General features: G+C 38.0%; 2 protein-coding genes and 1 long non-coding RNA gene across 8 annotated transcripts; 2 read left to right on the top strand and 1 right to left on the bottom strand.

Annotated features, from left to right (window-relative positions):
- The first annotated feature begins 135,926 nt into the window (after nt 1-135,926).
- phf14 (PHD finger protein 14) lies at nt 135,927-221,694 on the top strand. 5 transcript variants are annotated; one of them, XM_082187053.1, is made up of 18 exons: nt 135,927-136,042; nt 137,551-137,661; nt 138,852-139,495; nt 140,911-141,052; nt 156,643-156,802; nt 157,560-157,671; nt 160,416-160,553; nt 165,082-165,228; nt 165,347-165,617; nt 166,532-166,638; nt 169,622-169,717; nt 179,242-179,348; nt 179,565-179,696; nt 180,830-180,980; nt 188,512-188,568; nt 188,753-188,874; nt 205,520-205,637; nt 220,654-221,694. In XM_082187053.1, coding segments are annotated over exons 1-18 (2,688 nt in total). In that variant the 5' UTR covers nt 135,927-136,041; the 3' UTR covers nt 220,726-221,694. The 5 variants fall into 5 exon arrangements, with proteins under 5 accessions (XP_082043179.1, XP_082043178.1, XP_082043177.1 ...); XM_082187052.1 differs by having other exon boundaries at nt 180,830-180,992; XM_082187051.1 differs by having other exon boundaries at nt 165,082-165,246.
- A 6,349-nt stretch (nt 221,695-228,043) lies between these two features.
- LOC309510385 lies at nt 228,044-236,890 on the top strand. The gene is made up of 2 exons (XR_014210341.1): nt 228,044-228,198; nt 236,400-236,890. It is a non-coding gene; the product is annotated as an uncharacterized lncRNA (long non-coding RNA).
- A 2,908-nt stretch (nt 236,891-239,798) lies between these two features.
- Nucleotides 239,799-267,802, bottom strand: smap2 (small ArfGAP2). Of its 2 annotated transcripts, XR_014210758.1 has the most exons (11): nt 267,143-267,802; nt 249,847-249,980; nt 249,668-249,753; nt 249,489-249,567; nt 249,327-249,386; nt 248,010-248,085; nt 247,810-247,931; nt 247,528-247,699; nt 247,131-247,420; nt 241,246-245,013; nt 239,799-241,028 (listed from the first exon to the last, which is right to left on the bottom strand). XR_014210758.1 is itself a non-coding variant. In XM_082187103.1 (10 exons), the coding sequence occupies exons 1-10, from the start codon at nt 267,243-267,245 to the stop codon at nt 244,888-244,890; spliced, it is 1,248 nt and encodes a 415-aa protein (XP_082043229.1). In that variant the 5' UTR covers nt 267,246-267,802; the 3' UTR covers nt 239,799-244,887. The 2 variants fall into 2 exon arrangements, 1 of the variants encoding a protein (XP_082043229.1); XM_082187103.1 differs by having other exon boundaries at nt 239,799-245,013.
- Between the last annotated feature and the right edge of the window lie 1,869 nt (nt 267,803-269,671).

The following is a 269,671-nucleotide window of genomic DNA, read 5'->3' as shown; positions in this document are numbered from 1 at the left end:
TAATATAATTTAAAATATCATGTACAGTAAATTACCTTTATTTATACTGGTAGACTGATAATGCTACATTAATTGAGGTCCACACAATAGAATCATACAATAATACATTTCATGTGTGAAATGCATGTAAGGGCACACATTGTTTGCTATATTAAATGTCAACTTGAGCATGATATAGTAGCAGAGCAGTGAGAGTAGCTATCTATTAAAAAAAGAAAAGAAAAGTTATAGTTTTTCCAGTAACAAGCCATTTTTTCCTACAAGTTTTTGACACTGATTTGGACATTCAGCTTTACTTTTTATACTTCTATTTAATTAAATGCTGCTATTTGTCAAAATGTCAAAATCTCATAGTTTGGAAAGCTACAGTTTCAAAGCAGCTTCAACGTTCTGCAAAAATCTCTACATTCTCAAATAAACACCTTTACAACCAAGAATACACCTTAATAATATAACCTAAAATGTTACTTGACCTCTATGTCCATCTTAGAAAGTAGGCTATAGCGCAACATTACAGTTAAGTGAGCAGGGCCGTCTGAATTATTTAGAAAGAATATGATGATGTATTACTGTGTGTGTGTGTGTGTGTGTGTGTGTGTGTGTGATAGAGAGAGAGAAATATACCGGCTAGTTATCATCATTCACCCTCACCGTAAGTAAACATAAATATTAATGAAAAAACATCACTCAACAAAGCCCTTTTGTACCTGGGCTTGTCAAGTTTGTCACTGATAATCAAAGCAAGGTGAGTCTGGCATTGAGATGTATCGAGGAGAGGTAAAGAAAGAAAGAGTGAGAGGGGCGTGCAGTATAGTGTGGGTAAAAGCACTGTTTGGATTTGCAGCACCATCCTAAACCCACCCTTAATAAGATTAATGTAGCCCCCAGCCATGCTGTTCCGCCTGGCAGAGGATCAATCGAAAAAAGGCAAGAGCATATTAAAAGGATTATAGATTAGCAATTAGATGTCTTTTGACTGGGGGAAAAAGATACTCAATGAGGTGAAATATGGCTCTATATTTTTCACCTTAGTCTAAGTCAGCATTTCAGAGGTAAAGGAGGCATTACTGAGAGAGTAACAGTAAAAGAGAGTGAGACTGGCTGGGGAAGATGCTGAAAAGAGGAAATGACAGGACAGCTTTTTTCTGGTGATCTGATTGTCATAGGTGATCTCTCCCGGGAAGACTTTCCAATCATTAGCAGCTAAGTCAGACCGAATCAATGCAGGGCTGACCTACTACATATTAGTAACCTCTCAATCACATTAATTAACTATCTACAGTATATTTGTTTCCATTTTAAATCTGATCCAGGCCCTGTCAATCATTTCAGTGTAATCACACATGATGGACCTTCTCATGCTGAAACACATCCAGCAACTCATTTGGGGTTGTTGTGCCTTTTTTCCCCATCGGTTGATTTCACAAAATACAGCTCTAGTCAACTCCTGAGGTGGGAAGTGGACTGTGTCCAATGTATATTGATTTATGGCCCACCTCACCCCCTCCTGTTTTACTAGTGCTGTAGAATGCAGTGTGCAAGTATGTCCACTAACAAATGGACTACTTCATTGGTTGTGACAGCTCCATTGGGTTTGATGGACAGGAACTAATTTCTCCATCATACGCAAATAAAAACAAAAAGAATGGAACTGCATAAGTTGCTTATTAGAGCCAGGTGTTGAGCAAACCCTATAAATGCTAATACTCCCTTGTGTTCCCGGCTGCTGCTTTCGACTCTTTTGGTGACAGAACCGAAATTTCGCAAATTTCTTGTGCCGTTTCTAGTGGGGCAAGAGGCGAAAGAACCAGTGCACTTAAGATTCAATTAAAGATAAATGGATTTGTTGGCTGTCTAATTTTAATTATAGTGCTACAAAGAGTGCCATTTCTGCATTATCTCTGCCTGAGTTAAATTAAGCTAGATTATGTGTTATGTTTGGTATAAACATTGATAACATAATGAGATACAATCTAATTAATGTTCCCCTTTAAAGGCCTCTTTTTTTAACTTTCATGTGCATAAAACAACTAAATAATGCTGTATCAAAGCAATATAGTTCACACACATGGGCTAAGCTACAATATAAAACAAAAAGCAACATGCCACAAACCAACATAAGGCAACACGCAGGTCTACATGCTGTAGCTGTACTTTATCAGCCTTTTCATTCACCGCTGCTCCAGTTACCAGGGAGAAAAACTTGGGTGCATAACCCACATCTGACATCAGATGACCAATGGAGGTTTAGAAGTAGTTCAGACAAGTATGTCTGGTCATTTGTACTGAAAACGTAGAGGAAAAAAACATTTGATGGGTTGCTCTCAGGACAGGAGGTGCAATATCAGAATTTTAATTTACAAGTGCACTTTTATTTAGGGAAGGTTTTACTCCTGCTCAGAGTATGTTCTTTCGTATGTTGCAAATAGAGACTTTATGGAGATATTTGCTGAGCATTAACTTTGTCTCAGATGTCTTAAAATTATTTAGGATATATGAAAATACGCATTTTTGACATACAGCAAGAGTAATCACTTTATGTTTCAACGTGGAAGTAAGCTATTTTCTGTGAATGTGTGGAGACTTCTGATTCATTTGCTGCTATATAGGGAAACAACAGGAAGAATAAAAAAAAAATTCAAATAATTTGCTCTACAAACCAGTGTTTATGATTACAATAATAAATTGAAAGAATATGATGTGTAAAAGTTTGCAATATCAAGCAACGTAACGGACAGTTTTTGTACAACTAAAATAAATGAAAGCGGACAAGACGGGAAGCCTCGACACAATCAAGTTACAGTGGCAGAATCGGAATCCGCTCTTACATTAAGAACACAAAAAAATTACATGATCAATAAGTCATGACAACAAATGTATGATAACATGCATTACTTCAATGACATTTTAAACTTTATTTTTTAAGTTGTATGAGATTCAACTCATTTTTTAAAGTCAGTTAAAGTAATTTAAGTTGAAATGACAAACATCAAAGTTGATTTGTGCTTAACAATTTAAGGCAGTAAATTTTTACAGTGAATAGAGGTGATTAAAAGTAATCTGAACAGCATATGTTTGAGCTCAGACTGAATTTTGAGTGGACTTTTGAGCGCAGACGCATCTGAGAACCAGGACAGTAAAGTAAAAGTCTCTTTTTTTCTGTCTATTTAATCTTATTGCAAGAAACAGTTGAGATATTAAAGGGTTAGTTCACCCAAAAATTACTCGCCCTCATGTCGTTCCAAACCCGTAAGACTTTCATTCATCTTTGGAACACAAATGAAGATCTATTTAATGAAATCTGAGAGTTTTCTGTCCCTTAATTGAAAGCTTACGCAACTACCACTTTCAAGCCCCAGAAAGATAGTAAAGACATCATAAAAGAAATCCATGTGACTCAAGTGGTTTAACCTCAATTGTATGAAGCTACGCAAGTGCTTTGTGCAAAAAAACACAATTTACAATTTTATTTACAAAATATTAATCTCCACCACTATGCATGTGTGTTGTGTTGACGCAAGAGCAGTCGTTGTTGCGTGTACGCAAGTCGGAAAGTAATATTTCGTAAATAAAATGGTAAATTATGCAAACAAAGCACTTGCGTCATTTCATTATTTTATTTTTCCATGGATGCCCATTTCAAAATTAGTGGTGTATTTTGATAAAATATGCAAGCAAATATTGCTGCAAGCAATATATAAATCTAATCCATTTGATCATATTATAGTAGATGTTGTTAGTTAATTGAATCACAGTTTTGGAAGACACAAATTATATATCAAAGAGATCGCTAATCTGATTTTTACTTGATGGATAGTGATATTTAAATCCAGGTGGCAATGATACATTATTTTGTCGCAAGTGTTCAATTCTCAGTGATGAAGAAATACATGTTTTAATCTAATTTGCACATCAATCTAAATGATAATATTAACATCGTGATATTAAATGAAGCTTTCTTTTTCAGTACCCTGAAGAGCTGACAGGCTCTATACAGTGCCTGCGCAGCTCAGGCGATACTGTAAGTATGTCCTTTTCTCCTCTCTTTCATCGAGTGGCCAGCTTCATCAGTGAATCCCGACAAAATCCAGGCATGCATAATGGCGGCTGTCAGCTTGGCTGTAAAGGAGACCATGAAGAACTTCCTCTAGAGTCATCGTTATCATGTGTAAACCCTTGTACTTAGCCCTGTCACCTGTAATTAGCATCAGTGGAGAGCAGCCGTGGAGTTGACACATTGTTCTATGACAACCCATCAAAGCGTCTCTCTCTCTGTGCCTCCCTCTGTCGTTCGATGAGGGGACCGTTAACTCTGAGAGGAGATGTTTGGTAACTGATACTTCTGAGGCCCCAAAATGGATATTTTTCATGTTACATCATGCACACCTCTCACTTGGCATTTTATTAACAATGTGTTTGATGGAAATGACCTGTCAGCTGTGTCAGTTAGTTACGCAAAGATTGATTTCCTCTATCTAGAAACATTTTCTATTGGATTTTGACACTTAATTGTGTCAAAGATTGATCTGCTGTAATTACTGAATCAGAGGTTATGACTAGAGCAGAAGATTTCCCCAATGCGTTCAGTGGATTCAACTTCTATGGCCTCTTTATTTTCTAATTTAGTGATAATTTGGTTATCCATAGCAATGTATAGCTCACCTCTTTTAGCAACAAAGAAGTTAAGTCCAATTTTTTTAAAGTTAACTCTTTCCCCCGCCAGCGTGTTTTAAAAAAGTTGCCAGCCACCGCCAGCATTTTTGATTATTTTGTTTCATTAAAAAAAAAGCAACATTTTGAGCAAAAAGATGAGAAAAATGCGGTTTTGTAGATCGACTCCATCAACACTCCCAAAGCTCAAACAGTCCTATACCTCGTCCTGGGTCGACATTTCATTCGGTAACATTAAGCAGTTTTGATTTATATGCGGTTTTATTTTACATATGCATCTGCTTACATATGCTATAGCTTGTTTCTGCTTCTTTTTCGCTTGTGTTTTGATCCGGAGATGCTGACCTCTTTCAGAGTCATAGCGCCCCTATCCGTATAACAGTAAAAACATGGAAAGTCAGAAATTTCTCTCAATGGCAGGGAGAGAGTTCAAATGTTAATAGAAAATTCTCAAAACATACAAATAATTTGACTGTTCTTTCCAAAATCATTTTCTTACAGTTTTTTTTTTTCATGGCTAAAAAAATTTTTGGGGGGAAATTCTCCTTGCCACAAAAAAAGTGCTAAACACACTGCCAGGTTGTAATGTGACCAAAAGAAAGCTATTTATTCAAAGTCATCCCTTCATTATGAACCATTTAATTTTTATCTTGTATAAATTGTGATGGAAAGTGAAGAAAATTGTTTTTTTGCCCTGAGGCAACATCATACCATTGAAGGTTAAGACATTTAAGAAGAGTACACAACATTTTAACAGCTGATATTTAATGAATTTCCATTGTCTGGTTATTATATTGCAGCATTGCAGTGTTTACACCTGTTAAATATTAACTGGCATTAACTTCTTTCCAAAAATGGATTCGAATGCAGACCCTGTAATGCCATTTTTTTCTTGTTTTGTTATTTGGGGCAGCATTTGTGTTACTTCAGGGGTAGATTTCATTATTGTAGTGACTTGTGGACATTAAAATCCAATGAAAAGCAGAAGGGAGAACATTAGTTTATTAAAATGTTGCTCCACTGGCGGCACCGTAATGGCTTCACTGCTTCATTTTTTTAGCAGATAACGATATAATGCCTTCTACCTATTTATGCCTCAAGGAGACGTTTTTGCATAATGAAAACATTTCATCTGCTTTGCTTTTCCTTGAGCTGTCTCACAGGGGACAGAAGCCTGTGTGTAATATCAGTATGGCCAAGGAACTCTATGGCCATAGCAGTTGTAATTCCAAAGGTTCATTAAGCTTCCACAGTCTCTGTGGTTATGGGATGTTTCACATTAAGGAAATTTATACTTTCTGGAAATTAATACAATTGGCTGGAGAGCAGTGTAATTAAAGTGAGAGGACCACTGGCAGATGGGTTTAAGCCTATCTTAGTGTCTTATACTGTATGTCTTCCTTAGGGCTGGAAGAAACCATATGAAAGGTCATATAGGGGGGAAAAAACCCAGAAAGCTTGTGTATTTGCTGTGTAAAAACCACCCAGGGTGTTTAGCTCCGTCTACCTGCAGTACATCAGTTGTCAGCGAGGTCTTAATCAGCAGTCTGAGGTTATGAGCACTGGAATGGCAGTTCTGCATTCACTCTCATTTATGACTAATAATGAAAACTGACTTCGAGTGTGATAGAAGTTGAGCCTCATTTCTCCAATTAAGGACAGTCTGAAGCAATGGTACAATAATTAACTTATATTTGTGCTGGATTTATAACTCAGCTCCCCTGTAAATGTAATCTAATTGCATGTCTGAAACTATAACCCATCTATGGCAGAAAAATAAATTTTCTTTAATTGGAATTTGGATACTGGAAACAATATACACTACAATTTAAACGTTTGGGATTGGTTGGATTTTTGTATTGTTTCCGAAAGAGGTCTCTTATGCTCACCAAGGCAGAAATTATTTGATCAAAAATAGTTATTTTTTGAAATATTATTACATTTTCAAATAACTTTGTTTTGTTTTAATATATTTTAAAATGTAATATATTCCTATGATAGTAAAGCTGAATTTTCAGCATCATTACTCCAGTCTTCAGTCACATGATCCCTCAGAAATAAATATAATATGCTGATTTGCTGCTCAAGAAATCTTTCTTATTATTATCAATGTTGAAAACATTTGTGCTGCCTAATAATTTAGTGGAAACCTAAATGATTATTTTTTTTTTTTTAGTTCTTTATGGAAAGTAAAAAAATAAATAATAATAATTCATGAGAATTGTTTTGTAACAGTGTAAATCTTTGCTAAATAAAAAAATTAATTTCTTTAAAAATAGATAAATAACTGACCTCAAACTTTTGAAGGGTTGTATATAAATTTAAAAATAATTAAATAAAATGTAAATAAATATAATTTATATAAAATGTAAATAACAATGGGTTATGGGGTTGGACAATGCAATGAAAACACATAGTTTTAGACCACAATAATTTGTTAGTATGGTGTAGGATCTCATTTTGTGGCCAATACAGCATCAGTTAGTCTTGGGAATGACAGTCCTTCACAGTGGCCAGAGGGATTCTGAGCCATTCCTCTTCCTGAACAGTGGCCAGGTCACTTTGTGTTGATGGTGGAGGAAAACGTTTCCTGACTTACTCCTCCAAAATATTCCAAAGTGGCTCAAAAACATTTAAATCGTACTTAACTTCATTTGCATGCTCATCAAACCATTCAGTCTAAAGTCTTGCTGTTTGCATTGGAGCATTATCATGCTGATACACGGCACCCCCTTCAGGGTAAAATGTTTGAACCATTAGGTGCACATAGTCCTCCAAAATTGGTTGGTAGTCCTGTGCCCTTCAAGCACAGTAGGGAATGCCATGATATTGCAGCTCAAACCATCACTGATCCACCGACATGCTTCACTCTGGACAGCAACTGTCCGGGTGTTAAGCCTCTTTGGGGCTTCTCCATACCATAACTCCCACAGATGAAACACAGTGAAGGTGGACTCATCAGAGAACAATGCGTTTCACACTGTCCACAGCCCAAGATTTGCACTGCTGGCACCATTGAAACCGATGTTTGGCACTGGCACAAGGCAAAGGTTTAGCTATAGCAGCCCGACCCCCATGGAGCTCCAGATGAACAGTTTTGATGGAAACAGGAGAGGATTTTAGTTTAGCAGCAATTTAGTTGGGCAGCTGATTTTGTTTTTTGGATTCAATCCGAGTTAGTACCTGGACATCCCTTTCAGACAGCTTCCTCTTGCGTCAGCAGTTACTCCTGTTGGATGTGGTTCTTCCTAAATGGTAGTATGCCAACATTACCCTGTATACCATTCTGCCCTACAAAGGCAAAAGACCTTAACTCGCTAGAGTGTGGAACTGAGAAAAATGACTTTAAAGATTTTTAGTTGTCCCGCCAAATTAATTAGGTAGGACACTGGAAATCTGGCAAATAAATGTTTTAGTAATGGAAATTATATACATAAAAAAATCTTGAGCTCAAACTTGACTTTTGACCACTATTTTAAAGTTACTGTACTCTGCCTTTGTATTGTCAGCAAAAAGTGAGAAGTCATGCCAAAAGGCAGTAACTTCCACATGATCAATATTTGGTTGCTGATCACCATTAACAAAATCATTATAGTAACACCTGTATACAATCTAGTGATCATGGCATTTATTTTGTATGATTTAAAATTATTTATAGCCATTTACTTATTGCTATCCTGTGCTTTGGTTGCATTCTGATGACATTATTAATACATTTGACATGACAAAATACCTCGATAGATATATTAGTCCAGCGTTGGCTCGACCGTGTTTAGGGCGCCGGCGAAGTTTTGGCACTCTGCCAGCTAGATGCATGAGTGTTTCAACCAGGTCCGGTACCCGAACTGAGTGAGGCAGGGCTTTAGTTCTTTGTTGTATTCATCTGCTACGGCATGTGTAACATTTTTCTGTCAACTCTGCATGATCCTTCGCGATCGATATCTCACGTTTGTCGATGAAGACCATAGGCCTACTAAATGTTCTGACCGCATTTGTGCAGGACATCAGAAGTTAGAGGGACTGATGGCAGCTGTACAAAGTACACAGGCTACACCGTAATTAAAATTTTAATGGACAGTAAAACAAAGGCAAATAACCGTACAATCTGGTAGGTAGCATTATTTGATAGAACACCGGCACAGTCACTTCATATTGACGCACGGCTAAACAAAGGAAGAGTACCGTAACTCAATTTGAGCGATACAAAACAAAGCCAAACAGCGGTAACTGGTGTTACGGTGTTCTGCCTTGGTTTCTAATGGGCTTTTGGAAGTTACTGTTAAGACAACTCATTATTTTCTTGAAAAAAACAACGGAAGTGATTCAAGATACTCATCCACATGATAAAGGAGGTCTTGAATGTGCCAAAAATATAAATAACTCATTTTCGACCAAAAACGAAGTCACGGTCTTTTGCCTTTGCACGGCAGCATAGCTCTCGATACACCACAAAGACTTGCTGTCCTGGGGCCGGTTGCATAAACCTTGCATAAAAAAAAGTTAGACATCAATTTATTTTCTTTAAGACGGTTCATAGCTTTTTTAAATCAGTTACATAAAATCGTAGATAAGCCTACTTTGATACTGAAAACTAAGACTGACTGCCTCTGACTAACTGCTAGTAGGTCATACTAGAACTTAAGACACTGTCTTAACATTATGGCTATGTTTATGCAACCGGCCGCTGGTCACAGATGAGCCAGAGAGACGTGCACCAACAGTTTGCCCTCTTTTGAACTCTGACAATGTCTTTATCTTCATGAATCAAGTAATGCTAGTAGAGGAGCGAATTATCAATATAAACCTATTGTGTTTAGCTATTGCTCTGTCAATTCAACCTTCACACTCTGCTCTTAACTGTTGGAATGTAAAATCAGTGAAAATTGGCCACCAGGCCACACATATACTGTAGATGTGTAACCTCCAACACTATTGGCCAGTGTTTCAGTTTCATTGTCCAACCACTGAATTGTGTGTGTGTGTGTGTGTGTGTCTACTGTATATGACATTAAGAATATTGTATATTTTTGGACTTAACACAAAAAAAAACAAAAAAAAAACATTTTATAATAGACACGTCATTATTATCTATAGTTTCCGTATAGAGGAACTGCAAGATTAAGATTAAAAATTAATTTACAGATTTTTGTTCCAGTATGAGCGAATCTTTAAAACACATCTGGCTTATCTCCTTAAGCGATGTATGAGTATGCGTGAGTATTATAAATTTGCATAGATTGATAACTGTGCCTTTAAAGTGTGTCTTGAAAGTTATTAACTGATATTACTGCTGTTGATTCTATATGATCCAGCATATTCACATCAAAAAGCAGTACCATGTTCTGAAGTGCCACAGAGTAGTCACAGGGTGTTGTGCATATAAAGCCGCATGTGGTCCACACACACATCTGCCTTGTTCGCAAATGTGAACACTGTAGGCTTTTTTCCTCCTAAGCTTGATGTGGTTAATTGGATATTATGAAGGCAAAGTGATTGTGGCAGAGCGGTTTAGTGCATGGTGGCAGTGTGCTGTGCTGCAGATGGGGGGACTGAAGACGAGCGCTGGTCTAAAGCAGGCTTTGGATCCATCTCTGCAGGTTACAGGATGAAGGAGTGGTGATTAGAGAGAGTGACAGGAACAAAGGAAAACAAGCAGAGACTAGGCACAGCAAGTAAATCTTTTTTTTATTCACAGCATATTGTACATTATGTGCATAATACGAATATTGCATATTCTGGACATCTCACATATTGTGTTATACTCTCACTACATATAGTTTGTTCTATAATTGTGCGTTTCAGCTCATATCCATTGCTTGTACAACAAGGTTAAACTAGATCAACTGTTATAATACAGAATGTATGTTGTTATTCTTGTGCACAGATTCTGTCTAATGCTTGTCTATTGATGTCATGATTTTCATAAAAAATAATGTAACAGTGCAAAAAAGAAGTCCTATAATTGGCTCCAAAATATTTTCTTTTTCTGTTGGGATTTTGAGGTGAATTATCTGGATATGTTCTTTCTGAGATGTATATGCGTTACATTTATATGCACATAATTGGAAGATACTGGCAGGCCCAACTCTCTATTGCAATTATAAATAAATAAATAAATACAAAAAGGCAAAGAGTTTCATGCACTAATGCAAACTCCAGGGAAAAAAGACAGAAGTTCTGCATTGTAATCAGGAAGCTATTTATCCTTGTTTAACCAACAATGGCCATTGGTGCTTAGTGTCATGAATGCTCAGAGACAAGAGGATCGATCCAAATGCAGCTTTATTAAATAAGGGTAATCCAAATTCGTAAACCAGTAAACAGGCAGTGGTCAAGGCAGGCGGCAATAAACAGAGTCCAATAAACAGTCCAGGGTCAAAACAGAAAACAAACACAGAATAAACGCTCGGAAATGCAGACTGACAGTACAACAAGACTTCGCAGTGAGTGAATGAATGAACATGGTATAAATAGACAGACTAACAGGATGAGACAGGTGAATACAATCAGTGAATGAGGTACAGGTGAATGTGATCAGTGATAAGTGATGATGAGTCCAGGCAGTGAGTTATGGGAATTGTAGTTTGTGAGTGAATAGGAGAGTCTTATGTGGAGTGCCCTCTGGTGGCTCTCAAGGGCACTCCAGCTGGTGATCGTTACATAGCCCCCCCTTTAAGGAGCGGATTCCAGACGCTCCTAAACTGTCCAGGAGGGAGGTGGAGCGGAGGCGGACCCGGGGGCGGGATGGAGGGCCAGGCCCGTGGAGCGGCAGAGGACCTGGATACTGCAGCAGGATGGGAGGCCAGGGCGGATCAGGCTGTGCAGGTGACCAGGGTGGAGCAGGGTGTGCAGGCGACCAGGGTGGAGCAGGGTGGGCAGGCGACCAGGGCGGCGCAGGCTGGGCAGGCGACCAGGGCGGCGCAGGCTGGGCAGGCGACCAGGGCGGCGCAGGCTGGGCAGGCGAGCAGGCTGGGCAGGCGACCAGGGGGGAGACAACCCTTCGGGCGGCCAGGGAGGAGACGAACCTTCGGGCGGCCAGGGAGGAGACGAACCTTCGGGCGGCCTGGGCGGAGACTTCCCCTCGGGCGGCCTGGGCGGAGACTTCCCCTCGGGCGGCCACGGCGGTGAAGACCCCTCGGGCGGCCACGGCGGTGAAGACCCCTCGGGCGGCCACGGCGGTGAAGACCCCTCGGGCGGCCACGGCGGTGAAGACCCCTCGGGCGGCCACGGCGGTGAAGACCCCTCGGGCGGCCACGGCGGTGAAGACCCCTCGGGCGGCCACGGCGGTGAAGACCCCTCGGGCGGCCACGGCGGAGGAACTGGAACAGACACCAACGGCTCGGGAACTGGAACTGGCACCACCGGAACTGGCACTGGAACTGGTACCACCGGAACTGGCACCAACGGCTCAGGAACTGGCACCACCGGAACTGGCACTGGAACTGGCACCACTGGCTCAGGAACAGGAACAGACACAGACACTGGCTCCGGCTCAGGAACTGGAACAGACACAGACACAGGCTCCGGCTCTGGATCTGGAACAGACACCGGCTCAGGGAAAGGCATGTCGGCAGCCATCTCTGCTGAGGGTAACTCTGCTGAGGACACTGGCTCGGCGGAGACCATCTTGTCCCGAGACACTGGTTCGGCGGAGACCATCTTGTCCTGAGACACAGGCGTGGAGTCGGCCATCTTGTCCGGAGACACAGGCGTGGAGTCGGCCATCTTGTCCGAAGACACAGGCGTGGAGTCGGCCATCTTGTCCGAAGACACAGGCGTGGAGTCGGCCATCTTGTCCGAAGACACAGGCGTGGAGTCGGCCATCTTGTCCGAAGACACAGGCGTGGAGTCGGCCATCTTGTCCGAAGACACAGGCGTGGAGTCGGCCATCTTGTCCGAAGACACAGGCGTGGAGTCGGCCATCTTGTCCGAAGACACAGGCGTGGAGTCGGCCATCTTGTCCGAAGACACAGGCGTGGAGTCGGCCATCTTGTCCGAAGACACAGGCGTGGAGTCGGCCATCTTGTCCGAAGACACAGGCGTGGAGTCGGCCATCTTGTCCGAAGACACAGGCGTGGAGTCGGCCATCTTGTCCGAAGACACAGGCGTGGAGTCGGCCATCTTGTCCGAAGACACAGGCGTGGAGTCGGCCATCTTGTCCGAAGACACAGGCGTGGAGTCGGCCATCTTGTCCGAAGACACAGGCGTGGAGTCGGCCATCTTGTCCGAAGACACAGGCGTGGAGTCGGCCATCTTGTCCGAAGACACAGGCGTGGAGTCGGCCATCTTGTCCGAAGACACAGGCGTGGAGTCGGCCATCTTGTCCGAAGACACAGGTGTAGAAAAAGGAACAGATTCAGTCTCGGCGGGACGAGACTCTGGACGGGCGGACGTGACGTGAAGCTCTGGCTCGGCAGGACTGACGTGAAGCTCTGGCTCTGGCTCGGCAGGACTGACGTGAAGCTCTGGCTCTGGCTCGGCAGGACTGACGTGAAGCTCTGGCTCTGGCTCGGCAGGACTGACGTGAAGCTCTGGCTCTGGATCAGGATCAGTGCGCTCTGAGCTTGACGGGACCAGCGGCAGCGAGGGCTTTGAACTGGGTAGGACCAGCGGCGAAGAGGACTTTGAACTGGGCAGGACCAGCGGCGAAGAGGGCTCTGAGCTGGGCAGGACCAGCGGCGAAGAGGGCTCTGAGCTGGGCAGGACCAGCGGCGAAGAGGGCTCTGAGCTGGGCAGGACCAGCGGCGAAGAGGGCTCTGAGCTGGGCAGGACCAGCGGCGAAGAGGGCTCTGAGCTGGGCAGGACCAGCGGCGAAGAGGGCTCTGAGCTGGGCAGGACCAGCGGCGAAGAGGGCTCTGAGCTGGGCAGGACCAGCGGCGAAGAGGGCTCTGAGCTGGGCAGGACCAGCGGCGAAGAGGGCTCTGGACTGGCGTGAAGTGCAGGCTCGACTGGACTGGCGTGAAGTGCAGGCTCGACTGGACTGGCGTGAAGTGCAGGCTCGGCAGGAAGATGCTCAGGCAGGAAGGTCTCGGTGAAACATGATTTATGCAGGATAGTCTCAGCGGGACGAGACTCCTGCACGATGGCCCTTATGGCAACACGTACTGACCTCAGCGGGGTATCGGCCACACTGGATACCAGTCCTGGACGATAATAGACCGATCCGGTGACTAGCTTGATGGCTGGCGTGACGGGAACAGTCTCTGGAAACGCCCCCTCAACAGTAGAGGGCTCGGGGAATTCTGCTAAGACGTAACGAGGCTCTGGGCGGTCTGCTGAGACGTGACGGGGCTCTGGACGATCTGCTGAGACGTAACGGGGCTCTGGAAAATCTGCTGAGAAGTGACGGGGCTCTGGAAGATCTGCTGAGAAGTGACGGGGCTCTGGAAGATCTGCTGAGAAGTGACGGGGCTCTGGAAGATCTGCTGAGAAGTGACGGGGCTCTGGAAGATCTGCTGAGAAGTGACGGGGCTCTGGAAGATCTGCTGAGGAGTGACAGGGCTCTGGAAGATCTGCTGAGGAGCGACAGGGCTCTGGAAATTCTGCTAAGACATAACGAGAGTACGGGGAGGTATAGCAGAATTCTGGTTCAACGGGTGTGGTAAGTTCATGGGAACCCTCATCCACAGGGCCCACAGAAGAGGATGAGCCGCTTATCCTCAGGGCGAATTCAATATATTGACCTAAAGTCCATTGAGGGGTGTTGTCAGGCATGAGATAATTTAACATGTCCTCAAGCCCATATCGGAAACTATCCTTTAAGACTGCATCGTCCAAGTCTACCCCATGGCAGAGCTCACAAAATTCGTCAACATATTCCTCAATGGATCGGTTACCTTGGCTGAGGCGGAAGAGACTGATTAGTGGGTCCATGGTGGGTCTCGGTTCTTTCTCGGCTGCTGGATCTGAAGCGGCGAAGTCTTCTGTCATGAATGCTCAGAGACAAGAGGATCGATCCAAATGCAGCTTTATTAAATAAGGGTAATCCAAATTCGTAAACCAGTAAACAGGCAGTGGTCAAGGCAGGCGGCAATAAACAGAGTCCAATAAACAGTCCAGGGTCAAAACAGAAAACAAACACAGAATAAACGCTCAGAAATGCAGACTGACAGTACAACAAGACTTCGCAGTGAGTGAATGAATGAACATGGTATAAATAGACAGACTAACAGGATGAGACAGGTGAATACAATCAGTGAATGAGGTACAGGTGAATGTGATCAGTGATAAGTGATGATGAGTCCAGGCAGTGAGTTATGGGAATTGTAGTTTGTGAGTGAATAGGAGAGTCTTATGTGGAGTGCCCTCTGGTGGCTCTCAAGGGCACTCCAGCTGGTGATCGTTACACTTAGTGTTTCATGTCTTTTAGTTTAGGCCAGTGTTTTGTTTTGAAATTTGTCGTGTCTTGCATTTTGAAAGTATTTTTGAGTCACTGTAAATGCTGGTTGTTTCCATGTTAATTGTGCATACCGGGGTCAATCTGTTTTATTTTATTTTCAATGTTTTTTTCTGAAGAAAGAAAAACATATATGGTAATGAAAGCCAACATATTAAATGCCATGGATGAATATTTCCTGAGTAATATACTGTTTTGTAGAGAGTGGTCAACAAGCCAAATTACAGGTGGGTGATGGCAGCATTGTTATTTTATGTTTGCAGATAAGCAGATCTATTAGTAAATTATATTGTCTTTAGTATCCCTGTTGCATTATATACCATATACCTGTCTTATATACCAGACAGTTCAAAAATGGAGAGATGCACTTTTCATGTTTTTTCCCCCCAAAGTTGGCATGCCTGTAACTCAAGAAGTATTTTAAGGCCCTAGAGATATTGAGATCTCAAAAATTGTTCAACTTTACCCATTTTGTATTGGAAGAGGAATGTCTAAAGAGCAAATAATGTTAAAAGTGAAAATGTGCCTATAGTTACTCACTACAAACTTAAAATTGTGTGAGTTCATAAAATACTGTTTATAGTTATATACTTATTATATAATATACTGAAGAATGAGGGAAAACATGGCTATTTAGCTGGTGCAGGTCTTTTTTCACTTTTGTATTTCAGAAATGTACTTCTACAAATCTCTGGAAGGAAGCTAATGTGCCTCAACTTGGCAATTTCAGTGCATTGAAAGAAAAAAGTATCAGCTTGCATGTAAACTTGCATTTGGGTTATTTTTTTTTTTTTCACTGAAAATGTGTAACAATTTACTCGTGGAGCCACATTGAGATTCCCATATCTCTCGGAATGAACCCTATAGGGCCTTTATAATGAAGAGACCAAAATAAAGGTTTGTTGAGAACCAAAACAGAAAAGGATGTTAAGATCTCTATAATACGTCTTAAGTTACAGTCATGCAAACTTTGGGTGAAAAAACATGAAAAGTGCTGTTTTTGAACTGTCACTGTTGGCATGTTATGCAACAAGCATTGCTTAAATAAACAGATTTGAATGATAGGCCTACCTATCTATGTATAAAAAAATAATAATGATGTTGCCATCTTTTTAAAGCCATTTTCGCCCACCTGTAATTTGGCTCCAAATCTTAGGTGAAACTTGTCACTCACAATTTTAAATATTCATCCATGGAATTTAATATTTTGGCTTGCATCTCTATTAATGTTTGTCTTTCTTCAGAAAAAATAAAATACAAATATGAACAAAATCCAAAATTTGAGCTGGGGAACTTTCCGAAATTTGGTTGATTTGACACGTGTCCACCTGTATTCTTTGGTGTTTATTTCATCATGTTTGCTTATGCTGTTGTGTTCCTCATTTGAGGTGCTTTGGACAAATTTAATGTAGATGTAATGTAAAATGTTTGTCACTCTCCTTCAACTGGACAGGGCTGAGAATGTAGCATAAGAAATAGGAAAGTATTTGAAATGTCAAAGCAGCAGTAATTTCTGAAGTGGGTCTGTCTGCATTTATTTACTTTTCTACAAAGTTTAGATTAAAATCTCAAATATTGTTACCAGACTCACACAAGCAACATAAAGCAAACATAATTATTGTGTTACAAAGCAGAATATAAAAGCCATCACTTAGCGCTCCATTGTGTAGGTTTCACATAATGGTATAAAAGGTGATTTTAAACATGGTTCAGGTGCTTGGTGCTAATCTAAATATAAATTTTAAATGAAATTCTCTTATTGCTGCAAAGTGAAATATAATGGCACTGATTCCTCAAAGCAGTGCAATATTCACCCAAACATTATTCTGTTGCATATTGTTTTGTTTAAAGGGGTGGTTGATTATGATTTCACTTTGTAATGGTGCTGTTTGAGTATAAACATCTGCAAATTTACAATGCTCAAAGTAAGAAAAGAGATTTATTTTCTTTAAATAGAAATTGCTTTTTAAGGACCACAACAAATGGCTGGTAGGGACTAAATGACATTCCTCCTGGGTTAGTGACATCACCGACCCTAAAATGTACATAAACCCCGCCCCCTGAACACGATTTATAGATTATCGAGACAGGATATGCTAATCAATGACTAGAAGATAACTACACATAAGCTACATAAATTAATCAACTAACCATTCAGAAATGTTGTCTACATTGTCACTTCTTCTTGAGTCTCTCCATGTTTGTATGACTTTCAAAGTTTTTAACATTTTCAGTGCATGTCTGTGTGAGGTAAAATGACACAAGCTGTTGAAGCTCCGCCCTCTGTGCCGGGAGCAGCAGCTCATTTGCTTTTAAAGGGACATACACAAAAACGGTGTGTTTTTGCTCACCCTCAAAAAGTGACAATTTTAACAAGCTATATTGAGCTAAAATTTCACATACACACTCTGGGGACATCAAATACTTATTTTACATCTTGTGAAAAGGGCATTATATCACCCAGCATAAAAATGTCACATGTTACTGCTGATGATGCTCCGATGTGAAAGTCCTGTGAAAAACCCATTTAGCAGTGGACAGTGATACTAATAATTTCAGCCATTTATATCCAGAAAACAGACGGCTGGATGCTGCCAGATCCTGCTGAGAACACTGTGTTTTCCTTGCATCTGTTGTTTCCCTCTCTTCACTGTGAGTTAATTGCATGTTTTCCCCTCCTGTCTCTGATTTAGAGACAGGAACTGCTTATTTGTTCACCTGCTTCTTTCTGCAAGTAGTTGCTGTAAAATAAAGTACTATCCAACATTACATGTATTATCTTCATCTCTGCCACTACTTATAAATCATATGTACATATATATATGACATCTTCCCCTTTATTCAAATATTATTTGAATAAAATGATTAAAATATGGTAAAAATTGTGTAAGCATATTGCGTAGCTGTGCTTTGAGTCAATTGTTTTATTTGTGATAATGCAATAAAACATGCCAAATTGTGCCGACATAATTTTTGGCCAGGCTTTATTTAAAGAAAATATGAACACACACACATGGGTGTGTTATGGGTACCAAAAATGTCCCGACAAGGATTTCCGATATTGACATCTTTGTGAGGACATTTTGTCCCCATGATGTAGGGTTTACCTGAACACACACACACACACACACACACACACACACACACACACACACACACACACACACACACACACACACACACACACACATATGTATGTGTGTGTGTGTGCACTATGAATCTAGCATAAGAGCTGGTAGAGACTACATCCATAGAATAGAATAATATATTTCTGTGATAATTAATAATTAGTCATTTTTAAGTAAGTTTTATCTGTGAAGAAAAATTACTGTTTGAAACCAGGTCACACTTTATTGAAGCCGTTATATTCTACATGCTTTTGCCTCGTGAACACGGCTGAAACATTGTTTTATGTTATTTTAGGTCAAAATTAATAGTACCGGTTAAACCATAGTCCTTTTAAAATACTCTGAAACGTGAGCTAGAACCAGCAGATAACAGACGCATCGTCTAAGATGCTGGACAGAGATGTGAGGACTTTCTCACTTTATTACTAAGGAATTAAGATATTGAATCATCACTTCGAGCCTATTAATATGGAGGCATGTACTGCGGCCAGACTGGCATGACAGGAAATGAAAAATCCTCATCATCTGATTAATTGTATTTGCGTTTGCCAAAGCCACTCTCGCTTCAGGAGGAAATGAGACACAGGAAGTCACTTAGAGGGAACAGGGCCCAAAGCCTGCAAGGATCTCAGAGACTGCAGGCAAACCAAGGCTGAGGAGGATCAGCCCGCCATTCAAGACGTGCCACAGATTAAAATGCGTTCGGCTTTAAGTAGTCGTTGATTTCTGGCTGCAGGCGGCTCTTAGTCTGTTTCTTTGCATAATTAACACATATTGGAAAAATCCATGCTGTAATGTGATGCCCAGAAACAAAGCAAATAAAGCTCTCATTGTATGAATAGATTATAATTACATTCTGTTGCTAAATGATTATCAAAGGCAGGCTGACATTGGTTCCTCTGCAAGTGCTGAAATATTTCAGGCTCTTCATTATAATTCGTTGATGGTGAATGAGCAACATTTGGATTTTCACCAGTGTTTCAGTTGTTTGAAGCAATTAATTATGAGATCATTTTTGTGTGGCTATATTATCGTTTTTTTTTTTTTTTTTGCATGTAATACAGACATGGCTAAATACTTGGCAGTTACATTGCAGTAAAATTACAAATGATTATTCATGCATGGCTCTCTAGAAATGCTTGTTTCTGATTGGTCAATCACATTTTTTGTATAATGACTCAAACTTTACAGTACCGTATATCTGACCATTGTCCATGTCAGAATACCAGCTACCATCTGTAGACTTTAAATATTATATATATATATATATATATATATATATATATATATATATATATATATATATATATATAATTATGTAGCTAAAAGTAATGTATAAAAATAGATGTCTTCACCAGTTATTAAAATAGATTTGTTAAAGATATTGTGTAGCTGTGCTTGGAGTCAATAGTTTTATTTGTGATTATGCAATGTAAAATACACAGAAATTATGAACACATGCAAAAACAAGAGAGATCCAATAAAATAATAATAACTTATTATGCTCTAGTCAATGTATGATTTTTCATGTGAGCATTTTGTTTTATGTGCAAGAATTTGCCAAATAATTTTGTCAGATGAATAACTCAACCAAGTTTAGTGTTTTGATCTTCCCTCATATTTTAAATATTTAAAAAAATCTAAAACATTTTCCCTTATATTTTTGATCAAAGTTTGATCAAACTTGTAGTGTCATAAAAAAAAAAAAGTTGTATATATTGGGGTTTATTTTGCGATATAGCGACTGGCTTATATGTACTGTATTTCTTGCATATTATTACATATTTTTCCTAAACAGGCAAAAGAGTTGAATCATTCAGTCCAATTAAAATGTGACTTCACCATTAATACATTACCTGAGTTGGAGAATATTAGCTTTGGGGAATCATTCTGATTAATCTTTTTCGACTCGACTCATCAGTGGATCAATCTGTCTGGTAATGAAAGAGCACATAGGGATTCGCTCACCTCTCTCATCTCTTTGCCAAACAGAGAATAAAGTTTAACCTTTATGAGATTGAGATTTCATTTTCTTGATCCCTCTCTCTAATTAGAAAAAGGTGTGCTTCAAACCTCAGTTTGGAGGAATGTAATGCTGATGTTTATTTTTTATCCCTCTCTATCTTTCTCTGATTGCAAATAGCTAGACCTCTCAACTTAATTAAATGTTCAAATGAACTTCTAGGAAAATAAAAAGCTTTTTTATTTCCAGTATATTCCTGGTGAGGCGTACATGGTTATTTAAGAATCTCAGCCTCATTTTTAGCTCACATTTCAGAAAGACAACTATAAATGCAAACACTGAAAAATATGATGAATTCCATCAGGGATCTAAATGATAGAACTACATAACAGACTTTACTTGGCCATTTGTACTACACCAGCTTATTGACCCCTTCTGTTACACCATGTTCCTTCATACTCTCTACATCACCATTCAAACACCTAATTAATCACCACGGTAACTATGCCTTTGGTCTGCAACCTGCCTGTGCGAGTCTGAAACTGTACATCATTCGAGGTGTGTGAGGCATGGAAGACCCTCTGAGAAAACAACCCACTGTGTGGAATGGATCGATAAGTATGTTGACCTGCCCTCTCAAAGACCTGTGCCTGAAAGGAACATCATTCCTCTTGTGGACCGTACATTCACACGGCACTGTATAGTTAAACACAGTCTGTTTGTGCAGCTTGGTTGTTTATACCATTGAGGACCAGATTTGTTATTTATTCAGGGTTTCAACTCTGTTGGTTTCACTTTTTTTTAAAGGTATGCTATAATGTTTATTTTGTTCAAAATCAGAAATTGCCAGAAATTGCGTATATACGTCACCCGTGCGTGTAGTCATATCCATAAACAGAGAAAAGTTGCTCCGGCTACTTTGACGCTTGTTTGGTGTGGGAGTAGCATAGGTTAGTTGTTACACAAAATAGTGAGAAAAGTTTTGATAGTTTTCAAACCTACGGGGAACCAATCGTTTTAAACAAGAAAGAGAGAGTCTGCTGGCAAAACAAGAGAATCTGCTGGCAAAAAGAGAACGTGACAGAGCTCGTATAATAAAATGAGAATCAACATTGGCTCGGCTTTTCGGAGATGGCGACAACTGATGGATTTGAAATGTTTATAAAGCGACGCAGAGATGGTGTTATTATTACTCAACAGGTGAGTAAGGTATTTTATTTAACAGATGAATTGCTATATGTAGCTCTCTAACAGTGTTAATTGTAAAGCATTATCTATTGTGAAGGGCCATTTCATTATGATTGTTGTCGTGCTGTGTGTGCTTGAATTTATTTTCATGGAAGGACCATCAGTAAAGCTACAGTAACATCTTCAGCTGTAGTCAGCTTGAGATCCTTTCCATCTAAAATGGTTATATATCTTAAGCCAAGTCGTGAATGTTTATGAGCAGTAGGGTAATTTTTCTCTCTTTTTTTAGTCACGAGAAAGAAAAAAAAAAGAAGAAAAAAAAACACATTCATCCACAGTCACGCAGAGCCGAAGCACAACTAAAACAGTGTTCTTCCGCAAAATGCATGCAGTTTTGTTTTTTAACCGCTAGAGGGCCAAAAAGTTAGTGTACATTTAAAACATTATACTTAAAAAGACTGATTTCTGTAACCCATTAAAGGAACCATATGTAAGAAATGTATTTCAATTAATCATAAAATGGCCCTGATATGTCACTAGACATTAAGAAATCATGTTCATTTCAAATACTTATATCACTGACAACAGTAGTCCGGCCAGGATATTGTCATTTAAAAGTGAAGTTGCAGCCCTCAACTGATGTTGATGTTGTCATGTTGTGTTTTGGCCTGATGCTCCACCCTCCACCTATCTACTAATCACGAAGTCAGTAGTGTTTCGGCATCCGGGTTGCCAGCTCTGCTCTAGTTACCACAGCTACAATCGTGTCGGATAAAAAAGGTCTAACGTTACTTACGAAACCTAAAAGACCTCGTTATGAATCCGAAATACATCGTGACAAAGTCCCCCAAAAAACTTACTGTGTAGGACTCGTCACTTGCCATTGGAAGCTCCTTGTAGCAGCCTACGTTCCTGCTGGATCCTGCAGCCTATCTGGCAACCTCGAGTCGGGGGGGGGGGGGGGGGGGAGGTGATACACCGCTCTACAGTAATTTGAAAGTGATTGCAGTACCAGTTTTGGCTACAATCTTACATACGGTTCCTTTAAATATGTTAGAGCTGTCAATAACTATACAAACATCTATATAGAAATGTTGGTAACACTTCACAAAAAGCTCTGATTAGTTAACATAACTTGAGTCATTAACTAACAATAAGCAATATATTTGTTGATGCATTTATCAACATTGTCAACATTATTTAATAAAAATACAATTGTTCATTGTTAATGTCCATTAAATAATATTAACAGATCCAACTTTTGATTTGAATAATGTATTAGTCAATTAAAATTAACTAAGATTAATTATTGTTGTAGAAGTATTTTTCATTATTAGTTTGTGTTAAGTAATGAAGTTAACAAATTAAACCTTATTGTAAAGTGTTACTGACATTTCCAAGGTTTTAAAATAATCGTATCAATTTCAGTGATTTTTCTAGACCTGAAAACCACCACCTTAAAATTTCCAGATAATCAGTTTTCCATGACATTGGAAACCATATTTATTTATGCACTTCCTATGGATTCATTGACTGACCTTTTCTGCAGATCGCATCATTTGGCCAGTGGGAGGCGATAAGCGACTTATGCTGTTATTTTGTGCCACAATTTTAGGTAAGTGAGTCTTTGATTCATTCACTCAACTGATTTGTAACACACACTGAGTTATTCTGCGACCAAGGCAAGCTATTATCCTTTAATTGAAATATCTGCATTTGTTCAAATCTACTGTACTAGTAAACTCAAGAAAGAGCGTTTAAACATTCTGCAAATGACAACAAGCAGATCTAAAAAAAATCTTCTTTTTTTTTCTTCTTTTTTCTCCCTCATTCTTAAACTTAAAAGATTTCTAAAACACCAAGATGCTCTCTAAAAGCTGAATATTGCTTTATACCTGTGTTTGTTGAATAATCAGTCTAACAAATATTTGTTCTATCATGCGGTAGAATTTTGTATTCGTTCTGAAGACATTATTTGTGTCTGAATAGGATATTCAGCTTCGGGCACGTCCCTGCTATCCACAACTGAGTTTGCCTGACATTCACTAAAGAAGATGACATCTAATTTAGATAACAGTTCACGCTTTTCTCTCTCCTTGTTAGCTATTCATATAGACCTTAGTCAGGGTTGTGGCATATTTAATTTGACAGAAATGAAAACGATGCAGTGAGAGATAGAAATGCAGTGTGATCAACAGATTGTACTGCTGTTCAATGACGTCTTTCCAAAAAACTTAAAGTAAACTAACTAGGAACTTTATACAGCGCATGCCATTGTAAAGACTGAAACATCCTCATTTGTAATGCCGTCTAATCAGGCTAAGGTCTATTGAACACACATTAACAAGAGCAATAGAAACTATAAACCACCATTTAATCCTGGTGTTTTCCCAGCTTACTAGGGAGCGTTCACAGAAATTTGGCTAACACACTGGCATTCGCTCACTGTTAATTAAACACTTGTTTAACAATCTTTTCAAAACTTTAGCAAAAACAAAACAGTATTTATACATCGCTCATAGAGAACTTTTTTGGTTTCACTTTATTTTAACGGTCCCTTTAACACGTTCTGTTGTCTATAAGTAACATTTAAAACATTTTAAAAAGTTTTGAACACTCAGAGAATTGTCATTCACTATTCCCTACATTCCTCCACTGATATAGTCCACTGGAAGTAGTGAATGAAAATGAGTGAGTGATTTCGGACACTGAGTGCGCCAGAAGGGCTGCTGCTTTTGCATAGTTTGTGCTTGCTGTTTAATAATCATTTGAAACTTAGCAAAAAACTGGCAGCTCCAGTAGTAATGAAACGATTTATTTTGAACTCTGTCATGTCATGGAAGCTAGCATGTATAAACCTTAATTAAACAATTTAATAATCAATTAAAAATGAATGTAAACCTGTATTTTGAGCACTTCTTGCGTTGTTTTTGCCTCTTCACGATGACTCGCTTAATTTAGTCCTAATTTGTAAGTCGCTTTGGACAAAAGCGTCTGCTAAATGACTAAATGTAAATGTAAATGTATGTAAATGTATGATATTACGCTGTACCCACAATGGACCAGCGGTTTGGAAAATGGATGGATGGATGATTCAGCTGCAGGCGCCATCTTCTGGCGAGACACGGAATTAATTTGGTGTGACCGTCACAGTGCATTATGGGTATTCTAGCTGTTGAGTGTACATTGGTTCATTATTGCGGTGCATTGTGGGATTGAATGAGTGCACTGGATAACATCCACTATGGTTTCGGACACCACTACAAATGGCTGTCCCTTCAAAAAGTGCCCTATTTACAGGTATAGGGGCGATTTCGGACACAGCCTAGGTCAACATATGACAGGGAACCAAACCAGAACAAAACATAATCCTGACAAGAATATTCTTTTTATAGCCAGTATATTATATATACTTTTTTGGGGGGGTTGAGGGTTTAATAATTCAGACAACCTAGTGTTTTATTGCTAAGTTATCTTTAAGGCCCAGACGAAGTCTATGCACTTTCTTTGGCTTTTCAATGCTTATTTTGGGAGATTTATTTCAGTTTAATTTGAAAATCTCTATCATTTAGCTAAACATATTTCAAAACCAAACAAGAGTATTTAAAAGCTCTTTGTGGAGTTCTGCGCCCACAAAGTCCATTAAGGCCTGGCTACGAAGAGTCAGAAGATTCTAGAAAGGGAGAGAAAGAATGAGGATGTTCAGATTGACATTTGTGAGTCAGCCCAGCTGCGAGGCAGCACTAATCAGACCCAGGGTGCAATCAGGAGAGATGCTGTTCCAATCATTAAGAGGAGGTGAGAGAAGAGGAGCAGTGCTGGCACCGTAAGAGGCTTCAGCGTTCCGCCAGAACCACTGTGCACATAAAGGAGTGTCCGACTTGTCTAGTAATCAGGCCAGAGAAACGATGGATAGAGTGAACGAGAGAGAAAGAAAGGGAGCGAACACATTCCCTGAAGACTGTCAAGTGGCGCCAATCTAATAATCAGTTTGTTCTTGGCTGATTAGGAGCTAATCATGGCCCAAACAGAGCACAGGGCCCACAGTTAGCAACACTGATCCTACATCCCTGTCTTCACTTAACACGTGACGGTCTGCCTAGACAGATGGAGGGAGAGGGAGAGAAATCAACAGCTATTGGGTATTAAGGAGCTTCCCTGGCGTTCAAAGAGCGACAATATTTACTCTCTGATGAGTTCTGATTTGCATCCGAATGCAAGCACAGGAAGTCAAGGATAAACAGTTGAACACAAGGTAAAACATAAAGAACGTCATACCATTTTAGTTCTTCAAGGGTTGTTTCTTCTGTTTTTCATTGATTTGTTTATCCTTTATGATGAAGAGGTTTTATTTATTTATAATATGTTATACAGCAATGCACGCTGTAATTATTCTTTCAAAAATGTGCTCTTTTGGATTGATTTTTAAGAAATCAGCCTCATCAGACAAACAGTTAGTACTGCCAGTCATATTTGGCAGAAAAATAAATCCCTTCGTTCACAGCCAGAAGCGTTGCCCATTCAAATAGAGTGTGAACATAAGGGACACATGTCCCCTCAAAGTAAAAAATAAAAAGCAATATATTATTATAATTATATTAATAATACTTTGCAATAAGGTTCCATTTGTTAGCTTTAGTTAGTTAACATGAACTAATGAAAAATAGTTAATATAATATAGCTAAAGTATTTCTAAAGTATTTATTTATCTTAGTTAATGTTAGTTTCTTTCTACATTTTTAAAATCAAAATTGTATCTGTTAAAGAGGACCTAATATGCCCTTTGTTGTTGGGGTCTACTAGAACAGGATTTCATGCTTGAATGTTCATTAAAAAAAAACCCATTATTTTTCACATTTGCAGCACCTCTCTTCCCAGTCTTCCAGTAACGCTCTGTTTAGTTCCTGTCTCTATGAAGCCCCTCCTTCTGAAAAGCACAATTTGCTCTGATTGGTTGGCTGGACCAGTGTGTTGTGATTGGTCTAGCGTGTTTCAGAAATGTCACACCCCTTACCAACCGTGAGTTTCAACCTTAGACCTTATAAAACATTGGACGTAGTGTCCGTGACGTCACCCGTAGGTTTCTGAAGAGCATTTTTGAAACCCAAACTGGGCGGAGATGGCTATCTTGGCAGCGCTTCACTGCGCGTCAATCCCGGATAACCGAAAACGGGAAAAGAGGCGGGATTAGCTGTGGCAACGTGACGGCTAACAGACAGCAGACAAACGGCTAGTAGTGACAGCAGCGGCAATCCACCTGTCACTCAAGTGGTCATGCCCATAACTTTGCTGAACTTTAAAGCTTAATATAATTTACACGGATGAGTTATCAAAAAATCAAGATTAGCTATATAGATCAAAACCCCCTTTAGTACCAGGCTGTAAACATATTTTTTTTCTGCTGTGAAGTTGGGAATTTTAACATGGGGGTCTATGGGATTGACTCTCTTTTGGAGTTTAAGTCACTTTCGTGTTGTATTCAAGAGAGAGACCGGAAGGTTGCCGCTTGGTTTTAACACTCTACTAATGCAACTCATTCCTTGGGCGGGAATTATTTAAAAGGAATATTGTTTATAAACAGTGCTTACTGATATAGATAATAACTCCATTTGGAGTGACTTCGTGCTTTATAACTTTGCAGACCTTTTTCATACTCATACTACACAGCAACATTAACAACAACAACATTAACATTAGTTAATGCACTGTGAACTAACACGAACAAACAATAAACAATTGCATGTTTATTAACTAACATCAACAAAGGTTAATAAGTTGAAAAATATATTTCTCACTGTTCATGCAGTTTTCACTTGACATTTAGTAGAACTTATAAATTAAAATAATATTTAATGTTAGTCTTTTTTTGGGTCACATTGAGGGTAAAAAAAAACAAAAAAACAAAAAAAACATCAGTATTGATGCATGATGCCCCTTTTCACAGCTGATTTTGTCCTGATTCATTTCAAACAGCATGAATGGTCCATCACTTAACTTGCACAAAGTTTCCTGGATCTCCGACTCAAACATGCATCTTTCCAACACTAGCGCTGCAAACCGCACCCTCCCCTCCCCCGCTCTGGAGCCTGTGAAATTGGGCCGAACTAATTAGAATTTAAATGAAACCATAATTGGACATTTTGTGCTTGTCAAGCGATGAGAGACAGATGGGCTTGTAATTACATTACAAGTCTGACATCATGGCGGTGTGTACGTGAGGTGTTAAGTGTGCCCTTCATGGCGAGCAAGCTGGTAACAGCACAAGTTCAAAGGCAATTTAGGCCTCGTCTCTTTAATCACGCGCTGACAGCGTCGAAACACTGCCTCTAATTCTCACTCTCGACAGTCGCATCCAACCACAACAGGTATCTTAGTGAAAACAAAAACCTCGCAGATTTTATTTTTAAGTTAGGCCTTCGAGAAGCCTCAAACATTTTGAATTAATTGGTTTATATTGATGTAAACATTCCTGAAGGAATGAATCAATTCGATTCTCTTGTGATTCATTATTCTTGTCTTGTATTTTAATTAATTTGAAATAGCTAGGTGAAATGTTAGTTATATTTTCAATTATTAAACCAATATATTTTACCAAAGGGAGGCAAAATTAATTAATCGCAGATTTACTTTTGACGTTTATTTAATAACTGTGCATTTTTGATGTGTTGAATACATTTATCTCACTTCACAAAAATAAACTGTGAGAATGTCAATTTGTAGAACATGATGCAATAATAATAATGATTATTATTATAATTATAGTTGCAATCGAAATTATTCAACCCACATTGCAAATCAGGTTTATTGGCAAAATTTACAGACTTTCAGCTGTTTGCAATGAACAAATCAAACAAAATTAATAAAACAGCTCAAAGCAACAAATGTTTCAAGTGGTTTCCCCAAATTCAACTGAAAATGCAACTTTTAATGACTTCTGCGGTCTCAAAATTACTCAACCCCTTGATGGCAAGCATCTTTAGTACTTAGTAGAATACCCTTTTGCTGTAATGACCTCCTGCAAAGGCCTGCATTTGACGTATGCTTGGGATCATTGTCCTGTTGGAAGGTCCAATGCTGCCCAAGCTTCAGCTTCCTCACTGATGGCATGACGTTTTCTCCTAGGATTTCCTGATACTTCAATAAATCCATCTGGCCTTCCACACGTGCCAGAGGATGTAAAGCAGCCGAAGAGCATCACCGAGCCCCAACATGCTTAACTGTTGGCAGAGTGTTCTTTTCAGCATCATTTCAGCTTCATTCTTCTTCCTCCAGACATATCGCTTATCTAGAGGTCCGAAAAGTTCCAGTTTTGTTTCATCTCTCCACAGAACAGAATCCCAAAACTTCTGTGGCTTATTTATATGATTTATGAGCAAATTTGTGCCGACTTTTCTTGTGCTTTTGGGTCAGAAGTGGTGTACGTCTTGGAGTTCTGGCATGCATTTAGTAAGCACCGTATTGTGCAAGCTGAAACCTCAGTGCCCGTGGCCACCAAGTCTTGCTGCAGGTCTTTTGCAGTCACTCAAGGGTTTTTCTAAACCTGCTTTCTCAGAAATCTTAGTTGCAGCCGTTGATAGCTGCCTTTTTCTGTCCCGTTCAGGTAGTGTAACCACTGTTCCTTTAACTTTGAACATGCAAACTATGCTTCCAACGGTGTATCTTGGAACATTTACTGTCTTCGCTATCTTTTTGTATCCTGTTCCTTGTTTGTGAAGGGCGATGATACCTTCTCTTAACTTTTTGGACCATTCTTTTGACTTGTCCGATTTTATCATCATTGCATTGGTTACCTATAAAGTTCCGTATTAATTACAAGGTATTGCTACTGACTTATAAAGCCCTAAACGGCTTAGCTCCAGTCTATTTAACGGATCTTCTATCGCCCTATAATCCATCGCGCTCTTTAAGATCACTAAATTCAAGGCTTTTGGTCATACCTAGGATATCCAGAACCACTAAAGGAGGAAGAGCATTTTCACATTTGGCTCCAAAACTCTGGAATAGTCTTCCTGATACTGTTCGTTGCTCAGACTCGCTCTCCCAGTTTAAAACTAGATTAAAGTCGCATCTCTTCAGCCAGGCATTCATATAATATTTTTAATCTTACAGTTCAAAATACAATCCGGTCTTTAGCTCATAAATGCCAGAGGAGAACTGGCCCCCGACTGAGCCTGGGTTCTCCCAAGGTTTTTTTTCTCCATTAGGTCACCTGATGGAGTTTTAGGACACCATTAGGTCACTTGATGGAGTTTTTCGGTTCCTTGCCACTGTTGCCTTTGGCTTGCTCAGTTGGGGATATTTTGGGGATATTTAATTTAATTTTATCAATCAATAAATTCTACTTGAAACAAACCTTGTTGTATTATTTTAATTTAATACTGTGAAGCTGCTTTGATACAATCTGTATTGTGAAAAGCGCTATTCAAATATACTTGACTTGACTTGACTTGACTTGTCCATATTTCTGACTTGCAGTCAAACGTGACACTCAACAAACCTAGCCAGTTCAGATATTTCGTGTGTTCAAGCTCAAGCACAGCTGGTGCAACTAATGAAGCCCTTGATTAGTTGCATCAGGTGTGCTTGAGACAACACCTTTGTTGCAGATTTGTGCTGTTGTGAGGGATTCTATTCAGGGGGTTGAATAATTTTGAAACTGCAGAAGTCATTAAAAGTTGCATTTTCAATTAAATTTGGGGAAACCACTTGAAACATTTGTTGTGTTGAGCTATTTCAATGACTTTTGTTTGATTTGTTCAGTGCAAACAGCTGAAAGTCTGTAAATTTTGCCAGTAAACCTGATTTGCAATGGATGTTGAATAATTTCGATTGCAACTGTGCAACTGACATCCTCATGAGAACCAGGGATTTGTTTTAGGTCATTACATTGTTTGGAGCATAAGAATCAAATTAACATTTAAATATTTAAAATATATATATTTTATTTTTATATTTATTTTTACATTTTATTTTATTTATGTAGTGCTATGACCCATTTATTAAGAAAATGAAAAGACATGAATTGGCAAAAAACAAAACAATTTTTTAAAATAATTTTTTATGACTATTTTCCAATCAGTTAAGCTTTTTTTTTTAAATCCAAACCATGTATAAAGATGATTCTCAACTATTTTACAAAATACATAACATAATTATTTGATATACCATTTTACTTTATGCAATGTGTTTAAAAATGGCCATAAATGCCATTCCCTTTCTGCAATGCATCTATACACTGTTTCTAATTTGCATATTAATTTGTTCTTGGGGCAACATATAATTAACAAAGACGTGTAATAATGGGAGTAATAATTGGGAATATTTCATAAGAATATTGATTTATATACATTCAATGGACTGTGGATAAATGCATCTGCCAAATGGATAGTAACTTATTATTATCATTAATAATGATATAATAATAATAACAATACAGAGATTATATAGATGGTTTGTGGTTCATGATTAATTTACAATAGTACTGCACACTGATATGGCTAAGATAAATCTTCGGCACACAAAAGAAACTGTCCCCATGGTTATTGCTGCTATGGCAACAAAATTCATATCTGCAATTTGGCCTTTGTATTGAAATTATAGGGTGACTAAATTATAATGTCACGTAATTTCATACAAAGACTTAATAAGTACTAGCTTACAAGCAAACTGCATTTATTTTGTTGTTTGTAGACTTGAGCAGGCACTGGTTCAGTACATAATATAAACATTTAGCATAGTGTTAATTATACCTTTTAAAAGAGTTGTGATTAGTAATAATTCACTTGCTGATGTGTAGGGCTGTAACATTTTTGACATTCGTCATGGTCCTCTATTTTAGAAAAGAAAATATGCAAGAGAGAGAGATAAGTCATTTTTAAAGGATGTTTTTGAGTTCTGCAATAATACAACTTGGCGGTGAAGGTGAAAAGGTCCTATAAATCAGAAGGCAATGTTTTCTGTAGGCAATTATTATTCCCCAACCTGTTTCAAACATGTCATGCCATTGCATAATTGCTATTCTCAAACCATGTGCTTATACTCAATTATTTTGTTTTTGTTACTGCCATCAAGAAAGATTCTTTTAGATATGGCAGTCGGTGGGTTATTCCTGATCGTAAAGCTATGACCTTTACACTGTTTCCACACTAATCCCTGACCTTTATCTTTCATTTTCTGTGTAAAGATGGTTAAGATTGACTTATTAAAATCCTACTGAAATAGACTCATATTAATCTTATCTCATCCGAGGCAGGTGAGAGGCTCTTGTCAAACTCCACGTAAAGGATCTGAAATCCCATTGAGAGCAGGATGATGATAGAAAGCATCAAACTTTGATTGAAGTTTGAGATCATCCTCAAGCATATATGAATGGATTTGATTTAAATAGCCATGTTTAATCTCCTTGATGAGATTAGATTTTAGGCGGCCCTGACCGGTGATGAAAACCGACCCGATTAAACATCTGAGCTATTGGAATCCTCAACAATTACCTGTGGTGACTATTGGTGGACCAACCCCCCCCCCCCCCCCCAAAAAAAAACCGCCGTCACCGTCTGGAATAGTGATTCATAGTGTTAAAAGGGTTTATCCGTTGTTTGGACAGATTGGAGAACAGTGCTGTGAAACTGCACATGCTTTGGTGGCAATGCCAGAACGGTGCTTTGTAAATGACTAAAGGAACAAAATATGCCCAGAATTGTCTAGAGTGGAGCCAAACAAAGATTTCAGTGTCTTAATGACAAATAAATCAAGACATCTGGGTAGACAAAGGAGAAAGAATCAGTCAAAAACAAGCGTACATCCCATTGTACAATTCTGCAAGGACTATGGCTATATAAGATATGATTTCTACTTTTGCAGTTAAATTATTTGATACACATCATAAGGCCAAGAACTAAATCAGTGGATTTGAGCTATCATTCGTGTCCAGCCTCTCGGCTTTGATCATATCTTGTTAGCGTGTAAGTTCCTGCCCCAATCCTAGTGCTGTCCCAAATGATGTACGGTTAATTGTACACTGATCAATTTATCACCTCGCGATTAATGTGCAATTTCCATTCTCACAGTCAAATTACTTGAGTAATTATGATGTCTTTAGGCCACGACCTGCTTGTATGCATGCGTTTCTAGTGATGTAGAAACCAGGAGCCGCATGCTTGTGTTCTAGGTTCTTTGATCATGTCTTGTTAGTCTTTGAGTTACCATCCCTTCAAAAGTCTGTCCTAAATTACATTCAAAAAAAAATTTGCCCTAGGTCAATTTGGTGGGGAATAAAATGTACCAGCAGACTGTTCTGAATGAGAGAAGAGAGGGAGAGAGAGAGAGAGCGAAGTCAGAGTTAATGAAGCAAAAAAAGATGAACTGATGCAGTTGTGTAAACATCATACCACAAACTTCGGCCATGTGAATTTGTAATGAGATTAGTCTTTTCACATTTAATCCAAATTGCGCATAATGTTTCAAAGGTTGCAGAATTAAAGACATTGAATCAAGAATACTCAATAACAGTTTGCTGGGTTTTATTGGGACATTCCATGGATATTATGGTTTTATACTGTACAAACTGTATATTCTATCCCATACCCCCAAATCTACCCATCACAGAAAAATTTCTTCATTTTTACATTTTCAAAAAACATCACTTAGTATGATTTATAGGTTTGAAATGATTTATAGCTGTTTTCCTTATGGGTACCAAAAATGTCCCGACAAGAATTTCCGATATTGACATCTTTGTGAGGACATTTTGTCCCCATGATGTAGGGTTTACCTGAACACACACACACACACACACACACACACACACACACACACACACACACACACACACACACACACACACACACACACACACACACACACACACACACACACACACACACACACACACACACACACACACACACAGGTTAATGTATATTGTGTATGAATCACACATACATGCACATACAATGTTATTATATCAAGCTAAAAATAGAAATATGAACTGAATGGTAATGACGGGTTCGGATGGGATGTTTGCATCTTGGAAAAAAGTCACGGTTGGTCAAAGTTTCTGTTTGTCTGGTTTGGGAACTCATTCCCATGATGCTCTTGTTTGCTCTTTGGCTATTCAGTCAACACAAAACCCCTGAACACTAGAATGCATGAATAAGCTCAATTCTTTTATTTTATCGTCTCACTTTGAAACATTTAAACAAATCTTCCAATTGTCCAACATATTTAACAGCTGCATGATCGAAATATGAGTTTTGTAATCCATGTCTGTCAGCTGTAGGCCATTTTTATGCTAGTCTAGTTTACAGCTAAAATTTGATCAACTTTAAGCAGATATAGGCTATGATTTTAAAATGGAAAATAGAACAAAAAATATACTCATAAGTGTATCCAAAATGTAGCATTATAAAGTAACAGATATAACAAAACAATGACAAAAGCTAAAACTTACTGGCTATTTAAGAAAGAAAGAAAGAAAGAAAGAAAGAAAGAAAGAAAGAAAGAAAGAAAGAAAGAAAGAAAGAAAGAAAGAAAGAAAGAAAGAAAGAAAGAAAGAAAGAAAGAAAATGTGCTTTTTAATATGTTCTGTTTCAACTGGAAATACGTCAACACTGGAACAAGTGAGCTCATCAAGTCATTTCATGGGGTCTTTATATTTCTGAAACTCAACTTTCAGGTGTTAGACTGTGAGCAGGGTCGAGTTTAACCGTATCTGCATGTCATCGTCATTTTAATGATCACCTGTCTGCATGTCTACTCTCAAAACAATGCAGCATTACTCATATACCAAATGTAAAAGTACAAATTCAGAGTTGATTTATAAATAGCTAGACATCTTCCATTATGTCACAGTCCGATCTTGCCTCTGAAGTACAGCCAGAGTAATGGAAAAAGGGAGGAAAAACAGCAATTATCAATCAAATACCATGCAACAGATTGGAGTGTTTAAAAAGACTCATTCCATACAAAGATCTGTGGCAGCATTTCAGTGCCTCTGATTAGAATCCGGGAATTGTAAATTGTGGCTAATTAGGCTGTCATGGGTTCATTAAGGGCTTCAGTGCCTCCCCTTTTCCTCACCTGCATGTATATTAAAACTCATTAGCCTCCTTGTCTGAGACTCCACTTGCATTAATTGCTACCGATGCCCCAGCTCTCACATCCCATGATTCTCTTCTCTGCAGAGTTAGAAAAACACAACTTCTTCCTGTTATATTCTGTTTAGAGTTTGGCTGGTTTGCCCCTGCTGGTGGATGTCGTAACTACAACATCTGTCTGCAAAAAAAAAAAAAAGAAAAAAAAAAAAAGAAGCATTTCTCATTTATTCAAAATTGGCTCTATATTCTTACAGACTCATTCTTTGCAGACCTAAATTATAAAAAAAATTAAAAATGTTTTAGAATATATTTTACATTTTTTATTTTATGGTATTTTATAATATTTTAAATGATCTTTTATTTTATATTGTTTTGTTTTCATTTTAACTTTAGTTTGTTTTAGTGTTTTTTTGTTGTTGTTGTTGTTGTTGTTGTAATATTTCAATTTAACTTTATTTTAGTTTTAGTAATTTTAAAAAATTATTTTTTATTTTTTAAATTATTGCCAATGCAATTTTTCTAGGTTTCCTTTACATTTTGAAGTTTTATCATCTAATATTTATTTTATTTCAGTTGTATTTCCATTAATGAAAATGATTTATAATAGTGTTAGTTAACAATAAAAAAACTGATTTGCACACATGGATATTTATTTAATTATTTATTTCGCACCCTTAAATCGACTTTTTTTTGTTTTGTTTTTTTTGTTTGTTTTTAGTGTCTAGTGAAGGGTTAGGGACTGTATTACTGTCAATCAGTATTTTCATGGTGTTATTTTTCTTCCGCTCCAGAGAAATTAGTCACATGGCATTCACGGCGTTGGTGATTGTCTCAAAACAACCTTGCATTAGAACTGAATGCCCATGAGCAAAGATGGCAGGTTTTGAATCACATACTTCTAGGTGGCCAAGCCAAGCAAATGGCCAAGATGAAATGTGAATGCTAATTGATAGCTTTCATCAGGTATTGTAGACCTTATTGGTCTCTTCCAGCCCTCTCTCTGTCTTTCCCTGCCTCTCCTCCTGAATCCCCCCCCCACCCTTACTCCCCCTCTACAGCATCAGTGTGGTTTGACAAGGATGAAACGCTTGTCTGTCCTGTCAGGATTTGAGCTAAACTTAATGATCCAAGGCGAACATCTAATCCACTGTGCTGCGGAGTGGTACATGTGACAAATGCACCCGGTGGAGAAGACGAGCAGTGCCACAACTCATGCCACGCGTCTGATCCCTGCCCATGTCTCTCCAACGCTAATGGCATTACACTGCCTGCTCCTTTAGCAGCGTTCATCCTTTGCCATTTATCTTTGTGTGATGCACGATGTAGTTAGTTAGTTTGCCTATTAATACTAAATGCCAGCTTGTCACGCGCTTCAGGGAGAAGAGTTGACTTCCGAACTTTAAATAAAAAGTATTTTTCTTCTTTTTTTTTAATCTTGAGCAAGACATTTTGTGGGTGTGTTTTTTATGGGAATCGTATTTCTTTGACAGGAAAAACAAAAATTACTCAGAGCACCCATAACGATATCAAATTTCAAAGAGGTTGGTGCATATAGCTTCCCCGAAATTATGCAGGTTGTGGGGCTGCAAAATGATTAAAGGTGCACTATCTAATATTGACAAATAGCGTTTGAACTGGGTACTGCAGTCCAAATGCAAAATATTGGAGAGAGTTTTCCCCTGCTCCCTCCTCCTCAGACTCGACTCTCACGCAGGTTGCCAGATTGAGGACACTAGGGGTTAAACGGATCATAGTTGATCCGTGATCCGTACGGACCAGGCCCCACGGTTCGGTACGCATGTGATTCAAGGATTAATTCACACATTCAATATATTTTAAACCATTCCTGCGCTAGAAGAGGCAAAAGAGAATTTAAAGGCAGGGTGGGTGATTTGTTCCAGAAAATGTTTTTTTGTTATGCTGGATGAAAGTCTCTTCATATCTTCATAGCAATCACTAAGTTAAGTGGTCTAAATGTATTTATATGTAGGCCTATAGTTTGAGGAAGGTGTAGGACCTCTCTCGTGACTCTTTTGTTCGCGTTCATGTGTTTTGGGGGAGGCATGGCTTTGGAGATGCTCTGAAGTGAGGGTTCAATCTTATGCTTTCAAAACTAGCTTGTTATTGCTAGCTTCTCCGAAAATCGCCTAACCTACCTTTAATTCGCGCACAGCCGCACACACAGAGAGAGTGTTTTTAAGAACTTTTTTTAAAGACCTCCAAAAAACGATCACCTGCAAAATATCTACTTCAATATTATAAAATATACACTCACAGGCCACTTTAGGGACCACCTTTTCAACTGCGTGTTAATATCTAATCCACCAATCACATGGCAGCAACTCAGTGCATTTAGGCATGTAGACATGGTCTAGAGGATTTCCTGAAGTTCAAAATGAGTAGTGTTATTTATGTGACTTTGAATGTAGAATTGTTGTATGTGGAATGGAGACGGGATGGTCTGAGTATTTCAGAAATTGCTGATCTACTGGAATTTTCACATGCAATCATCTCTAGGGTTTTCTGTGGTGTAAATGCATTGTTGATGCCAGAGGTCAATGCTTCCAGCACCTAGTTGAATCTATGCCATGAAGAATTAAGGCAGTTCTGAAAGCAAAAGGGGGTCCAACCCAGTTTCGATTCATTTTTGTGATGCGCTCCACAAGCTTCACGGAAAGGAAACTGGCTACAGCGAGTAGCGGAGATTGCTTGGGTGCGGCCGCCCCAGGGCCCCGTGCCAATTAGGGGCCCCGCAAACGCCGCCGATCTTGCGTCACTGGACAGGAACGGGGCCCTCACCAGGTGACACATTGCACGGGGCCCTGGCAAAGTAACATATTGCAGATTATTAGCTGAAAAAAGCTAATTACTGCATTAGCTAACGTTGAGATAGCTCACCTTGCTGTGTGTGGAGCGGGACATACATATTGACAAGGACAAAGTGGTTGGCAGATTTGCCACCATGAAGGAGAGGAGGATGAAGATTTAATAAGGGACCATGATTTGTATATAGTTTTTTTAGATTTATTTGTTCTGGAGGATCGTTAAGCAGACAACAAAATGGTAAGAAAAAAATCGTTTTATTTTAGTTATGAATAAGTCACTCAGAATGTTATAAATCAGTTGTTTTTCTCAAAGTTTTCATCCCAGTTAAGTTTTCGTGTAGCACCTGTAGCCTACCTATGGAGTTGTAAACAAACTTTGTTTTCAATATATATAATAGTGCCATGTCAGTTCTATAATGTTGAACTGATTGAGCGCACTTGGCCTGTTCAGCACCATCGCTGTCAATCAGATGTCGCTGTCCGTGGTGCTGAAACACTTTTACTTGACTGGCAAACTGTTTGTTCGTGAATACAAACTTGTCAAAAAATGTGGCTTTTCTTTGTGTTTTATTTAACATATAAGCTTACTTGGTTCAACAAGTGAAACATTATTACATATGCATTCATTAGATATTTTCCGTTGTTTTTTTATTTTTTTTATTTTAATTTAAAAATGACTTGGTAGCAGAGGGCCCCATGATGAAGCTCCGCCCCCACTGTACTGAGAGTCTAGCTCCGCCCCTGGCTACAGCAGATCGTGGCATCCTGTTTGTTTTCTTTATTTTACAAAAGCACAATGATGTGTTTTTATTGTGAGTGTACACAAATAAAAACAAACCCTTTACAGTTTGTAATGAACTCTAATGGTGTATTTTAAGTTGTTTCTGCTGTTATAATGAGAAAAAATCATTCGGCTTTGTCCCGATTTGTGTCGTGACTCGTGGAAGTCTCATTCGTGGAAGTCTCACTATACTAGAGTCCACTGATGAAATATGCGTGTCTTGGAAATGGGAAGCCATTGTAACATGTAGCTTCGAAACATGTAAATGTATCGAACCGTGACCCCAAAACTGAGGTACGTACAGAACCGTGACTTCTGTGTACCGTTACACCCCTAATAGTGGAGCGGCTAAGTGCTTATGTTTGGCAGAATCGTTCAGTTTATGATACAAGCGTGAAAATTGGCATGATCAGTCTCCATGGGTCACTTGACAAGAAAATTGTCCGAGCCACTTGAAATTTCAAGATGGCGGCCATTTTTCAAGATGGCCGACACCTTAGTGGAGCAGTTAAGTGATATAGTGGTTTATTTGGTGATACAAGCATGAAAATTGGCATGAGCAGTCTCTGTGGGTCACTTGACAATAAGCCACCTACAGCTACTTGAAATTTCAAGATGGCGGCCATTTTTCAAGACGGCCAACACTTTAGTGGAGCAATTAGGCTTAAGAAATTATTTAGTTGGTGATACAAGCATGAAAATTGCCATGAGCCTAATTGCTCCACTAAGGTGGTGGCCATCTTGAAATTTCAAGTAGCTGTGGGTGGCTTATTGTCTAGTGACCATCAGAGACTGCTCATGCCAATTTGCATGCTTGTATCACCAAATAAACCACTATATCACTTAACTGCTCCACTAAGGTGTCGGCCATCTTGAAAAATGGCTGCCATCTTGAAATTTCAAGTAGCTGTGGGTGGCTTATTGTCTAGTGACCATCAGAGACTGCTCATGCCAATTTTCATGCTTGTATCACTAAATAAACCACTATATCACTTGACTGCTCCACTAAGGTGTTGGTCATCTTGAAAAAAGAAAAATCTTGAAATTTTCTTGTCAAGTGACCCATGGAGACTGCTCATGCCAATTTTCACGCTTGTATCATAAACTGAACGATTATATCACTTAGCCGCTCCACTATATTATATATATATATATATATATATAATATAATTTGCATTTTATATGAAAAATCTCAACAACAAAAATAGTCTTGTATTGCTTTTGACAAAAATAGAGCTGATGTTGCACTTATAGTAAAAAGTGTTTCATTCTTTCTCTTTCTCCCTTTCACTTTATGTCTGCTTAACCCTACAATATGTGTTCAGATGTGATTTAATAAGTGAAGAGATCCCACGGGAGGCCTCGCATGGGGTTTTCCTGTGGGTCTTTTCTGTGTGTATGACTCTGCAGTGGCAGGGGTGCTTCCCTGGCCCAGATTAATTACCCCCCTCTAATTGGTTTAGTGTCTCACAGCTGGGCCATGCAGGCTGCACGCTGATACATCCAGTTAAATGACGCCCATCCGTCATCGCTGGCTATTAGAGCTGGGAACTGGGACCCAAGTGGTCCGCTTTCCTCCTGGAGTGAGTTTGTTTGTGTGCGTTTAAGACGGAGAGAGAGAAAGAGATAAGTCATATCACCTGTACGTTTGTCTTTACCACACACCAGATAATTTGATATCTTGATGTGCTGTCTGTAAGAGCAGTATGATTTATGTATGGATTGATGTTTGGATGCGTGTGTATAGATTGAGGGAGTTGATCAGAGAGCAATAAAGATCTAGATGTAGTATTTGATTACAGTCTTCTTCATAGGCTACACCAGTTTATTTATACCTGGATCAGTGACAAATACAACTTTTTTATATGGTTTTGAAAAATGTGTTTACCGTTTTCAAGAAATGCTAGAATTAATGACTCTAAAAATGTTATGGCGTGACCATCAAGGTAAAAAAAACAACAACATATTTTTCTTACACCTTGAATATATGCTAGTGTACTCATCTTGATCATTATTTTCCCAAAAACTTTTAAAATCCCCCTGTGGTGAATATCAAGATTTTAATGTTTTTTATATGTTTTTATGTTTTAAAAAAAAAAAAACAAGTCTCGAAAACGCTGTTTAAAATCGCTGTTGTGTCTGACGTCACAAACTACCTTGTAACCAATCACGTTAACGAGTGATCATCAACGAGTGAATCTCTGAGCTGGTGTGGGTGAGTGGAGGCGGGGATAATTTGCATATTCATAGAACCGCGTATGCTAAATGAGGCAAGGGTGTTGTAACAGAGTCACCAGATCAGCACGCTCCGCACACTCGTTCACCAGAGTTCTGATTCCCTGCATCTGCACATCATCAGCGAACCTCCTCTCCATGTTGGGTGGACCAAATGATTTTGATTTAAAAAAATAAAAATAAATCATCTAAAGTTGTCTTTTAAAGATTTTCAGTATCACCTTGAGATTTTTTTAGTTTATGACCCAAAATATTAATTCAGAAATTAAAAACATGTTTTTGCATCATCACAAAAAAAGAAATGCATACAGGTTTGGAATCACATGATGATGAGTAAATGATGACAAACTTTTCATTTTTGACTTAATTATACCTTTAAGAAAGGCGCAAGATTATAATTTACAAACTTCACCCACAGCCATAACAGAAATGAATCAGGTGAGTGGGAAAAACTGCCTGGCAGATGATGTAATGAAGCTGAAATATTGATTAAGCGCACAGATATTGTGCCGTTGTGAAGTTACGGAGCCAAATGCATAAATATAAGTGGAAGTGAATTGTGACAGACTTGATTCAAACGGATGTCATGTCAAATAAAACAAGTGAAGCGCATTATGAGGTGAGGAAATCTCCCTGTATCCCCCTGTTCTTGAGTCTGGAATAAAGGCTAAAGAGATTGGACTGTGAAAAGACTGTAGAACCACTTATTAACTTGCAAACGCTCTATATAGTCCCATAGTGTACCAAAGTGCAAATATATGACACGCCCTCATAGACTCATTTCCAGAGTGCGACGGAGTATTATAGAGCTCTCTGTGTCTCTTTCTTCTCTCCTTTCCTCATTATTTATCTCTTTGTCTTTCATTCCCTATATCTACCCCCTTCCCTCTACCTAATCAATCTCGTTAAACACACATTGTGTTATGCTGGTTTCTAAATGACAGAATGAAGATTTTCATGCTTAAAACATCAATTTTTCAATGTCACTGACATCATGCATATTTATTCTAAGTGCATGTTTCCATGCCAGTGTTCAGAAGATACTTCTGTAAGAATATGAATCATAAAAATGCAAATAAAAGGTTTCTGTTGCTATCATTATCACTTCGGCGACCCTCTGGTGGTCTAATCAATTATGCAGACAGAATGTAACCCCCGGGCATAGACCCCGACACCAGCAACACAAACTTTCAAGTCACCAGGCGCTTTGTCTAATGACAGAAATTTCACAACATGAAGACGAGGCCCATCAGCATCTCAACAACATTGTGGTTCCACATCATTAATTTCCAGGGTCCTCTGTAGTGGGAGAAAACAAAATCAAATTAATTAGGATGCTGAAAACGAACATGAGAAATTAATAATATAAAATAAAATGAAATAAAGGAGAGAGGGAAAAAAGTGCATTTGTGCTAATGGACGTGAAACAAACGATGCCATCATTTTTAAAGGGGAAGAAAGCCTAACTGTGTTGTTGGCAATTTCAGAGTCAATTATAATGCAGGGACCTGCAGTTCTACCATTCAAATGAGGTTTAGATGAAGAAAAAAAAAATTAATTAGAAATTATAACCCTTGAGGAACTTGCAGACTGCAAAAATTGTCCCAGCTTTCCTTAGGTAGACACAGCGTGAGTTGTATGTTTGTGTAAGCGATGCTCATGTTCACGTTATTGTTGCCTTTAGGTGCACCTGGTGAACTCCTACTTCCGATTTGGGTAGTCGATTCTAATTCTTGCTTCCGTCTGAAATTGTATTTTTCAGAACACAAAGCAACTTGGTCTTCAATGAAGAAGGATGCTTTTTGTTCTTAGACGGTGCAGTTCCAGTATCTGCCTGTAGGGGTGAACTGAACCCCATGTCGTCTGTAATACCTGTGCTGCATCCTAATACGCCTACTTATAATATGCCCTATAGGGGGGTGAAGAAATCAACGCAGGCTCATTGGATAAACATTCCTTTGGCAACATTTTTGCAAAACGCAAAATACGTACCAATACGTACATATCACTGTAGTTTCTAAAAGAAATTAACACTAGAGGCATTAAAACAGCAAACGCTTTTAATCATTTTCACACACAATTATGATTACAGGGGCAGATTATGGATTAATAAAGACTTATTTTCACGAGACTCCTTGCACAATTATGGTATGACCTCAAAACACTTTTTACCATAGAATAGAATTGTACTTGTGATGCGGCGAGCACGGGTACGAACCCTGTGAAAGACGCGTCACGATATATCGCATTTGCTTTTGTTAACACTATCGGGTAGGTTTAGGGTATAGTGTAGGTGTGCGTTATTTTAAAACGTGATGGAGCATTAATCTTTTAGCGCCACTCAATATTGTATAGCGCCAACGTAATAAAACGTTGCCATATTCACGTTCATCTGTTCCGTAAAAAAACTAAACACGCTTTTAGCGCCACTCACTGGACATTTCACTTTGAAACTGTAGCGAAACGTACACAACACAGCATCTTTGCGTTTTGCCAAAATGTTGCCACAGGTACGTTTTTTGAATCTGGGCTGGAAGAAATTGTACATACTATATCAGAAGAGTAGGCAAGTTTCTGGACATACTACCACGTCATAATTGTCTTTAATGGACTGCTCGGTCTCATATTTCATGCATCCTGTCATCTTGTCACATTTCAGTTAAAGGTGCAGTTAGCGATTTCTGAGAAACGCTGCTGAAAGTGGATTGGACCGAGTACCAAAACATACTGGTCAACAGCAGTAGGGGGCATGACCAGGTGCGTGTGCTGCATAGTGTGTTGGAGAATTTTGAGTCTTCCTACCTTATTTGAGAACTAAGAGGTAGCATGTACAGGAGAAGAAATTTCAACACTCTTATTTCAGCAAGAACAACAACAAAAATTAAGCACAAATGTAATGTTTATTGGTGTGTGATTGAATTGTATAATCTAATGTCAGCAGCAAAGTTAATAAAGTGAGAATAAAATACATATATTTAATATTTGTGTTATTTAACATTTAATTATTGCAGTTTGCATAATATTCTGAGTTTGCGTTTGACTGTTATCTTATTAATTTTGAGGAATGCTGATTCTGTTTTTGTGCAAGTGAGATGAGTAAAGGCATCCACAAATTTAGTCTAGATTACTTCAATAACCATCATGTTTACACAGCTCACACAACGCCTTACTCCCAATTTCTCTCAACATGGGGACGGGACAGCTGTCAATAAATAAATGGGAAAACTAAGGGCCAGATTTACTAACAGCTTGCGCCAGCGCAAACCCTCTTTTGGCATAAAAAAAAAAACAAAAAAACTACTGTCAGGATTTACTAAAGACATGCAGTGAAAGATCAGCGTTGAAAAGGCGTGGACAGGGTTATTTTTGCGGCTGACCTTATTGCATATGCATTTGTAGGAGTTTCCCTTTCAGTGGAAAAAATGTATGGGAAGAGAGTATTTAAATGAATCACGCAAGGTGATTTACTAAGGTTTGCACTTGCATTTGTGCCATTATTTACATCCCCCAAAAAATCATGTCTTAAACCAGATGCTAATTTGCGCTGCTCTTGGTAGATTGCGTAGGTCATTATGGAAAGGATCTTTAATTTGAGCTTTGTTAGTAGATCACACGCAGAACTTTCCACTCACATCTGTGCTTTTTTTTTTTTGGAATAGCGCTCTTACGCTAATTTGCCCTGTTTAGTAAATCAGGCCCAAAGTAACTTGTGTTACTTATTTGAAAAAGTAACTCTAGTTAAAAAAGTAATCAGATTACGTAACTCGCATTACTTGTAGTGTTACCCCCAACACTGCTTGGGACCTTTACATTCCTTACTGATTTTATCCTGACTGTTTCTTTTTTCTTTTTCTTTTTACAGATCTCATCTCAGAGATTTATTTTGTGGATCTGAGAAGCCCAGCTTGTCAAAACTGGTGCCTGGCCCGTGGGGAAACGGATGGCTCATCTCCAGTATGTGCTCCCAGCTGAAAGCAGTCAACAAGCTCTGCTGTAGCTGAGCCAATTTTTCAAAGCGTTCCGCTGATGTGATTGGTATCGTCCTCGGGCTGGATGGGTCCACTCTCAGCGACGGGGGAGGGGAAGGTTAGTCTGTCTTACCTGAGGATAGTGAGACCTTTCTGTAATCTACTCAGGGAGAAAATTATGGAGCCCAATTTAAGACTTACTCCATGAAATTAACACCCCCAGCTCTCTTTTTTGCTTCGAATAGTGAATCTTTTGGTAGAATAGCTTGCCTCTTTGAAACTTCCAGAGTGAAAGCGGTTTTCAGTTTATTTCGGCTTTACCTTAAAAGTCCATTTAGATGTCATTCATATTTTTGCTGATGAGATGATCGGGTTCTATAAACTCTTTTGAGTTATGAACTACAATAACATAAAGCTTATTTATTAAAGCCATGAAATCATACCATAATCTCTTTCTTATGTACACTGAAGCAAGCTAAGGGTTTATTGTACAAGATAATACTAACAGTTTAAGTCTAATTCACTAACCCATCTTGGGTTAGATGGTATCATGGCCATGGACAAGATTTGCTGTTTCAGGTTTTGCTCTTCAAAACTGGCTTCTCAAATAATTTCTACACTGAAATCTATATTGCATTCTGCAGCAGCTCAAACTAGATGTGAATTTGGCTGCTCTGTTGTGGTGCCACCATATTGTAGTATGGCTTTTTTGTGGCATTAGGTCCTTTAGTAATATTTTATTTGATAAAATGCGTACTGACTGGGACTTGGACCCACCCAGTTGTGTACCTGGTTGTCACACTGATTTCTATGGAGCATCAGAAAAATATTTAATTGATATTTACTGAGCTAAATTATTCTCAGTAAAAACATATACTCCACCCATGAATCATTTAATGATGCATCTGCATAACATTTAGTTTTAGGCATACCTAATGCATTTGCAGTTTTTGTTGGTGTAATATGTTGCTGTGATGTTTCATTCTGTCCACAAATTTATATGAATATCTGGCATGCAAGATTTCTGTTTTACTGATTGTAGTTCTGTCATGTCCACAGGTTTGGTTTGAGTGCAATTTACTCACAAGTGATTTGAAGTGATATTAGATTTTAAGTAAGTTTAATTAAAATTAATTTACATTTGACTCATTTTGATAGTTGGCTTGATGGTCTTGTTTGAAGTGGTTTAAAAAGTCTTGAAGTTTGAAGGTTTCAAAGGCCTTATTGACAGATATATTTATGGATCAGGTTGTAAGAACATGTCATTTCACTAGTATACAGTATATGTGTGTGTATATATCATTTCCTAAAATATTTATATGGAGTAACAAGTCTTTTTTGTTCAGATCTCAAAAGAAGCTCTCTGAGTCAAAGTTCCAGGTCTCAGAAGAATTAACTTTATTGACAAGCAACAAAGTGAGATGCAGTTGTTCATCTGACTTGCAATAGTCGAGCTTCAGGTCTTATACCTTTTCTTATCACTAGGTAGTCAATCAGCTATCTTTTTATTTTTTGCTCCACCTCGAGATCTCGTTACCCCGGATTTCCACCAACTGCGGAACGGCTGCGGATCCGCTCCGCTGCGTGTCGGCTCCGTGCTCCGCCGTCCTTCAATACCCACCTGGTCCGGATTTGTTGCGGAACGGCTGCGGCCATGACTGACAGCTGAAGTCACGAGGACCCACGAGATCTCGCGAATTCACGTATGATCGCGCGATATAAGTGCTGAATTGCTGCGGAGCTCTCCGGCATCCGGCAAAAATAGAAGCTCTGCATATCTGCTCCGGAGGGCTGCGGATCGCCGGAGTCGGAACGCAGCCGTTCCGCAGTCAGTGAAAATACACACATTGACTTTAATGGAAACCTATTGACTCAGCCGCCGTTCCGGAGCGGATCCGCAGCCGTTCCACAGTTGGTGGAAATGAGGGTTTACCGTTAGAATCATCTTTCCCAGAGACATCTTTTTATTGGTGGAAAAATCTTTTGCCACACCCATTTTTATATCTCATGTAACATGATTCTCTGCACCTGCAGTGTCCGGTGCCATCCGTCATCTTAATTAACATGTTTTTAGTACCATCTTGTATCAACCACCTATACACATCTTCTCTTTGGGCTTGTTAGGTACTTTTCCATCCTTAAACAGACCCTTTGACCTGGTTTAACCTGGTTTCTGTCTGATACACAGCAATGCAGACTTTTACATGAAGCAAAGGAAAATCTTCAACACATGGAACGCCCAATTAGCATGACAATGACATCATTAAGAAGCACTCAGTCCGTCTGATTATTTAATTAGGGCCAGAGGAAATGAGGATGGGAGTTAAATAAAGAAACCTGTTAGTCTCTCCCTCGTGACTGTTTTGTCAAAATAGTGCGCTTTGTCCTGTACCAATCAAGGGTTCATCACATTGTGGGTTAAGACGGTGGCACGTGTACCCCCATCATAGGCCAGATGACTGCTCATTATCCACACAGCTGTAAATTACGACCATTCTGGACAGAATATCAATTATGCATTTCTTAAAACAGTCACTGGATTAAAGACTTCACAAAAGGGCACTCACAGCAATCAGGCCAGCTGATTAGGTTTTCATATCGTGGATGAAAGACTCACTGCCAAAAAGGGCTGATCATTCAGTCATTCAGAGATGAGGCTCTTTGTCAGTTTGGCACGGCCAAGTTTTACTGCCAAGTTTGTCCTCATTTGTCTTCCTGCTTTAAAGCAAAGCACCACTTTTTTGTAGGTCTAAAAATAACTGGAGGCTCTGTTTGGCATCTCATGGGTACATTTGTATGCTGATCCACTTGGTGATGGCTTGTTTAAAATTGATATGCATGGCAGATCTTATGAGCGGACCCCTCAAAGATGATGGCAAGTCGTAAAACGTAATGTTCGGTTTACGACATGGCTAATTAAAAAATAAAAGTGATCTTGGATTAACATGCCCATCTGAGGATCACCTTGTTTTGCATAATGTAAGAAAGGAATTGTATTTATATCTGCAGTAGAGGCTGGGTCACTTGTAGATTCAGACTTGTTCAGAAAGCACAGTGAACACTACTATTCTTATGCTCACTAAGGCTGGATTTATTTGATTAAAAACACAGTATAAACGGTACTATTGTTAAATGTTTCTACAATTTAAAATGACTTAAAATGAATATACGTATATATATATATATATATATTGAAATGTCATCTTACTCCTGTGATGGAAAGCTGAATTTTCAGCAGCCATTAATCTAGTCTTTAATGTCGCATGATCCTTCAGAAATCATTCTGATATTCTAATCTGGTGCTCAAAAAGCACTTCTTATTATTCATACTTTCACTGTGAGACCATTTTTGATACCATTTAATATCTTACTCGTACTCGTAGTGCATAAAAAATGTATTCAAATCATAAATTTGTATCAAAGACCGATGCATTTTTGATGCCATATTTGATGATAAATGTTATTTTTTTGTTTTCTTATTAGCATGCACATACAATATAGTATTATGTACAGTTGGGTTTGACTGCCTTATGTCTGTGGTTATGACCTCAAAGTGCAAGGTGTTATTTCAGTCAGGTTGTAGAGGAATGCTGGCAGATGCCTTTTGTCTTGCAGGCAGCCCATGCAGAGCAGCAAATAAGCTCGCTGGCATGATACAGGGTGACATGAAATGGTTCCAGCCATCAAAGTCTGTCCATTCTGTTAGTATCTTGCTCCAGCTCCTATTTCCACCTGTATGCTAAAGGTCAGGTGGAGTTTAAGAGCACTCTGTGACCCCTTCTTGACTACACACAGATTATTTCCAAATATACAGTCAGTAACATATCAGAGACAAGCCTCAGACTGGCTCGATTGCATGCATTAGGGTGAACAGTTTTCACCCTCCTAACTTGTATGACTGAGATATATTGAAGAATGTTGGTAACCAAAGAGTTTCGGTGACCATTGACTTCCATTGAATAAAAAAAAAAAAACACAGACATGTTTCAAAAATCTCTGTTTGGAATGACATGAAACTAAATAATTACAGAATTTTCATTTGTGGGTCAACCATCCATTTAAAGCAGGGCTATGCAGTTTCGGGAATTTCTTCGCTGTAGTCTCGCTTTTTGCTCGCAGGTTTCTCTATAGAGCTCCCCCTACAGCTTCGGAATAGATATTTGACAACACTGTCGAAAAACTCGTTGGCGACTCTCAGATACCAGAGGCTAGTAGATCAACGACATCAAAGCAGATGGGACATTCTTTAAAACGTCTTCTTCATTCGGGTTCGATCAGCGTGAGGGAGCGCAATAATGACAGAATTTTAGCAGATTTTTTTTGCCGTAAAGCAATTCGTTACATCGCGAGACCTGATATCACGCGATACTTCCTGACGCTGAGCCCAAAGTTGCAAGGGTGGTTTCTCGGCTCACAGGCGCTTGGGGGGTGCGAGACGACCACCATTCAACCCGAAAAAAGTCATATAACTATTCCAATGACTCCGAAGCTGTTCGGTTAAAGGGATAGTTCACTTTGAAATAAAATTTTGGTATGTTTTAGCTTACCTCAAGGGCATCCAAGATGTAGGTGTCTTTTTTTCCGCAGTAGTTTCAATTTTGATATTTTTAGGTCAAACCGTTCTTGTCTGTCAGTCAAATAATGCAGGTCTATGGTCACCACCTCAAAGAGCAAGCACAGAGTCCAAATTAAAACAATTCCACATCGTCCAAATTAAACAATTCCCCATCGTAAGTACACATTGATGGCCTAAGACACGAAACGAGCGGTTTGTGTGAGAAAACGAACAGTATTTATATCGTTGTTATCTCTTGAACACAGCCGCGTCCAAATGATCTGAGGGCACGGGCGGGTATAGATATATACACTAGATGTCGCCTTGGCTACGGTTTCGTTCCAATGAACTGCAGTAGCCAAGGCGACATCTAGTGTATATATCTATACGACCGCGCCCTCAGATCATTTGGACACTGCTGTGTTCAAGAGATAACAACGATATAAATACTGTTCGTTTTCTCACACAAACCGCTCGTTTCGTGTCTTAGGCCATCAATGTGTACTTACGATGGGGAATTGTTTAATTTGGACGATGTGGAATTGTTTTAATTTGGACTCTGTGCTTGCTCTTTGAGGTGGTGACCATAGACCTGCATTATTTGACTGACAGACAAGAACGGTTTGACCTAAAAATATCAAAATTGAAACTACTGCGGAAAAAAAGACACCTACATCTTGGATGCCCTTGAGGTAAGCTAAAACATACCAAAATTTTATTTCAAAGTGAACTATCCCTTTAAGGTAAAAAAGTAACTTAGTTCACCTTTAAAGGTAATTTTTGGCTGATTTTAATGGTTTGTCATTAATTTTGTTTTTGTTATTTTCATCTCATTTTAGTGAATCATTTCAATCATTTTAGCTTAGTAATATTAATTTTATCTGTGAAAGTGGCCCTTTAAAATGGTTTATAAATCTTGGAATGTTCAGTTTTGCATTTGACCCTCAGAAATGGAGATTCTCAGTGGGAATAGCAGACTAATGTGTTGATTTCACACAGGTCATAATGTTACATGTTTAGTGCAGTGTCTGACCTGTGGTTTCAAAGAGCAATCGCTCAGCACTGATCCCCTCGCATATATCCCCACATTTTCATCCCATTGTTAGCAGGTGGGTTGGACCTGATAACAGAAGGTCTTTACCTGTCTTACAGCTCAGGAGAGATAGAATAATACATCAAAACTCTCCCTTTCTGTCTGAGTCTCTCCACTCTCTCTCTCTCTCTCTCTCAATGCCTTTTCATTTAAGATGGCGGATACTTGTAATATCCTTGTTGATGTTATCAGAAGGTCTCTCAGGGAACATTTCCACCGCTGGATAAAAACGTCAAAAAACAATGTTTTATTCACAAGGACTCCAGTTGTGTTTTACAGTGTGACCATGTGCTTCATTTTATGACAGAAAACATAACCGTGAAAGGGTGATATTGCTAAGACTTTTTTCATTCTTCATTTAGCAGTAACAAACATTATTAATTACCTTAAACACAATATATACTACACAATATATATTATATAATCATATTTGTAAGGACCTTCATGTACTTCTGGTTTAATAGCCAGACAGTATGGTGAATAAAACTCTCTTTCTTTCTCTTACTCTCCTTCTTTTTCTTTGATTCACTGTTCCTTTCTCTTTTTCATCTACTGTATATGTCACCTTGTTTTCTCTCTCTCTCTCTCTCTCTCCAGTTTTCCCCACTGATGAATATGTGGCACTTCTCTGTGATGGGCCAAAATCTCAGCTGAGAGCATTATAATAGGGCTTTCCCTCCTTATTAATAAAAGGATGGCCTTTTCAGGCCTGCTCATCTTGAAGAGGGCGTTCAAATAGCGTTTGGCAGTGGCCTGGTGTTTGTTCTCCTCTAGCGTCTGCCTCTTCCAGGACATCCAGAGAGATTTACTCCGGCTTATCTCCAAAGGACCAGGATGTGCCTCCACGGCTGAGCGAAACAATTACTCACAGTGGCTTTCTATTTGTCCTACAGTGAGCATTTCCATTTTACACACACACATACACACTGAGGCACACTTGCGTGGCTCAAACACACTTTGACTCACACAGAGAAAAACAACTCAAGTTATTTAATTTGAAAATTTCTTTGTCATGTCAGAACATCAGGAAAAAGCTATTTGTCACTTTGTGTTCAAAAAAAGCATGCTATGAAGCAGCGGTAAAGAGCGACGGAGGGCAGAGACACCCGCTATGTCTTTTTATGTTCAGTTACATGCTCTAATATCCTGCTCCATAGTTAGAAACAACCTACCTTGTGTTTCATTGTTTAGTGGTAACCACTGAAGATTTCCAATTTACTGATGCAAATTTGTGGCTAGCAATAATATGTAGATCATTTGTCATTTAAAGGAATTGTTCACCTAAAATTTATAATTCTGTGATTATTTATTCAACTTTGTCATTCCAAACCTGTATCACTTTCATTTGTGGAACACAAAAAGAGAAATGTTGACAAATATGCTGGCAGCTCTTTTCCATTTAATGAAAGTGAAAAAATGCATTTATAATGTTTCAGGTATTACATGTTGGCCTATTGGTGCCATAAGCGATGTAAAAGGACTGCAAAGTTATTGTCTCCCAAAAGAAAGAACCATCATCAATCGCATCTTGACCAATTTGTCATTGACAATTGCATGTGGCAATCAGTCAGGATGCAGCAAGTTTGAATATTGTGGAAATATGAATTATGAGAGCTGACAGACAGGAAGATTACAACTGAATAATAACATAAATGACTTTAATTCTGTTTCTTACACAAATCTATTATTAGATATAGTGCACAAATCATATCACTATGACTATTGTCCTTTTGCTGCTCAACAAACGAGACCCACATTCACTTTCATGAAAGCTGTCCTTAACTTTAGTTTCCATCTTTTAGTGCATTTAGGTTCCCATTGAGGGCTGAGAGTTTCATGGCAAAAGATTTTTTGCAGACCTTGACTTCTCGGAATAAGAGAGTCTATTCTTTCTCTGTCTAATTCTCTAAGAGTATGATCTGATTTGGTAGAAGTCCCCTGGGCTCATGAGAAACTGTGCTGAGTCACACAATGCCCTCTTCAGACAGGACATTGTCTTTCTCCAAACACACTAACCTTTCTGTTCGTTTGGGATTTTTGCTTTTTTGCTTTTTTTGCTTTAGATTTTTCCCCTTAAAAAAACTAATTTGATTGGCTGAGTGGTGTTTTAGCAGGTCTGATATTGATTATATATTTTGCACCATAACATGTGCGTATGTATTCATGCATTTATACAGTACTGTGCAAAAGTCTTAGGCATGTTAATATCTCCTCCTAAACAACTAAATCCAGAAGAACTGCGGGAACGTCTCCAAGATGCTTGAAGAAACCTTCCTGCAAAGCTAGAGTACTGTGAAAAGTACTGGCACTTGTGTTAAAATGTTGTAAAGTGAGAATGCTTTAAAAAATGTAATCATAAATTGAATTTATTTATGATTTAACTACTATTAACTAATTCAAATCAATATATGGTGTAACGACCCTTTGCGTTTAAAACGGCTTTTGTCCAGGTACACTTGCGCATAGTTTTTCAGGGAGCTTTGCAGGAAGGTTGGAAATTAACATGCCTAAGACTTTTGCACAGTACTGTACATCTTATCAAATCCCAGAAACATATAAAATATTATGAAATATGATTTTATTCATAAAATCAACTGCTGATGACATCACTATGATGCTTTAAAAAGAACACATGCACATGACTTGAGTATATTTCATCATATTTGACATGTTTCCGACTCACAAGCGATGATTCCATGGAGTGTGGAAAACGCTGGAAATCGATAAGCACAGTTAATGCAATTATAATCTGTTAAATCTCTCTTATAATTGAACAGATGGAGGGAGGTGTTTACTGTCCTGCCCCAATGAGATGCGAACAATCCTCAATGGCACAACAGAGAGATATTTTTAAAACTGGAACACAGTGGAGATGACTTCACAGGCACTAGACTTTCAAATCTCATTTTTGGATTTACTTATGAATTTCTTAAGTTATCTTACATCTAAATTGCTGCTGTACTTCACTATTCAGCAGCACAATATGAACAAGAAGTAGATTTTCATTTCCCAAGAGCAAGACCAATCACAATTAATTATGCAAATACATGCAAGAAAGAAAACCAATCGTAATTCATATGCAAATATTAGAAAGGCATCATTGCTTATATATACACACACAACCGTTCAAAAGTTCAGTATAGGGTCAGTATAGGAAACAGTAATATTGTGAAATAATATTACAATTTAAAATGCTCAAGAGATATTAGTCTTATTAGTGTCAATGTTGAAAACGGGTACAAATGTTGTGGAAACTGATTTTTTAATGAATAGAAATTTCAAAAGAACAGCATTTATTTTGAAATAGAAATATTTAATAACAATAAACAATATAAATGCCTTTGTTGTCGCTTTTGTACAATTCAATGTGTTCAAAGAGTATTAATTTCCACAAAGGAGTAAATTATATTTAAATGACATTCTAATCAAATTGAAAACATATATGTTATATTGTAATAATAATATTTCATATTAATGTTTTTTTTTCTTTTGATCAAATAAATGCTGCCAAAAACATTAGGACATCTTAATGATTCCAAACTTTTGACAATGAGTGTGTATTGGAGTTAAAGTGCTGAAAATTTTAACTAATTGTTTAATACTTGGGGTTGTTTTGTTTCTGTTTGTTTTTTTCTTCTAAATATTGTAATAGGGTTTTACATTAGTAATACAATTTGTGCTTTTAAAATAATTTTTAGGCATCAAATTTACAGGCTTTGGCATTGTAAATTCATTCACACTGGTTTTACGACAGAATTTCGTAAATCTGATGCTGAAGCCCTGAAAGACAGGAATCGAGTTGTGTCTGAAAACACGTTTTGATGAGCGCTCAAAGCACTGGCACGTAAATGAAGCCTTTGAACCTCTCCAGAGAAAGCCGGCTGAATGCCTAATCAACGGCGGGCCTCTAAAACACGCAACAGGCCCGGGATTAGAGATAAACACTTGCGAGCCCGTGGCCATCGTCAACACCAGCTTTCACACGAAGACAATGGCCCTCTGATCAGAACAATGATTGCGCCTGCCCGGTTCTATCTCTCCACTGGCAGCTGAAGCTTCCCACTCCTATCATTTTAATTAATCCAGTAATATTTCCAAAGCTTGCACTGTATAGGCCTCTAATGAAAAATCTCATCAGAAGTCGGCAGAAGCAAGCAATTTGAGCTGGAACCGCTGTGATGTTCTACCTTTCTCCGCCTCTTTTCACCAGGCATCCTTTCAGAATGTTTCTTCATTTCCATCAAAACGTGGTTCTGGCTCTCCAATAGCGTACGGGCCGCTGCCCTGGTGCTCATTTAAGCACCGGGAATGTTTTTTTGGTGCGCATCTGTATGTTTTCAAGCGCCTCTTTTGACTTGTTGGCCGTTGTGTACTGATAGCTATCTGATTGACTTTAATCAGCCATCCGTCAATGTGACAGTGCTGTAAGAATAAAGGTTTTGAGGCGCAAGTTAATTAATCTGCCTGCTCCTGTCGGCTGGCACTGCTCGTTCATGGAGCAAATAAAGGCAGTCATGAATGTAATTGTTTGTTTTCTGTGCAGTTTGGGGAAAATACGAGTCATTTTTGTGGATCTGATATCTGCAAAGGTTGCCCTTTGCTTGCACTCACCCTGTGTGCTATTTTTTGCATTAAATGATGCATGTTCCTACAAATTATTTTTTAATCATAATTTTTCCTAAGCTCATCTGATGCATAAATTATGGCACACTGATTTGGTGGGATTTATATAACCGTACACAGAAATAGTATCATTATGTGTTGATGTAAACAAGTTTTGTGAACAAAATTTTTTTAACAGTGTCTTGCCAAATTGTGCTTTGTTTCATTTTTAAAACATTTTATGTAACATTTATTTAATAGTAATAACAATAACAACAGCTATTATTATTAATACTTTGGTTATCAAAATTTTTGGTCACACTTTAGATTAAGGTCCAATTCTCACTGTTAAAGGTATAGTGGAGGATTTTCTTTTTCCGGGTGGATCATCAAGACTATTGGTCCTCCTAATTGTCCATCATTCTGGTGATATGTTTACGTAAGGCCGTCGTACGTGTTCGTCCTTTCTGCGCATGCGCACTTTCAGGTGTATATGTGTGGTGAGCTATGGTTTCAGCCATTCATTGAAGCTCGCCGTTCTCACCGGGTTTTTTCAAAATGTCTGAGGGTCGCAAGAGAAAAAGTGTCTACGAATTGTATGACAAGAAGAGAAAGGCCTCTGAAGAAAGAAACAAGACCAGAGTGTTTTTGGGAGAATATTTCACAGACTGGCGTGCGCTAAAAGCACAGGTTGGGCTTCCCACTGATGCCTCAGTCGCAAAGTTTCTACTCGACAGGTAAAGTTTGACATGCTATTTGGAGAAATCCATTTAAAATCACTGCTAGTAAAAGTTAATGTAAGCTATGATTAGCGATGCTAACGTTTAATAGGTGTTCCCTCTCGGGAGCAGGTAGAGTGTTGCGCATGTGCATTTTTTCAAAAAGTGGAGAGCGCGGTTCTTTTCTAAAATTCAGGGAAATCCTCCGCTATACCTTTAACTAACTATTAAAGGAACACCAAATAACTTTTCCTCTTTGGTCCCTCTACAGGTTGGAAGCGGAATTGTCCATTACCGCTGTCGTAAATAATTTAGCCTACCGTCGCACGCACGCTCGCTGTTTATCCAGCACCGGCTTTGGAATGAACGATGTCCACAGACAAGGTAGAATGATGTATTGCAACATCAGAAACGAAGAAAAACGAAATAATGACTATTGTAATACTTGCCGTAAAGCAAGTCAAATTTGTAGTTTCTTATGTCTCATTCAAACTACAGAAACGCTACCCAGTCTGGCAAACTTGCATAGTGTGGTTATAGTATATATATAAATATTTCACCGTTACGACTTGATGAACCACTGAAACGATTTTGATAACATTATTTTAAGGTAAAAAAATTATCTTTAGTATTGCTTTAACTACAACTTTTTTCTCAATAAACTCCTAATTACTGCTTATTAATAGTAAGATAATAGTTAGTAAGATAGTTGTTAAGGTTAGGTATTGGGTAGGATTAAGGGGAGAATATGGTATTTGTCACGATCCCTGTGTCTTGTGTTTTGTGAATTCTTAGTTCCCCATTGTTTCTGTGTTCACTCCCTGTGTTTGGTTCCTGTTTTGCCTTGTACCTTGTTTGTCACCATATTAGTTCCCATGACATCAGTCACCAACACCTGTCCCTCATTAGTCCCCTGTTAGCCTGCCTATTTAAACCTCTGTGCTTCAGTTGTTGTTTGTCGGTCGTTACTGCTGTTTGTGTATTCCTGGCGTTGTTCTCCTGCCTTCTCTTTGTTCCTGGGTTATTTTGCGTTTATGTTTGCCTATTAAAACTTGTGCTTGCATCTGGATTCCCTTTCTGCCTCATCTCTGCTTGTACGTTACAGAAGTGCAGTGAGACACATACAAGACTTCACAGAGACTAACAGAATAAACCAGGCTTTTATAGTGTGAGCTTAACAGGATAATGAGACACAGGTGAATGTGATAATGGATGATGGTCTGGGCTAAGGATTATGCGGAATGGAGTCTGTGGATGTCTGGTGATTGTCCGGGTTGGAGTGTCCTCTGATGGTAATCCCGGGCACTCTCACTGGTGATCGTTACAGTATTGCAGAGTAAGGCATTAATATGTGCTTTATGAGTACTAATAAACAACCAATATCCTAGTAATATGCATGCTTTTAAGCAACTAGTTAATAGTGAAAATGGGACCCTAAACTAAAGTGTTACCGAAAAATAATATCACCATGTACATTTATGGATTTTATTCCATTTTTAAAATAGTCTTATTATGATTCAGGCAGGGCATTGTGACAAAAAAAAGCCCATATCTTCTAATATGTAACAAATAACTTGCGGTTATGTGGAGCTATATCTTCATATTTGTCAGATCACCGAATCTCTTTTTTGTCCATTTTCCATAGACGTTATTATCTGATTTTATGTTATGATGTTTCTGGATGCCATCTTGGCGCTCAGAAACTAGTTCCATATGGATGCTTTATCAATAAACTTAGTACCTGACTTTCTGTCGGTTGTAGGTTGGACACTAATTTATTTTGCAGTCAGGGTAATGTAATGGTTGGCATAGTAATCTTGTTCTTGGCGGCTGAGGACAGCGCTTCGGGGCATTGTCTGCACACTGAGGCACATGGCAGCTCTGGCTTTAAGGTGATAAGGGGCTGACTCAAGCCAAGTTCAAAGCTCAACATAACTGGAAAAGAGGAAAGTCATTTCAGGCAATCAAACAAAATTCAACATACTGGACCCCCGCACAAATGTTTTATATTGAAATTTGGAAGTACATCCAACAAAAACACTGTGAAAGGAAGCTGATTTCCTGACTTTTATTTTGGCGTGACTAAAATACATATAGCCTCATGGCTCGTTCAAGTCAAGAAGTTTTGTTGGAATAATTGTAATTATGAGTTGCTGCTTGTTACTTTCTTTTAGCCCTCCATTCCAAGTTGGAGGATTGTCAGTCAAAGAATTATGGAGGAAGCAATAAAGCTTGCCAGAAACACTACAAATTTACAAAGCACATGCAATTTTGTTCTATTTTGACAAATCACCTGCACTCACATTATGTCATAATTACTAATTTACCAATTAGTAATAGAAACCTCCCAGTAGGACTTTATGCATACCAAAGCTGGATTTATTTGATAAAAAATGCAGTAAAAACAGTAATTGTCAGGATTGTATTCTGTTTTATAGACTCTTTTTCCCATTGTTTTCCTGTTTCAGTTTCTGTGTTTCGACTCTGTTTAGTTTCCTTGGTTGCTAATTTCTCCATAGTTTGTTTTTATGGTCACTAATTGAGTGTTACATCTGTGTCTTGTTCAGTTAATCAATGTACATACAGTATGTCCTCCTCTCTTTTTGCCCTGTGTTTGGAATTGTCTTTGTGTTTAATGCAAAAGCTGTTATGGTCTTTCTCCATATTGCAAGAAGATCCAACTCCCCTCGTCTTTTTCTGCCTGCTATACGTGACATTATTGTCGTGTAATATTATTACAGTTTAAAATAACTGTTTTCTGTTTTAATCTGTTTTAAAATGTAATTTATTCCTGTGATGCAAAGCTGAATTTTCAGCATCATTACTCCAGTCTTTAGTGTCACATGATCCTTCAGAAATCATTATAATATGCTAATTTGATGCTCAAGAAACATTTCTTATTATCAATGTTGAAAACAGTTGTGCTTGTTAAAATTGTGGATAGCTTGACACTTTTTTCAGGATTCTTTGTTAAATATGGTTCAAAATAACAGCATTTATTTGAAAAAGCAATAGTCTGTAACATTATGAATGTTTTTTATTGTCACTTTCAACCAATTTAATGCATCCTTGCTGAATAAAAGTATTATTAAAAAAAAATTTAATCTTACTGACCCCAAACTTTTGAACCATAATGTAATTTGCATGGAAACATTCAACCATGTCATTTAAATACTGTAATTAAGCAGAGGCGCAAATACGGGGTATGCAGAATGTGCCAAAAAGTGTACAAAACAAAGGATAAATATACAATTCAAAACAATAAAAAAATTTAACTATAATAAATAATATTTCTCGACATGCTTTTCCTTCTAGCAGCTGACAACCTTTGAATATAACATGCGGATAGGCATAATAGTTTTGATTACAGCACTGAAATATCCTCAGTTAAACTATTTGTATATTTAGCCTCACATTATGAGACTTGCACTGTCACACAGACAAGAAGAGCTTATTGCATATGCTCACAAGTTCTCATTGTTGCTTACACATTCAGTACTGATCGGATGATCTTTGCTGTGTAATTTGATTTAAGATACTGTATTTGATTTATGCTCTGCACAAACACTAATGTGAAGTAATCGTGTGCTATGTGTGGGTGCAAAGTGCCATGGCAAAAGAATTGCCTCTGTGGATTTATGAACATGTAATCATGACTTTTCATCATAATTAGTTCCTATTTCCATGGCATGGGTATTACTCAGATCCATTTATGTCTCCTTCAATACATTTTATGGAACAACATGTGTTTCCTGAAGACAAATGTGCTATTTACGCGCTGAATTAAATGTGTCATGGATTACTCTGAATTGAAATCGTGTAAACAAATAGGACGTTTCTCATCGCCCATGGTACAAGGAAGTGTTCATTTCGCAAGTCAAGTACAACACAATGAATCAGAAATATTGAACATATTTTAAATTGTGCTTATTTCAGCACGTTGAAATGTAGGCATTGTGCCATACACTCAATTACAACAGATTAAATGATTATGTTTTGTAGATTTGGGGTACATTTGTGAATCCAGGGGTAAAAAAAAGAACGGATCCCTTTTTGCCATCCATTTTGCAGTAACCATGTCCTGTGGTCCTTCATCATCCTCTGCAAATTTGGCTCTGTCTCTCTGTTGAATAATTTAGTGAACGGCTGAATTGTGTAATATTCAATTAATTATTAATCAGTAAATTCAGTAATTTAAACAGATTAACCAATTTGCCTATTTGCTTTTCTTTAAGCTGTGGACCATTACTGCTTTAATTAAAGTTCATTCAGAGATTACCGCTTTTAATATGCACGCTCACCAGCACATCACTTCACATTTTATGGAGTTCAAAATGAACTTCACTGAATCATTATATTCCGAATATTTCCTAAACCCCTTCTTTCATTCGTAATGGAGTTTCTGCTACCACTCACATTTCCTCTTCAGACGTCATCACCAGTGACTGACAAAGAAATAGCAAAAGGACGCTGGTTTGTCCCTGTAATCATTTAACCGCGTAATTACAGTCTATTTCACAGCTTGAAAATACTCGTAAGATGTTACCACCCAACATTAAACATTTGTGTGATTCTTACCTTAATGCTACAGAATGATTAAAAAAATAATAATAATCCATAAAGAAACTGATAAATATAATAAAATCAATGCAAAGGCCACTAAAGGGGTACTTCACTGCTGGCAAAATGGGCTTTCAGGAAAACTTGGCCGCCTGTGCAGTAGAAAAGCGAAAGAAAAACATTTTGAAATCAGTGCTACAGAAAACCAATAAAAGGGCTGTTGTCTTCCCTTTTCCCAAACAGGTCGGAACACCACAACACTTCAACACTTAATGCACTGGCATGTTGCCATCCAAAGCCATTCCCACCAGAGTCAAAAAAACGCCTGGCTTTAGTAGGAAACACATCTTAACAAACTTTCAGTAATAATGGTGTCGACTTGTATTGTTCCTGGGTGCAAGAATTCAAAGAGTGAATGTTCAGCGGGAGTGAGTTTCAGTTTCCAATGAAGGATTTCACTGTTGTAGGCAGTGGCTAAAGGCTGCAAAGAATTGGAGAATACGGAGAGAATGCTACGACGAAAAATCTGAAAAACAGATTAGAAACAGATTTTTTAGAAGCCAAACGAATTTCATTTTAATTTAATACATTTTATTAAATGAAAAATTGTGTTTATTAATTAATTTAATAAATACATATTTTATTTGTTTGTCATTTTACTTTATTCATTTTGGCTCTTCATATGTAGATTTTATCGGTTGTATTTCTAATACCATTATAAACATATAGTGCTGGTCAGAATTATTTGCCCCCTTGGTAAATCTGCATTGTTAATCCTTTTGATATTTTATTAAAAAAATTAGCAAAAATCGAACCTTTCATTGAAGTAAAATAATTGAAAGTGCGGGGAAAATCACATTATGAAATAAATGTTTTTCTCCAAAACACGTTGGGAACAATTATTTGCCCCCTTTTATTAAATACTTTTTGCAATCTCCTTTTTCCAAGATAACAGCTCTGAGTCTTCTCCTATAATGCCTGATGAGTTTGGAGAACACCTGACAGGAGATCAGAGACCATTCCTCCATACAGAATCTCTCTGTGTTGAGAGTTGATGTTTGTTTTTGGATCACTGTCCTGTTGGAAGATCCAAACATGGCCCGTTATAAGATTTCTAGCAGAGTTTAGATTTTTTATCTGTTGGTATTTGATCGAATCCATGATGCCATGTATCTGAACAAGATGTCCAGGACCTCTGGCAGAAAATTAGGCCCACATCATTAAAGATACAGCAGAGTATTTCATTTTACACATGGGGTACTTTTTGTCGCCTTGATGTCGCCTTGGCTACAGTTTCGTTCCGATGAACTGCAGTAGCCAAGGCGACTTCTATTGTATATATCTATACGCGCCCACGCTCTCAGATCACTTGGACATGGCTGTGTACAAGAGGTAAAAACTATATAAATACTGTTCGTTTTCTCACACAAACCGCTCGTTTCGTGTCTTAGGCCATCAATGTGTACTTACGATGGGGAATTGTTTAATTTGGACGACGGGGAATTGTTTTAATTTGGACTCTGTGCATGCTCTTTGAGACAGTGACCATAGACCTGCATTATATGACTGACAGACAAGAACGGTTTGACCTAAAAATATCAAAATTGAAACTACTGCGGAAAAAAAGACACCTACATCTTGGATGCCCTTGAGGTAAGCTAAAACATACCAAAATTTAATTTCAAAGTGAACTATCCCTTTAACATGGCCATCCCAGTCCCTGACCTGAACCCTATAGAAAATGAGTGGGCTGAACTGAAGAGAAGAAGCGCCAACACGGATCAGGGAATCTGAAGGATCTGGAGAGATTCTGTATGGAGGAATGGTCTCTGATCTCCTGTCAGGTGTTCTCCAAATTATAATCAGGCATTATAGGAGAAGACTCAGAGCTGTTATCTTGGAAAAAGGAGGTTGCAAAAAGTATTTAATAAAAGGGGGCAAAAAATTGTTCCCAACGTGTTTTGGAGAAAAACATTTATTTTATGATGTGATTTTTTCCCCACACTTTCAATTATTTTACTTCAATGAAAGGTTAGATTTTTGCTAATTTTTAAAATAAAATATCAAAAGGATTAACAATGCAGATTAATTTTTTACAGCCATCTTTGATCATATTTACCAAGGGGGCAAATAATTCTGACCAGCACTGTACCAGGGTATCAGTGAGGTTTTGCACATATCTGATATAAAGATACATTGTACATTATAATCACTGCAGTATTATAGACCTTGTGTAGCCCCGCCCCTTTTCAGTGCTTGTGTTCTGTATTCCGGTTTCTATTGTATTGTATTGCATGCCCTTTCGGATTTATGAATGAACCACTCGTTTTAAAATCTTCCCGGTCTACTGACATTTATCATGACATCCGCTTCAAACATTACTATGCTTATGATAACCTTCGTTAACTCTACAATACTTCAGCATCTAATTACTCTTCGACAGAGATGCCATAGAAATATAGAAGTTCAAGTTCAAACACAAACTTCTAAAGAACTACTTGTTTCTCTAGCACATAAGGTCTATAGTTTATAGGTTCAAGTATAATGGCGCATTCTATCTAGAGAGCATCAGATTCTGTTTTATTAAGCCCTGCAGTACAAGCCATTAGAAATGATCAGCATAATCACTGGGCTACCAGCATAAAATGTTTATTGCTACTAAAAATGTTATTATATACTAAAAATGCACTTTTATATGAAGACCTGTATACGCGGAAAGAAAAAAATACATAATTCATTGTCTTTTTAAAAAACAAAATGGCTTTTGTTTTTGTATGCGTATTGATTTTATGCAAAGAACTTCTTGACCCTTGATTCCTGAGTCACCTCCATGCATCCCACCGCTTCTGCTACATACGTAATATAGCCTAGAAAGTGAGCTAATGTGATGATTTTTGATTATGAAGCGGTATTGTCCAGCTATCTCTCGCAGCATCTGCAGCCAGGCAGGAAATTGAAGCTAGGGAAGAGGTAAAGGCCAACACAACGCCAGTGGATGAGCTGCCTGCAGTAATTATTTGAAGTGCTGTTCAAATAGAAGCACACAGGATTATAGACACTTAAGAATACTCACGCTCTCTGATTCACTTTAATGTCCATCAGAATTGTTCCTTACCGATAGCTGATGTCTGATCTTTTCAGATATGCAGCATGGGGTACTTCACGGTGCTTGCATTTCCAACGAGAGCTTGCTGCCCACGCTTGCTCTTTAAGGTTATAAGGGCTGTCTGGAGGATTTTTTATTTTTTTTTCTTGTTCTGAAAGTGCTTTTACATGGGTCACTTTTTTGGTTTGTGTTGCTGGGTAACATTTCACATTAGGGGGAGATGTGGAAAAATGTTTTCAGTGTAGATAATATACCCATAGTTTTGCCAATGTAAAGTATAAATTGAAATGAATCAACTGTATGATATAACAATAGTTTTAAATGTGAAAACTTGCCCTGACCTGATATTTATGAAAGAATACACTTCACGTTTCGATACACAGACGAGGTTAGCTTTTTTATTCATCCAAGAATCCTGAAATAAAAAGTATCCTGATTTTCACAAAATTTTAATCAACATAGCTGTTTTCAACATTGATAATAATTAGACATGTTTCTTGAGCAGCAAATCATCATATTAGAATGATTTCTGAAGGATCATGTGACACTGGAGTAATGATGCTGGAAACTCACCTTTGCATCACATCAGAAAAAAATACATTTTATAATATAATATTATTGTTTATACTGTATTTTGATCAAATATATGCAGGCATGGGTGAGCATAAGAAACAAAATTGCACCGACCACAACTTTTTGAATGGTTGTATAGTTATGATAGCAAATATATATATGCTTAAAACTCAAACCAAACAAAATGATCAAACCAGTTTTTGTGCAATGAAAAATGTATCCAATAAATAAAAAATAAAAATAAATACCTATTTATTTTAAACTTCATTCATTCATTCACTCACTCACTCACTCACTCACTCACTGCAATAGGTGAAGTTTAGTTACTTTGAAGTTACTAGATAATAAATTAGATTGAAATTTTGTTTGTTTTTTTATTCCAAAAGTCCATTTTTATTTATTTCTTATTTAAATTATACTATTTTGGGCTATAGGCTGCTGTTATTCATTTCTGTTTGTGTGTAATGTCTGCTCAATTAGTGTTATCAAACAGAATTGCTCAAATTTTAAATGGGCTTCGGAAGAACATTACAAGTAGATAAACCATAAACCCCGGCCAAACACTCCCGACTGGTTGATCTTGATTTAAAGTTGCCTCTGTATTAAACTGAGAAAGAGTTATTTTATTGTAACATAACATTTAAAGTAACATCACCTTTAAATGACCAAATAAGTATGAAACACATAAGCTCCTTATGTGTGTTGTTTTTTTTCTGTCTGCTTGTTTTCTGCAGGATGTAAAAATGAGAGATACCTGTGACATCCCCTGTCACTCCAGGGGAAGATGTATCTGCAAAGTGTTCCTCAAGGTCAGTGTAGCCACTCAAAAAAGCCACATAGATCTCTAGCACAGTGTGATAAATCGCACCTCCACGATCCGAGTCTACGTATATTTCAGATGTTTTCCGACGATAAACGCAGTCACCTAGCCGGAGCTGCGGTGGGTGATTAAAGCACTTTGTCTTGAGTCATATCCTGCTCTCCTGATTCCCTCTGCTGATTTCTACCTCTCCTCATATCACACCTTCTTCCTACTCGTTCGCAAACAAAAAAAGGGAATCCAGTTCGGACTGCTTTGTCAAAGCAATGCGCCCAACAAATATGAGTCGATAAACCGTCAGTCTGTATTTTTTTATCTGTCTTTCTATTGATTGTGACTGGGGAACCGGTGTGGAGTCTGGAATCTAACGCCATCTCAAATTTTGGTTGTGAATTTGCTGAGAAGCAGACCTGAAGTCTGTGATGACATTTCCATTTATTTACCGATGCATCCACTTGGGCTGAATACCAACATGTCCTGTGTGAAGCAAAGTTGTAAACAATTGAATGAAATCAATTCTATTTTGAGTACATAAGAGTGTTTACTTTTTGGTAAGTCAATATAGAAAGCTCTTGTCGGTTTGAAATCCTTGGTGTAAATTTAAAGAGCCCATATCCTGCCCTTTAACAAAGTCTTGATTTTGTTTTGGGGTCTACTAGAATAGGTTTTCATGCTTGAATGTTCAAAAAGCACATTATGTTTAAAAAATGTTACTTGTTGCAGTATTTTACCTCTCTTCCCAGTCTGTCAGTAACGCTCTGGGGTGCGTTTCCCATAAAACGACGTAACTCACTGCTTAACTCCCAGAGTACGATGCATTGTTGAAGAAACCAGCTACCTAGTCACGACTGTTTCCCGAAACCGTACTGTGGCAAATTGGTAGTTCAACCACGTCGGTCAATGATGTCATGCAGGTGGTGGAGTAATAACGTCTTTTAATGAATCTGTTTGAGATCCAATTAACGCTAGATGCTTTGCTATAAATAGGACATGGCATCTGAGGACTATCTTTTATTTTTCTCAGTTGTTTTGCTTTATTTCCAGATTCAATCATATGCTCGTTCTTATGTACTAGCGCACGTTCGCACATGTGCACCCTTCAAAAACGGTGCTTTAAATCTCTTGACAAACTAAAAGACGTAAATTACATTTGTATGTTTTCTAAATAAAATATATAGATTGAACTGAATGTCAGCTTGCTTATTTGGCTCAAAATTTATTGAGTCCACATGTCATGCAAATTAGAAACTATGCTTCTAACCACAGCTCGAGAGCTGTCGTTCCAACTACACAACTTTGCGATGCTGTTTGCGAATGTTCGTTGGAACTATAGTTTCGGGAAACACTGACTTGTTGAATGCTGATAACGACAGGCTTGTGACCATATTGGCTAACGATGCTTTTGGGAAACACACTCCTGTTTAGTTCCTGTCTTTATGAAGCCCCTCCTTCTGAAAAGCACAATATGCTCTGATTGGTCAACTGGACATGTTGTCAACAGATTGGTCAACTGTTGTGATTGGTCAACCAAGCATGTTTGGGAAATGTCCCGCCCCTTACTATAACACGAGTTTCAACACACTACTAAGTAACTCAACCAGGCCTCGCCCCTTTTTTTGCATATGCATTGGGAGGGAATTATTAAAATTAGGAATATTATGACGTGTATGTTCCCAGAAGAAAACTCAAGACTACAATGGAGGTGTTTCAGGGAGTTCAGAAACCGAGACACTGATACAGAGAATAACTGCCTTTGGAGTGACTTAGTGCTTTGTAACTTTGCAGACCTTTTTCATGCTCCACCAGCAACATTACACACTAAAGAAAGATGAATATGTAAAAAAGCATACGTCCTCTTTAAAGGACTAGTCTGAAAATTAGTATTCTGTCATTATTTACTCACCCTCATGTTGTTTCCAAACTGACTTACTGACTTTCTTCCATCAAACACAAAAGGAAGAATTTCAAAAAATTCCTTGATCGCTCTTTTTTCATGCAATTACAATGAAAGGATACTGAAACTTTTAAGCTTCAAAGACGACGCAAAAGCACCATAAATGAATCATGTGGACCATAAACTATATTTCAGGATATCTCAAGTCTCAAGTAAATAATGGGACCATCAGTGTTTCCGTTGCTAATTTTTGTTCTCATAACCATGTTCGAATTTTGCCTCTGAAAGGAAAATCATAATCTAACTTCACATTTGAAAAAAAAAAAAAAAAGGATCTCCAGGTACCTTTCAGAAAGCATAGAACATCAAATACCTCAAAGAGAGGCACAACACATTGTAGGATTTTGATCTGGCCCAAGGAGAGTATAGCTCCTTCTCAGAGTTCAAAGTTTCTTGTACTTGTAGCAGAGTTTTAGGTGTGAGCATCACAGCAGCCCCCCAGAGCCTAGACTGTGCAAGCCCTCAAAGCCCAGAGACAAGAAGAACATGATCTCACATCACTACAACTCTGCTTCAAAAAGACACCCATTCATAAAAAAATATCATACATGGAAAGAAGGATCAAGAATATCTTCCCCTAACATGTTCTCTTTGATCGGTGGAAAACAAAATAAACAAAAAAATGATAATGTGTACATCAAGACCACAAACATTTAGAATTTCGTAGGCCACCCTCTGGTAGTGTTACTTATGCGCTGGTTTAATGTAATAATGTAAATAACATAACTGTGCAAACGTGCCCAGCAAGTTTGAAATGCCACCTAGAAATTAATCATTTGTTTACATAATGCTTTGTTGTACTTGTCTTGTCAATTCCACTTCCTGTTCCAAGTTTTTCTAATTCCATTTACGACATGTTTCCCATGTTTTGTGAATAAGGCTCAATATATAATAATTTTCCAATAAAGGTTTGGGGTCAGCAGCTTTATTAATACTTCTATTCCATTAGGATGTATTCAATTATTCAAAAGTGACAGTAAAGACATTTAGAATGTTCAATAAAAATATGTGCTGTTCTTTTAATAAAAAAAAATAAAAAAATCACAGTTTACATTTCAAAACATTTTAAGCAGCACAACCATTTTCAACATTGATAATAATAAGAAATGTTTCTTAAGCAGTAAATCAGCATATTAGAATGATTTCTGATGGATCATGTGACACTTAAGACTGGAGCAATGCTGCTAAAAATTCAGTTTTACCATCACGGACTAAATTAATTTATTTTGAATTTTTTATTGTAATAATATTTTGCAATGTTACGTTTTTTTTACTGTATTTTGGATCAAATAAATGCAACATTGAGTATATATATCACAAAACAAATTGTTTAAGAATTGGAGTTTACAATAGGAGGAACGGAACAACATGAGGGTGTGTACATGATGACAGACCTTTTTTTTATTTATTTTTTATTGTTTATACAGTATTAACATTAAAAACTCTTAGTGAATAAGATGCAGGTTTTAGTGTTGAAATACTGTTTAGTGAATTCATTGTATAAGCTCACTTTTAAATGACAATGTCATGTCACTGAAAATCCTTTGCTACAATTGCTATCATTTAGTTTTTGAGTTCCTCATTACGAGAAATTCAATGGCGCTAAATTGCCAGAACATGCATTCAAAGTGTGTCTCTCAATATGCCCAGCTGTCTCTGTTATTATGGCGAACACCGACACGAGCAATAAAGTGCTTCGCCTGAAGGCAAAGTAGCCAGGTTTGGGCTGGGCGGCACTCCAACTGGACTGTGTTTGTAAATGCAGGTCTTTTTTGTCTCAGCGTGTTGTAGCTCAGTGAAAGTTCACGTGGGGATCACTTCATTGAGGAGCAGTGTGAAGTCCTCACTCCCGTGTGTATTTCAGCAGTGGGGTGTGCAGCAGTGTCTGATCTGGCACTCTCACACACCATCTGGACATGGTATAATGTTCAAACACGCTCAAGCTCATGCCTGCCTCTAAACACTCGAATACCTACTTTGGAGGACAGGTACACCTGTGCAGGGTTGCTCTTGTGGATTGGCAATCATCCTGACCATCAGGTCAAAAGAGTATATAATGAACTACAGACAACTGAAACATTGTGTATATAGACCACAAATGGGCCTTAATTAAGTTAACCTCAATAAATATGTCTGATTCATGAAAGATGACTGGCTGATTTTATCCAGAAATGCCAGACTTTTGATTGTATCGGCATAATGTCTGGATGATCCATGTACCTTATTGTGGTCAAGAATTATACACTTAGACAAGAGGGTGCCGAGTGACTGGCCAACCACAGGTATGATCAGACTATAGTGGCCTCGCTGTATATTTATGATTCACTAAATAGTACCAGATCATAAGAATACTTTATTTGATAATTGGCGGTCATGTTGTATGTCTTTGATTCACTAAAAGCAATATGTCCATTAGATTAATTCAACGCTATCTCACGACCAATTCGTACGAATTCGTACGAGTGATTAAAAGGTGGCTGATTCGTACGAATTCATACGACCTCACTCGTACGAATTTGTACGATTTGTCTAAACCCACGTGATGGGTAGGTTTAGGGGCGGGGTCAGGGGTAGATCATTGGGCAATTCGTAAAATATGTACGACTTAGCAAAAATCGTACTAATTCGTACGAGTGAGGTCGTATGAATTCGTACGAATTAGCCACCTCGTAGAATTCGTACGAATTGCCGTGAGATCAGGCTGAATAATTTATCCACGATTCACACTATAGTGGTCATGCTGTACTATATGCGTTTGATTCACTAAATAGAACTAGTTCAATTGAGTTATTTATTTGCAAGTCATTAAATTGTGAAACAAACTAAACTTGTCACTCAGTTTGACAGTCCATGAATAATTCCAGGCATGGGCTACTACTGTTTGTCTCGTGTGTTTTTGAGAGTATGCATTTTAACTGGCATTGGTATTTTAGACCAGCATTTGTTGTTTGTATTGAAGTTAGACTAAACGAAATTGCCTGAGTCAGTAAAGCAAATACAAGCTAGATCAACCAATATGAGGTTTAACCCAGCGTGTCGTTTCGGGTCCATTTCAGTCATATCCACAATAGGCTGCAGTGTCTTTCCCAGTCTCAGTTGTCTTGTCTTAGGTGCCTTTGGAGTTGAATTAAACGGCACAGGTAAAGTGAGCTCTGTTTGCCGGATGAGACAGACTGTCTCCTTGAATCTTCTGCACCTGGTCTCCCTCTGTCCTCACTGAAGGGCTATGGCCCCGCTGCAATGAGCCTTAATCTGGGAGATCACTCTTTATCCCGCAGGTTCCAGGGGCAATGTGGAGGAACATATCAAGTCATCTCTATGGATTAGGCTGTGTGCTCTCTTGTGGGGACAAGTGATGGGAGGGAAGTCAATCTCCAGGGGATTGTGGCTGTACTCTTTCACCTTCTCTCTTTCTCTCTATCTCTCTTTGTCTCACTGTCAGAGTGTTCTGTTATTGTTGCTTCAGTGTATTTATTACTTCAGCAGTTGTGTTACACTGGTGGCAGTTTATCACATGGATTCTGATTCACCCAAAGGCGTGATACCTTGAACATATTAAAGGGATCATATCCACTAATAAAGTTAGTTTTTTTTGTTGTTGTTTTTTGTGCTAAAACAATCTATTTATTTTATTATTTAAAAAAATTAAAATGTATAAACCCACTTTCTATCAGCTTTCTGTCCGTTATATTAAACAGGCCTTTTTTGCTGCTCTTCCTTTAAGACTTAGCCTACTGTGTAAACCATGGTTGTGTGCTATTTAGAATTGAATCAAGAAAACATGTTTTCTGTAGTTCCTGAATCTGAGGTACTGTAGCAAACAGTTTGAATTCGATTTTAGAAATAAAAGGAATTGAAATTCGAAGAAAATCAAATGACTGATTTTTAACTAGAACAGCAAAGTTTGTAGATATAGAGATAGGTATGAATGGATGGATGGATAAACTTATAGATAGCTGAACAGATGGATGATGGATAGAGAGAGACAGAGATAGATGATGTAGAGATTTATATATGAATATATGAATAGATGGATGGATGGTTGGATGAATGGACAGACAGACAAAGAGAGAGAGAGAGACAGATAAATTTGATGCATGGATGGACTGACAGAGGCAGGTAGATAGCCTAGATAGATGGATAGAAAGATGGATGGATGGACATGGATGGACATAGACAGACAGACAGGCGCACGGATGGATGGGTGGGTGGATGGATGGATGGATGGACATACAGTAGAGAGATAGAGGGATGGATGGATGGATGGGTGGATGGATTAACATAGATGGATGGATGGATAGATGGATGGGTGAGAGGATGGATTAACACAGATAGATAGATAGATAGATAGATAGATAGATAGATAGATAGATAGATAGATAGATAGATAGATAGATAGATAGATAGATAGATACTGTAGATAGATAGACAGACGAACAGACAGATATATATGAGGATGGATGGAACCATGAGCTATGAAAATTGTGCCCTTAAAGTACAATGCACTGTACTTTACTGTAAGTCACTTTGTTTAAAATAATCTGCTAAATGACTAATAAGCTAACTGTCAGATGCAGTTTTTTTTAACACCTAGCCATCAGTCGTTCATTTCTGGCAATAAATTGCATTAGTATTCGAAGGTCACACAGGGAGAATATGAGGTCTAGATAATTCTATTGCACTCATAGATGTAAAACAACCCGCCGACCGCGTGATCGGATACACATATTCATTTACAGAGGGATCCGTACAGCCTTTCTGAGCTTATGTTTGTGTACGGCAAAAAAAGTGAGCATGTGCAAGAAAATAGTGTCTGTCTGTATATACGTCTTTGACAGTGTCCTATGCTAGATTCACTCTAGTGGAGCGCTACTGCAGGCATCGACGGATGCGAGGTAAAGAAGAGCCGGCGCTGATTTCTCCTCCACCACTGACAGCACAGAGTAATGACTGGTAATGCTTCAGTGTGATTACTGAACGTCATTTTTCTACTTTCTCTCGTGTTCACTCTCCAAGAGAATGTTTTATCTGTGAAAGCGTGTGTATTCATGTGTGCGTGATTTGGGGGGGGGGGGGGGGGGGGGGGGGGGGGGGGATGCGCGCGAGAAAAAGAGATATCGAAGTTGCAATGCATAACACAGAGTAACGATAAATGACAAAAAGTGAACTAAGAAAACAAATAGAATCTGAGAGACTGAAAAAAAAAGAAACTAAAATCTGAAAAAGAAACCGCAAACCTTTTGTGACCTGCTCCACAAGAAATGAAATATCTGTTGTCTCGCTTTAAATAAATGTTTCATTCCTAATGTGTCAGGTGTAGTTGTGACCAGAGCAGTCTGAAATCATCAATAGAGGACTTTAAAAACATTTCCCTCAGTGATGGCAACAGTTTTATTACATTGATGGAAAAATGGCTCTTCCGAAAGCATGCTGGGTACTGTTTGCGGGAGGTAGTCATGTGATATACAGCAATGAACATTAGTTTTTCTGTCTGTATGCGATCCATCAAGAACGGGGGAGAGAATTGCTTCTTTATTCCATTCCGCTTCATGCATTTCATCAATATATTGTTTGCATGAATTTGTCATTGCCAGGACCGCACTGAATCTGTACCTGCCTGCCTTTTATAAAGTTTGTCTGTTAATTATTACTATTTTTTCAGCTCATATAGTAAAATTATTTTTATTTATTTATAGACTTTTTCAAAGCTTCATACAATTAAAGTTACTGTTAAAGTTACTGTACAATTAAAGAAACTGTCGTGAGCTTGAAGACTGCTGAATCATTCTTCCGCACAGTGAGCTGTGAGCAATGGACTTACCTCGCTTTTGATTCCAGCCCTCATATTAATCTGGCACCTTGCATCGTTTTCCATCTTTCACAGAAAGTTCAACTTTGCTTGACGTCTCTGATTTGTAATAACTTCTGCTCTGTCAGGACTGGGCCTGTAAACTCCCTTCTGTCACTTTTCCAAGTTGCAGGAAAGACCTCCAGCCCTGAGATCCATCTTACAGGCTGCTCTGGGCTCGCTGCTCTGGGCTGGCTGCCTGACCATCATGCCCGCCTGCCCAGGCCAGATGCAGCGAGGCCAGATGGAGGAGCTAATCACTGGAGCAGCAGGCAGAGCGGCCGCTTCTGATCTGAACGTGTTTAGGTAGCCCACGGGACGGGGTTCAGTATGTTCATTTGCTCACGTGCTCCCACATCATCTTGTGGCTGTCTCAGTCTGTTTGTCTCTTTCTGAATAGTTGTTTATGATTTGCATTTGTTTTTATTTTATTTTTGTAGCTAGGTGCTTCTTATATTTAATAATAATGATTACTTTTTTTTTTTTTTAAGTGTAGCATATATCAAAGTACTGTGGTATCATCATCACCATAGTACTGCAATTAACGGCATATAAAATAAACATTATTTTATTATTAATAATAAATAATACAATTATTATTTTTGTTATTATTAATGTCTATAAATGATTTACAATATAAATATACAATATATGGGGCAATATATTTCCCCCATAGGGAACAGGACTGAAAAAATAAAGTGCTACCAACTTTTTTTTAGTTATAGAAAATGGCTTTAAATAAAATTAACCAGTAGTGATGCTTTACAAGAGCAATTGTCAAGAGAAAGTTCGCCCAAAAACAACTTTGTTGTTATTTTCTCATGATTTCTTCCTCCTTCTGACTTTTTTTCCATGGAACACAAAAGAAAATGCATAAGGAAAGACAGATTAGAGATTGATTTCGTCTTCAAAAAAGGACAAAAGGTACCATAAAATTGTAATTCAGAGTCTTCCAAAGCCATTCAAAAGCTTTGTGTGTGGCAGATACCAACATTTTAGTTATTTACAAAATGTTATTCACTAAAAATAAAATAAAAGATTGCATCTGGTGTGTCAACACATGTTTATCTCAGAACAAATGCTTTCCATTATGTTTCAGGAGCAGAACACTATGTGTTCTCACAGACCTTTTTAATGATGTCTAGACATCATAAGTAGCTGTGTAAAGAACAGGAGCCCTGTAGCGGCTGCTGGAGTGAGATGACATGGCTCACCGCTGTTCCTCACGGCCCCCTGCTGAGTGAACGCTGCATTGCTGAACTGAACAGCGCTCTTTCAGTGCAGTCTTACTTTACACCCTCTTTATAAAGACTGACGTGCCGGTTCTTAAGGGGAAAGACAATTATACAGTCTGCATGGCACTATGATGAACTGTAGGGCTCCAGGAACAGGCTCTGGGGTCTAACTTGTCAGTTATGCCATTATGAATTACCCCCTTCTGACCCACTCTTACCCTCAACCCTGTCTAAAGACATGAGGTCATCAGAAGCAGACGGGGTAAGAAGGAAGTCCCACCAAATTCAGAATTTGCATTCAGGCTGCTGTTGCCTCTTTTCCTGGACGATTTCCTTCTAGACTCCAGGGGTGTTTTGCCCCTCCTCAGAAACATTCGACGGTTCCTCCACATCGCTGTGATTGGCTGGTTATCCTGTCAATGCGTAATGCCCACCTATCATCTATTCACCTGACCTCAGTGGGTTACTTGAAACGTGAAATTATCTGTAAGCATGTGTACAAAGCAAGCTACAGTGAGTTTTGCTATTCAAGCTATGTCCAATACGGTACATGAAACAATATGCAACCAATGAGGATGATATGATTTCCTGGCTCTTAACTTTTGCTCCTGAAATTAATTGGTTTTGTCTAATGGTCGGTTTTAGCTGAACAATTATTGTATTATAGTTTTAATAAAACTCGTAACTAGAAGTTCACATCAATGCTATGCTTGTGGCAAAAAAATTTCTCTTACAGACTTACAGGCATAATTTGAGACATTGTTGGCCCATGTTAGCGCACCGCATCAATGTCCGAAGTGGATAGATAGTAGACAGCGGGTTTAACATCATAGGCTTGTGTGTTCTGAGTTGCCCACTCTCACCACAGGGAGCATGGGAGTTATTTTAATAGTTCTGTGAGACCTGACGACAGGTTAATTTGCCTTTCAGAATGCAGTCTTTGCCCCCGCTGGCTTCCTCTGTGGTTTCTTCTGTGTGGTGACAGCTTACGCATTGATCCAGAATGATCGTGACTACGGCACATATCATATTTCATTGTAAGAAATGACAGCAAAAAGTGCAGGTCCCGCTGGGAGAACTGAAATTTCGATACGACTAGAAACCGCAATGTATACATGAAGTATTATACCGTCAGAGTCCGTTATCTTGTATAAGTTGGCTTAACCTTGAATGAACCAATTCCCTGTGAATACATCAGTCTCATTCTCAAATTCGAACTACAATTTGCATTGTGCCCTCCACCACGCTGTGCAGTGTTGAATTAGGTTCCTCGGCGCTGGAGAGCAGGATGGGTTTTGACAGGGCGACCCTTTCTGCACTCCTTTGGAGCGGTGCGCTTGACAGAAACTCATTAATTATCTTGGGCGGGGTAGCATCTCGAGCTGCCTTCACGAAAGGATGCCAGTCACCTGCCCACTTGAGCTGAAAAATCGTTAGAGACTCTTAACATTCTTGCCTACGTGTTCATCTCGTCAGTGGGAGAATACTGCCTGCTGTCCGACACTGTCAGAGTCTATTGTACTGGAGCCGAACACAGGCCCGGTTTGAAGCTGAAATGGAGAAGACAGGTGAGGGAATGAACGAAGTTGGTGTGTATGAGGGAGTTTAGCTCCATGTTAGTGGGACCATCACTAGTAATGAAATTTCTCTAATCATTTACTCACTCTCATGTTTAGTTTTTTTCCAAACCCTTTTGACTTTCTGCCATGGAACTAGGGGTGGACGATACACTGCGAGAATTTTGACAACTGACATTAATGTTGGATTATTGGCTGTATCGTGGTTATGCTCACGTGACAGTACAGTGACAGTCCAGTGTGTCATGAAAGTGTATTTCTTGTATGCGTTTTTGAGCCTTAAAATCGCTTGAAAGTTTAAACTTACAAGAAGGTCAAATGCACACAAAGTTCTGCAAAAATGCCTGTTTAAGTGAATTACGTTTGTTTTACACTGTTCTAACAGACTGTTTAGAAGAAAAGGTTCTATATAGAAACTTACAGGGTTCTGTCAGGTGCTTCACATATAGAACATTTTAGGGGTTCCCATCATGGGATCAGACAGACTGCATTTATGAATCGGTTATTTGTTTCCATTTGTGCTATGTGCTAGGTAGATATTTGGAGGAAATCAATATTTTCTATGAATAACATAATTATAAATATAATAGAAAATATAATTCTACAAAAAATGATCTTTTGTATTCCAAGAAGAAAATCATACAGGTTTATTACAGCATGCGGGTAAGTAAATGGCAGAATTTTCATTTTTGATCTTTTTTGACCCAAAAAAGAAAATTATCCCTTAATTTACTCACCCTCAAGCCATCCTAGTTGTATATGACTTTTTCTTTCAGCCAAACACTGAATCTTCCATCCTGGGTTTTCCAAGCTGTATAATGGTAGTTGGTACCCTAGATTTTGAAGGCCAAAAAAGCTCATCCATAGCCTAGAAATTTTTGCAGCCAGGGTAGTCTAGCAACTCTCCGTTGACTTTCGAGCTGTAAAAACCTAAATTGGGTCAGGCCAATCACATTGTGTATAGAGTAGGCGGGGCGGGCTTAACATAATGACGACAGAGTTGCGACGGTTCCCTGCTACTTGAAAACAAAGAATGGCGGCTGCTGCTGGCGAACAGTCTTTCGAATCGTCTTTGGCCGCGACTCTGGAGGACTTGGAGTTAAGTTTTTCTTTGAGAAAAGAGCAAAGAACGGCACTTAAGTCATTCTTAAAAAGGAAGATGTGTTCGTAGTTTTGCCGGCCAGATTCAAAAGTCTATCAACTAACGTTAGCTCCGCTGTTTGGAAAACGCTCTGATTGGTTGAAGCGCTGTCCTATTGCGTGCAGAGGGAATTTGAAAGACAGCCGTTTATCCCGCCCCTCGGATTGAGCCGTGTCTATGTTGAGTTGCCAGACCTAACATCTTGATGTAGGTCTGGCTTGCCAGGCTAGCTCATCCATCCATCATGAAAGTAATCCATACGGCTCCAGGGGGTTAATAAAGACCTTCTGAAGTGAAGCGATGCATTTTTGTAAGAAAAATATCCATATTTACAACATTATAAACTATAATCACTAGCTTCAAGTAACAGCCGCATGCAAGTCTAGTTCCGGCGGAAGAATGACCTCTGACCTGACGTGTGACGTAGGATATAGGAGTAGCGTAAGCTTAGGAGAGAGTAGATGCCTCTTGCGGATCAAACAAACAGGGCTGGGCAACAAACTCAAGCTCCTCTTCTCTTATATCAAAATCCTCCAAAATGTCTCTTTTAAAATTCTCACTTTAGACTCTAATTCAGGACCGGTGTTTAGTTTTGGTCTATCCTCTGCGCTTCCACGTTCATCAATACGTCATGCGTCGGGTCAGAGGTCATTATTCTACCGGAACTAGACTCACATACGGATGTTACCGGAAGCCAGTGATTTATAGTTCATGAAATTATAAATATGGATATTTTTCTTACAAAAACGCATTGCTTCGCTTCAGAAGGCCTTTATTAACCCCTTGGAGCCATATGGATCACTTTTATGATGGATGGATGCGCTTTTCTGGGCTTCAAAATCTAGGGTACAATTCACTCTCAAACCCTTTAAATCTTACAATGGTATTAATACTGGCACAATATGGCAGATTTGATTTAGTGGTGTACTACAGGTTCGAAAAAAAAAAAAAAAGTAGATCAGAAAGGTCAAATAAAGGACTTTTTGGGCTTTGTGCATTGCCTCTGTTTTCAGGACAGTGAGGTGGGCTTAGACTGAAAAGGGTAAAATGGTATTTTCAACTATGACTTGACCTGGTTTTCCCAGTGTAATGGCATTGTATTACAGCCAGTTCCAGCTTAGTGAATCTTAAGATTGAGCCCTTTTGCAGTTCAAACTGCTGTGACATTCTGCTGGGCCGCTTCACATTGTCCTTGGGTGCAAATCGCATAAGATCTCTCATCAGAGAGTCTTTGCATGCTAGGCTGACACTGACAGTGAAACAGATATCTGGTAGGTCTATCAAGGTAAAATCAAATAAATTATTGCCTGGCAAATCATTCACAGAGTGTATGTATGTGTGTGTATATATATATTCAAGTTTGAGAAATAGCCTTTTACAGCGAAATGCTGTGCCGTGCGACTGAGAACTCCCTGAGGTATTTCCTACGAGCTGCCCGTAAAACCTTATGAATGCTTTGACCTTAAAACAATACAGTATATTTACTTAGCATGATGGATGTGGAGGACGGGTCTTCAAGTGGCAGTGCATCTGAACGGGCTACAAAACCCTTGAGTCTTAGCAATACAAATTTAATTTCAAAGCAACGGTTTCCCGTTGAATATCTGTTTGCCAACACCCCAGTGAGCGCGGCAAACAGAGAGAGATGTTGTTTTTTGACACTCTCATTGTTCATCCCTATGTGTACGCCCCGCTAGCTTCTATGTGATGAAGCAATTGAAATTGATCTTGTGTCTAATCGAAACAAAATTGGTTGGAGTGGACCATTTCTCACATGACACATCAATCTCTTTTCTCTGCTGACTCCCCAGGAGAACATTTTACAGTTCCCAATAGTCATCCCGTGCAGTGTGGTTCATTAAGAGACTCGCTGTGATAAAGGTGATTTACATATATTTCATGCGGAGGCCGGAAATCCCTGTAGCTGAAGTGTAGCTTAAAATAAAACCTGGTATTACTCTCTCAAAATCGTTTATCTGTGATTAAATTAAAACGAACAAGAACGTTTGTTTTGGTGTAGACCAGGAAGACTCCTCTTTCCATATCCTCAAATTCACAAATGTTCAGACTTCCATAAAGGGCAAAATGGGGGTGAATTCACTAAACTTTTAGACTTATTCCCTAAACACCCACAACCTAGTTTAAGCAGAAGATTTGTTCACTTTTCAAATGAACAAATGGCAGCAGTTTTGCAATAAATTCAGAAGAACGTTTTAACCAGGGTGCAGAGCCAACGTTTTTATTTATTTATTTTGAAACAAAAAGGATTCTCAGTTCTCAAACTTAGTCAGAACCAAATATGGGGAATAATGCGCAAATTTCATTATCTGATTTAGATCATTTCTTTAGTGTATCTCAATCTGGCACTAATACAGTGCAAAATATGTTGTTACTGAATCACCCAAAATTGAAAAATCTGTCATAATTTACTCACCCTAATATTTTTTTCTTCTTCTGTGGAACACAAAAGAAGATATTTTGAAGAATGTTTCAACTGTGTTTGTCCACAGTCAATGGGGTCCAAAGTGTAGTGCAGGAATTATTTAAATGAGGAATATTTTGTTCCCGGAAGAAAACTCAAGACTACAATCAAGGCATTTCAGGGATTTCAGAAACACTGATATAGAGAACAACTCCCTTTTGAGTGAATTTGCAACTTTGCAGACCTTTTTTTCATTACTCAAACAGCAACATTACACACTAAAGAAAGTTTAAAATGTTAAAGAATAATAGGTCCTCTTTGAAAGAAATCTGAATCGGAAACCAAAATCCAATCCCTCATGCAAATAGTGCATGCAAATAACTGCTGTTATATCTTTTGCCGTTCTTCATGAACTCCCTCAAATGCCTTCATATGGTTTATCTTTTGTTGTCAGGATGTGTTTTTTTTTATGTCCAGGATTTTTACGAGAATCTTTTTTTTCTCTCCATATAACAGTGTTGGGGAAATGGATTGGTCTTAGATTGCTTATGTTTCTTGTGGCTTAAGCACACATGTTCTGATTGTTCTAGTCTGTCATCATCGCTGGCACTCCCAGCAGCGGTCACTGATCAGTTGTGCATTGTCACAGATGTGCGGTCATTTTCTGTTGTCTCTCGTTGATGTGATAATGCTGCAGCCTCTGTACAGCTCTGATTGTTTTTGTGCCACAGCTTATGCTGGTAATCTGAAAGCTCATCTTCATCTGCTCCAAAATGAGACAGACTGATCACTTCAAATCTGTGATTGCTTTCAAAGCAGATTTATTTATTCTGGACGCTTACTGTTGAAAGACAGTTATGGAAAAGTTTTATGTTGTAGCCCAATTGCCTAAAAACTAGGCAATAATAAACAACCCAGCAATTAAACTAAGGGGGCATTAAAAAGTCAATTTTCGAGTGTGTGGAAAACGATGCCGACCACCACTGATCTCTTTCAATTAAATAGCGAATTAGTCATCACCTGGTTCAGGATCACCTCATCAATCAGGAGTCCATAAACTGCATTTTCCAGGCATCCTAGGGCTTGTCACCTGCTGCTACTGCCTTCCCTCTGCCAGCTCTCCTCGTCTCCCGCCTCTAATGTCTTTCCTCACTAATGACATTAGAATGTTCTGGGGGAAGAAGCGGCTGCTATCAGTGCAATTAAAGCACAGAGACTATTTTCATTTGGGACTTTAGCCAAATGACTGGTAGCACTTCTTCTAGAAATACTTTTTCTCTCTAAGAACTTTTAGGGTCATACCTTCTTCTCAACGCTTAAAAAGAACATATCAATGAGCACATTTACATGCATCCTCATAATGCGATTTAAAATGGGATTTTGTCAATATTGCGATGTAAACTTTACCTCATGTAAGCACAATACTTAGATCAAACTAATGCAATTAAGCTCAAAGTCGTAGTTACCATAATCGCATTAAACTGTGGTGTACGCCAATTTTAATCGCAATAAACATGCATCTAAACAACTTTATCGTATTATTAACGCTCTGACCAAAGTGTGCATGTGCTTTGACATACACCAATGACATAACTTCATCAGAGAGTCGACACAAACAAATCACGCAAAAAAAAAACAAACAGGGAAGGCCACTTCAAAGAAGCACTGCGAATGACACAGCATAATTCTCTATGCTGTCAAAATACAGAAAAATGTGTCTATATAAACATATTTTGATTTATATAAAAAAATTAAAAATTCTATATGGATAGTCAACAAATTTATAGTTGTATATTTCTGCATTTTTAATTTGTCATTCGCAATGCTTCATGGGATTGTAGTTCTTACCCTCACTAAAGCCGGTAGGTACACAGTTTTGTAACTTTGTCTTTCCGTACGATTTTCAAATATTTTTTGCTTCATATCGAAGTTTGTATTACACTATTTTGATAGTCCACTTTAGACATTCTACTAACTACAGTTTAAGTGACTTTGCAAGTTGCAACTACATGTCAACTAACTCTTATTAATTTGCAACCTCATGTCAACTAACATCTCATTAGAGTATTCAGTAGAATGTCTATTGAGGGACCATCAAAATAAAGTGTTAGCAGATATTAAGGAGACGTTCAACTAATACTTTAATGAGAGTTGTTACAAACATGTAGTTACAAAGATAATTAAAGTTAGTAGAAAGTCTAAAGTGGACCATCGAAGTAAAGTATTTGTAATGCTGTGATTCACCTCTTAGCTGGTTGGCTTGGTTCATGGCTTACTGTATAATGCTTTAATGAAGACTTATTAAAACAATGTGAACTCACTTTGGTCAACAGCCCAAAAGGTAAAACACCAAGCCATGTGTTCAGGGGTGAATGTACGGTAGTTCAAATTCTTGATTTAGTCAGTATTCAGAACGACAAAGTATGTGAAGCCATTTGCTGCAGGCATTTACTCAGTATCTGGTAAATAGTATGGGCAGAATCCATTGCAGTGAGGCGATGTGCATGTCGTTCTGTGGTGTTTTATTCATGGCAGTATCTATAGGTGCATTCTCACTTTAGAGGCCAGCTGCAAAGCTCTGTGTGTTTATCTGGAGCTGATAGGGGAGGTGTAACTCATCATGGGATAAGGGCACTCATTGCAGCCAGTGAACATGAAAATTGGATTCAGATAGATAAGTCAATCTGTGGGCCGGATCATTTTATGAGGCAGACTTAGAGCGAAGAAACACTGATACATTCTTCCATACATATATTAATAGTAAAAGGAAAGCTTTTATGGCAAACTGTGTCTGCATTATTAAATCTGTTTGCTTTTCTTATTTCGCACGTAGGCCTGTGTCAAGGCTCCGCTAAAATTTGATTTGCCGTGTAGGGCAAATAGAGCAAAGAGTATTGATTTGAACTGAATTATGTCATTTTTACTGAATTATGTTACTAAGAAGTGAATAAGAATTGCATTTGTGAAAATCAAGATTACAAGCTTACAGCCTCAAATGCATGTTTAGATTTTAGTTTACAAACCTATGGGACAATTCATTATTCTGTGAACTGCACAAAACAAAATGAACATCTTCCATGGAGCCATACATTCTTTTTCCGTTTCCTTTTTTCTTTCTTTCATAAAAAAAAAAAAAAAACCTCTATAAGGTAATTGCAATGGCAAACTCAATGGAGTGTGTTTATCTTGCCTCTCCACCCTGGGATTTGTGGGAAAATTCACCTAGTGCTTAATCTCGTGGGCAACGGTGCATAGACGAAAGGGGGAAAGTATTAGAAGGCAATATTTGAATACATTTCTAATCAAAAGGGAAGCAGATATGGATGCTATGGAGGAGAAAGCCCCCTCTTTCTCTTCTACTGTAAATAAAGCAAGCATAGGAACGATGAAGGGAAGTGAAGAGTACAAAAATGACACTAATATACCTGTTTGTTGTTCGTCAAAAGCTAACCAACTACAAAAACTTGAAGATTACTTTACACCAAATACAATATATCGAGGGGCCTAGAGATATGTATTAGAGGTTTAACACAGCCAGTTTCTTTCTCATAATTGTTGTCCAATTTTTCTTAGTAGCTGAAGAGGGGTATATAGTACATGGAGAAAACTAGCTATTAACATTAAAGGCAATTGCTTGCTCGGCTGCTGCAGGAAGTATGCATTTTGAAATCTGCTATAACATTATGGTTTGTTTATTTAGTTAGTTTTTATTTATGTATTTATTTATGTCCTTTTACTTTCTTTAATGGTCATTTCATGGAATAAATTCTAACTAACATACACTCACTGGCCACTTTGTTAGGTACACCTGTTCAACTGCTTGTTAATGCAAATATCTAGTCAGCCAATTACACGGCAGCAACTCAATGCATTTAGGCATGTAGACTTGGTCAAGACGATCTGCTGAAGTTCAAACTGAGCATCAGAATGGGGAAGAAAGGTGATTTAAGTGACTTTGAACATGACATGGTTGTTGTTGTCAGACGGGCTGGTCTGAGTATTTCAGAAACTGCTGATCTTCTGGGATTTTCATGCACAATCTCTAGGATTTACAGAGAATGGTCCGGAAAAGAGAAAACATCCAGTGAGCGGAAGTTCTGTGGGTGAAAATGCCTTGTTGATTCCAGAGGTTAGAGGAGAATGGCCAGACCTGTTCGAGCTGATGGAAAGGCAACAGTAACTCAAATAACCACTCGTTACAACCGAGGTCTGGAGAAGAGCATCTCTGAACGCACAACACGTCAAACCTTAAAGCACATCGGCAACAGCAGCAGAAGACACACCTGTGCCACTCCGGTCAGCTGAGAACAGCAAACTGAGGCTACAATTCACACGGGCTCCTAAAAATTGGACAATAGAAGATTGGAAAAAAACGTTGCCTGATCTGATGAGTCTCAATTTCTTTTGCAACAAACAGATGGTAGGGTCAGAATTTGGCGTAACAACATGAAAGTATGGATCCATCCTGCCTTGTATCAATGGTCCAGGCTGCTGCTGCTGCTGTAATGGTGTGGCACATATTTTCTTGGCACACTTTGGACTCCTTACCAATTGAGCAACGTTTAAACGCCACAGCCTACCTGAGTATTGTTGCTGACCATGTCTATCCCTTTATGACCACCGTGTATCATCTTCTGATGGCTAATTCCAGCAGAATAAGGCACCATGTCACAAAGCTCAAATCATCTCAAACTAGTTTCTTGAACATGACAGTGAGTTCACTAAACTCAAATGGCCTCCACAGTCACCAGATCTCAATCCAATAGAGCAGCTTTGGGATGTGGTGGAACGGGAGATTCGCATCATGGACTTGCAGCCGACAAATCTGTAACTGCGTGATGCTATTAGACCAAAATATCAGAGGTCAATGTTTACAGCACCTTGTTGAATCTATGCCATGAAGAATTAAGGGAGTTCTGAATGCAAAATGGGGTTTAACACGGTACTGGCAATGTGTACCTAATAAAGTGGCCGTTGAGTGAATAAAAGCTTTGTGGCCATGGAATAAAATTGTCGGGCTGGTAACAGTTCACAGTGATGTTAATTTATTTATTATGCCACTGTATTAGCCTATTAGACAAAATATTATATTATGTTGTCAGACAGAATAGATGCAGATTTTGAATGCCAATTTTATTTATTATTTTACTGCCAGTAGGGTCTAACTGTTCACACTCAACATTTAACCATTGTCCCTTTGGTAATATCTGACATAGATGCATCCAGTAAAATAAGTACAGTTTACATTTGCTTCACTGACAGTTTATGTTCACATTCCGATAAACAATTATAAAACAAATATTTGGCCACATTTACTGTAGCTTTGTGTGCATTGATTCAGGTTTCAATACTCCAGCTGTTTGCTTTGTATTGCATGGAAAGGCATCGATTAAAAGATTATTTCATTTTACAGAAACCAGATGTGACATTTTAGCTCATGCACAGCAATTACATATCCAATAGATTCAACATGTCCAGGATGAATAAGCTAATAGCTTCACTGAGAGTAATTCACTATTGATCCAGAGGCTTGCATAATTCACACTCTCGCTCGATAACCATAGTTGTGGCCATTCAAGGATATATTTTGAACAAGGCTAGAAAGAATTAAATCACTGTTTGAGCAATCAGCACTAAAATAGGCCATTCTCTTTGTTATAGAGGACACCGTATCCTCCATGTGTTTTGCTTGTGTGTTTGTTTTTGAGGATAATCCTATGTTAATCAATACTGCACACTGATAAAAAAAAGAATTCAGCATAGACTCAGAATTGACTATTAATTTGAGCATAAAGGTACTTGTAATGTGGTGTAGCTTCACCGGGGTCCTAACCGTCAGCATGGTTTATCAGGCCGTGTTTGGCAGGGCTTTGGCAGTGGTGGCCCAGAGATTGCTGTAGCTTGCGCATGCTGGATTAGGAACTGGGAGAGATGGGTAGTCTCACAGGGAAGGGCTCCTGCTTTTGTTTATTGCAGGCATGAGTCTGCACATTCCTTATCAGCTATATGCACCAAAGCCTAAACAAACACACTGCGAACACACACACACACACACACACACGCGCGCGAGCGCGCGCACACACACACACACACACACACACACACACACACACACACACACGCACTCTCTCTCTCTTTCTCTCTCTCTCTCTCGCTACCTTTTTTTTTGGCCCTATTGGAGTGGCACTTTCAAATACATGCTACATAAATGTTTTTGTAGTTTCCATTTGTGTTTCAGTGCTACTTAGGCACATTGATGGAGGTTTGGGGTTTCCTATTTTGTTTGGCATGAGAAAATAACGTTTGTGTAAGTGAACGTAAGTGAATAATGTTTTTTGTTTTGGGTTGAATTTTTAAAAATTCAGTTTTACTGACAATTGGTGTGCGTCTACAAAAACAACTATTACATTTTAATAGTTTTTTTTTTTTTTGTAAAAATTGTCAAATACAGTTTTGTGAATAATATTGAAATAATTTAAGTACTTTTTTATTGTTCATTACTTTGCAGATGGTTCCCCAAATAAACTTTCAGTGAACAGTTCTTAGGAACCTTTTTTAGTAAGTAGTGTTATTAAGTATCAATGAGATACTATTATCATTTTTATTTTTGAATTGCATTTTATTTTTATAATTTCCATTTTCATTTTAGTTCAAGTTTTAGTAATTTTGTTGTTTAAGTTTTTGTTGTTAAAAAAATATGTCTACATCATTTCAGTTTTAGCTTTAGGTATTTTAGTACATCAAGTTAACCTAAACGAAATTGAGAAATGTTGCATTGCCAACTAGCTGAAATAAAATAAGTTTTAGTTTGTATATATATTTAAATTTTATTTCAGTTTACATTGATTGTATTTACATATATTTTATACAAGCAACAAAAAAAATGTTTTTCATAATTATAGTTTTAGTTAACTATAATAACCCCTTTTTCCACTATAAAGAACCTTTTGTGCGATGGAAAGGTTCCATGCTTGTTAAAGGTTCTTCATGGAACCATCTATGCAAAAAAAAAAAAAAAACTTTCTTTTTAAGAGTGTACCGTGTGTATATAATGTAAACTATTTGATCAATTCCACTAACCCACCAGGAAAAACACAATAATACTTTATAGCAAATCTCAACAGTGTGATTGTTTGTACTTTTGCCAAACTGTGAACTATACTATCGCCCAGCTCTAATCTGCTAAATGTGGATAATTATAGGCATTAAAAAACATCATACATTTCTGTAAAGCTGCTTTGAAACATTGTGAAAAGTGATGAACATATACAGTACATAAATATAATTTAATACGGTGTTATATAGGGTTAATACAGGTTACTGAGCATGGAAATGTTTACTGTGAATATTCATAGACACTGGAAAGTGTTTTGAATTTGTAATTAGTTCTGTTTTATTTTGATAAGAGGAACTTGTCCTTGCTAACTTTCATAGTGTTTTAAAATTCAAGCAACATAATTAAATAAATAACTTTGGTCATGCTCCAGGTTAATCAAAGGTCCGACTCGTCAGCATGGAACAAAGTAGCAACCAGTGACCAGACTCGCACAACACGTAATTACCATTAAGAGTGGTGGAAATTTGCTGACCTGGGTCTTGTGCAATCAGCAACAATATAAATGGCAATAACTTGGAAAATTGCTGAAGCCCGGCTTTGGGATAAATGAGTCATTCATGAGTTAAACACCTATTAATTATTCTGTCTCTTTGTATGGTATAAGATAAATGATTTGGAAAGTAATCAGTTCTCTTTTTCTGGAACTATGTATTTAGATGGTATGGACCTCCTACATCTTATATGGCACTGATAATTGTGTCCTGAACATCGAGCATCTAAATCAGATGATAAATCACTGTTATACAGAGAGCTTTATAACTTTGCTCCTTTTGTGTCCCACAGAGAAAATAACAGAACACTTGTTTGAAACGATATGAGCACAAGTATATATATATATTTTATTCTATTGTATCCCATTTTTGTTTTTCCCCTTTTACTATTTATTATAAATATTTACTATCTCTGCTTCTGTCTGTCATTTGCTCTCACAAATCTCAAAACTATTAAAGAGGACCTATATGCTTTTTTATATTTTCATCTTTCTTTAGTGTGTAATGTTGCTGGTTGAGCATGATAAAGGTCTGCTCATGCATAAAGTCACTCCAAAGTGAGTTATTCTCTGTATCAGTGCACACTGTTTCTGAACTCCCTGAAACGTCTCTGTCTGTTGTAGTCTTGAGTTTTCTTCCAAGAACATACACATCACAATATCCCTCGTTTTAATAATTCCCGGCCAAGGTATACGTAAAAAAAGGGGGCGAGGCCTGGTTGAGTTGCATTAGTAGTGTGTTGATACGCAGTTATGGTAAGGGGCGTTACATATTTGCAACACGCTCAAAGTCGTTGATCAATCACAACACACTGGTAGAGCCGACCAATCAGAGCACATTATGCTTTCCGGAAGGAGGGGCTTCATAGAGGCAGGAACTAAACAGAGCGTTACTGACAGACTGCGAAGAGAGGTGCTGCAACAATGTAATAGATTTGAAAAATAATGTTTTTTGACCATTCAAGCATGAAAACCTAGTCTAGTAGACCTCAAAAACAAGATCAAGACTTTTAGGGAATAATATATATAAATAACAACATGTAGCTTCCACTGTATTATAATTGCTAGGTCTTTTGAAAGGGATTTGGATTGTTTTGTCTGGACACCCAAGTGGACAGAAGGAAAATCTAGAGATGGGCTTATCGCTCAGCACAAGACATAAAGGTGCACATTTAGCATATTGACCGATTTCTTTCAAATTATGACCTTCCGAATGCATAGATAGGAAATGTCAGCAATGGTTGAGTAAAACTGGTCACATTTGCAATTCCCAGTCCCTCGTTGCACAAACAAAAACCAGGCGCTGGAAATGGCAGCCTCTTTACCAGCTTTAGTGTGTAAGAGTGTGTGTATCTGTAAGCGTATGTACATATGTCCATAATAACAGGCATTGAGCTCGCTACAGAAGTACAAGCTGCGGATGGAAATAGCCAGACCTCTAATTGGTGATGTTTCCTTCCTTTCCTAGAGATCAGTGTGCAGCTGAGGCAGTTTGAGACCCGTTCTTACCACGTCATCACACACACACATTTTTTTTTTTTTAAACAGTACAGAACAATACATTAGTTTTGAAAGAAAACCACTGCAGCACTGCTTTAACTTCCTTGACACGTTATATTTGTTACTGGGGTGTATGTCATAACGTAGAACCTGTCAGGTGCTTTAAAAACGTGCACATGGGAAGCAGCTGCCAGCGGGCAGTCTCTGCTCAGTGCTGGAACGCTTGGCTGCTCCCATGATGCTTTTCTTGGCTTTTCCTCCTTGTAAAATGCTCCGTCTTCTGTAAAACACCACGTTTAGCATAATGAAATGTAGGAACCAATCAATGAGAGCTCAAATGGAATGCGGACTGACATCTAGTATATTTCCTGCCTGGGGAACAGTCTAATGTGGTTTACATTCACATCTACTCTCATAAGCTTAGAAATGGAGGAACGCGAAGCATGCAGATGCTACCCGGCCAAGTCACTTTCCATTGGTAATTTACACACAGAGACACACATATGCACACACACACACACACACACACACACACACACACACACACACACACACACACACACACACACACACACACACACACACACACACACACACACACACACACACACACACACACACACACACACACACACACACACACACACACACACACACACGCACACACACAAACACTAATCAGGAACAGTCTGTGAGGTAAATTGTATTAATCTGCAGGCTAGTGTTAATGATAATACAAGACATTTATGTCCTTGTGGGAAAGTTCAATTCATCATTTTTCGTAAATATTTGCGGCACTAAACAAAACACTGCATTCAGCAAATTACTGCCCAGTTCTCATTTGACTTGAACATTTAAAAAAAAAGGTGCAGTTTTGCAATGCCACTTTTATGGAAAGTATCTAAAACTAACATCCGACTAAACGTGAAAGTTACATTAATTTTACTTGTTTATATATCAGATCTAAATCTGAATAAATGTTTTTTTTGTTTTTTTTATATTACGAAATATTTTGCTAATCATTTTCATGTGTATTATTATTATGCAAATTGTGACTTATTTCAAAGCTAAAAATATAATATATTACAATATAATATGTTTCATACTTTTATGTTTTATGTTGTGGACAAAGTTTTTAAAGTAAAGATTTGTACTTTTCAAACTTATTTTCGGTATACTCAAGAAAACAAAAAGCATTCAGCCTGTATATGTAGATCTATTTTATGCTTTCAGGTCAAATCTTTACAAGATTTACCTCTGTTCCTTAAATGTGTATAATTAGAATTAGATCTGCATGTTTAGTACACTCTTAGAAAAAAGGGTTCAGAGGGGTTCAATATAGAATGGTATAGATGCCTTAAAACATTTATCAGTTTTTTTTTGTTTTTTGTTTTTACTGATATAGTATGTTTACGAGCTGTTTTATTCATAATATTTAATAAAAATAAAAATGTATTTAAAAGAAATCCATAAAATTAGCTCATTATGGGAACCCCTGAATTTTTGTTTACAGTACAAAGTAAGTAACTTATTCTGCTAACTCGAACCTTAACACCTAACCCTAACCTAACAGTCTACTATATTCTACTAATACTCTAATGAGAGTTAGTTGACATAGTTGTAAAGAGTGTCTAAAGTGGACCATCAAAATAAAGTATAACCAAGAAAAGACTATCTCAGCTTCCATTTAATTTCAAGGTTTTATTTTGAACCTTTTTTTCTAAGAGTATGGCTGATCTCTGGTTTAGTTTTGACTCTATTCTGGTATTTGTACACCAGCTTTTTACTTGCGTTCAAGACGGAAGGCGTTTAAGGATTGACTCAAAATGGGAGGATCTTCCCAAATGGTTTACAAACTCGGTTGGTGAAAAGGACACCTGTAGTAGATGGTGCCAGCACTGAGCCACAAAGGCCGGTTTTGTCCCTCTTCACCGGCTGCCAGCGCTCGTCCCTGCATGGCACACGGATGGCACACTCGCCCCAGCGGAGCTGTCACTCAAACCCCCAGGCGATTTGAGGGCGGGGAGGAGGGGATGGTTGGGGGTAGAGCGAGAGGAAGTATTTGAAGTGTAATTATTTTTGGAGGATATTGACTGTAATTTCCCCTCGAACACTTGTGTTATTTCTACCGACAAAAATGGACTTTATTAACCCCTGCCATTTCAGGCTTCTTTCTCCCAGGGCTCTCACACAGCGCAGCTTCTTCATGGAAGCGCCTCAAAAGAAGCATCTGCTGGCCTTTTCACGCCACCTAGTCTCCCTTTTAACAGCAAAACGATAGAGCGCAATTTTTCATCCTGTCATGTAATGAGTGAGGAATGCTCGCAAACTGATTACTGGGGGAAGGACTCTGTGACATTTTCATCGCAAGGATATTTTTTTCCACGCTTGATGCGTTTTGTGGCTGAATGTCACTACGGTGCATCACAGTTTCTACTTCCATAAAAAAAAAGTAAAGGGAAAAGGTGCTACTTTCCCAGTGAAACCTTTAAAATCTCCTCAATCCGCGGGTTTTTTTCTGTATGCCACATGCCACGTAAACATGAAATAGTTGGTTTAATGTTTGCTGTGTTCTGCCCTCCCCGCTCTAAGAGTGCATTGATCAATTTCCGGCTTCAGTGAGGATGAGGAAAGATAGGGGACGCAAATTGGAAGTTGTTTTAAGATGCAGACAGCTCCTGACTTTTTCCTCCACACGCTGTCACATCTCCAAGTCCCACTTTGCATGGCAGAATAGGTTTTTGTAATAGAATTCTCCCTGCAAAGGAGGTTAATTACGTTTCTTCTACTTTATCTCCTGCACTTTTTTTTCCACCACTCCCTCCCTTTTTCTGTCTCTCTTTCTACCTCCATCCAGCTCTAACTTTCTCATTTGGGAAAAAGAAAACTGCGTATTTAAAAGCCCAAGAGGAAAAAATGCATTGCAGTGGGTGTTACAGTAATACAGTTGATGTTATCATTGGTAACACTTTACTGAGGTTAAATTTGTTTACATAAGTTGGGTATAATCAACCACAATGAGTATTTTTTAAAGCATTTATAAAGTAAAAATATATTATTGTTCATTGTTAATTCATGTCAGTTCAAAAGTTCGGGGTCCTTAACATTTTGAAAGAAATTATTACTTTAATTCAGGCAAGTTACAGTAAAGACTTTTACACTGATATATATATATATATATATATATATATATACAGTCCCTGACAAAAGTCTTGTCACTTGTGTACAAATTGACCTGAAGTGCCGCTGAAATATATTTCTAATCAAGATTTTTTTTACAAGAAATGGCTCATTTTAATCCCAACAGCTTTTGTAATAATGTTTCACTGCAAAACGAAACTGTCAAAAAGTATTCTGATATTCACAGCAGTGTTGTTTTTGGCAGCCCTTTTAGTTTTAGTCTTAGTCTTAGTCTTTTGGAAGAAAATGCTTTTTAGTTTTAGTCACATTTTAGTCACTTATAAACTTGATAGTTTTAGTCAAGTTTTAGTCGACGAAAACACAAAAAGGTTTTAGTCAAGTTTTAGTCAATTTTAGTAAAAAAAAATAAAATAGTCAAATTAATTTAGGTTAAAAAGTATTGGAAATGGGCTTAGGTTTGACAGGTTGTAGCAAGTGTTGCAATTCGAGTGTTGTAACTCAATTAAATTTGAGCTACTACAACATTACACACAGATAAAGTGGTAACAGTGGAATCACTGTTTTACTCCAAAAAAGCCAGGAATAAAAACATTCTTACTTTGGCCATTGTGGCTTTATTATATAATTAGTTAAATAATAATTTATGTTAAATAAATTCTAAACAGATTCCCACTAAACTAATGCTCGGACACACTCGATCTCTCTCGCGCGCAGACACACTCGGTCTCTCTCGCGTACACTCTGTCTCTGTGTACGCGAGCTAAGACAGAGTTGTGTTTTCGTTCCGTCTCGTCTCGTCAACGAAAACTCGAAAACGTCTCGTCATGTTTTAGTCACCTTAGAGCCATTTTTAGCTAGTCATCGTCGCGTTATCGTCATAAAAAAAAGGTGCGTCAACGAAATCATTTCGTTATCGTCATCGTTGACGAAAACAACATTGATTCACAGCTTGGTAAAGCCCATTGAGTCAATTTTTGCAAAGACATAAGTGTTGTCGCCTTGTCATGTGAGCTTCACCTGTGACTAATAATGGATCAATTAGGTCTCAGGTGTGTATAAAAACAACCCCAGTACACTAGACCTTCACATCAACTGCAACTAGACCTCTGCAAACATGCCTAAGATTCACCCTGAGCCTAAAGTTTTGATTATCAAGAGGCTGAAGACCAGATCCACTGCTGATGTGGCAGACACCTTCAATGTGTCTCAGCGTCAAGTACAGAGGATAAAAAAACACATTTGAAGACACTGGAGACGTTTTTTACAAGCCCAGGTCAGGCAGACCCCGCAAGACAACTGCTCGAGAGGACCGTTTGTTGGCTCGAAAATCCAAGGCCAGCCCATTTTCCACTGCAGCAGAGCTCCACGAGACCTGGTCACCTGAAGTCAGTGGTGTAGTCTAGTTTTTTGTAGTGAGTATACTCTAATATAACCCCCCCCCCCCCCCCCGCCGCATACTCACCCAGCCCAGAGCGTCACCCCATAAGCACCACCACACTCACTAATGCATACAGTATGCATCGACATGTAATTGAGAGCATTATGAAATACTAAGTGTTATCAACTTATTTATTTGTTATATGAATATGGTCCCTGAAGCACAGGTTTTATCAGTTGACAATTATCAAAAAAAAATTTTTTTTAAACATTATAGGCACAAATACAAATTTACTTTTAGAAATGGTGTTTTTGAAAAAAAATTTATTTTAAAATACATTTTACTGTGCAATTCCTTTCTAATTAATTTGAGTTAGACCGAACTTTTATTTTGGTGGGTTGTAGACATTTGAGTTTCTGTGTGTTTTAATGAACTATTATTATTATTATTATTATTATTAGGCCTGAAGTATACTCTGTGCAATAGTAATATATTTCTGTTATAATTTCTTCAAGTTATACAGAACTTTTATTTTGACAGGTTGTCGTAAAGACATAACAGTTTCTGTGTATATGAAACGAATGAATGACGATAGTTTTATCAAATGAAATGGTGAAATTCTCATCAAGTGACTCTCATAGCAGCTCTGCGATGAAATGCACATGTGCTACATCATGTCTCAATACAGTGAAACGCTGAAAACACCACGAGCGTGAGTCACGCGTGCTTCTGTGTGTGTGTGTGTGTGTGTGTGTGTGTGTGTGTGTGTGTGTGTGTGTGTGTGTGTAGTGGAGCATACACTGAGCGCTTATTCCCAGAGACGCGTAGAACAATTGCAGTCTCTTTTAGCTTTAATATTCATAGACACTAGTCCATATCGAGATTTGATTCATTGTACAGCAGCTACTTTTGATTTATTCATTCAAAAATAGCCTAATTCCGTGACGTTCTGCTTTATATAGCAAGTTCCATTTGTGACTGGATTCCGCGATTCGATCCGTCGCTTCGCAAACACAGACGGGGTGAATTTATGAATGAAAGTGTGAAAGTTCTGACACAAAACGAAGTTGATACGTATCCTCACGCTTTTTTTAAGTGGGTATACGCAAATCCTTGGCCTTTTCTAGTGGGTATACGGCATATACCTGCGTATCACGTAGACTACACCACTGCCTGAAGTCCCTGTGTCAACCAGAACAGTTTGTCGGATTCTGTCTCGAAATGGCCTCCATGGTCGAATCAGTGCCCAGAAGCCAGCACTAAACAAAAGACAATTGAAAAACCGTGTGGCATTTGCCAAGGCCCACAGCCTGCTAAAAGGATGGACGCTGGAAAAGTGGAAGAAGGTGGATTTTTCAGATGAATCTTCTGTTGAATTACACCACAGTCGCCGCAAATATTGCAGGAGACCTACTGGAGCCCGCATGGATCCGAGATTCACCCAGAAAACAGTGAAGTTTGGTGGCGGAAAAATCATGGTCTGGGTTACATCCAGTATGGGGGTGTGCGAGAGATCTGCAGGGGGGAAGGCAACATCAATAGTCTAAAATACCAAGAAATCTTAGCTACCTCTTATATTCCCAACCATAAAAGAGGCCAAATTCTGCAGCAGGATGGTGCTCCATCGCATACTTCCATCTCCACATCAAAGTTCCTCAAGGCGAAGAAGATCAAGATGCTCCAGGATTGGCCAGCCCAGTCACCAGACATGAACATCATTGAGCATATGTGGGGTAGGATGAAAGAGGGAAGCATGGAAGACGAAACCAAAGAATATTGATGAACTCTGGGAGGCATGCAAGACTGCTTTCTTTGCTATTCCTGATGACTTCATCAATAAATTGTATGAATCCATGCCAAACCGCATGGATGCAGTCATTCAAGCTCATGGAAGTCATACAAGATATTAAATTTGGATCTCATAGCACCACTACTTAATTTGCTGACATATTTTTGTATTTGCAGTAAATTTGTTCAATTTCTGTATAGGCGACAAAACTTTTGTCTTGCCAAAATTTGACCTTTCTGTCTTGATTAAATGATAAATCTTTTTTCAGTGAAACTAATTTATTTCAGTGCATTAAACATCATTTGGGAGGGTTTTAGCTTTTCATATGAGCTATTTCTAACACCAATTGATGAATTAAAAGTCAGGTTAATAGCAGGTGTTTCTACAAAATAGATAAGCGACAAGACTTTTGTCAGGGACTGTATATATATATTTCAAATAAATGCTGCTCTTTTGAACTTTCTATTCATCAAAGAATCCTTAAAAAAATGTGTCATGGTTTCCACAAAAATATTATTCAGTACAACTGTTTTCAACTTTTTTTTCTGTGTGTATATAATACTATTATTGTAAAGTGTTACCGATATTGCATAAAAATGCAGTTGATTTCAAAATTATAAATTTGAACTGCAGCTTCATTGGGTCTATAATGGTTTAGTTTGGGAATACAGCACCTAAAGTACTAGTAGACAAGCGAGTTGGTGTATTCTAGTTTGTATGTGTGTTTGTTAACCAAACAAAGTAGTTTATCCACAGGATTATCATTTATGTGTATGGTTTGGCTCTGGGATTTGCACAGCATAATAGCATAATTTCATTTTTTTGACTGCAAACTAGGGCCCTTGTCTGCGTTGTGCGAAGTGAGGTTTTTACTTCCATCTTCAATCTCTCTTTGTCCACCTGCACTGCCCCACAAATGCTTTAAATCTGCCAACCTTTGTGCCCTTAAGAAACCATCTATCATCAGCCTCAATGACTACAGACCTGTGGCTCTTACCTCCACTGTTATGAAGTGCTTTGGGAGGTTGGTGTTAAAGCAAATGAAGTGTTCTCTTCCTCTCAGTTTGGACCAGCACTAGTTTGCATATAGAGCCAATATAGGTCAACTGGAGATGCCATCAACACAGCTCTCCACGCCTGGAACAACCTGGCTCATATGCCAGAATGCTATTTGTGGATTTTAGCTCGGCATTCAATACTATCATCCCCAGCAGAATGGTGTCCAAACTCCAGAGTCTGGGTGTCAGCAGATGGATCAAGGACTTTTTAACTGACCGTCCACATTCAGTCAGCCCTGATGGCTAGTTCCTATAACTGAGTTCCTATAACTACCCGGTGCGAAATCCCTTTTCTGAGGCCATCATAGTCTCCGATACTTTTATAAAATGGCCTTTCTTCAGTTTTATAACATTACCACACATAGCTACAGCCCTAAAGTCTGCTTGCCTTTGATCCACCGCCTCTCTCTTTCCACCAGCGTAAATCACATAACCGCAGAACTGGGCCTTCATCGTGTCTCTGTCGGGTCCTGCTTAGGGCAGCTTCAGTTAGGTTGAGGGCGAGTGGGAGGACGGCCCACTTAAACATACAGGGGGCGTCAACTCTCAGAAAGCCCAGAAGCCCACCAGTGGCCATGGAGAAGGGGATTTCCAGTGTTTGAGGGAATATGACTGTCACCCTTGGAATTCAAAGCGCCACGAAGCCTGTAAAGTGCAGTTGGAAAACTTTTAGCAGGGATGCATTTTTCTGCAGTTTGTCCGCCAATTAATTCGCCTACTGAGGGTCAAAGTAGTGAGTTAAGGCCTGGTCAAACTGAGGATGATAACTATAATGATTCTAAAAATCATTATATTTTTATAGTGGTAAAAGTCCACACCACAACTACAATGTTAACTGCACAGAGAAACAATGTCGTTGAGAGATTGAGCATTTAAAGCGGCAGACGACAAAACTGCAGCACATGCTTATAATAAACAGAACTATATCATCCGCTGCATGGTGTGGATACTAATATAGTTATTGTTATAGTTATCTTTATCGTTATTGGTGTAAACAGGCCTTAAGTGATAGATAATGCTACATACATAATAATACATTTCTTGTATTTTTGGTCTTGAGGAATTGAGACATAGGCCATCCATCCATCCACCCACCCATCCATCCATCCATCCACCCATCCAACCACCCATCCATCCATCCATCCATCCATCCATCCATCCATCCATCCATCCATCCATCCATCCATCCATCCATCCATCCACCCACCCACCCATCCATCCACCCACCCATCCATCCACCCATCCATCCATCCATCCATCCATCCATCCATCCATCCATCCATCCATCTTAAATAGGCAGTAGACTGTGAGTTAATTTAAGTGTGTGTGTGTGTGTGTGTGTGTGTGTGTGTGTGTGTGTGTGTGTGTGTGTGTGTGTGTGTGTGTGTGTGTGTGTGTGTGTACTAGCATATAGATATGCAATTTCATAGTTTTTTAGACCTTTTGAGCCTTTTTCTAGAATTTTTTTTTGTTTCTTAAGAGGAATTTTAAATTCCAAGCCCATCTACAATCCCAAAGAAAGGAATGCATTGGTGTATTGCTTGATTTACGTATTTGCTTGCCTCATCTGAGTTTTCCAGACACAGTTACAGTATTAACACATCTAAAGGACACACTTTGCAATGGAACAGTCAATCACGCTCATTTCAGCCCATGTACAAATCCTCCTTCAGACAAAGGTCACTGTAAATGAACACACTCTTTCATCACTCCTGCACAAACAAACACACTCAATCTCAAAGCCATAGTTGTGGGATTATCAGCGGCAGAAAATGTCTTCCTCAAAGATTCATTTCCCTAAAACTGTTTTGGAGCACCTACCAGAGTTGTGCGATCTTATCAGGCTTCCCATCCCAAGGTACAAATCTTTGTGGCATTAAACCACACTGACTCTCAGTGATACTAAATCCACAAATTACCATATATTTGTGCCACTGCTGTAGGTGAGAATAGTTATTGAAGCAAAATATGCCTTAGTGCCTGCAAGCAGGTGCTGCAGCAACGACTGTTTAATGCAATATTTTCAGTTACATTTTTCATTTTTCATGGAATTCACAGATGAGAAAATGAGCAAATTAGAGCTGAATGCTTTACAGTGTTTTTACACTTGGTCGACCACTCATTGGGGTTTTTATTCTAGAGTTGCTAGTAAATTTGTAAAATAAATAAATAAATAATTTATTTGGTTTATTTGGTCATCATTCGTCCATTATTAGTGTAAAAATTAATGTTGGGGACATATTCCAAAATAAATATATAAATGAACAAAGTAGAGGATCAAATCCAGTACTCTAGGAAGAGCAGACCAGTGCACAAGGGGATTACATCCTAAGTATTATGATATTGAACGGATGAGCCCAGAGATTATCCCAAGTTTAATCAACCCATTCCATGAGCTTACATAGATATTTATAAAGCACAATTGATCAAGTCATTGAGAGAGAGAGAGAGAGAGAGAGAGAGAGAGAGAGAGAGAGAGAGAGAGAGAGAGAGAGAGAGAGAGAGAGAATATATTTTATGTAAACGGGAATAGTTTTAAATGAGTTTTAGCACTTATTATTATTTATAAAATAAATTAAACACTGGTTTATTTTTTCTTATACTTAATTATACTTCTGAATGCTTCAATGAGGTTTTCCAGAGCAGGTAGTGGTGATATGTAATATTTTAAATTTATGAAGCATCTGCATAATATAGATAAGACATTTAATTAACCGGGCTGTAAAAGAGTTCTCCTATTAAATATGAATCATTTCACATTTTGCTTTGATTTCTACAAACACTCTTCAGAGAGCTTCCTTCTAATTTTTGAGAGTAGACAAACACTTCCTGTAAGACAGTGGGAGAGCAAACACATCTCGTAAACACATATGTGTCTGATTTATGTCTGTTGAAATGCTTGCGGGAAATGCTGTGTAATTGATAGATAAGAACATTGTTCTCAACACTAATTCCTCTCGGTCTTCTGTCATACATGATGTGAAAAATATCCTGTATTGCTGCTGTAAGTGTATGACAAGGAATGAGTTTGACACTTTTAGTAGTGGGGTCATCCATAAAGTATTTTCATGAGGAGGTGAAGGAGACACTGAAGGTCCAAATGCCTCTGGGCTGCTCAGTGTGGTAAAACAGCTTAAAAGAGCAGTCTTTATGGGCTATTCACATCGAACATGAATTTTTGCAGCAGGAAAGACTTTTTATGTATATATATTTTTTTTCACAGTTCAAAACCATCTCAAAATCAGAATTAGTTTTGTGAATTTTGTTCTCCAAATTAAAATGTCATTAGTGCTGTTGGGTAAACAATAAAACCCACACTAACCTAATGGTCAATAATGGATGAAGATTTTTACTTTTCACATTTTAATTGTAATCAATTATATAAATGGTATATATTAAATTATGAATTATAATATTTGTTGATCAAAACAATGGTTCAGTATATGTACAATTATACACATTATGCTGTTTCATGAATTGTTTATTTCATTGTTGATTTACCATTCAAAAGTTTAGGGTTAGCAAGATTTTTTTTTCCTTTTTTTCTTTCTTAAATATATATATTTAGCAAGGATGCATTAAATTGATCAAAAGTGACAGTAAATGTTACAAAATGTTCTATTTCAAATAATTGCTGTTTGTTTTACTTTCTATTCATAAAAAAAAAAAATAATATATATATATATATATATATATATATATATATATATATATATATATATATATATATATATATATATATATATATAAATTTCAGCTTTGAATTTTTTGTTAACCAGCTTGTAGCAATGTTCGTTGTTATGGGAAGAAGGAGGCGGGGACTGGCAAACGTTCACAGGTTTTAATAATAAAATAAACCAATACAAAATTAAAGTAAAGACAGCAGCCCCTCATGGACGACTGCTGTCATATATAATAAAACATAAACAAAACACAACATCAAATAAAATAGTCCAGGCCTGGCCTCTCTCGTTCCTTCACTGTCGTCGCTCCCCCGTGAGAGATACGAGACCGGTGCGTCGCGCAGGTGTCGCTCATTAGCAATCCCGCCACCGGCCTCGCGCTGTTCTCCCACAGCCCTTGGCCTCGTCCTGCTCGCCACACTGCTCTTCAATATTTAATGTATGTTTGAATAAATCCATCATGAAAACAAGATTTTATGACAGCCACAAACATAGATATGTCATTAAAAAGTAACATTGTTATAAAAACTGACTTATGTGCAATGTAAATGTTTCTATACAAATCAGTTGTTAACTTAACATGTAATATTAAAGTAATACTGACAGGCTTCCATACAGTTTGCAGAATTAATTAAGAGATTATTTTCCTTGAGAAAAAATTACTGTCTGATATACTGTATATACAGTATATCCAACTGAATCAATATCTAATCAAATGTAATCAAAATCTGAGTTGAATCAAAATCGAATTGAATCGTGAAATTTTTGTCAATGCCCAGACCTAATCAACGTTCAATGAACTGTTTTTCCTTTGCAAAATGGCATAAATGTTGAATCGGGTTTTTTTTTTTTTTTAGATTATTTTCATATTCCTCTATGTTTTGTGTTGCTCTGCGTAAATGTATTTTCAGCGATACAAATAGTGAACACAAAATCTATCAGTTGACGCATTTCTACCATTACATCACCCAGCCCTAATTCCATCTCTCTTTAGAAAGGTTCTGTCCACTATTTGTTTTCCGTGTGTGAATGAACAGTAAATAGTGTCTAACTTTACTGATTTTTATCTATAGATATAAAATTGTTGTTCCAACTTAAAGGTGTGCTGCCTTAAAATGTTAAAGGGGTGGTATAATGCCCTTTTCCCAAGATGTAAAATAAGTCTCTGATGTCCCCAGAGTGTGCATGTGAAGTTTTAGCTCAAAATACCCCACAGATATTTTTTGATATCATGTTAAAATTGTCACTTTTTAAGGGGGAGCAAAAACCCGCCGTTTTAGTGTGTGTCCTTTTAAATGCAAATAAGCTGCTTCAAGAGCTCCTGTGTGTTAGCAGCTCCGATTACCTCACACACACGCACTGGACATTTCAAAAACTTTTAGCCTTTTATGTTCAAACCGGACAAAGATGGAGAGACTCAAGAAGAATTGGCAACATGTTGAAAGCAACGGGACATTTCTGAATGGTTAGATGAATTTATGTAGCTGATGTGGAGTTAACTATCTTCTAGTCATTGATTAGCATATTCTGTCATGATAATCTATAAATCGTGGTCCCGGGGGCGGGGTTTATGTAAATGTTAGGGTTTGTGATGTCACTAACCCGGGGGGAAGCTCGTGTAGTCCCTACCAGCCGTTTGTTGTAGTCCTTAAAATGTGATTTCTGTAAAAGAAAATATCTCCCTTTGCTTTGAACTTTGAGCGTCGTAGCTTTGCAGATGTTGTTTATGCTCAAACAGCAACATTACACACTAACTAAATTTAAAAATGTGAAATCATAATCAACCACCCCTTTAAAGGGGACATATCATGCTAAATGCACTTTTTTAGCCCTTAAATGCATTTTGTTGTATATTTGGAGTGTTTAGAAGTACAGAAAAGATGAAATTATTCTCTTCAGGTGCTTCGTTGATATCTTTATATTCTGTTTTGGTCATATTTTTCAACCGGTTCAGATTTTTCTGTTATCTATGACGTTTTTTGAACTATCACGTCACAGTATTTGCAGCGGAACTGCCAAATAAGGACATTGACTTCCGGCCCAACACTTCGAGCAATCCGCCATTATTATTTCTCGCTGCAATTTTGTAGTCCAAGCTAAAGGATGCAGAAGTTACGAGAGGGTAAGTTAAAATGTTCGGTTGTTGGATGTAGTAACCCACACGCTTCATTACACCGTCTAATTTAGATGAACTGCCGCGCTTGTGACAGGAGCATGTTTAACTGAAAGAATGAGCAGAGAGAGAGACCCGGTCGCGCGCGCGCTCACTCTCTCTCTTCAGAGCCAGGCGAAAGTGTAAACAAGACATCACCGTCTCCAAACTAGACGCTGTCTTGCTCTCTCTCCCTCGGACATATTAATCAAAATAAATCGACACGGTGGTAAAAGGTCGGAAGACCAAAGTTTCATGTGTAAATACAGTACACACCATTGCGATACATCCATATGAAGACGTTGTTCTGCAGGTTCGTCGTCTTCATTTTCATCTCGCTCCGGCTCTGGCTCGAACATGTAAGGCTGGCTGGACAAGTCTTCCGTTGTTGACATTTTGTTAATAACGTGTGTATAAAAGTTTCTGTGCGCTAGATAATCCTATCTCTGCTACCAGACTACAAAAATGGCCGAACGGGGTGGAGTTGAACCGAGTGTCACCGCTACAACCTGGAGAGGGGGCGGGGTATGAAGTGTCTCAATATTATTTAAAGAGACCGCACCAAAACGAGTTGCTTTCAGAAGCACATTAGAAAAGGGGTAGAAAAGGGGCCTGTGGAGCTATAATAATGAGGAATTCAGACCCAAGCATTGCAGTTCCGCTTTATATAGACTACAAATGTATGATTTATATGTAAAAAGGAACAATTTAAAAGCATGATATGTCTCCTTTAAGTGTAGTCAACTTGAAATGTGAAGTTGTACTAAGTGACAACTTGTATATTTGAGTTGACTGAACTTAACATTTTAAGGCAGCATGAAAATCACTGTATTTTTGCGAAACCTACAGTGTATACATTACTCCCTCTCTGTGACTGGTTTTCAGGCTGATGGTGTGTGGACACTGGAGACCAACTGGCCGCATCTGAATCCTATCTTAGGTCGGAGTATGTGCTGCTGAGGCAGGACTGAGGCCGATGTCCTGCTTGGCCGGCCATCGACCGGCTCCCACCCTAAAGCAGAACTCCCTCCGAACTGACTTCACAATGAGTGCCGCGCTAACCTGGTAACGCATAAGCAATATCTGAGCACAGTCCTCTGAAAACCTCCCCAGAGATTTATTTGGCTGTTGAAGTAGAAAATGAATATTTTACAGTTGGCTTGTCTGATCAATTACCTACAAGCTGTTGCTGTATTTTGTGGCACATGGGAGAGAAGTGCTGCTGGGGGAGGTGATGGATAAGACCAAGCGGAATCTGAATGAAGACAACAAAAGGCCAGCAGTCGATGAGATAATCTAAAATGAAGCACGCTCAAGTTTTTTTTTTTCTTCTTCTACTTGCATTTGGTATTTAAAGAGCACTGGAATTGTTGCAAAACAAATTAACGCTTTTAGATGCTAATTAGCCCTGGTTAATTTCTTGAGGTTGCAGACACACTGGGCTGATTAGGCCTTGCTAAGTGCTTCTTGATTCAAGGCCAATTTGAATGTTGGAAAAACAAGGTCCTGTTTCCCTGTGGTGTGAGTTTTACATGCCCTATCACGCCTAGAAGCATGTGAAATAATATTGACGCGATGATACTGTTACTGTAATTTTTTTTAAACAAAAAACTGTTAGCAAATACTTTTAAGTGCTGGTACAAACAGGCTCCCTAATTACCATTATTTCTTTTCACTTTGAAATGTCAGTGTATAAAAGCATACCAAAGTCCTTTCAGTTGGTTCACGACATCGAGCTGTGGCTCTCATATGCAGAAGATGTGAATCTGAATTTGAAGGTATGATACAACAAATATTTGTTCTTTTTTTTATGTTTAATTGGTTCATAATGATTAAAGTGCCCCTATTATGTTATAAAAGGTTCCTCATTTTTTTTGGGGAGGTCTCAAAGGTCAAAATACACTTTCATTTTCTAACAATATACATTGCAGCATCATCTAATTTTTCAAAGAGTCTGAAAATGGCTCGTTTGAAGATTCAGTTTCTCTAAACCCCACCTTTCCAAGGGTCTACTCTGCTCTGATTGGTCAGATGGCTCAAACTGTTGTGATTGGTCTTACAACGTGAGTCGGAAAACGAAATGACCATTACCATATCTGAATTTCAGCTCCGGAGGCTTCCTCGGCACGATGTACAGTGATAGAAACGGCAACGATCCTTATTCTTTGGAAGTGCAGCAAAGCGGATTTGCTTTCGCAGCGCTGAAAACAGTGTCTTCTCGTCATGTCGACAACATGATCCAAACTCTTCCAGGCCTCAGCTACAACTACAGTGTTTGAGGGTAGGTCAAACTAGACGCTGTTCTTGGGCGGCCAATGAAGACCATAGGCGGGCATTATACAAATTTGATACATTGTTACTAACAGAAAGTGAGACTGGAATTACTGATGGCTCATTTCAGCAGTTCAGAATCGATTATTTCTTTTAGGAGACAATAATTCTATTGATCTTGCACTTTGATATTTAAAACGTTGCAGACCTTTTACATCCACAAGCATCTATATTACACACTGCATGAAAGGCAGTATTCAAGAAAGCATAATAGGGGCACTTTAAAAAATAATTGGAGAATTATAGAAAAGTCAACAATAATCAACATATATCGGCATAAAGTACATTTTTAAAGACATTATTTTATTCAGCAAGGATGCATGCAATTTATCAAAAGTGACGGTAAAGACATTTAAAATGCTATAGATTTCTATTTCAAATAAATGCTGTTCTTTTGAACTTACTATTCATCAAAGAATCCTAAAAAAAACGTAATCATAGTTTCCACAAAAATCCTAAGCAGTACAACTTTTTTTAACATTGATAATAATAAGAAATGTTTCTTGAGAACCCAATCAGCATATTAGAATGATTTCTGAAGGATCATGTGACCCTGAAGACTGGAGTAATGATGCTGAAAATTCAGCTTTACCGTCACAGGAATAAATTACATTTTAAAATATATTGAAATAGAAAACAGTTGTTTTAAATTGTAATAATATTTCATAATATTACTGTTTTACCATTTTTTTTTATTTTTTTATTTTTTTTTTTTTTATAAATGCAGCCCTGGTGAAGAGATTACTGGCCCCAAATTGTGCTAAATTGATATTATTATTATTATTATTATTATTTAAAAATATGTTTATGGTCTTGAAGCATTACGATCCTAGCCTGGTAATACCAGACTCTGCTCCAGAGTCTGGAGTTTCGTAATAGAAAAACGTTTTCTTTACCGCCTGGGGGCGCTAGTCTGAAGCTTAAAATCATTGGTTACCCGTAAACCAATCACATAATGTTTGGTTATGGCGTGTGTTATGCGCATGCTCAGCCGCATCTAACTTCCACTGTAAAACACATGTATGATGCGAAAACAAAAACATCGAGCGAAATACCGGAGTGAACATGGCTGTGAATGACTTTTGCAGATTATGTGAAGTAAATCTACGCATCCACGGTACAATCAGCGTCTACGTCACGGCTCTCAGCCCGCCCTCTGTTCGTTGATTGGCCGACTGTTTTCAGGCCGGAGGAAAACGGAAAGCTATGACGCTGTCTCAGACTGAGTACAGAAGCGAAATGAAATTGAGCGTAAGTACGAAGTCTGACGTAGTCAGGCTATTACGATCCATGCTTGCCAGGGCTTCTATGCTTAGATAAAAGATGGACATTATGTAAAAAAAAAAAAAATGCGTACCCAGAAAAGCGCTATATAAATGTAACAAATTATTACTATTATTATTATTAAGTCAGAGTGCATTATGGGTAAATATGTGAACTACTGTACACAGGGAATAAAATAGTTCACTCAAGAATTCGAATCACACCACACAATGGCCAACACCCCATGTAGTGCACTGTATTGGGATACCAGAATATGTAGAGTTTATTGTTTTATCAATAAACCATCAGCATGAAATGTTGCATTCAGTTGTGAGTGTCATTAATCACTATAGTGCATTCCGATTTTTAATGTCGAGTGACGACTCCAATGCTGTGTGCTTCATCACAGCAGTTCCCTGCGTTATTTGGAATAAGAATTTGTTTTCAATTGTAAAATTATTTCAGTACACACATACCAAGCACAGCTTTCCAAACTCGAAATAATTGTTCTATTCCTCAGCAAATGCAGATAGAGCATTGTGAGTCCCTTTGTCTCCTGTTTATTGTGCATTGAAGTCAAATTAATAAAGTGTCGTAATCGCACAAGCAAATCAAACACATCAGTTGTTTTTGCAATCAGGGCAGTGATTTTAGACTGAGCCACCAGAGATTGGTAGAGAGAGACATAAAGAGACAATCCAGTGCATTGTTCGCTCACTCAAATGCTCCAATCCAGACAGCAGAAACCCGGGCGCTGTCTCATTTAAAGCAGCTTAGGATTGTCCTGACTCTCATATTGTGAGCAGAACTCAGACAGAAGCTTACAGTACTTTTCCGTCACGATGTTAGCGGCGAAATAATGGAGAACAGTAGTACTGTAATTTCTGACATTGGGAAAGGTCAAAGGTAGCATCTCATGAGTTTCAGGCTCAGTGGAAAGGGAAATAAAGGTCTTTTGAGAACTGACCTAGACATCGCGAATTACATCAGCAATTGTTTGGGCTGAGCCACGACCAGAAGAATATAATCCAAATGAATAAAAGAAATCACTGTTATCTAGATCATAAATAATGTCAGATTACAAAAATAATCATAGCTGCGGGCAAGATTGACATGAGCGTCATAGTGGCAAGCTTGTGATGCTTGATTGGTTTTGTTTTGTTTTTGCTTTTTTTAAGCATTCACCGTAATCTAAATCTTTAGATATCTCTTTCCCCCCCCCCCCCCCCCCCCCCCCCGCTGTTTTTGGACAAACATTGTTGAGACCATGTGGTATTCTCTACAAAAGTTGGCTCAGATGCACTTGTACGTGAGGATTATACAGCTGAACTGCCATCAAACTGACAGAAACTGGCTTGTTTTGAGTGAAAAGTAGGTTATTTAGGATGCTGTTATACCATATCGCTGAGGTATGAGCTTTAAATCCGTTATGAAAAGGATTTATGGTAAAATACTGTATGACAGATAACTAGTACTCCAAATGACCATAATTTTCTTGATCAGCGGTCAATTTATTTTTGCTATTCATTACAGACGGTTCAAAGAAAAAGAGAGCTCTGATTGATTTTGCAAGGGGCAAATACTGTATGTCGAAAAAAAGGACAAGATGAACGAGTTTCCGTGCGGCTTGCATGACTTCATTGTGTCCTGGAGTCAGGCGGATGAGGTTTAGCCGAATTCATCTGCATTTTCTATCTCATCAAAATGAGATTTTAAGCCAAAGACAAGTTAGATGACAGAAATTAATTCCTCCTCCACTGTACGACAATCCCATCCCTGAAACAAGAACATTCAGTGGCTCCGTATCCCCGCAGAGGGTCTTTCCACTCTTAGAGCACAGCATGGAATTCCCATAATTCATGAGAATAACTCACATCACCTCTCCATGTGAGAGATTTGTCCTCCTTAGCCTCTTTTGTGCGAGTTGGAGTGTTAAGGTGTACCAAGAATTCAAACAACTGTGACTTCCTCCTGAGTTCAGTGGCAAAAATGTTAAATAGGGACGAGAGCTCTGCGTGATATCAAGAATAATTTATGACATTAAATGTGTTCTCCTTAACACTGAGCTCTCCCGCTGATAAACCTAAGGAACGAATAATGGTGGGGAACTGGCCTACCCCAGAGCATTAGTTTCATCCCACACGTTTCAAACATAAAGACAAGATGCTGTTTGTTTGTTTGTTTTTATTAAAGAAGCTTAGAGGATTGTATTTCATTGGCCACTGTATGTTCAGGGGTTTTTAAAGCAGATTAGGAAAATAATAAAAAAGGTTCTATTAATTATTCAAACTCAAGGAAAAACTGTTTGTTTCTTTTTGCCAACAAACAAGAATTTTTTTTTATGTTATACTTTATTTTATAAATAACTGCCTTCATTCTTAGTTGCATAGATTCAGCAAGGTGCTGGAAACATTCCTCAGAGATTTTGGTCCATACTAGGGATGGCGAAAACTAAAAATGTTCTTGACCGACCACCGAGCCTCATTAGCCGGTTGAAACCGGTTAACCGATTAGTTTAAAATATGCTAGCTACGCTATTTGAAATAACAGCCATTTCGGCCGCACCTGCAATTTCGCAACTCTGTCGCATCTCTCTGCCGCTCTGCCTCCTGCTCACACACACACACACACTTCCACTCACGGCACTTTAAAAAAAAAATCCCCTACAGCGCGAAACATGAGTCCCGCAAACGCGGCGCCGAGGAGCTTGTATGTAATCGGAGGACAAATGGCTACTTAGTTTCGAAATGGTTTGGGTACAAGTTGATCGCGTTGAAAATAAAGGCGTTTGTCTAGCGTTTTAGAAGCTCATTTGAAACATTGCCACGGCTCATTTAAGAAAGAAAATGACAGCTCCGAAGAGCTGTAATTTTCTTAAATGAGCGCGCGAACCCAAACGCTGTGACCTCGCGCGAAATATTTTTATTGGTTTATTAAACTACAAACAGGCGAGTTATGAAAAATTTAGTGTGAGGGATTTGTTCACTTCACACAAAAAGATCTTGGAATGAGATGGCTAACTGTAGTGTTTAGTCCACTGTCTATAATAGCCTAATTTAGAGATCACTTTTTTTTTTTTTAACCGACTACGTACAACTTTGATCGGTTAACGTTGATACGGTCAACCATCGGTCAAACGGTCATCGGTTAACATCCCTAGTCCATACCCAGCAAACATTGGTCCGACAGCAACGTGTCCCTGGCCAAAAATAGTTGTTGTAGAACGGCATAAATCAGTAAAAATATGTAACACAGAACAGATAACGTCAAAGACGTCCGTTCAACTTTCATTTTGGAACTATTTTTCAACCATGACGGCATGTGTCGGAGGGACATCTTTTCAACGGTCGTTAAATGTCCAAATGTTTGCTGGGTATTGGCATGATAGAATCACCCATCTCCCGTTCCACCACATCCCAAAACTGCTCCATTGGATTGAGATCTGGTGACTGTGGAGGCCATTTGAGTTTAGTGAACTCACTGTCATGTTCAAGAAGCTAGTTTGAGATGATTTGAGCTTTGTGACATGGTGCCTTATTCTGCTGGAAGTAGCCATCAGAAGATGATACACTGAGGTCATAAAGTGATAGACATGGCCAGCAACAATACTCAGGTAGGCTGTGGTGTGTAAACGTTGCTCAATTGGTACTGAGGAGCCCAAAGTGTGCCAAGAAAATATGTGCCACACCATTACAGCAGCAGCAGCAGCCTGGACCATTGATTCAAAGGAAGATGGATCCATACTTTTATGTAGCTTATGCCAAATTCTGAACCTACCATCTGTTTGTTGCAGCAGAAATCGAGACTCATCAGATAAGGCAATGTTTTTCCAATCTTCTATTGTCCAATTTTGGTGAGCCTGTGTGAACTGTAGCCTAATTTTTCTGTTCTTCAGAGATGCTCTTCTCTAGTCCTCGGTTGCAAGTGGTTATTTAAATTACTGTTGCCTTTCTATCAGCTGGAACCAGTCTGGTCTTTCTCCTCTGACCTCTGGCATCAACAATGCACTTTCGCCCACATAAATGCCGATATTTTCTTTCTTTTTTTCAGATCATTCTCTGCAAACCCTAGAGATGGTTGTGTGTGAAAATCCCAGTAGATCAGCAGTTTCTAAAATACTCAGACCAGCCAGTTTGGCACCAACAACCAAGTCATGTTCAAAGTCACTTAAATCCCTCTTTTTCCCCATTCTGATGCTCAGTTTGAAATTCAGCTAATTGTTTTGATATGTCTATATGGAGTTGCTGCCATGAGATTGGCGGATTAGATATTTTCGTTAATAAGTAGTTGGACAGGTGTACCTAATAAAGTGGCCGGTGAGATATGTACAGTGTATTATTATTATTATTGCTGAGAGAATTGGCAGTCTCTATTGGCCACAATTATATTCAGGGGGTTAAATAAAGAAGGAAAGAAAGAAAGAAAAGAACATTTTAGGATAATTGAATCTGCTTCAGAAACAAAGGAGTACGTCCCAGTGGCTTTTCAAAAGTGCAGATTTGATTGTTTCAAAGCAAGTTTCCTTAAATGCATCTAAAATATCAACTGAGACTTCATAAGGTGGAACCAATTTATCTTAGTCCTCACTTTGAATAGAATTAGCATTCTCTCTAAATCACCTAATTAGTTTTTGCTCATTAAATTAAGATTCATGCCGCTTTTTCATCAAGATAAACAGCGCTCTGCATTTTATCTGGTTGCAGAGAGCTGTGGATCACAGTGGCAGATTTGCGGCTCTGCTGCGCCATGCGTTACGCCCTCAAAGAAATTGAGGGAATAACGCATGATCTCACATTCAGAGCCTCTCAGCTGTATTCCTGACAATCACAGCTAACACCATTAGACATTAAACTTTTGTAAATAAATGATAATGACAAAAAAAAAAAATTAACTGGACACATTTATTAGGTTTTTCAAATTATCTTATAATGTGCTTTGGTTAAACCCATAAATGGCATGTAAAAACCAAACAAACTGTGATTGGTCAATTTATATGTCAATCAGACTTTTTCCATCATGTTAAGTGGGCGGTTCTTACCTAGAATAAGCTATGAACCAGACCTTATTCGACAATAATCGGTCTGTTCTGGACTTGAACTGCGATCTGCTCTTTTACGATCTACTTTTAGATCTACTTTTGCGATCTACTCTTTTTTTTACGCTTTTCTTTCCTCAAACACTTGTTAAATAACTCAAAGCAAGTCAGGCCAGGTTAATCCGTGTTACTCGGAAGAACAGATGTCTATTAATATTGATAAGCATGTGTAAATTATTAATACATGGCAAGGCGGTGGAAACAAAGTTACGATTGAGAGATTGTAAAGCCATAACGCAATGAAAAAAGACAGAATCCAGTCGAGAATGAAGAACTCCAAGGTAATTCCCTGTGAAGATGAGAGTGGGCTGCCGAGTGAAGGTCTGATAACCGAGTGGAGGAGTAGAAAAGAGGGTGAAAGAGGCCTCCTTCCGTGAGACTTATGAAACGATAAACACAGTAGAGTATAGAGCCCAGGGTCTCTTGAGAGGGATATCAAACATAATGCCAAAGCAGAACCTCAGGAGAAGCTTACTGTATTTGCATCTCAGTCACATTTACTTTGAAGATTGCCACAATGTTACACTGCGCTTGGACACACTGCGCTTCTGCCCGACTCAAACTGGCCATAAACTGTTTTTTGGCAGCGGATTTTCGCCTGTTGTTTCTTGTCGCATAAGTGAAATGTAAATTGGCCGTGGCTTTCGTGCCACCGGGGTTAGAATGTTAATCGACACTGTAAACATGTTTTTGAAAATAATTTCATATTATGACGGAACACAAAGGGAGTTAAAGGATCAGTGTTGTTTCAGCTGTCTGTTAAATCTTTCAACTTATGTTAAAGCAAATCAAAAAATATATATATATATATAATAATATTTTTTTTGAACAGGGTCGGAAAAATCAAAGTGTTGAAATGAGGAATGGTTACCACCAAGCAGTAAATGTGCACATTTTATGTGTGCAAGTTAATTATGCCACTTCAGAGGAGCTTGTGAAAGGATAAGGAAAGCTGCATAAATTTAGCTGTAATCCAGGCAGGCAGAACTCATTTGCAGGGATGGTCTTATCTGGGCACTGCAGCTTTCTCACAAAATTAACCTTGGATATTTGGGCCCAATTCAGAGAGTGTTTGATTCTCTCTCTCTCTCTCTCGCCGTCTCTCTCTCTTCCCCCTCTTTTTTCACTCGCTTCCCCCTGTAATTCTCTCATCCTTTTCACAATCCCTTTGCTGCTCTCATTCTAAGTCTCTCTCTCTCTCTCTCTCTCTCTCTCTCTCTCTCTCTCTTCCACGTTCACTCTCCCCTCCTCTGAGAGGAGGCCATAAAGAGTAACAGAGAGAAGAACAGAGTTCTTGGAGCGATGTTTGACAGAATAAATAAACAAGGCCAATACTAAGCCCTTATACATGAATGACAATGTACACTATACACAATTACACAACTGAATGTGTCCTTCAATGTAAATTCTGTTTAATCAAAAGCATGTCAGTCTCCCCCTCTCTCTCTCTCTCTCTCTCTTTTTTTTTTCTCGCACTCTCAGTGATCACACTGAGAGTGATCACACTGAGAGTGATCACACAGTCATTATTTGCCCGAAAGGTCCATTGATTTTTTTTTTTTTTTTTGTGAAGCAGGAATCATCATCATCATCATCATCATCATTATTTTTCCTAAGAACGCTACTGTTATGAATAAATTAGGTCTGCAAGTCTAAACAAATTTTAATCAAATTAATTATAAGATATGCTGATTAATTAATCAAATTAAATCAAAATAATTGCATATATAAATATCTGCTTAGAAAAGTCCCCAAATTAAGATAATTAAAGACATGACATTATTTTGGCTGAGTGAATCACTAAATAGACATTACAAACAGTCACTTTTGAAGTCAATATACTGTTGTTGTTTTTTCTTCCAGTATCATTGAACATAAGCTGTCTACAGTCTCCAGTACTCAGGGGGGCGATACAGTTTCCTTTAGATGTCTGTACCGTTAATCTAGTTGTGTTATTATTCAGATAAGTTGCTGTGAACATGTTGACTAGCTTAACTAATTCCTGTTGCTCCATATCAATAGTTAACGGTTTATGGTCAGTTTTCTCTTCTATCTGTCCATCCATCCATCCATCCAAGCTTAACTTAAAAACTTTCAAAAGCGTAAAAAATATTACTGACCCCAAACATTTGAACGGTATAGTGTATGTATACATATATTGTAAAATGTACATTTGCATTCACAATCATTTCTACCCTTGCATTTTTTCATTAATGTGGCTTGCTGCTCTGAATTTAGTTTCCGTTACTTATGTAACATTTGTTAACATGGTCTTAACTTTAGACAGTTAATCACTGACAACACTTCTGAGGTGAAGTGAGCAACTGGACGTATATCAGTCTATGCTTTTCAATTTATAATAGCTGCTTCTTTATGTATGTATATCTAGCTTAGTTGCTTCAAGCCTGTATGCTAACATATGCTAATCGTTCTTCAGTGTCCGTAAGGCAGGAGGCTTCAAAGTAGTGCTGCAAAATCTCAAATTAAGATGTTATTTTTATTTTAAGTGGAAGAGCTTCAGAATTATAAAGCCTCTTTTTATTGCACACTGTAAGTTCCTCTGATGTTCAAGCACTTTTAGAAAGACAGGACGATGACGTCTTTTCAAATCTGGGGAGGTTTGGAGAGAAATGTAGCCTTTGGTTTCCAAACTCTTACTTTCAGGAGTTGTACTGTACTTAGGATAAACTTTGTAGTAATTTTAACACGCTTCTGAACTTTTTTCATCTGCTATAAGCTAACCAAATACAGAACCTACTGTTTTCATATGTTTGCGAGGAAAAAATAATGCTACATTTAGTCAAAAAAAAAAGACAAATATACTTTCCCATGTTCATTTGTATACATTAAATCGCTTTCCCAACAGTTTTCCAAAAAGTTGAATGGCAACAGTGAATTTCAAATTATAATTCCAACACCATATAAGCCACTTTAAAAGGGTGTGTAAGAACTCGCCCAGAATACACAGCACATTCCTGCTGACTCCTCAGTTTATGCTGGAAGGATAGAGCACAGTTCACTCCTTTGGGTATCAGAAAGAAAATCACAAACAGCATGGCAAACATAGATAAGCCCACAATTCTACTTATTATTGACAGCGGCATGAAAATCACGGCTGATTGGACTAATTGAAATTCATGCACGAGTCATGGCATTTAGCTCTCTCTCTCTCCTTCCCCATAGCGCATTCATCCAGACAGCTTGAAGGATGGATGTTAATTAGTTAACACTAAAATACCAAGCTCACTATCCCTGGTATACCCACTATCTCCCAGCCCACCTCAAAAAGGGAGGTGCGTTTAATGACGGTAGATGTGCTTTGTTTTGAGAAAGAATCTTTCAAGGATTCAAAAAGGCCATCTAGGACACAGACCATTTCTTTTCAAGTACACATTATTGTCCAGAATATGAGCTGAGCGTACACTCTCTACACAGTCATGGCATGATGCCACTACAGGAAGCGTGATGGCAACCAAAATGAATTCATACCGTCATCATTTACTCACCCTAATGTCTTTCCTGATGACAAATAAATTGTGATTTTCTTTCAGCTGTGGAAGTATATTATTTAATGTAGTGTTCCAGCTGCTCTTTTCTATACCACAAAAGTAGATGGCGACTACAAAAAATAGACAAAAGGTATCATACAAATATTGTAAAAGTCCATATATCTTGTTCCAAGTCCTCTGAAGCCAAACTATAGATTTATGTGAGAAACAAACTGACAGTCTTTAATAGCTGTCAAATTTCATTCACTTCAGGCATCAGGCTTGCATGTTCACAAGCCGTAAATAATAACCGAATTTTAATTTTGGGCTAAGCTATCCCTTTAATTCTTTGTTTGGGTGACCCTATGATGATTTTTCAATATACTTTACATTGAAGTGGCAGGCTGAAACCTTATGAGAAATGATTGCGAAAAAGTAAAAAAACTACAACAACAACAACAACAAAAACATTATTGAATCCAAAGAAGGTTCACATGAAATAAGGGCGTTTTTCCACTGGGTTCGTTTGCTGCGGTCCGAACCCGAGTGCGCTAGTTCCCGGCGCCCCCCGCAGCGTTGGTCTGGTTTCACATTCGTATCGAACCCAGGTGCGTTTGCAGTGATCTTACGTCATCGCAAACGCACACGGAAAACGCATGGAGAATACAACTCGACTGAGCATAGCTGTAATTTGTCTGTTTTTTTGGTGCTATTATGCACAACATAGTGAGAGACAACTACGTTTATGTTCATAACATGGTGTAATTCAGCACATATCCAGGGGACGCCGTGTTTCTGCTGCTCGCAGAAGATTTTTCACTGATGCGACAGTGATACGCATGCGCGGGATACTATACTTCCTGAACAAGCACGCACCCGAGTCCGTGTTGCTTGCACATTAACGCGAACCGCACCACGGTTCGGGAGCAACCGAGCTCAGACCACCTCCTCCAGGTAGTCTCGGGTTCGGTACTCTAGTGCGCACCCGGGTCCGATGACAGCGTTCACATTAGCGATTTTTCATGCGAACCGTGCCCCGGTCCGCACTAAACTGCCAGTGTGAAAGCGCCCTAATAGTCTGATTGTTGAATACACTGTAGAAATGCACCCAATTTTATTTATTTATTAGGGGTTCAAGCATGAAATGCTGAAACCCTATTGTAATTGTAAGGATTTGTAAAACGCATCGTGCAGGACAAACCGTAAGGCCTAGAGACTTGAAACCTGGCCAGATGGTAGGCCTCAATTTGGGGACAACTTATCAGAGTATGATGAGTATCATAACTCTTAGACCGTTTGTCCCAGGATCAAGTGTCTTATATCGTTGGAATCCGTGGCTCAAGGCGGATAAAATGGCTATCTCCGATTTGCTCGCCCTTCAGGCGCCAATTTCAAGTAAATTGCATTTTTTTGAAAAACCTATTTTTGCAAACTTCTCCTAGGTTTTTGGCCCGATTGGAACCAAACCACTGCAAGAATATTCTCTGGAGTCTGACAATCAATAATCATCCAAAAAATTAAAAATTTCAATTAACGGTCGATAAGGGGAACCAAAATATTTGATGGCACCAGGGCCACTTTTACTAAAACGGTTATAAATTGTGAATGGAAAGAGATTTTTTTGCTAAACTTGGCATACATCTTCCTGAGCTCAATCTGAGATCACTTGAAAAAAATCGCAACAATTGGCCACTAGGTGGCACTATAAAACGGTTATAACTTGTGAACGGAAAAAGATATTTTTGCAAAACTTGGGACACGTTCATGAGCTCATTCTGTGGTCACGTGGAAAAAAATCACAGCAATTGGCCACTTGGTGGCGCTATAAAATGGTTATAACTTGTGAGCGGAAAGAGATATTTTCGCTAAACTTGGGACACATGTTCATAAACTCAATCTGAGTTGACATGAAAAAAAATCGTGACAATTGGCCACTTGGCCACAATTGGCGCTATAACAGTGAAAAAAATCATGAAAATAGCTATAAGCGCACCCAACCATTAGTCTACTGAAAATGGGCACGCAGTGTCTTTGTCCAGGGTGCCATGATAGTCTATGAAAACATTAGTGTATCTCAAAAAACTCAGTACACGTCATTGGCACAATGCCTTGAAGGAGCCTTAGAAGTTTCAAGCCCGTGTTTTTTTCACAGGAGTGACCTCCTAAGACTCCTGAATCCTACTTAAGGGCCCGGTGTTGGCTCGTTACGCCACTGAATATAATTGTCTAAACTCCTTATCAAAATTACATATTTACAACAAATCTGACACATATATATGGGCACACTTTGAGTACTACTAATAAAAGTGGTGGAGATCAGGCAAGACTATAAGAAGACTCAGGCAAAAAGGTGCTATAACTGTAAAAACGCTTTAAAACCATATATTTCCTATGGTAAACTGCCTGTATTGGCTGTAAATTTACTTTTTCATCTATGATGGCAGTTGTTAAATGCTTGCTAAATAAAACTTAATGTATTTTGATACTTGTGTGCTTAAAGCTTTCCTGTAGCTCAAACAGTAGAGCGTTGGCGCTTGCAACGCTAAGGTCATGGGTTTGATTCCCAGGGAAAGCAAGAGTTGATAAGAATGTAAATGTGTACCTTGAAATGCAATGTAAGTCGCTTTGGATAAAAAGCGTCTGCCAAATATGTAAATGTAATTGTTCATTGTTCTGGGGTGGTAGTGGCGCAGTGGATAAGACACATGCCTTTGGTGTGAGAGACCCGGGTTCGAATCCACTGTGAGACACCAATGTGTCCCTGAGCAAGACACTTAACCCCTAGTTGCTCCAGAGGCGTGCGACCTCTGACATATATAGCAATTGTAAGTCGCTTTGGATAAAAAGCGTCAGCTAAATGAATAAATGTTAAATGTAAAGGCCTTAACTGCTTGAACCCCGATAAATGCTGCTTGCAGCTTTAATTTTTATTGTAGTTTCTGTAATGATAATATAATTTATTACTACTACTACTTCTACAACTAATACATTATTTGATTTAAATTAATAATAATAATATCTGCCTTGTGTGTTTTGATTTAGTCAGAAGAACATATTCAAAGTATTTGAAGAGAAAATGACAGGTTAGTTTTGAAATAGGCTATATTGTTTTTATACATACAGCATTGGAGTATCTGGGACCCCAAACATAAAGGCTGTGAAAAATTGAACATTAAGGTTTAGAAATATTGTGTATTTTTGAAATTATACAATACAGTAAGATTTGTATACTGGATATTGATCAAATATTTGCCTATACTCCAACTTTGACACTATGTCTGTCCTAAAATAACATAGATTTTGACGTACAAAGATGTTCTGGCACATTTCAAGGGACTGTAAGACATGAATTATCATTCAGAGAGAAGCAGATGGCATTCATCACCTAATAACAAATCTATGAAAGCTCTCTGTAGGCCACATGAATACTAAAGAATGCCAGGCAGTTTCTTGACTTTTTTCCCCCCATAATTGGAGCAAAATTAAGTTTGATGAAACAGCAAGACAATTAACTGTGGTTTTATCAGGCTAGTGCAGTCTGGAGAAGCATCAGTGCTAAAATGGTGGTGGCCCTTCTGAGCTGCCAGGCACAATCTCCTCCGTGCCGTTTCAGGGGCTTTGTTTATCTAATTTTTCAATTAACCTCCTCGATTTAACTCCCATCATAAAGCGGTGTGCAAGTTTGCTCCAAAGAGCAAATAAAATCTCTTACATTCCTCCCTTCTCCTCGCGCTGTTTCCTTTCAGTGTTCTCTCTCTCTCTCTCTCTCTCTCTCTCTCTCTCTCTCTCTCTCTCTCTCTCTCTCTCTCTCTCTCTCTCTCTCTCTCTCTCTCTCTCTCTCTCTCTCTCTCCGTGTGCGGTGGCCAACCGGCAGCGGTGCCTGTGCTAGGCGCATTTTGAAGAGAACAGAGCCGATGTTTCAGATTTGAAAGGCTGAATCCGTCATAAGCAGAGAGCACTTTGGAGATATTGCAGTGTTGTGATAAGTTCCTACCTACTTTGTTACTATGGCATCTTTTCCTGGCAGGGCTTGGCAAAGAGAGGGCGGATCACAGATTGTGAAGAAAAAATATATATCAAAGTTAATGTGACAATAATGCATTAACAGTTAACAAATAGAAAAGTACAACAGGCTCTATTTGATCCTATTAATCACCCGACCTGATCTACGAGGTGACGATTTGAATCGTACAAAAACGTGCGATTTTTAGAAAGAACTCATTATGAAGGACAACCCGTAACCCCGCCCGTAAACCTAAACACATCGTACGAAAACACACGAGTGAGATCGTACAAATTCATACAAATTAGCCACCAATTCAGCAAATCTTAAAATAGTTGGAATTGATGTGAGATTGTGTTGGAATCATCCGTAGTTCAAGCCAGAGTTGTCATCCGCGTTTTTTCCAACACCAAACATAATTTGTAGCGTGCCTCCCATCCAATAATCGCAAAAAGCTTTGTGCTTTGTCACTTCTGACAAGAAACCAAGTCCCAGATAAAATTCTGTCCATTTTATCAAGAAATTCAAACAACAAATGGCATTTTGATGCCCTTAAACGTGACATCACTGTTAAGAGCCACTGTTAAGCTTCAGCGAGCGTCTTTTCTTTTCTTTTCTTTTCTTTTCTTTTCTTTTCTTTTCTTTTCTTTTCTTTTCTTTTCTTTTCTTTTCTTCCACTTTAATACAAGTTATATTTCACAATGTTACTGTTTTTAATATTTTTTATCAAATAAATGCAGTCTTGGTGAGCATAAGAGACTTTTGTAGAAGTGCCATGTAGAAAACCATAGAAAGTATCATTAGCTCAGGATACGAATTAGTCAATGAAAAGTCCCCAATAATGTGTGTGAGAGAGAAACATTTAGCTGATGGTCAGAAAAAGTGTGGCAATGGAAGATTGCTTCCACAACTGAATAAAAAATAATAAAGGTAACTGCGACTTTTTATCTCACGATTCTGACTTGTTTTCTCACAATTGCGAGTTTACATCTCGCAATTCTGACTTTTTTCTCAGAGTTGCGTCATATAAACTCACAATTGCGAGTTATACAGAGATATAAACTCAAAATTCTGGCTTTATTTCTCACAAGTGTGAGTTTAAATCTCGCAATTCTGACTTTATTTCCCGCAATTGCAAGTTGTATTACGCAATTCTGACTTTATAACTCATGTGAGAGAAAAATTCATAAAAAAATAATGATATTTTAAATAGTTTTTTTCTGTGCATGGCGGAAACAAGCTTCCATGTTTGGCACCTTAAAACAAAATGCAAAAAACAAACAAAAAAACACTACACATGTAGGCTACACATACTACTTGTTTTAAAGAGTTACACTAATATCACATGTTCCTTTTAAAATGAATGTTTCACAATGCTGTCAGCCCATTGAGAACTGATAATTCCTTTCGAATGTTAACTTATAATGCAGGGCAATGCCATGTGCTTTCCATATTAAGCCTGAATTAACTTTGAACATATTGCTGGTGGAGTTACACTCTGGAACGAGGTCCGGCTCAAAATGGAGGCTCAGCAAATGGAGGCACCAAAGCAGCGGCACTCACCGATTAATCACTGCTAATGAGCTACAGGCCCTGAGGAATACAAGAAAAATCAAAACAAATTAATAGGAAGCAACGGAGAAGATTGTAAAATACTCATTTGCACACACACACACACACACACACAACAGACAACAATTCCCCCATCCAATCAGGCTTTAAGAAATCAAACATACTCTTATCTAGGGAGGGATGCTCCTCTGACAAGCCTGTGATTGAATGAATGCATTATCCATCGCTCAAAGAGACACGCGCTGTTTCCTCAACTTTTCCCAGGGTTGCATGCCTGGGTTGGCGCATGTTTATGGCTGTCCTGTTATGGATGACTTGGGCGCACTGTGGAGAAAGACTCCTTCAAACTGATGGAGGGTGCGCTGCTTATTTCAGCACAAACGCTCACCCCGAGAGCAAGCGTTTAGCATCTTAAGCACAGGCCACGGTGTAGAGCGTGTCAACAGTGCAGCTCTGATAGATCAATCTGGCTTTTCAAGATGAATCCAGTTCTGAATAATTTTGAGCAGCATGGCGAACCTTTCACTGCTCAGCAAGTATATTTGTGAGACTTACAGTATTGAGATGTTTAAAGGGAGTGCACACTTGGGTGCAGTGCGTGTACAAGTGTACGACGACAAGCCTATGCAACCTGAATTATGTGGTGGTAGTATTATTTTTGTTATGTACGGAAATCATATTTGGTATGTTTAATATTAAAATGCTTCACAGAATGTTTTTAATTGATTTGTCAAGTCCCCTGAAGGCATAATTATAAAAATACTATCAAGGCATTCAACTGATTAAAATGATGTCAAGTGATTTGTACAGTAATTATCAATCAAATTAATTGTAATCATATGGCACATATCAGCATTTACTAAGAACATGTCAATTCAAAAGCCTGTAAAGATAAGACTATTATTGTGGTAGATGAGTAAATCAAAAGTGACTTTTAGAAGTCAATATAGTTTATTTAATGTTTATAAAAAATGTGTTAAATGTCATGAAATAGTGTTACTTTAGTATTATTTATTTACTCTTATATTATGTATTAATAGCTTTTTTTAATATTCGGTGTTCATTTAAATTGTACTTTAAGTTTTAGTCATTTAGTGTGTTTTTGTGATTTTTATTAGTTTTTTATTATTTCTATTTATCTTTAATTTATATTTATTTCAGTTTTAGTTTGAGCAATTGTAGTACTTAAACTTTTTTTTCCCTAATATTAAATGAATGAAAACAATTTCTAATAGTTTTAGTTAACAATGACACTGATGGTGATCTTTATACCAAATCCTAAAATATTAAATTCATAATTAAATAATTTGATAAATGTTTTTATACAATTAATTTTATTTTACATTTAATTTTGTTTATATCGTTGCACATAAGTTGCATCTCACTGTATTTCTGCGCCTTACGCCATTTAAAGATGCTGTGTCAAGTTAAAAGCAGTTTCATTTACATAAAAAAAGGCTTTTTTCCATTGCACATCATCTTTTGAATGCAATGAACTTGTCCCGCGTGTATGGCTGCTTACTCATTATGTGCTGCCTGCTAAAATTAAATTTGACATATTATTCTTAATATAATTAACTGTATCAAATGAATGTGTTAAAATGGCAACCCTACTTTAATTGTAATTATGGTTGTTAATTTATAGAGTATTTGTGCTTCCTTCTAAATGTGTTCAAACTTAGAGTCTTTTCTGCCTCGTCGCTATCACACAATGGCCGCATGAGTCACATGTAAATCTTCCATACAGTGTCAATTCAGATTCAGTTCACGCACAGAGAGGAAAAAACTCACAGCAGAGAGACGCTCTGATTACTACTCAGCCATAATCCCTTTTCTCTGATCTATGCTGATTTTAGTTTAATATTCCTGGGACTTTTTTTTTTTTTTGTAGAAGGGGGAATTATTCAAATACAAGGTAGAAATCGCTTCTCTACCTGCAGGCATTTGAAAGGGAAGTTTGGAGGGAGGGAGATAAATCGGAGCAAAGTGCTTATATGGCCTCCGAGCTTTTTCCTCCCTGATGTTTCCTTCAACGTCAGCCGGACATCTCGAAAACTCGAGGTCATTTCCCCTCCTGCCCTGCTAATTTACTTGCGGGTGGCGTGTATTTGGGCGATGGCTAAAACCTGGTTCTTGAGCTGCAGATACCCGCCCCCCAGGACACCCAGACTCACCCCTCTGATCTGGGGTGTTCGCTGATAGCGGCATGATAGCTGCCATGCCTTGAATTTCATTCCGGGATCACACCTCGCCAGCAGAGGAACAGGGGATGCTAAATCATCTCTGATAATCGGCTAGACGGCTAAAGCAGCCTAGCATGGCAGCCGTTTACTGCGATTTCCTCATTCTGGAAAGCTTCCTGCATGTGTGCGGTGGGTTGTGGCGTTTGGTTGTTGATTGTCTAACCCTATTAATGCCTTTAGGTTTATACAGTGATAATGGCTTTAAAATGAAAGGAATATTCCAGATTCAATACAAGTTAAGATTAATCGACAACATTTGTGTAACAATGTTGATTACCACAAAAAAAATAAGTTAGATTCATCACCATATTTTCTTTGTCAAGTCATCTTAATTTATATAGCGCTTTATACAATACAGTGATAACAGGAAAATGATGCATTTCGGCTGTTGTTCGGCTGAAGTCAGTTCAGTGTTGATTCAGTTCCTTTGTAAAGATCATCAATTATTAAATCAGTTAATTTCATCTATAAAGCAGTTCTGCAAAAAATGATGTCATCGTCCAGCTCAGTTCAGTCAGTACACTCAGATCAATAACATTGTTGAATATTAAGTGTCCCCAACTAAGCAAGCCAGAGGCGACAGTGGCAAGGAACCCAAACTCCATCAGGTGACCGAATGGAGAAACCAGACTCAGTCAGGGGGTCAGTTCTCTTCTGGCCAGTGAACAAACACAGTGTGATTATGATTCAGGCTGCATCACAAGTCAGAATTCGGATTGGGATCGGTATCGTTCAAATATTCATCCAGCTCCTTTTGCTTGAAGATCGGATTTATCACATCGATATAGAGTTGAAGCTGGCCATAGGTCTGTGCCGAGGACCTAGCTGGTTCTTGTGGTCTCAGTTGAGGATCTGTGCCGATGACTGTCATGTCGACAAGGCCTTTACAGGGGATTGTCTAGTAGACACGGTCTCTGCTGACATCACCATCTGATCTGGATATGACTACGGTAACCTCGGGATAAGGATGAGACATACAGACTAATATTAGAGTAGATGCCATTCATTTTATGATGTAACAAGTACATCGGGTGTTGTAGGAAGTGTTCCCGGGTTCCAGTTGACCTAATTTATGCAGCCTAACAATCATTTAACTGATTTGATTAAAAGAAATTGATGATGTGTTACGTAGAAAGAGAAGTGTTTAGTCTAGATTGAAACTGACAGTGTGTCTGCTTCCCAAACAAGGCTAGGAAGACTATTCCAGAGTGTGGGTGCTAAATAGGAAAAGGATCTACCGTCTGCAGTTGATTTCGATATTCTAGGTATTATCAACTGGCCAGAATTTTGAGATTGCTTTAAAAAAGGGTTACAGTAAAAGCACTTACAATTGGAAGTAGCTAAATGGGGCCAATTTTTGGACCATTAAAAAGTAGAAATGTGAAGCTTATAATTTTATAAAAGCACTTTGGCTACATTAATTCTTCTGTTATAATGTGTGTGAGCTGTAAAGCTGTTTTAATAAATTTTATAGTCATTTCAGGGTTTGATGGTCTGTTGTCATAGCAACAAAGTTTGAAAATTGGATATCTAAGCTGCGTTCAAACCGCCAGCGACAAAGTGACATGACCCCATTCATTTAAACAGAGAGCTGGTGATTGTGGCAGTGACCGTGTGTCCAGCGACGTGACAAAGTTGAGATGTGTTTAACTTTATGCAAATGAAGAGCGACTTTCGTGAGCGACGACTAACCGGAGTGAAGTCACGTGATCCGCCACTATACGTCCTGCAATGGAGAGTGTCGAGGCAAGATGGAGAAGTTCATTTTAGCGGTCAGCAACTTTCCCATATAATCTCGAGAGCTCGAGTCAGACTGAACTGACTCGAGCTGAATAATGGTATTATTGATATAGTTGATTCTGTAATTTTCCTGTGTATTACTGTGAAGCTGCTTGAAACGATTTGTAGTGTATAAAGTGCTATATAAATAAAGATGACTTGACTTCTATTAATGATTCACTGTAATGCAGATTTTTGCTTTTTTTAAAGAGGGAAAATAATGTGTTATATTATTTTGTACTCAGCATTATGCCACAAGTAAATCATTCTGTTTAAAAGGTAAAGAATGTAATTTCTGCACCACAAGCATCGCCAAATGTTGTCTTTTTTTCACATAATACTTTACGACTTTAGACAACTTAGTTATAATATAGTGCATGAGTAGTTTGGACCACTTTTAAGGTACTTTTATGGTGATTTTGCATCTTTGAAGCTTGGAATCTTTACTCCCCATTCATTGTAATTGCAATGACCAGAACATTCTTCGAAACATATTTTGTGTTCCACTAAAGAAAGAAAGTCAGACAGGTTTCACACAACATGAGGGTGAGTAGAATGACAGAATTTTAATTTGTTGGTGAACTTATCATTTAAACAATACACACTTCATCTTTCAACATGCACATAGTACATCTGATGAACAAACACCTTAAAGAGTCGCAAATATATATTCAATCGTAACTGTTGCAGAAGTGATATAGCAGATATGAAAAAAGCCATCTTCCTGATCAAAATGCATACATTAAAATTGAATAGACAAGTGATGTTTGTGTGACATCAGGACACATGGCTACACAGATAACAACTGTTCCACCCTAGTCTAATTTTTAGTATGTGAATCTCTTGGTGAATCTGTATTGGGAGTTGTTTAGCTGGAAAGCAAGGGCCAGAATGCAACCTCAGCCCTTCATTCAGAACTAGCTTTGTGTCAGTACCAGCCTGGGGATTCATCCTGTTCTGGGAACAGTCACTTGGAGACCCGCTGTCAACACAAACACAGCACAAAGAGTCCCAAACCGCCTTTACTCTGACAATGTGCAGCTTTAAGCTCTCTGCAGACACCTGATTGGGGTGGTGGATGCCAGAAGAAGAGCTTAAGTACAGGCTTCAGAAAGGGTTTACCACCAAGATCTGTATTTACCAAGTTTCCCTGCAACTTCTGTTTTTGCTTTTTCAAGGTACAGCCTAACTAGCATTTTCAGTTGACATAATAACATGCTTTTTATAATTGAAGATATAAATGTGGTTTCAAAACATGCCAGAATGTCATCATATCCTCCATTTTTAGTTGGCATTAACAATAATTCGATTGTTTTATTTTTTTTTTATTTCACACAATGCACAAGATACTGGCATAACATTCTTTTTAAAATGGAAGATATAAATGGGCTTTCAAAAAGTGTCTATGCCAGAATGTCTTCAAAAGTGTCATTTTTGTTCTGCAGGCATCACTGAAAAGAACTGAGAAAATTATTTTCACACTGGTTTCCCCAAACTCTCTCCTATCAATTGGTCAGAAAAACAATGGTTGAGACAATGTTGCTATTATCAAGCCTACAGTATATGATGCACCTAAATATATACAGTTATAACATGTGCAGACAGTTATATAATATATATCAATATAATAATATATACACATATATTATATAAACTGTTAGAAGCGATTTATCGCGATGAATCGATTTGACATCACTTATTATAAATTCTTTTTCATCTTAATTTCAATTAATGATTTTTTTTAAAAAAGTTTTAGTTTTAGTTGAGAATAATTTGATACTTTTTTACAAAATAGTACATTTTATTTTACGTTTTATTTCCATATTTTTTTAAGTTAAAAACTGTTTTAAAAAGCCTCTTCTATTTAAAAAGCATTTTCCATCGCACACCATCTACACATTTTTGAACGTAAGAATGCTGTGATAGAGTATACATTTTGAACTTTGCCATATGGTGAATGAATTTTAAAAATGTGCTAAAGGGTAGTGTTGTCTCAAATAGAACACTTAACCTTTTTTAAAGCACCAAAGCATTTGTCGTTTTCCATTTCAATAAAATGGCATTTGAAACAAGCCTTTGTAAGTCCACAAGACCGCAAGTGCATATGAAGTGTTCCATTTGGGACAGGGCCATAGCAGGGCCTTTTTTTTAGTGTAAATACACTACTCGCATGACTTATACAACAAAATGGCATAAAATAGTGCAAAAGTATGTGTAATAGGATGCTTTTGATGGTGCCTAGCATTTACGAAGGAGGTCAGTAATACTTGGAAAAACATGTCAGCAGTCCCATTAATCTCAATGGCAGTTTCATATGTTTGGGCTCCAGATGGTGTTGTTAGTCTACCAAGGGTCTAGCTGGGCCATACTAACCAACTAAACATTGACCCCTTGGAAGAAAAAGAAAAACTTATTTGATTACTTATAGTTCTACCAGAAAGAGTCGGGAGGCAAAATACCGTAACAAGTGTACATTTATTAACACCCCAGCAAGCAGTATTATGATATAAAGTTCCTTGGCGTAGGTCCCGTCCGTAGCTCGCAACCCGAGGGTACGGAATCTGCATTTCCTGCCTGAAGACGAAGGCTAGGGGCGCAGCCGACCCCCTGGGAGGTATTGGAAGGGACCATCCTGGTGGTGGTGGAGAGGATGGAGGGGAAGGGACCATCCTGGTGGTGGTGGAGAGGATGGAGGGGAAGGGACCATCCTGGTGGTGGTGGGGAGGATGGAGGGGAAGGAATCTGGTGGAGGTGGAGAGGATGGAGGGGAAGGAACCATCCTGGTGGTGGTGGGAGGATGGAGGGGAAGGAACCATCCTGGTGGTGGTGAGGAGGATGGAGGGGAAGGAACCATCCTGGTGGTGGTGAGGAGGATGGAGGGGAAGGAACCATCCTGGTGGTGGTGAGGAGGATGGAGGGGAAGGAACCATCCTGGTGGTGGTGAGGAGGATGGAGGGGAAGGGACCATCCTGGTGGAGGTGGGGAGGATGGAGGGGAAGGGACCATCCTGGTGGTGGTGGGGAGGATGGAGGTGAATGTAGGCGTCAGCATCTGCAAACTCAGACATGTGTAAGTACCGATCTTTTATACTACAAGTATTAGAACACGATTGGTTAGATGAGAAAGTAATAAGTGACGTAACAATTGAGTCTTCCGGCAGAACTTACGCTAAAGCTTTCATTTGTCTCTGCATATTAAGTTTAGAAAGGAGAATATTTAACATCCAGAAAATTACACACATCACCTTTAATGTGTTGTCTGATATTCACATTTTTAGTGTTAGCTTTGGTTAAAAGAGTAACAGATACGTATCAAAGCATTGGCTGAACTATTCTTATGATTTTGTGGTTTGATGGCAGCAGTCACTATTTCTTTGCTCTAATGTACAGTGCCCTCTGCAGGCAGTTTGTAACCCTTAAATTTGACAGAACCGGCAACATTTTCTCTGGCTTTGAACATAATATGCACATAACAGCCCCTCAAAACACACACACAGAGAGAGAGAGAGAGAGAGAGAGAAGAGAGAGAGAGAGAGAGAGAGAGAGAGAGAGAGAGAGAGAGAGAGAGAGAGAGAGAGAGAGAGAGAGAGTGAGAGAGAGAGAGAGAGGATGAGAGGAGAGAGAGAGAGAGAGAGAGAGAGAGACGAGAGAGAGAGAGAGAAATACATGTATAAGATAATGAACATGGTCTTATACTTTCTGTATTCGACATATGACATGACAGACACTAACAGAAACATACAGGCTCGCATCCACTCCTAAAAATGTAAACGGCACTCAGAAAATGCAAAGCCCGTATGAATTTTTAGCAGACAGACGCATGCTAATTAATCACACAAACTAATGCCTCATACCCCAACAGGCTGTTTTCCCTGTGCTCTTCCTCTTGATATGGCAAATAACAGGCCTGCCTGCCACGCAAGCTAGACACTTTGTCAAACAAATAGTGATCAAAACAAAGCTAATGATGTGTAAATTGTTTATTATGTTCTGTGCAATGAGCAACCCTAGTGTGTGTGTGTGTCGTGTGTGTGTGTGTGTGTGTGTGTGTCTGTGTAAGGGAGGGTAATCACAGCCATCAGCTTGACATAATCAGGAGGAAATGAATATGAGTATTTCACAGCACACTTTGAGCTCAAACAGCGATCTGGGGGCCTGTGATGGATGCAGGGCAATTCAAACGACGTGAGTGGATCGTTCGTGTATATTTCCCTGTGAAGTATCATGTGTGGGACGTATGAAATGTATTGGAGCGAAACAGGTACGTAATGGACTGGCATGTGCAAATGAATCGGGTTTTGAGGGAAACTGTAAAGAACGTGTCATCCGAAGGTCTATACTGTGAACTGATCTCGACACTTTCTGTTTAGCAGTATGAGACATGATGAATGCTTAACAACATTGTATGTACAGTAGGCCTTAATGTGAGCAACTGAAAATCTGTGATTATTAAATCTGTTTTATTCAATTATATTTATATTAGAAGTAAACTAATATGTACAGTATGTAGTGGTTTCAGACTTTAATAGCAATACATATGCAATCATTGCAAATACATTCTCAAGTGACAACGGTTATTTTTCAGTGCTGTAACTATATTGCATGTCAACAACATCATTGGCAGGTTGGTGTAAAAAGAGATGTTTAGCAAATGCATCGAATTGAAAGCACACACACTTTAGCACCGCAGCCAGCAGTTTCAGGCAGTCTGCAGTGTCTTCTGTAAGGGGAATGCAGCATGCTCCTGCTGGGCTGTCACACACCAGCCAAAAGGAAGCATAACCAACCCTAATCCAGACACACTGAAGCAATGCATCGTTCTGCGAATCCTCTGACAGAAGTACAATGCACACTCACACATTTAGATGCATGCAGGTGCACCACAAATACTTATTCTTATCTATTTTAATTTGATTTGTGTGTACATAGTTTATATTAATTAATGATTTATAAATTATTTACATATATATTGTTGTATATGTATTATTTGTTTGTATTTATATAAATATATTATTAATATTTTATTTAAATGTTAATAATACATTTTCATTATATATTTAATTATATTAATTATGTTAATTATATTATATTTAAATATATTCAATAGTTTGTATTATTTTATTATTTTATAATTTCTTGTTAATTAAGATATTTTTAATATGCATGTCTTATATATATATATATATATTTTTTTTTTTCTATTTTTTTTTTTTTTTTTAATGTTTTTTTTTGGATGTTTAAGATTACATTTTAAATCTCCCATTGAATTACATTCAGCGGTCTGAGTAATGTTTAGGGTACATTTACACAACAACAATGTACTAAAAACGGAAATGTTTTCCTTTGTGTTTTTCACGTACAGACGACTATGTTGTGAAAACAATCCCGTTCACATGATCGGCAAAAAACAAATAAATAAGATGTAATACACACACCAGGCCAGTAGCTGGCGATGTCATTATGTAAAAAAAAAAAAACACTACGCGCCTAGTAATACGCATACGTATTATCCCAATATGTTTTTTTAGTTTTCAGGGAGACGATTAACGGTATCGTTTTCAACGATGGGGGCATTTACAATGACCGTTTTCAACTAACAAACAGAAAACTTTTTAAGTGTTTTGGTAGTTCATTTACACGACAACAGCGTTTTGGAATGTTTCTTTGAAATGTGACATCGCCAACTACTGGCCTGGCATGCGTAACAGCGTTTTTACTACAGCGTCATTTTAACAACATTGTTGTCTGTATGTGAAACTTAAAAAAAAAACAATTTTAGTACATCATTGTCATGTAAATGTACCCTGAGTCTAATGATAAACTGCTTTGATGCTGCAGTTTATTTGTGCAGAATCAAAGCCAGAAACCTAAACTAAAACTTTAACACTGATGCTGTCTTAAAAGCTAGTTCCTTTAGGTAATACTATCGTTGTTTGTAATGAAGAGTAGAGACACAAATTGCAGTGTGACACTTTAGATTCATGACAGAAATCTTAATTTTCCTCCAAGAGACAGAATTAGTCTTTGAATTGAACAATGTGGTGAAATCATTGCCTTTAGGAAATATATACATATTTATAACCAAACATCTATAGTTTAAATACAGACACATACATCACAACTCAAAACAAACAAATAAAGGGGACTAATCTGAATTTCACCATTTGTGCGATATGTTTATGGCTTATCTTAGCGCATTTTGCACTATGCATAATGTAGAGCATTGAAACCGTAAATAAAATAACTATGGTAATTTCATGCAATTTCACTATAAATCAGTGAATGATGGTTCTAGTTCCACTTGGCTCTGGAAGCACATGTAACGTTTGAACCTGAAAATAAAAAATGAAATTTCTTGACACAGTCTCACCATGCAAGAGATGGATTTCCCTCTCCAGGAAATAAATGAACAAAAAGAGCATTCAATATGTAATTACCTGTCATAGACACAGTCACACCGGTGAAGGGAATTCAATATGCACCCGTGACACTTCCGGCGTAATGTGATGGAAATAAGTGTTTGTTTTGGTAGGTGGAGGAGGAGGTAGGTTAGTGTGTGTGTGTGTGTGTGTGTAGTTTAGTGGTTTGTTGGTGCCAGAGAAACCGCATCTAGTTGTTCATTATGACCAACCATAGAAGAAAATGAAGGCATGGAGAGATGTTTCGTTTCATGGACCAAAAACATTGTTTGCGACACTTAAGTTTATCTCAGACATTTCAAAACATCTCTCTCTCTCTCTCTCTCTCTCTCTCTCTCTCTCTCTCTCTCTCTCTCTCTCTCTCTCTCTCTCTCTCTCTCTCTCTCTCTCTCCCTCTCTCGCTCTCCCTCTCCCTCTCTCACTCTTTGTAATGGTTGTGTGAGTCTCACTCAATATTTCTCATTCTTATTAACTGCATGGGTGCAATTTATTTTCCTCTCAGGCAACGGAGGTGGCTGGGAATGTGGGAGACTCTGGTCGACGCTGATAAGCCCACGCTCACATACAGGCCTGCAGGAAGAACCAGATTTACCAGGAAGACAATGTCCACTAGGTCACATACGTGCGCTTACACACGGAAACATGAGTGGAGTAATTTACTGCACCAACATAGATAAACTTAAATAAACAGATAAACAGACTAACACATGCTTATAGGAACCAAACATGCACAATCATTCAATTTATCAATGCTTTACTGCAGACGCATGCATAAAAACATATAACACATGAAAGCAAGTCGACTCGCTAACCTACGAAACGATGAACCACATTAAAGGGGAGCTTTTATGCACCTTTTTACAAGATGTAATTTAAGTCTCAGATGCCAATTTTTGAGTTGAAGCAAAAACATCCAGTTTTCGTGCATGTATCTTTAAATGCAAATGAGCTGATGCTCACCGCTCCCTTTTCAGAAGAGGACGGAGCCTGTACGGCTCGTGCCTCGGATAATCTGCCAAAAACTAACTCACTCAGGGGAGGAGCTAAGCTAATAGGGCAGATTCTGTGTCAGTCATGGGCGGGGTCTGTTCCAGCGAGACGTCACACTGGAGCACATTCGTTACCGGCTCATTTTGAGACATTGAGCATGTTTACATGCACACCAGTACGCTGATAACTCACAAAAATCATCTTATTGAAATAACCTGTTGTCCGAGTTTACATGCAAACCATTATTTCTCCGTAGTCACGTCAAAACTTAATAATTTGCGTATCTATCTTCGAGTATTTGTTATGTCGGTTGTGATGTTAAATAAAGCATGTCTGGTTGTTTTAATTTCTTCTGAACTATCCAACAAAACAAAGCTGAATTAAAGGAGACATAATTAGGGAATAGTAATTCCATTTGTGCTGCTTAGTGACTTGCATTAAGGAGAAAGTTTCAGAGCTGGAATAAATATGTAATAATATTCCTCCCTAGTTGCTTGTTTGTGTTTATGTCTAGGAGCCGAGCAAAGCAGCAGGATGATAAGGGAGAAAAACGACAGCGCACACTGTGGCGTCAGGAGCACAGAGACGTCTATAAACTAAAAGAAGCACTGCACTGTCGGAATATGACAGCCAATCCATCAGGGAAATGGAAGCTCTGTCTACTGCACCAAGGAGAGAGTGGCCAGAACTTTTATAAATAGTCACGCATTTTTAAGGGAAATTGAAAGTTGTCAGACATATGCTTTCCAGTCTTTCTGTTGATCATCCAAGTGGCCGCGTTGGGTGAATGTGATTGAAACATCGAAGCATACAAAGTGGGAAGGTTGAAGACTACATGGGAGGACGCAGGATGCTTTTAATGGCCTTCTGTCTTAGAGCAGGGTTTTCTAAACGGGAGTTGATGTAACATTAAAATAACTCATCTTCACAATTAATCTAAATAAAACTGAAAATGCTATATACTATATCAAAACATTGTACATGTTTCAGAGTGAAGTAATTTTTAATATTGCAGCTCGGTTCACAGTAAACCGAGTGTGCTGCTTCTCACAAGTGGTCTCTGCAAGTGTTGTGTGTACATGGAGACCCTAAAGGGACACGGTGGTGGAAAAAATGTGGGTAACACTTTATTTTGATGGTCCCCTTTGAACATTCTGTTGACTATAAGTAACATTGCAACTACACGTCAACTAACTGTCATTACAGTATTAGTAGACTGTCCGTTTAATATCTTAATACTCTTTATTGTGATGCTCCCTCAACAGACATTCTACTGACTATAAGCAACTTTGCAACTACATGTCAACTTATTCTAAACCCAGCCCTACCAGTCTACTGATTCTCTACTAACACTCTAATGAGAGAGTTAGTAGACATGTAGGTGCGATGTTACTTATAGACAACAGAATGTGTTAAAGGGACCATCCAAATACAGTTGAACCAAAATATGCGATGGGAGAAAACATATATTTCAATACAATGCGCTCTCTCGCAAACGTCACTCTCAAAGAACTCAAAAGTTTCTTGGGGAAACGCAAACATTTCGAAAGTTTTAAAAGTTTATCCGGGGAATGCAAAACTTTTGTGAGGGAACACAAAAACATTAAATTATGATTTTTCCTCCCATCTAACTTCTTTCTTTATTTTTTTGTTATGAGTTTAACATGCATTTGGGAACTCAGCTATACGTTCACTTTATTTGGGAACTCCTGTCTAAGAGATAATGAGGGAATGATTCTGATGGAATTTAATGGAATAATGTGGAAAAGTAAAGCCTTTTTGGTTTATGTTGTTATTTTTTTTACGATCCAGGCATGGAGTGAGGACAACCAAGCGCAACATGATCCCGGGATACAGCTGGTCAAGATAAAATGGGATCAGGGTCTAGACATAGTCAAGAAAAGGTAAGAACGTCCAGATGTTTTCTTCTATTTCATCAAGAGACACCCAACATTGCATACAAATTCTCAAATTCAATCAAAACTTCCATGAGGACGTGAGTTTTTATATTTAAAGAAGAAATAAAAAAAACGGAAATGATCAATGTGGATACAAAAATGAAATTCAAATTTAACTTCAAAGAGGAAACACAGTGTATCTAATTCAAAGAATACCAGAGTGAAATAGGCAGGAGAGGCAGTTGATTAAAGCTGAATATCTCTTCATGTGGAAGTGTTTGGCAGACTTATGAGAATGCATGTTAAAGAGAAGTACCCCGAGGCTCGGGACAAAATATGTTACATGGACGTGTGGTCATCCTTTCATCTGTGCATGAGCAGCGAGACCTATGCTATTAACCTCATCAAAACTAGCATGCCCTGCGAGTCAAATATTATGCTATGTCTCAAAGAATGTTTCACTCTGTTCTTTCTGGACAACAACTGAACCCACATAAAAAAAGAGTTTAACTTTGAAGTAACTGCTAAAAAGAAATTGCAAAAAAGAAACACATTACGCTGACTGCAAATTAGCAGGAGGTGTTAAAGGAGGCCTGAAAATTAGCATCACCGCATGGGAGTCATTAGGTTCAACGATTGCCCTGCGTAATGGTTGAAGCAATGCTATACCATTTTACTCACTTCTGAGTAGACTATTATACAAATAGCATGCTTTTCTGTTTTTTTTTATTTTTTTTTATTCATATAGTCTCCAAGTTCCTTATTACTCATGCTTTCAAGTCTTCTGAACACACGGTAGCTCTGTGTGAGAAACAAAGGGTGATGACAGAATTTTCATTTTCGGGTGATCTATTCCTTTAATGGCTGTGTTTTGCTTGGATGAGCCCCATGCTAATCATTTCGGGAGCTTTCATAAGAATATTTCTTAACTTCTCTGCCAATTAATTTCAAGCATTTCGGTTTCCAATTGAATAAAGGATTGTGCATCGGTATAGATTGTCTCTTTCCTAAGGAGTAAATAATCATATCTAAAATGACGATTAAATTAGCGCAGCCCTGCACGCGGAGGGTGACATTAAGATAACACCGAGATAACATCTCCACACAGGGGCAATGTGTTTGTAATCAAATTCACTCAATTTCAGCCACACGCTCCAGTGAAAGAGCCTGCGAGGAAAAGCAATGGGCACCTCAGCCAAGATAAACGGTGGCCAACGTAGTATGATTTACACCATATGAATGGATAAATATTTCAATTTAAATGCAAAACATTAAACTGGCGGAGGTAGTCGATCAATGCAAGCATTCCGTAACATACTTCTTTAAGGTTCATAAATAATAGCCATTGCAATTACTTCTCTTCAAATGAGGTTTTAAAGCTGGCCTGGCACAGCACGTCTTTATAGTAATGTTTTTATTTCCTAAACCTTGTGTTATTCTTGTTCTTAATGTAATTGCTTCTGTCTTTTGCCTCATCAAGCTGACAGATATCTGCAGCAGAACAGTTTCTCAAGATCTCCATGTGGCTCCTCTGTGGGTTTCTTCATTTACAGCCCCTCGGTCCATCACTGATTCCATCACTGTATTAGATACTGAATAGCGCTGATAGAAACTTAACACAACGATGGAAGTGTCTTTTATGATAAATGTGCCTCATATTTGAATTCATTATTTGTAATCTGATATTTAAAAGTCCATCTGAACTTTACCATTTCTCAAGTTTTAAGGTCCCAGACTGGAATTCAGTTTATATTGTGAGATACTATTTGAATAATACAAAAAAAATTCTATTTTAAAATGTCATTAATTCCTGTGATAGTAAAACAGCCATTACTCCAGTCCTCAGTGTCATATCATCCTTTAGAAATCTTTATAATATGCTTATTTGCTGCTCAAGAAACATTTATTATTACTGTCAATGTTGAAAATAGGTGTGTTGCCAAATATTGTGTTTTGTCTAAGATTCTTTGATGAATAGTAAGTTCAAAAGAACAGCATTTATTGAAATAGAAACTTTTCTAACATTATAAATGTCTTTACTGTCATTTTTGATCAGTTTAATGCATCCTTAATAAAAGTATTTTTTTTTTTTAAATACTGTAAATGCAACCAACAATACATTCATTCTGCAATATACTAAAATGTGTGAACTGCACGATTCATATATTAGATGCAGAATAATGACAATAGAGCCCACAAAAGGCATTTCAAATTTGAAGGGAAACAAAGAAGAAGAAAGAATAGACCTTATTCAGAGCAGCGCCATGACAGCAATGAAAGCGAGGCTGTGAGGGATGGACTTACAAGTGTTTTCAATGGCATCCGCTACAAAAGCTCCCATCACTTATAATTTTCCACAGCTTATATTGTTGGGAGTTTTTTTGTCTACTGAAATTTATTGGAAAGATATTGTTGCAGTGTTTCGTCAGCAGAACAAAAACCAAAAACACATTAAATAACAGTAGAACAAATTGAAGAGACGCATGTCTATCCCTCACAGCCTCGCTTTCATTCACATTCAAAATCAAAGATGGCGCTGCTGTGAATAAGGTCTATCACTGACAGAAATGTGTAGCTGTGCAATCATAGTCACGAAGCATTCAATTCATTCATTGGCATTATCATGGCATCTACAATGGAAAACGCTGGCAATAGAATGGTGACACTGATGATGACGATGATGCTTATGATGATATTCGAAAAATGTTTTGATGCCAAGGGATAAAAAACGGTGGCTTTCCAGCTCAATACAGTGCCATTTGTCATCGGGCAAGGACAGTCGTAATCATCCCTTGCGCGTGCCTTTTCCCATCAGTCTTCCCCTCGCTGAGTATCAGGATCAATCTAGGCTCATTTATTTTAATCGTCCCCTGTTTGCTAAACTGGCAAAGTCAACAGAGGACGACAGAAACAAGCCTCGCTCTCAAAACAAGCCAAAAACTGTCATTTCCAGAGTCATAACATGTTCTTGTTATCCTGCAAATGTGTGATTGTTTTAATATTTGTTTTAACCTTAGAAATGTGTATTTTTAGTGATTCCACTGATGTTTAGTTAAATTTTGTTAAATTTTTCTTCTAGAAACTTTTTAGGTGAAAAAATAATTTGAGAATAAAGACTTAGATGCAACTGAATTCAATGATCAACTTGTTTCTCAACCACTGATGAGGAATGGACTGAATGGAGAATGAAGAATGAATGCAAATGTGAACATCCTAAGTCCGTCTTAGTCTTTGATACAGTATAACCACCATGATTGCATTGACTCGCATTTGTTTGACAGGTCTGAAACTTACAGTACTAACAATAATCATTACACATAGACCTAACTGAGTCTTGAATTTAACCTAAAAAGCTGCTCACTTCACATTTCAACTTTTCAAACCTGATGGCTCTCAGTCCCGGTGGCCTCAGACATGTTGCATACTTCAGAATCACTTACGGTTTCATCACTCATTCAATGTCATAGAAGTTAGGATTTTTAGATGTAAGAGGTAGTCTTGACATGCTATTTAAAGTTAACATTTATAGACCTTATGTGTCACAGAAACAAGCGTGCAGCCATCTTTAGAATTTTGTGTTTGAACCATAGGGTTTGAACTTGCCTTTTTTTTTTTTTGATGAAGTGGATTTTCTTATTTTAGAGTTAACAAAAGTTATCATGGACATTGTAATGTTTGAAGCGGATGTCATAATAAATGTCAGCAGACAAATACGTTTTTAAAATGAGCGGTTCATTAATAAATCCATAAGATCTTCCTGCTGTGGACATACAAACCGGAAGACAGGCGTTGAAAAGGGGCGGGGCTACACAATGTCCATTTTAATAAATGTTTCATATAATTATAGTGGTGTTCAGTTATATTGTTTTTTTTTTTAGTATGTTGGAACACATTTCCAAATTTCCAAATAATAAAATAAACAGTAATACAAATAAATAAAAACTTTATTAAATGACAGCTTAATAAACATTTAATCAACGTGATTGTGGAGCATTTGGTGAACAAGCAAAGTCAATGGCAAGTTTTTCTCTGGTGTGTGCGGCGGGTTGCTATGGTTTCCAACTCCCACTTTGTGAGCTGAACGTCAGCACAATGTGTACACGTGATACGCAATATCGGAGACGTACTACGCATAACATGAGCTGAAGAGGCGTTCGTTGTACCTTTGTCCAAGCTATCCAAACGCGAAAATTCCATAAAGTGAGTAATCCTCGCTGTTACATTATACATTTTGAAAGAGAAAAAATAGCACAACATAATCACAATCAGAATTTACGACTTGTGGTGTGAAATAAGAGAAACAAGCGTTAATAGATAGCGTGAAGCTACTGCTGGTTAGCTTGCTTGCTAACTGATGTGAAGTTGCTCTCTCTATCATTCAGCTTTACAAACACATAGCATCACTTATGACATATCAGCAGTTCTACGCATTGTTCACCTTATGTTAGATTATAAAGCACTGTGCGTCCTCGTCTCTCCAGGAAACTAGCTTCTTTATTCAGCTTAGAAAACTAAACCGACTGTTTCTCTGTGAGCTGCCGTGACAGCATCTTAAGGCGTCATAGACCCTGTCCCTGTGCTGCATGTTTAGTGTGAGTGAACTGAACTGTAGTTCACGGGATTTTGAGACACAGACACTGTCTGTCGTTATTAGTAGTTCGTTTAAACAACGTGGAAAAACATTTAAAGTCAGAGACCACAAATGTGTAGATAATGTTTACATGGTAGGAAGGTATCACGCAAATTCATATATGTTTATAATTTGTTGTGTATGTCAGTGTAAATCTATCTATCTATCTATCTATCTATCTATCTATCTATCTATCTATCTATCTATCTATCTATCTATCTATCTGTCTGTCTGTCTGTCTGTCTGTATGCAAACTCATATATGTTTATAATTTGTTGTGTATGTCAGTGTATATCTATCTATCTATCTATCTATCTATCTATCTATCTATCTATCTATCTAACGTTATCTCTATCTGTCTGTCTGTCTGTTTGTCTGTCTGTCTAGTCTAGCTGTATGACTGTCTGTCTGTCTAGTCTAGCTGTATGACCGTCTGTCTGTCTGTCTAGGCTAGCTGTATGACCGTCTGTCTGTCTAGTCTAGCTGTATGACTGTCCATCCATCCAGTTTTGGTGCAAAAATGACAGTTTCAGCTCATTCTGCAAGTCTTTCTTTACAATTAGTTGTAATTGTTTTAGTGTTTTTATAGTAAATGTATTTAATTGTTTCTTTAGTATTATTTGCTTACTATTTATTAATCATTTAAATTATTTTTATTTTTATTTCTTCAGTCTTTAGTTTGTTTTACTTTCTTTCTTTAGTTTGTATTACTATTTTTTTTTTAAATACTGCTATTTAGCTTTTTATTTCAGTTTTAGTAAGTTTAATTCTTAAACATTTATTTCAGTTAGTGATTTCTAATTTGATTTCTACGTTTTTCAGTTTTGTTTTTAATCTCTCTCACACACACACACACACACACACACACACACACACACACACACACACACACACACACACACACACACACACACACACACACACACACACACACACACACACACACACACACACACACACACACACACACAATCTTTTATTTCAATTAACATTGTGTAGTTTGTGTTTTAACAATGATTGAAAAATAATTTTATGAAGTAAAAAAATTTTTTTTTTATTGAAATCTCCTTTTAACTAGTGGATCGGGGGTCGAAGCGACGGCAGGTGAAGCCTTTGGCGGACTCTCTGCTGGATGCTCTGGACTATGACAGCTCAGATGACAGTGATTTTCAAGTTGGAGATGCATCAGGTAAATAAGTCTCAACAACTTGTCACATTGATGTAGCTATGTGTTATGTTAGGTATAATACAAATGTGAAAAAGTGGGATTGTGGATCAGTTAGATCTGTAAAATAATGACATGTAATGATGGCAAGTCTCATACAGTTAAAATAGTCACATCATAACTGATAGTTACATCAAATCATAACTGATAGTTGCATGTATTTATTTATACTGCTGCGCACAACTATTTTAGACTTGGGCCCCTGCTTGGGTTTTCTCACCTGTCATGAAAACAGCTGCTGAGGTGGAGATGAGACCTTCATCACCACGTGTGTCACTGTTTTTTCCCTCTGCCTGTAGATTAGACCTCCTGTAATGCATTACTAACACTGGAGTCACATAAGCAATGGCTCCATATCACCATGACAGACTGGAGGTTAACGCAAAAGCTATCCCATCAAGCTGCTGTCAACCAAAGTGCAGAAATATCTGCAAGCTGATAATGAAATTCTAACACTTTGACCCCTTTGGGTCTTGAAGTTTTGCTGCATGAAATTTCTAGTCAGATTAATCACATGAATCTGTTTGGACAATATATCATTGCCATATGCTGTATAAAAACTATACAAATGCATTAATTACCAACTTCACATTTATAGTTCATGGTGGTTTTCAATACATGGTAAATGCATGGTGTTAATGTTACATGAAAGGATGAGTTTTTTAATGTTTGTTGAATGTTCACTCAGATTTAATAACAGTTTTTAGTATTATTTTGGTATTTACGATTTAACATGCAGCAAGGTAATGGGAAACAAATACAATAGGAAATGTATATTGAAATCCCGTTGTGATAAATAAGAACTGAAAGTTTTATATATATATATATATATATATATATATATATATATATATATATATATATATATATATAACCCAACCACACAAAATTGTAACAGTTAACTATGTACAAATATATTTTGTGATCCATGCATTTAATCTTAAAAAGGTAAGAATCTGTAAAAAAAACAAAACAATTTTAGTTGTATATTGAGTTATATTATGTATGTTTTTGTCATTTGAAATATTTATAAATTGTTGATCCATTGTACATGAAGCAGAAGCTTGCTGTCAGCAGAGTATTTTTTGCATCACATCTGAAGTATGTTGTGTCCTGCACAAAACACTGCTAAGTTCATTTCTCTTGTGTCCCAGGTTCAGAGGGCACTGGCAACGGGAGTGATGAGGAGGGTTCAAATGACAGCGCTGCGGGCTCTGAGAGCGACTCTGACGCTGTTGGCTCAGCTGATGAAGAGGGCATAGATGACGAAGAGACCAAAGATTTGAATGAAGACACTGAAGAAGAGGAAAAAGCCAAGGAACAGTCTTTCTCTGAGGAGACCAGCAGCAAAGAAACAGAGGGAACCTCCAAGAATCGCAGGAAAGGGGAAAAATCTTCAGATACAGAACCAAATGGTAGTGGTACCGCCGAGGAGGCCCCAGGAGAGCCGAAAAAATGGAACCTACGACGAAACCGGCCCATGCTGGACTTCACTACGATGGAAGAGCTAAACGAAATGGATGATTATGACAGTGAGGATGACAATGACTGGAGGCCCACACAAGGAAAAAAGAAAGGCAAGGCATCATCTGGGAAGGAGAAAGAAGGGAGTGATGAAGAGGATGATGATGGTGGTAGTGATGAAGAGGACAATGAGGATGATGAAAACGAGACTAGTAGCAGTGATAGTGAGGAAGAAGGGAAGAAACCAAAGAGAAAAGCAGGCAAGAACACTGGGGCGTTTGACGAGGAGGAGACCAATGACAGCCACAGCACATCCCATGGGAAGGGCAATGAGGTAAAATCTCCGCTGATATTGCACTACTGTTCAAAAGTTTGGGGTCAATAAGATTCAATAATAATACTTATATTCAGAAAGGATACTTTAAATGTATCAAAAGTGACAGTAAAGACATTTATAATGTTACGGAAGATTTCCATTTCAACTTTGTTCATAAAAAAATCATAAAAAAAAAAACTGCATCACGGGATCACAGCTTTATAAAATATATTAAGCAGCACAACTGTTTTCAAGATTGGTAATTATAAGAAATGTTTGAGCAGCAAATCAGCATATTAGAAGGATTTCTGAAGGATCATGTGACACTGAAGACTGGTGTAATGATGCATCACAGGAGTCAATTAGCTATCTTATTTTTTTTTTACATTTTTAAATAGAAATAAGATATGTTAAATTGTAATAATGTTTCACAATATTACTGTTTATGATCAAATAAATGGAGCCTTGGTGAGCATTAAAGACTTCTTTTAAAATATGTTATTCTTTACATTAAATAAGTAACTTGTAATTATCAGATAGAGCAACGCCTTATTTACTTTGTTAATACTAAAAACCATGAATTCTACATTCTTCAGAATGCTCAATATTATTTTCTCCATACTTTATGGAGTTTATCGTATGTATTTATCAAAGATGGTTTTGCTGCAATCTTCCAAGGATATTCTCATTCATGTTTGTTCAAATATATTTACCTAAGACTGTAGATGATACTTCATGTTAGTTGTTGAGATTCAGTTATATTCCACCTTACAATAAAAGGGATAGTTCACCCAAAAATGAAAATTCTGTCATCATTTATTCACCCTTGTGTCGGGAGTCATAGGGATTTGGAACGACATGAGGGTGTGTCATTTATTTTTTATTATTTTTTTTGGGTGAACTAACTCTTTAATGCAAATAGCTTTACAAAGTACTGTTCAGATTTGATTTATAAATAAACTAGCCATCTGTCTCCATCATTTACTGAAAACTGGCAATATGCGTGCCCTATTTTTCACATTTAGTGCCATCAAACAGTTGATCTATCCACTTGTTTAAAATTGTCCAAAAGTTTAGTTGTATGAAAAGGAACCAGCTTGAATTCTCAGATGCAATTGTATTATTGTGCATTTAGCAAAGCAATCAAATAATCCAGTCATTGGCTCACATAGCATCAGATTGTTGATACAAAAGAGCAATCCTTGTGAATGGGCTTATCTGAGAACTTCAGTTTATAGGATTGGCTAATCTTCCAATCTCAGAGGTGGAATTAGTGCAGAAGCTTTTGAGTGGCTTGTCTCAGGTTTTTTTTCCACGCTGATCCGAGAACTGTTTTCAGAGGAAGATATTTGGACTTTGGTAGAGGACTCGTCCTATCAGTTGTAACATCCCTAACTTGAGTTGGATTGCTAAGTTATCCGTTGCTTCCTCAGGACTCTCTGTTGGAGCGGCCCCAGACCTGGAGCTCCCAGCGGATGGAGCACATCCTTATCTGCTGCGTGTGTCTGGGAGACAACAGCGAAGATGCGGATGAGATCATCCAGTGTGACAACTGTGGCGTGACCGTGCATGAAGGTGAAATCCCACATTCTGCCACCAAAAACAAATATTGATCTCAAATGTTTGCACAAAGTTTTGAAAAATTAATTTTAGAATATATTTCAATATTCAGTTCCTCCTTTTGCAATGCAGAGCCTGATCTAACCTAGACAAAATAACTTAAAGGTGCACTCACTTTTGCAAATGTAAAGGTTTTACATTTAGAAATGTGTATAAATTCCGAGTAATAGGATGTATAATCCGCATGAGAAGAATATGCAAAAGAATGCCATCCAACTCATGCAAATGTCATCCAGCTGAGTTACTGATAATTATCAGAATTATTAGTTACATTTACATTAGAGAGTCCAAACCACTGGTTTATTATTAGGATGAATTAGAACACTGACATTTTAGGTAGTTATTTTTCAGATAGATACGAATAAAAGTACAGGCAATATTTCCATTCCTCTCAAGTTTGTTGTGAAACTTGTCATGGCATACGCTCGTCGTGTTTTCCGCACACTAGATTGCATTGTCAAGTCAGCTTGAGGAGAGTAAACACAGAAAGTCGAGTGATCTTCATCATCCCACATTATTAGCTCATTGTGACTCTGACTCGTTGGAAACAAAAATCAATTACGCTTTAAACCGTCTTTTAGTGGTGGCCGTCTCATTCAGACAGACCCACTTAACACCAGCTGGATCAATGTGTCACCACTAATTTTCAATTACTCATTGATTTATTTCTTTAATTATTTATTTGCTGCTTTTTTTTTTGCTGGTGTTCTGTTGATTTGCAGAAGCCTCACAGGTAGTTCTATAGAAGCCTGTTCTGCGTGAATACATTGAAGTTTTATGAGATTTTAAGATTTTGTGCACATAATTTAGGTGTAATTGGAAATTAAATTACCATAAATAAATCAGGTTTTTAAAAAAAAGAATTAAAAACATTTGACTGGTCATATGGTCTCAATGTACAAATTCTCTATTTAAATATCTTGTGTGTATACATGAATTTAATATAGTCATTTAAACGTCATTTAATTTAACCAAATTCAGAACAACCACTGGCTCTGCTCCCTTTTACCTAAACTCATTACTTCAGACTTATGTGCCATCCAGAAACTTGCGCTCTGCAAGTGAATGCCGTCTTGTGGTGCCATCTCAAAGAGGCACAAAATCTTTCTCTGACCTTTACCTGGTCTGTTCCATGCTGGTGGAATGATCTGCCCAACTCTACCAGAGCCGCCGAGTCCGTGGCCATTTTCAAGAAACGGCTGAAGACACATCTTTTTTGGCAACACTTGATCCATTAATACTAACACTTTATCTTCTATTCTTTATCTATTTAAAAAAAAGTACATGTACTGCGTTAGATTAAACTGGGAAGGGTCATAGCACTTGCATATTGTTGTCCTATTGTTAGTTTAACTTCTTCTATTGTTCTCATTTGTAAGTCGCTTTGGATAAAAGCGTCTGCTAAACGAATAAATGTAAATGTAATAAAATGGTTGAAAATGCGGCAAAGCGCAAGCATTATAAAGGCAATATAATGACGATATAAAGTCACAATGAAAAAACATCCTTTCTGCTGTATTGTCATGTTCAAAAAAATGTATGGTTTGGACATGGCTCTATCAAGGTAGATCTGAATGTGAGCTTGCAGTTTATTGTAAGAAAGCGCATTAACTCATTGGAGAAGTCCGGCATACGTCACCAGAGAGAAGTCTGTCGTTTCACCAGAAGATTGAGTTATAACATTTTGATTGATTCAAAATTACGAGGTAAAAAAACAATATGCATGGATAAATTGTTCGAATTTAGAAAATAGATACAGTATTTTTTATTTATTTCATGCCGAATTTGAAGTCCAGTCTGTCTATTTAGTTTTATGTGGTGAGGCGTAGTGCCAAAGGTTCAGGATTTTCAGAGTAAATCAAAAGGTTGCTGGTTTGAGCCCCCTGCGGAACAACAGTCACTGTTGTGCCCTTGAGCAACACACTTAATGTCTGGAGGGAATGTCCTTGAAATAAGTAAGTCACTTTGGATAAAAGCATCAATTGAATGACTACCTACTTACTTACCTGCTTGCTTCTCAGATTCCATCTGGTGAGGACACATTAGTTAATTACATCTAAAGAGCATGTGCCTGTTCGTCCTTTCATCTTAGCACACAGCAATGAGTGGTTTAAGAGGTGGCAAACAAAGGATATATATGTACACTCAGTAAAGCATGCATTGGGTTCTCCCATATGTACAGCATATGCTCCATCTCGATGAATCTCCCAGTGGATCTTTGACCACTGCAGTGGATTTTAAAAGGGTGAATCTCATGAAGAAATTCCTGGGGAAAATTTCACCTCAAAATCAAAGGGAAATTAAAGGTGCTCTAAGCGATCCCGGGAGTCGAAACTTCTTGTTGACATTCGAATTGTTGTCAAACAAAACGGAGGCTAGCTAGACCCTCCCTCCTCCTCATCCCATCTCCTCCCTCCTCCCCTCCCTTCTGGCATAAAGGAAAGTCAAAGTAGTCACAAACAAAGTTAAGTTTTACTGATACTTCATTCAATGTGTAATGTCGCCCAAGTTAGATAAAGGGTTTTATATATTGCAGAACAGAATGCAGAAAAAGAGAAACATTATCTCAAAATCGTTTCGCCACCTGAGGTTACTATAGCTCCCATACAAGGACGCAATAATAGATAACGTTAGCTTCGCGTTTCCCAGTGAGCATAAACAACATAAAATTTAGTCAAAGTTGTCAATAGCCTATAAATGAACATTCAAATTCATAACAAACAGTGGATGAAAATAACCATTCACACAAATTGTCGCCCTACGTTACTGTGAATTTGCTTGATCATTTACAATAGAGATTGATCGCTAGCTGCTAGAAACATAACGTTATATGTTGTATTCACCAAAGTTAACACTGACTGCATAGTTCTAGCTAATTACATTCTTGTGTTGGTTTGGCGAACATGAACGTCAGTTTAGAAAGAAAGATGGATTTACCTGTTCTGCAAAAACAGAGCAACTGAATGTCGGATCGGAAGCCCTTGTGCCGCCGGAGTTCTCGCCACCTTCAAAAGGTTTTTCCGATGTAAATTCGGTACTTCGTGCGTTCCTTATCCTTGTCCCTCTTCTTTGCAATTTGTTCATCGGAACGTCGTCTCTTTGGTCGTGTGTCGGCCATAATTCAAACTTCCCTCTTCATGCTTCTCTCTCCTCCACACCCCCTTCATGTGTACGCGCACTAACCCCCCAAACCCCACCCTCAAATACTTCTTGTCTGTGATTGGCTGGAGCACTGTTTGTTGTGTTTCGTGGTCCAGGCTGGGCCAGTTTGTTTTTGTTGCCGTTTGTGGAGCCTGTGGTGTCTACAGAGACCGCGTTTTTTTACAGTGTGTTCAGGGGACAGGCAGCTAGCGGATAGTGAGGAGATGTTTGCTGTATGTGACAAAAAATGTTTTGGCCTAAAAAAACGCGTGGCATCGCTTAGAGCACCTTTAAGATTACTTAATTATATATTAGTAGTGAACAAAGTTAACAATGTAAAAAGAATGCTAGAAATCGCAATGGTGCTCAAAACTGGCTTCATTCTCTTTGTACAAAATATAATACAGGGCTCCAGACTGCGACCAATTGGTCGCATTTTGCGACCATTTTTCCTGCCGGTGCGACCAAATATTTATTTAGGTCGCGCTGGCGCGACCACAACGTCGCCGAGCAGCGAATCCAAACAAAATGAAAGCGGAACGAAAATGCGCTACTCCTTTATGCTTCACGGACTGTTTATTAGTTCGGACCAATAATAGACAGCGCAGCGCTCCCATAGACAGTAGAGCGCTCCGAACTTGCCAGTCGCGGGCCGATCTCGATCACGCGACACTGTTACTAGGAGATCCAGTGAAGAAATCCATTGAATTCGCCTCGAAATTAATAACATCATAGCTGCGAGATCCAGTGAGAAACATTCCGATTCGGCGCAGAGTTCTCTGTTCTAAACCATAGATATCAGATCAAACAGCGCTGACGTGAAAACCAGGAGAAACACTTATGTTGAATCAGCAACATTCATCATGGATTTAATGTAGTAACTGTAACCATAATGTGACAGAAATAGTCAAACGCTTACAAGTAACGTTACTACTCATCTTTTTCCAGCACTTCAAAACTATCATACATAAATGTTATTTTTTATGTGATGACCAACACATTTTTTGTTCATCCTTCAAAAATTGTCTTATTTAAACTCTTATTTAAACACTTATTTAAAAATAATAAAATAAATAAATTACAGTAGGATGACAGTAGGATGCTTATTGGCTATTTTCACTCCCTAAATATAAAACATTTTTTCACTCGGTTTGCTTTTTAAAGGGTAACTAAACCCTAAACCAACTTTTTTTAGTTAATGGTCTGTAAGAATGGGGCTTTATTAGTGCTGTTCATTGATTCAAGTAATTTTTTTGACATTTGTGTTTAAAGTGTTTTAATTTTACAAAATATGGTGTAAAAACGTCTGAGTGCTGCCCTCTTCAGGTTGAACAGTGGCTACTGCAGTTGAATTTTCCTATTGGAAGTTGTGGTACCCTCTGACATCAGAGGGTACCAGCTAACCACGCCCTTGCCTGCAGAGAGATATGTCACAGATGCACGCCCCCTCTCCACTGGGCTCTGCCTACTTTTCCAGCATTTTTCAAATATTGCCAGTGGGTGGAGTCAGGCTCTGACCAGGGGTTTAGTTACCCTTTAATTAATATTAAGACATTATGAATGATAATAATTAAAGTTAACTTCATCTACACCCTAAATTAAGCTTAGTGCTTTATTGTCAGCCCCAGTGCTACCAGATATGTTTTTGTAGAACTCGGTGCTGCTGCCCTCAGATGTTAGTCTGGAGCCTGTGAACTTAAAATAAAACTGCATACTGTAATATCTGTACGTTAAGTCTATTTATAATTAAATAATTTGTCAGTATTGCAGGGGAAAATCTGAATAATTGCATTGCAAGCTGATTTAAGGTGTGCCCCTAAATTTTCTGCTTGCGCTCCTAAAATTTTCAGTCAGGGGCTCCAGCGCTCCTAGTAAAAAAAGTTAGTCTGGAGCCCTGTAATATATTATATAATAAATTATATACTGTTCAAAAGTTTCGGTTTTTAGTGTCACATGATCCTTATTTTTTTTAATATGTTGACTTTATTATTATTATTATCAATGTTGAAAGCAGTTGTTCTGCCTAATATTTTTTATAGAAACCTTTAAACCTTTTGTAATGCTATCAATGTCTTTACTGTCACTTTTGATCAATTTAATGTGTCATTGCTAAATAAAAGTATCAATTTCTTAAAAAAAAAAAAAAGACTTTGCTTTCCAAACATTTGAATGGAAGTGAAAAAAAGTCTGTATATATATATATATATATATATAGTCACTCAAATAAATCCACAAAAGTTAGGGAGCATGAGCAATGGTGTTTCTGTATAACTGTTTGTATTGAGCAATTTTTCAACAACAAAAAAAAGTTTCATTTTAGCAGCCATTGGGTATTGGTATTAGTTTTTAGCTGTCAGTGGTGTTATCTAAGTCAAATAAGCTGCACTCTCAAACTGATTGCGTGTCTGAGTTAGAAAATGGTTAAATCAGTCACTGGCTCTGCCATTCCGGTTAGAAGACGCATACACAAGGGATCTGGTCCAGGCGCTCACATTCACTCCTCCCCCTTTAGTGTCAACTCCAACTCACTGAAACAAGCTACTTCATAACCTAGTGCCACTGAATCAGAGGGCAACCTTGAAGCATCCAGGAGTCTTTTACCGTGCCAAGAGCAGTGTTGCGGTGTCAGCTCTTAGAGCTGCACTCCTCTCAGATTCATAGACACACAAAGTCTCTCGCTCTCCCCTTCAGGAGTGAAATACAAAGTATAAAATGCAGTGAGCCCTATAGAGGAGTGCAGAATCTGTTCTGCGGTTCTGTTGCTTCATGAGCTGTTTGAGTTCTTCTTCCCTCTTTCTCTTTCTTTTGTCACTGGAGTGGTGTATGTATCATTATTTATATGTATGTATATATATATATATATATATATATATATATGTGTGTGTGTGTATATATAATTACAAAAAGTGGCAAGTGGACTTTTTGAAGTGGCATGACCAAAACGGAGTTATTTAATATTAACAGTACAAATCACGCTACAGCTGCTTTGAGTAATTTAGCGGTTTAAATAAATATCAAAATTTGTGAAGGAATTTTTTATATATTATACAACCATTTGATCTTTTTTTTTCTTTCTTTTTTTTAGAATAGTACAGAATAAATATATTTATTTAGATTCTGAACATTTTGGTAAAGAAGAGATGAAAAAAATATTTTTTATGTAATGTTTGTTACATTAATTATGAGTTTGGCATCAGTAAAAAAAAAAAAAAAAAAAAACACATTCAAAGCTGTTGTAAAATAGCTAACATGTACACACCTGCAACCGCACAATTTGAATTATTGCACCAAATTTTAAATAACAATTTTTAAAAAAAATAATGAATTGTCCCATTTATAATTAACGAAGCTGTCCGCACTGAACACTGGTGTTTTTAAATGTAATTCTGCTATTAAAATGGTAGAGCAGAATCTCTATTGTTAATTTTTTTTTCACCATCACTTGGTTTATATTGCTGTGCTGCCCAGCCTTCAACAACATTCTTTTTCTTTTCTTTTTTAGCTCAAAGACTGTCTGAGAATGCTAATAATTTGAAAATAGCAATAAAAGTGAAGTAGATATGAAGTATTGTAAGTGCTGCCATTTTGTAGGTAAAATTTTGCATTCTGCATTTGGTAAGTGTTTGGTTAGTACTATCATTCAAAAGCTTTACAATGACTAAAAGGGAAAATTCATGAGGAAAAAATACTCACCTTCATCTCATTCAAAGCCTGTGTGAAGTGTTTTTTTTTTTTTTTTTTTTGTAACACAAAAAATGATATTTTTAACCATGTTGGAAACCAAACAGTTTGGGTGACTAATGACTTCCACGGAGCCAAAAAAAACAAAACATCTTTTGTGTTGACTTTAATTTTTGGGGTAATTTTCCGTAACATTCACAATAGTTTGAACTGAACCAATAGTATTCACTTAAATGGTATTTTCAAATAGATCACATTAGGATGGAGAAAGCCAGCAGCTTCCAATGGGTTGGACAGCTGTTTCAGAACAAAATTCTTGACCTGGGCCAGTCGCTTGCCACCTGCTAATACCAACTGCTCTGTGGTACCACTATTCCCAGTGGGAGAGGGCATGATTGTTCCAGGAGGTGGGGCGGCCCTCATTGCTGACTGTCACAAATGCTTGCTTGATATTTGTGCACTAGTTTGAAAAGGTGACCTTTAGACAAGTGCCACCGAATAAGGTGTTGTTTCTGTATTGCACTTTGCATACAGACAAACGTAAGGCCTGCTTGTAGTTTGTCCCAAACCAGCGCTCGGCTGCTGTTTCTTCACGTCAGCTATTTTGGGTCAGGCTGCTTTTGCCAAAGCCGTAGAGCTTTTGAAAAGCATTGAGAAGAGTTTTCGGCAGGCTCGCGCAGTAAAAAATGGGATGTCACGTCTCAGACTGTGGGGAGCATGGGTGGCTCCCGAAACAAAGGATTTAGATTCTAATCTGCCTATTTACCCAGGGAAAGTTCAAGTGGCAGTTTTGCTTAACGTTGCAGTATTTGGATAACTCCGCTATTCAGAAATGTTCTTGAGAAGGAGCCAGGAAAAATGGAATGATAAAGTAATGGAGCAAAGGGGCCACAAGAGCAGCACCGAAGATAAGAGACAAGCTGTCATCCTTAGATGCGCACAAGTGTCTCACAGCGTGACTCTGAAGCTCGGCAGTCTGTGGAGGCTCTGACCTCGCATATGGCCTCGCTCAAACTCTAAAGGGAAAGACTCTATCAGAGAAATGCACTGGAGACTCATGAACGATCAGAGCAGAGAGGAAGACTGGAGCCTCTTGGTTCCAGTAGTTGACACGTATTTCCCTTTTGAGCTCCGCACAATGCTTTTGATTAGGATCTAACTCTAACACGCTCTATTTGCACGCTCGTCATTACTCGAGAATTGTTAAGAGACACTCCCCGCCATACTTGAGCTGGTCTGCAAAGACTATTCAGGCTAATTATGAGTCCTTGTTTTCCGCCTCCGACTTGTTTGTTGGTTTTATGTTCTTTAGTAGTTCATTAAAACAAAAAGAGGATTTTTACTGGCTGTGTTGTAATGGTTGCCACTGTCATTCAGTGGAGTGAGTTTATTAAAACCGTACCACAGTAAAAAGCATCACATTGTTCAGTAATGGCTTTGCACTCATTGGAACACCAATTACCATTCTGCTGGTATTGATTTCAGTAAGACCCTAATGAGTTCTGGACCGTAAAGTTAATTATTTCCCCAAACATGTGCAATTCATTGAAATTAGTTACTTGCTTAAATGTGTTTTTTGGTCAAATTTAGTCCTCAGGAATATGGTTGTTGTTTTTGTTTTTTTTGTCTTCTGAACTTTTCAATTAACACCTACTCCTGCTTGCATATCCAAATTTATGCTTGGTTAATACTCACTCAAATGTGCATGTGATCATAGGGGATGTAAAAAATGCGTAGATGGATCATAACGCCTAACAGTAACTATTAAAGGTGTCGATTATTATATTTATAATGACTATAATAATTCTGAGTGTATTATGTGTTCATCCATAATACAGTTCTTCACCTAATTTCAGTTGTAAAATTATTGTGAATCTTAAATAATCATATAGAATCGAACCAGTTACCAGACTGACGGCAAATTTGAGTTTGACTTGGACCATGATTTGGACAATTGTAATCAAACCGAAATTTGTCAGAGTAAATATTACTAATATTAAAGGAATTTATTGATTTGTGTTCCAAACAGGGATATTTTAGTATTATTTATGTACTATTCTAGCATTTATTAATATTTAGAATTAGCTTTTGTTTTTATACTTTTTTTTGAGTTTTCATTTGAGTTTTTAGTCATTTTTACTCGTTTTTTAAAATATATTTCTATTTAACTTTTAATTTAATTTTTATTTCAGTTTTAGTAATTTTAGTACTTGCACTTGTTTTAAGTTAGTTGCCAAGGCAAACATTCTAATAGTTAGTCAACTGAAAGTACTGAAATAATTAAATTTCTCATTTACTGAAAATAATTTTTAACAGTTTTAATTTCAGTGAACAATATCAACAGTATATCGTGTCACAATATATAACAATACAAAAATGCTTAATGATTCTGGTTCCTTTCTGTTTTTTGCTTTTTCATTTTGTCATATAAACAACCAGTCTAAGTACAACATCAGAGCTTTAAGTACAACATAACACAGTAAGCTGGAACTGTATGCATTTGATTCAGTAAAAATAAATAATTCACAGTCATTCATTAACGGAACCGAACGTCATGAACAAACTATTCCGTTATTTAATAAAAGAATGGAATGGTTCCTAGTGTAATCTGCTGTTAGTTTTAGATCGAATGCATTTATTTAGGAAAACATTGTTTACAGCACAAAACCCAGAAGTCAGAGTAATGAAAACACTCTCATAGCACTTCTGTCCCATCACTATGTTTCAATTGGAAAGACTCTTAAAACTTGGTCTAGTGCAAACCAGACGGAAATAAATAATTGGAGACTAGTCTGTCATGTGCTTTTAGCTGTGTATTTTGCTTTAGGAAAAAAAAAAAAAAATTGCTTTGTTTTTTTTCCTTTATATCATGTTGTGTTATGACAGTTCTTGTGATAGGTCTATGTTTTGGGAACCCTGTGAGAGATACAACTCCCTTAGTTTTAGGAATAGGTTTCTCTCCAGAAGTTAAACAGTTTTGCTTGAAGGATGTGGATTCTGTAACAGGATGTATTGTAGCCACTTTGCACATGTCTATTTTCACACCGGTGCACCTGGCAGAAGCGCTCACATTATTCCTTTGTACAGATGGATAATTGCTAAATTAATTCAGGTTAAGTATTTTGCTCAAGGTTAAAACATGTTTCTCCCTCATTCCTCAGACTATAAGCATTGCTCCCTTGCTTCCTGTCTTAAGTTTCAGCTCGCCTTCAAGGAGGATTGTATTGTCACAATAAGCCTGTGATGCATGTGACCCTAGGCTGTGTTGCAACATAGTCTCTGGCCTCAGGTGGTGTGCCTGCAGGTTTACAAGGTTGTTTTTTTTTGTCGCTAAATTGTTTCAACTTGTCTTGGATTGAGTCTCACACCTTGTCCTAACTACACGGTATCTTTTCCACGTTAATCAGAGTTTTTGTCCTAACCAGCCGTGACGGCGACACGCAACGAGTATCAGTGTCAGTGTCAGTGTCAGTGGTGGGGGTGGCGCAATGGATAAGACACATGCCTTCGGTGTGAGAGACCCGGGTTCGAATCCACTGTGAGACACCAATGTGTCCCTGAGCAAGACACTTAACCCCTAGTTGCTCCAGAGGCGTGCGACCTCTGACATATATAGCAATTGTAAGTCGCTTTGGATAAAAGCGTCAGCTAAATGAATAAATGTAAATGTAAATGTAAAATGTGTCAAAAATTAAAGTAAAAACTGAGGGTATCCAACCATCTGTGCATCACCTGAAGTTAATGTTTAATCGAGTGGTTCAGGAGGACAATTATCCAAAACACTGAATGAAGTTCACTTCTTAATGTCTAAAAATACTCAGATTTAAAGTCTTAGAGTTGCCCAGGCAATGTTGAAACTTGAATCCAATAGTAAATTAATGTATACTATAGGACCTGAAAACCATATCGCCATTGTGCTGTTTAGAAATGTTCTTAACCCCCATATTGCTTAAGGGGTGATAAAAAAAAAAAAGTATCTGCTTATGGAATGGGAGCCTGAGAATGTAATATTTTATAATGAACAATGGAGAAGTATGTAATGTGTTTAATAGCTACATGCCAGAGCAGTGAAAAAGCTTTTGACTTTCATTGACTATTGAAACAAAACATTTCAAGCACTGCTGAATAAAACTGATTTATTAAGCAAATTCAAGCCTTTGTTCTTAAAAAGGTGCCCTACTGAATCACATTGGTTTCATCCCCAATACAAAACCAGCTTCACAGAGTTAAACAAGTATTAAATTAGAATGTTATCTGGTTTGATAGAACCTTGATTTTTTTTTTTTTTTTACTTGCATGTTTCATTTTATTTCTTTTCACTCACCTCTTAATGAGGAAATGATTTATTCCACGCATTGCTGGTTATGAAAATGATTGTATTGTTTTATGAAAGAGAGAGTGCTGGTTTTCAAAAGGCTTTTTTCAGTAGCTCTGAATCAATTTGGCTGATTTACATCAAGGCAGCTGCCATTCGTAGCTCTTACCTCATATCCCCCCACTCTTTCTCATCTGCCAAGTCTTTTTGGTTCTAATTGGCCCTATTCATTCATTCCCGTGCCCCCCGACTTGGTTCTGTTGTTCCTGTCTGTGGTCCTGCTTTGCATGCTGACATGGCAAATATTTGATATATTGAATAAATCTTCTTCATCCGGGATGAAAAATATTAGCATTTAGGGAAGAAACGGAGTGAATATAATTGAAATACATCGCTGCGCTGAACGTCTCCTCATTAATCATTTGACAAAGACAAAGAGTCAAAGGACTTCATCTTAAAGGAATCTTCTGGGTTCAATTAGAACTTAAAAATGAACTTAGAAATGAACAGTAACAGTTGCATGAGTAATGCAATAACTTGAATGCACTGTTTATAGCCACAAGTATAACACAGCCACAATTTCATTGTTTTCTACTGGTTTGCCTACTGTTTAACATTTTAGACTTTACCGCTTAAATAATACACATTTTTCTTGACGAAAATACTACTTTTAGTCAACAAGGATGGATTACGTTGATTAAAAGTGTGACAGAAAATACATTAACATTTTTACATTTAAATTTTTACATTTACATTGTTACATAAAGGCTATTTATGGTTTAATTTAAATCATCATATTTCACAATATTACACATTCAATGCAGCCTTTGTGAGCATAACTCTTTTTAAAACCCCTTCGGAGACTGGTTCCTTTCAGTTCTGTTGTAGGTGCCTTATAGTAATTGTATTTTTAGCTTAAAACAAAGTCTTTTTCAATCGTCATGCAACAAATGGTTTAATTTTTTTCATTGGAAAACAGTTGTTAGAATTCTGCCATATCTGGCCATTAGTTGTTAGTTGCACATTAATAATTTAATATAGTAATCTCCTGTTATGAAAGATTGGTGCTCAGACAACTATCTACATGATCATGAGTTACTCTGACCTTTGTGAAAATACTGTATATCATGATCGCTGCATGAAATCATTTGCTTGAAGTCAGAACTGTAATGAAGTTATTCTGTTCCTTTTGGCTATTAGAGATGCAAATAAAGCAACTCAGTTATTTTATAGCCTGCAGATAAATGATTGCATTCACCATCATTGTTTGAACATTGTGAGTGAAATTTAACACCTAACGAATAAATTGTTGGAGAACACACACACTGTGCATAATGCCAGCACGCTTTGCCTCATTGTCTGATTGCAGTCATACTCTGATGTACACATACACACATCAGCCTAGCTTGTTAACTCTTTCTGAACTCATCCCGAACCTTCCTCCATTGAATCTTAAAAGTGTTCCTCTTGATTGTCACCACCCTTCCCCAGGTCGCTCTTTAACTGCCAAGCTCGTCATTTCTGACAAGGATAATCTTCTCCTCAGGGATTATGATGCTCTCCCATAGTCATCACTTTTTTCCAGCTTAGCTCATATTAGCCAGCACCCTGTGGCTTAGCAGGTCCAGCTTTGTATCTGAGTTCAAAAGGAACATCGGAGATTTGCTTGACGGTTCAGCAGTAAGTCAGTTAAACCAGCAAACTGATCATCGCAAGCTCCAGCCCTATGGTTCAAAGCCTAGTCAGTAATACGCACCCAACTGTTGCCAGCAGTGTTCCCATAATACCTTTCTTTAAGAAAATAAACGTCGGGCTGGGCTTCGTAATGGTACCCATTACCGCATGGTTCAAAATGACTGCAAGATGAGGGTATGAAAAGCCTCTTATTTGATTCTACTGGTGAGTGATGCTGTGTGCTCTTCATGTGTGCTTCAGTTACAGCTATGGTCACGCAATTTGTGTTTCCTCTTGGATAAAGTGACCTGAATGATTCTGGCAAACATAAATTGTCAAGCTCAACATATCTTACCTTACACAATCAGCACAAAATTGCACACCTTAATGTATCCCTTCAGCTTTCTTATATTAAAGCTATTATGCAAAATTCACTTTAACATGGTTTTTGAACATAAATGTGCGTCAGTAGTGTGTGCACAACCACCCTATAATGGTAAAAATCCACTCACTCCTCTTTTTTTGAATCCCCGTAAATCATAAGCAGTGTCTCAGTACAAGCCGTTTGCAGTTTCTATGCAATGTGATGTCACATTGTACAGGCCCCGCCCACGACTGCTGATGGACTGCTCATTAGCATAGATCCCGCCCTGAGTGAGCTGTACACAGTCTGCCATGTTTATCTCCTCGCCAACAGCAGCATTCAAGTAAGAAATGTATTCTTATTAAAGCTACTAAAGTTAATTTAATCAAGAGCAGTGAGTGATTTTCTTTTTTTCTTTAGTTGTTTGATTCATATTAACAGCATATCAATAGGTACTGTATATATTATGCGGCTTTCACTTTAAAATACAGATCTAATATACACATGCTATTTCTTTACTTGCTGTTTACGTTCACAGACATAACCGACTGTTAATGTGAACTTTGTTTGACGTAAAATTGTGTGTATTTGACAGTTTAAGTGCAATAAGACATGAAAGATAACTTAGTTTAATACTCAGGGGATGGACTGTCTGACATCCAGCTCTCTGTGCGCGTTTTTCGGGTGTGTGCGCTCAGAAAACCATAAATCAGAAGTTTAGACTGATATGGCTTCAAAATGCATGCTAATAAACTTTCATGATGATGATGATGATGAACTGCAATGTCACGTGAGCGTGACCGCGATAGAGATGATAATCAAACCCAAACAGATGTTTTAGTTTTTGGCAGCATATCGGAGGCGCGAGCTGTACAGGCTCCGCCCTCTTCTGGAAGGCGGGACGTGGAGCAGTAGCTCATTTGCATATAAAGATACATACACAAAAACAGCATTTTTATCCTTCAACTCAAAAATGGGCATTTACAACATGGCATAATAAATGAACTGGGGGGCATTTTGAGCTGAAACTTCACAGACACATTCTGAGAACAACTGAGACTTATATTACATCTTCTAAAAAGGGGCATAATAAGTCCCCTTTAATGTCTACAATTCCCGTGTTCTACACAATATCATGTTTATCACCACAAACCTAGAAGTGGTAGTAGTTTAGCCTGCTGGTTAGGGCTCAGAGAGAAGCCATGCTTAAGCATTCTCTGCACACTCTGCTGTTTGGGTCTTTTGTGGTGAGTATGTAAAGGATCTGAACTTTTATTTGATTGTCTCTCTCTCCATTTCTCCTGCGCCCGGGGGCCGGTTTGCTGTATTAGGAACAGGAACGTTATCTCTAGTGTTGAGAAGGAGCTGATTGCCGTCCTTATTGGTGGCATGGAGCACGTTTGCTGAGTGTAATAGGCGTCATGGTAACCTGATCAGCACAGTAATTGTCTTTGCAACCCGAGGAAATTAAGGTGACAGCATTAAAATGCTTTCATTGGTCCAATACTTCCATCTTTATGGACTTGTGATGCTACAATTCGATCAAATGGCCTTATTTTTTATCTTTGTGGGAAAAAGTATAGCAACAAAACCATTCTGTGCTCTAGATGTCTTTGTTCTTTTGACACTCTGCCAGGCACAACTGTAACATCATGCAGCTCAGCACTAAGGATATTTTCTGCTGTAGTTCAGATTTGTAATTGTCCTGGCAACATATTCACATATTCATTCAAAATTGATGCACTTCTTGATGGAAATGAATGTTGTGATGTTATTTACATCAAGAGGTGCATCTTTTTTGGTCAAGATCTTGTATTGACAATGCAAGAGTCCAGCACTCTGTAAAGTCTCCTCCAGCACATCGCAAATACTTTCAATGATTTAAGGTCTGGACTCAGAGGAACCAGTTCATGTATGAAAATGATTCTTCATGCTCCTTCCCAACCATTCTTTCACAATTTGAGCCTGATGAATCTTGACATTGTCATCCTGGATTATGGCCATGATGTGTCTTCCTACATGGTTGTTTAAGAAGTGAAAAGCTACACACTCTATCAATTAGGGTTAGAAGAATTGTTGTCAAACATATATAACATGCTAGACATATAATAATCACATTTGCATTTGCCCTTTTAAATCCAAACAGTGATTTCTTTTTTCTTTTTTTGGGCTGGGCAGTGTATGTAAGTGTATGCATTTGTGTCTGTGTGTAGTGTACACCATTTTTGAAAATAATATAAATATATCATATTTCTCAGATAATTTAGTATGTTGTTTGATTGTGAATGGGTTATAATATAAGAACTTACTGAGCAGTCAGTAATACTCAACATTTACTCAACATTCATTTGATTTTTCTTGTTCCCTCAGGTTGCTATGGTGTTGATGGTGAAAGTGACTCTATCATGAGCTCGGCCTCAGAGAACTCAACAGAACCGTGGTTCTGTGACGCTTGCAAGAATGGCGTTACACCCAGCTGTGAACTCTGTCCCAGTCAGGACGGCATCTTCAAAGAAACTGATGCGGGGAGGTGCGTTTTAACCGATGCGTGGTCTGATATTACATTTTATCATCATTAGTAGATTAATTAAAGGCACTGCCATCCCCGTCACACCTTTTACTTCTTTAATTGTTGTTCATTCGTTGAAAGTTTTGTGGCATTCTCTGAGCAAAGATTCTGAAAAGATGCTAAATAAGTGAAATACTTGAAGAGGGACAGGTTTGTGAAGGAGAGAAAAGGTGGTGGATTTGGCTAGGAGGGAGGGAGGGAGGGTTAGGGCTATGAGAGAGAGGGAGAGGAAGAGAAAGAGAGAGGCATCTGAAGCGTGAAGACTCAAGCCACGTTATCACTGATAGTGCTCCTCAGCCCGCCTGCACCCAAATTTACTACTTCACTAGAGCATGAAAAACACAGCAAATTAAAGTGTGGAGCGTTCGCTCACCAGAGATGGATATCTTTATATTGGACTTCGGATTCTCCTTCCTAAAGTCTGCATTTGAAATTTTGTCACACCAAATGGTCAAGTTAGAGTACATTTGAACCTTCAGCTGAGTATTTTCTCCTCTGAAGAGCTTAAGGGTAGAGCAGTTATTCAGGGAATAGCCTAGCGAATAGTAGTCCATTAACTAGATGCTGCTTTGTTCTTCTAATAGTGGACATCTGGATCATTACTATCTTGATTTGTTATTCAGCACATGAAGTGAATAAGAACCTGTCCTTATACTATTATAATTGTGTAATTTAGATATTACAGATGAAAACTCAACTTTATTTTGTTCTGCTGAAGGTGGGTGCACGTGGTGTGTGCCCTTTATGTTCCAGGCGTCGCATTTGGAGATATTGACAAGCTGAGGCCAGTAACACTCACAGAGATGAACTACTCAAAGTATGGGGCAAAGGCAAGTATCAGAAGTTATTAATGACACACAGCTACAAAAAAAATATGATCATTAGCTCAAAAACAGGTTGTTAATACTGGTAAGCCGATATTAACACTAATCAACCAAATTTGACCCAAACGTTGACTTAAAGAATTTCTTTCTTATGCTGCAGCAAAATTCTTCATACAGTGAAATTATAAATTGTTATACTACTTTTACACAAAAAGTTTGGGGTGGGTAAGATTTTTTTTCTCAATGAAAGATGTCTCTTATGCTCACCAAAGCTGCATTTATTTGATCAAAAATACAGTAAAACTGGAAAGTTAATTTGTAAAAATATTGTGATATATTAATATATATATACATGCATATATACATGCATATATATATACATATATACACTCACCTAAAGGATTATTAGGAACACCTGTTCAATTTCTCATTAATGCAATTATCTAATCAACCAATCACATGGCAGTTGCTTCAATGCATTTAGGGGTGTGGTCCTGGTCAAGACAATCTCCTGAACTCCAAACTGAATGTCAGAATGGGAAAGAAAGGTGATTTAAGCAATTTTGAGCGTGGCATGGTTGTTGGTGCCAGACGGGCCGGTCTGAGTATTTCACAATCTGCTCAGTTACTGGGATTTTCACGCACAACCATTTCTAGGGTTTACAAAGAATGGTGTGAAAAGGGAAAAACATCCAGTATGCAGCAGTCCTGTGGGCGAAAATGCCTTGTTGATGCTAGAGGTCAGAGGAGAATGGGCCGACTGATTCAAGCTGATAGAAGAGCAACTTTGACTGAAATAACCACTCGTTACAACCGAGGTATGCAGCAAAGTATTTGTGAAGCCACAACACGCACAACCTTGAGGCGGATGGGCTACAACAGCAGAAGACCCCACTGGGTACCACTCATCTCCACTACAAATAGGAAAAAGAGGCTACAATTTGCACAAGCTCACCAAAATTGGACAGTTGAAGACTGGAAAAATGTTGCCTGGTCTGATGAGTCTCGATTTCTGTTGAGACATTCAGATGGTAGAGTCAGAATTTGGCGTAAACAGAATGAGAACATGGATCCATCATGCCTTGTTACCACTGTGCAGGCTGGTGGTGGTGCTGTAATGGTGTGGGGGATGTTTTCTTGGCACACTTTAGGCCCCTTAGTGCCAATTGGGCATCGTTTAAATGCCACGGCCTACCTGAGCATTGTTTCTGACCATGTCCATCCCTTTATGACCACCATGTACCCATCCTCTGAAGGCTACTTCCAGCAGGATAATGCACCATGTCACAAAGCTCGAATCATTTCAAATTGGTTTCTTGAACATGACAATGAGTTCACTGTACTAAAATGGCCCCCACAGTCACCAGATCTCAACCCAATAGAGCATCTTTGGGATGTGGTGGAACGGGAGCTTCGTGCCCTGGATGTGCATCCCACAAATCTCCATCAACTGCAAGATGCTATCCTATCAATATGGGCCAACATTTCTTTTTTTTCTTTTATTATTTATTTAGCTTTTCATAAACAGGGGCCAACATTTCTAAAGAATGCTTTCAGCACCTTGTTGAATCAATGCCACGTAGAATTAAGGCAGTTCTGAAGGTGAAAGGGGGTCAAACACAGTATTAGTATGGTGTTCCTAATAATCCTTTAGGTGAGTGTATATATATACATATATATACACACACATACATTTTATTATATTAAATAGAAAACAGTTCATTTGGTAAGTCTGAATTTTCAGTTATTACTCCAGTCTAAAGTGTCACATCATCCTTCAGAAATCATTCTAATATGCAGATTTGCTGCTCAAGAATCATTTCTGATTATTATCAATGTTGAAAATGGAAAAACATATATACATCATATAAACAAACTTTTTTAGATGTGATTAATCAATTTGACAGAATCGATATATCATTTTAATCTTCCTTACTCGTAGTTTTTGAATGGTAAATGTTTATTTGGTATATTATTTATGGATGTAAGATGAATATCAGCTGATGACACTCATTAAAATAGTTGATAAATTGGTGCATCCTAGATATTGTTAAAACTATAACAATTGCATGCTTGCACATTGCTGCTGCTTGCACATTGCATGACATCTATTAATACTGAATCATGAAAACACTTTTTTTTTAGTAACAAAAAATAAATTTTCTGATAAATTATGTGAAATGCTGACTCTCTTCTGTGAGCAAAGGGCGTCTTTCATTTCCTTCCCAAGAATTTCTGTCGACTGTAGACATTTTGACATTTACTCTATCTGACATTATTTTATGTGTCAGTAAGTCAGAAGAGGTTCCTTTTACTGGGAAGCAAATTACTTTAGAAGCACTTGAACGGCTTTCTTTAATGGTTTGTGCTGTACATGTGAAAAGAAATTACTCCTAGAGAAAGGCTATTATTATTTTAATTTTGAACTCCAGTAATTGGAGAAAGTCAAATGGGCTTTTAGAGCCTCGTTGTCCACTTTATCTTAAATATAGAACTATACAGTAAATGAATGTGGGATTGTTATAATGGTGTTTAAAGATTTTTATTTTTTCATATCAAAGCTCTGTTACACAATCAGCTAGCGCTTTACCTTTCTTGACTTTGCAAAAACAGAAATATTCCCAAGTCATTAGTATGAAAGTGATAAGACCTGAAGTCAGCAAATGCTAGAAAGTTTTTTTTTTAATGCCATGTTTTTCAAGTATGTCATAGTTTTGTCACAACGGCCTGGTTGGGTTGATGGTTTGCAGGAGTGCAGTTTGTGTGAGGACGCACGCTTTGCTCGCACAGGCGTTTGCATCAGCTGTGATGCTGGAATGTGCCGCTCATTCTTCCACGTTACGTGTGCTCAACGGGAAGGGCTGCTGTCTGAAGCTGCTGCAGAAGAGGTTAGTGTGTTATGTGGTCAGCCACTTTAATCTCCATTTAAAGGGTTAGTTCACTCAAAAATGAAAATTCTGTCAGTAATTACTCACCCTCATGTTGTTCCAACTGCGTAAGACCTTCGTTCATCTTCGGAACACAAATTAAGATATTTTTTATGAAATCTGAGAGCTGATCACTTCTCCATAGGATGCTAGGTGGCCCAAACTTGCTGGCCCAGAAAAGTTATTAAAGAGATCGTTAATATAGTCCAAGTGACTACAGTGGCTCAATCTTAAGTATATCAAGCGACGAGAATACTTTTTGTGCGCAAAAACAAACAAAAATAACGACTTTATTCCACTATTCATTTCCTTCTCTCTGGGCCTCGTAGTGTTTTTGCGCAGCGCGTCTGTGTTACACGTCACCACGTAGGCTCACTATTGGCCGACGCTGGTCACGTGTGTGATGCGTGATGACGTGTAACACAGACGCGCAGCGCAAAAACACTACGAGGCCCAGAGAGAAGGAAATTAATAGTGGAATAAAGTCGTTATTTTTGTTTGTTTTTGCGCACAATAAGTATTCTCGTCGCTTGATATACTTAAGATTGAGCCACTGTAGTCACTTGGACTATATTAACGATCTCTTTAATAACTTTTCTGGGCCAGCAAGTTTGGGCCACCTAGCATCCTATGGAGAAGTGATCAGCTCTCAGACTTCATCAAAAATATCTTAATTTGTGTTCCGAAGATGAACGAAGGTCTTACGCGGTTGGAACAACATGAGGGTGAGTAATTACTGACAGAATTTTCATTTTTGGGTGAACTAACCCTTTAATTGATGTTTATTTTCTACAACTTTTTCCACTGTCACAGTCTTGTGATGACAGCTTTGTAAGGTTTTCTTTTCTTTTTACACTCTCCAGCCTGTCAACCTCTTGTAATCAGGCTTGTAAGCTAATTCTTTCAGTCTTTTCCTTTTCTTTTCTTTTTTTCTCACCAAAAAAAAAACCTATTCTGCGTGTCCTTAAATCCATTTCAAAAAGCAAATAGCTTTTACCCACATTTATTTCAAAACCTGTTGGGCTGACGGACTTTTGTGGAGTACAAAGGTATCCTGGCCACTCTTTGTACTATAATGAAAGTGGATGATTACAGGGTAACCAAGCTCTAAAAGTACAAAAAGCACCATGAAAATATCATAAAAGTAGTCCATGTGACTTATATATGGTACAGGTGCTATTTTCCAACCCTTCTGAAGCCATTTGATTGCTTAATTATGTAGCAGATTCATGAACAAATCATTCTTTTGAGCATGATCTTTTCAGTGAAATGAATGATTAATTCATGAATCTGACGAATTCGGTTCTCAAGTTTGACTCGATTAGCAGTGGTTAATAGAGGTTACTGGAGAGGAATATTATCAGTGAATAACTTAAATGCCAGTTTGTCACACAAAACTGAATGCTAAAAATGTGAAGTATAGGATGCAAATCATGGAATATTATTATTATTATTATGATACTTTTATGATGCTTTTGTATCCTTTTCGAAGCTTGAAAGCTCTAGTTACGAATGCATAATCAAAAAATAAATACATTTCTTCTCTTTTATTCCACGGAACAAAGTCATACGACATTGTGTGAACTTTTAAATGGACTATCCCTTATTCTCTAGATTCTGATTCTCTGTGAACACGCATATTACACATGCATGTTTGAACTTCAAATGCATGAGTTTATCAAATAGATACACATAAGCATAGGAAGAGGGCTCAGAGCACAAGGCCAGCCAGTCGAACAAATTCCCAGCCCGTGGTCACAGACCATCAGCCTCATGGCTCAAATATTCAGTCCATATTGGAGAAGCACATGATGGTGGCGTTCAGTGCAGATAAACACTGACGAAAAGTGCCTACTCACTGCAATCCACTTAATCCAGTCAGCTGTGCAAAGGGCCTCATATCAACAGGTGAGTGGGCTGATAGCATCCAGCGAGACACCTTAAGCCTAAACGATTCCGTGGTTGACGGGGAAATGGCTGTGCTTCCATCTGCCCTCGAGGGAGGGGTTGAAATGCTATGCGTGTGACGAGGAGATGTAACCAGGGAGGAGAAACTTGCTGCTGACGTCTCTGCTGCAGAGATTTGAAACTGCTGAAACAGGTTGACATTGTTCTAAGGTTCCCTCCTTTTCTGAAAAAGGCTGTTTCTGAGAAAGGCAGTCCACTTCCATTCCTGGAAAAATCCTGCCAGCCTTACATCAGTCATTGTCTTGCCCCTCGGCTTCAGCTCCCTCATTCTCTGCAAAATGTACTCGTCCTTTAAAAGAGAGGGGAATTTTTACAGGCCTTTTGTGACCAGCTATTTATCACGGCTATCGGAGAATGCACAGACACTGGTGGTCTATAAAAACGTGGAGTGCTGGGCGTCATTATCACAACAGCAAGAATGCGTCAGCCTGTAATTCAGAAGATACTACCATTTCCTCCATAATCAAATTGTACGTTAAAATGATCAGGTGTGTGAGCACACAAGCACTCAAAATAAAACCTGCAGGAATTGTCTAAGTTAAGATGATGAAAAATCTTAAAATAACCTGAATGGAATAACTCAGATTGTGTTCTCAAAGACATAAACCCTTCCCTCAGATTCCTCCAAGTTGTGTGCATTTTAAGAAGTAGATTAAAAATAGTTTTGCACCACAGCCGAGACGTCACTCTAGACATCAGCAGATTATTTTATAATACTCTGACTTTGACATCTGCATTTGTTTTAATCAATCGTCAGTAAAATGACATTTGAGGGCTGATCAAGTTGCGGACAACGTACAACAGAGGCAGGCATTATGCAAATGTATTTTCTAGTGACAGAACCGTCACACAGTAGGATTCGAAATACAAACGACTCGTTTAGGCGGTTCAGAGTCGATTCTTTATTTATCGTGCACTTTCAACTTTACAACTTTGCAGACCTTTTACATTCACAAACAGATATGTTACACACTGCATGAAAGGGAATATTCGAAAAACCACAATAGGGGCACTTTAAACAAAAATACAATACTAATAATACCATATTAGTTTACATCAACCAGGTTAGAGTGAATAAGCTAAAGTTCATCGTCCCTCCCAGACTAAAAGTATTGTTATTAAGTAACAAGAAAATATGATGAACAAGTACCTCATTAATGATTATTTAATTTATTCGCAACGTCCGCTACCATTCAAAAGTTTGGAGAGATATTTTCCATGTTTTCTAAGATTATGCTCACCAAGGCAGCAAAAACAGTAATGTGAGATGATATTAAAATGTAAAATAACTTTTTTTTTTTTTTTATGTAATTTATTCCTGTGATGGCAACTGGATTTTCAGCAGCCATTACTGTAGTCTTCAGTGTCACATGATCCTTCATAAGTCATTCTAATATGCAGATTCAACAAGTTCAATAGAACAACATTGATTTGAAATAGAAATCTTATCTTATTTTATAACGTTATACATTTTTTACTTTCACTTTTGATGCATTTAATGTATCCTTGCTATAAAAATGTATTCCTCAAACAATACACTCAAAACTGTTTAACTGTACGGTATGCATCATGCAGTATGAAAATGCATTAATATGATATTACACAGATTATATTATACGCCAGGCTTACCACATAAAACTTTCACACAATAAAGGGCCAAACACCTGGTCACTTCATGCTTTTCTGAAAAGACCAGGTGTAAATGCCTTACGATTTAAATCCGATCACTCAAACCACTTCAGGAGGAGGTTTGAAATGCATCTGGTTGTTGAAGCCACATATGCAAATGTTATTCCTCCCAAAATTGTAAAAACAATTAAATGTGTGAGAATGTGTTATAGGCTACTGGAACACGCATCGCATTCACCACACATATGAATTGCCGAGTATCTCTTCAGCAAGCCGACATGCAATCTGCTGCAAATTTAAAAAGTCTGCATCGGATCCTGAAGCTTAAAACTCAGTCATCTTCATTAAAAGTAGTGAAACTAAATTATCGTACCATTGGTGATGCTGCTCTCTCTCCTATTGCGGTCTTTGATCTTAAAATTAGCTGATAAGTAAAATACAGTGCAGATGTTGCTTTCGTCGGAGTTGTGGACTTCAAGTTCGGATTTAGATTACTTTTGTGGAGACACATTTTTGTGGCCGAGTGTAAATGGAACAGTTTTATCAAATCAGATAACTATCCGGTCAGTAAAAATGCATGAAGTGACCAGGTGTAAACAGCCCCAAAATGTAACGTCGTCTTGTTTTACAGTGGCTGTGTATACACATCATCCAATCAGAATCTTGAATCACTTAGATACAGTGATTAACTGTCACGCAAGCGTATCAGATGTTTCATAATCTTATCAACACACAAACATGGTTGCTACATGTGTTTTGTTTTCAGAATTATTAATGAGAAGTTGTCGTTCATCACTGACTTTTCTTTTTCTTGTTTTATCAAGCTAAGGTTCAAGATTTAAGCTCTCTTGGGTCTGTATCTACACTAGTCATGATCCATTTTCACCCACAGGACATTGCAGATCCCTTCTTTGCATACTGCAAGCAGCACGCAGACCGCTTTGACAGGAAATGGAAAAGGAAGAACTACCTGGCCCTGCAGTCTTATTGCAAAGTGTCTTTGCAGGAAAGAGAGAAGCAACTCACACCTGAAGCTCAGGTCAGATTTACCGCTCAGGTCAGATTTACCATCTGGACACATTCTTCCACACGTGAGACAGTCTTGTGAATGATCAATCATAATTTATTTTAAATGTCCATGATTTCCTGACCTCTAGGCTCGAATAACCACTCGGCTCCAGCAGTACAGAGCGAAAGCAGAGCTGTCTCGAAACACTCGACCGCAGGCGTGGGTCCCCCGAGAGAAGCTTCCCCGACCGCTCACCTCTAGTGCATCAGCCATTCGTAAGCTGATGCGTAAAGCCGAGCTCATGGGTATCAGCACAGACATCTTCCCCGTGGACACATCTGATACCAGCGCAAGCGTAGATGGACGGCGTAAACATAAGCAGCCTGCCCTCACGGCAGACTTTGTTAACTACTACCTAGGTTAGTGGTTTTGGTTTCTCATTTGCTAATTCAAATGATTAAAAGTCCTCCTGTAGTCAATAATTTCATCCCTTAACACTCATGTTTGATCATCTAAATGACATTTTTTCAAGTTTTATGCCTTAAAATAGCTTGAATCTAACTCTACACCCTTTCCTCATTTAGTATACGCAGTTCTATGAATATGCAAATTAGCCCTGCTTCCACTCACTCACACCAGCTCAGAGATCCACTCGTTGACGATCACACGTTGAACTGATTGGTTACAGGGTAGTTTGTGACGTCAGAAACATCAGCAATTTCAAAACGCGTTTTGGATTCTGTTTTTGGTTCACTGCAGTTTTAAGGAGAAAATACTCAGCAATGTTGTTGACTTTGCACATGTTTTTTCTTAAATCTTATTAAAAACACCACATAGACACATAAACGACATTTAAAAGCTTGATTTTCACTACAGGGGGACTTTAAGTAGAAATAACTCATCAGGCCTATGACCTATTTTTCGAGAAACGGCATTTCTCAATCTGCTTTTTTCTTTTTAATGGATGGAACAAGCATTGATGCATTTGTAGCATGTAGCTTACTGTCCCTAACACACTTGAATCTGTCTGCAGAACCGTAGGCGGTATCAGACAGTGAGCGCAAGACATGCATCCCGCTCTGTAGCCTTGTAGCTAGGCACTTGCCCTCCAAATGAGTGATGTTAAGAGCAGATGTGTGGAGTAACCTTGGGCACACACTCCATTAGGTTCCAGCAGGAGGCCTATCCTCTATAAGTGCACTTTCTCTCCCTCTTTTTTCCCCCCAACGTTCCTCTTTTTTTCATGCTTTCTCCCTCAATCTCCTTTTGATATAGTTTTTCCTGTACTCTGATAGAAATCTCAGTATCGATTTGTTTGTCTTTTGGTATTCAGAGCGGAACATGAGGATGATTCAGATCCAGGACAACATCGTGGAGCAGAAGAACCTCAAAGACAAGCTGGAGAGTGAGCAGGAGAAGCTGCACATGGAGTATGATAAGGTCTGCCTATTGTTGACACTCCAGGCTCTCGCTAGCATCTGTTTTGTATATTAGCGCTTGTCTTGTTTGGGCTATTGGTGCTTAAGAAGAGGCAAGCACACCATGAAATAATGACGCACCGCTGGAATATTATCCCAAGAGCGTAACTCCTGAACAGCTACTAAATAATGCCAATTATGCTCCAGTCTTTCAATTTACTATGCAACTGTGAAATCTCCTTTTAAGCTACTTTGTTCCAGACCAACTGCAGAGAGAAATAAAAAAGCAGATCCTGCTAAGATCCTGTATAACACAAGGTCATGTTTGTTAACAGAACATTTGATGACAAAAACTGGTAGTGAATAACATTTTTGTTAACTGAAATAAAAATTTAGCAAAAGACCGATTTCTCTAAAACAAAACAAAATGAACGAGCCATTTTAATCGTTTTTGGTTAATAACACTGGTTGGTAAGCAATAAAATAAAAAATAAAAAAAATTAGGAAAAAAGCCTGTAAAACAGCCAACTACTCTTTTTCCAAAATCCAATCAAATAATCAAAATATATTTATGAACAATTAAACTAAAACGAAACAAAATCCAAACTCGTGAATTTTATTTAAAACCCCTGGTATGGTATAACAGCAGCTAACGTTCTGTGCTGCTTTATTTATTCGCCACCGACCCTCAATCCTTCTAAACATGATCTCTTGAAGCAGATTTGGGTAGATGGTGTTTTCTCATTTGTCCCAATGAGGAGTAGAATGAAAGCGAGAAGTTGGAGTTAATGTGGCGTCTAGTCTTTCTGTGCCACATGTATTAAGCGGTATTAATGGAGTGTGTGTTGTTAATTATGGCACTCAACATGCATTAGCACGATGCCGGCCTTGGAGAGAGATCCTGAGGAAATCAACATCTGTGGAAAGCTGACTGCTTATTCACAAAAGTTGTCTAAAGCAGTGGTCTGAGTCATCTTAAAATTGTGTCTAATAATCCTGAATTATATAGTATGTTACATAGTTTTTTGCTTTTAGTTTGATTTGTCGGGTTTGATATTTTTGACATAACTGCTTAACGTTTGCATCACCAACAAGAGAATATTAGTGTTAGCGTATGGTGTTTATTATCACTGTATGTAGGTGATGACTTCAAGATTCATTATAATAACAGGTATGAGTTTTTATATAAAAGTAATGGTATATCTAAATATATTATTATTTGTGAAAAAATTATATATAAAAAAAAAACATTACCATGTGTTTTTTTGCATAATCTTTTTTTTTTCTTTTCTTGGAACTGGACATAGATGCATTTCTTTATTCTGTGGAGCACCAGATGTTTTTAAGAATGTTTGGACCCCAGTGTTCTTTAAAATAAGTTTGATGACAGAAAAAAAAATGATGACAGAATTTGTATTTCAGAGTGAAATGGTGCCCAAAGACAGACATGTAGGGGCCACTCTATAGACCTTATGTAGCCCCGCCCCTTTTCAGTGCTACGCTCGTTGTCTTTTGACTTCCGCTCTGTATTTTCACAGCGATTTTGCGTGTTTATTAATGAACGGCTCGTTTTAAAATCTTCCCGGTCGACTGACATTTGTTTAGTCATCTGCTTTAAACATTACAGTCCTCATGATAACTTTCGTTAACTTTACATTAAGTAAATCCACTTCAAAAGCGAATTAGTCCTGGACAGCAATGCCATAGAAATATACAGAGCGACCGCAAAACGGAAGTTAAAAGACAATATTCTAAAGATGGCGGCGCCCTCATTTCTCTGGCGCATAAGGTCTATACAGGCTTAAACTTTAGCTGCTTTTCCACCATCGGCCAAAGCAGTTCTAAGAACATGGAACGGTTACAATTATATTTCCACTTGAGCTTGGTTCGGACCAACACGGTTACAAACCGCTCTCGGTCCGGAATACTCAGCACAGTGTAACCGCGCTGAACTGTGCTGGTAGAGTGCGTGTAGTGACATCGCCACTTACGATTGGTCACTTGTCTTTTGCCTGCCTACTAGTTTCTCTGTAGCTGGCCAAGCATGCTATTTGATTAATTTAAACAAGTTAATAATAAAATTAAAAGAAATATCTGATCATCCTCCATAACACGGCCGCTATTTACATCTCATACCGTCTGTAAACTATCGTGTTACTAAGGCATCGACTGACGCATTTGTATTACATTCCAAAGAGCTCCGTTATCAGCCCCACATTAAAAAAATTTTACTGGCTGGACCGGATCGGCACAGAATGGAACCGTTAAGTTATGAGAATGGTTTGGCTCGGTGGTGGAAAAACAGCTTTTTTTATTAATTGATTTTTTGTAAAAAAAAAAAAAAAAAATTCAATTAATGAAATGTAACTATATAAATAGTTGCATTATTATGTTTTGGACCCCGCCGTGCCATCAGTATTAATCTGGAGTGTGTGTTGGAGAGGAGACGGTTTTAAATGTTAGCTCAAGCTTCCCCACGTAGAGACTCATCTTCACAGAAAGCGGAGATAAGGGTGGCTCTCTTTAGTTTCGTTTCACATACCCATAATAACTTCACCTCTCCACTGTTTCCTCTCATCATCGTCTTTATCAAACGCCTGCCTGACGCTTATCTACTGTCTGGAGCTGAGAGTGGCCCCTACACGGCGAAATGCCACAGCGGTGCGTGTGTGTGCGAGAAAGAGAAATGTAGACGCAGGAAGTGTAATGGAATATTTCATGGTGTGCTGGGCTCTGAATCTGTTAAAAGTAGAAAATGGTATTTTTTTGTGTGAGGGTGTTTTGATGGGTAGCGTTTGTTGCTTGCCTGAAATCAACCTGTTTTTTTTTTTTTTTTTTACGCACTAAAAACGTGTTTGTGTATTAGTCATTCAGATGTTCACAGGTTTGTGTACGCCTTTGGATTTGTACACGTTAGTCCGTGCGTGTGCGCTAACAGACAGAGCTGGCCAACTTGTCCTTGTCTTATCTTATCTCCCGCCTTGCTGCGGTTTTATCTGCCACAGCTGTGCGAGTCTCTGGAGGACCTGCAGAATGTCAATGGCCAGCTGAGGACCGAGGGCCAAGCCATATGGAGCATGATGGGGGGGATCCTTGGACAGGTACGGCTTACCTTCAACCGCCTCATTCTTTCTCTCCCCTGTCCATCTTCATTCCGTCTCTCTCCGCCCCATCCCATCCTTGATCCAGCTGTACGCCTCATCTATCACAGCTCCAGTGAGCTTACATCCCGCCCTGATACAAACTGCGTGCTTCAAGTGCTCTGATCAGGCTGGGATGCTTTAAAGGGCCCATATTTTACACTTTCATAGCCTTTTTTTCCCCCCAAATACTATTTTTAATGTTATTCAAGGTGTCTTACAACATTCAAAGTATTTTTTCCATAAACATTTTCCATATTGATGAACATTATCATCAAAAGACTAACAAATATAAGCTTTTTATTTTTTTACCTTTATGGTCTCAAATTCATAAAACTATGTTTATATGTTGGCACCTAAAAATAATAATGTAATATTTATATCTTTGTTACAAAATTGGTTTTAAAGGTCTTAATGAACATTTGTTTCCCTTAAAGGGTTAGTTCACCCAAAAATGAAAATTATCCCATTATTTACCCACCCTCGAGCCATCCTAGGTGTATATGACTTTCTTCTTTCAGCCAAACACAATCGGAGTTATATTAAAAAATATCCTGGCTCTTCCAAGCTTTATAATGGGAGTGAGTGTTTGAAGCCAAAAAAGCGCATCCATCCATCACCTGGAGCTTTATGGATTACTTTTATGGTTAATAAAGACCTTCTGAAGCAATGCATTTTTGTAAGAAAAAGATTTATAACTTTATAAACTTTAAAAATAAATCATTGGCTTCCGGTAACGTCCGTACGTGAGTCTAGTTCCGGCGGAAGAATGACCTCTGACCCGACTCATTATGTGTTGATGAACGTGGAAGCGCAGAGATAGATTGAGCAAAACAAAACACTGGTCATGAATTAGAAGACTAAAACAAGATATCTTTAAAGAGAAATGTCGTAGGATTTCGATATAAGAGAAGAGGAGCTTGAGTTTGTTGCCCAGCCCTATTTGTTTGAACCGCAAGAGGCGTCTACTCTCTCCTAAGCTTACGCTACTCCTATATCCTACGTCATACGTCAGGTCAGAGGTCATTCTTCTGCCGGAACTTGACTTTCATACGGCTGTTACCGGAAACTAGTGATTATAGTTTATAAAGTTATAAATATGGATATTTTTCTTACAAAAATGCATCACTTCGCTTTAGAAGGCCTTTATTAACCCCCTGGAGCCGTATGGATTACTTTTTTGATGGATGGATGCGCTTTTTTGGCCTTCAAAATTTAGGATACCAACTCCCATTATAAAGCTTGGAAGAGCCAGGATATTTTTTTATATAATTCAGATTGTTTTTGGCTGAAATAAGAGTCATATACACCTAGGATGGCTTGAGGGTGAGTAAATTATGGGATAAATTTCATATTTGGGTGAAATATCCCTTTAACTGCTATCCTGAAACAACCTGGCTAATACTTTCACTTGAACTACTGGCATAGTGCACACAAAGCATAACTTTTATTGCAGCTTAGTTTCCATAAACGGACATTAATGGCCGTAAATTGTAACATTATATGTCTGCATGGTGAATCACACTCTTTTTTTGAAAGCTATATTGTGCATTACAGCTTAATAACCTCCAGTTAATAAAATGTGAAGTAAATTGAGTCAACATCTCTTTGGCTCATGGACATCTTTCTCAGTTTTGGTCTACAATGCAGACACTTTGGGTGCTCAGACGCAACACGTTGATCTAGCAGTTGGAGCGTATTGTTTGGCAGAATTCGTCTTTGACTTCAAAGTGAAAAGAGTGTAAAGAGAACAGAAATCTTCTCCCTGGATTTTTTGCACCTGGGTAATGAGCTGTGATTGAAAGAAATCTAGATTGTAGGCAGCACCCCACTGGGTAGACAGCGTTGAGGTAATTCTCTTCGCTGTAATGGGCCTCCTGTTTGCGAAATTCTTTCATTTGCGCTAACTGATTGACCTGTCATTGGCCATGCACTCAGCCCTGACTCTGTAGCTAAAAGTCCCCTGCTCACTATGGCAACCACATCACCAAGGTGCGTCGCCATGGGTGACGGTCACTTAATGAGTGCGAAAATGTGAAGGTCTGAAATGTTCCGTAGATCTCTCTTTTTGTCTAAATAACAGTCTGTACTTAGAATGCCATTTAGCAGGATATGCCCTGAAACAAAAGTGTCACTGGCAACAGCAACCGTGAAAGGAATTGTAAGGATTCTGGGTTTTGAAATGTTTGTAAAGTTTGTCGGAAAACTTCAGCCTCTTCGTTGGAGCTAAACGTTGCCCAATGTCATGCAGTGCGTATGTGGAGAATTAGCGTAGACTAGGCTTTCACAGAGTGAAAGGTTGTCAATAAGGAGGTATCGCCAGTCCTCTGTGTTTTGTCATCATTTTAATCACTATGATACACCCAGGAAGAGTGAATTTGATGAGATTGCCTCCCCAGAATGAATATGAAAGTCCACTCTTCCCCTCGATTAACCTAAAACCGTAACAATCAGAACTGCAGCTCACGTCGTTATCTTGCTTCTGATACAACGACAAAACATTTAAAAGGCGTCCATTTGCATGCACCCATGCGCACTTGTTTAAAACTTAATTTGCGTTGAATAACTGGTTACCCAGCTTAGAGAGTGTGTAAGATGGTTAATTAAAAGGATCTCTTAAAATGTCCTCTCGGCAGATAAATGCTGCAATAATGGAGCAAGGAGGTAGAAGGAGGCGAGGAGAGCCGAGTGGTCTGGAAAAGAGTGAGCCAGTGAATCTGCAATGATGGTCATAAATCACATAATTAGAAAACGCACGCCGCTTAAGTAGCAACATCAGTCAAGGCGCCCCGCTCCTTTGTGTCATCTATCTACTACATTTTCGTTCCCTATCAGTCATTGGTGTCTGCACATAACCCTCAAATTATTGATGTTCTCAGGAGAGCGTCTCATCTCTCGTGCCACCTTGGGTGAGGGAGAACTCACACTGGTACACTTCGAAAGGGGGCATGAATGTGTCTTCGGTAGCTTTTCACCTTCGCAAACTTGAGGTCTATTCACACCAAGTATGAATTTGTTCCCGTAAACAATATGACCTTTTATAAATTTAAGTTGAGTCTTAAATATTTTGTTCATTTTATTTGGACAACCTTTTTTTTTTTTTTTTTAAATTGACAAATTCTGCTTTTGGACATAAAAAAGAAAAGAAAAAAGTTTTGTATTATAATACCTTAAAAGGGTTAGTTCACCCTGAAAAGAAAATTCTGATATTAAATACTCACCCTCATGTCGTTCCAAACCCGTATGACTCCTGTTCATGTTCAGAACACAAATGAAGATCTTTTTGATGAAATCTGAGAGCTCTCTGTCCCTCTGTTGACAGCTATGCAACTACCTCTTTGACGCTTCAAAAAGTTCATAGAGAGATTGTAAAAGTAATCCATATGAATTGAGCAGTTTAGTCCAATTTTTCTGAAGAGACACAATCAATGTATATGGTGAACAGATTGAATTTAGGCTTTTATTCACATATAAACATTCATCAACTCAGTTGTGGTAAACGGAAGCTCAAGCATGTTGGCTGGATGTGTGAGAACCAATGAGGTTCATTCTCGTGTGTTGGCCACGACATTTGAGCTTCCACAAGAACCAATGAAGTTAATTCTCGTGTTACGCAGCACATTTGAGCTTTTACAAGAGGTTTGTTCTTGCGCGTCAAGCAGGTTCGGTTGAGCTTCTGTTTATGTTCACTGATCAATATTTATATGTCAATAAAAGCCTAAATTAAATCTGTTCATCATATAAAAGCAAACTTCTTTTCAGAAATGTTTGACTAAACCACTCAATTCTGGATCTCTTCAGTCCTCTCGGCAGATCAATTCTGCAATAATGGAGCGAGGAGGTAGGAGGCGGGTGGGTCTTTGTGAACTTTTTAAAGTGTCAAAGTGGTAGTTGCGTTGCTGTCAATGGAGGGACAGAGAGCTCTCAGGTTTCATTAAAAAGATCTTCATTTGTGTTCCGAACATGAACAGAAGTCTTACGGGTTTGGAAAGCATGAGGGTGAGTCATTAATGACAGAATACAAATTTTTGGGTGAACTATCCCTTTAAATTACAGAAAACTAGTTAACGGTGCTTTCTAACACAATTGATGAAGGAGTTACTGCAAATTTGACATCTTTCTCTTGAATCAACTGACAGCATAATCAATATAGGCAAAACTAAAATATTGTAGTTTTATTCACCACTATAGAAATGTACCCATCTATGACGACTACGCTTTGAAGAACCTTGGAAATGTAAAACGATTCATTGGTGTGCGAAATTATTTGCAATGATTTTATACAACGTGTCCTTTAGTTACATCTTAACGCACGCTTCAACAATATCAAATCGAACTAATAAGAATTAATGATTCATATACAAATCAAACTGATCTGGTTCTTGACATGTAAACAAGCTGTTATTTACGAACGAGTTCTTTCACAGTTTTGGATGTTCTTATTTAAAACCAGTAATTTTTATTTTATTTATTTTTTTACTCTTTTCTTGTTCAGAAGTCAAATATTCCATTCAGATATCTAAACCTTTTCAAAAAATGACAATTTTAGCAGTGGACTTGAAAAAGATTGGTGTAAAATTTTAGTATTTGTGTCCTTCAGTTGCATCTTAATGCATGCTTCAACAATGATAATGAATCTAACAAAAATCTGAATCACAAATCAGGCTGAATGATTCATACACAATTCAAACTGATCTGGTTCTTGATATGATGTGAAGATTAAGCTGTCCATATCTAAACTAGCACGTCAACAAAAATGCACTACTCTATGAATAATATTATGACATTATGACATTTTGTTGTGTTGCTTTATCGGGACGTCAAATATTTCATTCAGATATCTGAACTTTTTCAGAGAATGATAAATTCAGTTTGTGATTTGTGAATTTGAAAACTCAAATGTGAATTCGGTAACAATTCACAGACAATGAAAACATTACTCACTAAGCTATTTAGATGCTGTTCTCTAATTGCTGTTTTAGTCATGTTAAGAAATAGCTTGTTTTTTGTTAAATTAAATATTCGATGTGGACACCATGTGTTCAAACGTCATTGTGGACTCCCCAAGCAGGTCCACCTCTTTTGGAAATTGTGTGAGTTATATGACCCCTCTCAGGGTACCATTGGGATTCTCCACAATCTCAGCAAGTCTGCAAAGTCTGTCTGGCTCCCTCAGCAGATGGCCAACCGCCTGTTCGGGCTGTTCTGTGGGGCTTTTTTTGTGTTTTTTGTTTTGTTTTGTCCTTAGTCAAACACCTTTCTTCTCCAAATAATATTCCCACTGAAATGTGGGATGTGGAGTGAGGGACTGGCCACAGTAATCCAGAATTTGCAGGATGTGAAACCTGGTATCTCCTCGCTCAGCTCTCCGGCCTGTTATAATCCCGGCGGTGCAGTGGAGAGGGACCGTCACCATGGGCACACTGAACTGAGCACGCTCAGATTAGAAAGCCTCTAGAGAGAAGCTGCTCTGTGTTGCTGTGCGACCGGTTCCTACTAGATAATTTTTCTAATTAACCTGGACAGAAAAGATGCAACACAGATGTATAGACAGAAAATAGAAAAACTTTTTTTTTTTTCTTTCTTTCCTGGCCACTGTTCTCTCTCCAAACCCCATCCACACCTCTTCCCTCCATCTTTAGAAGTAACTTTCAAGAGAAACTCTTAATTAAACCGATTTACATTATATTTTTTGTCTTTCATATCTCTACATAAAATGTCTCACCCTAGTGTTGCTTATTTGCTTTGCAGAATGAAAGTAGTCATAGTCACTCTTCAGCTCATGCTTTCTTTCATTTCCCTTTAATAATAAACACACAATTAAATAGTTTTCAGTGTACTGACAGGAATGTCAAGTGACCTTGTTTGGCCAAAAATGCATAAAATAAAAAATGTATTCTTAGTTTTTAAAACAAATATGTTTCCTACTATTAGAGGAGTAGCAGTGCATTGTGTGATACATCATAGGAAGGTTACATATAGGGTTGGGTATTGGTTGGGTTTTATCCGATACCAGTACCTACTCGGTATTTTTGAAACGGTTCTTAAACCGGTACTTAAGAAAACGAAACTGCACACTTTATCAAAAAAAATTATATCTGTGTGTGTTTTCTGATTTTTTTTTTCTGATTTCTGATTAAATTAAAAATTGTGCTGATGTAGCCGAAAACACTTAAGTTAAGATAAAAATGTTGTCTTCTAATATTATTTATATATATTATATATATATTATATATCAATTATATTACATATTATATATTATAGACTTTTACAAAACAGAGAAATATCTGACACTGAGCAGAAATATTTAACACACAAAGTATAGCCTCATATAAATATACTTGATATAGGCTACTTCATACTTGATATGCAAGATTTGCAGTTGGCATTAAAATACTAGACTTACCCGAAGAGGAACACTGCAGCTGAACTTGAACTTTAGTCAAGAATGTCAGAGGTTTTGGGTTCTAATCCACATGCGTAGTTTTTTTTAAACCGATAATGCTCATCAGTGGTTGTATATCAAGCAGGGACACTTTGTGTGCATTATATGTTGTGATTTCACCAGAACGAATAGATATGAGGCGCCGTCTAGGGCTTAAATCGAACTTCATTCACGCACACATAAAACGCTTGCATACACATATACTAAGTAGTCACACATACATGTATACTGCTGAATGCTCCAACTATATGAAATGCACAACGTCACATCTAAAGTCGCTCACGCACACACACACAAACCGCGCACATACTCATCTGAGACGCGATCACACACACACATAAACTCGCGCACATACTCATCTGAGACGCGAGCACACACACACACACACACACACACACATAAACTCGCGCACATACTCATCTGAGACGCGAGCACACACACACACACAAACTCGCACACACACACACACACACACACACACACACACACACACACAAACTCGCGCACATACTCATCTGAGACGCGAGCACGCACACACAAACTCTCCAAGCACATAACGTTACTCATATAGACGGCGCCTCATAAATAGATCGATCTCTGCAACGTATTGAAGCACGCGTCCGAGACGAGTGCGGTGTGCGTGAGCCACAAGAGAAAAGAATTTTCAGCCCTAGATCGTCTCTTATTTAACAAACGAACCAAATGAATGCTCTGCTGGTTAACTGGATATGTTTTGTTATTAGATCATTCGTGCCGCGAGATGTTTTATAGGGGGCGGTGAAAAAAGTCAGGCACCGAAATCAGGCACCGAAAGTTTCGTTCTTATTCGGTCTGGTTACTACCGTTTACGTCGGAACCGGTTCCCTATTGGAACCGGGTTTCGGTACCCAACCCTAGTTACATATAGATGAAACAAGAGAAAAACAGACATACATTTATTTCTATGCCAAGAACAGCATCAAACAGAAATGCAAAAATAATTCCCAAATGCTCCAGCCAGCTTTCATTGTCACAAACCCATTGTTTATCTATCTATAAATTACAGAAACGTCTGTCTGTCTGTGTGTGTGTATGTCTGTTAACCACATATCTCTCGAACCGTTAGTCCGATGGATTTCAAACTTGACAGGTGTCTCGCTACGGTCACGAGTAAGTGCAGCGCCAAGTTTGACGTTGTTTGGATGAGAAATGCTAAAGATATTGTTAAATATATCATTTTTTAAAGGTCAGACTGATCTCATGAAATGGCGTATGTATGACACGCCAATTCGTATTTCCATTTTTGGCGTGTTATCAACACGCATAATTGATTTTCAGCGTGTTTATCAACGCCGGTGACTTAACGTTACATTACTGTATATATAAATATATATGACCTACCCCAACCGCGTCCCTAAACCTACCCGTCACTGGGGTTAATACCATTTATGAGTGTTCCCCTACCATCCTAGGAAAAAAAATATTGCTCCCCAGATGTAGATATACATTTTGCTCAGTTTCGCTCGGACATTTAACGGCGTACACATACACGCGGAATCACTCTGACGTTTAACGGCGTAGACATACACGCGGAAGATGACGGTTCGTTTCGGCGTGGACATACACGCGGATAGCTCAAAATGCGTATAAATAACACGCCACTTGACTTGAAAGTGGCGTGTATGTTTACGCAAAGTCATGATGTCATGTTGCAGAGGTTGTGGTTTAAAAATAAACATTCTGACATTAGAGGGTTGTATCGGTCAAAGAAGCCCCAAGAAGGTTGTGGTTTAAAAATAAACATAGTTTGGTTCCTTCTGAATATTATAGTTTGGTTCCAGAATGTGATAAATCCATTTTGATTAATTTGAGTAAAAATGTGTTTTCTTTACCAAGAAAGTGGCAAGATGAAAAACACTATTTTCTGTTTAAAACTTTCACATAGTATCTTTAGGTTATAATATCATATAAAATTCAAATCCAGATTTGGATTTTCAAAGATCTATTATAAAAACGGATTATTTTCCCCAAAAAATGCAATAAATTCATGACACTTTTTTTTCAAAATGCTATCATATTGAAACTGTTGAAATCAGCCATCACTAAGAAATATCTCCTGAACTTTTTTGACGGCGATCAGCTCACAAAAACTGAATTTGCACGGGCACTTTGCACTGCTCCCTGAATCGACGCGTTTATTCATTTGTGGATGTTAACAGAATCTGTAAGTCAGCTATGCTGTTTACTTCTGAATATTATATTTCATTCTGGTGCGCTTAAAGTTATCGCTACTGTGTAACGATAGCCTATGCTATTCACCAACTGAACATATCCTATTCAATGTGTTCACAGTCTCTTTCACGGGCATCATTTGTAGTAGCCTATTCACAAGCTTCCTCAAGCATAGCGTTTTCTCGGAGTTCACTGTGTGCTTTCTACCATGCACAAATATGTGTGTAATTGTAACAATGAGCACTCAAACACACCAAACCAACAATTACTAAAAACACACTCAAAAACTGATTTTGCACGGGCATTTTGCACTAGCACTTAGAAGGTTGTGGTATTCATAAACACTCAGTCAGCTACACTGTTTACTTCTGAATATTATAGTTTATTCACAGCCATCATTTGTAGTAACCTAGCCTGCTCCCTGAATTCAATGCGTTCACAGTCTCTTTCACGGGCACCAAACCAACAATTACTAAAAACACACACAAAAACTGATTTTGCACGGGCATTTTGCACTAGTTGAATGAATTGCATTTGTTTAGGCTAATAAACACTTTAGTTTAATAGAGGTTACGTACTAAAGAAATATTTTGAGAACCAATGTTTCACTGTAAAATATTTAATTGCATTTAATTTTCAAATTTATTTAATAGTGTAAGCAACCACCCAGAACACCTTTGCAACTTTATGGCACTACCCTGGCAAACACTTAACACATCTTTAGAAAATAACTTTCTCAAGTTTTGATGGTCTAGTTTCATATTATCACTAAATAATTTGGTGTATCTTTGAAATGTGGTTGAATTTCATTGTTCTGCTTTATTTGCAGAAATTGAACTCTCCTGCAGTTCTGAAAGCTCCCAAAGAGAGAAAGCCAAGCAAGAAAGAGGGTGGATCACCAGGGAAGTCGTCAAACCTCCCAGCTATGCTCTACAGGTCAGCTTGCAGCCAATAAAGGGTGCCAACAGGTCATTTATGACACCTGGGCAGTGCTATTGTAATATCATTTTTAAACGTTGACCTAAGAGTTCATAAAATATTATGCACTGAAAGAGAGAAAAAGTGTGAAAAGATATCTTGGCTTAAAAAGTAAATGCTTTAATGTGTCTGTGTGCTGTAAATAAGAAACTGTTTCGTGTTCTGCATGTGCAGCTGTGGGATCTGTAAGAAAAACCAAGACCAGCATCTTTTACTGCTATGTGACACCTGTAAGCTGCATTACCATCTGGGCTGTCTGGACCCACCTCTCACACGCATGCCGAAGAAGACCAAAAACAGCTACTGGTGAGAACAGGACTGGGAGAGGGAATTTAAATATGGTTGCATTTCTTCTGGAAGTGCTTACATCTCTTGTAACTCAAGAGCAGGGTTTCTAATAATTAATAATGGCTAATAATTATAAAACTGTTAAAACTTTAAAATAAGAAAAAATAAAACAATCAAAATAAAATACTTACTAAAAAAGATATTTAGAAAATATTGAATTATTTACCTGTGACCATTAGCCAACATTTAAGTCAATTATTGAAATATTGACTTAAATCATAGGCCGTACTTCAAGCAAATATTTAAGGTCAAATGAGTTTACCTTAAAAACGACAGTTCACTTCTTCTTCTTTTTTATCTTGGGCTGTCAATTGATTAAAAATTTATCAAATTACATGATTAATTAATATATGGGTCTGAGAGCAAGATTAATTGCAGAGGATTTTTATTACATTTTTGTTATAATTAATCACTAAATTAACATGTTACGGTAAGTTGACAGCCCTATTTTTTTTTTTTTTTTTGTCTATAGCAAAATAAAAAATGCAGTTTCAAATTCTAAGAGTGTTTTTCCACTTGTAGTGTTTCATAAAGTCCCTCCATGTTTATTTTCATAAGGTTATACTAACTGTCACTTTCAAAATTTATGTGGAGCTCCACAGTTGCGTGCGTGAGCGTTTCTGTGTTTTGTTTATTTGTCAAGCTGAGCCCAATGCTTTCGCTGCTGATTCGAGTAATTCATTTAATCCATGAATAAGAAAGCGTGATGTCGTTCCGGTCTGCTGGGTGGAAATTAGAAAGCATTCGAAAGATAAAATTGTGTAGGGGGCCAAGTCGTACCTAATTACTGGCAACTGCCTGCCCCTGAGACAGTAATACTGTATAATCAAAAAGCTTTTCCCGCACTAAAGAATTTGACTATTCCTTCAATTTTATATATTGTTTGTGCGGGATACTTAACATCCCTTTTGTTTGAATGAATATGACACGTCTGCTTCCAATGGAAAAACATGGGCAAGGACCTTGAAAGCCACTCTCTCATCTCAAAGATTTCTCCATACTGAGAAATCAATAAGGTCAAATGAAAGCAAAAGAATACCTGACTCCTCTCTCTCTCTCTCTCGTTCTGTCTCTCGCTCATCCTTTTCCAGGCAGTGCTCTGAGTGCGACCAGGCCAGCAGTGATGAGGCTGACATCGCCATGGAGACGCTGCCGGATGGAACCAAAAGGTCCAGGAGGCAGATCAAGGGACCAATCAAATTTATCCCTCAAGAAATGAGCCCAGAGCCCAAGAAGCTTCAAGTGAGAGGGACTGTGAGTTTCAGCATATCATGAGCATCATCATATCACTGATGATGAATGTGTGTTAAAAAGCCAATCCTTGAAATTGTGGTGCCAAATCTGGATGGGTTTCGCAGATTTCCACTATTTCCACCTAAAGAAAAAGTTGATTCTCTAACCACAGACTACTAATGCTTCACAATATTAGTTACGTTTTCAATGTCTGAAAACATGGCCCAGTTCTGAGAGAGACTCACAAATCCCTTAGAAAATTTTGCTGTAAAATGGGAATTACTTGGCTCAAGGGACTACTACTACTGTTTACTAGATCATTTTAAGCTTTGTCTAGCTCTTCCTGATTGGTGGTTTGACTCTAGCTGTTGTTTTAGGTGGAAGAGTCATTCATTGACTTGAAATTGATTCTTTGCTCCTCATGTAAAACAGATAATTGACCTGTTCTTTAGTCTCTTGAGCTTTCACAGAGGTTATTGGTGTAAGTCACTGCTAGCCTTGTTGATTACTATATCATATTGAATTTGTTTTATAAAATCACCTTGAAACTGATACAGGCATAATTAAGCCATCAGTAATAAACCCTTTGGGACTGCTCCTTTGCATTTCAGTTTTATTTGAACATTAGCATTTAGAATTGTTACTAATACTTGATGAGCTGCCTTGCTGCCTACCCCCTACAAAAGCAGCAGCCTTCAAAGATAGCATCCTAACCTCAGAAGTGACTGATTTGGACACAAATAGTGCTACGTCTTGACTGACTGATTGTAGTACAGTTTGATATTAGCATGTTGCTAAGCTAACAGCACAACATCGAAGACTATATACATACCAAGACTGTTCAAACGTATTACTATGAATGAGAGAAAACACAATATGGTCCTGGAGCTTAAGCTTGCATGCTTGACTGTCAAGAACCTATGATTGTTATTCTTCCATGTTGCGCATCAAGCAAGTACAGTTGAGCTTCCATTTACCATATTTGAGCGATCTGTGTATGTTTCGCTGACCTGTTTATATGTGAATAAAAGCCTAAATTACATCTGCTCATCATATAAAGGGATCATGTCTCTTCAGAAAATTTGTATTAAACCACTCGATTCATATGGATTTATTTCACAATTTCGTTACGAATATTTTGAACCATCAATCAAAGTTTTGGGTGAATAGACTTCTCTATTCACAGAAATCTCTCATTTAATCAGTCTATTTCATTTAAAATATCTTAGTGTTTTGGAGATGAACGAAAATCTTACGGGGTTTGGAACGACATGAGAGTGAGTAATTGATGATTTTCTAGAACTAACCCTTTAACCCTTTAAGATGTGGTCACATTTACAGTTGTTTGTCGAAATCTAGTCATTTCAATAAGAATGCGACTAGGAATGTAGCGTGAGAGCGAAACATTTACCCACCCAGATTTCATTATGAGTTCAAGTTGGTCTTCTGGATTCGCCACTTTGAATAACAGAAAGCTGTTTGGTTTGAAAGGGATTTCACAGTGAGCTGTGCCTCACACAACACTACACTATTGACAATAAACAATGGACTTTTTTTGCCAAATGTGTAGCTTGCCCATGATTCCTTAAAATGCTGCCTTTGTAGGCAGCTCACTATGTTTTGGAACGGAGCGATTATTTTATTGTCTATTGAATGATCAGGCTTGTGCACACACTACTTCTAGCTGTAGAAGCTGAGCAATGCTTTGAAGTGTGAGGGTAGGTGTGTGTGTGCTTTCTCAGACTTGAGATAGGGCTTGTCTTTCAGGCTCTCCATGGCTTCCACTTATCACTGTCCAGCATTCTCTGATCCTGCGATAGTGCTCCGGCAGCCCGGCTCCCTTAAGGATGACAAAAGATATCCATCGGAGAAACAACAAGCTCTCCAGCCCTCCTTCATTTTGTCTTTTTCAACCTTTTGTTTTAAAGATTAGTCAATAAACCTCTCCCTGCCAGCTTTTAAATCGAATTAGAAAGTAAAGCGCAATTTTAGATGGCTTCTGCAGCACTGCAGCCGCTCGCCTTGGCTGATGGCTGTCAAAGTAGCTCACATGAAGGAAAAAGGAATGACTTCCGGACGTTGTTTTTGTTTGCTGTATTCACGTGTGTGAGTGTGTGCTTGCGTATGCCAGGCAGGGTTAATGCGTTTTCCCTTTAGTCTCTGAGACGCGTGCCCAGAAGTGAGGCAAAGGCTTCAGTGGAGAGCAGCTGGATTAAAAGGCTTTTATTTTTCTCTCTCTTCTGTAGCTCCGGCTAAACTCCACCAGAGAAAGATGCTTCATTGCAGAATTTATCTTCACTTGCACTCCAGAGTGTGGCAGCAGCTGAAAGGAGTCCTGCTTTGCATTTTTAATGCCCTTAACCAGCCGGTGTGGTGGTGGCAAGCCTTTGTAAAGCTGTGTTCTGATTTATCACGGCTAGCTAATCAACCCCCCCGCCATTCCTTCCGTTCGGGAGTCAGTGGTGGTCGGCTTCGCTAATATGCCACACTTCTCCAGGGCCATTGAACACCGGCCCTCCTGCACAACTGAAATGGCTCTCATGACTGGTGCACACAGATTTTGCCCACAGACTCTTTATTGGACTAGAAAAGATTTTTGCATTATTTGATAGACTGGGGGAATTGGAAATGTTGCTATAATTAGTGGAGTTTGATAAAGCAAGGGTCACTTTTCATCCACATTTTCTAAAGAGACACGATCAATTTATATGATGAACAGATTGAATTTAGGCTTTTATTCACATATAAAAGTAGAGGACATTCATCAACTCACACATTAGTTGTGGTAAACGGAAGCTCATACATGTTTGCTTGAAGTGCAAGAACCAATAAGGTTCATGCTCTTGTTATGCAGCACGTTTGAGCTTCCACAAGAACCAATGAGGTTTTGACTTACTTTAATGGAGGGTTTGTGCGATACCTAGCGACCAGAATATCATAGACTTGGCCTATTAACTAACCACTTAGCAACCATCCAGAACACCCTAGAAACCACATTGCAATGCCCTGGCAACCACCCACAACAAGAAGCATTGAGTTTTATGGGACAGGCACCACTGCAATGAAATCTAGTGCAATTATTTATAAAAAAATGTATTTATTCTATTTTAATTTGATAATTTATTCATTATTTTTGCGACCAGATAGTCCTATAGTTTTGTGAACTTTGTAGCAAACAATTTTTTCTGATCAAACACATTTTTGATTATTAGTTAACATGTTTGTCCTGGATTGTAAGCCATTAGTCTTCTTTGAATTACCGCAGTAGGCTACTCTTTGTTACGGTGCCTTTGTATGCACCAGTAGTTTTTCCAATCTTGTGAAAATTGATTCAATGTTTTTTTTAAAAGATGCATCATTGTAAGGTGTTTAATTAGAAAGTACTTTCTTTTTTCACAGAGTCATCTTGACTCTTCTAAGGTGTAGATTTTTGTTTACGTCTGCCCATCACAATGTCTACAATACTTTAGCGTTACGTAGAGGCTCTCGGCGCAGAGGACCACTGATCTAGCCTTTTATAGATTACCTTAATCGAGTCTGCCGTAATGAAGGAATAATGAAATAAATGAGTGCCTTTGTTTGGTGCCACCATCGAGGGAGAAATGGCAGAGGCATTTAAGTGCCAATTGGCAGTGTGGAAGCAGTTAGCATTTATAATGATAAGTGTTCCATCTGCTGTGTGGTGGCAAGCCAAAGGCGACAGATGGAATTGTTTTCACAATCTGTTTAAATATGTTGTCGTTTTTTCTTCCCTTTTTAAAAAGCCCCAGCTTGGCACACTCGTACGCCCGTTCGCATTAAGGTGGAGATGTTTGATTTGATTCGTGCAGTGCTGCTGTTGTTTTTCTCATGTTTATCAGCCTCCGATTGAGATGAAGAGTTGATCCAACGATGGTAGACAAGAAAAACCTGAGTGCAAAAAGTGTCTCTAGGCGAACAGAAGAGCACACTGTGGAGAATGACTTTGGATACTCCATCTTGGTTCATGGCACACACAAAAATCCAATTTAAACAGCAAGGGTTGACCCAATTGCGGAATGGCCTTGTATCTGGATAGAGAGGGGCATCGGTTAGGGCTGTGGTCTGGGCTCTAAACAAAGGGATTGAATCTCTCTGTCACACAAGGGGGAGTCGGACTGAATGAGAGATTTGGATTAGAGAGGAGCACCACTGTTTGACATCTGTAGAAGCTACAGTGAGCCGCGAGTCACCAGCTGCTCTGCGTGAGCTGTTTACTCATGGAGAGCGTTAAACTTTGTTCTGTTCAGCTTACTGCCACATGGCTTGAACAACACATTACAATCCAACTGAGCGGCTTTTCAAATCTCATTTTACTTTAATACTTTTTACTCCTTTTTTTTTTTTTCTTTTTTATTTGTGGTAATGAAGCCCTGAAGTGCAAAGTTAAGGAAAGCTTATTTCAGCTTATGTTTCTGTTTTGCTACCTGCATCAAAATATGCCTCCTCCCTGGTATATAGTAGCAAAAAACAGTACATGAAATTAGTAGCATGTCCGAATTCGTAGAATTAACAAAACAACAAAGACCGATCCATTCGGTTGTAGTAAATGCTACACGATGGCAAGTGGAAATATTGGTTTTTATTCAGCCATGTGTTTTTGAACCAGAAACTAATTCAGAAGAAGAGGAAGAGCAAATTATACAGGCATGCCCAGTTCTACGGGGGTGCTTGAGGGTTTTAAGAATCCACAAACGAAAGCAAGAGCACCCTCAGTTGATACTGTAATAATATTATAGTGACGAAACCTATTGGGTAAACGGTCCAGTGAAATGTCAAATGTTTCTATTTTCAACATGTTTTTGTAGTGGTGAGCAATGTAGCCAATCACAGACATGTTTGTTGATCTCTTGAACGCAGAGATTATAAGAGATTCGTTGTGTAGTGTAGACAACTTTAATTTCCTATTATCACTGTAAAGCCGCTTTGGAACAATCTACATTGTTAAAAGCGCTATATAAATGAAGATGACTTGATTATAATGCAACTTTGTGAGATCGCGAACTGAGATGATGACAGCTTTTTAGTGATTGTAAAGGGAACTGTCTTTGCGCGCTTTCTTGGCTAAATAAAATCCATTCAGATTTTGAATTAAAGTTGACACATCGGTAATTGATATGATTACCCCTTGGCTTGACTACATTATCAAACAGCTAATAATGTGTTGCAAATGTTACAAACCATGTTCCCGTTCGCCATCTCAGAGTCAGACTGTCGCCTTCTAAAATTAGCATCCCTAAAAAGAATGAAAAAGCCCCACCACTAGCCTTGACTGGATTGGTTTCATATTTGTGATGGTAGGAGTTAGGGGCCGTTTCAAACTGCGTTTTTGACACTGTCTTTGATACAATGCAGTTTTTAAGTAGGAAATACTCAGCAATGGTGTTGACTGATGAATTTGCACATAGTTTGTCTTAAAACATATTAAAAGCACCTCATAGACGTATAAACAACATTAAAATCTTGATTTTCACCACAGGGAGTCTTTAATATAATATATTTTGAATAATATATACTTCTTTCATCGCAGTTTGATAAGATGTATTGCTATTTCAGTTTTATTTCGATTAACTGCACAGCCTCATTTATTCATTTGTTTGCATTTTAATTATTTATGGAGTGGTGCAGGTATGATTTGTAGGCCATCCGACAGTTAGCATCACACTGGTTCCCTCGACAAAAACCAATGGATTTTTCCATAGGCTTTTGGATTATCGCAAAAAACAAGCTCTGGCATCAACAAAAGTTTATGAATCTTACACGTTTTGTCCAAGAAAAGATAATTTACACAGATGAACACAACTTTGATTAATTTTGAAGCCTAAATGCAGTCGCCAAAAGTAAAAAGCTAAAGGTAGGCTATAAACAAACTAAACCACGGTCCCAAGACTTCAACGTCACCACTTCAAAATGTCCCCGACATCCTCTGTAGTCCCATTTAGTGGGGTAATACTGATGTATTTTATGTCATAGAATAAAACGTGAAAGTATCTTGAGCTAGTGTTGACCACTGACCTTATTTCAGCCATTTAACCAAAAACCCATTGACTTCAGGACGATGGAAACGAAAGTGCTAAAATGCTAACTTGTTTCCGTTTTTTGGCCTACAAATTTACGTCATACCTGCACCACTCTATTAGGCAACACATTGTGGCTACAAAAAACTAAATGGTTCTCATTATAATTAGCGAAGCAGTCTATACTGTATGCTACGTGTATGGAAGTAAAATAATGTCAAATGTTTTTGAAATAAAAAGCCTGTTGAAAGATGCATGTAGGCTACACAGGAAAAATAACCGTGAAGGCACTGCATTTAACATAAAACAGCCGTCATAATAATCACAAATACACTTACACTGCTGTAAATGAGATTTATGAATGAATGACTTGCTCTTATTTTGCTGGTCTTCGTCAACAACAAGCGCTTTTGCACCATCTGATGGTGAGGTCGACTAACAGCAGATGGAGAGTATGCTCGGCAATCTACTGCTTTTCCTGCAGTTCTTGGACGTCAATGTTGAATTTACAGTCGAATTTGAACCACTGAATTTGTGGAAGCGAATTTGCAAAGCGAAATAAAATGGACCGAAAATTGCCTGTTGAATATTATAGGTTGTATTTTTAAACAGTTTGAACATTTTGGAAGTGAAATATGAAAGGTGAATATGGATTATTGAATTTTTAATAATGAAAAGGTGTTTGAAACGTTTTTAATTGAAATACTCACAGCTTAAATATTCAACCATGTTGAATTTCAGCCCATAAAAATGCAAGCCCTAAAAATACAGTGCATTAAAATGCAAGCATGGTTAATGTGATGCCTATTTTTTTTCAAGTAGTGCAATTCAACAGGCTTTTTATTTCAAAAACATTTGACAGTATTTTACTTCCATACGTGTCGCATTGCACTTTTAACGGATGGACTTCTTATTTCTATTTTTGAAGCACTGCACAGTTACTCCAGTAACAATGTTATTCTTTTAGAAAATAACTTGACTATTACATCAAAACTTACTTGCAATGTTTCTGACCTGCTTATTTAAATTCTAAATTGTCTTATAAATTCTACATTGTATAAGCTTTTTTCCACTACTCTAACATAGCCCGTATACAGCTAATGTAGTAGGAAACTATTTTTGAGCTTGAAGTTGATTGGTCTTTTCTGAACGTGAACAGTCTGAGTTGACGTCATGTCATCAGCTAAAATAACAAGTGGCATGGCATGATTTTTTTTTTTACCTTGTATACCTCAGGACTTTCATAATTTTTCATTAGTTTTCCTCCTGTGTGTGGTTTGATTCTCAGTGATATTTTAAGTGAAATAAATTTTGAATTCATTATTTTAAATACCCCATTCAGAGAGAATTCTTAATGCAAATCTTAATAATTAAATCCCTTGGTTCATTTTAATAGTCTTCAATCATTTTAAGTACAGTAATCTGCCACTTGAACTGTTACGTTGTTCTTTCGAAAAAGTTCAGTGTGCCGTATTATGACCAAAAATCATTTTCCCTTTGACCAGAGAACCAGAGGCCAGAAGAGGAAGAGAACGTCCATTTACGAGGAGGATAAGATCGAGGTGAGCTTTCCCTTCCTCACCCCGCACTCCTTTAAGACTGTCTATCTCCCCATCTACCTCTAATATTTAGAGAGCGTTATGAAGACAGCTTGTGTATGTTTACACAGCAATCTCAGCCCTCTCCACTCACCAGCTTCATTCAAACACACACGGCGGTTGCCTCTAATAGCTTGCGTTTCCATAGGAACCATCACCGCGGGAGCGCAGACAGAGGCATTCGAGTCTGCAGAAAAAGCCCAAAGCCGATGACACACGGACCGAGTGCACCACCTGCAAGAGCCCGGGCGACAATGAAAACCTAGTGAGGTGGGTAAGCTTGTGCGCTGCGCGTCTCTGAAGCATCTGCGCGCGCGAGAGCATGTTTGATCTGGCGGGGAAGAGGTGGGGGTTATATTCGCCTCGTGATTAAAGTTCAGGCTTCATTATAAGGACTCTGCCATGCATGTGTGAGTGGGAGGTAGCGCCGGCTCCACGGGGCCCTCTCTATTTGGCTGCCACATGTATTTGCTCACTTGGTTTGGCAGTAATGAGCTGTCTGATTTACTGTCACCACTTGGCCCCTGGTATGAGGTTGCGGTTCCTTCAAACAGGATTATTTTAACGTAACAGTCAGATCCAGATCAATTATACTTTTTTTTTTTCCCTTCTTTTAACACCTCCTCGTCATGCTTTTCAATGCCGTAACATTGTTATGCTTTTGCTAAAATATATGCAAGCATGACTAAGAAACTTTTAATTGAAGCTCACATAATAGAAGTGACAAACAGTCGCCACTTCCGTCCCATCACGATTTGACATAAAGCTGTTTTTGGGTAATTGGACAGTGGCCTGTCAGGTTAGAAGTGCTTCAAATGCTCCTACAATGCAGATTAGGGGATATGCAATGTTTTGTACTAGAGCTGTATAATGATATATATATATCATGGCTACGATATAACGCGCCAATTGTTTTTGCTATTTTGCTATATCTTTGATATTGCAGTATGTAAATGTATCCGAATAGCACAGTACTACTTAAAGTAATTGACACTTTAGAGTGATAAAGAAACATGCATGAATTAGAAATTAAAAAGCGTGCACAGAAAGCCATCATGACATCCCGTATTCAGCTCTATTACGTGGCTTATTGCACATGAATGCAGAAATACACACAATTAAGTCAAAATCCCCATTGTGTGGTGTACTCGCATAAAAACAGTCAGTTATATCTCATGTCTAAACGAAAACATTTGGGGGAAAACCGGATGTGCGGCAGTATATTGGAAACGTACATTCGGTCTTAAAGTGACGGCAGCCCAATATCGTTAATCAATCGACAAAAGACAAAGAAAAATCACTCGCTACTCTTCACTGAACAACTTTAATAATAATCAATTTAGATTTTATTCATACAGTGAAGAATATGCAGTGTTTTTTTTTTTTTTTTTACATTTCTATAGTAGTGTTTTATTACTACATGTTAAATAAACCAACTATACCATAATAAAAAAAAAAATAGTTCTATTGTATTTGTCCTATTGTTTGAAATGTGCTTATTTGTTCTTATTTTTAATAACAAAAATAATATGACATGATGCATATCGTGATACGATCGTGAAATAAAATTTCTCATATCGTGAAATAAGATTTTGGTCATATCGCCCACTACTATTTTGTATTGTCGTGCAAAGCGGCTAGTTCGAATTAGCTGCTGCTAGGCCTCGGCTGTGGTGTGAGGTGTGTTGCCCTGACTCTTTCTATCTTTGCATTGAACAGGTTGTGAGAGCCGGGCACCACCTCCTCCCCTAGAAAAGGACAGATGAGAGAGAGACAGGGAGAGAGAGAGGCAAATTAACTCGTTTGAAGAGCGGCGTTGGGGTCGGGGAGGAGTCGCGGATGACCGTCCCTTCTGCCCAAAATGGACAGTGCCATGGACGTTATCATGGTTAAACGACGGTCTGGCGAAAATTTTCTGAAAGAACAAAAAGACTATCGTATGTGGACTTACATAAAAATGGTTGAGTTTGCACTATAAAAGGACTTTATATGGACTTTATATGGACAGAATACTCAGTTAGCCAGTTTGGAGGCACATACTCACCCATAGGGCCGTTTCTTTGTGGAATACATGAACAGTGACACTGGTTTTGGGCCTTTTGCTCTGTGGATTAAGCCAGATTTTGGGCCCTTTCACCATCTTTGCAAGCGATATGCTGTCGTCTGGCCTTCTTCAGGCCTCCTGGACTTTCTTTTTCTCGCTTGCTTTCACATTGGCTCTACAGCAACGCACACCTCGCTCTATCCGAGCTTACCGCTGATCACAAGACCCAATCAGCCGTGTTGACGAGTCAAATGTGCTTCTGAAAGCTAATTGTGTCTTCTGTCTTGCTTTTTATTGTGAATGCTCTTAATGCTTTTGTTTCATTACTCTGTGCTATTTTGCCTGTGCTGTTTGAATTTTATGGTTCAAAGTGATTAGACAATAGAATCAGTAGAGTTGTTTTTAAAAAAAAGTATTGGAATATTTTACTAGGTGTGGTGGTAGCGTAATATTACTCAATATGGTAATATCCGTACTTAAACGTGTAGCCTAGTTTTCCTTAGTATCAAATCAGAGATAGGGTTAAAGTTACAAAAACATATCCGGACGTATTTCACCACAAAAGGAGGAAATTATTTTATGTGAAGAAGGTTTAGGACCATTTAATGAAAATTCAGCACCTTTTCCAGCCCGCATTTCATTATCGTAATGCTTCTGGACATTTTTTTATTCTTTTTACGTACATTTTTATTATTATTTAATACTTTTGTAATTCTCTTTTGATAATTCATTACTGTTGTATGCGATGCAATAGTTTTTACTTTATTACAGTTCATTGTTTTTAATTTTTTATTTGATTATGTATTCTTTAAAATTTTAATCATTACATTGATGGCAGTTGAAAGGAATAATGTGCCAAATATATTATTATTATTATATGTTTTGCTTTAGTTTTCCAGTTTTCTTTTGAATTTGGGGTGAAATATGACCTGCAAATACTCTTGATGGGATATTCACCCAATAATAATAATGAGTCGTAGAACGCAAAAATTCTAAAGTTACAGTAATTAGTTGTGAATGTAGTCTGTGTTGGTATTTTGGCTTGCATCTGCTTGGCTGACAGTCATCCCTGTTTATGTTTTGCAATGGCAAAAAGAAATCCTAACATGCTGAAAAAGCGCTTCTATCCCAAACCCTCCCTTCCCTCGTATTCCAGTGTACTATTGGTACTATTCCATTGCACTAATGAAAGTCTAGCTACCTAATTCCACGGCAGGCCTGGCAGCTGAAATCCGAGTCCCAAAGTTCCCACTCTCACAGTTTACTGTGGCATCTTCCCTCGTGCCATTGGGAAAAGCCTTGTCCCTCACGCCCTCTCAAACTGCTTACTCGCACTGGACCAGACACGACACTTCCTTGTGTGGGATTTACATATCTTTCCGTCTCTGGATGACTTCAGCTGCCCTTTAACCTCTGACCCCACTGTATCTTCAGCCAGAGCTTTATCTCTCTCCACTACAGCTGTCTTACCTAGCTCACAGCATACTGTGTGTGCAAGTGTTTGTCGAGGCACATACTGCATCTGCTTTGCTCAGATAATGCTGCAAGATGGAGCCTTTTAGATTACAGGTCGCCTGTTAAGTCATGTGTTGTCAGTTTGGCAAAGTAGTGAGCTCTTTTTTTTTTTTTTTTGGCATAAGCCGTGCTGCAATTTTTGTTCTAAATGTTTTGAAATTGAAATGTTTATTAGTACTTGAATTTTTTGTGCTTGACGTTTTTGTATTTTTATGTAATGTGTATATATCTCACAGTAATTTATTCCTTAGGTATTCTCCATGGGTAATGTCTCAATGTGACTTGAAATGAGATTACACTATTGCATTCTTGAGTGTTTGCGTCCTGTGTGTATATGCAGTGTTTTTGTTGCCATGCGCCATTTCTCGTGAGTGTGGTCTTAGGACCAGTGGCATTGCGTCATGCAAGCCTTAATAAACTTTTGACTTTTTCATATCATTGCCACCATGATCAATGAGTCTCAGTAAGTCCAGCTAATGGATTGTGCAGGTTCTGCCAGCCACCATTGGCATCTACTCTGGCCCAGTACCCACCAATTTGAAAGGAAAATAATGTTTAAAGTCACCGTGAAATCATTAATGTTCCCCTTCCCTTTGCAACATCTCTTTTTTTAATTACATATTCACTGGCATGAGGGCTGGGCAATAATCCTTCCCCTCCAACAACAATCCAATCAATTCTTGTTGAATAAAATTAAGTCCATTCCCACAGTTTCTCTTGTTTCTCTTAGATATATTTGTGTATATAACAATAGGGAGAAAACAAGACAATTGCCATTTGCCTTGTATGCCAACTTATAATATCCATAGTATGCAACACCATGTTTATAAGAAAGCTAGATTAGGAAACAAGTTAGAGCAAAGATGTAGTGCAGAAAAAAAAACGTTTTACAATGTTGTACGTGTTATTTATTTTAAATTGTGTGATGCATAGATCTGCTTTATACCAGCCATCTGACATTGTATCAGCCTTCAAAAACTCTTTTCACTCGACCACTAATTTTGAAGCCAATTTGTGGCATTTTGTCACAGCAGACATGCGGTGGCAGTAACGCATCTCAGTATAATACTCTCTCCTGCTGTTTTCTCAAAATGTTTTTCCTTCACTCCATCCCTGTTTTCCCGTTTAGCACATCTCATCAGCTCACACTTACGCACTCTTCCTGTCTCTCTCCCTCATTTCCACCAGCCTTCTCTCTTCCCCGTGCCAAAGCCCTGCTCTACAAAGAGTCAGAGGAAGGGAGAGAGAAGCGAGGCTTTCATGGGGAAATCTAGTTAACGGCATAACAAAAAGCCCAGTGTGTCTGCTAGTAAGTGAATCGCATTTGTGCTTATACAACAGTGGCGGTGGCGGGAACAAGCTACATCTCTGTGGCCCGGGCCCATCAAAGCTCTGAGCCTCTTATTGTGGACCGGAGAGATAGAATCAGTTTGGCATGACCAAAACCTGAGCACCCCAATCCCTCATACTCAGTCCAGTGGTCTGGTACGAGGAATCCGGTGGGACGAGTGGTTCCGGTTTGAACCCGGGGTGCAGAAAAAAGGGGGAGGAGGATGTTCTGGAAGAGCAGTAACCTTTCTGATGATGAGCGCCTTTCCTATTACAGACCTGACACGGGATCCAGGGAGATGATTTAATGGCGGCATTTTGTTTTTGCTGACTTCACCCCTTTTTCTTCCCCCCTTTGCACTCCCCACCACTATTAAAACAGAAAACCCAAGCGGTAGGACTGCAGAGTGTGGGAAGAGTGGCCAAGCAGCTAAAATCTATTACGCTATGGCTTCTACAGTGTCTTTTATCCCTCCCAGTTCACTGCAGCGTATATGTGTGCCGCTGGTCTACGGGATTGAGCGCCTCCCCCTCTTTGTGCATTCACTAGATGACTTGCGTAGCCCAGAGGTGCCTAGCTAATTAGCAAAAGCATGGTAAAAGCTGGTGAACTGCATTCCTGCCAAATAAGACTGTCTGCAAACGGTCCAGAGCCAAGGTGCCGTAGGACGCTGTGGTAAAAACAGCCAAACTTCCCTTCCAGATGTAGAATGAATGCCGTTTTGAAAGGTTTAAAGGAATAATATTGATTTAATACAAGTTCAGTGAACAACATTTTGGCATATTATTGTTGATTACCACACAACAAAATGACTTGGCCCCAAATTTCTTAAAAAAAATAAAATTGAGGTTTATGTGAGGTGCTTACAATGGAAGTGAATGGGTCTAGTTTTTGGAGGATTTAAAAGCAGAAATGTGAAGCTTATAATTTTACAAAAGCACTTACATTAATTCTGTTAAAACCTGTGTATTTTCAGTCGTTTGTGTTTTTGGCATTACATCATGGCAACCAAGTAAATTTGGAAATAACTACACAGAAAGAAAAAAGTAAAGCTTTTTTTACACACTAAAATCATATTAACATGCATATTGTTTACGTCTTGTGGCCATCCAGCTTATTTTGCACAATGGAGGCTATTATCTGTGAATGTTTAAAGCTTCCAATTTATTAGCTGCTATAGGTTAATAAGTAGAATACCAAAGTGCATTAAATGGTAAAACTATTTGCGCTACAAAGCAATGGGTTTATTATTGCAATAATTAATTAAAATAATATGATTACAAAGACCGGTTTGCAATATCAAGCAACAATTTATTTACATCTAATATAACTGTAAGTGGCTGATATCACAAACCATGTAGTTAAAAAATAAAGTAGGCACTATTGAAACAGTGAGTATTTTAATGTTTTCAAATTGGCTCCACTCACTTCCAATCTAAGTGCCTCATTGTAAACTGGATTTTGGTTATTTTAAAGAAAAAGGAAACAAATGAATTAGTGTGGTAATCAACATTATGCCACATTTTTCTTGTTAACCTTAAACGGCATCATTCATACCACCAAACTGTCCCTCAGTCAGCTGTCTGAGGCTTTACTGTGCAAAAGTTGACACATCATGGCCCCCTGCTGTCCACTCAGAGAAGCGCACTGCGTCCCGCAGGTAGCTCAAAGTTAGTGTCCCCGGCAGCCGGCCTGGCTTTGAGTACGAGACTAAATGAATGAGTGAGCCGTGTAGTAATGAGATAATAAAGAGGAGTTAGTTTGTCAGTGCATCGCTCGGTCGCAGCGGCTTCAGCCGTAAGCCCATTCATTGCCTCTCCTCCTTGTAAAACAAAGGCCTCTTAATAATACCATTCCCACCTCAACAGTAAATCAAAAAGGAGGAGGCTCACAAAGGCTGATAATCTGCTCCCTCAATAGAAGGGATTCACAAAAAGCCATGGGGGCACTTTGTCATGGGCGGCAGTCAATGGCCGAGCGTCTTGTGCCATATTGATCCCTGTCACATGGTGGCTCCCCAAGTAATTGCGCTGGACCCGAGTGATAAATTTGCTGTGTTTGTACCATCCATAAGGTTGAGAGTAGCAGACCAAAGAACAAAGACTTGCATTGTTGGTCTCGGTAACACTCCAGATCCTGGTAAATCCAAGAATTAGCCAATTTAGCGCTCTATCAAAATTATAATATGCAATCTTTTGGTCTGCACAGAGAAGAGATAATGTAACTGTTCAAGCGTCTTGAGGTTTACATGTTGAGTTTTGGTGCGCAAGCATCCGTAGTTGCTATTAAACACTTCGGTATTGTTTAAGAGATTTGCGTTTCTGCCACCCAAGCGTTTTTGTGGGGTCACTGCGGAAATTGCTCTCACTCGCAGGAAGTTAATCCACAAAAGGGCCAGTCAAAATTACCATGCAGATTAATCCCTTAACATAAAAGCTTTAATTACAATGTTCAAACATTTAGGAAGTAATCCTGTCTTTATTTTGGTATTAAAGGGGCATTTTAGCAGTAGCTTATCGGGTAGTGCAACGTTTCTTGTTTGTTGCCTTGTTTTGTACTTTGCCTTTTCTACTAGTTCCAGATGTCCTCGAATGACATTTTGTTAGATCCTCGTGGCGTATGAAATTAGTGGCCTTTGCAAAGGCAAGTATTATTATTACTATTCTTCATAGTTTTGAACAGAATAACTAAGATGGGTAAAATTTCTGGACATGAATGATACATGAAATCATGCAGCTTGTTACGAAGGGTGTGCGATTTTTATTTTATTTTATTTTTCCCCCTAGATATATGATAAAATTGACAAAAAAAGACCCCATAGATAATGATGGAATGACCGAGCCATAAGGATCACAATGTCCGAGACTCAGAGGTTGGCTTTTTTTTTTACTTAGTTTGTTGCAATGTTGTTTTTATTTTACTATGTTAGCACTTTATTTTACAGTCCTGCTTCCCATGTACATATGTACTTCTTTTAGTAATTACAATAACTGGGTAATAACTAGGTACTAACCCTGAACCTACCCCTAAACCTAACCTTAACCCATGTAGTTACCTTATATTAACCAGTACTTTCTTAGGTAAGTACAGGTAAGTGCACATACTGTAAAGTGAAAGTGAAAACTTTACTATTCTACATTACTTTTTACAATATGCACTACCACTTAAAAGATCGGGGTTGGTAAGGTTATTTAATGTTTTAGAAGTCTCTTATACTGTGAAATGTTTTGCAATTTAAAATAACTTGTATTTTGTAGTTTAATTAATATTTTATTAAAACTTGTTTTGTATTTTTATATATTTTAAAATGTAATGTATTGCTGTGATGGCAAAGCTGAATTTTCAGCATCATTACTCCAGTCTTCAGTGTCACATGATCCTTCAGAAATCATTCTAATATGCTGATTTGCTGCTCAAGGAACATTTCCTTGTATTAGCAATGTTGAAAACAGTTGTGCTGCTTATTATTTTTCTAAAAACCGTAATACATTTTTTGATGAATAGAAAGTTTGAAAATTTGAGACGGAAATCTTTTGCAACATTATATTGTACATGTCTTTACTGTCACTTTTGATCAATTTAATACATCCTTGCCGAATAAAAGTATTAATTTACCCCAATCTTTTAAATGGTGGTATTGTTAACGTAACATTTTAAATTCCCTCAAATGGTGGACAGTAAAACCTTCTTCCTTTGCTGGCATACCTCTCAAATTCTACACAGTTGTGTCAATTTGTCTTTTGCTGAACATCTGTACTTTAGGTCCAATAATTTTTTTCTGATTCTCTCAAATACGGCAACACTATAATTTAATGAGAACTGATAGTAATCTCCATAGTGATTTTTCTGTTGTGCCCCTTTGCTATCTGTTCTCGAAATTTTCAATCGAGCCTAAGTGTTCCAAGAATTGCTCTGATGTTGGTGATTGCCCGTGTCTCTTTAAAATGCAAGATGATTGCAGTAATAACAATAAAAAAAAAAAAAAAACCTGCAGTTAGGAGCTGATTTAACTTAAATATATCCCTTTTCACTCTTATCCGGAGAGATTGCGAATTGTACATTATGGTATTAAATATCGGAGTTGTCATGCGTTATCTCTCTAATCACTGGGCTGTGTAGACGAAGGCCTCTGCCCTGAACCCGGCTGACCGGATCAGCCTTTAAAAGGAGCGTCGGGCTGAAATAGAGTTCTAAGTGGAAGGATGAGAAGAAGATCAAGCAACAGAGCCACCGGGCTTTCACCCTGCGCCGAGAAACCAGCGAGATGACTGGGGGAGGGGGGCTGAGCATGCCAGGGGGTCTCTAAGAACTCCTCTTAGAGATTAAACAGTAGATGAAAGAGGATACGCATCGCTAGCCGAGAGCAACATGTGTCACAGACAAAAGCAATCAATCGTGTTTTTCCCCTCACCTCACATCCCAATAAGATTACATCAATCAATAAGACTCTCTTATGAGTGATTGGATTCCGTCCGAGATCGGAGGAGAGAGTCGGTGGGGAGGGGAGAAACGAGCAGCTCAATTTTCCCAATGATTAAAGCGGACCCAAATTGCTTTGATAACATCAAGGACTTTGTGACGGGGTCCAGAAGGGCAGTGCGCGGTGCAGATAGAAGCTGGCGCCTGCGTGTTGCGGGAACCGCGGAGGAACGGGGATGATGCGTCATCTCGCGCCGCAGAAACTCTTCAGAAACTTATCGGTAACACTTTATTTTAGTGTCCTTGTTACATATGTTACATGTACTTACCATAGTAATAACAGTAAATTACGCATAATTACATGCAACTAACCCTCAACCAAATCCTAATCCTACCCTAACCCTATAGTAAGTACATGAAGTTAATTAATATTACTCAGTACTTAAATATATAATTATACTGGAACAAGGACACCTTAAAATAAAGTGTAACCAACTTCTCACATGGTGCTTGTGGAACGGCGAGCTGTTATTAGCAGAGCGCATGTCTTTACGTGAAGAGTTTAAAGGGGTCCTATAATGCCCTTTTCACAATGTAAAATAAGTCTCTGATGTCCCTTGAGTGTGTATGTGAAGTTTTAGCTCAAGATATTATTTTTAATAGCATGTTCAAATTGTCACTTTTTGAGGGTGAGCAAAAACGCGCCATTTTTGTGTGTCCCTTTAAATGCAAATGAGCTGCTGCTCCCGGCACAGAGGGCGGAGCTTCAAGAGCTTGTGTGTTACAAGCTCCGATTACCTCACACAGACACTTTTATGTTAACTTCATCAATACACAAAAACACAATTGAAGTGTGGTTTATCTGTATATTACTTTAAACTGTACAATATATCAAAACACAATGTTTTTTGGGGGGTCTTTTAAAAGTCTCTTCTGCTCAAGGCCACATTTATTTGATCAAAAATACAGTAAAAACAGTAATATTATGAAATATTATTAAAATGTAAAATAATTGTTTTCTATTTTAATATATTTTTCAAATGTAATTTATGCCTGTGATGCAAAGCGGAAGTTTCAGCATCATTACTTCAGTCTTCAGTGTCACATCATCCTTCAGAAATTATTAGAATATGCCGATTTTCTGCATAAGAAACATTTCAAATTATTTCTTCTTATTTGTTGATAACACTTGCTGCTGAATATTTTTGTGTAAACTGTGATACATTATGTAGTATGTAAGTAAGATAGATTTGTTCTCGGTATAGTCAGAAGGAATAGTCAAAACTGCACCGTTTTATTTCTTTATTCACCTCCACTTGAAAGAGAAATTAAAAGTATATTTATATATATATTAATTTTGAAAGGTTACTTCCTGTTGAACCACCTGCTGATTGGCCATTGTCAATTTGATTTCCAATTAAGCATAATCATTGGCCCTTCTGTCTGCTTGGGTCTGCATCACTGAGCAGTGTTTTAATTCAAAGATGTTAAACTGTGATACACAACAAATGCTACAAAAGGTTCATTAAGGCAAAGTAATTAAAGAAGTAGATGGCGAATCGGGGCACGCTCCACTAATAAAACGCAAGCCCTCCCGTGGCTGCCGTAGGTCCTAAACTTTCCTCCCGCCGGAAGCGAGAGGAGTCTCTCACTCTTTCTTTATTTGCCGGAGCGAGGGATTCATATGAAATCAATCGGCAACTGTGTGCAACAATAGCCGTGTGCTCATTATTGCAGCACACACACACACTCCTGGTCATTTTTCTTCTTTTCATGAGGAAGCCTGGAGGTGATTTAAATTCCCCTTTCCTGTGTAGATATGCCTGCTCAGCCCCTCCGTGTGTGTGTGGTTGTGTTTGAGCTTGCCGCTGTGCGAGCTTGTACTCGTAACCCATCCTCACATCTGCTCAGACAAGAGAATGTGCTCTTGAGTTTACGTTCGTAATTGTAGTTGTCGTCTTGCTCTTTGATTTCGACGTCTGTCACGTTTGTTTTTTCACTTCGATAGTATTGCAGTAAATTGGACTTTCAAGATAATTGTTACTTGTGTTGCTTTAATGATTTCCTTTAAGGATTATTCTTTAAGTTAAGCTTAATTGGCAGCATTTGTGGCGTAAGGTTGATTAGCACCAAAATAATTTTCCACTGTCCCTCCTCTTTTCTTGAAAAAAGCAAAAATCTGGGTTAAGGCGAGTTCACATCAATAATGATAACTGTAAATATAACTATAAGGATAACTATATTAGCGTCCACACCAGCAGACAATATCGCTTTTCGTCTGCCGCTTTAAATGCTCGAGCTCTTCAAAGCAGGGTGGATTCTGATTGGCTGTCAATGTTTTTATCTTTCATAAGCTGGAAAAAATGGAAAGTGATTCTAACTATATGTGGGAACTATGATATTCTTTTAAAATCAGAAAGATTTTTAGAACTGTAGCTTTTTTGTTATCATTATAGTTATCATCCTTGGCGTGAACAGGCCTTTACATTGAATATGGCCTGTAAACATTAAAATACTCACTGTTTCAATAGCATTCCCACAAGATGTAAACAGTATGTGTGTTTACATGATTTTAGTGTTGAAAAATAAATCACTATCATTTTCAGTGTTATATAAACTTTTACAACTTGCCATGACAACGTAAAAGCGTAAACTCAAAATGATTTTAGTGAGAATTGATGTACTACCTTTTTTTTTGTGATATAGTAATTTTATAATTTTGTTGTGACGACAATGTAACAGTGTATTACAGCAATAATACACGTTTTAGCAGAATCATTAAAATGCTTTTATAACATTTAAGCTTCGCATTTCTGCTTGAAAATCATCCATAAAATGGACCCCATTTACTTCATTGCACACATCATTTTTGCTTTATTATTTAAGGTCAAAATTACTTAATGTGCTAATCAACATAATGCCACATGCATATTTTGAATCTAGAACATTCATTTAATGGGAAAAAAATATATTTTAATTAGATTATTTTAAAATTTAGATTAGATTATTAGATAGGTTAGATAAAGATATTAGCTACTATAGCTGATTACACTACACATAGTTCTCAAAACCCAAACGTTTCATACAGTTTCATGCAAGATCAGTTCATGTTAGCTGTTTGGCTCATTTAACAGCTCTTTTATGTACAAAATAATAAAACAGAAGGGCATTCGCTCCTGTTAACTGTTCCACTAAAGAGGTCATTGCAAGGTATAATGGGATGAGAGCAAAATTCTGTGAATCTTTCTGTAGCAGGAGTTTTTTTCTCCCTTTCCCCACTCTCTCTCTCTCTTCAGAGGAGGATCATGTAATGGAGGCAGCTTCGAGTTGACAGTCTGTCGCCGAGGGCAAGCCGTTTTCTCATTGCTCTGTCACAATAAATATATGGATTAGAAACAGGAAGAAACCGTGCATGCTGAAGCACAAACAGTATGCACCGCTTAAATGAGCTTCTGAATTGGCTGATGTTGAATCGAGAGATGAGGTGTGTGTTTGTTGAGGAAACTTAACACATTTTATATTTTTGTCATGTAACCCAAGAATTATATTGTCAGTATGATATACTTTAATCAAACAAAATATAACTGGCAGTTAAAGAGGCCATATTTGACCTGTTTTACACATTTCCATCGTACACTGACCATTTGAATTTTTTATATTGTCACTTTCATCAGGATAGGCCAAGTTATAATGTAAATGTAAGTAGCTGAATATTAATATGTGAAATTGGGCTGTTATATATATGTTAATTACGCTCATGCTTGTCATTTAAAATCTTGTTTAAGTGCGAGCTCCATAAATTTGGTAAAATATATCAACATCAGATAGCTGAAAAAATGGTCTTATGCTCACCAAGGCTGCATTTATTTGACCAAAATACACTAAAAACAGCAAAAGTCTTGTTAAATTTTTTTTTTTTATATATATTTTAAAATGTAATTTATTTTTGTGAAGGACAGCTGAATTTTCAGCAGCGTTACTCCAGTCTTTAGTGTCAAATTATCAGAAATCATTTCAAGATGCTGATTTGATGTTCAAGAAACATTTATTATTATTATTATTATTATTATTATTATTATTGAAAACAAACTCTTTGAAAGAGCAAGAAAAATCCTGTTTTCCAATAAATGTCACATTTAAAGATGATATAGTACGTTTTTCCATTTAATCTAATGCTATGTTCACACTGTCAGTTCTCGGGAATGACAACCGCATGTACTTACAGGTGTGAGTCTCAAAATTGTCCCATTCACACAGCAATATACAGTAGCATCTGGATTACTGTCTGTATTAGAGGTCGACCGATTGTGGATTTTACAGATAACAATAACTAGATTGGACCGCACTGGCCGATAACCACTGATCAATCAACTGATAGTTTTTAAATTGTATACTGAATGAAAACAGTACTGAACTATGGGAATGTACTCTATTTTTTTAAATAAAATAAATATATACTGTAAATATTAATCTCATCTCAAATACTCTGTATGAATGTGCAACGGGAGCCAAGGCTGCGTTCTCTTATCTATGGTGCCCGTAAGGGACATGGTGGGATGGGAGTAAAAATACATTTAAATATTGCCTTCCCCCGGGAAACTTTGCGTTCTTTGCGAACTCAAAAGTTTTGCGAGTGAACGCAAAAAAAAGTATCTTAGAGGAATGCAAAAGCATACATTTGTTTTATTTTTTACTTTAATTTTTTTTTTGCACCGCCTTGTCTCTTTAGGGGCCCGTAACAATAACGACAGTGACCAAAGTAATATCAAAGATGACGATGTCTGTAAAACTGGAAGTCTTATCATTTTTGAAATGACGAGAGTCCAGTCAAGCTGCAAGTTCATTCTACAAATCTTCATTAACCGACACACAGTAGACACTCATTTGTGCAGCGCATAGCGGGTCTCTTGCACTGTATGATGTGACGGACAACAAGTGGTCCAGTCCGGTTCCGAACACACAGTGCGGGTTTTCAGAAAATACGGTTGTGAGTCCTGAAAATTTACGGGTGTGAATTCGATTATAGAATGCAGTTGTCACTCTCGTACATTGCTGAACTGTGCGTTACCGTAACCGTATTAAGGAATTAAGGACTCCAATTCATTATTGACAACTGTATTCTGCTGCTGTATGAACGTGGCCTATATATATATATATATATATACCCTAAATGCGTTTGTCTTTGACTGCCCTGTTACTCTGTCAGGGGAAATAGTGGGTTGGCATGGTAACCACAGGTGAGAGTCGGCTCATTCCCTTTTGCAAAGGCACCTTGAAGTGCTCCCTTAGGACTCGAGAAGTTTATTTGGTAGCTTGATGAGAAGCAGTGTGAAATGTGCTGTTTGACTCTGTGGATATGAGCAGCAGGCGTCATTGTAAGCTTTTTGATCTTCAATCAAACTCTTAATGGTGTGCAAACACGTTGAACATCAATGTGTGCTAGTTTTTTGGTGTTTCTGTCATCATATTTCTTTAATAAATGTGGCTAATAAAGCAGAAATCAGTTGTGCGTTTGACCTTTTTGCACTCTTTCAATGATACACAGTACTAATGACCAGAAATCTACATTAATGTGATCAGGTTATGCCATTATATGCTGTATTCGAGCCGTTGGGTGTTGACAGAAGGTGTACATGTGTCTTCGGCGTGAGACTCTCTGCTCATTAGCACTGAGCCGCATCACCGTCCAGGCCTTTAATTAGCATTTGAAGTCTGTGATGGGCCTGAGTTTGAAAAGGGCTTCCACGTCACACAGCATCGGGTTCGGTGACACCAAGAACAACCCTGCCTCTGCTAAAGTCTCTCAGTGTTCCCGCTCGTTCACCTAGCAGACAAAATATGGCGTCTGTCCCTGTCTTTTTCTATCGCCTCATCCTGCGGACTCGCTGATAAGACCGCCGTGCCCCTCATCCCGTAATGGAGACGAGGATGGGGATTGGGCCTATTGACCTCCCCGGCTCTTATCGGCTTTATCTGATTTACATTGCCAAATCAGAATCTACTATATTGATTACAACATAATTAGTTAATTATGGACAGGAAGGAGAGGAGAGCATGGACTGCAGGGTGAAGGGCATGTGGGGCTTCAGCAGATGCACCTTATGAATGTTAAATGAGAACTGAACTTCATGCACTTTTTCTTACAATGGTCTTATGAATATAGATATGTAATGTTTTTTTTGTTTTGTTTTTTTACAGCTGTCATTGTTGATTTATTTCAATTAATTATAAAAAGTAATAAAAAATGTATCCATTTGTTTATGCCCACTGAGTCAAATTTATATCTCATAAGGAATTCTGTAACACTTTACAATAAGGTTCAATTTGTTAATATTAGTTACTTGCATAGATTAAATACCATGAACCAGCAATGAACAATGATTTTAGGTAATGTTTTTTTTTTTTTTTTTTTTCATTAACATATTTTAAGTAGTTGTGTTATTAACAAATATTTATTATTTGTATTATATTTATGTTTTTGAAAGTAGTTTCTTATGCTCACCAAGGCTGCATTTATTTGATCAAAGGTACAGTAGGAATAGTAATGTTGTAAAATATGATTACGATTTAAAATTGCTTTTTTTTTTCTATTTTATTATATTTTAAAGTGTAATTTATTCCTGTGATGCAAAGCTGAATTTTCAGCATTATTACTCCAGTCTTCAGTGTCACATGATCCTTCAGAAATCATTCTAATATGCTGATTTGCTGCTCAAGAAACATTTCTTATTATTATCAATGTTGAAAACAGTTGTGCTGCTTAATAATTTTTGTGGAAAAATGTGTTGATGAATGAAAAGTTCAAAACAACATCATGAATTTTAAATAGAAATGTTTGTAACATTGTAAATGTCTTTAATGTCACTTTTGATCAATTGAATGTGTCCTTGCTGAATAAAAGTATTTTATTTTATAATTTTTTTTATCTCACTGACCCTATTATGAATCTTACAAGTCAACCTTTTACGATACCTAAAAATACTGATTATATATGATTATTTGCAATTCATTTGATTAATTTATTGCTGTATATTATATAAATATATATATATATATATATGTTGACACTAATGTGAAATGTCCCTGAATGCTTCTGATGATGTTGCATTTTGTTTTCAGTAACAATATTCAGCTCTTGCAGCTGCTACAGAATAGCATAATAATCGACCCAAGATGGAGGACTTTTACGGCTTATGTAAAATCGGATAGCTGGTGGTTGAGCAGACCTATAACTAAGGACAGAATCTCAGTGTCTTTCTTGACACCTTGACTCTGGAATAAAAATCCCATAGAGATTTATCGACACGATGAGCTGAAACTCATTTCAGCAGGACCAATCGAGCAGCGTGTTTTATGATGGCTGTACAAGGCCGTGTGAGAGGTTGTGTGCCAATGTGTTTTGAATCTATTAAGCATCTGTTACCTGACAGCAAATGGCTCTGTCACCATCTATCATACCTGCCTGGTTAGGGCCATACTGCCCTCTTGGCAGGGTATAAGCAGACTGTGTGTGTGTGTGTGTGTGTGTGTGTGTGTGTGTGTGTGTGGTACCGCAGCTGCATTTTAATGTATTCTCGCTGCTAATGTGCTGGCTGTTTTCCTCATAGGTGTGATGAGTGTCAGCTCTGTTACCACTTCGGCTGTCTCGACCCTCCCCTGAAGAAGTCGCCCAAACAAACCGGCTACGGATGGATCTGTCAGGAATGTGACACCTCCTCATCAAAGGTGAGAGTCAACAGAATTCTCCCTATACCCACTTCAGTCGTACTCGTACATTCTCCCAGCATTCCAGCTGCATTGAAGCAATGGATGGTGCTAAAAATGTTTGAGTAATAGTTTGTTTCCCCAATTTTTGATTTTTGCATTAATTGCCATCTGAAATCTAGTCAGCTGCTTACCTAGACAACACATGAACATTGGAAACAGGACTGTAAAATAAAGGGTAGCACTTCTGTTCCCCATGTACATACTATGTACTTTTTATACAGTAGTTATTACAATAACTGGGTAATAACTACATACTAACCTTGAACCTAACCTTAACCCATGCAATTACCTTATATTAACCTGTACTTTCTTAGGTAAGTACACTGTAAGTGCATATACTGTAAAATAAAGTGCTTCCAGGTTTGGTTTAGGGTTAGTTTCTTGTGATTGTGCGTAATTTACTGTTATTACTATAGTAAGCACATGTTAAATTTGTATCAAGAACACTGTAAAATAGTGTTACCTTTTTATATAATTATATATTTTAATTTAAATCTAATAATTCTATTTCTAATATAATTTTAGTTCTTAAATTCTTTTTTTTTTTTTGAGATTTACCGCAGTATTTGTGGAATTATTAATATCTTTAAACCCTTAACACATTTTTGTACAAAACCAGACTGGCTTTGAAAGTAGGGAAGAGTAGTCCATCCTATGGTTTATTTATTCATTTAGTCCACAGTGTTCATCGCTCAAGTATCACCCCAGTTCTCTCTGAAACATTTCCTGACATGATTTATTACATAAATAAATAAATACAAATCTTTACCACAGATTCTTTAAATACTCTAACCGGGCTTATCGGCTCCCTGGCTTTGTTAATTACAGATAAAAGCTAAGCAGATGTGGTTTGAAGATGCAGAAGTGTCCCGATAGCACCAGTGGTGAAAGTCAGCCGCTGTTTTAAATCCTATATGCCTGCCTTCCTTCCCTGCACACGCCTGCTCCTGATCCCTTTCCTAAAAGCCGCAGTTGATCCGCGCCGTTGACTTAGCCTACGGTGATTGTTTTGTATTATTTTTTGGGAAATTAGTGAGTGCTTTCACGTTCTCCCAAACATTTAATTTCTATTTCTCATTGAATTATGGTGCAATCAACGGCATTATGTGTCTTCTTGGAAACCCAATTAGGTTAATAAATGCATCTGCTTTTCGATTTATCTTTAAATGGACAGTTCTGCTAGCCAGACTCTCGCGGCATGGAAAATGGGGGTTAATTGATGTTTGCTGAGGAGAAAGTAAAATATGAAAAATGGTGGTGGTCTGACTACATGGCGGAATTAGTAACATGATGGAATTATTTCTTAGGATTAAAATTAAAAGGTTCAAGCAGAGCGCATATTGATAGAATGACAAATTCAGATGCTGTTTACTGTATATGCACACGAATCTTAGTCTGGAGATGCTAAGATAAATAGTAGTGATATGGTAGTTATGATGTTAACATGGTGCGTTTTGTAACCATCTTGACTGTGACATAATGATGGAACGCCTCAGAGATATCAATATAATCTCAAATTCTTCCCAAGACCAGTTTTATTTGAGCTATCAACATAAATTTTATAGCTCAGTGGAATACTCTGACTGTATGACAATAACTGTCATATTTGTTCCTATTTTTACTCTTTTTTTTTTTTTTTTTTTTTTTTTTTTTAGGTTTTTGTTATCAAAATATTAAGATTACTGTTGATTGTGCTAGTGTTATGTCACATATCACCATGATGCTATGTCCAAAAACACAGTATTACCATTGTAAATTTCCCCAAAATAGTATTACCATGGTAAATGTACAAAAACATTACTGCCGTAACATGTGCAAAAACATGGTGTTACCAAAGTAAATGTTCAAAATACAACATATTACTAAGATAAATGGTATTGCTACATATACAATGTGCAAAAACATATGGTATAACTATAATACAATATCCAAAAACATGGCATTACAATAGTAAAGGTACAAAAACATTGTTTTACTATAGTGAATGTACAGAATGTTATCACGAAAAACAACATAGTATTACCATGGTAAATGTGCAAAAAAATATGGTAATGTGAAGATACTTAGAAATGTCAGTATGTGTTTGCTAAAATATGGTTTATTAATGTTTACAGATATTTCTTTCATCTGTTTAAAAAAATGTTGATAAAATGAGATAAAAAAGCTTCCAGTTTACTCTCAGCATCCCTTTGTTTCAAATACATGTAAAAGTGCTTAATGTCTCGCTCATAAAATCGACTGATAAAGAATTATGTTCTGGCAGCAGACCTCCTTTGTGTGTGCTGTGTATCTCCTGTAAATAGGGCTATTATAAGTCAAAGGCGTTGAAGAAAAGCTGCAGATCGGTAACCCGCTGCTACAGAATGAGAGCTGTGCAGTTCAGAACAAAAGAGATGGAAGGAAGGCGAGTGGAGACAGAGAAAAGAGCTTTAGACAGTGGGAGGTGCACCAGGGCCACAGGGATTAAACAAGTCTTTGCCTTTAGAATGTGTTCAGTGACAGCCTGCCGTGAGACCAGCCGCTCCCCGGGGACTCGCAGAGACCAGACACAATCCTGTTTAATCACAGACACACACACACACACCGTACTTCCACATACCTCTCTCTCTCTCTCTCTCTCTCTCTCTCTCTCTCTATCTCTCTCTCTCTCTCTCTCTCTCTCTCTCTCTCTCTCTCTCTCTCTCTCTCTCTCTCTCTCTCTCTCTCTCTCTCTCTCTCTCTCTCTCTCTCTGACACACACATGCTGTGCTTGGTTTTAGTGGGACCTGCTGTCTTATCTCACCCTCACTACGGGGTTTTTGTTGTCCTCTTAGGATTTTATTTTTATTTTTATTTTTGTGCTAATGTCATCATTTTATATCCTCTCTCCAACTAAACTGTATAAAAGCGATGACAGAACAGGAAACGGGAACACTCTCCTTCCTCTTACCTTTACTTTTCTTTTGGTGCAAAGGCTACTTTAACACCACAAGTGTTTGTTTTTTTCATGCAACCTTTTATTATATGTTTTGGATCCTATCATTAGCATAATTTTTTATTTATTTTTTACTGTTTAATGGAAGTGTCATAACGGTTATGAGCTAATGTACACACATACATGTAGCCTATATTAAGTGTGTGTGTGTGTGTGTGTGTGTGTGTGTGTGTGTGTGTGTGTGTGTGTGTGTGTGTGTGTGTGTGTATAACCCATGACCTTGGCATTGTTAGTGCTATACTTTACCATATGAAATATTGGTCAAATTTCATTAGAAATCAATTCATTGTGTATATTTATATTGAGTATTTTAGAGTCATGATTGGACATTCAAGTAAAGCTCTTTAGGTTGTTACGCTCTAGACATTTTAAAATCATTATATATTTGGTTGAACTGTCTTCATACTGTAAATGTAGAGACATCTGACCCTTGAAACAAAAAGTCGGGATGAAGGGTAAATGTCTTCTGGCCGTTACTGCCATTTGAAATATAATAGGTTCCATTCTGGGAATCAAAGAGCACTCCAGAAATGAGCAGTGTGTTGAAGTGCTTAAGTCCTGTAATCTGCCACGCTGTGAACCTCTTTACCTGCGGTTGGTCCGGATGTTTTTTTAAATGCCATCTTAAAATGCAGCCAGCTTCTATAATTCTCCTCCTTGGCAAGATTGTGGGGGTCGACATTAAAGGGGAGCGGTGCTTTGGTTTCGCCGCAGTTGAATGAAGAAGTAGCAGTTCAGAAGTGTGGAACTGAAGAGTCCATTTGTTATCCTTTCCAGCCTTGACTTCTAGATGTGAGCGGAGAGCATTAGCGGGATAGAGACAGTAGAGAGGTTCACACCTCATGGATCCATCTTCTTTTTCAGCCTCTCAATTAAAACACAGGGCCATTTGACAGGCTCTCCCCATGAAAAGACCTCTGTAGACCCCAAACTCTTATACATAGGGACCAACGGGTGGGACATTGGAGGATGTGAGATGGTCTTGAGCTTGCCGGGTGGTTATCTGTCTCTCACTGCATTTTTCTCACTCATTGCCTTTTTAAAGGTCACAATAAATGGGTTTTTGCCTCTAAGGTCTTGATTAATAAAAAATGTTTTAAGTTGTTTCTCGGTTGATGATTTGTCGCGTCGAGACGTTCGTGTTATTAAATCACTTAATTGCGTCTGCCTTCCCTCCCTCGCGAAAAAACGATTGTGAGAAAAAGCTCATTTTCATTAGTTTACGAGCATGCGGTTGTACAGGGCCGACTCTGGTATCAGTTCATACGTGGCTCGGCAATAAAGACTTTATTAGTAAGTGTTGAGTTCATTACGAAGGCTGTGTATTTCCCTGCCTGCACACGTCAGATAACCCCCGGCCAACGAAGGCCACATCCCTCTGCTGTCACTACGGAGCCCTGCCGAATTGATTCGGGTAATAAAATGACATTCCTGCCACAATATACGGATGGCCTTTAGTTGGAGAGCCCGTTAGGTGGTGGAGAGGGGCTTGTTTGAGCTTTATTTACACCCGCGTGTCACCACGGCTCACCCTCGTGATAAAACGTTTCAACAGATCTGTGGCGTGTTTGAAATGCCATGAGGCGAACCCGGCTCAGGCGGGAATGGAAATGCCTAAAGGACAGCTTTTGTGGATTGCTAATTCAGTCGCTATCTAGACTTGGGGGTCAAAAGCCTCGTTACTGCAGCAATTATAACACTTACAGAAATGCATTTGTGTCGTCCCGAGATGTTCTTGCGGGCTGATTGGACGCTAAGCAGAGTTTGTTTTTGAAGTATGTTGCTACTTGACCTTGAGTTTTAAATTTGAACTACTTTAATTTGCTAAGCCTTTTTTCTTGTTTATCTATGAGACACTTGAGACTACACAAAAGATAAAAATTATTTTTGCTACTTGTTCAATTTATTTAAGCATTCCACTTAAATTTGTAACATGGAAGTTAACTTAATTTGTGTTGGGACTACATGAATTACTTTTTGGTGAAACTTTAACTGAAACTAGGCAGGGAGTTGTAGTTCCCAGCATGCTTCAGTAAAAACTGGGTGGTAAGATTAAATGTTAAAATTAAGTGTATTTTATGTGGTTTAATGAGATGAGACAAAAGGAAGACTTGATAGTGCTTAATGTTGAGGTTTAGATCCGTTTCTGTAATGTTGGGTTACCATTGTGACAAAAAGGGAAGCTTTTGCTTATTAGGATATGTGAAGAGTGTGTTGAATTTCGCTTTACTCTGAGTAAAAAAAATCATTAAAGAAATTAACAGGGTCACGTGTAAAATCACAATGGATTTTTTAATTAGTCACTTAAAATAGCTTTATTCCATTGAATGTACATGAACAAACTATCTTTTGTTGATCTAAACCAAATTATAAAATAAAACATGAAGTTAATTGATTTATGTGGAGCTATGTATATACAGTATGTATGAATGTCATTATTTATTTGACAAATAGAATGGGTTTGGAGGTGGGACTATTTGTTTTTTTGGCCAATGAAGGACAAGTTAAGAAACCTGTTTGAAATTCCGTTTAGTAACACTAGTGCAGAAATGATATGCTCTTAATATTCAGTTAAATTCAGGTTCTGGGGATGATTATCTTCAAGCGCAGTTGTCAGTCAGAGCCTCGATAGACTGACCTGCTAAACAGCCTAATTAAGTTAGACTAATTAACTTAATTAAATCCCTCTCCCAGCCAGCTTTACCATGGAATGAAATTAGGCTCTTTCTTATTATTATTTATCAAACATTGATTGCCACCTGACAAGATCAAGGGCAAAATAACCTACCTTAATATAAGCAATTGCATTTTGACTGGTTTTAAGCGGGTCTCCTTCAGTTTACCTTCTCACACTGTTCTGAAGGCCAGTTGAATAAGTGTTCAATGGGGCTCTGAGAGGTCAGGCATAAAAAGGCTGAGTTATTGTAGCTGTGCACCAGGCATAAATGCAGTCAAAACCAAAGGTTAGCATTTCAAGAGAAGGTAGCATGATCCTGAAAGTTACCTTGCACCCCGGCTTGCCGGTGAGTTGGATGGAGAGTGCTAAGACGTAGAAAGAAATCAATGCACCGGAGTCACGTCCATCACTTTAACTAGGCAAGCTGGATGCCTCATTCCCTCTGAGGGGCCAATTTTCAGAGTAAACAGGACCCTGGAGATGGCATGGCAAATTCAAGCTGTCCCGTTGGTCACTTTCTTAGTGCTAAGTGGGTTTTATTAACTCACTTACATTGCCTGTGCGACAGGGTGGACCTGTAAAACCTTTCTGTGATGTAGAGGCTTTATGATTTGGTAAAATGGTGCAATTTACCACCAAAACCATTAACCTTTTAAAATTTTAAATGGTTGGTCTTGGTCGACCTCACACTGAGGCAAGTTCCCCAGCAGAATTCTAAAAAGCAGTGTTATGTCATGAAAGTGCCACAAGAGTTTAGGGTGCCATTTGGGACAGGGCCTGACTGACTTTGAGTGAGTCATTAAATCATTCACTGAATCAACTTGTTTAAAAACACTTATTCGATCAGGATTGATACTGACACTTCATGTGCACTTGGGCCTTGTGGACAAGACAATACCGTAGAGTGTCCCATTTGTCATTTTTGATTTCACAAGGGTCGTTATGCGCCCTCAATGTACACTTTTGCCGAACATTCACTGAATCAGTTTGTTCACACACATAGATTAATTCAGGAATTAAACAGTTGACTCTCTTTATGAGTGAATCATTTAATTGTTTATTCAACTGATTTGTTCCGATGCACAGATTAATTTAAGGAGTGAAACAAGTGATTGTATTTGAGTAAATCGATGAATCATTCATTGATTAGTTTTAAAACACAGTCTTTCAGAAACACAACTACTGTGTATTCTGGCTAGTTTGTCCAAACATTGCAAGAGAAGGGAGTGTTGGAAAGCCTGTGTGCAATTTAGTTTGGAGCCACTAATAGCAGAAATAACATGAGACCTGGTTTGATGTCTGAATTTATCGGGTGAGCTATAGGTAGAGCCTTTACTGTCTTTACTGGCGGCAGTGGCTCAGTGGTTCATGTAGGTTGTCTACAAACCGGAAGGTTGGTGGTTCAATCCCCGGTTCCACTTGACCAAGTGTTGAGGTGTCCATGAGCAAGACACCTAACCCCAGCTGCTCCCGACGAGCTGGATGAGTGAATGAATGGGTGAATGTGAGGCAATAATTACAGCGCTTTGGTGGCCATGGGTCTGTTGAAAACGCTTTATAAAATGCAGTCCATTTACCATTTTAATTTTAGTTTATCATAATTAGCTACAAGACAAATACACTGTAAAAAATTCTATGCAGAGTCGCCAGAAATCTATTGTAATTCTATGGTATTAATACTGTGAAATTACTTTATATCCATTTACTGAAAAAAAAAAATACAAAAAAAATACATGCAGTACATTTCTGTAATTATTTCAATTTACAAGACAGTCTAAAAAAACGGTGAGGTAAAAACCCAATTTGGATCATTTTGGCAACACAGCTCTATAGGTCAAAAAGGGAACCCCAAAATAGGTTAGAAATTAATATCATGCAGGAAATTACTATAGTAAAAACACAGACAACAGTAATAGGCTAATAAAAAAAAGTGAACATTTATTTATAAGCAAGAACACCCAAAATGGACAAAAATATAGTAAAAGCAACATGAATATGTGTAAAAAAAATTATATATATATATATACAGGTGAAACTCGTAAAATTTGAATATCGTGCAAAAGTTTGTGTATTTCAGTAATTCAAATTAAAAGGTGAAACTAATATATTTAGTTTACAATATACATATGCATGATTATACTTTCAGAGAGGTGACATTTCTGTATTTAAAATCCTTTTTTTTATTGATTTCATGTAATATTCAAATTTCCTGAGATTTTGAATTTGGGGTTTTCATAAGCTGTAAGCCATAATCATCAAAAATAGAACTTTTGCACCTGCATATAAAAAGTGCAGAAAAGAATACAAACTCAAACTCTGTTGTAGTAACGAAATTCAACTCAAACGAAATTGCGTGTAAATGTTTGATAATCAATAATATTGATTATTACAACAAACACTACAGCCAAAACCATCAGGCTGAGTGCCACCAAGAAATACACAGTCTGAAAGCCTTATTCAACACTGAAATTTGGGAATAAATTATGTATTACAGTGAATCAATAAGATTTTTCCTTCTCCGTTTAATGCATTTATAATCACTCACATTTTTAAGCATTCTCAAGCCTTTGTTCAGTTCCAGCTGCTCAGTCACCGTTCGTGTGATTTAGATGGAGACAAAACCTCCAGTTTTAAAAGAACGTGTTCCTCGCTGCAGTCAGTTTCAAAGTTCTCTCTTATGGGACTCGAAGTGTCATTAGTGCCGAGTTAGTTTCAGGCGCCACTTTTTCAGTTTCAGTTCTTCCCGCTCACCAAAGTGACTGTCCAGTTTGTTTGTTTTTTTAAACACTCTTTGCTGCAGTCCGTTTCAAAGTTCCCTCTCCTCTCCGCTTTGATTAGTTTTCCACGAACACGGATAGGCGAAGACTTCCTCCTGTGAAACACCCGTTCAGCGCTGTTGCTTAAAAAATGCATTGCTTACTACTGTACAAAACCGTAATACATACAGTAGATTAGTGTTGAAAATGGACTGTAAATTAACAATTAAGCAGTTGCTTATCGTGAAAAATATTGCCCAGAATGCATTGTTTTCTGCAGCACTGTTTTTTTGTTGTTGTTTTTTTCAGCATTTTTTTTTTTGTGTGTGTGTGTAACACTAGAAGGATCGTTTAAATAAGTAGATGACACACGTGAAGTAGCGCTTCTCAACCCACCAGACAACAACAGCAGAATAGGAAGAGGAGGAGGCTTTTCCCTCCGCATGCATTATTAATAAACAACCATTGCCTTATCACTCTCCTTAAAGGTGACATTGAACATGACAAGACTGTACAACCCTCTGACCTCTTAAGTCTTGGACCATAAGTGTACAGTATACGCACTGCCTTGTTTAATGTGGCTGTATTTGATGGGATATCCACCTAATCTGCTGACAGAGGGAGATGCTGAAACAACTATCTCCACACCTGCAAACACACCAACAGATCTGTTCAAAAATTGATTCTCTCACACTCCCATATGCACACGTACCGACCGGCACACTGTTTAACAAATGCAGCCAGAGGAGTGTTACTGTGTGATGCTATAAATCACATTAATGAGGATCAGCAGACTGCATACTGTTCATAACAGAAAGGCCACACACACATTGTCCGTCTTGAGGTCTCCATTCTATCCTTAAAGGGATGGTCCACTGAAAAAGGTAAATTTGCTCATCGTTTACTAAATCATTTCAAACCTTTGTCTTTCTTCCATAAATCAAATTGTATACCCATTTTTAATTATATATTTTTTAATTATATTAATTATTTTTGTACATCACATGCACTATCTTTTTAAAAAGCCTTCCTAACCATCAGGGACTGACAAGACAGCACAAGCTGGTGTAGGTGTTTGCTACTCGGCAGATGCACCTCGTCTGTTTCCACCTGCGAGTGCGTGTTTTATTAGCGTGATCTTAATTGCTCCCGCTTTTGTACTGGATGTTGTTTAGCTTTTAGTTCACTATCCATTTATTTGCTGAGAGCCTCCATCCATGCATGCAGGCATGTAACCAATTTCCTCACAGAGTTTGAGCACTTACATTTATTTGTGATTTAATATTTCACCAGAAATTGGAAATGGAGAGAAAGTAGCTCTTCCTTTCCATATACCGCACCTCCTCCCTGCAACATTGGCTCTTATCAGATGCAAGGAAAAAAAAAAAAAAAGAAGGAAAAAAAAAAAAGAACAATCTCTGGCTTGTGCATTTTACTGCTGATTTAATTAGCCATCTCTTGGTAAGTTCACCTCAGTATCTGTCACACCTCACTAAAATGAAAATCCATTCTCTGGGAAAAAAGGTAGATTAATGAATGCCCTTTGTAATAAATGAAAATGGGAAGCGCAAATATGCATAGTCATGAAATTTAATTGTGCTTTCTGGTGATTGGGTTTTGCTGGGAGAGGGTGTGTGAGAGAAAAGGCGATAGGGCCAGAGGTGGCTCAATGTAGCGCGTAACGCACAGCTTCAGCTGCCTAATGAAGCGAGTGTTTATGACTGAATGCAATTGTGTCATATCCACTACAGTGAAACACACACACGTCCTTAGGTTTGTGCTTACAGACCACCATCACACTCAATTTGTTGTACTCATGTACAAACCCAGACATGCAAGTTTGATTCTCATGAAAACCAACACAATCTTAATGTATTTATTACTATCCCTTATACTCACCAAGGTTGCATTTATTTGATCAAAAATAGTTAAAATGTAATATTGTGAAATAGTATTACAATTCTATTGATCTGTTTTCTATTTTAATGTTTTAAAATGTAATTTCTTCCTTTGATGGCAAAGCTGAAAAAAAGCTGAATCAGCATCATTACTCCAGTCTTCAGTCACATCAAAAATCCTTCTAATATGCTGATTTGTTGCTCAAGAAGCATTTCTTATTATTATTAATGTTGAAAAGTTATGCTGCTGATATATATATATATATTATTTGCTGTCACTTTTGATAAGTACTTTTCAAAGTATTACTTTAAAACAAAACAAAAATCTCACAATACTGGAAAGCTGTAATCTGATTGGTTGTTTTATACAACTTCTGGAAGTAAGGTTAGGGATTTTTATCAGTTCGCCTAGTCATGTTTGCAAGGTACCAAAACCCTTTTAGATAATTAGATAATCATTTGCAAATCTGTATAAACTGCTTTTTTGCTTCTTATAGTCTCTTTTTTGGATAGTCTATATATATATATATATATTTTTTTTTTTTTTTTTTTTTATTCTACAATTTTCTGTTTTTAATTTCTTTTATATATATTTTTTTAATGTCTGCCTTTTATTTGTGGGATAATATATTTCAAATCAAATTGCCATTAAATAAAATAAATAAATGCCAGTCAGACGGTCTCTTCCTGTGTTGTCCCTCAGCTGCAATGTGGACCCAAAACTTTTGCTGTTTAGTCAAAGTTCTGGCTACGCAAGACTAGCCCTCTCTGGGCGCGTATAGCTTTATCAAATTACTCTGACTGGTAAATATTTTTCCACCATCTATATGAAGAGAGATGGTTAGGATAGGTCATGAATAATCCCGCGGCCTGATAGCGCACTCGCTCTCTTCCTCTCTTTTTTTTCCGTCTGGCTGAAGACACCCATTGGTTCAAACCCCAGCGCTTCATTTCTCTAGATGTCTCTCCTGCTTCCTTACATGCTGCGTGTTTTCATCATCGTTGTGGGACATCAATCTGTCTTCCGCGGTGCATGCGGGATTGCAGACACGTGGCGACACCTATCAAACGGGAGGAGGTCAGAAAGCCGCTTCTTTCCCTTCGCCACATAAATGCTGTGTATTCGACACACATGCACAAATAAATACAATGAAAGCAGAAAATGCGATAAAGAAATAAGTCATACTAATTAGCCCGCTAATTCTTTGAGGACTGTGCCAGCTTGATAAAGGATGCTAAAGCTTATTAAAGTAAAAGCAGCGTTGTAAATTTTTAAATCTTTTTTATGTATTTTTTTCCGCACAGCTTTATTTTAATCCCACTTTATGAAGTTTGCTGCGTGTAGTGTGGGTGGGTGGGAAGAAAAAAGGAAGGGGGTTTGATTGTGTCGCTGTAAGGCAGCAGGGGTCTGCGACTCAGATGCATTAACACGCCACAGGCCTTTGTTGCCACCTAGGGTCCAGACCACGCTCTCGCTTTTCCTCCGACGTTGCTCGCCTAAACTCTTCCTTACACTGCCACACATTTCTCTTTCTCACTATTTCACACGAGTTGCAGGGGTTTTTTTCCCCCTTTTTTTTTTTTTTTTTTTGCCCTTTTAAAATCTAAAATGCAATTAGAATGAAGAATGTGGCATTTCATTATCATTCATGTATAAGCAGTAGCCAGAGGGCTGGCTGCCTCATGGAGAGTGAATGGCAGAATGAAGGCTCCAGCTTTCCCTGGAGGAGAGTGATGGAGATATCCCACAAAGCCACTGCCTGTCAGCGTGATCGGGCCCGCAGTGGGCCGGCGTCTCCACGATGTCTCTGCCTCACAAAGCAAATGTCACACTGTCAGCAAAATGAGCACCCTGTTTTTTTTTTTAAAAATGAAGATTTGAAATGGGAGCTTTATAGAGTCAAGAAGTGAACTTCACATATTGGAATTATTTTCATTGTGACACATATATCAAAGTATTCAGCAAAGCGTTTTCCTCTGGCTGGCAATGGGTGACCTGTGTGTGTGTGTGTCCTGTTCTCCTTTACCCCATAGCTGTGGTTCTCTAACTTCTCAGATACTAATAATATAAGATTTTATTAAAAAAAAATCTCTTATGTGTTGCTGGTCTCCCATGTCTAGCACACCAATGAGTGTCCAAGAGCCCTGGTTTCACCCTGCCCACAGGGATAAACACTAAATCACAAACGGGCCATAGCATGTGGGTCAACGAGTGCGTGTTTGTGTCCATGTGTGTCCATGGTAGTGTGAAAAAGCTCAATTGAGGCACTCCGTGAGATTGTTAGCACGAACCGGACCACCCTCCCCTCTTGTATCCCTTTTAAGTGCTGACTGGCCTGATGATAACGTATGGCGCCAGAAGTAATTGGAAAATTGGCAGGCTTGTCAGAGAGATTTGGTGGATGGCACAGGCTGATCCGGCAGCAAGGTTCATGAGGTGTCGTCCCACCATGAGATTTATATCTCCGCACGGCCCGGCAACGGCAAAGTACCCAGAGTTCAGGAAAAAGTAACTCATTTTTCATAACGCCTGGCTGCATATCAAAAGTCATCCACAGACAGAGACAAGACCCATATGGGAGAGACATTGCTGAATAAAGCAAAGCTGTCTGTCCAGATTAACTGCTGAGACGGCTCCTGAAGCCACGTATTGGGCGTGTATCACAATTCTGATCTTCTAGTCTGAAAATTATGCTGGCATATAGCAGTTTTCTTTTAGATATGAAACATACAAGGTTATTACTATTTAATTACTAGGTTATTACTATGTTGTTACTATATTAATTGAATCTGATTATATAAATGCATTACTTGTTACAAGAACTGTAGATGTTTTAATTAGATGTCTGAAAACTATGACTTTTAGTAGAATCCCATATATTGTTGCCATACTTTTCTACAAGTTTATTACTATGTAATTACAATGTTGTTACTATATTCATTGGATTTGCATCTAGAAATGTATTAATTGCCATAAGGAACAATAGATGCTTTTAATGAGGTGACTGAAAACTTTGACATAGTAGTTTCCCATTTATTGTTGCCATATTTTTTTACAAGGTTATAACTATGTAATTACTAGGTTATTACTATGTTTTCTATCAACATTGGATTTGCTTATATAAGTGTATTAATAGTTCTAAGGAACAGTAGATCATTTTAATAAAGATTTCTGAAAATGTTGACCTATGGTAGTGTCACACATATTGTGGCCATACTTTTTAAAAAGGTTATTACTATGTAATTACTAGGTTATTACTATGTTTTCTGTAAACATTGGATTTGCTTCTATAAATGTATTAATATTTCTAAGGAACAGTAGATGCTTTTAATGAGATGTCTGAAAACTATGACCTACGGTAGTTTCCCATATATTGTGGCCATACTTTTTTTATACTGTTAATACTATGTAATTACTAGGTTATTATTATGTTGTTACTATATTCACTGGAATTGCTTCTATATATGTATTAATTTCCCTAAGGAACAATATGTGCTTTTAATGAGATGTCTGAAAACTATAACGTTTTAGTTTCCCATATATTGTCGCCATACTTTATTACAAGCTCATTACTATGTAATTACTAGGTTATTACTATATTGTTACTATATTCAATGGGTTTGCTTCTATAAATGTATTAATAGCTCTAAGGAACAGTAGATGCTTTTAATGAGATGTCTGAAAACTATGAGCTATAATAGTTTCCCATATATTGTGGCTATACTTAATTATAAGGTTATTAGTCGGTCATTACTATGTAATTACTATATTCATTGGATTTTCTTCTATAAATGTATCAATAGCTCTAAGGAACAATAGATGCTTTTAATGAGATGCGTGCTCTTGATTCTTTCTGTAAGTAAAGCCATGAATCATCATGTGCTTCTCAGCTTCTTTGAGTATAGTGTGTGGTCAGGGCTCTGCCATCACACATGGCTGTGCGTAGATGTGTTTATTAACCTTTGCAGGAGGGGATAATTGCATCTGTCAGACTCACTTAAAAGCTGAGATGGCCGTCATTTCCTGTTTGTCGTCTCCTCTAAATTTGCAGGTTGTGTAAATGACTCTGGCATGACGGTTGCTCTTTGTTCACTGCCGTAGAGGTGCAAAAATTACCATTATTCAGAGTTAAGCATTGCATGTTGAAATACATTTTAAAACTGGAATTATTGCTAGTGAATTTCTAGTAACATGCATTCAAATTAGAAAAGAAAATGGACACAGCCTAGCTGTCTTTAAATTCGTCCTGTTTTGTGGTCACACTTTATATTAGCTATCTTTAACTACTATGTACTTACATTAACATTGAGTACACAGAGTCCATCAACACCCCCAAAGCTCGCACAGTCGTTTACCTCTTTGTGGGTTCGAAATTTTTCTCGGTAACAATAGGCAGTTTTGATTTATAAGCTGTTGAATGTTTGATTCTCACATTAGCTTTCTTGTGTGTAAGCAATGCTTCTATCCGCTTCTTCTGGTTTACTCAGATCATCATCTACATTTGTTTTTGGATCCGGAGATCAGAAGATCTGCAACAGCGCCCCTTACTGTATAACAGTGAAAACATGTATAGCCAGAAAATGGCAGGGAAGCGTTGTCATACATGACGGAAAAATCTCATCAATGGAGGTTACTGTAATAAGATACTTTTTTTATTTTGTTTTTCAGGAGGAAGAACCACAAGAGGTTGACGAAGAGTCTGTGAAAGAGGAAGCGGAAGAGCAAGAGATCCCAGACTGAAAAACTCTCGTTATCGTTCCCTCACGTGAAATAATCGTCTTGCCTACACAAGTCAGCACCATCACCTAATTCCCTGCTGAATAGTGGGATGCAAAATAACTTTCACAAATTAAATCAACAGTCGAGAACTGCCACTGCTTCACGAGACTGAAACTTTTCTCCTTTGTTAACCAGGAATTGATCAAATGACCACAATTGCCAGCTTAAAAAATTGTCAACGCTGTGATCTCTCTATATATTTTTTTCAAATATATAGGGTATTGTATAGAGTCAATGTATGTTCAAGTCCACCGTCATGAATGAATTTCAGCGTTCAACCCAGGGAATCTTTGGAGTGCTGGAAGAACAGCAGGATCTAATGCCAATGCAGCTGATCATGATCTTCATATGAGCCCGTTTTTACCTTGAATACTCTATGCCCAATCAAAGCCTGTTTTTTAAAGGTTATTTTTCATACACTAATTAACATTTCCCATGACTCATGGATGTGAATATCATACTGGTGTTGTGTGTCCAGAGTTTCCTCAAGCAATGTTTCTGTTATACAGCACTTGCACACTATTTGTTCCTGTCCCGTAAACGCCTCTTTGTTTATCAGCCTTTAAAATATGCTTTTGTTTTTATTTTATTTCACATTGTTTAAACACCAACATATTATAGTGTAATAATTAACTTGCATTGACATTGCATTGGAACTGACAGTTAGTGGCTTGTGTTATATAAATAATTCCTTACTTCCTGGTGGTAAGAGCAAAGTCTATTTTATTATTTTTTACAAATATCATTTTTATACCTACAGTATATTCCAGAACATCCTTTATCATTGACAGTGTTATTGTCCATGCTCATGTTTGAGGCAATTCTCAGTCAAAAAAAAATGTAATCTGCCTCAACACTTGAGTTCCAGACGAGTCTGTATTTGGGTACTTAAGAAAAAAGAAGTAATAAACATTACTTGTGTTTTTTGAAGTCATTTTTATCATTATTATTATTAATTATTAACTATTTAGATTCTATCATACATATACATATGTATACATACACACACACACACACACACACACACACACACATACATATACATATATATATATATATATATATATACACACATATATAGATATATATACATACATACTGTATAGATGTATTAACGTTTGTAGTCCCACCATGATGTAGAAATGCTTCATATGGCATTATTTTGCTATTTTATTGTGGGATACAGCCGAGAAGACATCACATGAGACTGTGGCAAGGGGGATACAGACATTTCATGTATTTAAATCTGACTATTTTAAATGCGAGATTAATTATATGTTAGGTATTAGTTTAACTAATCTATTGGTTGTCACCAAAAAAAAAAAAGGAAAAAAAAGTGAATTGGTGCCTGAAATGCTTTAAAATATGTAATAGGGCATCAAAGTGTACCATTTTCGTAGAGAGTGTTCAGATCTTATGAAATATCATGGAGTGTAATGCTTTGATAATGAAAGCATTACTTTTTCACTCCAATGATGTACGAGTTCAAAGATGTTTCTCAAGGGTTCAGTGACGCTTGCCGGTGGGCAAACCAACAGAAAATCGTCTTTATCCAGCTCTGTCGTGTCTTACTCACAGTGCACATGTCATTTAACCATTCCCTCACACTACAGGGGCGAAAGAAGACCGTAAATGCCATTTTATCTTAGCATCTCATAGCCTCACGAAGCTTCTCCTCCCCTCACCCTGTCAGGGAATCCGGCTTGCATTCTGATATTAATGCATCGAGGGGTGTAATTCCAATTTGTTCCAAAGCAACTATTAATTTGCCCATTTCAGGGCCGTGCAGGAGGGACCCCTGTAAGGCCACTGAACCATGAAAGACATTATCTGAAGGGTTCTGTCTCTTTCTTTCTTTCTATTTTCTTGAAGAGGAAGGATTCGGTGTTGATGCGTCGCTGGTTCCTTCAGCCGTTTGCGATGGACCCCCTGAAGCTGAGCGCTCAGCATGCAGCATGCGGAGTGTGTCATTAGGGTTGTAATAATGGCAGCGGGTGTGCTTATGTCAGAGTGGTCTTCTCGTTCAAGACCCCCATGCCCCCTTCCACAACCTGATTACAACCTCTGCATAATAAAAAGGTCCTGTGATGGGGACTTCATGTTCAGCGAAGGAGGAGAGCTTTGCTCAGCAAGCATACGCTTTATCCATGAGAACTCAAAAACGATCATGTCTAAGAGTGTGATGACCGCTAGATAACTCTACATTAATTACGGTAATATGAATTCCGGCTGAAGACATTGTGGTCATCATGGTGATGATGATAGTCTGAAGCATAGAGAGGTCTATAATACCTGGAGAAAGCCAAGCGTTTCCAATCATCTCAATGGCAGCTGCTCAGTGAATGCACGACTTCCCATAAGTATGCGATGTCACTGGTGAAACATTTATAAAGAAAGCGATATTAGTTAATAATACATTTAAATGAAAAACAGTGTATATCTCTGAAAAAGCATTGTTTTCTGACCTCTACTTGTAAATTTGCTCTGTGTTGAGTTTAAAAAAGATTTCTAAAAAATCATCCCATCGAGTTTTATACACGCGAACACAAAGTTCCCATATTCAAACGAGCCGTCATCTCCCAATCACGGCGATCTTTGCTCTGACAGCCTCCGCTTCACTCCTGTGCCACATTATTCTCAGTCTGTCTGCTTCTAATATTTCTGCTGTTTGCTGAGGGAATGAAGACGGGACAGATTCACTTACGAGGCGGCGCATCATTTCGATCAGAGCTCTGAATATCCACAGTTGCTCTCGCTCCTTGTTCCCCGGGTTTTAATTGCTCTGACTAATGCTTTAAATAGCCTCACCTTGGTATCTGAGCGCTGTGTGGATGATGACCTTTTCCAGACTGAGTCGTGCTGTGACAGTCATTTCCCAGCCCTTAATGTACTCAGAGAGTACCCTGTTCGGAAGGAACGTTCACAGGGTGCTAATCTCTACCTCTCAACACCTCGTTCCACATGTAGTCATTAGGAGGGGGGGTCTTAAAAGGGTTCCTGACACACTGGAGTTAGACATGTTAATAACTCTCATTTCAAACTGACTGGGGGAAATACTGTATCGAAGATGACAGTGTAAAATGTAATGTGATTTTCTGTTCTTTAAGGTTTATTGAGGTTCAGTTCCTTCAGTTGCCTTTGAAAAACATCCCAGCAAACACAGAACGTTCCCCTAACGTTCCCGTATTGGTTATTTTTTTGGGAACCAAACAAGAATGTTCTAGGAACGTTCCCTGTAGGTTATTTTAAAAGGAACGTTCCCGGAACATTCACCTAACCTTAAGGGAACCTCTGGGAACATTCTGGGAACCAAAAATGTATGTTCCCAGAACGTTCTGGGAACATAAAATTGTTAGCTGGGATATTACATCAATGCTGAATTATCCTGCCTGGGAAGCTCGTGCCTCCAAGCCGGCATTCGTTATTAGGACATTTCATAGATGTAAAGAATGATATTTTGAACAATAAGCACATCGGCATCTGCATCTGAATTCAAAATGATGAAAATGATTACTTATTTATACACAATATTTCATTTTCATTAAGCAAAATCTCAAGCTGAGTGAATAACTTTACTTGCTGTTCCACAGTACATCTCGCCTTTGAAATGGTTGAAATACTGCATGTAAAATTTAAATTATTTGCTAAATCATTTCCATTCACTACTTACTTTATGCTCACTGAAGTCTATATGAAGAGTTCAGATGCAAAAGCCTCTAAGTGCCATTTGAAATTTTCTTCTAGAATGATCATTTTTATCAAGCTTGTATATTTAAGTTCAGTAATTTCACTTAAATGGCAATGAAGATTACCTATTAGTTGTCATTTAAGTGAAATTATTGAACTTAAATATACGAGCTTGATAAAAATGATCATTCTAGAAGAAAATTTCAGATGGCACTTAGAGGCTTTTGCATCTGAACTCTTCATATGTAAACTATATATATGTTATATTATCTTTATTATAGATTAGTGTTTCCATAATGATTGACATCGACGCACCCCTTACGACATCGCAACTCTGGTATAATAGTATTACGAGTTTCCCACTTGAAAACACAACTCTTTTATTCTAGCTTCATGCTTTCTTTTTTTAAACACTTGAATGTGGGTAAGTTTCATAAAAAAGCAACATTTTGAACAATTCTTTTTCAAAGACTAAAATGTGCATAAGTAATGCTTTTATTACGCTTTCAGAAGATGCGTAATAGCGCCCCCTACAGTACAATAGAGAAAACACAAAAAAAAATCTGTCAATGGCGGAGAAAGAGTTAAGGGCTCTCCAAAATGATCTAATTATCTATTATAATAATCTAAGGTTCTACTCTTTAGTCAAGATACTTCACTTGACTAATTTTACTTTCATTCATTCGATTGCTTGATTGAATGATTGATTTTTTTAACATATTTACTTTTATACTTTTCATATGTTTTAGTCTTCAATTACTCTTCAAACATTATTGCTTCATTATTTCTTGTTTTTGGTACCTACCTAAAGTAGGTAAACACTTAAAGTAACTTGTTACACCAGTAACATGTAATTCTATAGTATCTACATCACATACAGTAATACACACTATAGTGTGTACAATGTAATAAATTAATCACTAAGTACTTATTTGTGTAATTACACTGCAACAACATCACCTTAAAATAAACTGTAACCTTGTTTTTATATTATTAGACATATTTAACTACATATTTACAGATTTTAAAAAGACATTTTGTCCCTTTTTGCAGTTTCCATCATCTCTACACTGAGTAGCCCAGTCACCAGCACACTCATTAATAGTTGAATAGGCCAAAGTAAACGTTTTCCTTCTTTCATCTTTGGCGGCGTGCCTTTTTACCGAGTAAATTAGTTTCCTGTGGGTGTTTGCTGCTGACCTGATGGGGAGGAAACGAATGAAAATGTTCCAGATCCTTTCATCTATGACACTTTATGTACCATCCAGTGGACACATTAACTCAAAACTGCCTTATCATATCTTTAAATAACATCTATCGATCTAGAGTATAAACACTACCATTTAAAAGTGTTCAGTAAGATTTTTGTTTTTGAAAGAAATCTTATATCAAGGCTACGTTTATTTGATCAAAGTACAAACAGTGATATTGCAAAATATATTTACAATTTAAAATAACTTTTTTATTTAAAGGTTTTAAAATGTAATTTATTTCTGTGATGCAAAGCTGAACATCATTACTTCAGTGTCACATGATCCTTCAGAAATCATTCTAATATGCTGATCAAGAAACATAAAAAAAAAAAAAACATAATAAATATTTATGTAATAGATATAATCCATTTATTCACTTTTTGAGCATAGACCTAAAAATAAAATAATTCAAACTTAAACGTCGTAAATCCTGAATGCTGTGGAACACAGACTTAAGTTTGGTCTCTTTTTAAAGATGACACTTGACAGATTATTGCTGAAGTTTAAAAAAGTGAACTATATAATTGATAGTTATTTATAGAATTTTACATTGACAGTCATGAAAAATGCACAAAAATTAAATTTTATAGAGACTATTTTCACTATTTTCTATTTTTATATGAAATATATATTTTCCAAAACACGTTTTACTCTAAAACTGTGATAAAAATCAAAGCCATAAATCTATACAAAATGTGTTACAAATCTGAGCAAAAAAAAGAAAGAAGATAATTTCCAATGCGGCCATTTTTGACAGCGAGGAGTACAAGACTGAGTTTTTTTTTTTTTTTTTTGGACCATTTAACCCTTTCGAATCATGTAAAAAAAAAATACAAATAAAAAATCTATCATTGCACATTTATATTGACGTTTATCTTGCATCAGCCAAATTAATAAATGTAAAATATAGTGATGCTTTCAACTCAATGTCAATTAATCAATGAGGTCACTATAGGGTCATGTACAAATGCCTATTTGAGGTCGCAGTTTAGATGGCAATAATTCGTGTGGTCATTAATAAGGTAATTGATGATGTCATCTCTGACATCACCACATATCTCTCAAGCTGATGCAAATGTGATTTCTAATACGTTGATGACCACTGCTATCCATATAATATTACTAGCCAGATGAGACCATGTTAGAATACAATGACATATTGCCCTCACAGATGAATGAGGTCATCCATGAAGTGATCAATGAAGTTTTCTTTTATGACATGACTCTCTGCAATCTTTGATTCTGATTAATTATGCTAACACTGTATATTTGACAATTTTCCCTTTCAACCAGTGTTTTAAACTACTAGTTTCATGCCTCTTGTATTACCAATATTTGATATTCATTTATTAGTTTACAGTATTTGGTAAGTAGCCGTATAATAAATGGGATAATGTACAGTTTGTCAGTCATTATCCGAAGATAAACCACTACAAGATGATACATTCAGAGTTTATTTTGTGATAATGACCAGCAGACAGTCCATTATCATTGTCAATGAGAACACATTTATCTCAAGCACGGCCCTCCTTTGAGTCCCGCGATAATGTTAACAGTTCAGACAGGGATTTTAACATATATATATGCACAAAAGAACATGTAAAGTTGACATCAGTCAAATAGGATTATTAAATAAGAACATAGTACCTCTAACGCTGTATATCCAGTCATGACCCTGGCTCTATTTCTGAGTCACTTGCAAGGTCTGCAGTCAAGGCGGCAAGGTTTCAGCTGTCCTTGGTCCCTGTAAAATTTACGCCCATATAAAAAGGTAAATACCCTGCGAAGTCTTACTGATATAAGCTACTGATCGTCTCCCTATTACAGTTTTATGGACTGTGTAATTTAGATGGACCCAGCATGGCTTCCTATAACTCCCTTTGCCCCTCCCAGTCCTCTGCGCTGTCTTTACACATTGCAGATCTTGAATGCATTATCTCTTATGACAGTGCACACCATTTACAGGATAACATGCATGAAGAAAAGAAATTATTTACTGTTCAATCTTAAATGAAATAATTACTTTTTCTAGAATGCCCAACCGGAGTGCAGGTTGGAACTGTAGTGAGGCGTATTTTAATCAGATAATATTGTGTAGTTTTAATCAGCATATTGTGCATAATGCCATACGGTCACATCATAATCCTGATAGGAGGGCTTTATACAGCTCTTTCCATCTACAGTACACTTCGGTATCCCATACATTTGAGAAGCAATAGAGGTAAATGTTGTTGTTGTGAGAACTATTAGATATGCTAGATAAACTATTATCTAAAATTAAATTAAAGGATTAGTTCACTTCAGAATTAAAATGTCCTGATGATGTACTCACCCCCACGTATGTCATCCAAGATGTTCATGTCTTTCTTTCTTCAGTCGAAAAGAAGAAGGGTTTTGAGGAAAACATTCCAGGATTTTTCTCCATATAGTGGACTTCAATGGGGTCCAACGGTTTGAAGGTCCAAATTGCAGTTTCAATGCAGCTTAAAAGGCTGTACACGATCCCAGCCGAGGAATAAGGGTCTTACCTAGCCAAACGATCGGTCATTTTCTAAACAAAAAACAAAAACAAAAAACATTTATATACTTTTTAACCGTAAAATGTTTTTCCTCAAAAACCTTAATTTCTTTTCGACTGAAGAAAGAAAGATATGAAAATCTTGGATGACGTGGGGAGAGTAAATTATCAGGACATTTTAATTCTGAAGTGAATTAATCCTTTAACGCATGAAAAGTAGCTGGTTTTAAAGACATCATATGTCTGCCCCTGTCCAACCTTGTAGGTCTTGAACTTGCCGACTTCTAATTATAATAATAATTTATCATTTAGTTTGATCTCCTAAGATCAGAGTTGTATGCCCCATTTATGGAAGGCAATACCATATAAGACATCCTGTGTAGGACTGACTGAAAAGTGAGTTTTTAACTGTGTGACTAGTCAAGTTACCTTTATTTATATAGCGCTTTTTACAATACAGATTGTATCAAAGCAGCTTCATAGTGATAACATGAAAATAATGCAACAAAGTTTGTTTCTAGAAGAAAATTGCGTCATCGTCCACCTTAAGTTAGGCAGATCAGTAATATTGTTGAATATTAAATGTCCCCAACTAAGCAAGCCAAAAGCCAAGGCAACAGTGGCAAGGAACCCAAACTCCATCAGGTGACAGAATGGAGAAAAAAACCAACGAGCTCCTCTGGCCAACGAGCAAACAGTGTATGATCATCATGATGCAGGTCCACCATCTGATCTGGATACGGCCCGGATCCGGCTGACTTAGGTAAACCTCGGAATAAACAGAAAGACTAACATTAGCGTAGATGCCATTCTTCTTATGATGTAATGAGTACATCCAGTGTTATAGGAAGTGTCTCTGGTTCCGGCTGACCTAATCTATGCCCCATTTAACTGATCCGAATAATAGAAATGTATAATGTTCTATATGAATACCAGGTAAAAGAGATGTGTTTTTAGTCTAGATTTGAACTGACAGAGTGTGTTTGCTTCCCGGACAATGTTAGGAAGACTGCTCCAAAGTTTAGGTGCTATTGTCATTATTGACTAGTCATTAATGATGGCTAGTCATTGGCTGTTAGGCTGCCCATTACCGTCTCATGTAGGAAACATTGGGCCCTACACACTAAAAAAAAATGGTTCTTCAGCGGTTCTTTGCGGTGGTTAAGGTGCTATATAGCACCACTACCATTTAAAGAACCTGTTAAGCCCAGTTTGGTTCTTCAGCGGTTCTTTAGCCGTTCTTTGGGGTGGTTAAGGTGCTATATGGCACCTCTTATGGTTCTACATAGCACCATTTGACAAAGGTAGGTGCTATATGGCACTTAAAGTGGTTCCCCTATGATTACAAGCCAATGAACCACTTTTAGTGCTATTTAGCACCATTTTTGTTGCACCCAGCGCAATTGACTTTGTCAATGGGGAATGATAAACTATTATCTAAAATAGAATTAAAGGATTAGTTCACTTCAGAATTAAAATGTCTTCCCCGCACAGCGGACTTTTCCCTCCACAGACACACGTCGGTAAATTAGGGAATGAACTTGCGCTCCCGGGGCGGTTCTGCGGAAAAGGGAGGCGTGTTCCGGCGCAAACGTTCCCTGGTGCTATCTCGCAGTTCCAGAAAACAATTCACGCGTTTTGGCGCGTTCAGATGCTATTTTAAGGGCGCATGCTTGGCCATAATGTAGCGTGTGCACAACGCGTATACACTTTGCTTCTCTCATCTACACACAGACGCAACAGTTGCCATTTTTGCAAACCATACATAATTACAAGGAAAAATATTCCACATGAGGGAAATCATTGTGGTCTCCATGAAGATGTGAAAAAATAGGCATAAATCTAGCTTACACATTTACCAAAATTATTATACGCCTGTTAACCGAAGCTAATTTGAGTGGGTTTCTCCCATCCCCATACAATGTAACTTCTCTGTCTTTTATGGCTCTGACGAGAACGTCGGTCTCCTCGGCTGTGAACCGCTCCTGGCAAATCCGCCGTTATAATAGCAATCCGCCATGGAACAAACGCGCCTGCTCTTAAAGGGAATGTGAGATGATGCTCTGATTGGCTTATTGCACGTTACGCCCAAACCACACCTATGAGTAATGTAGCTTTCAGACCAACCCATTTTAGATTTGCGTCGGGCGCAAGAGTCATTTATCCCGCCGGTATATTAGCAACTGCGCCCGAGATCCGCCCACAAAGTTACTTGCATTTCGCGTTTGATACTTGCGTTTCAGATCGTTAAAATAGGGCCCATTGTCTCAAAGTGACTCATAAAACAACTCTCAATACATGGGGCCATTTTTCTCCCAAAAGCAAGGACACTGTCTTCTCCCACTGTGTCACAGCACTACATAATACCACACCTTAGCTTTCTTTGGGCAGTGCAACGACACAAGTAAACAGCTCAAGGTGACAACTTCCGTCAAGAGAACAAATGCCAACCATCCATTATCCACCTCTTATCCGAGACTGGGTCGCTGTGGCAGCTGGCTAAGTAAGGACACCCATATGTCCTTTTCCCTGGCCACTTCCTCCGGCTCATCTTGGGGGATCTCAAGGCGTTCTCACACCAGCCGAGAGATATAATCCCTCTAGCGTGTTCTGGGTATGCCTGTGGTCTCTTCCCAGTTGGACATGCCCAGAACACATCCACTGGATGGCGTCTGGGAGGCATCCTGAGCAGAACCACCTCAACTGGCTCCTTTCAATGCAGAGGAGTAGCAGCTCTACTTTTAGTCTCTTCTCAATGTCTCTCAAAGTCAGCCCAGACACCCTGCAGAAAAAAAAAAAAAAATCATTTCGGCCACTTCAATCTCATTATTTTGGTCACGATACCCACTGCTCATATGGTTGTTTAAGAAATTAAAAGCTACACACTCCATCAGTTAGGGTTAGAAGAATTGTTTTTAAAACTTGATTTGATTTGCTAATTTATTTTATGCAGAAATACAGTGTTAGTCAATCGAAACAGGCAAATCATTGAGGAACAAACTGAGGCTGTACGCCGCTGCTTATCTTTAAGCTGAGAGGCACTCACTTTATGCAGAGATGCTATCCTGCTGAGCTCACAATGTGTTGCAAATGCCAGATCTAATGCATTCTGCACCTGTGCCGTATACAATGTAATATTAGGCTTCTTGCCTCTCATGCTCTCCCTCGTCATCCATTAAGCTGTGAGGAGAGCATCACTACTTGGGGAAGCATGTAGTGAAGATATCATAACTGTCAATAGCCTGCATTCATGATTTCAAGAGTGTAAGAACTGGATAGTAGCTCTCAGGTGCCATGCACGTTTTGTGCGTGTGTGTCAGTCATGCCTTTAAGATGTGGGGGTGGGGGCACACTTTTTAACTTAGTACAGGCCCATGGGTTTTCGATTGGGGTTCAGGGGTGGAAAAATGGCTTTAGGGTGTATATGTAAAATTTGAGACAGAAAAAATATATATACTTTAGGGCTGTCAAAACCATTTTAATTTAATTGAAAATGTTTATTTTTAGATACATCTTACAGTACTATAAAAGTGAATTTCTATTTCAACATATCAGCATATTAGATTTCTGAAGGATCACTTGACACTGAAGACTGGAGTAATGATGCTGACAATTCAGATTTGCCTTCACAGGATGATTTTTCCAGCCTTTGTGAGCAAAAGAGACTTCATTCAAAAACATTAATGTCCACATGAAACGGATGTTGCGATAGTCTTTTCTTCCATATTGTGACATATATCTGAGTGAAACGGCTTCTCAAACAAGAAAAAAAATGTAGGGCAGGACTTAATTTTGTCCTGGTATTGATTGGATGGCTGAATGGTTGTGGTTTACTATTGGTCGATCTCATGTGAGTTACAGGTTGTCCCGCCCTCACACTTTAAAAGTCGTCATCAGGGAAGGGAAGGGAAGGGAAGGGAAGGGAAGGGAAGGGAAGGGAAGAGAAGAGAAGAGAAGAGAAGAGAAGAGAAGAGAAGAGAAGAGAAGAGAAGAGAAGAGAAGAGAAGAGAAGAGAAGAGAAGAGAAGTCACCGCAAGAGGGGAGTAATTTGGGGCGATGCTTATGGCAGCATTTGTTACTAACTTGCTCATTGGCAAACATGTTCCACCGACACGAAAATGCATTACGCTTACAATTGTGGATAGGATAATATGAATGGTGAGATGTTAAAACGTTTCCCAAGACTCCTCAGGCCTATATTTGCAGGAATGCTCCATTATTAAATGGCCATAGTGTTCTAGCGCTCCCCATGACCTGCCAAGGATAAAGAATCTGTTTACTGTAAATTGCACCCCACTCCTTCCCCACCCCCCCAAATACCATCTGCCACTTAGAAGGCCGCTGTGTTAGTGCTGGCTAAAAATAGACCTTCTGATTGGCTCCTAAAGGGAAAAGGGCCCACATCACCCAAAAAGCTTCTGGATTTGATGGATAACCTGAAAGAACATTGGCACGGGGTCGCCGTCATTGAAGCCGCCTCCATCCAAATCATGTAGCTAATTTTGTTATCCGGGATGTTTTCAAGCGAACTGAAAACGACAGATAAGAGAATGACAGAAAGAGCATTTTGAAAAGGAAAGCAACTTTTTTTCTTTATTTTTTGTATCTCCGCAGCGCTCTCTAGGGTGGGTTTGCCGGGCCAGCCACCTGTAATTGGCTTATCCTGCTTTCTCCCCAACTCTGTCACTGTGATTTGCCAGTTTAGTGATTTGAGGAGACAGAAGTGCTGCTTCTGTGTCTCTTTGTGTTTGACTTTATGGGCTCTGGTAAAATGTAACAGAGAGAAGAAATGCTGAGGGTGGTTCAACCTCCTGCTATGCAGTAATGGCACAAAGCACACTGGCGTTTATAGACGAAGTGAGAGCGCTGCAGTCTTCTACTCATTTCCTAGGAGACTGACACCCCTACAACATCCATTTACACTTGTCATACTGACTATTTCAATAAAAACCCAAAGAAAGACTGTAGGTGCAACAGTGTTAATCACTGAGTAGAGGAACTTCATATCAGTGCAGTTGCCAATAAGGATGTTATGAGTGAAAAATAACAAAATACAGCGATCTATGTTACCATACCTCATTTAATCCCCAATAAATTATGTATAAAACCAAATGCCCCAACCACGATGTCCAGGGTAATACATTTTCTCTTTATCGTATCATACAGCGGCATTCCCCTCTGTCCAAAACAGCAGAACTTAGGTAAAACCAGCACAAAGCAGTCACATCTATAATGATCGTCTGAAGATGGAGGCCGTGTGTCTTTGGCACGGAGATGTATTTAAAGGTCACCAGTGGTTTTACAAGAGCTGTTAATGGTACCGCTGCGTTTGAGTGAATTGGCTGATCTGTCAGAGAAAGGCTTGTTTATGAGTGGTCGGTCGCCCCCTCCTGTCCTGCCCGTGCACAGAGCTCATTCCAGCGGCCGTAAAAGTCCACAATTGCTCCGATTCATCAAAGAATTAGCAGGAGTGTGACGGCTCTACCGAGGTGCTCTTAACTGATCCAGGTGCCGATAGCAAGAGGGGGCAAGTAAGGTTTTCAAATTAGCAGGAACTTCGACATGACAGAAAATTGTATAGCAGAAGTGGATAATGAAACATTATACACTATACCGTTCAAAACTCTGGGGTCAGTAAGCTTTTTTTAATGTCGCTTATGCTTACCAAATCCGCATTTATTTGTTCGAAAATACAGTAAAAACTGTAATGTTGTGAAATATTATTGCAATTTAAAATAACTATTTTCTATCTTAATATATATTAAAATGTAATTTATTTATGTGATGGAAAAGATGAATTTTCAGTATCATTACTCCAGTCTTCAATGATCCTTCTGAAATCATTATAATATGCTGAATTGCTCAAGAACATTTCTTTTAATTATCAATGGACTACTTGCACAACTACTTCCGCATTCTAGTTAGTCCATATCGGGAGTTTCCGGTAAGAGCGTTCAGCGCACCTACATACATGAGAATGCAGATTACTGTCAATTGATTAAAACAATGAATAATCATCTCTGTATTAATTATCTTGAGCTTGCTGAAATGTTCCTATAAATATATATTCTTTACAACTGTGGATTCTGAATAATAAATAGGCTAAATATATTTATCCAATAAGCTGCAGCAGTCCTATATGCTCGTCTTCTTATTAACAGTTTTTTTTTTCTCTTTCTGACATTTCATACCTGTTGGGTTTACATTTGTTAAATGAAATTGACTATTAAAAGGATTGCTTGTGAGCGCTGGTGTTTATTCCAGTTTTTTAAAATAGTTGAATGAATGAATGCTCGCGAGGTGCCTGTAACTATGTTAAATAGGCTAGGCTAACGTACACAGCGTAGGAGAATGACAGTCAACTACTTTGAATATTATAGCATTTTGGGCATAAACATGTAAATAGTGAAAAGAATGATTAAAATATTTAATCCAAATAAATAAATGTTCGTGGTTCGTAGTGATGTTATTCATCTGTTCTCACACACTTCAGCGCCGCGGTCTCTAGTTTAGAAGAACACTGACACCTTGTGGTGAAATAATGAAGTATTTTTTAACACCCGCTGCTTTCTCAGATCGGCTTGGGTTGGATTAAAACTTAATGTTCCGATAAATTTGGAAAATTCTGCACACAGTTAACATCAGAATATCCCTTCTCCTGTCGAAAAAAATTGCCAAATTTTTTTATCTTATTGCAGACACTCATTTTAGGTGGCGTTTGTTCATCTCATTGACCACAGTACATTGAAAGTAAAGATAACCGGAAATAAGTGAGACGTACTATTTCCAAACGGAAGTGCGTCACGAAGCTCAGTGCAAGTGGTCCATTATAAAAACACTTGAGCAGCTCAAGTGATCCAGGTGAAAAATTGTGGAAATTTTTCAAGATTCTTTGATGAACAGAAAGCTCAAAAGAACATAAATTATTATTTTGGAATCTTTTGTAACATTTAAAATTGTTACTGTCACTTTTGAACAATCTGTCACTGAAAAGCTTGAGTTAAAGGGGAATTTGGTTGGAGTACATGAACATTCTGGGACTTTTTTAAACTCCATTTAACGTAATCACTTTAAATAAAATCACTTTTAAACTCCATTTAACGTAATCACTTTAAATAAAATCCCAGCATGCAGTTCTTGTTCTAGTTGTCACCTCAGAAAGTCATGGTAAGCATTTTACTAAAAAGCACATTCACTTGTGCCTCAAATAGGTTATTAAAGTTTCCTAAATGGGTATTCTCAAAGGATTTGCATTATGTACTAGCACAAATCACTTCATTTAACAAAGCAACTAAAGCCTGCCAACCAATTAAAGTTTGGAGCTCTTATTCAATCTTAATCAACCCTTTGCATTGATATCCATCATGGAAACAGTAAATATGTGGAACAATAGCGCCCTCTCTCACCGAGCAGCTTGATACTTAAAGGGATAGTTCACACAAAAATGTAAATTCTGTTATCATTTATTCATCCTCATGTTGCTCCAAACCTGTATGACGTTCTTTCATCTGCAAAACACAAGAGAAGATGTTGCTGTTGTTTTTTAAGAATGATGGTAACCAAACAGTTTGGGTGACATTTGGCTTCCACTATATGGGCAAAAACAAACACTGAGATATTTCTCTTCTTTTAAGTTCTGCAGAAGAAAAAGAACAGGTTTGGAGCAGCTTGAGTGTGAGTAAATGATAACAGTATTTACATTTTTGGGTGAAGTGTTCCTTAAAGAATATGACACAAGTAAGAGTGTTGTGCCTACATGCTAACAGCAAGATTGCGAGTGCCATATTGCTTTTATAAAACTATTTGATTAACAAGCTCCTGTGAATGTAACCATTTACATTTTAGATTGCCATATAACAATAGTTTGAGTGAATGTTTCAACGACTCACTTAATAAGAAAGGTGTCTTTGACTTGAAATGGCGCTGTGCAGACGACTGTATTCTTTCGAATCGTTCTTGTGGTACTTTGATGTCATATGCCGATGGGTCTGCACAGCGCCGCTTCAAGTCGAACACACCAAGTAACTTGTTTCACTCCTGAACAAATCAGCAGTTTTGAATGAGTCAGGTGAATGAATGATTCAACAGCTCACACAGTCACATCACGTGTCGCCCCCTACTGATATGATCATGTAACCTGCAGAAAGAGCCACTAAAAAATCCCCTCATTAAAGCAGCACTCAGTAACTTCGGGATTTCTTCGCTGTATTCTCGCTTTTTGCTCGCAGGTTTCTCTCTAGAGCTCCCCCCACAGCTTCGGAATAGATATTTGACAACACTGTTGTAAAAACTCGTTGTTGATTCTCAGACACCAGAGGCTATAGATCAACGACATCAAAGCAGATGGGACGTTCTTTAAAACGTCTTCTTCATTCGGGTTCGGACAGCGTGAGGGAGCGCAATAATGACAGCATTTTAGCAGATTTCTTTTGGCCGTAAAGCAATTGTTTACATCGCGAGACCTGATATCACGCGAGACTTCCTGACGCGGCGGCTGGCGGCCCGCCGGCTCAAAGTTGCAAGTGCATATTTTCCGCTCACGGGCACCAGGGGGGTGCGAAACGACCACCATTCAACCCGAAATAAGTAATATAACCATTCCAATGACTCCGAAGCTGTTCAGTTAAGGTAAAAAAAGTTACTTAGTTCACCTTTAATGAACAGACAGACAAGCGGAGTGATACAAACAGATAAAGGTCCCAGTGCTGTCGGACTGTAATATCAGGGCTAACTGTTGAACTGTATGATATAGGCTACTATATTGTCAATAATGAGCTAATGGTCCTATATGACTAAATGAAAGCAGTGATGTTCAGAGAAAGGGAGGCGTATTTCGGGGTGTTTGAAGCATTTGGATCCTCTGGAGCTCAGTCAATTGGCTGTCGGCACCTCATTGCAATGGCGGGGCTTGTGTTGGACGATTCTGCTTGACTGGCACTCAAAGACCATCACTCTCACATCTGAATTGCCCACGATAAGGCTTCATTAGCATACGTTTATTTTCTCCTATTGAGGTGGGCCGTCTAAAACAAAGGCCAGTTGATTATTTTGCTTGATCATTGTACCATTCAATGCGACCGATTGCAAACGGAAGGGAAACAATGGGCTTTCCCAGAGGATCCCGGAGGCTGACATGCATACAGTAACAGGACTGGCGACTCTGACGCGAGATCAGTGCGGCCAGGCCTGACAGTACACCCATGGGACGCACGAGAGCTCAGAGACGCCGAATCTGAGACTGTCAAGGCTGTCCATGGCTTTGAGTGGCTGCAGTCCACTGAGGATTTTGCATATCAGCGGTTCGTCACTGTCAGACAATAGCAACGTATTTGGTTGCTGGACAACAATATGCTCGCATTTGTGTTATATAATATTATATGCTACTAATACACTTAGATGTATTGACAAGAAATGGGGGGGGGGGGGGGGGGGGGGGGGGTTATTATCAGTTTACTGATATTTCTCAGTCTAACAAAACAGTATAGAAATTGCCTAAAAATATCATAAACTCCCTTCTGAATATGTTGTGTTTTTGATGCTTATTCCAATAAAAGCCTGAAACATAAAACGTTTCTTGAATATTGTCTGAAGTCAAATGGAATGACTGTTCCATTAAAAATTAAATTAAATAAAAAATAACCTTTGTAGGGTTAAAGGTAGGGTAGGCAATGTTTTTGAGAAACACTTTTTGTTATTCTGGTTGAAACTCTCTTCACATCCTGATAGCAATCAATTATAGAAGTGGTCTAAATATTAAAACTTGTACATAATATCTTCTGTTGAAGTCTCAGGACCAAAAATTGTCGTCCAATCATTGCATTCGGTCAGATTTTTGGGCATTTTTCGTATCCGTAGCAAGCATTGAGATGTGTTTTGACAATTCAGAGTCACCGAATGATGACCATATCTCCCCTGGGCAGAAAGACAGTCACTGAGCACCGTTTGTATTAGTCATAATACAAATGACTAATACAAACACTTCTAAGCACTGATTTCATTGTAGTATGAGGTGTTTGTATAGAGGATTATTGTACATGGAAATTGCATTGAATGGTACAATAGCAACACAACTAAGAAGGAGAGAAAACATGGGATTACATGTGGTTTTCTGCTCCTTAATGTGATTTTCTTAATGACAGTTTTACCTTTTTATGCACTTCAGTGAGGACAGTGGCGAGGTTGAGATTAGAGAGAATGTATTTTGCCTCAAAAGCCGATTAGCCTGATTTGAAACAGAGCCAAATTGAGTCTATTCTGTTCTCATTCACAAAGACTGGGCAACAAAACATGGAATAAATGGAGCAAGGCTTTGTGTTAACTAACGTTCTCTCTGTTTTCATATTACAGCTTTTCATAAACCCTCAAATATACATTTAACACCTTTAAAGGAAAATCATTAAAATATGCATTTACATTTGCATTTACAAAACTTGGTTTTCTCGGTTAGGTTATGTGACAGCAAATTCTGCAAAAAAAAAAACATTGTAGAAATATATAGACTGACCTTTTCTTATATGCCTCCCCGATCAATTCTTCTGTTCTGTACTGCCATCTTGTGGTTTTACAGGGACACTTCACTCAAATTCTAGGTACTGCTAAGCTAGTGAAATCTCGGTGTACCTTGATAGGATTTTTTAATTTTTTTTATCTTAACCCTATACTAATTGTTTATTGTTATTATAAATCACAAAACAACTAAAAAAACATATTATATTCGTTATAGTTTAGTAGTAGTAGTAGCAGCAGCAGCAGTAGTAGTAAGTATTTAATTATTATATTTAATTATTATATTATTATGTTCTATAAAACGGGCTGAGATCACGTTTATCTTTGAATACCACCAGACGGAACTAGTGCAAGACCAAAAAAAAAAGGTTGTCCGGAAGTTATACTTTTTCCATTTTCCATACGAATGGCGGCACAACTGGAAAGCAAATTTGAGAAATAAAAGTGAAGAGATGGACAGAGATATACAGCTGAACCTAAATTGCACTATTACAAAGAACTGTGTCCCAAAGTAGCCTGCACTACCTAAATTCTAATCAGGAAAAGTGATTAAAAAGTCTTAATTTGAAACATAAATGAACGACAAACACACACCTTTACAGATTTCCAACCAGAAGATTGTGACTTGCCCTCTAGTGGCTGTTGCGGAACATTTGCCTAGAAACATGAGCCTACATGTTAGGCTAATAGAAATTGCTATTTGGTTAGGCTCTTAGAAATGCACATTTGAAAATATAATATTGACAGTGTTAGTAGCTTGAGTTCGGATGCAGAAGTAAATTTATGTCCATTAATAAAACGCCAACGTCTGTAAAATTTTAAATTTTTAGGGTGAAATTTAAATATCCTGACTGTTTGAATTGGGATTAAAATTAACCATTGGTCTTCCATATTAGTTTTACTGAATAAAATTAAAAGTACATTTAACCTAGGTGGCTACAACAACAGTAGATGCATTTTCTAAATAAAAATAAAATAAAATAAATGTTTATTCATGATAAAATGTATGTTTTCATTTGTGCCACTGCCACCTATAGGCCTATATATTACAACAAAATCACAACACTTAATTGCAGTTTATTTGTTTATTTCTCATCTTATTTCACATTCAAGCCTTTGAAATACATTAGATATCCTGAAAAGGAAGCAAACAAGATCGAGCAACTTGAATACAAACTTCGCAAGTAACCAAACTCACTGCGAGCCACAGAATGACGTGATCCATTCAGCATAACAAACACTTACAATGACGTCATCATCTCACGTGTGAGAGTTCGCAGGAAGAATGTTCAAGACCTCCACAAACGTAATGTGGGCAGATGATGTTTTAGCACCGTTTCACCAAAGGGGGCGATGAAAACCATTACACAGCTGTCGGGGTCATAAAGCCACTCGTCTTCTCTTCCTTGAGACCGCAAGCGTTGAGTGGGAAACAAGCCCTCCGTTTTCCATCAAGGAAAATCATTTATGCATAGGCCTACTGAGAAAACAGCAATAGTGGTTCTGACATTTACTGCTAGCACAAAAAGCATTTATTTTAAGTGTGCTATGAAATGTGCACCGTATATGTAGCAGTTGCATTTTGCATTAGACCTCTACAGATTACAGAATGATTGCTTCTCTACGGATTAATCATTTGCCTAAGTATTATTGTAGATCAAAATTTTAAAACAGGACCCATATTGCTTTACACAGAGCACAACCACTTCTTCTTTATCTGACCTGTGGCAGTCGCATAAAAGCCACTGTTTAAGAGACTGCCTTATTAAGTCTGACTGGCAATTTGTATGGAAGCTTGTTTCCGCCAAGAAATACAAATCACAATTCTGATGGAGAGGACTAGAATTGCGGGATATACAGTTGAAATTTCGAGAAACAAAGTCCCCAGCAAGCAATTCTGCCTTTCAAAGACGTCTAATAGCCGTCCAAACACAGACGTCTAGGCTAAAACAAGGCCAAATTTGGGCTGTCAGTGAAAATGTAATAGACGTCTAAACCATAGCCAAAGAATAGACTAGTCATCAATTAGAGAAAGAAATGAAATGAGTGAAGAAATGAAACCAAACACCTTGTTATCACAGTTCACTTTGCTTGCATGATGGAATATCATACAGCTCGCAAGTTATTTTGGCAAAAACTACATGTAACCAAATTCAAGGTTATTTTGGCTAGAAGTGGGTTACACATAGCCGGACTATATCGGGTCTATAGTTAACGTAGGCGGTGAAATGACGGCTATTGCTTGCTGGATCAAAATTGCGAGGAACAAATTCAGTTTTCTCAGAATTGTGAGATTCAAACTCACATTTCTGTAGCCTGGAAATCCAGACCTAAATCTAAAAGATTAACTCGCTGAGCAAATTCAACTTGTGCTCTCGCGAGAACTCTGGTTTACCAGGGTAACATTTCTGAAGAAAAAAAAGACAAAATTGTGAGATAAAAAGTCACAGTCACCTTTTTAAATTTTTTATTGTGAGTTCATACCTCACAATTCATCTTGCAATTCTGAGTTTATACCTTTCAATTCTGGGGGAAATCAGAACAGCAAGTTATTAAACTCGATTTGTGAGTTATAAAACTAGCAATTCTGAGTAAATGTCAGTATTGTGAGATATTAATTAAGCAATTGCAAAACAAGCTTCCACAGAAACAAGTTTGCCAGGGAATAATAGGGCATTTATGTAACAGTTATGACCCGTCTTATATAAAAAAAAAAAAATATATATATATAGATAGATAACTCACTTGTAAGACTAGTTTAAGCATTTTATGCAGCCGGCTACTGAGCCAAATTACATTTTTGTTGGTCTGAGTGGGTTTTGGAGATTAACTGTTTGGCCAAGATTCATGTTGGTAATGCAGACAGTATGAAGAGTTTTGAAAAAGTGGCTTCAGTATTGAACAATGCTTGTTAGCTATAAAAAATAAAATAAAAACTGTAACAAACAAACCGGACAGATACATTCAAGTGCAAGTTTAAAAGCAGATCCACCTGGTGAGATCAAATCATTTTTCATCCCACTGATTTGACGTCAGTTTGAACACCCAATGATTGCCATTTTGGAATGTCTAGCATGCATGAGGCTGTCACATGTGGAATTAAATGTTGTCTAATCAAACTTTCTCAATGAACGAGTCATGCATACAAGCTTCTACTGTAAAGTGCTATTATAACAATAGTTTTAAAATAAAGATAAAACCTTGGACCTTACATAGAGGGTTATAAGTTTCAAATCACAAACATGGTATTTACAGGTTCACACGTGCCTAATTGTGAGAAAATAATGGTCCCATTTAATCAGAATAAAGCAAACGCACATACAAAACCTAAAAAATGCAATGCAGATTCAAATTAAATGTGTTTGCACAATAAAAGAAATCATTCAGCAACAAATGATGTGATGAAAACACTACTGTACACCAATAGAGAGCAGTGATGTGCAAAACCACAATGACATTGTCATTTCAGACCACATACTCACCAAGGTATTCAAAGCACAAGTAATAATATTAGCAAACAATTCTTTACATTCAGGGCAACAACGAAAAACCAAATCTTTTCAAAAGCAGAGAAGTCTAACGCAATGAACTCCTTTAGAAATCTAATACTGAGAAGAAAAAAATAATCCATTTCCTAGGCAGAACATTTTCAGTCTCTATGGCTATGAAAGATAAAAACATAATCTGAAAATAAACACAAAAGCACAGATGTGTTTAATGCATGTACAACTGCTTAACCCTGAACTAAAAATTTAATAAAACACCAGCTTAAGATGGGTTTCTGGTCTCGTTCAGTGTGTTCTAGCTTATTTAAGATGGTCTTGTTGGTATTCTAGCCAGGCCAACTTGGTGTTGGCTAGTTGGTCTCCCAGCCAGACCACCTGCCAAGTGCCTAAAACCTGTATGAAACCAGACCAGCAAACCAGCTTAGGTTGTTTATTCACCAAGGAAGTGGTTGTTTTAAAGGGGTCCTAGTTATCAAGAGTGAACCTCATCACATTGGTTACTTTAAAAGTAGATGTAAGGTTCGAACAAACAGCGAGCAGTCAATAAAACCCCAAGCTGACTGCTCTGAATGAACTTCACACAGTGGTCATGGCAAATTCTGCTCTTCGGGCAGCAGTCAGAGTGAAACATTAATTTGGTCTCGGTCCAAACTGCAGCCTGAGTGTCCCAAAATGTCGTTCTCTCAGACAGCGGTGACCCTGCACTCAGTAATGAGGGAAAAAAGCAGTGTACAATACAATCAATGGCGCAATTAAACTCTTTGAGGTCAAACCGCAATGCTCTGGAACGACGCACAGCAGCATGGATCCATCTAGAACTTGTCATTCCTAATATCTGTGCAGACTACTGAGCATGAATAAATCTTTGGCTGAATGTAAATGTCCTGCTATGAGATGGATGTGAGAACCCTTTCATCCTCCCAAGCCTTTTTTTTTCTCCTGAGTTGAGAGCGAGCGAGACAGAAAGCAAAGTCAAAGTGGCTTAACTGTACCCTGTGCGTTAGAAAGACGACAATACAAGAGTATCATTCGTAGGTTTGCAGAACCTGATAGCAGAGACATAAAAGAGACATTTTCCTCAGTGGTAAAGTCGAAGACCCTTACAAACAAAAATGGCGACAAAAATGGCTTCTAAACTTAAATTGAAACTAAACAAGAGGTCACATTAACTACATTTTTGCCAATTTTCACGAGCAAAAATGGTCCAATGCAGGTTTCTGTTGGTAAACGTGGCGTATTCGCACGTCCAACTGGAATCTGTTGCGAAATCTGCATGGGGAAAACTTTTGCCCTCACAAAGTCCCAGATCAATTGAATTCCTATTGAATTGACTGGATTTTGCCTGCAAAAATCTGCAGAACAATGGTAAATATGTCTGCAACTTAACACTGATAACATATGGTGAACGTGATTTCACAAGTACATGTCAACATCTTTGTTGATCCTGGAGCAACATTCCAATCAACCAATCAGATTTGAGGGACAAGTTTACAGTTTATGTCAAATTTAATCTTGATTTTAGGGATTAGTTAAGGTTAGGGTTAAGATTAGTGGTAGGAATAGCCTAGGATTAGGATGTGTAAGTGTGTTCACACTTGGCATGTTTGGTTCGATTAAATCGAACCCTGGTGTGATTGCTCTGTTAGTGCGGTTCAGTTGAAAGAGCGTGAAGGCTAGAATCCGAACCCTGGTGCGCACCAAAGAAGCGGACCGAACCCAATGTTTTCAGCTTCCAAACAAACTCTGGTGCAGTTCAACTGAAATATGAACGCGGACCAAAGACATGTAAAGGAACCAAAAACAGGACATGATGTCACAAGATGCGACCCTAAAAAGGACAGAATGCTCAAGCATACCTGTATTTTCTCGTCTTAGTTGCAATGCTGCCCATCACAGTTCGTTGTGTGTGTCAGGGAGGGATTCCTGCCGCTGTTTTGACTCCTTTACACATTTTATAAGCTCTTCACGAGTTGTCAGCTTCATCATATGTACATACGTATGCATTTAGCCCAGCACACAGCATTGTTTTGGAAGTTGGACAAATTCCTTTTGCAAAATATATGCCATAAAAGCCGTTTTTTGTTGTTTTGTATCTTTAGGTTTCTGTGTAAAAAATGACCAGTGAACTAAGCGAACCAGGACTAAATGTATTGTTTTCTTTTTTTGGTCCAGACCAAAGGAACCAAGAGAACCGAACTACATGTGTGAACACACCCTAAATTTTCAGACAGGAATGTTGTTCCAGGATCAAGAAAATATGTTGATCCAGGAACATGTCTTACTTGGCAAAATCACGGTGGCCAATAAAAGAGAGAATAGAAAATCAAATCCTCAAGCGGATGTAGCAAAAACACATCATTTAGGAACATCAAAGCTGTGAATCGTGTAACATTCTGAGAGGAGCGTACGCACCAAACCTTGCGAAGGAAACCTCTATTCTCTCTCTGAGTATGTGATTGTTTGAAGGCAAGCATGAAAATCTGGCTCTGAGAATGAGGGAGGTAGAGACTTTGCTTCGATTGCGATCATCGTATCGACTCCCCAACGTGTTTGCTCCTACAATCTGTTCCCCTTCTTCTGTCATTCAGTCGTGGCGCCAACCCAGCCCACCCAATTCAGACACACTGTCCCACTCTCTCTCTTTATGGCGTCATCACTTCCACACGTGTGACCCAAGCATTTGATTTGAACCGGGAGCAGCCGCCCCGCCCATGGACTGACCGTATCCCATCACGTTATTGGCACTGTAGAAATTCACTCCTGCCATGTGTTGAGTCATCTGTGAGAGAGACAGCAGAAACGGTTATTACAGGCAATTAAAAGAAAGTAACGATGACACTTACATTTGTCGATTTCATTTGTTCTCCCTCATGTCGTTCCAAACCTGTGGGCTTTTTTTTTTTTCAGTGGAAGACAAAAGGAGAAACTTTATACTGGTTATTTTTGTCAATACAGTTGCAATTAATGGGGACTAAAGCTTTCATGCTTCAAAAACACTGCAAAAAAGTATCATAAATGTAGTGTATACAAGACATGTGCATCTTCAGAAGCCCTTTGTGTGAGGAACAGATGAAATTTAAGTCATTAATGACTGAAATCTTGACCTCCACCCGAGATCTCTTTGGCACATTCATGATAGAAGAACACTGCTGTTTAAAGGTTCAGGGTTCCCACTCTTTTTCAGCAATCATTTTCCAGGACATTTTCAGTTTTACTATATCAATATATAATATAATATAATAAACTTTAGTTAGTGTGTAATGTTTGTGCGTAAAAAAAGATCGCTAAGACGCACTAAGCACTGCCAATCACAACACACTGGGCCAGCTAACCAATCACAGCACATTTCATATTTTGGAAGGAGGGGCTTCATCAAAACCTGGACTAAACAACACGTTCGGGGACAGGCTGGGGAGGGGGGAGCTGTAAAAAAGTATCAGTATCAAAATATGTGAAAAATAATGTGTTTTTTTGAAGATTCAAGTATGAAATCATATTCCAGTACACCCAAAAAACAAAATCAAGACTTTGTAAAAGGGCATAGTAGGACCCCTTTAAAAGATGTACAGTTTATGTCCATGACTTAACTAAACTATAAAATCACTTTTTAATATGAGCTCTTAATTATACATTATGACAAATGTTTCTTGTTACCAGTGTTTATCATAACAAAAAAATATTGGAACATTTGCAAATTCAAATATTAGATAAAGTCAAAGTCAATGAACAACAAAGAAACCCACAACATGTAATAGAATAAGTGGCAGGTCTGTTAGTTTGCATGAGTCTGTTATACATTTTCCAGGTTTTCCAGAATACGCGGGAACCCTGAAAGTTTGGGGAATGGGGACAGTAAGATTTTATAAATGTTTTTAAAGGAAGTCTCCTATGTTCACCAAATCTGCATTTATTTGATCAGAAATAGAGTAAAAACAGTAATATTGTGAAATATCATCACAATTTAAAATAACTGTTTTTCTATTTAAATATATATTTTAAAATGTAATTTATTCCTGTGATGTTAAAGATTTGAATTATCATTACTCCAGTCTTCAGTGTCACATGATCCTTCACAAATCATTCTAATATGCTGGTTTGCTCCTCAAGAAACATTTCTTCTTATTATTAATGTTGATAATGCATGATACATTTAATTCAGAATTCTTTGATGAAAATATTAATTTTAAATAGAAATCTTTTATAAAATTATAAATGTCTTTACTGTCAAGTTTGATCATATTCATTTATTTTTAAAAAGGCAGTGTTGCTATATCCGATTTGTGAATAAATCGTTCTTTTGAGTCAGATCTTTTCAATCAATATTTGATCTGCTTCACAAAATTGCGCTCAATGATCCACTCACTAATGTGATTGATCTGGTTTGCAAGTTCAACTCAGTGATCCGGTCCCTGCAGTTACCACTGCTTTGAATGAGGAACACTGGAAGAACATTATCAGTGAATAGCAACTCAGTTGTGTGTGAGAAACAAACCAAAATGTATCATTTGAAATATGAAGGGTTAAAATATAGCACATGAGTCGTTTGGATTTGGCTTCAGCAGTTTTTTTTTAAGCATGAAAGCTCCAGTCTAATCATGATATCTGAATTGAAAAAACAATCAGTACATTCTTAAAAATATATTATTTTGTGTTCCACAGAAGAACGCAAGCCATACTGGTTTGGAACATCATGAGGGCGAGTAAATGATGGCAGACTGTTTTTTTGGTTCACTATCCCTTTATTGTGTGTTCTTGAAGTATCAAACCCAAAACAAACTCAAAAATGGATTTGAGTTGAATGTGCCTAAAATGATGTGGGCTATCGGTGTGAAAAAAGCCTAAACTATTTGCTCAGTTTCAAGTCAGCATGGTAATGGTGATTCCAGCGCTTGTTACCTGGCTGATGTTCCACTGCATCTGTTGGGCTCCATATGCCTGCTGAGGAACTGCTGCCATGCCTCCCATCATCCCATTCTGCATTCCTATTACGCCCCCCTGCACCCCTGCCATGTACGGAGGAGCAGCTGGCACTCCGGTCTGCGGCATGACACCTGCCTGTCCCACTATGTTCATCTGTGGAGCCATCATAGGCCCCATCATGCCCTGCTGGGCAGCCAGGGCCTGGTATTGGCCATAGCCTGCAGCAGGGACATAGCCCATCTGTGTTGCTCCCATGTACATGCCAGCTAAAACAGAAACAGATAAACATGCATAAACAGAACAAAGCAACAGAAAAGAGCCATATTTTGAGCAAGTCATTTCAAATTTGCCTTCATCCTGAAACAAATCTCACCATGAGCGGCCATGTTTGTTTGTGGCGCTGTACTGCTGTACAGGGACAAGATTGAGTCCTTTGACATCTTCTTTCCGCTGTCCTCGCTTTTGGTGGGGGGGTCCAGGAACAGGCTGAGGTTTTCGGGCACTGACGCTGCTACCCGTCCAGTGGGCATGGACCCTGAGTTAGGCTACAGTGGGGGAAAAAAACACTTCAACTATTTGGTTTGCCCTCTAAAAATGGATGCAAGATAGTAAAACAAAGTTAGGACTGAAGAGAAAACTCAGTGAACATCTTTACCGTGCTCCTGGCGGAGTTTGAGCTGCTGACGGCAGCAGGCAGAGAGGTGAAGAGGTCAAGGGCGGGACTAATTTCAGTGCTCTGTTTGCCATTGGACATGGGAGCTTGAGGAGCTAGGGCATCTGGAAAAGAGAGTTTCAACATCAAAAGTCTATATTGTGGTTGTACTGATATGTATAATGTGTATTTTAGCATGTTACCTAGCCCTAGCAAGTCATTAACAGACTGTGACTGCTTCTTTGGAGTGTTTTTGAATTGCTGTGGCTCGTCTTTTTTCTGCAAGACAAACAAACATAGTCTTACTCATGCGTTAATGATAAAAACATTGTGTTATTTTAAAGGGGTCCTATTATGCTTTTTTACATTTTCAACTTTATTTAGTGTGTATTGTTGCTGGTTGAACATGAACAAGGTCTGCAAAGTTACAAAGCACAAACACTGTTGAAACACCTCGATTGCAGTCTTGAGTTTTCTTTTGGGAATATACAAATAATATAGTTAAATAATTCACGCCCAAGGTATAGGACAAAAAAAGGAGCGAGGTCTGATTTGAGTTGCGATAGTGGTGTGTTGAAACTTGCAGTTATGGTAAGGGGCATTTCCGAAACACGCTCAAAGTACTTGACCAATCACAACACACTGATCCAGCTGACCAATCAGAGCACACTGTGCTTTTTGGAAGAAGGGGCTTCATAGAGACTGTGTTACTGAAAGACTGGGAAGCAAGACGCTGCAATAAAATGTCAAAAATATTGTGTTTTTTGAATAAGCAAACATGAAAACCAATTCTAGTAGACCCAAAAAAAAACTAAATTCAGACTATGGAAAAGACCATAATAGATCCCCTTTAACAAAGTTGTTTAGCTGTCCATCAATTTATGTCAACCCAGAAGGCTCCATCAGGAATTTCTAATGTCTTCATTATAATGAAAATGTTTTGTCAATGTTTTCAGTTTTTGAGCACGGGTGTTCAATATAAGGTTAGAACAAGATGTAGAGTCTCTTCAAGTAATATTAACCACAGCCCCAATTTTCCTCGTAAAATCAAAACCTGCTATTTTAAAAACCATTAGAAATTCCTGAGGGAATGCACGGTTTAAAAATGCCAACTCTCTTCTGGGTTTTAGGTCTATAAACTAGTGGTTCTCAACCACTCATGAGATAACTGAAAAACTATTGTTTTAATTGAGGAACATACAGTTCTTGAAACTTCTGAAATCACTCACAGTTTTAATTTAATTTAGCAATACTTCCTGTTTCCATTAATACTTTTTTTTGAAAAGCTGCTTAGTCATAACTAGAGCATTTATATATATATATATATATATATATATATATACACACACACATGTATATATATATATATATATATATATATATATATATATATATATATATATATATATATATATATATATATACCAACCAGACCCAATATCGGGGAGCATTCAAGTAAAATAGGTTGAGAACCACCATTTTAAACAGAACAGCTCAATTGCACAAATGCAGAAACCCACCAGCTTCATCTTTTCAAAAACAACAGGAGCCCCTTTCGTTACCGTCTCACTCTTTTCTTTCTGAAAATGGAAAGGAAATTATTAACTTTATTCTTTTACAAAAATCAAACTAACAATAAAACTAAAATTTGAATTTTATAATCACACAATCTTTGGACTTACCCTAAAGGACTGGATGTCAATGCATTTATCCATATATTTCTTCTTATCATATTTGTCACGGATAAAAATCTCAGCAGCTCTGTATCGCGGTGCTTAAGGAAACTTTTAACATGAGAGGAGAATAATCTTAAACATATATGCACAGTTTTGCACACACATTCATACGTGCTAAAGGATACTGGTCTGTCTCTGGGCGCTGGAAGCACTCTGGTAAAAAGGCCTCGTATAGTCGCCGAGCTTTGGTGTTCCCCATCTCCTGAACAGACTGAGCACATACAAAACATATGCTCAAACACATCTATATCATACAGATCATGATCAAATCAGAAACAATGCCCTTTCTATCCAAAAAGCTTACCTGTATCTGCTCATGAGTCCACTGGTCCAGGTTTACAGATTTAACTCGGGATATGTGCACGCCAAGATTCCGATGGATTCCCGCACAGCGGATACAAATGAAGATTCCAAGATTCCAGGATGCCCATCTCGGACCTGATGGGCAAAACATTTAAATGAAGACATTAGAGAAATTAGATATTTAATTAGGACCACATTTTTTATCTACCTTTTATATTTCTAAGAATATTTAATTATATTAATAATTAATTTGGAAATGGCAACATATATATTAAATTAAATATATGTTACCATTTCAGTATGAATTATTCACTATTAATTACAGTATTAATAATTATTATTTCAGTATTTATTTTATATATATATATAAAAATGAAGCTTCATTTTATCGACCATGGTGGAAGAGCAATTAATTTCCCAGAATGCTCTAATTTATTAAAAATATTCTATATTATTTAACAGTAAGCTTTTTTTTTGACAGTAAAGACATTTATAACGTAAAAAAAAAACGTTATATAAGTCTTATTTAATTCTTTCAAATCTAATAGATGAACTTCTATTCATCAAATATATTAAAAAATCCTGAATTTTTTTTTACATTTCCACAAAAATATTAAGATGCACAACTGCTTTCAACATTGATACTACTACTACTACTACTACTACTAATAATAATAATAATAATAATAAGAGAAAAGTTCCTTGAGCACCAAATCAAGCATATCAGAATGATTTCTGAAGGAACATGTGACACTGAAGACTGGAGTAATGATGCTGAAAATTCATCACATTTGATAATTATGTTAAAATAGAACTTTATAATTGTGATGATATAGATACATTAAATTTTTTTTGATCAAATAAATGCAGCCTTGGTGAGCAGAGCACAAAAACTTTCAAAAATCTTATCAACCCCAAACTTTTGTGAATATAGGCTATTTATTGAATAACAATAATCATATTTTTATGTACATAATCAATTATTATTGTAGAAATGGATTGGAATTGAGACGCTAATATTCATTTTTATAAAGTTATACAATTACAGATTTCATTATGCTTTAAAATGCAGCAAATTCTTCTTCCTGTCATTCAAATTCCACTTCCTGTGGAGTGTGGACAGTTCAATTCAAATTCCATCTCATGAACTGAAATGGAGCCAATTCTTAAAATCAGAATTCAGCCCAACCCTCCCCGAAGCAATTTAATGAGTCAGTGAAGGAGAGAATGGACAGAAAGACAGAAGGCAGCGAGAGATAGAGAGGGCGCCTGCTGAGGAGTGATATTTACATTCTCTTGCTTGGCATTAGTAAAGAAAATAACAAGCTTCACACACTACAATCACTAATCCAGCTTGGCCAGTCATGTGGACACGCTGGCACAACGCTGATAACACACACCCACCACAGCCCCTGCAGCATCTGTACTCTTAAATCACACACACATGCGCTCAGTCATGATAAAGCCCACACTACCTGCAACAAAGAACCATGCCTGAAGGTGCATATATGTGTGTAGTTATCACCATTTTTCCCTTTTCCTACTTCAAACACATTATGTAACCGTACTCTGCTGAGACACGAGCAAGCTTCAAAGACAATGCCGAAGAGCACTGAGCTTTTCTGCTCTTTTGAAGCAATACCAGTTTTTGGCCAGTAGGTGGCAGCAACACATTACGTTATTGCTCTGGTTGCTCTCCTGATGTGATGTCACAGAGGATTGTTGTGGCAACATTTCCTCTTAATTGCTCAGGATTCTGTGGATCAAGTGCACAGCATTCTGGGACGGTCATACCTGCTGTTTACAAAGCGCACCTGCTGTGGTTATATTCATCAGAGTGGATCTAATTTGACACAAATGTGACAGTGTAACCTTGAGCAAGCATCACATGGCACGCCCACAGGCCGGTCGCTGACTGTCTCATGCGGACTGCACACAAAACTGAAAAGCACTTTTGAAAATAACAAGTTCCAGATGATGGTGAGGCTTGTGAGGAATTAATAATAACTGGATTTGGCAAAGTTGCCTTGCATTGGATCTTTGAAAAATAATCAGAGTTTTGTTTGAAAGACTTAGCAAGTTGGAAAGAGAATCGTAAAAGAATTTCATTTCATTAAAAAAAATCCATAAACTTTTTGTTTAGTACTTTTAATAATAAATAGCCTATATGAAAAAAATGCAATTCCATTTCCAATTTTCAACATTGATAATAATATGACATTTTATTGATGACTATAATCAGCGTTAGAATGATTTCTGAAGGATCATGTGACTGAAGACTGGAGTAATGATGTTGAAAATTCAGCTTTGCCTTCACAGGAAGGTGAGCATTATACACTTTGGTAACATACTTTATCCATGGATATTTCTAAAATAGTACTAACAAAATACATAATGTGTATTTTGATCTACACATTGTCATAGTTATGTTCATGTTGTCATAACTATGTTACACCATGTACTAGTCATTAGCGATATGAGCTCGATTCGCTCAAAAGAATCGACTCATTAGAGTCATTCATTCAGGAGTCAGACTACACTGGTCATGCTGTATGGTTTTGATTCACTCAAAAGAACATTAGTACTAAGTAAACGTATTCACACAACATAACTGTATATTTTACTGTATTTTATATTTCAGATGTTAAATCTGTGAAATAAATAGTACTTAATACATCTGGACTTCTAGTTGAGCCATATATATATATATATATATATATATATATATATATATATATATATATATATATATATATATATATATATATATATATATATGAAGAGTTCAGATGCAAAAGCCTCTAAATGCCATCTGAAGTTTTCTTATAGAATGATCATTTTTATCAAGCTTGTATATTTAAGTTCAGTAATTTCACTTAAAAGACAATTAATAGGTTTATTATTAAGCCATTTAAGTGAAATTATTGAATTTAAATATACGAGCTTGATAAAAATGATCATTATATAAGAAAATTTCAGATGGCATTTAGAGGCTTTTGCATCTGAACTCTTCATATATATATATATATATATATATATATATATATATTAATTGTGCTATTATTATCTGAGCAATTTCAGATTCACTCACCCTCAAAAGCACATAAAACAAATGAACTGTGGTCTGGTGCTTTAAATGCCGGTCAGACGGTCTTTTCCTGTGTAAGTGGGCGAAAGTAGACCATACTATATTCTGGGAATCAATGGACAGGCTAGACAAGACCATCTAAACGCAGAAAGCCAAAATTCAATCATGAAATCTGAGATCTAATATTTATTCGGCTATAAATGTGTTGATTTGGCCCTTAATGGAGCACCGGGGCTCCGGTTCACGTCTGCACTATGCACACGGTCACACTCACATCTGAGATCTGGCATGGACTGTAATGTGAGATGGCCCTGTGCCAGAGGAAAGGGATATTCCCAACGGGATGCACGTTGATTCGCTGCAGCTGTATAAAACACAATTTTCATGAGCTCTTCTGTGCTGCAGGCCTCTTTAGATTACCTATTCATCCCCCACCTACAAATATCCCTCCTCTCTCTCTCTCCCTCTCTGTTTCCGCATGGCTAAGGGGTAATCAGCTTGCGAGGTATTACTGGAGGACGTCAGCTCAGGCACAGGGAGAGAGAGGGTGTTTGCGTGTGGGATGGAGAACATGTGAGGCTGTAATAAACAGTCATGTGGAGTCAGGCAGGTTTCAGAGTGAATCACAAAAGAGATGCAGAACAGGGCGGAGAGATTCACACATGCTGTTCACGCTTATTAACCTATTCGAGAGAAGCAACAGTAAGAGCCGGAGAAAGGACACATGCCATTGCCAAGCCATCTGTTTATTAATGGTACTTGCTAAGCCAAAAATCACCATGCTCATACTTAGGCATTTGAACCCGATCGGTGACTCCTGCACTGGTTACGCTACGGACACGATACCTTGAATAGGATGAGTTATTATTATGATTAGGCTTATGGTTTTTGACCGGGTAGATAATGAAACAAGGGAAAAACATCCTATTGACACCCTTATCAACTGGATACCAAAAAAAAAAAGACAATAATAATTATATATTATTGAGATTATGTATATATATATAAATCCCGTTTGGGGAAAAACAAACAAGATGGCATGATGGTCCAGGAACAATAAAAGAGAGTTTTGGGCCAGTTGACAGAAACATCACTTGCCGTATCAGGCCATTGCTGTGTTGTTGTTGATCACATACATGTTGTTTTATGCTTTGCAAATAAAAACTTGAGGTATTATTATAATTTTTTTGGTAGACAACAGTCAAGAGGAATTGAGCATCACAGCTCAATATTTACTCGCACTGACCACCGTAACAACTAAGGACGCACCGATATGTTTTTGGTTGATAACGATACATCTTTATATTTGAAAGCCGGTAACTGAGACATTGGGCGATAAAGATAAATCTATAACTATATCCTATATGAGACAGACAGACAGACAGACAGACAGACAGACAGATAGACAGATAGACAGATAGATAGATAGATAGAGAGAGAAAGAGAGATAGAGATAGATACATGATACATAAACGTGCTAAAACACGGGCGTACAAATAATTCACAACATTCTTTTACAGTAGTGTTCTCATTATAATATAAATGTAGCTATTTGACACACTTGTTGCACATGTTGCACTCAACTGTATTTTGATTTTCCTTTTCAAAGTGATTCCAATCCTATTTTAAGCAATTCAAAGCCATCATGGTGAACAGCATCTGAAGTGTCTCAGCTTAAGGAAATAAACCATTATTTATCGGCTTTAAAATATTAGCCAAATTTTCTTATCGTGTCAATAACGATAACATCAAAAATTAATATATATTAGCCAATACTGATGGTGGCCGATATATCGTGCATCGTAACAACATTGTATTTTTCTGTTTTATTCAACAATGTTGTCTAATAACTGGCTAACATAAATTGTATCCCCATATATTTTCTGAAAATACAATAATATAATTCATATTATAAATATATATAATAACATTATTTATACTTGTATATATTTATGAATATAATAATATAATGTTAATGAGTGAAAATATAAAAATATATTATAAATACATATACATTCATACTTTTATATATTTAATATGAAACCATTATATACTATTTATTTATGGGATAAATACTATATAAATTGGGATAAATACTATATAAATTAGGCTATATACTATATAAATGCATTAAAATATAAATATTATATATTTCTATATTTAATAACAATTTTATACATGTATTGCAAATAATAATATTATTTATACATTACTACTGAAAACTTTGGGGTTGGTAAAAAATGTTTTAATGTTTTTCAAACAAAAAAGTCACTTCTGATCAATTTAATGCATCCTTGCTGAATAAAAGTATTAATTTCTTTATGTACTGAACCCATGAAACTTTTTAAAGTTAGTGTGTAAAACGAAAAAGGTAGAAGTGAAAATGTATAATATTGTGCTGGGGCATTGTGGGTAGGCAGAACAAATCTGAGCTACTGGTAGAGAAAAGCCCTGCATTTTTTTAACACACTCCAGGCAACTGTTGATCTAGGCTATATAAAAGAGTGAACAGCTTTCCCTCCAGCTTGACGGGGAGTCTTGTTTACCGTCTCTGTGGAAATTTACAGGGCTGCAAAGCTGTCGTAATGTTGCTGTTAAAGTTACATTAACACGCTGTGATCTACAATGTGTTCCTCTGACAGACAGCATTCTAGTCTGCCAAAAGAGAGAGGAGAGTGCACCTGAATCTAACAACAAGAAAGACCAACTCAGAAGAGAAACATGGACTTTGGTTGGACCTGCTGTGAGATGATGTGTGCTGAACAAACACGGCCACACACACACACAAACACAGATGCACACACTCTTTAAGTACATAGAAACTGAAAAAGTAGAGACCTGATTTCAAATTCCTTTCTTAACAGTATCCAAACATACAGAAAAACCTGCTTATGACGCCACGTGGATCAACAACACATCACATGACTTAAGGCAATGTTGCCATCAACGCGCAACCAGCTGAGACACATGTTCCAAGAACATTTAAACTGGCAGTTATAAAACCTCTCATTAAGAAACCACAATTAGATCATAATAATCTAGCAAATTATAGACCCATTTCAAATCTTCCATTTATGTCTAAAATATTAGAAAAAGTGGTGTCCGCTCAACTGGGCTCTTTCTTGCAACAAAATGATATCTATGAAAAGTTTCAGTCTGGATTCAGACCGCATCATAGCACTGAAACTGCGCTCGTTAAAATCACAAATGATTTACTTTTAGCTTCTGACCAAGGCTGTATCTCAATACTAGTTTTACTTGATCTTAGTGCTGCGTTCGATACTATAGATCACACAATACTCTTAGATCGACTACAAAATTATACTGGTGTTCAAGGACAAGCACTAAGCTGGTTCAAATCATACCTATCTGACCGCTACCATTTTGTCTATTTAAATGGAGAAAAATCGATCATAACTCCAGTAAACTATGGAGTGCCGCAGGGATCTGTATTAGGCCCTCTGTTATTTTCAATATATATGATGCCACTTGGAAATATTATAAGGAAACATGGAATTAGTTTCCATTGTTATGCTGATGACACTCAAATATATATTTCATCACGGCCGGATGAAAACGCTACATTTTCCAAATTGACAGAGTGTGTTAAAGATATAAAAGATTGGATGACGCGTAATTTTCTTTTATTAAATCCAGACAAGACAGAGGTAATACTTATCGGTTCAAAAAACCGCCCACAAAACCTCGCACAATACAACTTTAACATCATAGGATGTCCTGTTACTTTATCCTCTACAGTAAAAGACCTGGGTGTTATACTCGATTGCAACCTGTCTTTTGAAAATCATATTTCTTATGTTACAAAAACAGCCTTTTTCCACCTTAGAAACATTGCTAAGCTACGTAATATGCTATCAGTTTCTGATGCAGAAAAGTTAGTTCATGCATTCATGACCTCGAGACTGGATTACTGTAATGCTTTATTAGCTGGTTGTCCTGCATCCTCAATAAACAAGCTACAGTTAGTCCAAAATGCCGCCGCTAGAGTTCTTACGAGATCAAGAAAATATGATCATATAACACCGATTTTATCATCACTGCATTGGTTACCTATAAAGTTCCGTATTAATTACAAGGTATTGCTACTGACTTATAAAGCCCTAAACGGCTTAGCTCCAGTCTATTTAACGGATCTTCTATCGCCCTATAATCCATCGCGCTCTTTGAGATCACTAAATTCAAGGCTTTTGGTCATACCTAGGATATCCAGAACCACCAAAGGAGGGAGAGCATTTTCACATTTGGCTCCAAAACTCTGGAATAGTCTTCCTGATACTGTTCGTTGCTCAGACTCGCTCTCCCAGTTTAAAACTAGATTAAAGTCGCATCTCTTCAGCCAGGCATTCATATAATCCTACAGTTCAAACTACAATCCGGCCTCTAGCTCATAAATGCCAGAGGAGAACTGGCCCCCGACTGAGCCTGGGTTCTCCCAAGGTTTTTTTTTTCTCCATTAAGGCACCTGATGGAGTTTTAGGACACCATTAGGTCACTTGATGGAGTTTTTCGGTTCCTTGCCACTGTTGCCTTTGGCTTGCTCAGTTGGGGATATTTTGGGGATATTTAATTTAATTTTATCAATCAATAAATTCCTCTTGAAACAAACTTTGTTGTATTATTTAAATTTAATACTGTGAAGCTGCTTTGATGCAATCTGTATTGTGAAAAGCGCTATACAAATAAACTTGACTTGACTTGACTTGACACAGGGCCTACGACCGATCTAAAGTATCCAGATAGAAACTCGTTGCCCATTCTCAATGGGAAAGTGCCCAAGCAACATCGCTCGGCTACACTGCCCGGCATCATTGCTCAAAAAAGATGCCCCGTGTATCACTTTAAGAATCTCAAGCCTTGGATCACAGAAAAAGCATTGTGGGGAAATCACATACTGTCTATGTAGGTACTAAATTTTAATTCAAACCTACTTTGTGACCATTAAAAATGTATGTTCTATATAGTATGAATGAATGAAATTCTGAGGTACTACATCAGCCGTGTTATTATTGTCACATGACCTATCAGTTGCGTTTCTTCACTGCCGTGCATTAATCCTCTCCTGTGGCCTCATGGGATAGTAAAGTGTCCATTGAACGCACACTTCAGAATCTGTCCGGAAGTAGTAGGTCATCTTTTCGCCTGGTGTTTTTCGAATGTGTATTCGGATACTACTCTGTTGGAGCACTGTTCTCTGCATACTATATTGTGGGAAGTGTTCGATTTTGGACGAAACGTCGGTTTCTCCAAATAGGATGAGGGATTGTTGGCCTGCCAGGTTACCAGTTTTTTTTCTGGAAGCTACAGGGCTTCTCTCACCCCAAAATATCCAGAGGACATGAAATGACTCTGGCACCCCTCAAAGCAGATGGACTTTTTGGTTTATTCAGGATTGAAATTCATAAAGACAGGCCTTGTATTTAATTATGCAGACATGAACTCTCAGTGTGTCACGCCATTATCACGTGTCTGTGAGCGGTATTAGGACCACAGTTTGACTTTCATGCTAATCTCCAAAGCCGACACGACACCAGGAGGACCGGGATGGTTGTAGCTCTGTTTTGATGTCTGCAAACAGCAATGATCTTTAGTAGCCTTTAAAATCCAGTTTTAATTCACATGCTGTAAGACAGCCGTTTTGCTGCTGTGCCAAAGTAGTGCCCACATGGGTCAGGCCCTTGGAATGTGTAACATTCAAATTTCCAGACATTACAATAGTGTTTCATAAACGGTGAAAAAAATGTGAACCAAAATGGCCTAGTTTTGTTTCTAATTCACTCTAAAGTAGTCTATATCTTAATTTCAGTTTGCCTTTGCACCAAATAACCAAATGCTCAATACAAGTCACAAATAACATTTGGAATCAAATATTCAATTTGAATGGCAATTAAAAATGAGATATTGTTGGTCAGGAAATGCAGAAATACTGTAGATAACTTAGGGCCTGACCCAATACCTCCCCTTACCCAAGATTTCTGCCCTAACCCTTGTTTTTGCGCGTTCTCGGGTAGGGGAAGGGTGTCCCAATACTCTAAAGAGCAAGGGGGAGTGCTATTCTCCCCTTAAAATCAACCCTCAAAACATAGTGCAGTCCGATGCAGGCTTAAAATGGAAGTGGAAGATGAAATTACCCAGGATACCTTGCGGACTCAGCAAGCCGGTAAATTTTTTTAAACAAGATGGCGGACACCGCTGGAAAGGAACAATTGAATTGTAAGTATATTTTCGCAAATAAGCATGTTAAAATTTCTAAATATGTTGGAATATGTTAGTTTGATGCACATCCAATGGACTTAAGTTTTGAACACTTATGTTAGAAAATATTTCACGAAGCTATCTATCTGACGATGTTCATGATATCTGCCGAGTGCTTCGAGAGAGTCTGCCCATCAAATATACATCTGATCTGGGTAGTTCATCTAATTTCATTTTCGATTTTGGCTTCCAAGGATTATAAAAAGAAGATGTGAGGTAAAACTATTAAAAACTACCCACGTTCGTCTAGTGCTTCGTCTTTTTCTTTACAGTCACTTTTCCCTAATGTTAAACCCAAACAATCAATGATTGTTGTAAAATGCAAAGTGTCTGCTGATTCTAAATTGCGGGAGGTGTTTGATTGTAAAAAGAGCTATTATAAGCACAATGATCCGCGCAAGAGACGTTGACCCTGTTCCCATGGCGGCGCGCGTTCGGAAACGGCCTGCAACTAGACAAGCAAACTATACTTTGGGTTTCATGTGCGCGTCTAAACGATCAAATACAGACAAAAATATGGCTAATATATGTCTTCTCTGTTGATTCATCAGACGTAGATAAACGAACACAGCCCACACAGGAGGCAACACAACAGCTGGAACCGGCATTTTCTGAATGAAAATAGTAGTAGTAGTAGTAGACACGTCGACGCTGCGCGTGACGTAGTGAAGTTTTCCGCGCTAATTTGCATATAGTGGTGTCCCATTTCATAGGGAAAGATCTTCAACTCCACTTCCCTCGTTGAGGGGACTTTACTTTCGAGGGCACTCAAAACCAAGTGGAAGTTTTGAGACAGGGGGACAGGGCCTTAGTATGGAATATCCTTCCCCTTAGTTTTCTTTAAATGTTTAAGCCGTGTGGGTCTTGCAGACAGCTTTTTACAGAAAGAAGAGTCAGTGTTGTTCCACTCAATGGACAGTTGATAGTTGAAAAATTTCTTTAAAATTTGAGTTTAATGTGAGACCAAATATTCACTATAGGGGTCAAATTGTCTTTAGATAGCCTAACTTTTCAATTGTGGGAAGCAAGCCATTCTGCAGTATTCTCCTCCACTCCAAAGCATTACATGTCTTTTTACAGTGAAGTATCTCACCAATACCAGCAGCGAAAAAGGCTCCCCACACAATGATCCTCTTCCTCATGCTTCACTGTAGAAGAGATGCATTTATTATTACATTTCTCAGCAGATTTTCGAAGACACCGCTCTGGAGCATTACCATGCAACTCATGTTTCATTGTGATTCATCACTCCACACACGACTCCCATATTCAGCCAAAACAATAATTCTGTCTTTGAAGTTTTTTCTGAGACAGCAATGGCTTAGGCTAAGCAGTGCACTTGCTTAACTTTTGCTAATTTCCTGACCAATATTTTGTGGTTAAGACAATTAAAAGCTACGTGTTATGCCATTTTTTGGCTTGGTCCATTTTTTTTGCCCAAGAGTGTGCATCATTATAAAACAGCATCTAAATTGAGTGAAGCGCATCATGTGGCAGCCATGTGAATAAAATCCTTTCATTCATTCCTTAACTAGGCTAAATGTTCTAGAAATAACTACTGGGTAAAACAAACAACGATTATAAAGGGAGAGAGATGCTTCCAGCACAAGACCACGTACAGCTCAGACAGTATCTGATACAGCCTATTAAAAATCATCAGAACCCACACAGAAGGGTCTTTGTAAATATATTCAACTGGTGTCTTTGTTTTTATTTCTATGATTTTGTTTATTACACTCGTTAGACACCATTACAACCATTATTCACCCTTTTTCATTCATACAGACTATGGGCCCTATTTTAACGATCTGAAACGCAAGTACCAAACACGAAACGCAAGTAACTTTGTGGGCGGATCTCGGGCGCTGTTGCTATTATTCTGGCGGGATAAATGACTCTTGCGCCCGACGCAAATCTAAAATGGGTTGGTCTGAAGTTGCTAACATTATTCATAGGTGTGGTTTGGGCGTAACGTGAAATAAACCAATCAGAGCGACATCTCACATTCCCTTTAAGAGCAGGCGCGCTTGTTCCATGGCGGTTTGCTATTATAACCAGGGTCCGAAATTTACTTTTTGGCTCACCTGCCACGGGGACTGGTAGATGAAAAAATCCACCAGCCAAGCATATTTTTTACCGGCCAAAATAATAAACAGCCTTTTTTTTGTCACATATACATTCATTTCAGTACTTTTAATTGAAATAATAAGGTAGGCCTATTATGTTGAATACAAACATAAAAAATTGTCCAGAGCAAAATTTGAAATAAAAAAAGAATCTATATTGATCAAAATGTGAGAAATATATGAAATATTATCATTGGGGTGAAATAAAAAATGTTTTTGTCAGTTTTGTTACCTGACTCATGTGGAAGGGAAGGAAGAACGTATCGGTTACTTATAACCTCGGTTCCCTGAGAGATAAGGGAACGAGTATTGCGTTGCAAACACTATGAGAAAACTCAATTTCTCGAGAAAAGAACGACCATGGTGTGTAAAACAGAAGCAGCCTGGCCAGCGGCGGAGTTGCATGATGCGCGAGTGCTGAAGACGTTCTGCACGGCTTTGATGGGTACGCAGGAGAACACAAATGGGCGGCGACCGCTTCTTCCAGTGGCGGAAGCTTTTTCCTCAGTGCCGTCAACAGATAGAGCGTTAACTGTACGTACACACCGCCGTCGACTTGAGCTGCAAAGAAGCTCTGGCCGCCCTGTCAAGGACGCTTGTCAAAAAGTACGGGGAAGCTTGACGCTTGGCCGCTCTGAATAGTGAGTGCGCGCGCGCGGCCGGGGCTCGCTCTCTCTCTCTCGCGCGCGCGCTCTCCGCTCGTGAAGGCAGAAGAGCGCGAGCGCGCTTAATTTCATATTTTGGTATGAACATTCACCCGCCAGTGTGGCGGATAGCCTTTCGAGATTTACTCGCCAAACAGAAAATCTACCCGCATTTGGCGCTTGGCGGGTGTTAATTTCGGACCCTGATTATAACGGCGGATTTGCCAGGCGCACGCCAGAAGCGGTTCACAGCCGAGGAGACCGACGTTCTCATCAGGGCCGTAAAACACAGAGAAGTGACATTAGGGATGGAGAAACCCACCCAAATTAGCTTCGGTTAAACAGGCGTATAATAATTTGGGTAAATGTGTAAGCTAGATTTATGCCTATTTTTCACATCTTCATGGACACAACAATGATTTCCCTCATGTGTTAATATTGTTCCTTGTAATAATGTATGATTTGCAAAAATGAAAAATGCTGCTTCTGTGTAGATGAGAGAATCAAAGTGTATGCGCGTTGTGCACACGCTACATTGGTTATGGCCAAGCATGCGCCCTTAAAATAACATATGAATAACATGCGCAACGCGCCACTGACTTTAGACTAGGTTTTTCCTGGTCAGTGGCGGAATTGTTTTCTAAACCTGCAAAATAGCACCAGGGAACGTTTGCGTCGAAACACGCCTCCTCTTTTCGGTGCACAAGTTCATTCCCAAGTTTACCGGCGTGCGTCTGTGGAGGGAAAAATCTGCTGTGCGTCGGGTGCAAAATAGGAATGATACATGCGTCGGTGTACAAACTCAATTGCGCTGCCAGGGTGCAAGATAGGGCCCTATATCTACAATATCCTCAATTTATCCAGAATCGTGCAGCTCTAGTGGTACATTATTGTCAAATGCGATAGAGCATTAACCTTTTAGCGCCGCTCACCGGACACTTATTTTCCGAACTGCCACAATATGTACAACAAGCAACGCGTGTTATAATGAACGGGGTTGGAACAGAAGTACATTGGCTCCTCAGTGAGAGGCCGAGAAGGTCTATAAGGGACAGTCATCGTGTCCTCCCGCATCACATCCTCAATCCACTCCAACCTCAGCCTCCACGGTGATATCTCCATGACAACCGCAGAACAAGAGAATGCAAATGAGCCTCATATACCAAGGTGTTCTGGGAGAAAAGGTCACATGTAAAACCAATTCCGTTCTCTGATTTCCATTTCCAACACAACCTGTCCCTCACATACAATCAACCTGCAACTAATAGACAAAAAAAAAAAAGTGTGAGCATTATGAGCAACGACAGACATAAAGATAATTAATAACCCTTTAATGCGGCATGCACAGTTCCAGCAGCTTAATGAATGGATTGTTAAAAGACAAGCACCAGTTGAACTCCAGAGATTATTATAGCTCCTTGTATCACTCGCATGATTGCAGCTCAATACTAAATCAGACTACTGAAAGTGAGCTTCAGCCAAAACAGGAAGAAACAGGTAGTTACCATCATGCAAAGTTGCTAAGGTGACATGCTTAAAGGAAACCATCAAAGGAAATCTATTCTTTGCTAAAATTGTTTCTAGATGAGTATTTGTGGCTTCCTATCACAACAGCACAATATCTGGGCCTATTTCTGTATGTGCTTACAGTTGTCTATCTCTAATGTCTGATCAATTCATTTATCAAACACACTCAACCTGGAGCCAAAATGATCACTCAACAAAAGCCAAATAACTTGCTAGAAATGACAAAATTACATTTCCAACAACTTTTACCTCAGTGCACTGAAAAGCCTTATAAGTTGACTGTACTCAATTGATTTAGTAAACTCTTTCCTGTCTGACTGTCAATGGAGGGACAGAAAGCTCTCAGATTTCATCAAAAAGATCTTCATTTGTGTTACGAAGATGAACGAAAGTCTTATGGTATGGTGACAGAATTTTCTTTTTTGTCATTTTTGACAGAACTGTAAGTACACTTACTGAACTGAAATAAAACTGAACAACAGTATATTAAATGTCTTTATTGACATTAATTTCACCATATAATGAAATGTTAATGGTCACAATGTTGACTCAAAGTTTGCAACAAGACCTATTAATTTTCCAATCTTTTGACTGGTGGTGCGTGTGGAACAGTTCTCGCACTTAAGATACAAATCATTAGGAACTAGGCTAGATTACAAGGTGCAGTTTCACTGAGAGACGCTCATCTCGCTCTTGTATAATACTGCAAGAGATACAATGACTTGCAATGTTTGTCACACATAAATAACCCAATTGTCATGGACCAAAAATGCAATTAAATAAAAGAAAGGAATGCAAACAACACACTGTCATGCCCAATAAGAACTATTTAGAGTCAGTAAAGTTTCTCAATTCATCTGTCACCGGCAGATTGGATCCTGTTGGATCCTGGGTTCAAAACACATGTCAGGGCATTACCGATACACAATAACCTGTCTATCACATGATTTAACAATAAATCTTTAACAATAAGAACACTCTTCCCTATAATGCACAAACAGCCAGAAAGCAAACAATCTCACATGCTATAGTGGAAGCTGTGTTCTAGCCTGTAAAGAGAAATAGGCTAGTGTTATTTCCACACATACTGTAAAACTCTTTAGCACAAGTTGCGAATTATCTTTGAGCCACCAGCCCTATGTTTTCACACACTAGTATCACTAAGGAAAAGTGCTACAGAAATCATAAGTTCATAATATAAATACTGTAACCCTTTGTAATGACTAACAAAGGTAGATTTATAGTAGATTTAGTAGAAAAATAGTAGAAAAAGTAGATTTATCTTAATTACTTACACACAATGTGTCAAAAAAGATGCCAGTTGACCATTAAAACACAATTTCTCCCACAGTTTCAACACAAAACACAGTTTGTTGTTGTTGTTGTTGTTGTTTTTTCAGTGAGAGCAAAGTACACATTTATGTGGAAACGGCTCATCATATGAATAATCTAACCTGTTAGCCTTGCTTGACCACTGAGAGCTACCGTTTACCTTATTGTTCTGCAAATAAGTTTAGGCCTTGTCTTGATTGTCTGCAAGGATTTCCCCGCTCTGATTTTCACTGCTTGAGGGATCATTCCCTTTTCCAAAACAGGCTGTATTACACAAGCTTCTTCTCTTGCATCATGTATTTGTGTATGAAAAAGGGAACAGACGTATGTTACACAACCAATTGACACATTCAAAACAAGTAGAGAAGCATTCAGATAGGGCAACTGGAATATGTTTTAGAGAGAACACAAGAAGTTTTGAGTGTCCTCAAGCTCAAGTACAAGAGACAGAGAGGGCCGGGAACAGATTACGTCCGACCAATAGCAGTCGGCCTCTAAGAATAAGGAGAAGGGCAGAACTGTGTCCCTTATGGGCTGGAGGTCAAACAGGGAAGTCAGCCAACATAAAGGGTTTGACGAGCAGAATCACAGACACAGCACAATTTGCCCAGTGTTTGTGTGCGTTTTGTCATTTGCGCAATGTGTGTAACACAAGTTCATGTGAAATTTAACCACAACAGCAAAGGTATCTTCAGTACCATCTCAAATTGAAAAACAAAATGTCATTATCATCGCCATTTGAACTCTTTATCCCATGGCCAAATCAATATGGTGATTATTTATAAAAAATTAAATAAAAAATAAACATACAAAGTCAAAATTTGTATGGAATATTGCAGTATTTATAATCCGTGCACATCATTTTTTTTATTTTTTTTATTCATGTGCCCTCCTAATCATAAATCAAAATAACTTCCCCTCTCATTTGCAACATCATCTGAAGGCGGAACAACCTGTCACTCACATTAGATCATAGCAAGAGAAACCACAACCATCCAATCAATTCCCGATGGATAAAATCAAGCCCCGCCCTAATTTTTTATTTTATTTTTGTTCGAGAAGCTGTTTCACTCAGATACGGTATGTCACAATAGGGAAGAAAAGACTATCACAACTTCCTTTTCATGAACACTTTGGCTTGTAAGTCCACTTTTTTATGTCCTTCCCTTGCTAACTTCCCTCTGTCTCGTTCACGCAGACACATTGTCGCTTACGTTGCACGAGTGCCAACTACTGGCGGAACCCTTGCAATATGTTTAAATGGAACACCCTTGACCACTTGGAATCTGCTATGGGAGTTGCTGTTGTGACGTCACAATCATGTTGCATTGTGGTCTATGGATCTGCCTGAAGTGTACATATAGACTAGTTTACTCCCTCAGTCAAAATCAAGGGATTGAGGGTCTGTCCACATGAACTTTCCTTCCCAACTTCCCAAATAAAAGCCCAGTAGTTGACAAAATGAGAGGACAGCAACAGTGTCGGCCCAGATCCAGGCCACATCTGGTATATGTTTCAATGCATACCAGATGTGGGCCGGATCTGGGCCGACACTATGTTGCTGTCTGGGGCAAATGATAGATCTGCTTTGTTGTTAAAGGATGGCTAAGGAAGTTCGATTAATTGGCGCAAATCAGTTCTTTTAAACAATTCATTTCAAATAACTAGTTTTAAAACGATTCAGCAGTTATTTTATGTCTGGACATCACGTGGTCCTTATTACACTTTAAAACATTTTAATAAGGCCACAAATACATTATTGGTTAAAAAAGGTGTAATTTGCGTCCCAATTCAGTCTGTTGCAGCCAATCAAGTCTACAAGAACCTACATTTACTTTTGCCTTACTGTACACCTAGGGTGACAAGAAAAGTTATTTTAGAATAGTTAATTATAGAAAATAATGTTTCAATTAAAAGCTCAAATAAATCGTTTCGTATGTTAGTTGTTGTTGATAAATACAATTGAGTCATAATCATGTTTGCTATACATTTTGTACAGCCTGATTTTCCTTAATACATCGTAAACCTAAACTGGGTTCAATGGTTTCCAAGATATTGTGTTACGAATCATTTTGGGTACATACATGACTCAGACCGGTTCAACCGATTCATCAAACAGATCCGATTCAAAAGAATGATTCACTTACGAATCGGACAACAACACACACCAACCAAACTGATGTAAAACACACAGGGCCTAACCCAAAACACTCATACACAAACACTGAACATCCAATATACTCAATTTCTAACTGCAGAAATAGGAAACAGTAGTAAGAACTGTTCAATATGAAATATGACCCTTACCTTTCGCGTGACAATCAGCGCAAAACTTGTTTTCCTCTGACGCGAGAAGAGATGTGAGAACAGCCTGATAGCGGTCAATGTCTTTGACTGATTTACCCGTCATCTTCAGAAATCAGTATCTCACTGATCGACCTTCTCTGTGATAGTCCAAAGCCGCTGAGAAGATGTTCAGATGTTTGTCCGTTAACGAAACACCGGGAAGCGGATCACTGACAGGCTGCTGCAGATGAAGAGAGAGAAAACACTACAGTACTGCTGGCTTCCGCTAATCTTACCAGGAAGAGGAAAAAGCTGTGAACCACGGATCATATAAAAACACCATATTCCCCAGGTACATTCGCTGGTCCTTGACACCCAACTTTCCACCCGCAGTATCAGAGACACATCGAGCACGTTCACGCGCTAAAAGTCAACGTTACACTTCAGTATTACTCATCTCATGAGTCACCGCTCTGCCTCTGTTGTGTCTGCTGGTGGTCGACAGACGTGCTGTTTAAAACATTCACTATCTAAAAGATATAGACTAAATCCAGCATCAGAGGGACAATTGCGGTCGTGATGTTCGCCGTTCAGAGATGTGAATTACAACCCCTTTGTGTAATTTCTAGAAAATGTGAAATGGCGCCCTCCTGCGGGGAGAGGCAACACTGCGCACATCCGATTGATCAACATCCATTCATGTTCGCTGTCACACAGGCAAGATGTTTTAAGCACTGTATCTTTGTAACTATAAGGTTTTGAGTCAAAACTACAATTATACAAATATGTGATTTCTCTTGCAGTGGTTTTGTATTGGTTTTAAACACCTAGTTGGAAATATCAAATTAGTTTAGTTACAGCCTAGCTGTGAGCACTTAAACCACACCGATGGGCTACACACAGGCAATAATCGACTATGATAAAGGTAGGCCTATATTTTTAGCCAAAAGGTTGAAATGGGTTCTCATGCAGTCAGGATGCGGAGTATTTTTCATACCAACGGAAGTTTCCACATGGCAATTACAATTGGCGATCACATAACGATAACCCTGCGGTGGAGAGGTGTTAAGGCTATATATATATATATATATATATATTTTTTTTTTATCATGAAGGGTTTGTTGTTTAAAGATTGTTTTACTGTTAAGATTCTGTTGAAACTGATTATTTAATGGCTGATTCCACTGTCACAACTCATATCATTTTTGTTAATTAAACTGAATCTGCCTTAATTTTATTATAACATCAATAGCCTAAATATAATAGTATATTAATAATAATACTATTGTCACATGCATGCGTTTGGACTGTAATAAATAACTTTGACTTTAAGGTTTATGCCCATTCAGAAATGTAGTGTATATATATATATATATATATATATATATATATATATATGAAGAGTTCAGATGCAAAAGCCTCTAAATGCCATCTGAAATTTTCTTATAGAATGATCATTTTTATCAAGCTCGTATATTTAAATTCAATAATTTCACTTAAATGGCAATGAAGATTACCTATTAATTATCATTTAAGTGAAATTACTGAACTTAAATATACAAGCTTGATAAAAATGATCATATAAGAAAATTTCAAATGGCATTTAGAGGCTTTTGCATCTGAACTCTTCATATACATAACTCTTCATCATATATACAGGCCAAATGTTTGGACACATTACTATTTTTAATGTTTTTGAAAGAAGTTTCTTCTGCTCATCAAGCCTTTATTTATTTGATCAAAAATACAGAACAAATTTTAATATTGTGATATATTATTACAATTTAAAATAATTGGTTTTCAATTTATTATACTTTAAATTATCATTTATTTCTGTGATGCAAAGCTGAATTTTCAGGATCATTACTCCAGTCTATCACATGATCCTTTAGAAATCATTCTAATATGATGCTTCATTATCAAAGTTGGAAACAGTTCTGCTGCTTAATATTTTTTCATAACCTGTGATACTTTTTTAGGATACTTTGATGAATAAAAAGTTAAGAAAAAAAAGAAAAAAAAAGAAGCAAATGTTTTAAAAATAGAAATCTTTTGTAACAACAATATACACTACTGGTCAGAGTAATTTGGGGGTCAGTGTTTTTTTTTTTCTTTCTTTTTTTGAAATAAATCAATACTTTTATTCAGCAAGGATGTGTTAAATTGAAAAAAAATGATAGTAAAGAAGATTTATATTATTAGAAAATATTTTTTTTATTTTGAATAAATGCAGTTAATCATCAAATATATTAGGCAGCATAACTGTTTCCAACACTCATAATAAATCAGAATATTAGAATGATTTCTAAAGGATCATGTGATAGACTGGATGTCACATGTGACACTGAAGACTGGAGTAATGATCCTGAAAATTCAGCTTTGCATCACAGAAATAAATGATAATTTAAAGTATAATAAATTGAAAACCAATTATTTTAAATTGAATAATATATCACAATATTATAAAAAAAAAAAATTCTGTATTTTTGATCAAATAAATGCAGGCTTGATGAGTAGAACAAACTTCTTTCAAAAACATTAAAAATAGTA

Source organism: Leuciscus leuciscus (assembly GCF_965113295.1).
Source record: "Leuciscus leuciscus genome assembly, chromosome: 12".
NCBI classification, from domain to species: Eukaryota; Metazoa; Chordata; class Actinopteri; order Cypriniformes; family Leuciscidae; genus Leuciscus; species Leuciscus leuciscus.
This window is presented reverse-complemented; position numbering and strand designations above follow the sequence as displayed.

Bases quoted from the DNA above. Each gene is read 5' to 3' on its own strand.
- phf14 (XM_082187050.1), top strand. The intron at 160,554-165,081 runs GTTAGTGTGTTA...TTTCACCCACAG, and splicing joins CTGAAGCTGCTGCAGAAGAG to GACATTGCAGATCCCTTCTT. The intron at 188,569-188,752 runs GTGAGCTTTCCC...GCGTTTCCATAG, and splicing joins ACGAGGAGGATAAGATCGAG to GAACCATCACCGCGGGAGCG.
- smap2 (XM_082187103.1), bottom strand. From the start codon at position 267,245: ATGACGGGTAAATCAGTCAAAGACATTGACCGCTATCAGGCTGTTCTC. The intron at 249,981-267,142 runs GTAAGGGTCATA...TTTGCCCATCAG, and splicing joins CGCTGATTGTCACGCGAAAG to GTCCGAGATGGGCATCCTGG. The intron at 245,014-247,130 runs GTAACAAGCGCT...TCTCTCTCACAG, and splicing joins TGCAGTGGAACATCAGCCAG to ATGACTCAACACATGGCAGG.